The 284,975-nt window shown below is 46.9% G+C and overlaps 7 protein-coding genes and 2 long non-coding RNA genes across 41 annotated transcripts; 4 read left to right on the top strand and 5 right to left on the bottom strand.

Annotated features, from left to right (window-relative positions):
* Positions 1-1,845: 1,845 nt before the first annotated feature.
* LOC137485223 (ankyrin repeat domain-containing protein 40-like) lies at positions 1,846-8,711 on the top strand. Of its 2 annotated transcripts, none has more exons than XM_068209614.1 (5): positions 1,846-2,102; positions 2,643-2,791; positions 4,271-4,753; positions 5,245-5,420; positions 6,138-8,711. In XM_068209614.1, the coding sequence occupies exons 1-5, from the start codon at positions 1,969-1,971 to the stop codon at positions 6,279-6,281; spliced, it is 1,086 nt and encodes a 361-aa protein (XP_068065715.1). In that variant the 5' UTR covers positions 1,846-1,968; the 3' UTR covers positions 6,282-8,711. The 2 variants fall into 2 exon arrangements, with proteins under 2 accessions (XP_068065715.1, XP_068065714.1); XM_068209613.1 differs by having other exon boundaries at positions 2,643-2,796; positions 4,273-4,753.
* A 1,796-nt stretch (positions 8,712-10,507) lies between these two features.
* Positions 10,508-30,182, bottom strand: LUC7L3 (LUC7 like 3 pre-mRNA splicing factor). 6 transcript variants are annotated; one of them, XM_068209610.1, is made up of 13 exons: positions 29,992-30,182; positions 23,265-23,331; positions 22,199-22,238; positions 21,791-21,935; positions 20,737-20,811; positions 20,543-20,647; positions 18,519-18,680; positions 17,818-18,101; positions 17,127-17,287; positions 12,167-12,307; positions 11,956-12,061; positions 11,474-11,539; positions 10,508-10,634 (listed from the first exon to the last, which is right to left on the bottom strand). In XM_068209610.1, the coding sequence occupies exons 1-12, from the start codon at positions 30,088-30,090 to the stop codon at positions 11,515-11,517; spliced, it is 1,410 nt and encodes a 469-aa protein (XP_068065711.1). In that variant the 5' UTR covers positions 30,091-30,182; the 3' UTR covers positions 10,508-10,634; positions 11,474-11,514. The 6 variants fall into 6 exon arrangements, 5 of the variants coding, with proteins under 5 accessions (XP_068065711.1, XP_068065710.1, XP_068065712.1 ...); XM_068209609.1 differs by having other exon boundaries at positions 10,508-11,539; XM_068209611.1 differs by lacking the exon at positions 11,474-11,539.
* A 3,469-nt stretch (positions 30,183-33,651) lies between these two features.
* On the top strand, positions 33,652-41,704 carry ANKRD40 (ankyrin repeat domain 40). Its single transcript, XM_068209606.1, has 5 exons — positions 33,652-33,814; positions 36,761-36,909; positions 37,867-38,343; positions 39,165-39,346; positions 40,548-41,704. The coding sequence occupies exons 1-5, from the start codon at positions 33,663-33,665 to the stop codon at positions 40,686-40,688; spliced, it is 1,101 nt and encodes a 366-aa protein (XP_068065707.1). The 5' UTR covers positions 33,652-33,662; the 3' UTR covers positions 40,689-41,704.
* A 2,032-nt stretch (positions 41,705-43,736) lies between these two features.
* On the bottom strand, positions 43,737-90,817 carry ABCC3 (ATP binding cassette subfamily C member 3). Of its 3 annotated transcripts, XM_068209603.1 has the most exons (31): positions 90,684-90,817; positions 77,940-78,116; positions 76,952-77,077; positions 75,936-76,073; positions 74,150-74,275; positions 73,269-73,330; positions 71,958-72,089; positions 67,668-67,886; positions 65,183-65,360; positions 64,261-64,422; positions 63,124-63,216; positions 61,596-61,799; positions 60,229-60,375; positions 59,744-59,831; positions 58,880-58,946; positions 57,619-57,745; positions 57,126-57,302; positions 56,117-56,284; positions 55,216-55,399; positions 54,205-54,310; positions 53,388-53,541; positions 51,768-51,975; positions 50,674-50,984; positions 49,732-49,931; positions 49,507-49,633; positions 48,443-48,544; positions 47,340-47,486; positions 46,252-46,410; positions 45,718-45,884; positions 44,558-44,752; positions 43,737-43,930 (listed from the first exon to the last, which is right to left on the bottom strand). In XM_068209603.1, exons 1-31 carry the CDS (start codon positions 90,711-90,713, stop codon positions 43,822-43,824), a joined length of 4,590 nt encoding a protein of 1,529 aa, XP_068065704.1. In that variant the 5' UTR covers positions 90,714-90,817; the 3' UTR covers positions 43,737-43,821. The 3 variants fall into 3 exon arrangements, with proteins under 3 accessions (XP_068065704.1, XP_068065705.1, XP_068065706.1); XM_068209604.1 differs by lacking the exons at positions 76,952-77,077; positions 77,940-78,116; positions 90,684-90,817 and adding an exon at positions 75,377-75,548 and having other exon boundaries at positions 75,936-76,069; XM_068209605.1 differs by lacking the exons at positions 73,269-73,330; positions 76,952-77,077; positions 77,940-78,116; positions 90,684-90,817 and adding an exon at positions 75,377-75,548 and having other exon boundaries at positions 75,936-76,069.
* Positions 50,871-56,749, top strand: LOC137485220 (uncharacterized). Its single transcript, XR_011005221.1, has 3 exons — positions 50,871-50,991; positions 54,171-54,254; positions 55,027-56,749. It is a non-coding gene; the product is annotated as an uncharacterized lncRNA (long non-coding RNA).
* LOC137485221 (uncharacterized) lies at positions 57,252-60,491 on the top strand. Its single transcript, XR_011005222.1, has 3 exons — positions 57,252-57,359; positions 58,446-58,670; positions 60,201-60,491. It is a non-coding gene; the product is annotated as an uncharacterized lncRNA (long non-coding RNA).
* Positions 90,818-102,566: 11,749 nt separating the features above from the next.
* Positions 102,567-246,228, bottom strand: CACNA1G (calcium voltage-gated channel subunit alpha1 G). 21 transcript variants are annotated; one of them, XM_068209590.1, is made up of 41 exons: positions 245,489-246,228; positions 200,946-201,057; positions 200,316-200,449; positions 190,617-190,714; positions 188,476-188,635; positions 186,395-186,686; positions 185,819-185,911; positions 183,406-184,216; positions 183,274-183,318; positions 181,551-181,915; positions 166,370-166,521; positions 165,652-165,837; positions 164,428-164,542; positions 163,585-163,740; positions 159,301-159,369; positions 158,401-158,427; positions 156,459-156,552; positions 155,693-155,880; positions 155,117-155,563; positions 149,506-149,606; positions 148,251-148,374; positions 145,341-145,409; positions 144,277-144,461; positions 137,841-137,967; positions 135,031-135,156; positions 134,348-134,437; positions 133,567-133,780; positions 131,092-131,142; positions 125,173-125,324; positions 122,698-122,807; positions 121,515-121,648; positions 120,274-120,344; positions 119,916-119,994; positions 119,717-119,838; positions 119,121-119,465; positions 116,709-116,849; positions 113,452-113,586; positions 110,190-110,379; positions 107,555-107,724; positions 103,620-103,670; positions 102,567-103,466 (listed from the first exon to the last, which is right to left on the bottom strand). In XM_068209590.1, exons 1-41 carry the CDS (start codon positions 245,728-245,730, stop codon positions 102,816-102,818), a joined length of 7,224 nt encoding a protein of 2,407 aa, XP_068065691.1. In that variant the 5' UTR covers positions 245,731-246,228; the 3' UTR covers positions 102,567-102,815. The 21 variants fall into 21 exon arrangements, with proteins under 21 accessions (XP_068065691.1, XP_068065692.1, XP_068065674.1 ...); XM_068209591.1 differs by having other exon boundaries at positions 102,567-103,463; XM_068209573.1 differs by having other exon boundaries at positions 102,567-103,670.
* A 14,040-nt stretch (positions 246,229-260,268) lies between these two features.
* Positions 260,269-271,952, bottom strand: SPATA20 (spermatogenesis associated 20). 4 transcript variants are annotated; one of them, XM_068209599.1, is made up of 16 exons: positions 271,812-271,952; positions 270,702-270,839; positions 270,548-270,612; positions 270,029-270,183; positions 269,656-269,799; positions 269,208-269,409; positions 268,979-269,109; positions 268,794-268,898; positions 268,217-268,291; positions 267,793-268,005; positions 267,444-267,636; positions 266,543-266,711; positions 265,915-266,123; positions 265,605-265,804; positions 265,404-265,484; positions 260,269-261,720 (listed from the first exon to the last, which is right to left on the bottom strand). In XM_068209599.1, the coding sequence occupies exons 1-16, from the start codon at positions 271,841-271,843 to the stop codon at positions 261,550-261,552; spliced, it is 2,283 nt and encodes a 760-aa protein (XP_068065700.1). In that variant the 5' UTR covers positions 271,844-271,952; the 3' UTR covers positions 260,269-261,549. The 4 variants fall into 4 exon arrangements, with proteins under 4 accessions (XP_068065700.1, XP_068065701.1, XP_068065698.1 ...); XM_068209600.1 differs by having other exon boundaries at positions 270,702-270,894; positions 271,812-271,873; XM_068209597.1 differs by lacking the exon at positions 271,812-271,952 and adding an exon at positions 271,081-271,253.
* A 255-nt stretch (positions 271,953-272,207) lies between these two features.
* On the bottom strand, positions 272,208-281,677 carry EPN3 (epsin 3). 2 transcript variants are annotated; one of them, XM_068209601.1, is made up of 10 exons: positions 281,389-281,677; positions 278,150-278,805; positions 277,675-277,793; positions 275,986-276,069; positions 275,599-275,706; positions 275,422-275,506; positions 274,869-275,180; positions 273,901-274,002; positions 273,297-273,518; positions 272,208-273,168 (listed from the first exon to the last, which is right to left on the bottom strand). In XM_068209601.1, exons 2-10 carry the CDS (start codon positions 278,718-278,720, stop codon positions 272,849-272,851), a joined length of 1,923 nt encoding a protein of 640 aa, XP_068065702.1. In that variant the 5' UTR covers positions 278,721-278,805; positions 281,389-281,677; the 3' UTR covers positions 272,208-272,848. The 2 variants fall into 2 exon arrangements, with proteins under 2 accessions (XP_068065702.1, XP_068065703.1); XM_068209602.1 differs by lacking the exon at positions 275,986-276,069 and having other exon boundaries at positions 281,389-281,674.
* Between the last annotated feature and the right edge of the window lie 3,298 nt (positions 281,678-284,975).

The following is a 284,975-nucleotide window of genomic DNA, read 5'->3' as shown; positions in this document are numbered from 1 at the left end:
TGCAAAGAAAAAAAAATGTCAGTGAAAATTGCTCCTTGGTGGCAGACACTGATGCCAAAAAGCCTGGAGTTCAATGAGCTCCCCAACACATGCCACAGTGATTTAATTAAGAATGTGAGCGACACACTGGAGAGGGAATGGCTGGGAACTGGGGGTGCCAGGGCTGGAAGTGTGTGGGGAAAGCCATGGATTTGAACTCAGCCTTGTGGTCCTTTCCCAGCCCATGGCAGCCTCACAGCTCGAAGGCAGGAGCCAGGCTGCTGGTTAAAAAAACACCCCAAAAAGGGCAAGGCCACTGTGATAGATGATAGGTTGGACTCAAAAACCATCGAGGTCTGTCCAACCTAAATAATGCTATAAAGTGCTTTTGCCAGCAGGCAGTTTTTTACCTGCAGCTTTTTCCCCTCTTCCCAGGAGCTCTCTCCCCTCAAGCCCCCACACAGGGCTCAGGATGTCAGGTGAAGGTAGGATGAACTCATCAGAGGAAACACTCCAGTCTTGGATTTTCACCCTGTCCAGGCCCCTATCTCAGTGTCTGAGGTGGGGGGCTCTCAGAATCACAGAAGCATTGGCGTGAAAAATGCCAATCACTTGGTTTTTAAATTTTTAGAAGTTTAATAATAATAAAATGGTTATAAAAATAGTAATACAATTAGAGTAATGAAAATTTAGAGTTAGGACAATTACAAGACAATAAAAAGCAAAGAATTACGGACGTCCGGATGCTCTCGGGCACTTAAGCCCGATAAGCATGCCTTGTGAACAAAGGAATAACCTTTAAAAGCAATAGCCTGTTGCATATTCATACATCTCATACATGATGCATAAATTCCTTGCAAATTAAGAACTTTTCTGGTTTTGGTCAACTTTTTCCCCTTAATCCTGGTGGTTCCATAAAGACGGAGAGAAGGTGGAAGAATGTTTGTCTTTTCCGATAAGGAGGCAGTAATTCTTTATGGGCCCCCATCACTGCCATCTCTGTGCGAAGAGTTTCTTGATTATCTCATCTTTCGCTTGAGCTAGTAAAAAAAAACCCACATACATAGGTTCTATTTTAACTACAAAACTACATTTACCATACTATTAAAATGTTAATACAGCAATTCTAATCAATATTTTTTGATTAGCTCAATTGCTTGAGCTAGTAAAAAAAAACCCACATACATAGGTTCTATTTTAACTACAAAACTACATTTACCATACTATTAAAATGTTAATACAGCAATTCTAATCAATATAACATAATACATATAGTATTCAATTTAATATTTGCGAAAAGCCAATCAAAAAATATGCATTTTTCACAGCTGGCGTTGGAAAGGACCTCTGGAGATCATCCACTCCAACCCCCTGCTATGGCAGGTCCATCTGGAGGAGGTGACACAGGGATGTGTCCAGGTGGGTTTGGAATTTCTCCAGGAGACTACACATCCTTCCTGGGCAGCTGTTCCAGAGCTCTATCACCCTTAATACACCCTGATGTTCTTCCTAGTGTTGAGGTGGAACATTTTGTGTTTTAGTTTATGGTCATTGCCCCTCGTCCTGTCGCTGGACACCAATGAAAAGCGTCTGACAGCATCCTCTGACCCCCTGGATATACTTAAATGCACTGATGGGATCCCCTCTGTCTCCTCCAGACCAAACAGGCCCAGCTCCCACCATGTCTGTGCATCAGAGAGATGCTCCAGACCCCTCATCATCTTTGCGGCCTTCGCTGGACCCTCTCCAGCAGCTCCCTGTTTTTCCTGTGCTCAGGAGCCAAGGACCGCACACACAACTCCAGACCAAGGCCGCTCCTGCCCGAGGCAGCGCCAGCGCTCGCCGCCCGGCCGCCCTCAAATGGCGGCGGCCGTGAGGGCCGGAGCGCAGCCCCGGCGCGGGCAGGGCCCCGCTCCGCCGCGCTGAGGCCGCCCGGCCCCTCCCGACGGGCTCCAGAGAGGCGGGGAGGGGCCGCAGCCGCACCCGGCCATGAGCGGAGCAGCGGAGGCGCGGGAGCTGGAAGAGCGGCTACGAGAGGCGGCGGCCCTGGGGGACGTGGCGGAGGTGCGGCGGCTGCTGGGCGCGGGGGCGGACATCGACTCCCGCAACGAGATCGATGGCTGGTGAGGGGCGGCGGCGTACGCGCGGGGTCCCGGCGCTGCGGGACGAGGGGCGGGCCTGCGTCGCCGCAGGGCCCGGCTCTTCCCCCGCCGCCCTTCTCAGTGGCGGTGTTGGGGGTTCTCGGGCTCGGGGCTACCCCCAGCTCATCATCAGGCGCGGAGTGAGTGGGCTGCTCTGGGAACGCAACTCTTGTGTTTCTTACTTTTCCCATTTGCAAATGCAGAAAAGCTAATCTCGGGAGGATCGGAGATTTACTGCCAAAGAGGATTACGATAAAAGCAGGTCGCCCTCCTTTCACCTGTAACTGCGTGTTTGCTCAAGGTCCCCATCCAGCCGCCTGTGTGGGACAGTAGTAGGAGTCACTCTGCAAGGGAAAGGAGGGCCCTGCCCTGCATAACTTAGAGATTCAGAACTTTAGAAAGTGCTGCAATGAAGGAAACTTTATTCCCAGTTATCACTTTATGCATAACTCGGAGGAGGTAGGACGAGGTTGCTGAGGAAGAGCCGGGCCGATGAATCCCAACCCTTCTTCCTTCCTGCAGGACCTGCCTGCACTGGGCCTGTAAGCGGAACCATGCCCAAGTGGTGTCCTGCCTGCTGGAGGCTGGCACGGACAAGCAGATCCTCACTGCTAAGGGAGAGCTGGCAGCACAGCTAACGTCGAAAGCAGACATCCGCAAGATTTTGGGAGGTACCGTTCCCATTTTAAAAGTAGTCTAAAATTCTTGGTCTAAACGCTAAAACATTTTTAGTGCTTTTATCTGAAGCAGTAATTGGCAAAACCTTGGCTAGGACCATTGTATCTCATTAGATAGCTCTGATTTATAACTGGAATTCATATTTGGCCAAATGGATGTGGGGATTTCAGGTAGGAAGGCCTTGTGTTCTGAGCTGTGTCGCCAAGAAGTAGAAGAGCTACATGCTTTGGGAAGTGTGCTGCTGCACTCCTGTTTGCTATTGTTAATAGCTGGCATACAAGCTGCAAATGGGGGCTTTCACAATTGTACAATTTGCTGTGGTCTGGCCATGATCAATACTACAAATCCCCTCAAAAGTTTTATCACTCAGGAAGTTCTGCCTTCTGAGCACCTTGTTATAGTGTGACTTGCTGGTATGGTTAATTTTTGCCCTGTAATTCTGCCATCTTACACTTTTCATATGCCCAGCAAACCCAGTTAGATGTGTGTGACACTCCTGAACAGCATCTGGGTACTGTGCTCCAGATTAAAATTGTAAGGTGCTTTACCTTTGGAATTGTGCTGTCTTCTGCATTGCACTTAAATTGCTCTCTACATTGATCTGCTCTTGCATCAACAGGGCAGGGTTATCCTTCACAAGGTTGCAGCTAAATCATGACTCAGGTTCCAACAGTTAAGCCTGAGGGAATGGCATGTTCTTACACGATGCTTTTGGTTTCTTTTGGGTGAGGTGTGGGCTTAGTTTGTAGCAAACGACTCATCTGTTTTTAACATCTAAACTGTCAAGCACATGTAGATGAACTCTGTTCACAGTCATCTTATTTTTCTGTTAAGCTTTCATGTGTTTCCTGGGGAAACATATCACTTACCTTCTCTCCTGGTTTTTATTCTGGGAGTGTGGTATCATTGAGCAGATCTTTCTGAACTGCTTTGACATCACTATTTATATTCTGTAATCCTTAGGCAGGAATGTCACTTACTGCAGTGCTTTTATGCAGGAGTTGAGTTTGTTTGGTTATTACAGAAAGTAGTCACTTCCTTGAAGAAATACTGGGTTAAATTTGCTGACCTAGGTCACAATAAACTATTTACAACAGTGCTATTAAGAGCATTTTAAAATTAGATTCAGTAAAGGACTACTGGTCATCCAATTCATTTGAAAGCCCTGGAAACAACACTGCTAGAAATGATGTGTCTTTCAAAGGTAATTTTTGCCCCTCACTTTATTTTTAAAAAACAGAATATACTGAAGATATTTATAGGTTTTTCTTTCACTTTACAGCTACTGGCTTCCAAGCGTTACATGCTTCTGGAACATTAGTGTCATTCTTTGATGATCTTGGAATGTGATGTAGTTTCAAGACACAATAGGAAAACTAACTTTATGCAAAATTAGAAAGATCTATCCAGTAACATGATGGATTTTTTTCTCTCTCCATCCCCTACCCCTCATTTTTGAACTTCATCAATAGAGGAACAAACTGAATGTCAAGGAGTGAAGGATTTAAATTTATCCATTGTTGCAAACTACTTGGCCAACCCATTCCCTAACATTTACAAGGAAGAAAGCATTCCAGGCAGCTTGGCAGAATCCCAGAATGAAAGTGCTCCCATCTCTTCTGCTTCCCAGAGTGAAACTAGCCCTTGTCCATCAGCAACTCAGGCTGAAAGCATCTGCATACCCATGTCATGCAGCAGTGGCGAGACTCTCCCAGCACTGGATGGAGCAGCCAGGCCACCCCCAACGCCCACCGCCGCTGCAGCCTCAGCGTGTGCCAGCCCAGGGGTGCCCTACGGCCCCGGCTGCCCCCTGGCCACGCCGAGCAGCCTGGGGCTCTGCTCCCCAGGAGTGTCCAGCCAGGCCTTGCCTCTGCAGCCTGACACCTCCCCCAGCAGCCCTGCACCTGCCTTCCAGCCCTTCTTCTTCACTGGAACATTCCCGTATAACATGCAAGGTAAAGAGGTGCCGTGTCTTGTAGTTCTGTTACAATTACTGGGTGAACAATGAAGTTAAGTAATCATTTCACTTCGGACTCTAGTAGAATGAGATGTTGAATTCTGTGGCCAAAAGTGAACTTTCTTCTGCTCAGTTACATAAATGTCTGTTATACTGTATTTTAACCATGGTAATACTTTGCAAAACAATGGAAAGATTAGTCCATGTAACATGAACATTTAAATTTTGCACTACATTTGCATCAAATGCAGCTCCGGTAGTTTGGTAACAACTCAACTTTGTGACTGGATGGATCAGTTTCAACAGCATTAACACAGTTCTCCTGTGTGTTTTGTTTTTTTGCTGGAAGCTTCTGTTAACTGCACAGGATTTCTCAGATCATGGGGATTGTATTAAAAAACCTGAATTCAGAAGATAATGGTAAATACTGTAAATGTTAGGTTTGACTTTGTTGTCTTTTCTATTGTTAACCTTTTGTTTCTCTGTCAGAACTTGTACTCAAGGTCAGAGTCCAGAACCTGAGAGACAATGACTTCATTGAGATTGAACTGGACAGACAAGAATTGACCTATCAAGATCTGCTCAGAGTGAGCTGCTGTGAACTGGGTGTTAATCCAGAGCAAGTAGAGAAGATCAGAAAACTACCCAACACACTTCTAAGAAAGGTAAGAACAGAAACGAGAGATTAACTTGATTTTTCACTTTGCAGACATCAGAGAAGGTACTTTTGTAAAGATTGGCAAAATGTCACCTTTGTTAAATAAAAACTGACTTAAACTGACAGATTCAAAGGGACGCTGGACCTTTCTTAAAATTTCATCGTAACTTGTTTAAAAATAGTCATGTCAAAATAGGCAGAGTATTTTAGCTCCTAAAGCATATGGAACTATTACAGCTTGACTTTTAAAAAATGTATCAGAAACAGTGCATTTAGGGTGCTTTTAACGTAATTGCCAAGTACTACTTCACTCTCTGCTTGCCTAAAAAAAATTAACAGTAAGGGGAAAAACCTCCACAAATTGGCATATGAACAACTTAAAGATATGTTGTTAACAAATGAAACGGCACTTCTGTTCCAAAAATGTCTATTTTGGAGGTCTGTAAATGAAAGTGGTCACAATTCTTGGTTAAGTGACAGGCACAGATACAGCCAAATAATAATGAGATTAAAGGAGAAGAAAAAATTTGAGGAGAAAAACCAAATAAGCAAACCTGCTACACTTTTAATGCGTATATGCTGGTGGAATTTTTTTTTCATTCTTTATTGCTATTGGGTATGATGTCCCTGGAATTTTGGTTTTTACTTCCTGTAATTATTTTTAAAATAATATCAGTCAGCTATGCTTAGGAGTAATAATGTTGTTCTGTCTGTTCCTTACAAGGACAAGGATGTTGCCAGACTCCAGGACTTCCAAGAGCTGGAGTTGGTCCTTCTGAGAAGTGACAGCTCTCCCTTCTGGAACACTGCGGCTGCGCTGATGGAGCAGCCATGCTACAACAGCAGAGCATCCAAGCTGACCTACTGACCCTGGGAGCTGCACCTGCAATGTGAACACCTGACAGTGACACGTGCTGCCCTTTGGAAGGCAGCGAGTTAAGTCTGTGTAAAACCTTAAGTTATTTTTAGGGTTATTTTAACTAATATTTTATATTTAATATCCTGTTTGCTTTTATTTTTTTTTACTTGATACTGTATTCAGGCAAGGGATACCTCATTTGTCCAGTAAAATCACATGTTTCCAGTGTATTTCAAGGAAGTTTATTGGTTGTATCTGGCAGGAGGGGATGAAAGGTGCAGTTATTGATATGAAAATTTTGCTAAGTATACCCACTCTGACCAAGTAAGACTCATGGAAAGATTCAGGAAATTGTGTGTCTCTGTGTGTACTTCCTCATTAAATTAAATGAAAGAGACACACAATGGATAGCTGCTCTCTAAAAATGTGAATGTGCAAGTCCTTAATCGCTTGCCCCTCACAAACACTCACCAAGATGGGTTGTCTAGAGACACTTACTGCTCAGAAGTGGCAGGAGAAACCCTTTTACTGGGCTGAAAATAACTGGAATAAGCATGTCAGTATTTAAATGTTTATTTCCCCTGTGAGAATATTGTACCTCCACCAAAAAATACAAAAGCCTCTCGTAAATGTTCCTATTGAGTTGAAGTGCCCTTTCAAGAGAAGCCCTTGTTTCGGATGGGGAAGGACCCTCAATCTGTGTCCATGGTTTTATTTACTTTCTGACCGATGTGAGCCTGTGCATTACTCACACCAGATGTCAGCACTGTCAAGACAGGAAAGCTCTCTGTGGCACTCACACATACACCAGTTCCAAGGGGGATGGTTGTTTCTGCTGTGTGAGAAGCACAGCAGTGTCCTCATGAGAGATCACAGCTGGAAGGAACACAGAATGCTTTTATGAGCCACTAGATGGGAAAAACACCACGACCAAGTAACTAATTTGTAACTTTACATCCTGCACAGTCTACTGTCACTGTTACATAGCCTTGTAACAGCTAGGTGAGTACTGAAAGGGCTGAATGCCTCCAGGTGCTTTCAGCCTTTTTTTTTTTTTCCTCTTCTTCGTGGGGAGTGAAAAAAAAACAACTCTGGTTAAGCTACAGACTGTTTAACTTGCATTTAAGCAAGTCAGTAATGAAAAAATTCACCTGTGAATTAAAATACTTAAGTCACAGCATTGCTGGAGTATAAACAGCCTGAAGCTTTTCCTGATTAACATGGCAGCATGGAAAGCTACACTTTTGGAGGCCGTTTTCTTTTTTACCAAAAAATACAGTGCTGACCTTTGCACCAAAACCCTTAAATGGGTCGTGAGGTGGGGGATTTGCTTTTTCTCCCCTCTGTTCCCCACTCCTCCCCCCACCCCTAACTATTGATTTTCCTTCCATCTCTGCTTTATGAAGCTGCACTAGGCAGAGTTTCTGCACAGCTGACGGACACTGTGTTTGTTGTTGATCTGGACTGTAATGTTGATGGTCAAACTATAAATAGTACAGCACCATGTTCTGGTAGAAGCAGCATGGCTGCCACCCTCCCTGTGTCCTGCTTTACCCTGGAAGACTCCCTCAAGCTGCTGCACACCAAGAAAAGACAGAAACCCCTTTTGTCAGCAGAGGAGATACTCGACTCTGGGCTCAGGATTTCACCAAGTTACTTAGACTTAAAATTCTTCCTTACTTCAGTCAAAATAATTATCATCCTTTCCTCCATGTTCCCCACCCATCACCTCAACCCTGCTAACTTCCCATTCTCAATCCTGGTTTTTCTCCAGCCAGGAGCTGAGCTACTTTACTGCCAGATTCAACTCCTGGGAAGCTCAAGACTGTGACACAGTATGAAGTAAAACTTCTTAACTAAGGTTCCTGCTTTGTTTTTCTTGTAAGACAGGAAAGAAAGTTCTACTTTAACAATTGTGTTATTTATCTCTGCAGCATAACTTGGAGGCTAGCTCAGATTATGTGCAATAACTGTCTGAAAAACAGTAGTGGTTAAATGGTTCAAAATTAGTAAGAGTATATAATTTGTTTCCAGTTCCTTTATTTAGGAAGTCAGTGTAAGGAAGTCTCCACTAATTGCTGAGCATTCTACTAGAGGGCAGCTGGTTTAAAAAGCTTTATTGCTCTAGTTTCCACCAAGAATAACAGTTAATGTGTTAAGACAAACTCTATTCATAATCTGACTGCAATAACAGTATATCTGTGCATTCAAAGAAGTATTTTTGTATGTTTTATGCAGTTTGATAAACTCTAAGGCACACTAGTTATGTTAGCTGGTTTTTGTTGGCCTTTTTCTTTGAATAATGAACTGTTGGAATGACAACTAAGATTAATTTTACAAAACTTACTGGTCTTCCAAGGATGCCTTTTGTTTGCACTACAAACGTGTACTGAACTGACATTGCTACTCTTCACTTATAATAAAGGATCAGTCATTTCACATACTTTGATCTGTTCCTTTTTCAGGATAGGGGGTAGAAGGATGTGAAGAGGATCACTCTAGAGTGGACAGGACACTTAAAATTTTAATGCAACTTTGAAAAATCATAGGCCAGTACATTTTTAACACCTACTAAAGACTGTCAGGCTGTCAAAACCAGTATGGAGAAAGCATGGTTCTTGCTGAAATCAGCTACTTGCCTTCTGCCTAGCATTCCTAGAAAATCTGGGATGGTATTTATCCCTGGCTTAAGCTCTGAAGATACTTCTCACAAAGATCTCTGTGGAGATGTTTGTACAGTCAGATCTGAAGGCAAGAAAGGCACTGTGTTTCCTATGCTCTGCAAAAAAAGAATTTTCCTTCATCTTCAAACCATTAAAGATTCCACTATGAGACATGAGAATCTGAATCCCAGACTAATCTACAGGGTTCCTCATTTTATCATTTTTACTTTTGCAAAGTAAGGGGAAATGCAAATCCTGTAACAAGTAAGTGCAGTGGAAGGTACAAGACAAACATTTTCACTGCTGAAAGAAGTAACACATCCTGGAAGAGGCTGAGTCCTGTCTCAAGTTTCAAAAGGAGGAGGTTGCTCATCTAATGTCTCCAATTAGAATTTAGTTAAAATGTCACTAGCTCCCACTTTATTTTTTCCCAAAACCACCACCACACCCAGTCTCCATCCCCTGTGCCCCTGTGTCTGGTTTAGAACAATAGAAGTCAAAAAAGGAACATGGCTGTCTGCATGTGGTATCAAAACCTAGCACTACTGACCAGAGGGACCAAGATGCAGATTGCTCCCAAGTGCACCTCCACACACAGGCCAAATAAATCAGCACAAGTTACAATGGTGTTCTGTCCATGTCTGACTTTGGTTACATATACAGTCAAGGCCTGAATACTAATGGGAAAGATAATGCTCCTTTTAAAGAACGTAAATTCATTGCCTTACAGCCACAGCACTGACTAGTACACACAGCAGTTCTTTTCCAACAAGAACCACTCCCGCTTGCACTACAGCTTCACAGGGAAGCATGAGGCACATCTCCCTGCCTGTCTGTTCTGACCAAGTGCACAACATTGTTAATCAGTACCCCAAACCAATACTGCAATGCAAATATGAAGCAGTCTGAACACCAGCCTCAGCACTGACGTCTCTCTAAAAATGCTGTGGAAGTTGAACTGTTTATAAAGAGTTAATACTGCCATTTTTATTACAAGATTTCTGTAATTTCTTAACCAAATGCAGCAAAAGGCGCTTTTTGGGGACATGCTGAACACAACAGCGTCTAACTGCTGCAAAAGTAAACCTGAAATTAAATCCTGATGGCACCAAAAAACCCAAACCCACAAACAGCACAGAATAACTAAGCATCCAAATTAATGAACTAAGCTTGAAGACATGAGAAATTTATTAGGAAAGAAGCTTATTTAATATTAAATGTTCAATGACAGAGACAATCAAATTTGTAACAGAAATTCAAAGATACTTTATTTCCATTTCTCGTATATCAAGAAGCTAGGAATTGCTTAGTTGTAAAAATGGGATTCATTTTAGTTCAATTCACACAAATACTAAACATTTATTCTTGTGTTTTAAAGTCCAAGAATGAAAACTTGCAATTAAACACTGAGCAAGCCATGTGTTCAGGTTATGTTGGTTTCTTATCTTAAAAAGTCTTAAAGAAAAAAAAAGGATACAGGACTTATATTCTCAGTAGCATATGTGCTATTATCAACACATCTTTCTGAACTCTGGGAGGAAACACCAGTCCTGAATTAAATTTTATAAAAAAAAAAAAAAAAATCTAACTCAACTTTATATTTTTCTATGCCACTACAGCTTTCTTTCACCTCATTTAAAAGCAGATCTTCAGTTTAAGCTGTCTTCCGCTGTCTTTGCAGACTCTTCACATAGTAGTCCTATAATGCAAAATTTTGGGAGAACAGACGATTAGACAGCATTAGGAGCATTTTGTTTACCATTCCTCTACACTCGCCCAGTTGTTAGCTGTCATCTTAACTCTACAAAAACATTACCATTGAACATGACTGGCATTAGAAGCAATGATGTAGCATTAATGGTTTAATATCAACATTAAATATTTAAGAGTTCCTAGCATACATAATGCAACTACGGTAACAAAGTATATTGCAAGAAGCTCATTTATCAGCTGTCACCTCCACTGTTAGTGCCTTATTTCAGGAATACAACTAAAGACCTTCTGTAAGAAAGCTATGTCAAGAGTGGGGAAAAAACTTCAAGTTATCCTTTCAATACATAATTGCCTATTGCTTAGCTGCTTCATTTCCCACAGTTTCCAGCATACATTCCTGCCATCGACACTGCCATCATTTGGTGGCACCTGTCTCTGCATTTACATCTGCCTTACAAGCCTGTTACCAGCCATTCCACTCTTCTGTGCTATGGGTGACTGCAAAGTCTCCTACACAGTAGGAAATATTAAGCACATACCTCTTAAAGACTTGAATTGCATTGAAAGTAACAAGGCGAATATTATGTAGTGTTTATTGCATTTTAAACTCTTTAAAGATATCTAATTCTGGGCAGCACTGCATCCCTACACACAGTTGAAAGAAAATTCCATTCTGTTAACATCAGATTTACAGTATTCACACAATACACAAAAAGTCCTTTTCACTAGCTTCAAAATCAAAAACACAACAGTAAGCTTAAAGATTACAGGCAACAGCATTCAAACATGGATGTGGGTAGAGAAAGGAGTACCTGGCATGAGTACCTGCTTAGTTTGACTGAATCCTTGATTTTTAATTTGGCTTTTCATGGGCCGCTCACAACACCAACGCTGTGTGAGGTATGGTAGTCAGCTGCAATAATTCATAAACCCTACACTTCCATCAATCCAATGCTACTGGCTCTCGAGTTACAGAACAAACTGCATTAGAATGCAAGGCAATAAAGCAAAAAAACTAGAAACATCCTTGACAAAGAAATACTAGCAGTTTATATGAAAACAAAGTAGTCCAACATGTGCCTCAAATATTAAGTATTTAAGCAAAAGTTTCTGCTGATGTACCAACACAATATGGACTTAAATACAAAACCAGTTCAACTTTTTTTAAAAAAAACGATAACAAAATCCCTAAAAATAAAAAAGGATAATTAATTTTTCTATGGTGACTATATTACAAATATGTCCCAAAGAGGCACACTAATGGGGGCATGAGTCTGCTACAAAATAGCTGAGACAAAACAATGTACCTCAAAACGTTTTGCAGGACTACACTGTCATTTCCTTCAGAAGGTGCTTTAGTTTGTCTTCTCACTTGACTTAGTTCCATCTTCATCTGTGCATACTTACGCTGCACTGTTAAACAGTAACAAAAAGCCCTAATCAAAGTTTGAAATAATGCACTTACCTCTGTCTGATCTGAGGTCATATCAGATCAGTTTTAATTGGACTGAGTGTCACCTTCAGATTTATTGTCTTCATTGGTCCCATTGACCTCATTCTTAGTCTCACTCTCCTTCGAGTCTGTATTTGTGTCTTCACTCTGTTTTTCTCGACTACTGGACTTCATACTACTTTTTTTATCATCAGATCCCCTCTTTTCTGCCATGAAAGAAGACATTGACCATGGATTTCAAAGTAAAAACAAACATTGCACATGTGAGATATATACTGCATACAACATGGGACAATTACTTTCTATAGCAATAACAGTAATACTTAAAAAATTACAGAAATAGGCTTCAGACTACCATGCTGGAATGGAGAGGGGACAAAATAAAGGTAGAAGGAGACAGTACAGGGTGGGAGAACAGGAGAAAGGTCAGACCTCCTAACAGAGGCAGCTACTCAGCTCTCTGTCAAAGTGAACAAACTGGGGGTAAAGAGGTTAGGCAGATGTGTAATTATGGTGCATGGCTTCCTTACTTATTATGGGACTCTTCTGGTCCCCACATTTTGATTTCTGATAGTGTATGGTTTGTTTTGGTTTATAATTCTCGTTAATTATGGCTCTTGAAAGAGAATCAGAAAAGAGTGGTGGGAAAATGCTTGACTGCATAATCAAAGAAATTGATACGTCCCAATTAAAAACTAGCAATCTCAAACTATCAAATACTTTGGGAAACAATATTAAGCACTGACAGCTTTGAAGGTGGAGATCAGCGGCAACCAAAATTAAATTTGAAGCTGCAGATTTGTCAGCAGTGCTAATTCTCAATTTTATAAAAACAGCAGTCATTTATAAATAACTAATTAAAAGGGCTTGGGGAGACAGCTTGGAAGATATATAAAAAGCAAGTTTTTTTTCAAAGGCAAAGAAACAGCAAGATGCGGGGGAAGGAGCCCCTCAAGTTGATCGTGAATTGGGAAGCTCACTGAAGCATTTGCTACACTAAAAACTCAATCTTCAAAAAAGGAAGGAAGCCAGAAGTAAAAATATTTCCATGGGAAGAAAAACATTCAGTATTAGAGCTGCGTGCCTCATCTGTAAATTCAGTATTTGCAAATTTAATAAAAATACCAATTCCTGCTGTATTATTTCACACCGTAATATTCAACTCTTGCTCAGTAAAGATACTCTGGAGAGAAAAAAAAAATCCAAAAAACCAACCTCTCAGATGTCATCATACAGAAAAACATTCATGCTCTTTTTTCTGATTATTTCCTGCTATCTGAGCAATCAAAATAATTAATAGATAGATATATCCCTGACACAGGAGCACACAGATCGAACACTCTGAAAAAGCTACTTTAAATAACATTATGACCTGACTGGCGTAACACACTTTTATATTCCAGGATACAAAGCAAGAAATAAGGCTTTAAAAGAGCAGCAACATCCCAACTTGTTTTATAGCAAACTACCAAAGGACAGGGTAAAGCCCTCACAGAGAAATGAGGGCAACTGCCTAATAACCACCAGTAGTGAGGATTCACCTGCAGCAGCACATCCAGTGCAGGGTGCTTGGAGGAAGCACACGGCAACATCACCCAGCTCACTGAAGGACTAAGTCACTTTGGGTCTGTCTGCCCTCAATTTGGCAACTCCGCAGGTAGATTGCACTCTAACTAACCTTGTTAAAAAGTCTTCTTTTTGTGTCTTAAAGGTATCTCCGGTGCACACGTGGATCCACTGAGGAATAGTAGTCTTGTTTCCCCGCAGAGGACTAGTAGTCAGTCCAATAATCTTATCTTCTGTCCTATGTAGATATGGTAGATCTTAATAGCCCTATGGATGTGCAGTGTGCAGGGTTTTGTTCTGTCTTGTTTGTGTCTTGAATGTGGTCAGGAAGGATAATTTTGTTTAAGGTTAAAAAAAAACTAATGAACTGTGGTATGAAAGATCAAACTCTTCTAAAAATTTTAGTATTAAAACAGATATACCATACCAAACCTCCAGTTTGCCAAGCAGAAATGAAAAAGTGTATTCAACAAATAGCCCAATAACTTTTCAACCCCTAGAGTATCTCCAAGAAGTTAAGTTCCTCCAGTGTATTTTTAATCAGTAAGAGAGAAAGCACATAAAATTAGTTTTCTGTTGGAACTGGGTGTATTATTTCAGGTGTGATCTATTAGGTATAATCACATAATATTGACTTTGCTTCCTCATTAAACACATGCACATTCTTCTGATTGAGTTTTGTGGGCAACTGAGATGTGTTTTGTGAGAATTCTTATCATGACAAAGTGAATTGCTTTACTGTTCAGAAAATCAAACATAATATCCAGTATTACTGAGGTGTTCTGGCAGTATTTGCTGAGATTTAATTGCTAACATTAAAACATGATAATAATTATTTTTATATAAGTATCAGAATCCAGATTAGGGAAGATAGAAAGCCAAGCCAAAGTGGTCTAGAGGCCCATTCCAGTATTAACCCTTCATAAAATGAAGGTACTTGGAAAGTAATTTTTGTTTTATTAAAACCCCCTATTTATTCCATCTGCTCTGAAGTTTGTTAACTCGAACAGTAGGTGCATTCTACTGGTTTATATTAAGCTAATGCTCAGCTGGTGTTTGTGGCTGGTGGCTCCTTTCTTTAGCAAAGGTACCTCTGACCCTGAAATCTGTGTCACAAAGCAGTGCCCTCATTCTTACACATACATTTTTCTTATAACCTTGGTTGCTGTCTTCTACAGTATCCTAGTGAACAAGAAACCAGGACTTCTGAATTTTCAAAGTGTGGGATTAATTTAATGTGCAATTGTACACAAGTCTTGGTAAACTGTTCCTTGGGGTTTTTCGATGTTAATATTCATGTTTGGAAAGCAGTCTGAGATTTCCAGATGAAAGGCACTACCATGAGTAGTGACAGCCTTTGCTGCTTACTTTTACAACTGCAGATCAGTGGTGGCTATAAAGACAAGTAGATTCTGAAGACAAGATTCCCAATGTACTAAGTTAAGATTTAACTTTGAAGTTACTGTTGTGCAAAAGCCACACACTTCAAATATATGAATCTAAAAGCTTTATTTTTAACTACCTATCTACAGTGCCACATTGCAAATATGATGATGCAATGGTGCTTACAGCTTCAGTACAGAAATTCAGTGTTGCCTTAGTAACTACTACTGGGTTTGGTTTTTTCCTTCCTTCCCTCCTCTTTTATATTTTCTGTTAAAAGATTTTCCTAACAAAGGGGAAAAAACCACAAACTTCTTCAGCATTACAGTCCTGCTCTAATGCTTATTTGTGCTTTTAAAAATGTTAGGATGGTACAGTCAAAAAAAGTAATTGATTTTCCCAGGTGGGATTTTCATCACAGCTCATAGCATCACCTCACTGTTCTCATTTCTGGTGGAAGAAAGTAGCAAGCAGCAAATAAAACAGCCAGCAAGGAAATCAGTCAAGTTAAAACTAAAAATACTTGAGACGTTGAAGAGAGTTCACTAGCTCCTCTATTTATGGGAAGATTAAGGCAAGAACTGAAAAGCTCAAAACCAGACCAAATTTGAATAAATAAGAAAAGTTATTTATATGCATAGATAACACACATTCAGGAGAACAGGACATTCTTCACCAAGTACCAGAAATCTGTTCATAAAGCAGGCAAAAAATCAGGTAGGAATTTTAGCAAATGGACAAATATAGGCTACAACACTGAACCTGAGTTTAAAGCCCGCACATCATTTCCACTGCCAATGAGCAAGCAACAAACCCACTCTCTTACACGGCAAAGGAAAATGAGAGAAGAATCAATACTAAAGGTGCCCCACAGTATAAACCAGAATAATTGAAACAGTCCAAGGAAGTCAGGGAAGAGAAATACATAAAGCATTACCAACATTTTGGCAACCAATCCACTGGATAAATACAGAGAAGGGTCAAGCAGACAGGCCTATGCAACCCAGACACATGCACAGAGCACCTTTCATTCCAGAGAACCTCCAAAGTACCTTAGAAACACAATTGTTTCATCCATTACTGATGATCAGCCCATGAAGTGGGGTGGCTGTTTCGGACTGGCCATTAGTCAGCTCCCCACCAGAGCCAGAAGTATTACGTTCCTATAGAAGTTCCAAAAGACTTTTAAAGGGGGAAATTTAGCAATAACAGTGAATTAGTATCTTCTCACGAAATGTGAATCTACAGTGTTCTCACTGTAGCTCTTTGTAATCTTAGTTAAAGTTTCTGAGCTTCAGCCTCTGGTGAAACAGTGAGTCACCGTGAATACTGTGGTACACGGCACGTACAGCTACAAAACCATTCCAAAAACTAACACAGCTTTCTGTTGAGACTCATCTGAATACTGACAAAGCAAAACTCACTTTCTTTAAACAACAAACAAATAAACAAAAAAAAAATTAAAAAAAAGGAGAAAGGTGGGGGGATAAGAGCAGGAGACTGGGCAGAAGGCATAAATTGTCATTTAGAGCATCACAGAGATTCTGCAGTATTTACCTTGGACTGCATTTATAGATTGGGAAAAAAACTTAAAAGCACTGTTAAAAGGATAATAAAGGAAACATGACAGTGTTGAGAAGTAATAGGTGGTACAGGTGAGAAGCAAGGCACCAACCTCCCATAAAACATGTACCTGCAAAGGTTAATTGCAAATATCCACTAAGAGTAGGACGATAAGACACTCACTCTTAGAAAATGATGATTACAGGATTATATTTTTCTAAAGGTAAACAGGTCTTAAAATATGTAAAAATCCTTGCACACTTCATCTGCAGACAAAGTGCAACAGGTAAGAGAAGGACACTGGGGTGTAGGTATGCACACACGTGTAGTGACGGTAACTGGAAAGAACAAAATGTTTCAAGTTGCTTACAGCAACACACACACCTTACAGAATGAGGTCTGATTTGGTACTAAGCACTTGCAGGCATTCATTGAAAAGTTAACAGCTTTTGAGACTCTAAGAAAAGATTAGTTTCAGAACTTGCTAAGAGCTCAGTCTTTATACAAACATACCTTTTTCTTTTGACTTCCTGTCTTGTTCTCGCTCTCTGCTTTTGCTTCTGTGCTTGTAGGATTTTCGGTCCCGGCTTTTTGACCGTCTCCTGTCCCTACTACGAGACCTGTGTTTCCTTTCTGATCTATCATGGCTTCTGCTTCTCCTCCGGTCACGACTCCTTAACATTCAGAGAGAATTTCAAAAACGTAAATCTCAGCTGCTGTTTTCGAACTCAGAATATGAAACAGTAAAACAGCAGCACTTTTAAATACAGTGATTACCTGCAGAAACCACATCTTAACATATTGTATAGAAATATTTCCCAGTACATAAGAAATATGCCCCCTTCATTTACTGAAACACTTAACAACATAGTTTAAAAGTATCTACCACCATGAAATAAAGACCAGCTGAAGGAAAAATCAAGAAACTGTATTTTTTGGGAGGATTCTTTGTTTGCTGAAAGCTTCCTCATAAAGCCACTTCCACCACTCTGGTTTCATCTTCCAAAAATGGAGAGAAGATAGTGACACTCAGCAAAAACTTGCTTATCCTTAGAACCAGTAAGGTGTGCCTTCACTTAAGAAGAAATACCTAAGTGAAGCTAACAAATCAGTGATGTGACTCAGACTGACAGGTAAGTCCCCACAAAATTTTTACCTTTTGGAAATTCACCTGAAAATACTTAAGAGACACACACAGAGGTACCTGCTTCGCCTTCTTTCTCTGCTTCTTGACCTTTTGTGGTCTCGTGAGCGGCTGCACCTCCTGTCAGATGTCCTGCTTGAATGCCTGCTCCGTGAGCGGCTCCTTTTACGTCTCTCTCTGTCACGAGCCCTCTCTTTTTCCTTTTCTTCCTCTTCACGTCGTCTCTTCCTTTCCCGCTCTTCTCTTTCCCGCTCCCTCTCTTTTTCCCTCTCTTCCCGTTCTAGCTTCTCTTTCTTCAACCTTTCATCACGGTCAGGCTCTTCCGTTCTTTTTCGTAACTTTTCCTTAAAAAACAAGTATACAGGAAGAAATGAAGATTACTCAAGACACTTAAGCTTACAGATTCTGAGGATGTAAAAGCCTAAACTTTTAAAATACTTTTATCTTCCAAACAAAGGATAGTGCTTCCTAAAATCCCTGAAATGAAAATCCTTTGTCTTGCAGAACCTTTTTCTGCTTGTCACTCTCACAAGAACAGAGGCCACACTACATTTCCTTAAAAAGGCCACAAAATTTCCCACCTGAATCAACATCTTTGCTTGTATCTAATGTCACAACAAATTACATAAGCAAAAGCACGGTGCAGGATTCCATTTCTTGGGAGTGTTTCACCCTCTTGAGAAAATCCACTGGACAGCCTTTTATGTATGTTGGAAAACCTCCAAGCATTTTTCATTTCAGTAACTGGAGGAAATACTTACTTTTAAATCTTCTACAGTAGCTTTTATTTTGGCATAACCCATGTGCTGCTTTCCCATCAAGTGGTCATCTACCCTGGACTGTGCATCTCCTACAATTAAAAAGGCTCCACAAACTTCACAAACTTCCATTTGTTTTTCCTGGGCTGCAAAGCTCTCAATGGTCTGAAAAAGAAGAATATTTGATATGGCAAAAGAGAAGTTTTAGTCAGTGAAGAGGTTTATAACTCTATGTTATTGTTGTCAAATCCCAGGCTCTACTGAAAGCTGAAATCACATCTACATGCTTTATCTTTGGTGCACTGCACTCCATCACAGAAAACAGGGAGAGAAGAGGCCACACTATGCCCATTCCCACATGGAAGGAGCCCATGAAAAACCACAGAACCATTACTCACTGCATTAACATGTACACACTCATACCTGCAGCCTCCTTGCAATATCAGAAAAAAATAAAGTTTTAAGTTTTTCTTTTAAAGCTTTCTTTTTCAGTTTTAAGATTTCTTTGACATCAACTGAAACGTCAAGAGCTGCAGAACTACCATGGAATATACTTCAAGGAATCAAAAGGCTAGAATACTCCATGAAGAAAACCAAAAAGAAATACTGGCTTCTATTCTGAAGTATAGTGATCAAATTAAACCACTGTTTCAACTGACATATGAGAAGTACACTGGAATTTCAACATAAACCTGGGCTCAAGAATCATACAGTATGGACATAAACCTGCTGTGTGCAACATTTAAGAGCTCTTAAAAAAACAAGTAATCATGCCTATCAACATTTTTTACAAGCTTTTACTTCATTAAGTATACCCCATAAAGTAAAAACTAACAATAGTCCCACATATATATCTCAAAAATTAACCGCATTTAAAAAAAATTAAAGTATTTGTAACATCTTTAACATTCCTCATTCTCCCACAAATCAAACAATTGTTAAGAGAACACATCAAACATTAAAACACATTTTTAACCAACAAAAGAAAATAATAAAAATCACACCACAAAGAAAGTTAAACAAAGCTTTGTATGTTTTTAATTTCTTAAACAACTGTTACAAAACCCAATCCACCAATTTTTAAGCATGTTTCAAATAACACAAGCAAAATGAAAAGAAAATCCCATTTTAATTAAAAACCCTAAAACAAATTAAAAGTCATTTCCAATTAATCACTTAAAGCAAAAAGTATGCCTCTATCTCTGCAAGTACAAAAATTGAGTCCCAAAGAAAAGTATCAAACCACATCACATCCAAGAATGTGTTAACAAAACAAAGTTCAAATTTATCTCCTCAAAACTAATACATCTTTTAAATAATTTTTGCTATGAAAGCATTTCTACTAGAATTATTAGTTTTTTTAACAAAAACAAGATCTCTCAATTATAAACAAAACCAACAATAAAATTTTCAAACTTACAATTTATTGAAACAACAGCTGGAAGGATTGAAACGAAGAGCTCTTAAATGTTGCACACAGCAGCAAGGGCTCTTAAAATATGGTACAGACATAATTGAATTTAAGATTTCAAACCGAATTCTTAACACAAGAATCTCAATTTGAGCATTTCATTAAACACCAAAATAAAATCTTTAAACTTAAGCTCCTTTTTATTAACAGGAACTTGATACTTAATGCATTCCCTCTGGCTTCTGTAGCTGTCAGACAGACAGATGTCTGTCACAGCCCTGACTCAAGGGCTTTCTCTAACAGTTATACTGGTAGTTCAGTAGAATTATATTGCAGAGGTCACAGGGCAAAGTTTAGCTGAGACCTCAACTAGAGGAAAGTGCAAGATCTCCTCCAGGACTGCTGGGTGAGTAATTTCATAATTTGCGTGCACCAAATCCACTCCCAAGGTAGAATGCCCAATCAATACACTGGATTAACACAGCCAGATGTCCTGTTACTATGTAATGAATTCTGCACAGACCTTGAATGCCTTCAGTGGAAGGACATGGTTATTTAGAATGCACTGGCCACCAAATTTTGATATGTCTCACAGAACTATGAACACATTACTCACTGAAGTCGTAGACCTCAGCAGTTCTCTCTCTTCCTTTAACTGTTCAACGAGTTTCATCATTCCTTGTGCTTCTTCCACCTTTCCTTCTGAACCTAGTTCTTCAATCTAAAAGGCAATAAAAAGATTAGAAGCTTATTTTTTGATCAAGTAACAAAAGTAAGAGTTCTCTCTCATGGCGGTTAAAAACCCCTCACCTGTTGAAGCAGTACATCAATTTTGTCAGTTAACACCTGAATCTTCTCCTCATTTTTACCGGTAGGTCCTGCTCCCTGTAAAAAGCACAAGAGTGAGTTGGGGCTTTTTTTGGTCGTTTTTTTATTCTTCTTTTATTAAAACAACTTAAACACACAAATGTATGTCTTCTCATATTTCAGAGACACTTGGGGAATAACCTCCCCCTGGCCTCTTCTCCCACAAGAAGCTACTAATGATAGTCTAGTCTAATATAAAATACTCCTCAACACAATTTACTCCACCCTTGTTAAGTCTAGTCACACTAATTCCTCCCAAATCAACAGAAATGGCCCAAGATCCTGGCCCATAAAAGGTAAGAAAACTGTATTCAAAGTCCTAACTTTAAACACTGACACTCCCATGCAGCTATTACATATCTTTGCACATTCAAGTATGACTTAGAGGTTCTGTAGGCTTTAAATTTCAGTCTCTGAGTGTAAAATGCAAAAAGAATCTGACTTCAAAGATGTATTTGTTAGCAGTGTCCTCTCTGCAGGCTGCCAAAATAGACTAATTGCCACCCTCCCACCTCTGCTCCACAAGTGGTATCTCAACTTGATACTGTCCACAGCTCCTTCTGAAGCAACTGGACTTTGTACAGAACAGTGAGGTGGGGCAGCAGAAAGAGCAAGGCTGTCCTGGCAGTCACAAAACTCAGAGAGCACAGGCCACAGACCCTGCTCCAAATCCATCAGGGAAAAAGATACAGCTTGCTAGTGCAGGGAGGGAGGAATGTGCACCTAGTGGAGAGAAGGTAAACTGAGGTTGTCAGGGTAAAGACAACACCTGATAGGTAGAGGATAGATGCTTATTCTGAGGAAACAAGAGATGGCTCTTGGTGGCTCTGGAGTCACTTGGCTCATCCATTAATGCCAGATGCAATCTGCTGGCTAACAGATGAAAAATCTTATTCATCAGGAATCTTCTGGATAATAATGAGTTTCACATGAATAGATAAGATCCTGAGGATGCTATCTACAGGAAAAGCTGCCTCAATGACTCCTGCAGACTCACCCCAGAAGACTGTTGGTTCTGTGACAGAGCCAAACGAGCATGGCCCCTCCGGATCCTGCGCTCCACCTCTGCAAGCAAGCTCTGCAAATAGCGCAGGAAGTCTCTCTCATAGCCCACCTTCATAAACCGAGAGCTTTTCTCATACCTGAGAAAAGATTTTAAACATGAGAGTTCACATCACTCTGTAATAGATGAAAACTAAGTAACAAGACACACAGTATTATAAATTCTTGCTCATGGTAAGAAAATATTACATATTTAAATAAGTAATTTTTATTTAAATAAAAATTTAAATAAACTTTTGCAAATAAAAAGAGCAAGTAATTAGTAATGGTTGGGGCTGTTATTAACAAATTGCAAAGATACCACAAACTCTATTTACCTTAAAGTATCAAACAACAAACTTACTGTTTGCGTAGATTTTCATCATGAATTTTTTCACAAGGACCTAAGGCGACAACACAAAAAGCTTAAGTTTGCATTCCTAAATGTTGTATTCATATTCCACCAACATTTGTTTGTGCATCATGACAGAACAGAGCTATAAACATTTCACAAAAGCTTTTATGCTTCTGCCTGTCTGCTTCCTTTGCTTGGATCTTGAAAAACACACTGAAGAAAAAGAATGCCAACGTTGTTAGGTAATTATAAAAAAAAGAGACTACATATGAAGTGGTGATAAAAAATCTCCAGATCAAGTTTTACATCAGTAAATTACAAACTATGTATATACAAATATACAAACTATGTAACACCCCTAAACACCTGGGGCTAAAAAAAAAAAAAAAAAAGAAAAAATTACATACGAAGGGAAATTTCATCAGGCACTTTCTAATTTCCAGGGTTCTCTGCAACATACTGGCTACTTAAAACAGATCTTCAGAGTAAATTAGGAGGTATGTGCACTGACTTCATGAATGTGACTGTGTTAAAATTCCTCACCTTCCTCAGACTCTCAAACTCTTCAACAGACTTAAAAACTACCACTAAGGCAAAAAGTCTGGTTTTGCTAAGTTAACATCTCCAAACTACATGCTACATGCAGCCATCAACTACCAGTAATTTAGAGCTGATCTTCAGAAATAACTATTACAGTAAGTGAATCTTTTACTCTAGGTAAAGCAGCTCAATCATATATAGTCACACAAAAACAGGTTAAAACCCTGCCCAGGCAGAGGAACCCAAACTACAAACTGCCACTTGAGCAGGAGAAAAGCACCCCACACCCAGTAACTTAGCTTATACAGTAAGAAAAAAATTTTAAGAAGCATTTTCATTTAGACAAAGTAGGATCTGGAATAAATATTACTTTTAGCATACTGTATCACTGGCAACCCTTGAAATGAAAAAAAAAAAAAATCAGAGTGTTTTGACAGAGCAATTAACAATAAAAACATAGTTTGCAAACAAAAGCTCAACTGCTCAACTGTAATTACTTTTCTGTAAATAAAAATGTCATGACTTATAAACTTACCTAAATCAGAACGGGTATTTGTAAATAATTCAGCTGGGCAAAAGCCACAAAGGTAGTATTTGCAAACCTGACAGAGAAGAAAGAAACGGGCATCATTTTTTGCCTCTTGAATTGAAATTTGTATGTAATTGCTTTTTTTACTAAAACACAAAGTTTAGTGTCAAAGTTTCCTTTGAACATAGTAACATTTCTAAAAATTTTACACCCCCTTTATATTTCTTGGCAGCAGTAAGTGGTACAAGATTCATTTTGATGACAAAACACCAAAAATCTTACTTTTCTTTGCAATAGTAATAGTTCTTAATTCTACCACTAAATATTTAAGATTAGAGGAAAGCGTCATCAATTTATAAACATAAATATTTACTGTTTCCAAAGGAAAGGCATGAGATCAGACTGAACTATTTAGTGAGTTTCAGTGAAATTCTTAACTGTGAAATGCCACAAGAGATGAGAACAATTGCCATGGAAGCATGGAACACGCATCCTCGGCTTGCCTGGGACAACTCTGTGTTCAGCCTTCACTCCCCCAGAGCTACTGGCCTGGAGAACCGGAGCCACCTGTACCCAAACATTAGGTACTGTCCCAAGGACTTTGACGGCAATTAAAAGTCAGAATTATCCAGAAGCTTTCCCACTCCAATGCTTTTACAATTCCCTGCTTTAAGAATGACAGTCAACAAGACACTATATAGCTCTTCAGGCAGAAAAGGCATTCGTTTTAATCTTGTTTCCTGCCAACTAGAAAGGGTTTGGTTTGTTTCTGCACAGTCTGGTTTTACATTATTGAGTCAGGTTCCTTTTCTGATAACAAAAACGACCATCAGAAAGTTCAAAAACCCATAAACCTGTTAATCTAAGTCAATAAACACTTAACGTATGATGGATAAAACCAGCTTTTGTTAAAAAGATTATTCACCCTCATCCATGAGCATGAGCTTAGCTAGTCAAGTTGGTCAGTTCCTGAAGTTTATGAGACAGAAATATCTCCTTTCTATCCACTGGAACAGCCATAAGGGTAGAATGAGAAATACCTTCATCCCTAACTTCATAAATAATCTTAAATAATTAACTTTTCATTAGACCCTCCTCACAAACGTGACTGCCATTAATTAAGGTGTAAATCCAAAACTAGCCTGGACATTCTTCCAGCACCTCCTTTATGTTACACCAGTTCCTAATAGTTGGGAATCTAATAACTGTGAATGCATTACAGCCTAGTTCTAATCCTCCCACGTATCCTCTGGACAAAGACTTGCAGTATCTTATCTCCCAAGATAGAGACTGAAATATTTGAAGAAACGGGAGTAAGGACAGAGGACCCAAATACCAAGACCTCACAAAAAACCCTGTGATACCCGTTGATCAAATTAGATCAGCCTGATTTATTTTTCCAAGCTAACTGCCAGACTGCAAATCAGCCTACGGAAGTTAAAACTCTACTAACTGCTTTACAGATTATTCAGAAAAACAATCAGGCTTTCTATTAACAAACCACGGAAAAGAAACACAAACAAATCTCTTATTATGCAATTTGGATACTCCCGTGATCCAGGTTTGGACACTGGTACCGATCTGAAGCAATTAAACAAGAATAGTTAAGAAAACATGTGAAATGACCTTTTTTTTTTTTTTCTTCTCAGAAGGAAGGAGAAAGTTACTGGACAATATCAGATTTCAGAATCTGCTCTTCTCTGAAAGCTGCAATATCCATTGTTTTACTACAGTCACTTCAAAGGAACAGTTTCTGGGATGGATTTCTGTATTAGAACACAGAAATGTAATTTCTGTATACATTCTCTTCTTCCATTTTCTCATACTCATATCCAAGTATAAGGATCAGCAGAAAGACACTTCCCAAAAAATTTCAGAGAAGGATTCAACAATTTCCTAAGACAGAGAGCACAGTAATGGCAGTCTGACCACACGATATTGTTAAAAGTGTTGCAGATTATCTTCTATCAACAAAAAGACCTAGGCAAATTGGCCTGTAACAGTTTAGAAACTAGTAGTAGCAAAAGAAGCAAAGGAAAAGTCATTAAAAGTATGATGAACAAAACAAAAAACCCATCTTCAATAAAACCAGAAAGAATTACTATTATTATGAAACAGCATTACTCGGAAAATCCTCTTTTTATTAACTGATGGTTACAGCTAAAAGTTGCAGTAACCAATACTAAAATATGAGGTTTAAACATGCCATACACTGTATTAATTATTTATATATTAAAACCCCAAACCAAACATGAGCCATATCAAACAAACAAAAAAACTCAAACCCAAAATAATGACAAAACACACACACACAGAGCAAAAAGCTGCCATAATTTTCTTCTTCCAGCTCTAGATGCTGCCACTCTAGCACCAGGATGGCACTCAGTGAATTACTTGACATGTTCTCCTAGGAAGCAGCCTACAGAGAAATACTCACTTCAGAGTGGTTCAGACCACCGTGGCTGAAGCGATTTTCTTCCCCTCTCATACCTATTTCACTATGCTCTTCAACTGAGTTTGCTTCAACAGGAAAATACAACTTGCTGGAATCCTGCAGAATCTTGCAGGTTATCATTCCAGCTCAGCTTCACTGAGTGTAACATCTACCATTCCCAGGCTGGTCTTCAACTGCACTTTCAATCAATCCTAAGTAATCAATAGTGAGTGGGAACAGTAAGGGAAAAGGAATGGTTTAAGCATCAGGGAACCATTAGAGGACTGAAACAGAGATGACTGATAAGCTTCAACTGGCATCACGCATCCATGGTTTATCAGGCCACTGTACTCATCACAAGGAATATGAAAACACATTCTGTATCTGGAAGTTTGGTAGGCATAACTTCCAATGCAGGTAACCAGCATTTACTCCTTTTTGCAGAGTTATTCTGCCAACTCCGCCAGCGAGAAGGTGCAACAGACAAGAGTCAGTGTCAAACTGCCGGTGCAGGATAAGCCACAGCTTGGGTCTCAAAGCCCCTGGGTGCTCACATTTTGATAAGACACTATGACACTACAACAAACAGGGATGCTTGGAACTTTCCACTTCTTCATCACAAATTCACTAACCCCTGAAATCTCTTGGAGGTGGGAAAGTAGTATCCTTTACATTCAAGTCCACTAAGTTAACAGCAAAAATTGCAAGCTCAATTGGAGTTTGGGAAGCAGTTCAAAGCTCTCCCATATAAAGAAGCTACTGACAGCTCTATATTGTTAATGCTTCTACATTAACATGTTTCTCTTCTGCAAGAAATCTATTTACTGATGGAGAAGTATCTAACAGTAACAATTACAAAAGCAAATTCATTTAGAGAGACAATTCCTAGTAAAAAGGCTGAGAATAAAATCCCGCAGACTGTGGCTTACACATCAAAAACTAGTAAATTCCTTCTCATAGTTGAGTTCTTTGAATCCATTAAAGCTCACATGCAGCAGACATTTTAAGAGCAATGCCTACCCACCCAAACAAACATCAGCCCTTCTCCCGAACCCACTCTTAAAGATAAATGTTATTTATTGTAGGAAGAGTATTAGTAATGAAAAGTTAAGTCTTCTCCCTCCGTCCCCTGGAGGATTAAGTCCTTAAATTCTACCTAGATACAAAGCAATTTAGGTCGCTGCCATTATAAAAGTAAAAGCAGAATACATCATAAATCCATCCCATCATACCCTGAATACAAACCAACACTTTGAGAAACTGCATTATCAGAGCTGATTGCTCACAGTCATTTGTCTCTAACAGCTCTTCCTCCCTCTCCAGTTTCTGAAAACCCCGAGTTTGCCTTGAAGAAGTATCAAAATTTCAAACCTTACAGGTGAATGGGCAGCCCATGCTGTGCTGTCTTGTACTACAGAATAACCTCAGAATTCTTATGCAATTGCTATTTCTGTAAGAACTTGCTTTGTGCAGGTGGCATATTAAAGCAGGAAGGTGTGAATCAATAAAGAAATATACTTTGTCTAGAGATACAATAGTAAGCAGAAAGACTAAAATACATGATACTAATAATTTCTTCCTGCACACAAAACAAAGCCTTTTTGCCAAAACCAGGATTGATCACCTAAGGGCATGCCATCATCCTGAAATATACCACAAATGGAATTCCAATTTTTAAAGATTAAAGGCTTTAATCATGTCAAAGTTTTATAGTAAGAACTTAAGCTCTACAAAAGCTTTTAGAATATATGATCTACATGTTTCATTGGCACTGCAAATAAATCACACACTGAGCTATCACACCCTCTGCTTCCACACTTTCCACTTCCATCTTGTATTTCACTGCACCTTCCAGTTTCTGATAGCCACATGGATGCAATCTCCAAAGAATAAGCAAAATACAAATGAGCTTCTTGTGATAATCTTCCACGTTCAAAAGTGATTAAATGGGACACAAAATCCTACACTTTGGGATCAATACAACATGCTGGCATTGGGCAGGTTGCATGGTGATCAATGGCTAATCTCAAAAGAAATTACATTAGCAGATGTATTTCAACTGAAAAGCAGGACAGCAAGCAGAGGAATTAATGTTACCATTTGAACCTTATCTGTATTTCCTGTCTTTTAAAACATGTCAGCATTGCAATTTTAATCTTTAGGTGACAAAGGAAGTCAAACTGTTTAACAGCAGTAATTGTTGGGGTTTATGAACTCATCAGTTGACTACAGGAATCTAGGAAAACATTCCTTGCAGAAAGTTTGTATTTAATCATAAATAAAAGCAGAAGCAGAGCAAACAGCAGCAGATCCTGCAGGACTGAAGGCTCAACCCTAAGCCTGTAACTTTCCCACTGCTCTCAGACACAGGACAGCTCTCACTTTCTGAACTGTCAGAGGACTGGGAAGGAGAGACAAGGCCCTGTTTCTAAAACAGCAAAACAGAACAGCTTAGAGACCGAGTCCTTTGGTTATAGTCAAACTCTTCAGCCTAAAGCTCTAAGTGAAAAGAAGAATTTAAAATACTCAGTAATTTGTTCATTTCAAGATGAAGAAAGTAATCTGAACTTACTAAAAGTGAATGATGGGGAAAACAAAAACCAACCAAGAAAAGAAGTCTTTCTCACCTTAATGAATAAACCAAACCAATCCCCTTACCTGTTCTACCTGGGCCAACGTGGCTCAAGCCATTCACCTTGTATTCCATGTATTTCATCTAAGTCCTCCTTATTTTAAATTCACAATCAAAGGAAAATATCTAACCAGACACCCAGCTGAATTATTTTCTTAATAAACTAAGTCTAGAAACACATAAACAAGGTCATGAAAACTTCCTGAATTCACAATTTCTTCCTGATGTGCACTGCTTACCTACACAGAAGCATTTTTCAAGGAAAGTGTGGTTCCTCACACTTGAAAAATCTAAGGTAAGATAGCTATTGGTCCTTACATCATGCAAATTTAACCACTCCAAACAAATTCATACAAGTATTATCCTCCTTTATAATGATCTAAATCCCACAGAAAAACATGAAATCTTGTCTTTGATTAAGATACAATTTAGAACAGCTAAACCCAAGTATTTCTCCCTCCACCCAAATAAACAACATCCCAAGCAAATGCTAAAGGGAGAGCAGCTAAATGTGCAGCTTAAACCACAGAAATTCCTATAACTTAAGTGATACATATTTGTAACTGCGACACTTTCTTTTAACATACACCATATCGAATAAAAGGCATCATGAACGGGAGAAAATAAAATTTAAAAAATCATCAGTGTTCATCTCTCCCAAAGCAGCAGCAGCAGCTATAGAAACTTTGTAGGTACCACTGCATTTTCCTGAAATAACTTACAATTCAACTATGATAGCCAAAACTAACTCATCATTCATTAAAGCTCAACCAACTGGAGAAACCTCAATTAATAACAACAACAACAACAAGAACGTTGTCTTGTTTGGGCCACTTACTGCAGAAAACCAATGAACACCATATTAACAATAGTAGGTAAGTACTCCTAAACAACAGTCTTGTTTAGGATAGTGTCCGTCCTCCCCTCCCAGGGAGATTTCTCTGAGTGAGGAAATATGGAAAGAATAAAGCCTTTCTTAACCAAATCCTCACTTTCTAAAGTCTTATGGTCTTTTTGTGGTACAAGCTCCAGACATTAACGTCGGTACGCGGGTGCCCTTCTTTTTCCTCCCCCAACACCATCCTCAGGAAGATATCCAGATCCATTTATCTCCCAAACCAGAACACCTGTCTCATCCCCCTTCGTGCAAGTCAGCAGCTTCCACTCAGAAGTGCTGAATTCCTTTAACCGCCCCGCCGCCTTATTTTTGTGTTTCCCTACGGGAGACCTCCGCCACCAGCAGCTCTCTGCAAACCCCCGTTCCCGTTAACGGCGGCGCCGGCGGGCAGAGCCTTCCTCCGCAGACACTCAAACACCGGGCCTGTCTGTCCGGTAGCCCAACAACAGCCCGGCTGTGTCAGGCTCTTCCTCCTCCTCCTCCTCCTCCTCCTCCTCCCCGGTGAGACTCGGCGCTGTTCCCGCGCACGGCCAGGCCCGGCCCGCCCCAGGCCGCCATCCAGGCCCAGCACGGAGGGCCCAACCCGCACCCCGACAACCCACGCGGAACCCCCGCTCTGGCCGGCACCTCACCCCTTCCCTCTTCCCCCCTTCCCGCAGTTGCCCCCGGCCAAGAGAAGCCGCCCATGTCGCTCCGACAAACTCCCGGCTCCGCGCAGTGTGCGAGAGCAGCGAAGGAGGGAGGAGAGAGGCGGCCCCGCTGCACTCACGCTCTCGTGGTCCCACCGCACGTTGCTGCGCTTTTCATCCGGGGCCAGGTTCCTGTCCCGGCCCATGAGCTCGTCGAGGAGCTGGGCGGCCGATATCATCGTGAGCTGCGGGCCGAATCCCCCTCGCCAGACACCAGCTCGGCCGCCTCGCCCCGACAGCCCGCGCCGCGCCTGACGGACACAAAATGGCGGCGGTGGCTGGCCCTGCCCACAATGCACAGCGCGGGCCGAGCCCGCCGCGCTCCTCGCCCTCACGGCGCTCCCGTGCTGCCCGGGCCGAGCTGCCGTGGGGCACGCAGGCAAGAACGGGGAGTCGGGACAAATCCCGGAGCGCGGAACCACCACAGTCGCGTGTGGATCCGCGTGAGGGACGGAGGGTGCAACGCAGAGGGTGTCCTGCCCAGTGAGGCGGCATGACAGCTAATGTCCAGCTCCCTGTGGTGTTGCCAGAAATAGGTTAGAAACTGTTGTAAAAGAGTTGATAATTGTTAAGCATGTACTGTTAGCTTGGTTATTGTATTGCAAAAGGCGTTAAAAGGGTAGTTAGAAGAAATACGGTACGTTGAGTACACCTGAAGTGTACCACGCCCCCAGGCGAAGCGAACCGGCCCGGACAGAACTGTAATGGGCCAACCAAGGGCCTGAAACCTTCATGCAAATTCAGGATCCCAACAGAAACCAATCCAAAGGAACAAAAACCAGCATAAAAAGGGGGCACCCGACCCAGTGAATCCGTGCCGCTCCGCCTGGAACATCGGGGCTGTCGGTTCTCAGGAAAGGAAGAAGACCTAGCACTGGCGCTGCAGCATCCTCGACGGGAACGCTCCTCCTTGACCCGCGGGCCCCCGTGCTTTAAGCCTTATTATAATAAATGCTGAAATCACTTTTAGTACCGGCAGCGTGTTCCCGTTTTTAACAGTATCACTGCTGATGGTAACCTGTTGTGAAAAATGCATATTTTATGATTGGCTTTTCGCAAATATTAAATTGAATACTATATGTATTTTGTTATATTGATTAGAATTGCTGTATTAACATTTTAATAGTATGGTAAATGTAGTTTTGTAGTTAAAATAGAACCTGTGTATGTGGTTTTTTTTTTTTACTAGCTCAAGCAAGAGATGAGATAATGAAGAAACTCTTCACACAGAGATGACAATGATGGGGGCCCATAAAGAATTACTGCCTCCTTATCAGAAAAGACAAACATTCTTCCACCTTCTCTCCGTCTTTATGGAACCACCAGGATTAAGGGGAAGAAGTTGACAAAAACCAGAAAAGTTCTTAATTTGCAAGGAATTTATGCATCATGTATGAGATATATGAATATGCAACAGGCTACTGCTTTTAAAGATTATTCCTTTGTTCACAAGGCATGCTTATCGGGCTTAAGTGCCCGAGAGCATCCGGACGTCCGTAATTCTTTGCTTTTTATTGTCTTGTAATTGTCCTAACTCTAAATTTTCATTACTCTAATTGTATTACTATTTTTATAACTATTTTATTATTATTAAACATTTAAAATTTTAAAAACCAAGTGACTGACATTTATAACACTGTCACGACAGACAGTGTCCAGCCCAGTGCGGTGTCAGAACACAGGGACACAGCACAGAGACACAATGCTGTGGCCTTGCCGGTCGTGGCTGCAGGCTAAGGACACGGGCCTGGACACAGCTGAAGCAGTGCCATAGTTCCCTCTCCATCCTGGCAGGAGAAAGTCACCCAAACCGCTCCTGATGCGCTGCTTCTGAGTCCCAGCCCTGAGTGCCTCCAGCTGTGCATGTTCCCATAGGAATTCAGGGAATTGTAGGATCACTGTGGTTGGAAAAGGCCTCTAAGATCAGTCCAACCATCACCACAGTCACCAATAAACCATGTCTTCATGTACCATATCCACATGTTTTTCGAACACTTTGAGGGATGATGACCAGCGCTTCTCTGGAAAGCCTGTCCCATGCTTGACCAGTTGAGGGAGAATAGAAGTCCTGCATATGTAAGAAAAATCTTAGTCTTTAACCTTGGAACCAGCCCATTTTGTTTTCTGCTCTAGATGTGACTTTGTACTCGATATATACTGAATTTCACATAGCAGTTGTCAACTATTTCTCAATTACTCAACATCGTTTTGAAAGTCCTAAGTACAAACAATTAATTAAAATTTTAATTGTATCATATTTTTTGAAAAGCTTGAAACCAATGTTTATGCTGATCCTGTAAAACACGCTTACACTGACAGCAACCTTGTTTTGCATCACTTAGGGCTTCACGCAAGCACCAGTTGTTACCTGAGGAGTTTCCTTTTGGAAATGTCTCCCTAATGCAGCACTGTGAGGCACCACAAACTTCTTTCAAACTTTGCAATTTTGTAATGATTTAAGAACCCAAAGGAACAGCTGAAACAGTGTGATTGAAATCAACGTAGCACAAGGTATGGTTTGAATTTTCAGTCAATATCCTGCATTGGGGTTTGGGGATGGGAGGGAAGGCAGGGTGCTGGTGCTGGGAACTGGGGCAGAACTGGGCTGTTTCAGTTGCTTTGTAACGCTCTGATTGCATCGATGAAGCAAACAGGTACACTGGAGTCCAACTACTGCAAAATTCCTTGGCATGCTGCCATGGCTGCACAGAGCAACCTGGAATACAAAAGTCTGAGTGAAGTTTGAAATTATTATTTTGACTTTTTATAGTGGTAAAGTTTTTACTGACTGCTCTGTAACTTGGTTTAGGACAAATCCACAACGACAAAAAACAGCTTTTCAAACCGAACCATGCAAATGGCAGGAATTACCTATAATCTTTCCAGTTGCTTTGCAGACAAATATTGATCTTTATTTTACTTATGTTTTTTAGAGATTCTTTGACTCTGTTGAGAATGCACAAAGATGGTAAGAGTTTCCTATGCAGGATAAAAGGATACCCCATCTCTGGAAGTGTTCAAGGCCAGGCTGGATGGGGCTTGGAGCAACGTGGTCCAGTGGTTGGAACGGGATGAGTGCTATGTTCCTTCCCAACCCAAATCATCTTAATCTTAAAAATCTCTTCAGTACCTCCTCGTGCAGCTACCAGGCAAACCCAGTTTTTCTGAATCCCTCTATTTAGCCTCTTTAGCAGAAAGTTTTTGCACAACAGCGGTTATCATAAAGCTCTTCCTTCCTTGAGTAAAACCACTGGATAAAATTAATCTTAATTAAATTACCACAGACACTCAGTGAACTGGAAATATGGCCCAGCCCTGGAAGTGTCCAATACCAGGCTGGATGGGGCCTCTACATAAACTGGTGTAGTGAAAACTGTCCCTGCCCATGGCAGGGGGGGGGGTGGACCGAAATTACCTTGATAAGGTCCCTCCCAACACTTAACCCTCGATGATTCCGTGATTCACCCTATGCTGAATCGGGGGCCCGCAAAAACAATCAGCAGCGCAGGAGACAGCAGGTACGCTGTACCTGCGTGCAAATTAAACAGCATTTACCCGGGCCTGCCCCGTCTGGCCCGTCCCCGGGCAGGGCCGCGCCCCGGAACCGGCTGTCGGCGCCGGGTTGTCACCGGCAATAGTGTCCCCCACGCCGGAGCGCGGCCGCGGGGGTGCGGAGGCAGCGGCGGCGGCCGCGGGGGTGCGGAGGCGGCGGCGGCCCCGGGGGTGCGGAGGCCGCGGGGGTGCGGAGGCGATGCGGGACGCGGGCGGCGCCTGCGGGGAGATGGCGGAGCGGGAGCGGCAGGAGCGGCTGCGGGAGGCGGCGGCGCTCGGCGACGCGGAGGAGGTGCGGCGGCTCGTGGAGCTGGGGGTCGGCCTCAACTCCCAGAATGAAGTCAACGGATGGTAAGGGCGCCCCCCGAACCCAGTCTCTCGGGGAGCTCGGCCCGGGCGGTCCCGTGCGGAGGCTGCTGCCGGTGCGCTCCGCGCGTGAAAGGCGAGGCGGGGTGAATTGAGGAGGAAAGAAAAGGTCGATCCGCCTCCGAATACTCTGCTATGGAGCTGTCCCTATTCCAGAGAGGATAACCAGGGTCACAAACACGCATCCCCGCTCCACCTCCTGCCCCGTTTGCCCCTTCTCCAGGTCGCTGTGGACTTACTTTGTTGTGTTGGTTTTGATTTTTTTCCCCAGCCTGAGACGGCGTGGTCTGTCCGAACACAAACCTCGGCTTTACATGCTCTTGCCTAAGCAGAAATATTTATTATTAAGTCAAGTTTGAAAATTACTTTCAAGCAGGGAACTTGTTCCAGCGATGTGTACAAACACTTGGGATTTGGCATCTCGTTTAGATCCACCTGAGGACGTTAAAGGGAAGGCTGTTCTGTAACAGACACTTGTGCAAGTAACACTAGACATAAACACACACATAATTTTATTTGAAGGAAGATTTTAGAGGGAATGCTCAGGCATTTTTGGAGACTGTTTTCTGCAGGTTCAATTCAGCCTGTATTTACTGTGCTGTTTCGTGCTTGAAATAATAAAAAAAACAGGGGAACAACTTTTTACATGGATAGATAGTTATAAGACAAGAGGCAGCAGTCTTAAATTAAAAGAGGAGAGACTTACATTAGATGTAAGGAAAAAATTCTCCCCTGTGAGGGTGGGGAGGCCCTGGCACAGGTTGCCCAGAGAAACTGTGGCTGCTCCTGTCCTGGAAATGTTCAAGGCTGGGTTGGACAGGGCTTGGAGCAACCTGGGTTAGTGGAAAGTGTCCCTGCCCCTAGCAGGGAGAATGAGATGAACTTTAAGGTCCCTTACAACTCAAACCATTCTAGGATTCTTTGACATTATATTTATAAGTAGGAAAAATAAAATGAGAAAAAGGAGCAAGACTTTTAAAGATGAAAGTTCAATCAGCAGTTTTGAGAAGCACGGAACACTTAATAACTTGAGCTTTAAATTGTGATTAAAATTAAAGCTTGTAAAAAATTAAAGCAACAGATTCAAAGGATGCTGAATTATCTTAGTGAGTGAGATAAAAAAACAGCCTGTCATCAGAATAAGTTTGTGACTAAAACTGGAATTGATGAAATAAGTCTGTAGTAGTACATTTTTCTCTTTTTTATGATTTTTTATAGCGGTGTACAGAGAGAAAGAAAGAGAAAACAATTTTTATTTCTGCTCTTTGTTTTTCTCATATAGAATGTACTTGGAAAATTATTTACTTAAGAGTGATTACTTAATTAAATTCTAGTGAAGATTGTTTGGGCCTAATGGTTAATCTTGTGTTTAAACTCTTGAGAACAAGGTCACAAGTTGTTAGTAGTTAGATATGATAATTAAAGAAAGTAAGTATGTAGTTTGAGTATCTTCTTTTATATAGTATATTAATGTATTATAACATAGTTATAATAAAGAAATCATTTAACCTTCTGAACTGATGTTAAACATCATCATTTCTTCCCATTAAGTTCACCTACATTTTACAATATAAGTCTTGTAATAAAATTAATTATTTTTAAAAATAATGATCTGGTAGTTTTTAACCATGGTTATAAATGGATCTTCATTGTTGTTTAACTTTGTACAATTAAAATTTTTGCAGTGAGCTTCTTAGTATGTGTGATTCTTAGAGGTGCTGAGTACTTAGATTTTGGTGTGTATCAGGTCCATGGGTGGATGGTTCCTCTCTGCACAGGCCATGTGGAATGGCCAGGATGAATCCCAAAATGAGGCTGTGCTGTTGAGCTTTACGTATCTTCTCTAAAAACTAAACCAGCAAATTTTGTTCTCAATGCAAATACCACCCTGTCTGTCTGACTTTGCAGTCTTTCTGTAAAAAAACCCCACCAAACCAAACCAAACCAAACCAAACCACCCGAAGTGGAAAAAGCTTTTTGAAGCTGGACTTTCAACTGAAAGTTTTTTGCCTTCTAAGTTTGTTTATCTCTGCTTTATTTTATATAATTCTTAACAGATAAATAAATAAACTTGGAGAAGGGTTGAGCATGTTAATTTTCCTGAAGAATTTTTCTTCAGCTGGAGCTAGAGAATTAAAATAAAATATAAAAGCTAGAGAAGGGTCAATTATCACTAGAACATGGGGTAGGAAAGAATGGTACAACTCTATAGCAATTTAATGTGTGAGTCTGTAAGTACTTAATAAACACACTAAGTAAGATCTGAGCACTAAGCAGCTTTTATGTTTCCTTAATATGTTTCTGTAGTCAGAAACTGCAAATAATAATTTGAAAACACAGAAAAGGGATTAGTTCTGTGCATCACTTACAGATTGCCGAAAATTAGTTGTCTGCAGATCTAAGCTGAGTAGTTACTGATGCAGCAAATGGCAACTGGGCAAAGAACTGTTCTTAGAAATGATACTTACAACATTTTAAACATAAATTATTTGCCAGAAAGTGCAAGTACTTGTGCTGGCAGCATTAATTAGAGTACATATCTTAGGGAGATACCAGTAATAGATCACATATACACAAACACAAGTTTTCTAAGTACAGACGATTCTTTCAAAGATTAAAATATCATACACAAACCTTACTTTCATACTTATTTTTCCAGTAGCCTAAAGAGTGTAGCCTAAGAAATAATAAATTGAAAAGATCCCGAACTTTAAAAATACTACTGCAGTAAAGAGCATTGGAGCAAAGAGAAAATGACATCAGCAGGTGCCACTGCAGACTCCCAGTCCAGGGCAAATTTCCAATGAAGTTTGCAACTCAAGCTTATTTTACATGTACACAGAGTGTTCTTCTCATAGGCAGCAAGAATGAATAGAAACAAATCTGCCATAACTCAGGATTTGACACAGCATTCATGTTTTCCATGTGCAGGACCTGCTTGCACTGGGCCTGCAAGCGGAACCATGTGGCGGTTGTGGCTTATCTGCTGCATGCTGGGGCTGACAAGGACATCCTGACAAAGAAAGGGGAGAGGCCAGCCCAGTTAACATCCAAGAGAGAGATCAGGAAGATGTTGGGAGGTAACCTATAGTGACTGTGCCATATGATCATCAAAGATTGGTAAAAGGGTGTTCAAAGCATGTGCGCTTCAATCTTTGTTTTGCATGTGAAGATACTGTGTTTGGATTTTAGTATTAGAACTTGCTTTCTAGAGTGTTTACGTGGTAAGAAAACAAAGTTTTAAGTAAAGGGGATTACCAATACCCAGCTAGCCAAACTTTTTTCAAAACACTGGAAATTTAAGAAAACTATTTTGAGGAATGCTGTGTGCCAGGTAGATGCAGTTTCCAGTTTTCAGAAGGACAGCAGGAGAAAAATCTCTCGAATTTGTAGGAAGCTGTTCTATGAGCAACACCTGATTGTCCTCATGTTCTGGGTTGGATACATCAAAAATTACCAGCCCAGATAAATGGCTCATTAAAGGACATTGGTAGAGCCTCTCTATAATGTTTTGCAACTGCTGGAACAGAGCAGGTTTTGCTGCTAGAGGTGATAAGTAATTTGAAATGTGGCTGATTAGCGACCTCTTGTCTCCCCAGTGTCTGGTTTTGTTTTCATTGTTGTCTCTCCCAGCTGTTGAATGGGTAATGCTGCAGCTCTCCCAGTACTGCATGTTCCCTTCCCTTTATCCTCTACCTAAATATCCAACAACATACGACCCTTTGTTTTTTGTTGCCTGCTACATTTTGAAGATGACAGCATTATTCCACCAGAGACCATGTTACAATATTCTGCTACAGATTAAAACAAGCCAAAACAGAAGTACTGCAGTGTTTAGAAGAAATTAGCACCCCCAGAATGATTAGAATCATACTCAGCTTTTATGATTGTATGGCAACACCTGAGCATTCTGTTTATTGTAGGAAAAAAACACATGGTGCTTCCTGATGCATCTTTTAACCCGTGATGCTTTTAACACTGCATTCTCCAAGGAAAAAAAAACAGTCTTGGAGAATGTTGTTTGGTTTGTTTTACAGTGGAAGATGAACTCCCAGACTTAAAGCAAGATTCAGATCTGCCAATCATCCCCAATTACCTGGCTAACCCACCTTTCCCATATGTTTACAACACCTTGAGTACCAGCATTCCAGATCCTACCCTGAATGGGAATCTCTCACACCTGGAACCACAAGACACCAACTTTCCATCTGTACCTGACTTGGACACCTGCGGACAAGCACGAGCTCCGTTACAGCCTGGGAACGCTGCTCCTGAGGCGCCTCCCAACAGGGACATCCCACCCCTGTCTCGAGGGTCTGCTGGGCCATCACACCCAAATCCTGTCCTCCAGAGAGCTCCTGTTTACCAGGGGTCGGTGTCTTGGGGCAGAAGTCCCTCTTCACCTGCAGGATCCAACCAGTCCCTACCCCAGCAAGGGAACAGCTCCTGCATGGGACCTGTGCCGGCCTTTCAGCCCGTTTTCTTCACAGGAGCTTTTCCACTCAACATGCAAGGTAGCACCAAAAATCTCTTCTGTCTTTGTGTTGCTCTTCTGACACCTTATGCAGTGCAGACTAATCATGTGTTTCCAGAGACTTTCAGACTGCCATGCTTAGGCATTCAGGAAACATTTCAAGGGAATGAAGGAGGCAGATACCCTGTTTCTGCTAGAACTGTTATTAAAATATTGATGTAAACATTTGCTGTCTCAATTGCTATAAAAGCATACAGACACCAGGGTAATCCGATTCTCTAAATAGCATAGTCCAAGCTGCAAATACAGATCACGAGCAAGAAGCCAGTGAGCTCAAGAGAACCTCACATGGCTCAGTCTGCACTGAGCTGTTCGAGGATCTGCCTGTTCTGCAGGGAAATTTTGCCTGCCCAGAGAGGGAAACCTGGAATTCCAGTTACCATTAAGAATGTTGTTCTTCAAGTAAAAGGCATTCCGTTACCATGGGGTAGCAATGAGAAGTGAACTGAAAACAAGAAATACCAATAAAAGCAATCTTGGATTGCTGAGGAAATTGATAACCAGTATAAGCTGCTGTTAAATCAGCTTAAATCAATTAGAGTATTCAATGCAATGGTTCAGACATGCACACATATATTGCATTAGATTTGCTATGATTTTTTCATATAGTTTGATGAAAATCAATCTAATTAAAACCGTGGTCGTACAGTTCCAGATTTTGCTTTCTGAGGATTCGTGTATTCTTACCAGTGACACAAATGACATTAATAGAACATAGACACACCTGGAAGTTTTTATAGAGATATTGTTTCCAATTCCTTTATACCTCTGCCTATTAATGTGACTTTTTATTTCTAATAGAACTGGTGCTTAAAGTGAGAATACAAACCCCTCATCTTAGAGAAAATGACTTCATTGAAATTGAACTGGACAGGCAAGAACTGACCTACAAGGAGCTGCTCCGAGTGAGTTGCCATGAGCTGGGTGTGAACCCTGAGCATGTCCAGAAGATCAGAAAATTACCAAATACAGTGTTAAGAAAGGTAAGAGCTCTGCCTTTTGAAGTGTAGAAACTTATAAAAGAGATTTTTAGGTTATTGTTATAAAGGAATAATTTGTTGGTCACCTGCATAGGCCCATATTGAAAAAAATCAAACCAAAAATGAAAAATCTCTGCTCAACTTGCAACATTCAGCACTTGTTAGGGATTTCTTACGTAAAAAGGTTCTCAAATTTCTCGATCACCTCCTTTCCTAACCATTTGGTGCTGAACCCAGTTAATACCTGATTTCATGCCTCCATTGTAAAATTCAGTGCATCACAACACCACCGTGAGCTACCAACAGCATTTAAAAGGCGTGCAGAGCTCAACCAAGCTCTGTGAGTTCAGCAAGGCCTGGCTGCAGTCCTTTGCACAGAGGTGTTTTTCAGGGTTACTCTGTACATAACTGCCCTTCCTTCAGTGACATTTACCCTGTAGCCAACAGAGAAGGGAACTGCTGACCTGTTTTACCAACTCACTATGGACTTTAATTTCACTCTGAAATCCTTACAGAGTATTGTTGGCATCACTTGTGGGGCAAATCTCATTAGTCTGCTGCATCTTCACTGACTATAGGATGTCTTACTTTGTGTTAGTCAAGAAGTGGAGGAAAAAAAAAAGACATAAGCAATTCTGTCACTTTCCAACTTCAGTTATTGTTGAAGGAACTTTTTATTTTCATCTCTAATCGCTTCAGGCTCTCTGGTAGGACTTCAGGAGCCCTACTGTTTCTGCAGTGACACAAACCTGACTCGGTGTACTGTTGTTAGCAGCAGAGCACTGCTGCAGGGGCTCAGAGCTGGCCTTGCTGGGTAGTTCTGAAGGAAGCCATGCAGGTCCACATGCAGGACCTCCTTGGGTAGATGCAAGCATCAATTCATCAGCTTCTAAGAATTAGCAAGGGAAAAAAAAAAGAGGGTTTGGGTGCCCTGCAGTAGATCTTGATAAGTGTAATCCCACTCTCACTTGCACTCACTTTCAGTGTTGCATTCCTCCTAAAAATAGACTTAAGGGAATAGCTGAATAAGACCCCAGAGTAAATACAAGATGCAACAGGATTACTTCCTTTCCAGTTCACTGTAAAGAACTGTCATAGTTACAAATAAATACATACCTTGTCTTAGTATGAGCTTATTATTTTAACTTACCTCTGCAAAATTAACAGACACCATCACCTAACTCCTTATTGTATTTGTTTAAAGGACAAGGATGTTGCAAGGCTACAGGATTTCCAAGAACTGGAGCTTGTTCTAACAGTAAGCGACAAAAACTTACTTTTCAGAGTCCCAACACTTTCTGAACAGAGTGGGTATAACAAGAAGGCATCAGAACTTACATACTAATTAAGGAATAAACCAAAATACATTTATCTTTCATTTTACAATTATGTTTGAAAAACAGTACCTATAAGGGCTAATGAGGTGAAAAAATCTATTTTGTTAACTGTGAAATAAACTGAAGTGGTTAAGCACATTTAAAGCTTCTAGTTAATCTAAGAACAGTGAGTCTGGTATAGAAGTAGCTCAATGCACAGGAAGTATTGGTAGAATTATCTGTTAATGCAACACTTCCTTATAAAAAGTTAATTAAATACTGCAGAGTTAGCAGCGCTCAGGGAAAGGCTTACCTTAAGCTGTTTTAATAATTTGTTTGCTATAAAATAGCAGAGGTACTCAAGCTAAAGAACCTGCCATGAAGCCGATTTAATATTTCTACTGAGTCCATTACCATCAATATTCTCTTTTTAGATAATGTTTATTAAGTTCTATCTTACTTAGAGGGAGAAAAACCATAAGGATTTACATCTGTGGAAGCACAAAACTATGTCAAGTTTAAATTCTATCAAGTGACTTATAGTGATTCCTTAATCCCTGTTTACACTTTTCCCTATTTCTCAGGTTGAAAATAAAAGTGACAGTAATTATCCAAATAATAAATATGCTCTAACCAAAATCCCTTTTAGTGTTGTCTGTTAATATATACATGAGCAATTGACATGTAATTACATGTGCAATTTAATATACTATTTTTGTTACTGTGTTGACATTTCTTCAGTGTTGCTATAATTTCCCCTTTTAAAAGCACATAAAATGTAATTTTATTTTCCTTTGATCTCTACATTCCTGAGAAAAAATGCATCTTGAACCTATAAAGGTACCTGTGTAAAAAGAAACTAGTGAAGTACCCAGAGTTTTCTGGGCAAATAGCCAAGCTTGATGTTCCTATGCAATGTATTTTCTTTTTTTCACTGTGACTTGTGTTTACCCATGCAGTTTACTGAAAAGAAAATCACAGTTACTTAAAATTCATAATTTGACTACTTTGCTGTGAAATTCTCAAATAAAGAAATTGAAAAGTATTTAAGAGCTGAATTTTATCTGATTTTTTTTAGGATTTTAGTATTTAGTCACTTGAATTTGAGGAAGAGTTCTACTCTGCTAGGCCACATGAAAAGCAGGTACTGTGGATTAGATGAATAAACAAAATATGAGATGTAACAGGCAAACAGAATGTACCAAACTGATCTGAGTTTTCCTGTTTCTTCACATTCCCCCCAATTTCTTTGGAAACTGCAGCTGCCAAAGGAATTTATCTTTTGTCTTGTCTCAGAGTTCAGCGCCTGAGCAGCGTCCATGCGGCTGCTGGGGCAGTCCTGGGCTGAGTCCCTGTGCCTGGAGCTGGGGACCAAGCACAGCCTCCACCCGTCCTGGGGGCTGCGGCAGGTAAGGGACACCGGCTGCCCGTGTCACTGCCAATCCAGTGGGAACTGTCCCCCGAAGGCTCGCTGCTCTCAGCTCCTGGAAGCGCCTGGAGCGCAGGGACTGAGCACACCAGAGGGAGCTCCCAACCTGCACCAGCTGCGGGCTCAGCTGCCAACACAGATCCCTGCTAACACCTGAATTCTCTTTGTGCCCAGGCACCACACCGAAGCTCAGTCTCCCCAGGTGAATACACAAGGTTTTGTCACACTGAAAAAGCCTCTTCTGCAAAGTGCCAGAGGTCAAACATAGTCCCAGTCGTTGACAGTATCTGTTTTTATACCAGATTGCTGGTGGAATATTAAGTTCTCTGTAATGGAATAATAAAATTGTCATTCCTCACGTCACACTGGCTGCTGCCTTCTCCCCAGCACAGGATGGTTCAGGCATTGGCTGAATCCAGGAGGACTCAGGGATAACCAGTAGGACCCCCCAAAGAACAGCTCAGGTGTTGGGGCAGCAACCTTGCACAGGTGCTGATCCCTATCGATGCATTCCCAGGAATACTTTTATACCTTGTGCAGTTTATACCAGGAAGATACTATTAACTCCCCAATTCCATCAGTGTATAACCATTACATTCTGTGTGTGATAAATAATTCATTACTTTGTGCTCTGCTACATGAAATGCTAATGTCTAATAACCTGAATCTGCAGCCAAGCATTTTCTATTTAAGAAGTATTAATTTGTAAGAATTAACAAATTATTATTTTTGTCTTCTCAAAATTTTTCTGTGCGTTCCTTCTCATAAAACATAGGAACTTTTTCTTGCTGGATGGTTTTCTGGAGTGTTTAGTGTAAGACAAACAACTAAAGCAAAAGAAGTCCTAGCAGATTCTAGCAGCAAATGCTGTTTGAACACAGGCCTCCTTTTATCTGAGGAGGCCTGGTTATCAATAATAAAATAGGTAATTATTTCTGCAAAACAAATTGCCCATTATTTCAGATGATTGAGAGTTGAACAAGATAAACTAAATACACACCTGTCTCAGCATGCATGTTCAGCTTAAGTGAAGACTTACTCTTAGTGACTTCCTACCCAAAGACATACAGCAAACTTCTGATACCTCTGGTCCAGTCGTGTCCCTGTGAGCTTGGGTGGGGTCTACTGAATTGGAAAAAATCTGTGTAGTTAATGTTTTATATGAAGCCATTTGTAGGTTTAACTATAAATACATGTTGCTCCTTAGGCTGAAGAGGAATTTTATAATGCTGAAGTTGCCCTGGACAGGGTCCTAAAGGTCCCACAACTCCCTTGTCCTGGGAGAAACACTGAAAGGAACAGGTTGGAACCACTCAGAGATTACACAGTTACTTAGCTGAGTCAGCTTAACTGGGTCTGTCTTTTCACTTCAAATCCTATCAATCCTTATGCAGAAAACACACAACTCAGGTGTATTTGGTACCATTAATATAATTTACTAATTACAAACCTGAATGCAGTACGTAATTGTGCTGTGTACGTTTTCTTGGCAGAATATTTGTCATTCTTTGGGAAAAAAACATGTAATAAAATACTTTATGTATACAGAAAATATTTTAAAATGTAAAATTCACTTCTTGGTCCTTATAATTGTAAAATACTTTGTTCACATATCACAAGTTGAGTCTACTACAAAAACTGTTTTGTAAATTACAGTACATTCACAAGTCACTTTTGTGGCAAGTCAGGAATATTAAAAAAAACACCAAACCAAAACCCACGGGATCTTTTCTTCATGCCAGTCCAGCATCTTTGGCCATACTGTAGAAAATACCTTTGGCTGCTATGAGGTTTGCAGGTTTGTCAAATTCAGCTATGGTCCCATTGTCTAGAACAAGAACCCTGTACAAAACAAAAGATGGTGTGGGGGGAAAGATGTGTCAGAAAATTCCTCACAAGGAATGTGGTACCTGTTTGTGTCACAAAGCAAACTTCTCTAATCTTTGCCTTGCTTTTGTTTTCCTCAATTATTTTCACATGTTAAAACACAACAGATAATAAACATTCTCCTTGAGCTGCTGCTTGACTAATAACATTAAAGGACAGTCACTGTCTGCCAGGGGCAAGACGAGGGGAAAAAAGCATCTGGAACTGAAACTATAGATCCAGAAAGCAAGGAGATAAAAGCTCATGAAGAATACTAATATATTTTCAAGTAATCAAAATAGCATCCTGATAGTGAAGAAGTTACAGCAGCTGCTGGTTTAACAAGGCTCCATCAGCTTCCAGACAGTGCCAGGAGTGTCCCTGGGCAGTGTCCCCTGCACAGAGCTGGTTTTTGAATATAGAACCCGTTTCCTATGCCCACAGAGGCGAAATCGGGGCTGGAAATTCTGGGATAATATAGCACATCATTGCCTACACACTGCCCGACAAGAGAACCAGTGTTCATGTCTAGAGAAAACCAGTGCTGCTGCTTCACATCCCCAGCAAATCCACGAGCTGCCACGCACTACTCAGAGATTTTACCTGGTGTAATCCATGATTGTGTTCAGCCTGTGTGCAATGGTCAGCACCGTGCAGTCCACAAACTGTGTCCGAATGGTCATCTGGATGAGGTCGTCTGTCTCCAGGTCGATGGCGGCTGTGGCTTCATCCAGGATCAGGATCCTGGTTTTGCGCAGGAGAGCTCTGGCCAGGCACACGAGCTGCCTCTGGCCAACACTGCAAGCACAGACAGCCTTTCACTGTCCCCAGCTCCCCCACTGCTCACAGCCACTTGTGTTCAGCAGGTCGCTCATCGTGTTACCCAAAAAACCCTGAAATATTTTGCAAGCTGTCTGTTCTGTCAGCCCCATAGCTCACCCATGCAGGCTGCAGCCTGCCTACACTAACAATGATAGGATCACTTACTGCTTGGCCCTGTGCTGGCAGAGCCACCAAATGTGCCTTTTATCACAGTGACAAAAGCCAGGGCAGCTAATGACAACATTTCTGCCCAAGCTTTCAGAAATACACACAGTTCTGATAACACTGAGCATATGCAAACTTGAGAAAAATAAAAAATGAAAAGAAAATGTTATGAGGCTGCAAGTCCTTTCTACCATAAAAAATAAAACATATACATATATCTGAGCAACCCAGACTTCCTCCCCTGCCACAAACATAGCCCAGACTCAGTCTCTGAGTGTCTGCAGCATGAGGAAGGAGCTGAACATTCATCACATGCAATCTGGTGACACCAGAGCTTTCAGAAGCCAAAGAAGCATATCAGAACATGGCATTTTATCATCCCCAGTCATGTCTTCATGGGCCTTTCAAATAGTAATGGAAAATAAACATTGCTAAAGTGTCAGGCAGAGAACTCTTCCTCAGCACAGCAGTAATGTTATCATGGCATTTCCCTTCCTACCAAAATGTGCTTAAGGGGCTGCCTGTCCCTAATATCCTGTCATCCTAAAACTTCTTTCTGACAAGATAGGATTTGGGTTTGGGAGAAGAAATCAGATCATGTGTGGCAGAGGCAGAAGAGGAGGGAAATCTTTGAACATTGGTGGCTTTCTTGGAACAGAAACAGGTGGCTGAATCATTTCAGATATGACAGACCAGTGTCAGCCTGTGCTCAGGTGTCACCCATGATCACAGCTGAATGGCAGCTCAGTGTCTGTTCTAGTCAAAGCATTCCTTACCTAAGATTCTCTCCTCCCTCTGAGCACTCATAGTCCAGCATGGATGGCTGACTGCTGACAAACCTCTTCAAATGAGACAGTTCAAGTGCTTTCCATATTTCTTCATCTGAATACTTATTAAATGGATCCAGGTTCATCCTCAGTGTTCCAGAAAAGAGAACAGGATCCTGGATATAAAACCAATTTTCATTAGACAAGTGCTTTAGCGGCTTCAAGTACAGGTACTGTGGGCTGCTGCTTCGAGGTGCCCATTGCATTGCAGGTAGGCTACCTCCCAATCCCATCCTCTCTGAAAATACATTACATTATACAGTTCAAACTCAACTTTCAGCTCCAAAGATGGTTTATCCTAAATCCTTTTTTATCACTCAGTTTATAAGGTGGCAGGATGAGACCAGTAAAGTATAAATAGTTTGTTTTTCTGAAACAATTTTCTGAGTGTAACAAAACACTTTCCTCTTTGGATAAACCATTATTTATGGTTTGTTAAGCTGCTAGAAAACAGTCCTTCATTGTGACACACAGAAACAGTACCTGAGGAATAATTGTTAGCCTCGATCGAAGGTCATGGAGACCAATTTCTGAAATTTTCACGCCATCAATTTTAATTTCCCCTTTTACAGCTTCCAGGATCCTAAAGAGGCAGAGGGTCATGGAGGACTTCCCTGCGCCAGTTCTGCCAACAATTCCAATCTACAACAAATTGCAGGTTTAACAACAAAGCACATAGTTAAGAAGAAAACAATACCCAATAAAAAACTCCCAAACAACCTTCCAAGATTCTTCTAAGAGGTTTCACTGAAGATATGAATCTAAGAAAGAATGTCCCATCCTTCCCTACAAACCCTGGGTACACTGTAATGTACTTATTGGCATTCATGTAATTGGAATGACATTCCATATAAATATCACATGTCATGAATATAATGAATAACACAGGCCTAGAGCCATCCTACATAACTTTGGGTGATTTGGGACACCCATGGTAGATCCAGTCACTCAAGGACAAAAAATAAAGGCTCTCTAGGGGCAATTCTTACTTCATGGTAAGCACGTGTATTTCCATGCCAGAACGATGCTGTCATCCTGTCTGCTTAGAATAAGGGCAACTCTATTTTTTAGCAACAGCCTGTTCAGGAAAGGACTTTCCCCTGCTAATTATTCTGTCTTCATCAGGCAAACCTCAGAACTTTCCATCAAAGCATGAAGAAATGAATCTCCCAGAATAAAGACAATTTCCTGATTAAGGAAGCAAAGAATGTCATTTGCTTCCATGCCAAAAATTTCACAGGGGAAGTCAAAGAACAGAAAAAAATGGAATTCCTTCTCCCATCTGCACTGCTTCAGAAAAGCATTCTTGTCACTGAGTTTTTGTCACTTGCATTGGTGCCTCCCACGTGGTGTATGGCAGCCTGTTGCCAAATGAACTGGGAAGTCTGGAAAGTCCCATGCAATTCACTCTACTGCTTTCCAGCCAGGAGGATGCTGGCACATGGACAGCACAGGTGTCACTGCTGGCTCCTGCCCTGGCACTGGTGTTCCTCTAGACCCTCTCCTCTACTCCACAGTTGTCACTGGAGACCCAGAGCAAAGTTCTAGCAGACATTCAGCTGGTAACTCACCTTCTCCCCACCGTGCACTTGGAGGTTTAGATCCTTCAGCACCAGATCTAGGCCCTTCCTGTACCTCACTGAATAATTCACAAACTCCAGGTCTCCCTTGGATGGCCAGTTTTCTGGGGGACTCTTGCCCTCAATGATCCAGGGAGCCTGAGGAAAACAGAAGTCAGAAATGCCTCACATAAGTTTGAGAAAAAATAATTTAAGCTCAGATAAAAGGATTTCATCTAATAAATCAGATCTCCATGACCAAATAAATTTATAACGGGGAAAAAACATTGGGTCCTAAGTATCCACCCATTTATCTTTGTTGTGAAGTTAACAGGAAAAAACTCTGAGCACAGAGGGATGAATCCTCAATGGATATGAATATTTTCCCATCAACTTTAACAGAACACTGCCAGTTTTCTGCCAGCTCAAGCTCTGGTTTATAACACATATCACACATCTTGTCTAGCTACCTTTTTTTGTTCCAGATTAAATATTTGATCTCCAGAACCGTTTACTGCAGCTCTCCTCCATTTCTTAATTCTTAGTATGCACATAGGACTAACAAAGCAGTGTGTCCAGAAAAGCTTTCCTGGCACAGCTCCACCTGCCAGCTTCAGAAGTCTTTGGCAACAAAGGTAGGCGACTGGATGATTTCCTGGATAAGCAGTACAGTGTTCCTAGAGATGTTTTCTCATGGGAGGTGAGGACTGATTAAGTTGATTAAATAGAAGTACTACTGAAAACATGTGTAAGGCCTGATGATTGTACTGCAGCTCTGCTCATGAGCAGGACCATGGCACCAGCAGCGCAGGTGAGACTGTGCATCAAACACTTCAAACACAAAGGGACCAATATTCTGATGTGAAACTCATCTCCTGTGCTATAGCCACTCACAGCAGCAGAAAATGAGATGTTAAGCACAGGCTGCATGACAGCAATAATAATTTGGAGCTGTGATAGAAAAAAACTACAGTTCAGAGCATGACATTTGTTCAAGTTAAATGATAACTCTCAGAGCAGGAACCATCTCTCAAGAGCCTCAAGAAAGAACATGTAAATGTGTGCATTAAAATTTTCATCTTGCTGCTGAGCATGCTGGACTTGTGGTAGCTGACCTCTGTTTCAGTTTCTGAATACTCTTTTATTCTTTCCACAGCCACAATATTGGTTTCAAGTTCAGAAGTCATTCGGACCATCCAATTCAGTGACAAGGTCACCTTGGGGAAGACAAGGAACAAAATATTACCCACAGAGGATCAATACATACAATAAAAAACCACATAACCAAAACAAACAAAACAAAATAAAACCTCAAAACAAACACCCCCCCCCACAAAACCAAAACACACCCCCCAAAAACAACAACTCCCCTCAAAACAAAAAAAAAAAAAAACCCAGCATGAACAAAACACTAAAACCCCTCCCAAAAAAGCCACAGAAAAAGCTAACCCCAAAAACCTCCAACGTCAGCAGACACTGCTATTAAGACATAGATTCACATTAATGCTACAAATGAGATAATTACCTTTGCATTAATACAGTTACTGGGACAAGAAATATACAGATTATCAAGTGCTTTCATGAAGAAGATTATGATGATGCTTCTTGCTGATTTAACACTTGGCCCTCTCAAAAAAAGTTGGAAGGAAGTCATTCCCCAAATCATGTGTTTCACTGGAAAACTACTAACAGCAACTTTGCACACTCAGGGTATCTAAAATGCTTCTGGCAAGAGTGAGGCCATTAAATCTGCTACATTCTCCACAGCCTGGGTCACTAGAGTTTGCCTTGTCTAATTATAAATCCTACCGGTCTGCCTGTAATTACCTGGACACACCAATGTGCTGCACAGCAGGATTGATGCACAACACATTAAGCCACGCTGCTCAAACGCTCTGTTCTTGATGTTCTGGCACTTCCTGGGTCTCCCATGTGCCACCCCTGAGGGTACTGAGGTGCAGCACAGCCTTGATGCTCCCAAAGTGCCCTGAGATCCTTCTTCAGGTGAGCTTGCTGATGATTTCAGCACCCAGTGTGAATCTCTGTTTTCCAAACATCCCACTACTCATTTTAATTATTTCCTTACTAACTCCAGCTTTAGCAAGCACTTAGATTATTGCTAATATATCCACATCATCTACAAAAATGTAAACCCCTCCAATAAAGCTGTAACATGTACCTGTAACGCGTAGGACACTGACAGTCCCACCAGGCCAGCATTCAGGCTGTTCCTACCAATCACAGCAAAAAGGGCAGCAAAAAGGACAATGCAGTTCCCCACAAACTCAACTCGGATGCCCAGCCACCTGGGAAGAATGCAGGGGTAAGCAGTGTATGAAAAGGTTGCCTGGGACCAATTTTGCAAACAGGGTTATCTAAGTGGAAACAAGAAATTATGTTTTACCTGTTGGACACTATGCCAGGATAATAACTCTTCTGATTTTCATCTACCTTTGAATCACTGATGTCCACGAAGGCCTTCACTCTCCTGTAGGCTCTGATGACACTGGCCCCTGACACAGTCTCTGAGAAGTGGGAGTAGATAGGGGATCTGCTCACAGACTCCAGGCGCTTCAGCTGGCGGGAGGTTGCGACATAGAATCGCTGCCATTTGTCACAGGAAATTGAAAGGTTCATTAAATACTTTCACTTTTTTAATTAACAGTGAAGAATTTCTTAGGTATAGGATTTAAAGGAGATTGCTACTAATGGACTTCAACCCTCTAAAATATTGTCTAAAATTAACAAGAATATCAAGAAAGTTACCTTTTTATCATTCCACAAAAGAGTATTAGGTAACTGCAATTTCTGTAGACTGAAAGTTGAATTTATTTATGTCCCTTTAAATTTAGTTAATATAATCTAGCAGAATGAATCCATTTGTAGGAGCCTCATTTTCCAAGAAAACAAATTGTGCATTTGCACCTCCATTATCGAGTCTCTATTTACAGTCTGTAAAATAAGCTTGCTTATTCCTCAGAAATCAATAAAATTGATGCTTTCTATTTTCAAGATTTTAATTCCTCACTACCTTGAAAACTTATCAGTATGTCAAATACATCCACACTTTAAAATATTGACATGCATTGCAGTGTTGGCTCTAGCAGTAAGCTTACTTTTTATTACTTAAAAGCTAAAAAAGTTTATGTCTATCTATTTCATGGCCACATCTTGCAGGACATTTCTTTTCCTGAGAAAAATAAATAATGTTTTGTTTATATAAACACATAGCTATTTCAGGTATTTCCATTTTCCCCCCAAATCAATGTTTCCCTAAAAAAAAAAAAAAAAAAAAAAAAAAAGGAATGGAATAATTGGAACAGTTGTCACACATTTTTCCAGTTACCTGAACAAAGAAATAGAGAATTGCCAGTGGGACTATAACCACGGCGAAGAGCGGAGTGCTCGCTATGATAACGATCATGGTGGACAAGGAGGTAAAGAATGTCCCCAGGAACATGAGGATGGTGGGCGGGATGACCTCATCGATGACATAGATGTCCTTGGAGAAACGGTTGATGATGCGCCCAGTCGGGGTGGTGTCATAGAAGGACTGTGGCGTGTGGAATTTGTTCTCCAGCAGTGCAGCATGGAGGGTCCGGGCAGCGTTGATGCCCCCCATGGCCAGGGTGAAGGAGCAGATCAGCACTATGAGCCCTGGCAGGTGAGGAGCAGATGTGTTATCCCATGATGTCCACGATTCACAGCTCCCTGACCCTTGGCAGTTCCTGTTGTGCTCCAAGCTTGTTTTGCTTCACTTTATTCCCTGCCCACCCTCTCTTCCTGTGCACATCAGCACTGCATCCACTGCTGCCTAAGGCACAGGAACATCCACAGGATTCACCATCCTCTCTATGGAAAACAGACACACAACCATCTTCCTGCTGTTTTCCACAATCCTCCATGATGTCCTAATGCGACAACTTCATTCCAACCCTTCATCCCCTTCTGCACTGAAGTTTTCATGTTTTCTTTCCAACTTGCCTCTCAAGCTTCCACATCCCCTGTTCAACCCCCCCTCAAGGGCTTCACAACAAAACTGAAAGCGTTGAGCTGAGCTCAGACTGTGTAGCTCCAGGTTACATGACATCCCTTGCTTAGCATAGGAGCTGGGAGGGCAATTTTCATAGAATCACAGAACCACAGAATGGTTTGGGTTGGAAGGGGCCTTTAAGATCACCCAGTTCCAACCCTACCACCACTATCCCAGACTGCTCAGAGCTCCATCCAACCTGGCCTTGGATACTTCCAGGATGGGGCAATCACAGCTTCTCTGGGCACTCTGTGCCAGGGCCTCACCTCCAGTGCAGTAAATAATTTCTTCCTAATAGATAATCTTAACCTACCATCCTTTTGGACCACTAGCAACTGGTGCCATGGCTTTCTGACCTAAAACCTCATTCCAAAACATTGGGGCACGATGATTTTACCTGCCCTCACCTTGCAAGAGGCCCAGGGCAGCGTAGACCCCAATTCTCATGGATGTGTTGTGCTGAGTCCCATTTACTACCGGCTCGTTGGTCCAGTCACTGAGCCACACGTTGGCCCCGATGGCAGCAGCATTTTGACAGCAATACAGGAAACAGATCACCAAAGAAATGACAGGGCTGACAGCCTTCATGTACTGCCAGAACACTGTTAGCTTTACCTGCAAAATCACACACTAAAGCTGGTTTGCACAACCCACACAAGAAGGAGTTTAGAGAGAATTATGAGATAGAAAAATTCTTTGTGAGAGGAACTGCTGACAAAACTTTAACACACTCTGACACCAGCCTAACTCAAAACTGCCTGAACTCCTAAACACTACAGAGAAAGGTTCATCTGCCTAGGCTCCCTGTCAGGATGATGGCTTTCAAAAAAAGTCAGAAATATCTCTGAAATACTCTTCTCCTCCATGTTGAGGATCGGTATTTCATTATTTTTGTGGGGTTTTAGTTTTTAAGACTATGCCAGAGGGCTGAGAAAAAAAAAAGGAAAGAAAGAAGCTAGATCAAATAGCAGCAAAAGACAGGTAATAAGAATAGGAGCCAAGATTTTCAGGAAGTAGAAGCAACTTGGCAGGAGTATCATACTCAAGACAACTTTAAATGGCCTATTTAAGGAAGAGTGTTGAACATGCCTCCACTCTGTGTCTTCACAACAACTTAAATGAGGTACCAAATGCTAATGCACTCCACCAAGAACATAAACAGATGATGTTTATGGCAATAAGTAAAGATGCTGTCTCTAAGGTAGTGCAAAAAGGCAGAGAAGCAAAAAGAGATAGAGACTCAGGACAAAACTCAGTCCTTACAAAAAAGTGTAAGGAGGAATAATTAAAAGAACAAGTGTCGTTGATTAGTGACTTTGAAGGCTAAAATAACCCACAGAAAAAGCAGGTCTGTGCCATGGACCATGTACATCAGACTAAACAGGACACACTGAGCCTTCTAAAGTGGAGGGAAGGGGCTTTTTCTGAATCAAACCTCCCTGCTCCTCTTCCATCTGCTGCTCCTTTCTGTTCCTTTCTTTTACCTTTGTGTTCCCATCTTCTCTTTTTTCCTGTTCCCATTTCTCTCCCTGGCCCTACTCAGGAGGAATACAGCCCCTTTGTACCTACAAGCACAAAGTGCTCTGTACTTGGGTTGGCAGGTATTTAGGCAGAACAGCCTCACTGGCACCCAGAGGCAGCTGGTTTGTGTAACCTAGTGCTGCAGCTGGACTCAGCAGCAGCCAAACAGTTTAAAAACCAACAGTGCTGAAAGCTCTGTGAGGCAAAGGCAGGGCTGATGGAATGCAGGGCTCTGCAGTATTGGGTGACTGTGGAGGGAACTGGAAGGGATTTTTTTTTCCCTTTTTTTTTTGTTCTCCTAAGTATATAGGGCTAGTTAGGTGCCAAAAATCTCTGCCAAAATCCCTAATCTGAAGGATCACTGGCCATCAGATTAATGCCTAAGGTCTGCAGTTGTGATTTATACACATATTTAACAGAACTGGATCTCATGTTAAAATAAAGGGGATTTCTTTTTCAAACAGAAAAAAAAAGGTAGAAAAGGGGAGGGGGGAATCAAAACATACCGTGCCTGTTTCAGTGGTTTCAGCCTGAATAAGTTTCTCATTAGCACTTTTTCTTGGAAGAGGAGGCTCTGCTGGCTTCTTCTCACAGACTCTTCGTTTCGTTGACATTTTGTTGGGACATTCTCCTCCCTCAGAAGACACTACACTAAGTTGCCTAGTTAAAACAGAAGAGTCATTAGGAGAAGAAGGGCATATTGCAGCAGTGCTAAGGCAAGGCTGGGATGTAGTGAATTTGATTTATTCCCAGCTCTTCCACTAAGTTCCCATGCCAGCTGTGGGTGCTTCTACCACCTCTCTGTATGTTCAGGGCTGCCAGAAATACAGGATCTAAGAAAGGCTTGTGGCAGAACCTGAGCTCTTTAGGAAAGGCCTTTAGAGGCTTCATGGCAAGGCAGACATTTCAAACTAAACCCTGAGCTTCTCTGTTTTCATATCAGCAGTAGCTGGACAGCACCTATGGGTATGATTATAACAACCTTCAGAGATTTCCAAGGCTCCCAATGAAATGGTGCAATGCAAGGAATTTATTTTTCACACGTCTGGCAGCAGTTCACCATTGTGTGGGTAAATACACACGGTGTTACCTGAGAACCAGAGAGCTGCTTTTAGAAATGAGTTCAGTCCAGACTGAAGACTGAAGAAATAGATGTTTGATCTTGTGTGTTCACATTTGTTTCTAAAAGGATACTAAACAAATTTATTTATGAGAGGAAATTGAGGAAACTGAAGCCCAGATGAAGAAGCAGAATGCGACTGACATCTGAAAGATGTTTTTTACCCCAGACCCAGACTAGAAAAGCAAGGACCTCGTGTTTACCTAAGAAACTGTTTGCGGACCTCGTTTGTCACGGGCTCGTTATCGGCCAGGTCTGTGTGGATGCTCAGGGTGTCCTCAGCCAGCAGCACTTCTTCCTCCTCCAGCACTGCAAGACAAGATCACACCTCAATTTTCTGCCACAGAAAAGCACAGAGAAAGGTGGCTATACAAAGTAAGAGCCATGAAAAGAAAACCCCTGCAGGAAAATCATAGTGCATAAGCTCCCCTCTAGCTTGGTGTGTATCCCTTCTGTGCATCACTTCTAACAAAATTGCAAAGATCTTGTGAGGCAGGTCGGCTGCCAAATGCATTTGTATCACATCTCTTTAACCCATCAGAATGCCAGGCTATTGCCTGTGTTAAGAGATGGTTCTAGCTAAATTCACTTATTGGGCACATTCAAGGCATAATCCTGGGCTGGGGGAGTCACTTCAGGAGTCCTGCAAGCCTCTGCTGTGGCTGGAAGGTGCTATGCATGCCCCTCTGCCAGGCTGGAGAGCAGCAGTGCTGCATTAATAGAGCGTGGGAACACTATCACACAGGGGAAACATCCACATGAATGCTTTTATCTTGCAGCATTTTGTCAGAATCAAATGAAGCTGAAAAGCAACCCAAGATTAAAAAGTCACTTGGACTTTGCTACATGAAAAATACCCCAACCACATATAAAGAGAAAACACACCAGACTCTGGGTAGCCCCTTTGATAGCAAGCCCTGTTTATTCTTGGCTACTGTGTCTTCTTGCTGAGCTTGACCTTTCTAATCCTAAAATAAATTCCCAAGTTTAAAATAATTTCTAAGACAAGAATTGTTTTTTTCTAGGACAATCCACATGGAATTTTGAAAGAAATTTGTGAAAAGATTTCTCAGTAATACAGACCAGCCACAGACAGTAATTTCCATGGTAGTACAGAAAGGAAAATGCCATGAAGGACCAGGGGACACTTTACAGAGAAAATCTCTGTAATCTTGTTGACAGAAGACATATTTTAAGAAAAAATAATACTGTACTTGTTGGTTCATCCTCTTCAATGTCTTCATCCAGTGCATAATTCCGGAGGAATTCTGCAAAGGCCTTGTTTTGTTTCAGAAGCTCTTGGTAAGATCCCATTTCAGAGATTTTGCCATCTACCAGGACAATTATATGGTCTACCTGAGGTAGGAAGCTAATGCCGTGGGTTACCAGGATTCGGGTCTGGATAGGGAAAAGGAAAAAAAACACATATCCCTCATTTGCTGACTGACAGTACTCAGCAAGCCAAATACATTTTTGGGACAGGGAATGAATTATTGTGTCAAGGTGAAATGCCCAGTGAAATAACACTGTCCACATTAGGCAAATCAGCTTGGCATGATGTACATAAACTCGCTTTGCTCCTACTGCTGACAAAAACAGAGAGGAAAGTAAACACACTGAATTATCATTCCCTCCTTCCCTTATGATGATTTTCTTTGCAGCCCTTCCCTTTTGAGCTTCAAGATGATCTGAGAAGATGGCAGCAGGAGTGGAAGGTGCAGCAAAGCCACTGCAGTTTGGGTTGCTGTTGCCAAAGTCCTCTGTAACATCCGTATTTGGTGCAGCTTCCCGCCTGTGCTGCCTCCGAGAAACAACAATTAACACCACCAACCTGTGCATGTTCCAGCACATGCCTTGTTTTTTGGAGATCTCATAGAGGAGGGATTTTAAAAGACAGGGCAGGTTTCTGCCTCTACACGTTCTGACCAGACCACAGCGTTCCTGGGCATGTGTGAGCAGTGTTTCACCACAGCCTGGGCTGTGAGGAAAGGTACCCATGTTGCCAGCTACACACAGAAATTCAGGAATGAGCTGTCACTCAGGTCTGGGGGGTGAAACAGCTTCTGTGTTCCTGAGTTTGTGTGCATTTTTAAGAGGATCTAAACCCCGGCTCACTTTTCCTTTCAGGACCCCATCCGGGCCAATGACTTTGTCAAAGATGTGCTTGGCCACATGTGAGTCCACGGCGGACAGGGGATCGTCCAGCAGGAAAATATCCGAGCTGCTGTACACAGCACGGGCCAGGCTCACACGCTGCCGCTGTCCTCCCGACAGGTTGATGCCCTGGAGGGAGACAGGAGAGAACAAAACATGTCACACAAAAGCTCTGACTTCTCATGGTTCTCACCCAGCCCAGCACTCGGGTGCTAAACTGAAACATGAGACACTGAAGAGAATAACCCACCCAGAGACAGGCACAGAATGCCTCTAGACCTGCCTGTTCACTGCCAAACTTTCCACTCACCCAGCAAACTGGAGATGCAGTAAGTCTTTTTTTAATAAGCTCCTAAAGGGAGCTGTTAAAACACAAAACTATAAAAAGCAAAACTGTCAACCAGGATGTAAAATGCAAATTTCAAAGCAGGGCTGTGACACCTGGAACATCTTCCACATATTTCCTTTTACACACAAATCCCCATTTCCACACCATTTCATGAAATCTACCTCAAACTTAGTGGCCTATGAGAAAAGAATATCTTTGTTGGTAAACACAGATGTAAATGTTTCTCATTAAAATGTGTTAAGGGATGATAATTTTTTTTTTCACTTGAAGCACAACCATGTGTTCCCTCCCTTTTTATCCCTACAGGAAAAGGAAGGCCTTCAGTGATTCTGGACAGATGCACCTTTACAATTCATGACAAATAGAGGGCACTCTGATCTTCCAGGGCTGGATGTGTAATTTTGCACCACAATACCCACACAAGCCTGAAGTTAAGAAAACATTCAAATAAAGTGCTTTCTGGACAACTACCCTGCCTGTTTTGGTGCTGATTGTAGCAGGGTGCCATTGTGAAGATCAAATCAAATGAAGTGCTGACTTTACAGTACTCTCTCCTTAGCAAGAGCAGGAATCACCAGGCAGGTCTGACTTGGAAAAAGAAAATCTGCCTAAAAAAATTACCTTCTCTCCTATCTCAGTTTGATCTCCTCCTGGCAGCACTTCCAGATCAGTTTTTAAAGCACAGGACTCCAGGACATCTTCGTATTTTTCCTCATTAGGAGCTTGGCCAAACAAAATGTTATCTTTCAGCGTGGCATTCTGGATCCAGGCTTGTTGAGGCACATAAGCAACAGAACCCTAGAGAAAGGAGAGAGAAAATCTCTGACTCATAACAAGCAGGAATTCATGCTCTGAGTAAGACCTTCAGCACGTATATAGCTCCTGGTTCCTATACATTCACATTATATGTGTATGTGTGCTAACTGCTCATGTATCGTTGATCAAACCAGGAAAGGAACTTCATACAAAAGTGAGCAAAACTCAAACATGCAGACAAGCTGTCAGAGGAGCAACTAGAATTCCCTCTGGAGCCTGAGGTGCATTCTAAGCAAGGGCAGGCATAAGCAGCACATTTCCCTACCATCATTAAATGGTTTCATAAAAAAACACCAACCTTCACAGCCACTTCTCCTTCCAGCTTTTCCATCTCACCCAGGAGGGCAGACACCAGAGAAGACTTCCCACAGCCAACGTGGCCAACAATGGCAACCAAAGAACCACTGGGGATCAACATATTTATACTGTGGAGGAAATAGGCTGGAAATTAATTGAACATTAGTTTACTAAAGACATTAGGGGTCTTTAAACCAGGGCTGAAATACACAGACACAGCCTGACTGGATATAATAAGCAAAGCTTGGTCACTGGTTTTCTCCTCCCTTTCTTGTATACAATCAACTGTAACCAGAACTTGAGGAGCAAATGAAAACCCAGCATAATTTATCTTGCTCGTCTCTAAAGCAGTAGGATTGTTAACAAGCCTTCTAAGACTCTTTGCTGTGTTGTATCAATCCATCAGCAAGTCAAATTGAATTAATAAGCATTTTGAAAACAGACACTCTTCCAGAAGTATTTTGGGGTTTGATTTTAAAACCAAAAGCAAATGTACGAAAGTAGTGAGTGAATACGTCCCATCTAAAAATGTTCAAACCACTTCAGAACTGTATTTCCTGTACTGGTAAATAGGATTCACAATGACACAAGAAAAACAGGACTTCCCCAATTAAAATCCTTTACTGTTTTACCTACTGTGTTCTTAAATGTACTGCTTTAGGCCCTGAAGGTGAACTGATATAAAAACGACTGATGGACACAGTCTCTTTGCTGTCAAAGTGCTTTTCACTAGTGAAATCAAGCCAAACTTCTATTTACATAGATCCTGATGCATAACAGAAGGTATATATGCTTCCAGGTAAATTTTGTTTCTGTTAATTCAAATAGGCAAATGTGCAAAACATTCACCCCCACAGTCTGAAGATGGCCTTTCCACTGCCACAGAGATGAATCTGCCACAAGCCTCTTCAAGGAACAGACCACTGCTGGCACACCTAGGTCCAAACACAGACATCTCAACTGTCCTCAGAATCCATCAGATCAATTTGATTTATACAATGCTTCAGTTAAAAATGCCTATTAAAGGAATTTATGGAGCCTGTCTTTCAATACGTAACTATTTTGTGCTGGTTGCTGGGGAGTTAAAGCCTTACAGCCCTGCTCTATAAAGCTTAAGGCCATGAGGCACAAGCTCCATGTTTTAAAGTTGGAAGAGATGCTGACATGTGATGCATGGTTTTTACCAGACACCTTTCAAACAGGCCTCCCAAGAGCCAGAGACCAGGTAGATATTGTATTGCAGCTGCACAAAGAAATCTTACTCTTTCAGCGTTGGCTTAAGCTCCTTTCCCCAGCTGAACGTTGCATTTCTTACACTGATGGCATTGCCTGTGTAGCAAAAACACAACAACAGAGGGTCAGGAAATGTGTTACTCACAACAGCACAACTGAGAAAAGGCTGACAGAGGGATCTTTATTTACACACACTGCACTTCCCTTTTCTGCTGGCATGGGAAGCACAGGCTTATGCCTGTGGGTCACATGAGAGGCTTCTTCACAGTGACAGTAACTGACTGTCACTTCAGCTATAGACTGTGACTTGACAGATCTAGGGAGCTGAAAAGATGCCCTGCTTCACCCTGCCCTGGTGGGGCTGCTCTCAACATGTGCTGTTCAGCATCACCACAACTTTACTTCAAAAACTCTTTTCAAATCAGTAGGAGATCACTACATGCTGTTTACTTTGATTTATCAGATTAACTTTGACACTCTGCAGCTTTTTGCTTGCCACACCTGGCTTGCTCAACTGTTTGGGGCTACTTCTGTTTTGAACAGAAGTAATCAAAATTGTTCACAAAGTTCCTGAGCATTTGTGCAGTGTGAAAGGTTTGAACAAGTCTTGCTGTCCACAGTCAGCAGATGCACTCCATATTCAGTGCTGTTAGCATCTGGTACATTGCAGATGCAAACTCAGGCCCAACCAGCTCAGAAATATGGCCAGAAACTCTTCTGATTTCCACAAAGCCTGAACACCAAACACTTTTCAGAGCAGCAGCTTCTTCCCTTTTTTTTTAACCCAAGATTACCACTGTTAATTTCTTTTTGGCTTTTTTCATAGCTCAACCAGTCCAAGAGAGATATGTCTTCTGCATTTGCATAGTTTAGAAAAATATCAACATCTTTACCTGGTGCAATCACTTTTGTTTCCACACAATTTGGATTAAGTTCATCATGATTCAGGAACTGTTGAATTCTCTTCAGGGAAACGCTTGTCTAAGAAAAGAATGTGACATTATTTCATCATTCTTTTAATGAGGACTTAACGCTCTTACTACTGAAAAAGAAAGTATGCACAATGCCTTGAGCTTTCCCCCATGGGCTTCCTGAACAGTGAGTCATTCTTCCCCTGCAATGAGTCTTATGCTGAGATTCAAGCTTTTTAACTGTGAAATTTATCACACCAAGCTGAGTTCATCTGAGCAAAGCAAAATTCACACAGGCTCATTCAGAAGATAACAGGTTTTCCAATGTAGGACATGAGGAAAGAAAGGATATTAAAAGGAAAACCAGCTAACAGGCAGATGCTAGAGGTCTCTGCATTCCAGAAATCAAGGATATGATCTTTCAGTTCAAGTTCTTCAGAACAACCTGTGCTCCAGGCCCTCCTTACCTGTGCAATGTTGCTAATGACTTGTGGAAGCATATTGAGGGGAAACTTCAAGATATTGAACAAGGACAGGGAGACAAAAGCCTTTTCTGCATCCAGGATATTCTTCTCATCCACAGAGACATACACAGCAAATGTTGTCAGTGCTACCTGAAAGCCAGAAAGGGAGTTTACTGCAAGATGTCTGGTATATTCTGACATTTTAAAAGCACTCAGTCCTGATAGGCATCTTGGAAATAAAAGTACCAACCACAAAACAGGGAGAATTCCTTGTTTTTGACCTTTTCAACATGCTTTAAAAATGTCAAGTCCTATGGACAAGCAGGTACAGAAAAAGGGCACACAGAATTGACGACCTGGCAGGTTTCTAGTGGCTACATTTGGTTGAACTAAGTTTCAAGAGGTGAACTACAGGACTTGGGTAAATAAAAAGGAAAAGCTGTTATCGGATTGTGGTTTCTTCCAGCTCCACCCAAGCAAATTTTCCCATTGTAAACTGCAGGCTAAGCAAACAAGATTCACTAATCAATAGAGAAGGAAGTGAAATCCAAGTTATTTGCTGGCTTGCAGTACGACAGGGGCCATCCACCATGGAAGGATCATCCTGTGCAGCAAACTCACAATGAGCAGGAAGAGGAGTGTGCACTGGAGGAAGTGCAGTGACTTTAAGGAACTATGAAAGGGGCAGAACCTCCAGGCTGTTCAGATAATTCCTGCAGGGCTGGGTCTCAAATCTCAAGAAAAGTTGGCTGGGAATAGTTTTGACCACTGACTTATCTAAATGGTTTTATTCACCAAAACCCTTTCTGCAAAAGGGATCACAGTCCAGTGAAGTAGAAAATAGAGGAAAAGATAAAATTGAGAAAAATGCATATCAGAGTTGGTAACATTATGATTTAGGCTTCAGTTTTCACATTAAATCAATCTCTTTTTTGAGTTGTAGAATAATTTAACAACTCCCTCTCTCACTAAAACAAGCAGAGCACTGCAACATGAAGGTAGAAATGAGAGCTAAAGACAGACGTTGCCCTGACTGACTCAATTAAAGTTTCTTTTGCTATTTTGCTATTCACAGATCTCTGAGGTTTCAAATTCTAGTTTTAATTTGTTATGGGAAGTACTTTGAAGTGGTTGGAAATTCTTCTGTGACAGCTATTCCCAGCTTTCACTGGCAGGTTTTATCACAAAATACTTTAATACTGATTAACAAAAGGGCTCTTGAGAACAGGGAACTCTGTATCAAAGCATGTGAATAATTTCTTCAAAAACTTTACATTTTTTTTCTATGTACATTAGCAAGCAGAAAGCCTCAGGCTTATCCTTCAAGGGTGCACTTGTACAGCTTAGAGAGCCATGCAAATTTAATTTACCAGGAAGGGTGCACTGATCCAGGCAAAGGTGGACAAAGAGTTGAGATAGGCAGATTTTTTCAAAACTCTCAGCTCATTCTTCCGTATCTCCAGGACCTTTTCTGAAAAGGATGGTTCCCAAGCATAGAGCTTCAGCACCTTGATGCCACCCAGGATCTCGTTCATTAATTTAATGCGGGAGTCTTTGTACCGCATTTGTTCCACCTGGGTTATTGGTAAACACAGAGACAGAGTCACAGCCAGGACTACAGGAGAGTGTTCAACATACGTCTCACAGCTGTGGTGGCCCTCAGGCTATTTCAAAAGAGGATGCAAAAGGTAATTACAGAAAACCAGACTGTTATCAGCTTATTGTGCAAGCTGAAGTCTACCTCCAAAGACAAGAGAAATCAAAGAAAATGCCTGGAAAGCAGAGTACAAAAGCTTTCCACTCATTTTAACTCTTAAGAGCTACATTTTTAACCCATCTTAAAGAAAGATTCAGCTACTTCACAGAAATACTACCCTACCATTTCCCTTTGATTTCTTCAGATATTTTTCTTCCTTGTTTGCACATTTTATTTCTTATCCCTAGAAATTTGTGGCTACCTCTAGGGTTTTTTTTTTCCTATGTATTAAAATACAGTGTTTCATTCAGTTATTAAAATAAAAACATCCCTGCTCAAATTTATAGACAAAATTCACACACATATGCACAGCAAGTTATGCAGCTCGAAGCATCTCATAATGGGCAAGGGAGGAAAGGAATGTTACTACTAACATGTCAGCATCCAAGAGATTTAAAAAGCCTTCTCTTTAAGGCATATAATAATACCACTCTGTTACTAAGGCTGTGCTTGAAAGTCCTAATTTATATCCAACTCTTACCTTTTTTTACACCAAGAGATTGGCTTTTCATTTATTTTTTAGTCTTCCAAACAGTCTGATAGGCTGCATAGCACAAGCCAATTAATAGATTTTTTTTTCTAGCACAAAGCCAGAGGGCACTGTTATATTGGTATTTTTTCAGCTTTCCCTGACTAGAGAGAACTAAGACTACAAAGAAAGGAATAAAGGATCATTTTCCCTTATGATAATAAATGAAATATGGCCCAGCTAAGTAGCAGTGAACATCAACACTGGCTTTTAGCATAAAATTCAAACTGTCAGGTTTTAGCTGCCACCTCCGAAAACATTCATTTGCAGCTTAAAGAATGGCATTTATTTGCCTTTCTCTAGATATTCCTAGAGGAAGACACCAGGTGAAGGGATATGGAGACAAAGAAATCTCTTGCTAATCCCAAAAGCCGCTCGCTCCAGAGGTATGAGGAAGCCACTGGCACAATGACAGAAGGTTTTTTCCCTTAAATTGCATTCAATTCACTATGGAAAAAGTATCTAAGATGATACAGTTATTAAATATATCAGTACATTCTTACTCATAAGTAAATTGTTGCAAATGGCTTCTTATTAACAACGCCAGATGTCTTCATTTCTCATAGCACAGCTGCCAGTTCATGTAACATTACCTTCTCTGCTGCTACCTTACCTGGAATGCTCTGGTTTTTATTGCTATTGCTGAGTTAAATGGGATAAGTAAGACCATCACAGCAACTCCAGCCAGCACAGAAGCCCCTAAAGTCTTGATTTAAAAAGAAAGAGTAAGTTGTTGTACCCGAGTGTACCCTACAGTCAGTATTAAAACAACAGTAAGTGATAGAAACAGAAATCAATGTTGACAAGTTGAACTTATCCCAGTGAAGTGTTGTGCTCCACAGAGCAACTGTGAAGAGGAGACAGAAAAATAGGACAGGAACCACTTTGAATAATAATGATGATGATAATAGTAATAATAATAACTATTGTTGTTGTTGTTGTTGTTGTATTGGTGATAGGAATTTTTGACTTTTCTCTCACCAAGGGAACTGAATTTAGGGAATTAATCCAGTACCTCAGTGTGAGTACAAGTATACAAACTGCTGGCTACCAGAGCTTAGCTTCCAGCACAGCAGCAACTCAGAGCTGCTGCAGTTTAATGGCTTTTGAGTTGAAATCAATATGGTTAAGTTGGTGCTACTGTTTTATGCAGTAAAAGACATTAATTGTGCAGAAACAAGTCTGAAAGCCAGTGCTCAAACTGAACCTGGAATAAACCTGAAACAATGTCACAATGCAGCAAATGAAAAATTATGGTTATTCCAGGTGAGATTTGTCTCCCACTGACTTGCACAAAACTTCTTTATGTAGCAGGATATAATCTTTACACATGACATTTCCTACATCCAGGTTTTTGATTGGTTTGGTCTCTAAACCACTTCCTTCAAGCTCTCATTTGTATCAAATACTGGGAACAAGAGTCCAAGACTGAGCCTATCAAAGTGGGGTAAGAACAGTGAAAAGACAAAGGAAATGTTCTGTTTCAAACGCCCATCTAGCTTATCAGCTGAACAAAAAAATTAACTTAATTTAATTAAATTTAAAAAATTAACTTAATTAAATTAAAAAAACTATGTGAGGGTGTACAGCAGTAAAAGCTATTTTACTACAGGACAGAACACTTAGAGCTGGTAAAAAACGCAGTGAAGGGTCAAAGTGACAAAAAAAAAAAAAAAAATGGAAATGGAAAAAGAAAAAGCCTGCACATCATTGAGATGATTTGTGAATAAAATTGTGGCAATGTCTGTACCTGCCAGAGGAAATACAAAGCTAGAAATATCTGGAGTGGCGCAGACCACAACATGTTCAGAAAAGTCATCAGGTCCATGAAACGCTGGGCATCCACTGACATCAGGTTGACAATTTCTCCAACGGTAGATGAGCGCTTTGCTGAGTTTGTGATCGCTAAGGACTGACAAGGGAGAGAGCTTCAATGCCTCCACCATCTTGATACACACGGAGAACAAATCCTCAATAATTAGCAAAATGACACTGTCCAAGAATGTGCTTCTTCCAAAAACAATAAAAAACTTCACCTACATCCATTCCTGATCTCCAAGGAACAAGAGCTCATGAAATGGTTTTGCTTATGAACATCTGCAGCTCAAGCAGTGTGTAGCAATCTGAAGAAAACCTCGTTGGATCTGATCCACTCATAGCATAAATATGCTCTTCTCCTAGATCCCTCTTCCAAATCACGGAATGGTTTGGGTGGAAAGGGAATTTGAAGTTCCACCCCCTCTGCAATGGGCAGGAACAACTTCCACTATTCCAGGTTGCTCCAAGCCCCATCCAACCTGGCCTTAGACACTTCAAGGAGTGGGGCAGCCATAGCTCCTCTGGGCTACAGCTATCCTGTGCCAGGGCCTCCCCACCCTCATATGGAAGAATTTCTTCCTTACATCTAATCTAAGACTCTCCTCTTCCTGCATTTAAAGTGAACCAGTATTGGTATGTCTAGCAACCTACCAGAACACCCATATTACAGTACGGCTCACTGGAAAATTCTGTAAAGTATGAAAGAGGTACTCCTAAAAACTCACCAAACCTCCAAGCTTTTAATATTCCAAGAAGCTACTCCTCTCCAACATGCCTAACCTTCCCTAAATATGTGAGAACTGAGCACACTTGCCTGGCTGGTGTTCCAGCCCACAAAATGCTTCCAGCCTTACCTTTCGGTATATCACCCCAGTGATCCCAGTCCTTAGCCTCATCCCAGTAACAAAGCAGTACTGGAAGTGCTGGTGAAGGATGAGTGTCTGCAGCACAGCACAGATAAACATCAGAGCTGCAATCAAAAATCCCCACCAGGCTGGGGCATCTTTGTTCTTAATGAAGCCGATTAATACACTGTTTGTCAGCAGAGTAGGGAAGGAAAAGGAAAAAGAAACAAAAATTTAAAAGCCATGCATCAAATTTAATGGGACATAACACAGCTTCTCCCAACTACAGCATCCTGCCACATCCTCTCCCTAACCACAAAAAACAAACACCTCTCCAGGACATAGGCTGAGTTATGATTTCAGTTGAACAACATTGCAAAGATCCAACAGCAAAACCTGCAGCTCTGCCAGTGACAAAGTCCATTTGTAAATGAGCCTGAAAATGAAATATGAAGAGAAACTCTTGGTTTCCCCTGAGATTCAGGTTTAAAGACACAGTGCACTGTCTGAGCTCTGTTAGGCAGGCCCTCAAGGCAAGAGGTGAATGATAGGACAGAGTAAGGCAGTGCAGCAGGGCAGGCAAAACCAGCTTGTTACCCAAATCCTCTTCAAGCAGCCTGAGTGCTTCTGCCTGGGGTGTTTTCCCACAAAAAAAAAAAGCTAAATTAAAAGACATCCTCCTGGATGGATGCATAAAGAGTCCTTCACTCCTACTTTTTTACTTTTTTCTTTTTTTTTTTTTTTTTTTTTGTAAAATGGTACCATTAAGCTGTCTATAGCATCTTTTATTGATAAGTCCTTTTTCACTCCTCCCAGCTGCTCTCATTGCCAAAGCTGCACCTTGACACACAGCAAACAAGCAGAGTGACACATGGCAATGTCCAGTGCTCTCAAAAATCACATTTGTGATTTCAGCCTACTGACCAGAATACTGAACTGCCAAAATATAGGAGAGAAAGAGATTTGGCTCCATGGTTCAAACAATCAGCAGGAGAAAAATGGACCCGGAAACTACAAATCAAGCAACCAAAGCTTTGTAGTAGAAGCATGAAGTTGCTACATATTTCTTCTTCCAGTCCAGAGACATCTTATTTCTGCACTGCTCCATTCATTCATGCTGCAAAAGGGAACAGCTTCAGGAAAACCTCTTCTGGGTATTCCCAGGGATTCACCAATCTTGTTAGAAACACAAAACTATCTTACTTGCAGTCTGCCAGACAGCCAAGGCTTTTTCATCTTCTCTTACCATCAGATGGGCATTTTCCCAGACTGCAGGAATTTAGACTTGAGAAGAAATTCACCATAATATGCCTTGAGATATCACTGAAACATATTCAGGAATTCATGCAAATTTGAGAAATTCCCAGAATAGGTTACACTTAATGCGTTCTCAGGAGGCAGCCTGCAGCCTCCTCTTCAGCAGGGGCTCTGGGAGAACAGAGACTGTCATCTATTAAATGCCACCATACTTGGTCAGACCCTCTTTTTAGCAAATTTCTGGGTATATCACAAACCACCCACAGAACATCATGATCTCAGAACATGGGTTATTTTTAAGAGATACTCAAATAGGAGAAGAGCCTTCTCTTCTCCCTTTCCCTACATCCACCTGTGACCTCCACCCAAGCTCCATCCCTCTCTCATGCATTAATAGGACTATGGGCTTTTCCATTAATAATTGTTAGGTAGAAATTCTGGTAATTCCACTATTGCTTTCTTCCTAGCTAATGATTATCTGGCAAATTCCTCAGTTTAAGAAAAATACTAATAAAGAAAAAAATGTGAGGATTGTGCAAATTCCTTTATGTAAAAGGCTGAGCAACTGGCCCCCCTGGAGATGGGAGGTAAAGGTGTTTCTCATACAAAGAGAATTTGAGGACAGACCACTTCTCTCATGATCTCTTTCTCTGTTTTTTTTTTTTTTTTTTTTTTTTTTTTTTTGTTTTGTTTTTTTTTTGTTTTTAATAGAACCGTAATTTTCTTTCACATGGAAATTCACTGCAACTGTGAATTTCCACAACTAAGAGCACATGAACTCATCTAAAACGGCCCAAAACCTTTCCCAGATGACAGCAGCATGGCCAGAGCACCATACACTGGAGCATCAAGTCACACCACAGCTGCAACCACCATCCACACATGAGGATATCAGATGTCCAGAGACCACTGGATCCAGCCAGCAGTGCTTCACTTTGATTTCACAGCTAATCCTTTAGAAATGGGGAGAAATTGCTTTGGACTGAATCACAGAGTAACAGGTAATTTGTAGTCAAAGCTGCCCATGGGAGATTTATAAATGGAGCATTTCACTGAAGCTTGTCCAATTTAGAGCTGAGTCCACAACAAAGAACTCAGGGCGTTGCAGGGGGAAGGTGAGGGAGCTATGAGGTCACTATGAGGGAAATTAACTCTTCATTTCAAAAACAAATGCCCTGTGCCAAAGCCAAGTGTCCATAGGGATTGCACATAGAAACTACTCACAGAGTAAACTGACCTTAATAGCTGAGGGTTGACAAAAGAGAGTAGGTCTTGTATCAACTTGAAGAAGGAACCAATTAAGAAGTATGGCCCGAAGGTCCTCAACAAAGCCTTGAGAAAGGAAGGCTTCCTATTGTGCTTTTTGTCTCTGACCAGGACTTCTGCTTCCTCTGGGCTGCCACCAACATGATTCTGCACATGGTTTGATTTCTTCATGTATGACACATCCTCTTTCCTAGGGAAACAAAACAAGTGACAGGAGACAGCTGACAGTGAGAATGGCACTGTCCTGTGTGAACAGCACTGTGGGAACATTCCAAAGTCTGTACCCTTCTCTGCTCTGCTACTAACCCACAGTGAGACTTCCAACACCATCAAGGTGTGCTCGGGATCAGCCACTCTTGTGCAATTGAGTCTTGTTTTCTTTTCTTTTTTTCTGCAGTACTTATGGGGTGCAATCCACAGGCCAGAAAATCAATCACCACGAGATGAGAATGTGGCCCAAAGGAGGAGGAGAGAAAGGCTGGACCTCCTTAGAGGACAGACTTGACTTTGGATCTCCAATTTCTTCTATAGGAATCCTCAAAGAAGTGTTACGAATATCCCACACAAGGCACCCTCACCTGCTCCTTCTGAGCCTGTGTTTGTTGTTCAATCAGTAGCTGTGCTAAACCTGTACCCTTATCGATCACACAGCTGCTTCCAGAGAAGCAGAATGAATCCCCCTGGGGAGACAGGCATTGCAGCAGGCACAGCACTCTCAAAATACCAAATTTTGCATTTCTGGAAACTTGAAATTGAGTAGAAACCACAGCACCTTCAAAGCTGGGCCATCCCCAAGATGTGGACCACAGCTGTTCAGATTCTTCCAGGAGAGAAACCTTTGGGTTTAGGTAACTAAATTTAGTCAGTTGACAATTAAGGCATTTAAACCCTATTTATCTGCAACCATTTTGTTAAACATTGGACTCAATAATCGTAGGGGGTTTTCCAACCTTAATGATTCCAGGATTCTAGGATTCCTTTTGTACTTTTTGTCTCTCTCCCTCTGCCAAATAAGCTAACAAAAGTGACTCTTCCACGTACTCTTTTAGAGTGACAGATGAAGAATGGGCCCAACATGCCCAAACTGCTCTCCAGGGCTCCAGGCAGGTTTTGTAGAAGCTCCTTTGGGGTTTAGGTGCCTGGCTTCTGTTGCCCATCAACAAAGGGTATGCTCTGGGAAATTATTTCCTCCAAGACTGCTCTCAAACATCAGCCTGGCAACTCTTCTACCAGAAAATATCAAATTGCTGTTCTTTCCTGGGGGCTATGGGACTAGACAAAAATTTCCTGAATGTCAGACAGGAAAGTTAAGTCCAGGTGGAAGAGGGAGAAGGAGATTAATCTGGGGCACATAAGCTTTACAAAAAAAAAAAAAGAAAAGATGGAAAAGACACCCTAGAAACAGTGAATATTTACCAGATGGCATTTGAAAAACAACTTGTTAAGTACTACCAAGTGAGGTTGAATTTATGATTTTTCATAAAGACTGTGCAGATTTTTAGGAGCTGGCTAGCTGCTGAGTCCAATAATTCCAACAGCCTGTGAGCATTCACTGTGATCTCTGATGCTAACAGTCCACACGTATAAACTTGTCCACATCCTTTCAGAAAAAGCCATTTGGAAATCCCAACGTCTTTGCAATAAAGCTAGAGGGCAGGGGGAGAACCTAAACCAGTCAATTTATTTTTTCCCCTCAGACAAGAACAAACAGTGTTGTCTTTGTCTTCCAGATGAAACCTGGAGAGTTTATGAGAAAAGCCTTGTTTTTCTGGCAACCAGACTGTTAAACTCATTGAAGGATTTGAAGAAACAAGACTACTTGCCCCGGACTTTGTGCTATTAAAAATGTTTATTATATTGAGCTAACAGCAAAGCAATGGTTCTCTTGCAACTAAGAGTCCCAAAGGGATAAAATGCACTTTTAGTGTTTACTACCTGTAGTTAGGTGAGGTCAGGTTTTCAGCAGTGTGTGGCACTGCTCACACCCAGCTTTTTATCAAAGCAAAGAGCATGTGTCTGGTTGCCATTATTTGTAGCAGGGCAGATAATAGGTACTGATTTATCTCATGGGAAAACACATAGTTTCTTACTGGTGCTGATAAGGCCCGGCATCTTCAATCTGTCTTCATAAGGACAGTCTCTAAAATCAGAAGCTAACTAAAAATGAGGGAAAATGCATTCCAGCTCTCTCTCCTCCATCCAGCATAGCTCTAACCTTTTCAGAAGAAACTGCACTTATCAGTAAAGTGAGTGAGTAGAAACTTCAGCCATATGAGCAAAGAGAGCAAAAGAAAGGAAAAATGCTCTTTGTATGCTTTATTATCTATAGTAACATTTTAAATCCATGCTGGTCTCTCCTGTAACTCACAAGAAACAAACAAATTTTTAGCAATTATTTAACAGTAACTCACAAGATAGCAGTGAAGCAAAAAAGGTTTGGGAACAACAGAAATGTGATAATCATTACCACAAAACAAGTTTAAAGCTTTAGCTAAGATAGAGCTGCAACTAAGTAAGTTTTTAAAAATAAATTACTACTTTGTACACTACAAATACTTTTCATCAAACTTTCAGTGTGTGTACAAATTGACACAGCATTTTTAATGTCATAAAAGCTTGCTCAGAGCAGATTTAATGAGAGTTAAAAAGAAAAAAAAAAGTATTTACAATGTCTCTCAAGCAACCACCACTAATGTTATTTGACAGGAAGTAATAGAGAATATCTACTTATAACTGAAGAATAAGAAGAGCTTTTAGAGTTCCATGAAACCCAGAAATTTGGAGTACAGTGATTTGCTTTGTTTTTGCTCTTTTCCCCATCTTAGAATCATTAATGGAGTTGCCACAAAATTTTACCTGAGCTAAATACGACTCATAATTTATGGCTAAATTCACTGCCAGCTGGCCTCAGTTTATATGAATAGTTTCCAAAATGCAATGAATCCCCCGACAAAACTCCAGGCACGGTTTCTGGTTTCCTAGTAAAAGTTTTCCAGGACCCCTGCACTCCCGCACAATGGCTGTGCTCTTAGGGTAAAATAGCCTGAGGGAGTAAGATTTATGTCTGTGCAAAAAGACCAGAACCCAGACTATGCACATTATTCGACACCATAAAAATAGAGACATTAAGACAATGAAAAAACCCCCTGAAAATAAACCTTGAAGTAGAACTGTAACACATCCACTCAGAGCATTAGTGGACAGCTGCTGATGTAGTGCTGGAAATATTTCAAATTTTAGCTGCAAAGTGGAACTCTCCACATCATATTGAGCCTTGCCAACAAAATTAAAATTCTCTCCTAATATTATCAAATAATAGAGTCTTTACAATTTGGCAAGGATATGCAAAAAAGAGAACAGAGGAAAGTCTCCACATGGAGAAGAAATCTCCACAATGAAAGGAAATGTAAGCACAGGCTCCCTCCTTATTGACATTTTTCATTTGAAACGCACTATTATCACATCATCTATTTGCTTGGAAACATTTTGGACACCAAACAGTGGGAGAAGGAAATAGAGTTGCACAATAGATAATTTTTTAAGATTAGATTAGGACAGAACATGCAATAAGAAGGAAATCCTCTCAAGCAGGGATATAACTGTATGCAAGTTCTGACCCTGATGCTATTTCCATCAGAGACCAGGACAATTTTGCTGCTAGTTTTCCAGGCAACAGCAGTTGAGTCTCAGCAATAAAGTGGAATGTCTCTTCCCCTCCTGCCTTTCACGTTTTGAGTTTCTTGTCTTTAATACTGAGAAGTGAAGACTTGCTGACTGCTAAGAGCCTTAAGGCTAAAAATACTGCCAGGCCAAAAAAATCATGATGGACATAATGAGAAATTCTTTTTGGTTTTTGTGCCCAGAGGCTGTGCTCCAACACACCTGGGAGGGATGCAATTATGCAGTTAGACAACTACCAGCTCAATGGTGAAAAGTTGTTCCTTTTCTACAATCCAACCAACTCAACAGCTTCTCCTCACACATCTTCAGCCCTTCTTCACATGGGAAGTGGCAGCATCTGCCCATGGAGATTTTAAGCACCTAGAAAGTGTGTTGGTGGCACACAAGCCCCACAGGGCTCCTGTTTGCCTCTGCTTAGACATATTAAGAAAAGAAAGTTTGAGTATTAATAAGTGAAGAAGAGAAAGACTGAAGTGGCGGGTGCATTTTTAGTTGGCTCATTTTCATGGATGAGCAATTTATGAGTGTTGAAAGGACTCAGATCAATCTCTCAACTTTGCAGACTTGTTCATTTACTTACTGCTTGCACTCTACTTTTTCTCTGTCCCACTCTTTACTCAGTTGTTGCACGATAGTTTTTGAAGTGTCATCTTCGTTCAGCGACCACAAATCTTTGTCTTCCAGAGGCCTTTTGTACCCGTGAATTGCCATGCTGCACATATGGAGAAAAACAGTCCAATTCAGTTTGGAAAACTGAATTTTCGGTTTTAAAGCATTGCCAGTAATTCTAGGACTATTAACATAACAAAAGCAAGAAGATACCCCACAGAAAGGGGGATTGGAGAATAATTATCACCCTTTGTTTCTTTTATTGATGTTTGCAATTAAGGAAAGGACATGATGTATTTCTAATTACATGTATTTTATTGAAAACACTACTTCAGAAAAAAGAAGGACAATAAAAAACAACTAACAGAAGCAATTGGATGAAACTGTGCTGTTAAATGGAAACGGTGAAGCTTTAGAAGTGAAAATGATAAAGCTGATCTGGAAAAACTGTCAGAGGTGAACAAAATGCAAAAGTGGAGCTCACTGGAGTAAAAGGAAAATCAGATTTTCCTGAAAATTGCAGTTCCTCAACTGTAAAGGGAATTTTGTCACGGGATACAAACATCCTAGTTGCCAAGAATCTCACTGGGGAAGCTGAACATTGTGGAAGTTTAGAAAGTTCTCATCCTCTCACTAAAAAATCTTTACAGGGCTGTTACCAGGACAATAAAGTTACATGAGTGGAAGAATGAAGATCTCAACCACTGTGGAAAAACTGGGTCTTAACATGACCTTTGACAGCTGTTCCACTTCTTTATCATGGAGTAGCAGGCCCAATCTCAAATTTGCATCTTTGATACACATTTCTTTTGTCTGCGACCTCAGGTGGCGGCAATAATCGATATACATAACCCAGTTTACCTTTCCTTTTGCACAGAAAATGTCCTTATAAAAAAGCATTCACCCATGAACCTCAACAGGAAAAAAAATGCACCCTCAGCTGGGTGAAAGGCTGCCACAATTTATCTTGTGGAGTACAGAGCTACATCTTGGTTTAGGTTATATTCCTGCATGTGTGGAGCACAGCCAGGCTGTACGTCCTGTTTGTCATGATGCTGCTGCTGCCATACTTTGCAGGGAAAAAGTTTGGGCTCTGTGTTTCTAAAAAGGCAAATGCTCAAAGTGCTGACACTATAGTGGATGAAAGAGCATCCAACTGCTCACAGAAGGAAAATCTCTGTACTGCTCACTCTGTGCAACACAGATCACAAGCACGTTTTGGGTTTGTCAGCTGTCCAACAAGAACAAGAGTTTTTTGAAGTTTTTTGAAGAAAAAACTCACCTGGTAAACCACCAAAATGTCAATCTTGACAGGAAGCCTGAATTTAACTCTGGACATGGATTCTACAATGAATTTATGGGGGAGGGGGGGAAATGAAAATAAATAAAGCAAGACATTTACTATTACTTTAACATGACAACAGTCTATTTTGATAATTTTTGGCATATTATATGGTATATTACATGTACATACCTATGTTCTAATGAGACATAAAATTCATTTCTTTCATTTCCCATTTCCCACACTGAACTCCTTTTATACCTAAAAATTGCTTCATATAGTACCTTTAAATCACACCTATAAAATGAAATGCCATTCTACAGTTTCTGAGATGTTCATTTTAGGACATGAGCTCAACTTCTCTCTCATCTTGGTTCAAACATAAATCCAATTATAGGGACTATTTTTGAATTGGAGAAGAAATTTAACCTGTGACACTACTGATATCTTCTGTCATTAATGTTCTCCCACATCTGTTCTCAACACATATAGAACTCATTTATTAAGACAAACCTCATAGACTTTCGCAAACTCGAGATGAATGTTAAGCAAGTAGAGCATCATATCCTCAAAAACCCCTCTTGAAATAATTACTGTTGCACTTCAGTGCTCATAAATACAATTTACACTGCTGTGAAGCAGCAAGCAGGACAGCTGCTTTCACTACACAGCTTCAAGTCATTTCTGATGACACAGATAATGGAAAAAGACTCCAAACCCCAATACTACTCTCCATACCCAGTGTTTTGTAAGAGGGTCACTAAGTACTGCCGTCTCTATTACAATCCAAAGCTGCTTTCAATGACAAGTACTCTCAGTGGAACTCTCAAAACACCATATAGTCTGTAAAATCCAAATAAAGCAAAGTGAAAAATACTTACAGCATCCATATTAACAGGGGAAAAAAATGGAGGCTTCTCTTTAAAACATGAAAGTATGAACTCAATGATTATCAAAGCAAAGTAGATGTAAAACGTGGTAAACCTGAACCTTTCATTTACATGGCCCTAGGAAAAAGAAACACTGTAAATGATTATTTTATTGTACTTCCAAGTTCCCCACACTCTCTCTCTCTCCTTTCTCACTGCTTCTTTTGGCAATTCCTTTCTTCCTTTACAGTTGAATACTGCAAAGCAGTTCCTAGCAGGAATTATCTCACAAAAGTATGCTCGTACTCTGACAAGTGCCTAAGAACATGCTTATCTCCAAGCTTTTCATTAAATCATGTCAAATTCAAAACGCATCTTCACTGCATGCTGACACCCTATGGAATCAGGTCTACATAATATCCTTTTAAATTACCTCTGGGGGTTCTTGCATGATCATGTCTTAAGCATAGGAATTGTCAACCCAGATCAGAGAACATCCTTTTACTTTAATATCTTGTCACTGACAAGCAGTGAGTGCTAAATTCTTTCAGAAGAAGCTGAAGAAAAGCCACTGCCTTGCATAATAAGAGTTCCATCTGCTCTAGAGACATTTCCTTTCCTAATCATGAGTTTGCAGTTTACCTAAAATTCTTGCTGTGAGGGTATATCCTTTATACAGCTCTTTCATGCCTTAATGCCGGTTCTGAACATTCTCATTGTTCACTTGAAATGTTTAAACCTTAAGTGCAAGAGAAGGAATATTTGGTTCTGGGTAGTCAGAGGAGGAGAAATGTAACCCAGACTTGTTCTAAGGCTCTGCATCCACAGTTTCAAGATGATTACGGATTCAACATTGATAGTCCAATATTTTCACTTATTAAAGCTGTCTCTAAGTGGTGTTTGAAATGGTCTCACCAGACTGCAGCTATTACCTGACAAAGTTCTACCCAGGCTCTCAGTTAAGGTTTAATTCAATCTCTGCTGGAATATTTACAACAGCCTGCTACAGGAAAATCCTTGCTAAAAGGATAATGCTGCTAATATTACAAAGAAGCAAGAATAAAAACAAGAAATTGCCAAACAGAATTAACACTGATTTCACTGAGGAGAAGCTATCATCTGAATGTTTTCCAAGCACTCTTTTTCTCTCCCAGGCTTTGATGATCCAATCACTGGAGCAATCTGCCTTGCCCTACTTAGTGAAATTTGTTTCTGTGAAAAACTCAGCAAGTTTCTTACTTTGGGAGAACCTGCTATGTTTTCAAACAGGAATCTTAACAGCCCAGATTTCTTTCCTCTCCCTCCAACTTTCTCTCTTGTTTCCAGCCCCAGTGGAGACAAAATGCTGTCCCCAGCACATCAGGCACTGACACAAGGAAGCCCAAGGAGCTGTCTAATGTGGCCAAGCTGCCTAAATAAAAAAGGAACTTAACATATTAAAATGTGCCCTCTCTGATTACTACCCATCCCCATTTAAGCAAAAGGCTGCAAAAGGGAAAGAAACAAAAAAAAACAGGAGTCTGTTCACATATACACAGTGTTGGTACTGCTCTCTTATGTCTATCAGGTTACCAGCATAGCCCTGGGCTAAGCAAAATCTGCTTTTTGACATTGCCTGAGACATCCAGCTCCCTTCTAGTTACACAAGCCTGAGTCAAAACCACAGAATCAAACTCCTCTCTCTCTCTTTGGCAAAACCTGGGCTCAGATCTGACTCCAAACGCGGATTCATTCTTTTTACATAGATGTGGATGCTACATTTCCTATTCTCCAAGTGCTAACAAGGATAGCTTGTTACCTGTGCTGCTGTAGTCATGATCTTTGACCGGAAGGGCCCCATGGCACAAAGCACAGACAGAAACCAGAAGATAATGAGCACTCCAGAGGACTGAATTCCTCTCAGTCTTTCATACTGGATAAGCAGTGTGGCTAGGAGCTGTAAAAGTAAATACAGGAACACATGAACACAACCCCATCCCAGTGCTCCCCTTCTTTGCACTCTCAGTTGGCAGTTCTTAGAGCCAACTTCATTGACTGGAAGGACAGCAGAGCAGCATGACCTCTCTGAAATGAGCCCCATCACGACTTCACGGAATTCAATGGCAAAATCTCCATCATCTAAAGAGAGGAGCAAATAAACAGTGGAATAATTTGTTTTGGTGTTTTCAGAGCCTCAGCTTCAGAATTCAATTTTTAAACCTTTGCACATAGGGCTGGGAAAAATTAAATATCAGCTACAAACATTTTAAACAAATGTAGGAGCTGCTATTTCTCCAATCCAGACAGACCATCATGACTTGTCTAGAAAATGATAATTTAAAAAAAAATTAACCAAGAGAATTAAAAAAACTTAATAGGCAAATTTTACTGTTTTATTTTTCATACAACAGTCACAAGCCTGCCTGTCATCCTAGCCAAAGCCAACTTGTTTTGCTTAATGGAGGAACAACCACCAGACAACAGACACAGCTTTACAAAGTCCAATACTATACTAAACAATGCACAAACCATGCTCTATTGTATCTCTCTATTTAGGCAAAGTCCTACCCAAATTCTCTCCAGACCTGGATCACAAGATAAATGGGTGAAAACAGGCTTGAAGGCAGAACAATCTCTCCATTACAAATATTCGAATTTACAAAGCTGAATCTACTTGAGAGAGAGAGAGAGAGATTTGTGACTCCAGCCTTTTCGGTAGCAAGATTCGCTTCAGTGATACAAATACTAATAATGCAGTTAAAAGAGGTCCAGATAAGGCAACGAAGAAGAAAAAGTTATTCATACTGGTCATTGTGAACAGAAACAGCTACGAACCACAGTGATGCCAACGACTAGTGGAGTTACAAAATAGACTGGTGGAGGCGTTCTGTTTTGCAGGAGCTCGTGGAAGGAGTAGAAGAGATCTGCCCAGCTCACACACCACAGCAGGACACCAAACAGCTGAGAGAAGGCAAACAGAAACGACATTTTGTAAACTCCTCTCCAGAGGTGGCCAGAGAGCTAAAAAACCCCATTCTGATTCACAGATTCCCAGCAAAACAAACCTACGTAAACACAATGGTATCACTGATCAGCTGCAGCGTGATGAACTGTCCCACTGCACTCAATCCTAGGATCTCATCTCAACTGTTTTCTGAGGGATTTCCAATCACAACCAGTAGAAAGATTATTGTATTTACCTGGATTTCTCCCCCTATTTAATTTTGGCTGGAAACACAGGCAGGATCCAGAGTAAAGGCAGACATGCCCTGAAGCAGAAGCCTGTTTTTTTCTCCAGAAATAACCCAAGTTATTTAATGGCCTACGGAAAGTGACTTTCTTGCTTTTCTTAGACCCAACCACTCACAAACCTGAGGGGCTGCTGACACCAGAAAACTTTTAAGCACAAGGTGCAGATGAAATCATGTTGCTATTTCGTGGGGAGAGGGGCTTGAAAAAACCCTTCTCACACTTACTTTCACAAAGAGATACAATTCCCACTAGACCTACCTTAACATCTTTGCTTTGCAGCTTTCAGTGGTTTAAACATTACTTAAGGATGAAGCAGCACAGTTTTGGCTCACAAAAGGGGACTGCTCAAGGTAGAGCAATCAGTTCTTCCCTCTACCCAGAAAGGTGGACTCCTAGGATGGATTTCCTTCCTCAGAGATCTGTATGCAAACTGTTTGTTCCTACGAGCAAGCTCTTCAATATGATCAATCAGAGGGAAATTAGTTTAAACCCTACTGCAGCACTTCCTTAGATGCTGAACTAATAAAAATGAAGTTTACGTGGCATGTGGGGCACTGCAAGGAGCTCTCACCGTCTTGAACCTGCTCAGCACGGACAGCACGATGTACCCTCGTTTGTTGCGCTTCAGGTAGAGAAGGTAAAAAGGTAAAGCACTCCACAGGTAAATGCCGGGGATCCAAGCCAGGATGGTGTTTTGGAAACATGGTGTTAAGTCTGGGTTATCCGTGTGTATTGTAAGGTTGGAATCCTGGAAGAAGGACAAGACACATCTCTTAACAGAGAGGCAGAAGTGCTGCTAATTGGAATATCCACTTGAATGAAGTTGTATTCAGATCCTGAATGGCCTGAGTAAGAGCTTTCCCAAAATACTTACCTCAAGCACTTTTGGTTAATCTGCTCTAGTGAAAGGACTAAGTATTTACAGCTATAAATAGGCCAAAACCTAAAAGAGAAAGATTTCTGTCCTACTGTATTTCAGAGCTGGACATACATTTTGCAGCAGACAATCCCCTTTTGCTTCTGTCTTTGCCAAGGCTTAATTACAGGTGCTGATAACACCATGCTCCTCAGGCATTCCCAGCCTGGAGTGCCTCTGCTAAATAAAGCTCTTGAGGAAAAATCCTCCATCTGAGAACTCACCCAGCAAGAATGTCCAGGACTGGACAAAATGGTAAGATTTAGACCAATCTTATGCTGACCTGGGAAAATCCCCTCCATTTATGACTAACACTTTGTCCTTCTTACTCATATGCTTCCAACTTTAATTACTTCCCTATTCTAAACAAAGGCAAAAGGAATGTACTGAACATGCAGGTAGGAATCAGGTTTTCTTGGAAACTTTTCAAGTAATGCTTTGCAGCTGTGATCCTGGACACCACAAGCCACATATGCACTCGTACCTAAAGATTTGAATGCACTGCATGCAAACAAGTTACACAAGTTCAGACTAAAATAGAACTTTCAGTATGGTGAAGGGGAACTTGGTTTTAATCAAACCTCCTGGAAATTCACAACTTGGATTTTGACACCTGATGTGACATCTTACATGTGGTAGATAAATACCTACTTGCAGGGAATGTAAAATGACTTTGTTGTACTGTCATTAACAAGATGATGATAAAACTAAGATATCCTTGGTTCAAATATACCTTATCTCTGCACTACAACAATTTACTTAATTATTTTTGGGTGTGAGGTCTCTGCAGAAGTGTTTCAGTTACACGAAGCCACTTCTCATCCCTTGTGACAGACTGCTCTGAGAATCAATTTCTCAAAGTATTTCCCGTCCTACTTTTGTTTACCAACATGAAAGAGACTGAATGCTGAAAGCAGTGGTTGATTTTAGGAGAACTGAAGAGCTACAATCTGCAGAGAATCCGTTTCATTGATGATCTGTCAGAAGGCATGTGCATCTTTGAACCTGTCCACAAAACGAGCTTGTTAAGAGTAATGAGACTACAAAGCCTTGGCTGGGTGCAGGACAGTTTGGCTGAACTGTGACACATTTGTCATTCAGTGCTTCAGCTTTGGCAGTGTGAAGGTTGGCATAAATCCACCAGCTCCACATTTGAACTGCGCCCTTTGCGCAGCTGGTGCCTCTCCAGCCAAGAAATGACTTTTTTTGGAGACACTCAGACATCCATCATGGGTCAGCAGAATAAAAACAGCCCCAATTTCCTCAACAGGTTTGTCCAGACCTCAGGCAACCTTCAGCCACAAACCAACAACACACGGGCAATTACACAGCAATTTAAACACAAGATCAAAACAAAACAAAACTCCAGCCCCACATTCAAACTATTTTTGTGTTTACCTCCAGCAAGCAGGTCTCTGGCACCAGAATGGATGATAACATTTAAAGAGCACCCATTTTTTTGGCTCATCATCAAAACATTTCAGCATCCCTAACATAATAAGCTCCTCTAGCAGCTACCCTGCCTGGGGCAGGAGATGCCCTGTAGAAGCTTGGAGCTCTTTAGTACCCAAGTAAGATCTTACCTACTCTCATTTACTCAACAAAATACTAATTTCCTCTTTACATTACATGTGGTTTAGCAATGTTTTGAGCATATTTGCAATTGTGTTCCTTTTGCTTATTGGAAAAAGTCCTAGAAAAGGAAAGCAGACAAAGAATAGCAATAACTGAAGCTCAGAATAAAACAAAGACACAGTTTAAGGGAGAAGATATTGAGAGGACCCTCCCCCCACTTTTTAATTTAAACCTTTCCTATAAGACCAAAATGTGCATGAACAGCTTTCTGTCTGACAGCAAGGCAGAAACTGCCCCAGATGTCCATTAACTTCTGAACTGAACACAAGCTGCCTATTGTATCCAAGACAGACTGCAGGGCTGCCAAGCCATTGGAAGGTTTTCATTTACTCTTATTTAAACAAAGCAAAGGGTTTGCACTTCTGAATGTAAAAATACGGCTGGCCAGAAAACAAAAATCCTGTCCTCAAAAAAAAAGATTTTGAGATTTGGTAGAATTATCCCTGAGAATAAAAGTGGAACCTTTCCAAAATTATGTGAAACTACAGGAAGCAGTATCTACATGATGGCCAACAAGAACCTTCTACTTCACAGCACATGGGAACAGGGATGTGGGCTGAAGGAGAGACCTATGGCCAAGACAACAGGACTGACTACTGGCTTCTCAGTGAGGTTTTTCCAGGTCCAATTCCATCCTGAATCAGAAAAATAAGATTTCCTGGAAAAGATCTGTTTCTGTAAGGATCTGCTTCTGCTCTGAGAACAGATTCCTCCCATCCTGAATAGGAGAGGGGTCCCTATTATAAGACATAGTGCCTAAAGCACTTAAGTAATTGCATTATATACAAGTAACTTGCTCTCCCTGAGACCAGAATGCAGTGGACTAATGTTGCTATGTGTCCTGGGATAGAGTTCTTAAGTATTTAGTTTTTTAAATATACTTTTATTTATTTTCTCCCTGGTAGCAGATACATTGCTCTGTTTCTCTCTTTTTTGGTTGTCTCTCTTTGCATCACAATTATGTTGTTATTATATTTTATTTCAATTATTAAACTGTTCTTTTGTCAACCCCTGGGATTTACTTTTTTCCCAAGTCTTCTCCCATCCCAGCAGGGAAGTGGAAGGGATTAGTTAGCAGCTGCTGGCTGGGGTTAAACCACGTATGATGATATGTTTAATGTAACAAGGACTCTACAGTGAATTATTATTACTACTTTTAAATCAGGGAGTCTTCAAGTTGTGTTTTTCATCAGGCAGGATCTGTCTTCACGGAGCTGGAAGTTCCACTTAATGGCTTTATAAATCACCACACTGACAGTGTGTATTGCAACACCCACTCCAATCCTAAACAACTCATTTTGAGTAAGAATATGACACAAAGACTCAGTACAATCTCTCCTGAGCAAGCCAACTTTGTTACATATTCAATACAGCAGTAAAGTTACTGAACTCCACCCTGGAGAACAAACACAAGAAGCAAGGGCTGAAGGGAGACACCAGCTCTTGGCCTCCTGTCCTCAAGGCTCCTGCTTTTTTCTGCCTTTGTCTTTCTGAACTCTGTCCAGGGAAACAGAACAAGTTGCAATGTTTCTTATGCCCTGTTCTAGTTAAGGGTGAAAATTCCCACCTTGGACTGTTCTTTGGATTTGCTGCTGAAAGAGGTCTAACACACTGATATTGGGGAGCACCCCTGTTCCTTGGCTTGTGGCTCTGTGCTCTCCTGAGAGCTGCTCACCTTTCCCTGGACATCACAGTTCAGCCCACTGACAAGACCCTGCAGGCAGCTCTGTGAACCAGGGTAGTGATGACCTAGCAACAGGCACTTCCCTCTCACAAGGGGAAGTACTCAGCAGCAAATGTCACAAAACTCATTCCAGGGAAACCACAAGAGCCAGCATATCCATCCCAGTCAGCACTGCCGTTATCCCACTTACCCACAAGAGAGTGTTGAGGATAACAACCTCTGACCTATTACTAATCCAGACTCACCGTGTTCTGTGGCTTCTCCTGGCTGCCAAATGCAGCAGCATTCCCTTGGATGCAGGATGCTTGGATGCTGGAGGCTCTGCTGCTGAGATATAGCACTGCAGAAATCACCAGACCACTATACTGAACTCCCTGGGCACACAATTTACTTAATCCTCTAGTACTAAAATACAATGGGAACACCTATGGGAAAAGATTAGAGATGCTTGTTACAGCTTCACAGCAGAAAAGGGGTCTCTTGGAGTTTAAAACTTACAAATTAGTGGGACTTTCTCCTGATCAGTTAAGGATATCATTGACAGGGGCCCTTGCCACAGCTTTCACTCACACCCTTCACTCCTGTCTGTGTTTAGATAAACACAATTGTTTTATTAAGGGCAATCTGGGCAGTAGGACTTGCATTTAAATGACTAGTTCTAAATACATGATCTTTAATTACAGGAAGGTATTCAAAAGGGAAGGCTCTGAGCAGCATTAAATTTGCTCTAATACTTCGTACTTTCTATTACGTTCTCCCTTCTGGAAAAGAACATTACTATTGAAAAAGCCATCCTTGAAACTGATAATGCCTTTAAAAGAAATAAAAGTTCAGTGCCATGTATCTTGGGCTTCCTGCACATCATCCATTACAGCATTTAAAGAACACACAGAAAGCCCAGAACTCAGCTGCAAAACAGAGACAGGGAAATTCCTGTCTGTTCCTTTCCCAAAATCCCCAGATGATGTTAAAGAAGCCTGCTGAAAAAGACCAGCTGGAGTTTTGGTCTTGAGTTTAAGTCTAAATCAACTCCTATTCCATTACAGAAGCTTAAAACAAAGCTGCCTCACACTGGCTTTAACCAGCAGTAAAAATAATTGTTGATGATGTCATGGAGTGGCTACCTAGAACAACAGAGGCTAGACAGAGTTCAGAGAATAACACAGGTATTTGTTAAAGGTCTTCAACAGGTACATCTTGGCAGTGCAGGAGCCTCGCAGAGGCCACACCCAAGATGGACGAGGATTTCGAGTTCCTCAGACAGCAATATGTTTGGTCTATCTGCATATCAGGGGTTAATCCTCCAATTACAGCTTCAGGTAACGAAGACGTAGTCCTCCAGTTTGCTCTGCCCCCAGCCCTGCGCCACCGCTCTTTCCCCCCCACCATTCACATTTGTTTATACTTTTCCAGGGCTGAGGCAGAGGGTGGCCTTGGATCTCAGGCCTGGAAGGATTGTTTTGTCTGACCAAACTGTGAAGAGAGCTTCTTCACATGCTATATGGAGTTCAGAGTTACATACTAATGCAGTACAGGATATGAAAAATATAAAAGCTAAAATCTTGGGGAATCGCTGATGCTGCAGTAAGGGAAGACTTACAGCATCTCTGAAGTGTCAAGCAGTTCTCTCCTTTAAATGGATACATTAATACGTGCTTCTCTCTAAATTTCTACAGCTCCAAAAGAATGGTGAAAAGCACAGGAAACACAAACCCAACGTTTATCTGCTGGAACGTGAAGGCCATTGGGCTGAAGTCATTCACCCCTTACGCAATGTTAACACAAACCATATCAGTGATTCCTTGTCAGTCATCACTAGTTCGCATGTCATGGAAGATTAACAATCAAACTGGAAAGCTGGCCAGGAATGTACACATCCAGTGTGGAAGATAGGGAAGTGAATAACTGAAAGTAACAATGCTTCCCTGTGGTACATTAACACGGGAATGGTTTCTAATGCGGAACAAATCGTTAGTGGGAATTAAAATGCAAAGCAGACTCTTCCTGCCCTTCTTTTGCCCTTAGGTCTGGTCAATACCCTGCCATGGACTTTCACTTGCATAGCCTGGGCAAAAAAAAATAAAAGGGAAAAAATCAAAAGGAAAGGAAATAAATAAAAAGGATGTTTTTCTCTCTTTCTCTTGGCTCTACCACATTGCCTCCTCCCAGGAATGAGAGTGGATCTGAACTGCAACACTGAGAACTACCAGGGCTCAGTCTTAGCTACAGTAAAAGCTTCGTCTCAGCCTCTCCATGTCTCATCTCCCATTTCTACCTGTTGTCCATCTCCTCTGCTACGTCCTTCTTAATAAACTCTTTGGGACCAACTCTAATAGTCATTTTAGAGCATAAATGCCAGCAAGTACAGCTCCAGACCTCCAGAAGAGTGCCGGTTTCAAATGGGCTTTTCAGAGCACCATCAACCATTTACATTTCCAAAGGAACAGCTCACCCTTCCGTAAGGAGTTGGATGCTTCATTAATCCCAAGTGGCTGCTGCACAACGCAATTCTTTCTCATGATTACAGAACAACCTTTCCCCCACCTGGTAAGAGGTAACAACATTCTTCACTGCAGCAACACTGCTCAGAAAGAACACGGGGCTGAGGGACATAAGCTCTTACAGTTCCGCATGAATCACACAGTTAATAACCAGAAATAGTATCCTGTTTTACAAAGCACACTGCACCAGACCTCTGCATAAGTGAAGGACACTGGGCAAGAAGCTGAACTTTATTTTCTAGCCATAAAAGGATCTTTAGCGGCTTATTTTAAGGGATCAAATAGGCCTGGCACACAGCCAGAGCCTATAGGCGTTAGATTACAATTGCGGAGTAACTTGTCACAGGTTTTGCTCAAGCTGAAGTTTTATGATACAAATGCTACTAACCACGCCATGTACTTGAGGACTAGACAGCAGTACTAGACAGTAATTTCCTTTTTTATTCTCTTTTCAGTTTTTGAGTTTTAGGATTAGAAGTTCAGAGCTTCTTTGCTGTCAGGTACAAAAATAAGACAGGATGAAAAAAGGCAGGTTCATATTGCCCACAGCTACGGGAGCCCAGGTAATGGGCTTTTTTTTCAGAAAAGCACCTGTAGCCTCAGGGAGATAGTGAAGGAGACCACACAATATATATGGATCTAAGACAACATACACCTAAAGTAAAAGCAAAATCCACCTATTTCAGCTGTTTCAGTAACACTCAGTCCTCTTGCCTGGACAGAGGGACATTTGTTACTTGTGGAGGGGAGGGCACAGTGCAATCATACAGGCAAAAATGTTCTAGAATCAAAAGCAGGATTGAGAAGAAAATGAAAAGGGATTGCTCCTACACAAGGAAGTTTCCAACTGTCTTTTTAAATTGACCACAGCTACATACTGTTGGAGAGAAAACTTCCTGTTACCGGCATCATTGATGGCTTTTCCTATAGCCTTGTGCAAGCACCAATAAAGGAGTTGGGGTGCCCTGTTGCAGACCAGGGTAGGGGGGAATAGCCTTGATTTAAGCCATCCCATCTCCTTTCAAATAAAGGAATTCAGTTAATTTAAGGATCATCATAAATGTAGCTCAATTGAAGAGACAGGAAAAGCACAAACAGCTGTGAATGACACAGTTCCACTGCAATGCCATTTTAAGCTAGCCCATTCAGTTGGGCTGATGCATACTACTAATAAAAAGGATTGTCACAGAAAAATTGCCGTAAGTGCTGCTCTGAGAGTTGGAAGATATTCTAGAATAAAAATCATTTAACTGGGGGGAAAAGGAGAGAATTTTTCTTTTAATTGAACAAATGTGAAATGCATTCTCAGTTTCAGAGAGAAAAAATAAATTATTATTTCTGAAACTGACTTTTGAGTTTTGAAACAACTCCTATAAAACAGTTTCTCTTCTCCATCTCCTTCATTCTGTTCTAATTCAGGGCTTTATGACACTGGCATGTGACATTACTGTAAATTATCTAAATTTTATTGCACTGACTTCAACTCTCATGCTACGAGATTGGCACAGGGACAAAATGCCAGCTCACATAGGCCCAGCATGGGATCAGGGCTGTTGGCTGTTCAAAAGCTTGGGCATACTCCCAGGAAGATCTCTGTCTTATGGCTACTCTGCTCTCCACAAGCTCAGCCAAAGAATTTGCAAGTGGATAATGGCCCATCACAATCAACGAGGTTTCAGGAGACAAATCAAGCATGAGCTTACTGGGAAAAATCAAAGACATCATTTAATATGTTTTTCAAAAGAATTTTCTTAAAATTAAAAAAAAAAAATTAAACACTAATAGTCTCCTTATTTTAATACATTACAAATTTGCACACTTTGAAAGGAAATTATTATCTCTCCCATGACACAGCAATTTGCCTACCAGGTAGGTGAGGCACATCTCAAAATGCTTTATATTCCTAAGTACAGTGATTACATTTTAGCTACATTTTAAGGGGGTCCTCATGCGACTCGGATTTAGTTCCAGTATAATTTCTTTTCAGGAGGCAAACTTTATAGTATTCCAAAGTCCCAGACATCACAGCTACCAGACATGTCACATAAGCTAAAATGGCCCAGGGAGGAACAGCTGTGTTGAAAGCTGATGAGTTTCATTAATTGACAATGTCACCAAAGGATTCACTTGATACTGGCAGCTTTCAGTGGTATCAAGTTTTGCTCACAGCTCTCAGATCCATAATTTGTCTTTCCCAAAGAGTGTCAAATCCAGGCTATTTGACTATACAGTCTTGCCATTTACACACAGATGAATGGTATCAGGTCCTGGTTAATACTCCAAATCCAATGCTAAATATTTATATTTCTCCTGCTCCTGACATTGAGATTCTCTGACCCCAGCCAATTAGCAGCAGCTTCCATTCAACTCATATCAAAAATCTGAAAGTCTTGGAGAATTGGAGCTTGAGTACTTAATTGATTTTAAGTTCAAGATGTTGCCAACCTAGCTACCCTTTTGAGAGAGCATAACTTCACAGATTTGATGTCTGAAGGGTCTATTAAAGTCACCTAGTTTGATCTCCCACCTAACTTGAGAAAGAACACAGGTACCTCATGCAGTTATTTGTGAAGAGATTTATAGGAGTGGGATTCAGCTGAAGTTGGACACAGTGAAGATTATATAGAGATCTATATCATGTTTAAATATCTATAAACAAGGAACATTCAGTGTTTAGCACAGGGTGGCAGAATGAGAAGCTAAAATACAAACAATAGCCAATCTGGATCATACCACCCAACTGCAGGATCGTTCCTTGGCAGTGATCTCCTATCACCTTCTGCTTCACTCATGTGTTGGAATTGATTTAGCTGAAAATATAATAGAATTGTTAAAATTAAATGTTTTATGATTAATTTAAGGCCAAACCACATAAGTTGTGTGTGGGGGTTTAAATAGACTTGTACACATGCTACAAATATACAATATTTGTCATATTCCTTGAAAGAAATATTTCTGCCTTACTACAGCTATCCCGAGTCATCTTCAACTACAAATAAATTAAACATGATGCAGCAAAAGAGGAAGTTATGCAGAAGGGAAACTTGTGGCACGTTGGAAATGCATTTTCCTGCTCTACTGGTCCAGAGAGCAGCATGACTTCTAGCCCAAGTCTACCAAAATTTGACAGAATGACTCAAGGTGAAGGAATACCCACAAACCTAAAGGTTAAAGGGGTGCTTTGTACAAGACTATCACAAAGCCAAGACTGAGGTATTGTTTACTCTTGAGAGTTGCTGCAATTTCCTGCTGGATTACTCAAGAGCCACTGGATGAAGAAGGAGCCAGCACTCCACATGGGCTGGGGAAAAACAAGACATCTGTCAGGACACCAAGACACAGGGAGAACAAGGAAACTGAGCTGTCAGCTGAGCAGTATCAAAAGGAACTGAGAAATTGTGGTCTCCCCTTTGAAATGTTCTATCACTTGTTCCCTCGTTTCCCATTTATGCTGTTAAAAAGAACACACCACCCAAAATACAAGCTGCTGGTTAAAGCCCAGGCACTTTGTCTGTCTGCAGACCAAGGTGTTTATTTGCCCCTCATCCCAACATTACTCAACATCAGTGCTGAGCTCCCAATATTTTAATCTCATAGCAGCCACTGTGCCATTTTGCACTCAAGAGAGGCTGAGCTGCAGAAAGACAAAATTTCTCTCCACTAGAACAGAATTTGTTTTTTTCCAAGTTTGTGCTCTGTAATCACTAGGCCGAAACACTTGTGTAGCAAACACTCCCCAGGAGATCACTTTGCTCTCTACTCAAAGAATCCACTCACCTTTTACTACAGTGGAGGACACAAGCAACAAAAAAGCGGTAATTCATCAGTATCTGCTTCTCAAAAGGGAGATTGTGGGTCACGTTAATTTGCACACCTATTTAGCACTCTTACTATCACACAGCAAATATGTGACACAATAAATAGGAGGCAATTATGGTCACTGGTGAAGAACACACCTAAGGCCTGCCTTGTGTGGGTATGTGCTATCACATTCATCTCCTCCCCAAAGGCATTTAGCATGGCAACACTCCTAGCAGAGAGTAACAGCTGAAGTAGACAGTATGATTCCAAGTGTTCAGACGAAGGGATTGTTCATAAAGCATTATGAAAACATAATATTCCAGTTGTTCCTCTTTTACAGATAAATAACCTACATTTGTATTAGCAATTTGCTGATTCCATGTTCAACAGGTAAAGCAGTAGCTGGAAGCCAAAGAGCTTTTATATATTTCTAATGTGATCTACAGCATTCCCTTTCATTTCTTATTTCTGAAATAGGTTGAACAGGAAATTAATTTGCTTCTGCAAAAAAACCCGCAAAAAAACCCACAAAAAATGCAATCAGCAAAATTTCCAGCAAAATTCCCCACCCTGAATCAGGGCTCAGCCTGGAGAAAAGGAGGCTCAGGAGGAACATTTTCCCTCTCTACAACTCCCTGACAGGAGGGTGCAGCCAGGTGGGGGTCAGTCCCTTCTCCTGGTAACAAGCAAAAGAAAAAGAACGAGAGAAAATGGCCTCAACTTGTTGAAACCTTAAAACTTCCAACAAGCCAAAAAAATCCAACATAAATCAATAATCTGTTTAAGTTGATATATTTCAAGATAAACATTTTCATGAGCTAATATTGCACTATTTTGGTTTTATTCTCATGCCCTTTTAACAGAAAAGTATTGTAGTTGATTTAAACTCCAAAACAAATAACTGCTTCAACTGGAACAGCACGTTTCCTTTCACTCTAAACAGTTTTAAAACTGACACCAATACGACATTCAGCTTCCAAAAATGTCTAGATTTTCTTTGACAAAAAATGGAGAGTCTAAGTTCATCAGCTAATGAAAAAGTGAACATTAATACTGGTTCACATTTGATCAAGTTATTGTTTCGAACTGCAAAGCTGGACACCATTCATTAGTTTGGTGCACAGAAACACCAACTTTTGTGGGCAGATTTCAGATAGAAGCCCCTACAACACATTTGCACAACAAATAATTTCAAGGTTACTGTCATCTACCTGGTCATCACTTCAAATATCCTACAAAATCAGTGCACTGTGTACACTCCTGCTAACAGAAAATACAGCCAAAAATAGGGTAACCACTGAGTTCAACTGCTGGTCATGGAGTCACAGTGTTAAATTTCTCAGAGTTGTTGAGTTCCACTTTTTAAATCAATTAAACAGATGGAAATTTGTTCTGACCCCAAGCACCTGTGGAAGAAAAAAGAAAACAGGTCCACAGAGAGCACAGACCCCAGAGAGCAGCAGAGAGGGCACCATGCTGGTGCTGGAGTGTGTAAAGTACAGAATGAGACGCCTACTTCATACTTCAAACCAGGAAATCTGTCTGGCTATTTACAGTAACATATCAACAAACTGCTACAAGAGCTGTTCTCTACCAGCCTTCCTTGAGAAGCCAAGACCTGCTTCTGGAGGCAGCCAATAGATCACGGAGCAGGGTCAATCTGTTTGTGCTTGTTCCTGTTCTAGAAGTGTTGATGGTAGAAATAATACACGAAAATACTTGTTTGAGCAAGCTTATCTGCCAGCTGTTGTGGCAGAGAGAGTGCAGAGCACTTGGAAATGAAATACAAACAAAGAAATGTAACCACGGGGTTTAGGAGCCAAACTCCTCTTTTAAATAATAATATTAGGACAGATATTGAAAGGTAATTAGTTATCTGAGGATAGAACTCAGCATAAAGTGCTCAGAGACAACTGCTTGTATTGTCCTGTAGCAGCTTTCCAGCAGTGATGCAACTTCAGACATTCCTTTTCATTCCCGATCCTCATTAGAAAAAAAATCTCCCTTGAGCTAAAGTGGTGTAAGAAAAAGGGACACACACACAAAAACTGATTCACTGGGGGGCAGTTCTAGATTCAGCATACGTGCTAAAACCCCCATGGCTTCTCGTGGTCTGAGTGTCTGCCTACACAGGAGAGAGGCAAACACCACGCTGTACCTCCCGGAAACCCAGGAACACTCTCACCATCAGAGCAGACCATGGCAGCAATTTCCAAACTTTTGTGCTTACAAACCCAGTGCCCGCTGCAGTCAGCCTTTCCAAAGGGCTGAGGGCTCCAAGCACTGACAGAAGTCACCACAATCCTCCGGGGCGAGTGACCACCGCCGGCTGCTAGGAACCCATCCCTCTTCTAGCACTAACAAAGCACTGGACGGGGAGCACTTTGCCAGCCATGGAAGTGACTCTGAAGAGCAGAATACGCGCTAAAACAGAAAGGAAGAGCCCTGGGTTAATCAGTGTGAGGTCCAGAGGCGGACTGTGCTGGGAAAGCTGCATCCCCCGTGGGCTGCTTTGAGACGGGGTCTTGACTGTGGTGTGGAGATGCTGAAGGACGAACAGAACGGAGCGGCCCTTCGGCTGCTCCTGCCCGAGCGGAGGCACGGCACTGCCGGCTCTAGGACGGCCCCACGACCGCGGGACGGTGCCGCCCAGCCCCTCGGCAGCCGCAGGACCGGACCGCCCGAGCCCGCTCCGGGACACACGGGAATGCCCGGGAGGAGCGGGCGCGGCGCTGTCCCGGCCCCTCCGCGAGGCGGGGAGGGGAGGCAGAAGCTTACCCAGAAGAGGGACCCGCAGAAAGCCTCCATGGCCGCAGCAGGGGCGCAGGGATGCTGGCGGCGCACGCCAGGCAGCGGGCGGAGGTAGGAGCCGGTTCCTTCCCTGCTGGGCGGGCCGGGGGCGGGGGCGGCGGGGCCGGCGCGCCCCGTCCCACCCTCCCCGCAGGCGGCGGGAGGAGCCCGGCAGACGGGCCAAGGTCTGCTCTGGGCGGTGGCTGGGCTGGGGATGGATCCGGTGGGTGCCTGCCGTTCCTCTGCTCCTGAGCCCGGGCACCTCACGCCGTGGGTGCCGTCCCAGCGCCCCCATCTCCGTGCGACCTACTGGGACAGCCGTATCCCTGATGGTGGAGGGGGGCTTTGGTGGGACCCACGTGTCAAGAAGAAGCTGTGGAAGCTCCTGTGCTTGGAAGTGTTCAAGGCCAGGTTGGACGGGGCCCTGAGCAACGTGGCATCTCTGCTCATGGCAGAGGGTTGGAACGGTGTGATTTTAAGGTCCTTTCCAACCCACATCATTCTATGATTCAAGTGAAGTATGTGCTGAGGACTGCGCAAAGCTGGGCCCCTTGCTGGCTTTGGGCTGACTATGTCCATCCATCCAGACCACTCAGGCTAATGTTAACATCATGTAGAGGCTTCTTGTCTACCCTTCAGAGTGCTGTGGAGTGTGATTTCCCCAGCAGGACTTAAGTGAGCGTCACATCACTTCTCCATCCATCTACAGCCTCTTTCTTGATGCTGATTGCTTCTGCTGTGGACACGTGATTAAACCTGTGGCATGGATCCATGTTCAAAAGCCTTCAGTCAATATATTTTCATGATTATATGTAACTAATAGGTTTTGTAGTGTAGCACCTTGGACACAATCTGGATTTCACTTCCCTGTGATGCAGAAGCACTGTTTGCTTTCCTCTTTATTAGGAGGAAAGTATTATTTACCTTCCAACACTTGCTTTTTGTTTACCCACTTGCTGCAGCATCTGGTTCAATTAACATCAACTCCCACAAAGTAACCCTGCTGCCACAAATCTACCTCAATATTTTAAGAGTCTGAGTTTCTTTCCTTTCTGTAACATGCGGAATTCTCAGGTAGAAAGATGTGGTCAAAAATGTTCACCAGAACAAAAAGGAGTAGAATAGAATCATAAATCAGAGACTCATGAATCAGAGAATCACAGAATGGTTTGAGTTGGAAGGGAGTTTAAAGCTCATATAGTTCCAAAGTCCTGCCATGGGCAGGGGTACCACACACTTGATCAGGCTGCTCAGGGCCCCTGGTCTAGAACACTTCCAGGGATGGGGCATCCATCTTCTGCTTCTCTGGGCAACCTGTTCCAGTACCTCAGAGAAGGGCAGTGCTGCTGTGTCCCGAAAATATGTCATCCCTAAAGAAAAAATATTCTGCTAATCTTTTGTGGAGATACTGGGATTGTTTCCCACCCAAAGTACTATCAGAGAAAGCCATGAGCACTGCTAAGAATTTGCTTTAGACATTTACTATAACCTGGCTAAAGGTGTGCTATTCTCATTAGTGTGGGAAGATAAGCTCTTGCCCAAGATAAGGTTCTCAGGTGATTGCCTACAAGATCTGAAATGTCAGACTGAGCCAGGCTAATCAACACAGTCACATTGCAACCCTCTGGAGGAAACACTAGAGAAGCCCTCGCCAGCTGGGTGAATGAGATCTGAGGACACGGTGGGTTGGCCTTGCAAGTCTTACTGCAAAACTTTTGTTCAGTGGAATTGCACTGCAATAAAGTTGTAAGAAAACTCAGAAATAGCTGGGAGTTACTCCTTTATGGCTCTTTAAATCTCCTCTCCTGCAACAATCTCTGAGAGAAGCTGCTCTGAGAGAAGTGCTGAGAATTTCATGTCTCCTGACACATGGACATGCTCCACTGGGTTTCTTGCACTAAGGAGCAGGATTGGGTGCAGTTTGAGAATGTGCTCAAAATTAAGACCATCTCTGATATTATGAGATGTCACAGGTACAGAGGCACCTCACAAACAGCTGCTGTAGGCTGTGTGTACAGGAAGGGAGAGGTTTACTCTATCAGTGAGCTGCACAATCCAATTGACATGTGAATTAATAACTGATTAAATTATTGACTTTGGTGGTCCTGTTGAACCTCGTATTTTTTCTACTGTATCCATAGAGGAGGGTCCTGAATTAGGATATTTCCCTTTGTCTCAGAAGACTCTAAATAAGGAACCCTAAATAATTCTGCCACTTTTTTCATGTTCCTAATTAATGGTGGGCAGCTTCTGCTGTCAGTAGCAGTTAATGCCATTAAAGAGGGATGAAAATGGGTGGGTTCCAGCTGGCGTGCCACTCCCCCAGCATCCCTCCTGAGCTTGAGGGGAGCCACTGGGCAGCCTGGACCTCACAGTAGACACTGTGACTTGCACTGGCTTTGCACTGACTTCCATGTGCTGTCTGGCAAGGCAGACAAGCAGAGAGGGAAAGTCAAAAGCAAGAATTAAGGAAGTATTAACTTCTCAGACAGACAAGATGGAGGGGGAAGCTTAAAAGCTCCTGGGAAGGGCCATGGTAAAGGATTCTGCTGACACGGGTGCAAAGCAGAGCCTGAAGCACTATCATGGGCAGTTCACTTTGGTCCTGCTTCCTTTTAATGGAGGGGAATGGAGATGGAGGTACCTAGAACATGTCATTACTCCTGTGATGGTCCCTCAAATGCAGGCTGGCTCCGCAGGAAAATGAAATGGCACCTTTGGAGCAAATGTCAGGGTGTCACAAACTGACCTCCTCTCACGGGATATTTATTCTCTATTCCAGGGAGTGGCAAGATCTGATCTGGATCCATTCAGTAATAATGCATTCGGATCTTCTTTTTCATGCCAGCTGCACAGTAAGGGACTTTTCACCTGCTAACACCTTGAGCGGGTCAAGCCAGAGCAATCAGGAAGTGCCTCTAGGCACACCCAGGCCAATGCAGGAGTGCCTAGATATCAACTGGAGTGATTGACTGGGGCAGGACAGGAGGTAACGTGAGGGAGAAGCTGTTTGTGTAAGCACAGTGCCAGGTATGAGGCAGTGAGGCAGGCTGCTTTCCAGGTCACACCTCATGCCAATTCTCAAAGCATTAACAGCATTAACAGGATGAAGTGTGGTCAACTCCTGAAGAGATCTGTATAAAGAAGTACATTCAGAGCTGAGGGCTGGGGATGTCTTGAGCATGTGCAGCTCTGAAAATCACAATTTTAGGGTTTGTTGACTATAAATATCACCTTCTTTCTCTGCTTGGAACAGCAAAGGTTCAGCTTCCTTTTCAAGACCCACAGAGGTGTCACATTTTACATCTGGTAAGAAAAAAACGCCTGCCAAAGAGGGTGCATTTACAGCAAGGCCCTATACATTTAATTCATAAAAAGGGGGACACACCTTGTTTTAACACACGTAAGATGGGAACTTGTAACAAACTCTGCTTAAAGTTAACATTGAATGAGTAGCAGCAGATTTGGGCTTTCTTCTTCTCAATGCTGTTGCAAATGTGTGCATCTCCCTTCTTGCATGAAATGATTTAATTTCCTCATTTCTGGAACATGCAATGAACAGTTTAGAAGTCCTATGATAAAACAGATTGGGGAGTGGGCTGGGAATTTGCAGCCCCAGTTTTTACTCACTCCACTGCTTTTGGGCACTTATCAGCTACATGGCTTTGTAGGAGTGGAAGGCAAGATTCCCTGACTGGAAGTACAGAGGTGGCAGTTCCCTGGGAAGCCAGCACAGGGAACTTGGTTCCACACTCCATTTGGCCTGTAGCTGCACTGTAAGGCCATTCATACTGCTGAGTGGGGTGGGGGTCCACATAATTCATCAAGTCTTTGTGAAAGGAGAAAATGGTGTTTGTATGACTCCTCCAGGACACGGTGTGTAATACCAACCTGCCCCATTCCATGAGTGCTCCTGCACTTCATACTGAGAGCAATGAGCAGGAGAAGAATTTAGACATGCTGAGTACTGCTGAGATCACCCCAAAGTGATCCTGGAGCTGCTCCAGCTGTGAGTAGCTGAACTCTAAATGCACCGGGCATCTCTCTCACCTACTAAATAATCCCACAGACATGCTTTTAGGTGCCTACAGAGGTTGGCAGAAGCCATGGCAGGTGTAAAACACCCTGGCTTGTGAGTGGCTTGGCTGCAGGTGGAGCTCAGAGTGGTGGACAAACAGCCACAGACAAACAGCACATGGCACTTGGGCCTTCTGGAGCTAAGGCCCAAACTATCCTACTTTAGCCCTTGACAAAATTGTCACAGCTTATCCTTTCCCCTGCCAACTTGGCCACCCCCCAAACTCCTCCTACTTTTAATGGGCTGAAGCGGTTCAGGATTTCACCAAAAAAATGGGCACACAGTGGTTGCATAAATACAGTCACCTGGTCCTGCTTTGTTTGAACAAACATGGGGTTGTCATCAGCCGTTAGCCACACTGAGCTGGTGGCATGTGGCAGTGCAGTTCTGTGCTGCCTTTGCAGGTGCCAGCATGGCACATGCTGTCCACTTCAGTGTATATTCTCTGTAGAATGACTCCTATGCTCTCTTCTTCCTGGCTTTCCCCAAAACAGCTGTATTCTGCTTTCTGTTTCCACAAAATAATTGTTTGCACAGTAAGCAATTAAGTGTTTTAACCATCCTTTCCAGTTCCCAGCTGGAGCTGCTGGGGTCTCTGGCTGCATTATTTAAAGTATTTAATAGATATGGAAAGATAATCTATTAATGACCTCTGAAAACTTGCCAATTATGGCATCCAGGGACTCAAGCAGCAATGGAAAACGCCAGAGGATGCTGCAGGATTAGAATGGTGTGTTTTAAATGTAAGTAAAGCATTGAATAAAACATGTCAAAACCAACTTAAATTCCAATCACTCTCGGTTGTGAAAATGCCAGCGAGGCTTTCGCTGATGACCACACCAAAGCAAACAGGAACAGCAGGTTTCGGGGACCTCGTGCAGCCTGAGCTCTGGCTCACAAATCTGCCGGCGGGGCTTCCCACTCCGTGGCATTGCCATCTAGTGACAGGCACTCAGCCTGAGCCCGGCCAAACCCCAAACCCTGGGCAATGGCACAGGGCTAGATTGATCCTCCTCCTCCTCCTCCTCCCACATTGGGCCGAGCAGAGGTTGAACGGCTCTCTAGAGCTCCCAGGCTGTGGATGGATCGGAGCTGCTGTGAGCGCACAGCCCTGCATGGGACCCTGCACTGTGTTGTACACGTGTTTAAAAGGATGCGAAGGGACAAGCACACCTCTCAGGTGCTGCCACAGCCTCTGAGGTGCCAGAGAGCCCCAGGATGGGTTGTTGTCTCCCTGGGTTTTGCACAAGCAGCCAGGGAGCAGCAGTGCTGGTGGATGTGAGGGGCATGGTGGCTTTGAGCAGCTTGCACAGTGCCAAGCACACAGGGCTCTGCCACAGTGAGAGAAATTCTTCCTCTCCTCCTCCCATAAGTGGGATTTTTATAAATTCAGTGACTGAAAATCTCCTCAAAATTAGAAATTACTTGGCCAAGAAGGTCAAATCTGAGCCTATCTATTGTGTGAGCAATAGAGTGGCCAGCAGAATCACGGCAGAAACCATACCCTATACTGAGTGCTGGTGAGGCCACACCTCAAATTCGGGGGTCAGTTTTGGGCCTCTCTCTACATGAAAGGCATTTTGGGGCTGGAGGGTGTCCAGAGAAGGGAACAGAGCTGAGGAAGTCCAAGTCAGATGAGCAGCTAAGAGAGCTGGGGGGGCTCAGCCTGGAGAAAAGGAGGTTCAGGAGGAACATTTTCACTCTCTACAACTCCCTGACAGGAGGGTGCAGCCAGGTGGGGGTCAGTCCCTTCTCCTGGTAACAAGCAAAAGAAGGAGAGAAAATGGCCTCGACTTTGTGCCAGGGAGGTTTAGATTAGATCTTAGGTAAGATATCGTCACTGAAAGGGTGCTAAGGCACAGAAGTGGTGGAGTCACCATCCCTGGAGGCATCTGAAAGACAAGCAGATGTGGCACCTGGGCACATGGTTTGGTGGTGCCACTGACAGTGTCGGGTTAAGTCAGTGATGTTAGAGGGCTTCTCCAACCTGAACGGCTCTGTGATGCCAAACGCTGACATACCGATCCTGCGCTGTTTCTGCAGCATCGAGCCGGGAACACAGCACCTGACGGGAGGCAGAAGGTCCTGCGGAGCCTTCTCCCCGCTAACAGGCGGTCCTAGACCCCGGTAAGGGGGGCAGCTCGCCCGACCCCTCGCCCGACGCCCACTAGGTGGGAGCAAAACGCCGCACTTGGAGCTGCCGCCGTGCCTGTGGCACATCGCTGGCATCGGACGCTCGCCCACCTCCGAGCAGTGGGGCTTGGTCCCCCCAAAACTTCCCTGGCATTAACCCTTTGATCTGCAGGATCCTCACTTCTGTCAGCTGGTCACAGCGGGTCCCTTACACGGTGCTGGTGGTGATAAAGGGAGCCATTTCTTTAAATTGTTTTTTCCATCTTTATCTTGGGTGGATTGTAGTGCAGGTCCCATTTTAGACATGTTTCTGTGTCTCAGTTTGTATCTCTGGAACACCTGAAATACAGAAGGTACAAACAAGCCTTTCCTATTTCTCATCTTGAAGGGCTTAGCAGAGCTCTGGCTGAGGGATGTGGTGTGCACACAGTGGGATGCTGCTCTGCTGAAGCAGGACATGGTCACCTGTCTGAACCAAGAAATAAATTAGGTTCAAAGTGCTGCTTCCCTAGGCATGGTTACCATTACATAGAAAGCAACCTGGTTCCATGTGGCATCCCAATTACTCAAGAAATGGAATAAAAAGTGCCATGCCCAAGCTCAGGAAATTGAGAGCACACCCATAAGCAGCCAGCCTGGAATGGAGCCTTTGAAAAACCACAGCAAAACTCAGCAGAAGAGCTTCATAGCAGAACACTCACAAAACAGAGAAGAGAAACAAGCCCTCTCACAAGCTCCTCTGAACCCTGATGTTGGAAAGGGAGGGATTTGTTGTTGCCCATAAGGAACTGAATTCACCTGAGTGCAGAGAGGTGTGAAGTGCTTGAGCCTGTAAGAGGCTCTGCTTCCTTGGCTCAGCCTAGTTTACCTTAATGCCCTGTGGATCCTCCAGGATCAGAGGGCTGGGAGGGCATTTCAGTGGTTCCAGCCTGGTGAGGTTGGCCCCGCAGCCTGGACAACACAGACATATCACAGAAGAGCTCACCTGGAGTGGATTTGCACGTGATTTTGAACAGATCCACATTTTCCCTCTGTTTAACGACTAGTATCCTTCCTGCTGTTTTCTACTGAGAGATTACTTTATCAAAACATCTTCTAGACAGCAAAACTGGTCTGGATGTCAGTTTAGGGTCTGTCCTGCTGCAGAGCAATCAGATCATTCCAGGCAGTGAGGAGTAGGTCTCCAGAGTGCCCAGTGTCTGGTTCCTCCCTCCAGCGGCTGCTCCCCAGGGGAGAGGAGATCTCATGTTAGGAGCTACACCTGTCATTCACTAAAAACCCCTGAAGAGCCTTTTAGCAAGGTCCTGTAATGACAGAACAAAAGGGGGAATGGCTTCAAACAGAAGGAAGGCAGGTTTAGGTTAGACAGCAGGGAAAAATTCTTCCCTGTGAGGGTGGGGAGGCCCTGGCAAAGGTTGCCCAAAGAAGCTGAGGCTGCCCCATCCCTGGAAGTGTCCAAGGCCAGGTTGGACAGGGCTTGGAGCAGCCCAGGATAGTGGAAGGTGTCATTGCCCATGGCAGGGGATGGGTCTGGATGAGCTTTAAGGTCCCTCCCAACTCAAACCATTCCATGAAATGTTTCTGGTGGTACCTAAGCAGTACCTGAGCTCTGAGCCCCTGTTGCCCTTCAGCCCCCAGGCAGTGCCATGCCCACCAACTCCTGCTTTGCAAGGAGTTAAATGACAGCAGGACATGCTGCTGGATTTTAGGCTGGAAATCCCAAAGATGTGAATGAGTGAAAAAGTCCAGCATCTTCCTCTTCACAGACAAATCAGATCTGTCCCTTCTCCTCGGTCCTTTCTCCCCACTGACTGCAGCTCTCTCCGCTGCAGTCCTGACATCCTCAAGCCTTGCACAGAGCTGTTCCTACTAGGGCAGAGGGATCCATAAGGGCACAGCTGATCATCGTGCTGGTCACTCTGCACACCCTGGGCAGTGTCCAGGGCCAGATTTGCTTGCAGTCACATTAAACTGCTCCACAAAGGGCCATCATTTCCCAATCTTCCTTCCAGCCTCCTGGCTGCTGCTGCTATCTGATACATTCTCCAACTGTTCACAATTAAAACATGACCAAAGACTTGACTGCCTGGAGTGATACAGATTATCATCAGTAACAACAGAAAAAAGGGAAATGCACCGTTGTTTTTCTTTTCAAAAGCTTTTAATAGGACACATTTATTTTTGTCAGTTGTAAAGATTTACACTTTTTTTTTTTTTTTTTTTGTTTAAAAAAAAAAAGGATCCAATCCTTTTGCCAATTTTCAAATCCAATTTTCCCCATGAGTACCACCTTTTGTTGCCCCGACTAAAAGACCTCGTTTTGGCCTATATACCTGATACAGTATAACAATATATTAACTATTAAATACAAAGTTCTGTCATATATACTAGGTTGTTATGGACATTGCTATCGTACTGCGCCTACTCTACTCACCTTGCATAATAGTGTACATGGGTTATTATAGCCAAAGGGGCAGAAAAGGGGAGACTGGGGCACAGCCTAATTTACAGTGGTAATGCTTTTTTTTTTTATTTTCTCCTTGAACACACCTAGTTCTGAGTGCAAACCACAGAAGTCAAAAACAGTGTTCTTTGCCCTCTTCCAAAATATCTACAGTACAAACCTCTAACCAAGTTTTGAAAAAATCACTTCTATGTGTGAGGGGCTGCAAGAACGGAATTTACATTTTCCAGACACGTCTGCAATCTCTTTTCCCCCATTGTGTCAGACTGGCAATAACAAAATATCCTCCTCCCATCTGCATACAGTAAATCCACAGTAGTAAAGTGCTGGTGTGCTTGAATGAGCTGGAGAGCCATGCAACTACTTCACCATGGACAGGGGCTGAGCTTTGGGGGGAGGGGGGTGTTTTATATGGGTACAGTTCTTGGATAGTAATAGCACTGCAATATGATGGAACTTCAGCTTAGCTGCTGACTCCCAAACCTGACCTGGATGCAGGCTATGAAACTACGCTCTACGTGTTGTAACAGAGCAGGCCTGGCTCCAGGTTTATGAAAAGAAACTCGAAGATAAGAGCTGCTTCTGTTGCCAAAATGCTGCGCAGACTTTTAACAATTTCTCTATAGATTTCTACAAAAATATAAAAAATTCTATCAACATAACCATTCTACAGAATTCCTGTGGATTTTGTACATTTTGTTTAAAAAAGTCAAATTCTATAAAACCCCCCCAAAGGTATTTTAAAATTATTTGAGTATTATTGCATGCGCTGCAGTACATTTGTATTTGTCTTTCAAAAGGGCATCTAGAAAAAAAACTTATCTGGTTTAGAAAAGAATCTATTTTACATGTATTTCTTTTCCTGAAAGCATCACCATAGTTTCTTTTATTGGCTAGTCTTTACTGAATATTCATGTATGATGTAAACTTTTTGGTTACTTCCACAAACCTTGTCAGTAGGCAAAACCCCAAGCATTAAAATAGAAGACCGTCAGGCTTTCTGTTACATTTGGAGCTGAACATTTGGATTAACGTCGTATCACTGTATTGTGCCATGATTTCAAGCTAAAACATTCAGTGTTTTTTTTCTAAGGAAGGATCTGAAGAGTAGTATCATTCCAGCTATGTGAACACTATCCTAATCATTGAGGAACCAGGGATGGCAATTTTAGTGGCCTAGCTAGTTTCCCAAACTATTTAGCACTTGTAAAAGGAAAAGCTAAGGCTTGTTATGGGTGTAAAACCAAAAAGGGATTAAGAATATTTCTCAGGCTTAATGCACTGTAATTTTATTATTTCCTTAAATATGATCTGAGAGAAAAACTGATGAAAGGTTTGTTTGAAATCATTGCTTTAGACAGGCTTATCTCTGGATTTGGACTGGCATATCAAAGACAGCAGGCTCTACATGGGCCTGTGGTGAAGAGGAGAAAAATGTCCCAGCCAATAATTAATCTAACTGCAGTAAATAGTACAGAATGTTAATCCTCCTACTTCAAATACACTGATTGCCTGACTTCCTGCTGAAAGCCCTTACATTTCTTCTGGACATGTGAATCAGTAGGGATTGTTTATGGAGTAAACATCCTCAAGTGAAAATAAAGGGTCTTAGGACCTCACATAGGCTGTGGGGCACAAACAGTATCTTCTCCTTGTGTGTACACTCCAAGCTAATGCAGATACACGTGGTGGAAACAGCCTAATTTCTGAATGGATAAAAAGCTGAACGTCAGCATGTTGTAGTGATTTGCAAAGATTGGTAGTTCTCAAAAAGTTACAAACTCCCGACTGACAGAATTAGCACAAATCCTCCTCCTGCCTATGCTGGCACGATCTGTGGACTTGGTTTCAAGCCTGTGACTACTGGCACACTTCAAAGCATGCCTGCAGTCCAATTTAGCTTACATCTTAATGTGATTTCATGGAAGTGGAGAGGAGTTAATGTCTGGCTTCCATCAGTCATGTGAGGAGGGGGAGGTGTCGAATGGGGCCAACCTCGCGTGGTTTTCAGGCTGTGCCGTCCAGTTTTACAGATTGCTTTTGGCAGAGGATGTTAGCACACAAGTAAACAGGTAATTTTTGAGATGAATGATGTTATAAAGGACGGACATGAATTCTGGGTATATTCACTTTGTATCATCATGTTGCTGCTTAAGGCTATTGATAGATTGGAAATAAAATTTGCAGTCGGGGTCATGTAAATTAATTCTAGCAGTGATAGCAAAATACCTGGCTATTTTACTGAAATTCAGCAGTCATTTCATTACCTGCAGACTTTCTTCCATGTAATCTGTAAAATAACTTGTAGTAGTGCCTTGATTCAGTAGAACATGAGCATATGATTTTAATTTTCAAGAGTTACTTTAATATGATCAACCTCCAGGCATTCTAGGCAAGAGCTTAACTTTAGGCATGTGCTTAAGCCCATTGTTGTGCCATGTCTGCCCTGATTTCACTCACTGCAAGTCTTAGACTTGATCTCACTCTCCTTTCCACAGAGTGCAGAGAGGAGGAGCTCCACTGAAAACAGAGGGATGAGGGAGGTGTAAAACTCAGCAAAATAAAAAGTCCATCCTGGAGACACTGCGAAAACATCTCGGAAGTGACCACAGGCCTTTGTTGTCTGTTTCCTAGTAATGTATGAAAATTAACCATTGACATGATTTTGTGAGTTGCCAGTGGATGATCTATAACATCCACTATGATTTTTTTCATAATTCAATATTTTGTACTGTTAAATGGCTCTGCCTTCACCATCTTCAGGCATCAGCATGTTGGACCTTCCTGGGTCTGAGCACTTGCTTTCATACTCTGAATGTCAATTTTATGCAAGATTGGAATATTTTCTTAAAAAATTGTGATTGCGTTTCTGTACTACGCAAACAATTGTTTTCCCAGAATATCACTGAAGTTCAAGGGGAAAAATAAATTACATTAAATAATCCTTATTTACTGCTGACTGTGGGATATATTTCCTCTGTAATGCACTAATTGGCTACATTTTGTGCTTTGCAAAACAAAATGAAACCCGAACAAAAAAACAAAATAAAACAAAAAAAAGGAGAAGGGATCAAATATATACTTTTTAGGTTAAAATATTCATAAAAACAAACTTTATCTCAGAAATATTCCGAGATACATAAAATAGAAGAAAATTAAATGAGTCTTTAGTCACAAAATGTACTACATCCCGCGATACTAGATTCAATTAATTTAATAAAATATAATATACATATAGATTCTGCACATTGTATTGCTTTTACCTAAGCAGAACATATGCTTAAGTAAGCGTGATATAGGTTAACCACTCTTTTAACCAGCTGGTTCTTTAATCTTTCTTTGGAAATTTTTTACCCAGTGCCATTTTGGAGTACAGAGTTTTTAAATTTTTTTTTTTTCTATTACATGAAAGGAAGAAGACATTTGGCACCAACAGAAAAGTAACTCAGGGGTCCATTTCAGTCTGATCAAAGGAAAAGCTAGGAAGTGTCAACAAGTCTTTCTTTGGGGTAGGAGATGTTGACATACTGTCTGGAAGCAGCGAATCCCCTATATCCATTGAATCCTTGGACTCACAGGATGGAGCACGCCTCCTCAAGCAAACGTCTCCACTGGCAGGTGAGATGCTGTGGGGTGCTCTAGGTACCAAACTCTGCCTGTCAGGTGGATCTATAGATATACAGGGAGGGCTCAGTTTCTTCTTTTGTCGTGTACCTTGCAAGCATTCCATTTCACTGACCACCTGACTTATAAAGCCAGAGGAGCTGGATGTGGAATGGTGCTGAGGGCTGTTTTCTATGGAACAAATCTCTATTGAATGTCTCCTTTGATCATCTAACCAAGAGGGCGGTTTTTTTAGCAGACCCTGGGTGTCTACACTGTGGTATTTCTTCAGGTCCTTCAGTATCACGTTGCCGGTATTGCCCACGTTCCTCTTAGGTGTGAGAGGCTGACCCTCCGAACAGGCACTCGAGGCTGTGCAAGTTTCTGAAGTGAAAGGCTCTGAGGAGCTGTTGATTTCAGATACTTCTTGGTCCACTGAATCTTCAGGGGTCTCCTGATACGAGTCTGCACAAGCACAGGATGCTGGTGCCTGCTTTGAAATATTATACTGATTGTGGGAATGCTGCTGCGTATGGACGCTTGCCCGACTCCAGGCAGCCAACTCATTCACTTCTGAGGGTATCAGAGCCACTGGTGACTCCTCCTTGGGCACAGTGGGAACATTTGGGTCAGAGAGTTCACTCACCTCGGTGTGGAGATTCTCCTTGCTATCCAGAGAGTCGTTCCTTATAGCCATCTGTATCAGAGCGCAGAGGGATTGGGGAGGAGAGGAGTTGCCAGGTGAGAGAGACAGACCAAACAAAGGTTAGTACAGGCAAGGCACAGCATTTACAGGGCACTCAGCTCTGCTGAGATCCCTCAGCACAGACCCATTGACCCATCAGCACAGACCCACAGACCCAACACAACAACTTGTGTTCTGGGTTCTACCAATTCCCATTGTCAGGGATCTGTGGGTTTGTCCCTGTGCGACAGCCCTTCACTCTTCCTAAATGGTTGACCTTTGGCTTTCCCCTCTAAGGATGGAGGGCTGCAAAACCAGAATGCCCCCACCCAAACTTACTCATGTTCTTGTTATGCAAAGAATGAAGGTTTACAGCAAAGCCCTCGATAATTTCAGCAGCCCAGGTGTGAGCAGGAGAGAAAGATGTGCAAGTGAGCCTGTGTATTCCCTTCTCTAGCTCAGGTGATGCTGAGGACCTGGAATAGGATCCCCAGAGCCAGTAACACCAGAGCAACCCCACTGTGGGCCAGCATCAAGGCAACAGCCTGTCCCTGGCTTTGGTCCCTAGCCTGGAGCCACGACTCTGCATCATCTTATGGCAGGAGCTGGAAACACGGGAGTCCAAAGCTGGACTAATAATAATCCGTAATTATTTCAATTCATTCTGATGCTTAAGTTCAGGCTTCCTAAGGCACATTTTGCCTTGGCTGACTGGAATCTTACGCAGCATCAGTGCCCTCTGGCAGAGGGAACCTTGGGCATGTTTTCAAGGGTTTGCCTTTTCATTTGTCAAAAGGCCTTGTCAAAAGGCTTTATAAATCAGCCACATTAACTGGCTCTTAAAGGCAGAGTATCCGCTTGAGAACACTTCTAATTGATCTTAACAAAAATATTCACAGGAAAATTGGGAAGAAACTAGTACACCTGATCCCAATCCTTTAGAAAACTGCAAGGAGACAAAATGATTCAATTCCTCATGCTAAGGAATATTTTTGTGACAAATCACCCCAAAATGATCATACGCTTTTTATAAATATTGTCCCACAAGGATCATTTGAGCCAAATGATCTCTATCCAGCAAAGCTCTCATCAGCTGCAGTGTGTCCATGTGTGCACAGAAACACCATAGTCTATTGTAGCATCTGCACATTGCACTCCCTTTGTCAATGGGGACAGCTCAGAGAATGTTTAATATGGCAAACAATCTCATCCGGTGCTGATGAACCCTTTCTAGTTAAAATTTCACATCATAATGCTGGCAACTAATCAGTCAGGAGTGAGGTTATTCTGGTCTCCTCAGCACCAGTAGTTTTAATGAGTATTTGGGAGAAGAAGTCATGTTCATATCCTGAAAAGAGACACAGACCACACAGAAGTCGAATACAGAAGCAAAAAGTAATTGTTGTCATTACTTTTGCTTGCACACCAACCTGTGTTGCACACCACGACAGTATTAGTCACCACCAGCTCTTTCTTTCTCTATGATACAGGCATCTGTGGTTGTTGTTAGTAGTAATAGTACAAATGTTTTACTGGTTTTAATGGTTTGTTTGAAAAATAAAAGGACCCTCTGCCATCTCAGAGGGGTGTACACCTGTAGCAGCCACAGCTTGGTGTGGGCTACACCTTTGATACACAGTCCTGGAACTACAAAATCAATATAGGTTTAATTTCAGGTAGAATTCCTCTGGAGAAAAGCCTTTGTGCCATGCACTGCCAAGGAGTGCAATCCTCAGCAGGAATGTTCTCCCAAAGCATCCGATCCACTCATCTTCCTCTGCAAGTGCATCGCTAATTGTCAAACATTCCGGAGTCTAAACTGGACGTTACTGTGGGGGCTGTGCTTGCTCTCCAGCACTCTGGAGGGAAAGGGAGGTTAAACACACAGGTTTTAATGCTCAGGGAAAGTGCAAGGACCAGGTATGTGATGGACAAGGTTTATCTATTTTGGATTCAGGAGAGGAGATGGCATGAGGGGAAGGGAAGGGAAGGGAAGGGAAGGGAAGGGAAGGGAAAGGGAAAGAGAAAGGGAAAGGAGAAGGAGAAGGAGAAGGAGAAGGAAAAGGAAGAGGAAGAGGAAGAGGAAGAGGAAGAGGAAGAGGAAGAGGAAGAGGAAGAGGAAGAGGAAGAGGAAGATGAAGAGGAAGAGGAAGAGGAAGAGGAAGAGGAAGAGGAAAAAAAAAAAGCCAAATCAGAATTGCATGCAGTATATGTAAAGATAAGGATAAATGGGTACTGAAAACCAAACTGCTTTGCCAGTTTAGGCTGTTCGATGTGCTAGTGAGACACTAGTGGTAGCAATAAAAAGGAGTCAAGTAGAGAGCACTTGAGCAAACAGAAGTGCTGGGGCTGTAAAGGGAATTTTGCCTCTTAAAGGACCAAGTTTCCCAGTGTCTGGCCATCTAGATTGCAATTAACAATAACAGCAATATCACCAGAACAACTTCACTGCTCCCGTTAGCCAGACTGGGAGCTCCTTGCTGCTCAGGAGCCTGCCCAAGGCAACCCCTCATGGGTTTGCCCACGGACTAGATCTGCTCACTGCCACAAAACTCTTTGCTCTTTGATCTGTCACTCCAAGAGCATGTTCATGTCACTGCATGAGCAGGGACAAGGAGGAAAGGAGGGCAATAAATTGACTTAAACATATGAAAGAGTCTACAAAAAGAAGCCGTCAAAGATGTGAACAAAATTAGACTGGAGAAGATGGCTAACATGGTAACTTATTCCGGCTAGATTGCTTCAAAAGGATGGGTCTGTTATTCATTAGAAAGCAAGAGAGAGTGGTTATGAACTGGAATCATGACATCAATTAGTTTCCCCATTAGTGGTGATTGGGATAGCTGGCCAACCCCATGCAAATGAATACATGTAAGGAATTTCTTATGTCAATTTAGTATTACAGACTAATGTAATTGTTAACCTTGGTACTTCACATCCATTTTTAGAGCTTAATGAATCAACTGTCTAATTTGTCAATGTTGATTAAAATATTAAAGAAATGAGACTATTTTTATATGGGAAATAAATTGCTTTTGAAAAATAGAACTGATCACCTTTGTGTATGTAAAATCAGGCATGGAAATACTGAATAAAGCAGAAGTTTTGAATCAGATGTGCTTCTGGTCCCGGTTCAGCTGCACAATCATTGAAATGTCCTTAAAAATGTGAGTGAAGCACAAGTTTAAGTATTTTACTAAAAAAAGATAAGTCTAAACTTATGCTTCCAATCAACCAGACTGGAATCTTTGATTAGATCCCTTAGATCTTTGATTGAATCAGGATTTAAATCAATGCCAGGCAAAAAACAGAGATAAAACTGGCTGGAAAATAGAACATGTTCTGCTGTGCATAAAGTCAAACTTTTTAAAAGCTCACAGTTGATGGAAAAATATTTTAATTTTCTATTCTCACTGTAAAACCAGTATACTTCTCATGATGGTTTTGCATATGAGATAACCAATTTCCATGAAACACTTCTCCTCTTTTGGAAAACCAGAGGATTCAGAGGAGGGGTGGCCCGGGATGGAGCCTGCAGTTCTTGTGTCCTTTCAAGCACCAAAAAAATCACAGCAGTTAAGAATGAGTTCCTCAACCCCAACGAGCCCCTGGGGAGCATTTGGCTGCATTTATGAAGAGGATTAAAAAAAAAAATAAGGTGCTAACAAGATGGAGAACTTCTAGGCATGTTGCCAAAGGACATGATACTCATCATGCATGTTCTTAGGAGACTCCTGGATGGCTTTCAGATCAAAAACCACCAACCATTTTGTTATTTCTGTAGGAGAGTTCTCTGGAGATTTCTCAGTGAATCCCTCCTTGAATTTAAAGCATGGTTAACCAGGAAATGCATCAATATAAAAGCCCAGCAGGTTTATGATCATAACTCTGCTTACCTGTCTGCGGAGCAGCCTTTCAGCAGAAGGGGAGTGTACCTGCTGGGAGATCCGGGGCTTGCTCTCCCCCACCAAATGGTTGTGAGCTCTTGCATGGTGGAAATGGTCCTTTGGGATTTGCAGGAGGGAGCTGGTGTCTGCTGGCTGCGACTGCACCGATGCCTTTGAACCTTGCAAGGGGGAGAGGAGGCAGAAATGGGACATGTTCATCCAAGGGTTGTGTCCCAACCTCAGTGACCTCCCAGGGGAAACTGCTCTGCTGCATCTTGGATCAGATAGGCACAGCAAAACCACTGAATTCAGCAACTGGCTTTCCAGAACTGGGAAAAAAACTCCCATCTACTAATAAATTACTCCAGCATTGTCTATTATTTCATTTTTCTTGGCATTTTCCCCTGATACAACTGGGACTAGCTCCTGTTGAGAACAGAAGACAAGGAACTACAAGTTCATCTGACCTGGCAATTCCTGCATCCTTGCTTTTGGGCCAATAACTATGCAGGCAGCCTCACTTCTGAGCACTGCAAACATCTGACTTTAAAAGGCTCTAGAAGGTGTCTCCATGCCTGAGCCTGCTTGGAGACCAGCTGCTGGGATTTCCAAACCAGCATGCATACACTGGAAATGAAGTGAAAGGGAAGAGCACCTGGCAGCTCTCAAGGCTGGTTTTACAAAGCCTCCCAGAAGAAGGAAACATACTCTCCAGCCTCTTTGTGACCCTTCGTGGTTGCTGGCCACAGCTTCTAAGAGGTTTGAAACTCTGTGTGCTCCCCTCACACACAGGCTCAATGTTTTTCAAAACAATTCATTTAATCTGGACCGCATCCCAGAGAATCTCATTTGTCCTGGAATCTTTCCCAGAGCAACAGCCCCATTACCAAGGAGTATTCAAACAAATGCCTCCTGCAAGTGCCAGTGTTTCTGACAACAAAACCTTCTCAGCTTGAAATATTATGGTTTGGTTGTGGTGATTTATTAGAGGCGCCTGGCACCCCTTGCTGTCTTCACTGCACTCTAAATTATTACAAACTGTAATATGGTGGCAGTGACTCCCCCACCCTGAAAAGCAGTGACATTGTAGGTGCAAGAGGACAGTGATACATCAGAATCTGGGGACCTTACACACCTCCCAGCACTGTGGCCTGCTTAAGATGATTGGAATTTCACCAGCAGGGGAAAAACAGAAAAGGTTTAATTGCTTAATGTGGTTATAAGACATCAGCTTTACCTCTCCAAAGTATTTCTGCTACATCTCAGTGGAACAGTTGTTCCTGTGGATGTACAAGGGTGCAATGCCTGTACCCAGAAAGCCGGGGCTGTCAGATAGGGCTATTCATGTTCTCCAAACTGAAGCTGGGAAGTGAAATTTTGAAAAAGAAGGGAATCATAAATTACCTAGTCCCTTACTGATGTAGTTTTTGTTCAAGACAGTGCAAATACATCCCAATTAAGGGTCAACAATGAAGCACTGGAAATTCCCTCTGCAGCAAACATGATTCTTCCATGTGGTCAGGAATTTCATGACTGTTACAGAGACCCATAAATTCTAGCTCAACTGAAGGTAATGGGAGATTTGCTATTGCTTTCAATGGGATTTTAGCTGCACCATTAGCATTATGTGCAAACAGTTTCTTCAAAACACCACTCTTGACCTTGAAGATTGTGTATTGTGGCAGAGATTTCTCACAACACCAGATTCATTTTCCTTCCTTGTGCCCACTTTTTTTTTGCTTCTGTTCAACAGTTGCTATTCATCCAAATTCTTATTACTATGCAAATTTCAACATCTTATTTCTAATCTGTTCAAATCTCCTACCATTCTGAACACTGCTGAAATTATGTTTTGCTTAGAGGCTTTCAAATGGCAATGCTTGTAAAAACTTCCCTGTCTTACTGGTGACAAATTTCTAAAATGATGGCATGTACAGACAAATTAAAGGTGGCTCCATTCACTTCCCAGCCCCAGGTAACCCCTGGCAGGCAGAAGAACTGGGGCCACAGGGACAAGCCCTGGGAGGCAGCTGCAAGCACAGGGACAGAGGTGCAGGCAGGGAGAGCCCTCCCTGTACCTAAGAATATCTCTGAATTTAGCTCCAAGATGTATATCCCAACCATGCACACTGGGAAGAACAATTCCACACTCTCTCATTTTCCCATTCATCTCACACCAACATGTCTCTCAATTCATATTTATGTTCATTTTACAGGCATTTAGAGACACCTTCTTCCCATCTTTCATAGATGTTCCCAGACAGAGCTTCCAAACAGGTACTGCTGTAAAATACAGACAGGAGGAAATATTTCTCTACTGGGATTTCTCCTCTGGGGCCCGGTGGGACAGATGGAGACCAGGCTGTAGGGACTGTAACCTTAGGGAACCAGGCAGGAGACAATCAGTGTTGAGCCAGGCCACTGTCACATTGCCAAAAAATTCTGAAGAAAGGAGTTATCTTAAACAGGGCTTTGTAAATTGTGGAGGGTCTTTACAAAAAAACTGTGGAGTCTTTTCACAGCTGTTCCACGGGTCTAGACACATGACTGGAAACTCGTGGCAATTTTCCCCTTGCTGCTGAAGAGCTTGGGAAACCACAACTCTTGGAATACCCTACTCTTGTCCCAGCTGAGAGACGTGTACCTGACTGGGACTTGTGATGTGCCGGTTTCCTGTCGCCCAGGGAGGCAGGGCTGGGGCTGGAGTAGGGTGGCTGGAACATGTAGCTGTCATTTGGCAAGGAGTGGGTGCGTCCCACCGAGGGCTTCCTCACGCTCAGCAGGTCCTTGCTGGGAGACAGGGTCAGCGTGTCGTCCTTGGAGCGGAGATCAGCCTGAGGGGAAGAAAAATGTGAGGAAGGCAGGTGTGGGAGGGTGGGAAAGAGGAGAAGTGCCCAGAAACACGCGCGACAGCCATTGCAACCAGGATGGCATGATGGGCATGCACAGGGTGCACGAATGGATCTATCAGGGAGCCATCCCCCTTCGTTGGGGTTGTCAATAAACTCTCACACAATGGATCACAGAAACAGGAAGCCACAACGTAGGAATAAACCATGACTATTTCAGAGATATGCAAAGAAGGCATCATGCCTCAAGGCCAGCAAAGGTCACATGCTTAGCAGAACTTTGACTCTCCCTAGGTGCCCTCATCAGCAAGGCAGGCTTTTGCAAAGGTGAGTAGTTTCCTCTTCTGATAATAAAAGAAAGAAAAACAAACAAAAGAACCCCAACTCAAATGCAAAAACTAGTTTATAAAAAATAATATTTTCTGTTCTGGCTCACAGCAGAATTTTATTGGATTTTCTTCTCACATAATGAATAACTAAACCTATTTTATTGAAAAGGATATCTAAACCTACTGCTTCAGGGTGAAAGCCATTCTCTAATTAGAAGGGATCTAATGCAAGCAAGGGTTACTGTGTATATGTTGACTGTGGAATTTTTACAGCCAAAGAGACTCTTGGAATGGGCAGCCCCAAAGGCAATATTGAATGGATTCAGATCTGATTTCATAAGAAAATATCTCCATCCCAGAAATGTTCTTGGGTGTTATTATCTTGGAGAGTATTAGCAAAAACTGAAGAAAAGTCATCTTCACAGTGTATTTCTAATGAAACAATTATTTAATTGTTAAAATGTCTCAAGTGGAAAACACAGGAGTATGTTTGTGCCACTGTAGACTAGTACAGTATTTGGCTGATCATTTTGGGAAAACTTTAGGTCTTATTTTCAGAAAATTTTTCCCTTCATTCAGTGCATTACAGGTTTTCTGGAATCAACACAGATTTTTTTGATCTCAATTTTATCCTCCAGTCATAAAAATAAAATTTCACTATGGCATTTATTTGCACAAGAAACAGGATGAGATTAAAAGGAATTTGCAAAAAGGAAAAAAAAAGAGGAAAAAAAGAAGAAAAGACGGGGAAGAGAAAAAAGAAAAGGAGATCACCATTGCAAATTTAATGAACAAAACAGGTCTGCATTGCCACACAGCATTTGTTTCAGTCCTTGGGAAACTGCTGATTTGGAGCCTGGACACAGACTAGATAAGGGAGACTGCAATCTCCTGATACAGCTCGGGGAAGGAGAGCAAGACCTGTGCTAGTAAAGCTGGGAGTTTGGATTTGGGAACCTCTCTGTCCCTCCCTGCCTTCCCCTTCTACCCACTTCATGCTGCTTTGCTGTCATACTACTGAGCTTAAAGCAGAAAAGGTAGCCTGAAACCGGAGATCTCAAACTCAGACCCATGGGAATCTGAACATGAGAACTTGGATTTGAGACCCCATCCAAATCCAACCTTCAGTGAACTTTTAGGTTTGTTGACCGGATCCAATATGGGCTATTTCCACTTTTGGATCATCTTGGGAGAAATCTCATGAGTGAAATTCATGAAAACCATTGAAAATGGCTGTAAAATGATCTTCCCAGGTCAGGCTACAGAGCAGTGGGAGCACATGACTTTTTGGTTCAGTGGTACTTTTGAAAAACACGTTGTTTTGGCTTGACTGAAAATCAAATCCAAGTTATCCTTGAACAAAAAAAAAAAAAAAAAAAAATCAAAAAAACAAACCAAAAAAACAAAACCAAAACCAATACAAAACCAAAAACCAAATCAAACCAACAAAAAAATCCCCAATCCAGATATTTTTCAATTAAAGCCACATCTAAATGAAGTGTAAAAATATTGCATTTAGAAGAGATTTCAATGAAAGCTTGCAGTCCTTCAGGGGTTTGGGCAACTGTTGCCACCAAACACTTTTTTGGTATTGACAAAAATTCACAAAACCCTTTGTTCAATACAGTTTTGCTTTTTTTTTGGAGAGGGGAGAAAAAACATCTTTCCTGGCTGTACCTTTGAGACTTTGCAGTGCTGTCAAACAAAGCTGTCTAATCTGATTGAAAACTAGGAGGGTTTCTCCTCTGTCCAACTCTCCATACTAATTGTGAAACAAAAAGCCTCGTACAAAAAGTAAAACAGAGTTTACAAAATCTTTTGTACAGGATGCCATGAAGCATGATGGGAAATATTGTCACGGTTTAAGAGATTTTTCTCAAATAAGTGCTAATTAAGATGACAGTCAACTAATATGGCAGAAAATTTATGAACAACACAAACATTCAAAGGTAGGTACATGAACAACAACAAAGAAAACAAGAATGATTTAAAAAATTGGGAAAGGAGTTATGTCTGTTTTACAGCAGAAAAAAAGCACTTGACTGCTACACAGCTAAAAATGTCTAATGTTTCAAAGAGGAGATGGTGAAGGCAGGGTTCAAAATACTGGTTATGTCAGTCAAAAAAACATGGAATAGTATTTTTTTTTTTTTCCAGCATAGTGACTGCTAGAAAGAATTTGCAAAACAAGTATCATGTTGGAGAGATCCCCATTTGATATTTGTACAAGAAACAGTCTGGCATCAATCATGCAAAAAGCCTTGTGTTGCCTGTGTTCACAATGACAAAAATCCACTCCAAACCGAAGTGTTGGGGCTGGGCTGACCCTTCAGCAGAGGACATGGGTCATTAGCTCATGGGTGTCTCTTCACACGGTATCACTGATTTGTTTCAGATGAGGAGGAAATTTCAACCTTGATGCTTTCCAAAGCCTTTTTTTTTTTTTTTTTACTACTAATTTTACTTGTAGAAAACACACTGTTTATACATAAGACACCAAAAGAAAAATTGAAATAACCACTCATTCCTTGCAAGGAGCCAAGATTGTGGACAAGAGTGACAAAACCCAGGACCTAATAGCATTAAGGACAGCATCCTGTTCAGGGAAGAGGTTGGTGCTATTTGAGAAGGGGCTGGAACTGGAAATGCCAATAGGCAGGTGCAGAGAGATGGGAGCAGTATTTCGAACCCTGTAAACATCAGACTACACAGCGACCAGTGTATGTACATTGCTTTCCAGAGCATTAAGTAAGTGTGTGTTAATGTCATCAGGAAAAGAGTCATCCGTCAGAGCTAAGGACCAGGACTTTTCAGAGAGAATATCTGACGTCAGAGATAGAGCCTCCATCTCAGCTAGAGGGATCTAAAGGGAGAAATGATTAAACATAAGAAACCAGGACACAAATCTTTTGGAAAAGAAAATTAAAAAAAGAAAAAAAAAGTATCATAATCTAAATACTTCTAGACACTAAAGCAATATCCCTGCAGTGGGAGAAGCTACATCATGCACATTGTTACCAGGGACAGAACATTAAAGAAATTAAATATAATGAAGAAATTAAAAAAGGAGTGGGACATTCATACTTCAGTGCTTACCAAGGATCTGGGAGGGGGTTTAAAACCATACACTAATGTTAGCCTTGTATTTTGCTATTGTTCTGTCTATATGATAAAGCAAAAGTAACACTGCTGTCATAATAGAGAGATTCATCCTTTTGGCTGTGATCAAATACAAGTGGTTTCAAAATCTGATTTCTCTGAAGTTGTTCCCCCCCAATAACCATCCTGGTTTCTAAGATAAACGTATTTAATCTCCAAAGATTCCCCAACAACTAAACCATCTTTTCAGGTGGGGTATGGAGTGTGCCTTTCCCTGTGCCACAGGAAGGCTGCAGGGACCACCCCCCCACCCCCAAAAGGCAGGTGGGACCATAATTCATTTTCTCACAGATAAAAGGGCATTAGGAGAAACTTAAAACTTAATTGTGGTCAGCAAACACCTTCCTGGTGGTTTCAACTCTTTTTGGCTGGCTATAGAGCCTCCAGTGACACCAATAACTGACCTACTACAACAGCCAACTGCATCTTTCAGCCACCAGATGCCCCTCAGGCCTGGCCCCAGCTGTCTCCTCTGGCACTGAGAAATCCTGACTCGGGAATTGGCTCTACACAGCCTCACTCCTGTTTTCATGCATCTTGTATGAATGGATCCCCACTGAAGACATTCAAACAATCTATAAATGCCCTTATCAAGTCATTGATGAAGCTCTCTCCCTAGACACAGAGGTCATTTTATAAGAAATGTGAAAATGTCGCTTCAGATTTCAGAGGAAAAAGAGGGGGGAAAGGGGACAGCAGCATCTCCCCCAGAGCAGCAGCTCTGCTGCCAGGCACTGTAGGAGGGGGTGTCTGCCCTGCAGCAGGCTCAGTTCTCCAGATCCCCTCCCTGGATACAGTGCTCGTGATACCAGGAATGGCATTTCATCAGGTAACGTCCAAACCCAGCTCATGCTCACAGGGGCTGCCTGCTCTGGGCTAGTCCCAAGTGTTTCCTTTTCAGTTCTCACTGTGCATTTTTTTGCCATCCTCTTTGCTTGAAAAGTCTTTCAGCAGCAATAAATCTTCCAAGAGAAAACAGAGAGGCCCAGATCTCTTGCATTGAAGTTGTCAAAGGACTCGGTTTTCTCACTCTTAGAAATGGCAGCCACAGGATGGAACAAACCCAGCGATGAGTGAGCCTGGAGAGGCTCAAAATTCAGCTGAGATAAGTAAGAGGGTTGGACTCCTCTCATCTAACCTCGGCTTTGATATCTCTTCTAGCACACTTATCTGCTGGCAATGGATGAGAGAGATGATTTGGAGCCCCTGATTTAATATGAGGCTCCCCTAAAAGGCATCACTGTGAAGGCTGCCAGCCTAAGGACAGGAATCCCTAAGAGGGACCCACCAACCAGAGCCAGGAAAAAGCTGTGCAGGAGCGTGGTGGGCTCCAGCAGCTCCTGCCTGCTGAAGCTGCCTTGCTGGGAGTTGCTATTAATCAGATTGCTTTCAGCAAGTCTCAGCACTGCTCTAAATTCCTGAATTGCCTGAGAACATGACAAATGGTGTGAACAGAAAAGCCAAAATGTAAACAAAACATCACCCCACTTCAGCCTTCCCAAACCCAAAATTGAGTTTGAAGCTGTCAAAACATTTTGTTGGAAACATCCAACTGATTTAGACCAGTTTTAATTATAGATGGGGGGGGGTGGGAGTGGGGGGGAAGCTTAAATTTTTAAAGAAAAAGCCATTGCAAACTGGAATGCTATATTTTTTCATTACAGTAATGTCAAAACAAACCCATTTTTTTTTTGCTGCAGCAGCACTTTCTGGTGAAAAATGTTGTGACAAAAAATTTTCAACCAGCTCTCACTGAGTTTCCTACTGACCCTCTGCCTTCCCTGCCAAAGCTACTGTCTCTATTCCTCTGGCAATTATTAGAGACAACCACTTCCTATATCTTAATAGACTCTAGGATGCAATATGGAGTAATCAGAGGGAGACATGTAATCCTGCTATATAAAGATCTGCAGTAGGATTTCATTTTACCTAAGCTTGTTCCTTTCCTCTAATGAACCATCAAAAGTTGGGTAATTTAGAGTGTCAGTGAGCTCATAAACAAGCACACTGATTTAACGAGAAGACTTCTGCTATTTTTAGCTGGGGTGGGGGGAAATAGATCAAGAAATATGGAATTTGCTCAACTCCAACTGCAGCAAAAAATAGGTGTGCTTGAATTATTATTATGGTCACTGCTGTGTTTTAGGGAAAATATTTGCTCTAAAGAATAGCTCACTTTAAAAAGTAGGTATTTTATTCTAGGAAGTAAATGGACTAATTTTAAACAAGCACTGTCTGCTTGAGAAAGCACTGGAGCACACAGTTACTTCTGTGCATCATTAAGGGCGGCCTCCCCTCCTAAATTCACTAGATCAGAGATGAGGATCTAGTTTACAGTGACCCATTTGCAAGAAGCCTCTTTAGGAAAACCCTTCAAAACTGGATTTTCATGCAGTACAAGTAGGCACAGAACACAGAGATCATTTGATGAACCCCAGCATCTCAGGCTCTGCTCTGAGAAAACCTCACACTGCAGGCTCTGCAGACATGCCCTGACATTGCTGTGGGGCCCTGCTTAGGAGCAGGAAGCCAAATATAAGGACCTCACTGAAGGATGGAGATGGAATTTTGTGCATTTCCCCTCTAACACCTATGAACTGTAAATCCCAATGAAAAACTTCTCACTGGGTTGACAAGGGAAAGTCCGAGCATGTTCTCTTTCTCTTCCATTGATATACAACATCATCTACTCCCACAGAAAAAGCCAAAGTGACTTATGCTTCCAAATTCCTGTGACTGCATTACATAAAGAACTTTAACTTGCTATTAAAGGTCTCAGTCAAATTGAGTTTGGATGGAGACTTTGCAGGAAATTAGGATATTAACCTGGTTCTCAGAGTTGTAATATTCGGGAGCTGGGAGGGCATAATGATGGCACACAGAGCCTGACAGGTTGTCCATCAGCTTCAGCTCTCCTTCCAGAGATTCCTGGATCAGCAGTGATATGGTATCAAACAAGTGTCTTTCCTAGGAAGGGTGGTGTATAGCATGCAGAGAGAGAGGAGAGCAAGCCAAAAGGAGAGGAGGAAAAAGGCGAGGGACAGAGACAGAGAGAAAATAAGGACAGCATATCAAACCCAATGAACAAAATGAGAGAAAAAAGTAGAAGGGGAAAAAAGAAGGTGGAAACGTTCAAGGAGAACAGCAGCAACAGGAACAATGGGATAGGAGAAAAGGAGAGAGAACAGTGCAGTAATATCACAGTGAGCAGAGACAGCTTTCCCAGACATTACAAGAGATGGAGCGATGGCAGCTGCCCCGAGACCATGGCTGCTCCCACCCGGGGCCCTCCTTGGGGACAATCTCCCTCTCAGCAAACATGGCCAGTCATTTCTGGGGGCTGAGCAGAATTTTTCCATTGGTGCTGTCAACTTCAACAGGGCACTTCTTGCTGCAAGGCTTCTACACACACGGTCCACACTTTTGAGCTGCAGGACCTAATACCTGACACCTAAATCCATATCCAGATGGCACAGAAATTAAAATAACATGACTGAAGAGAAGCTGAGTGTCCTGTCCATGGAAGCTGCAGCTGAGCGGGGATGGACACGTGTCAGGTCACTAATTCATTTGCCAGACATGGGCTGCGGTGCCCCCGGTGTTCTGGCCAATGATGTCAAACCAGCTGGCCACAGCACTGGGGTTGTACAGAGCAGGGTTTGGCTTTTGCAGGCAGCAGGGGATTGATTTCAGGGTGCACCTTCCATGTAGGGAATGCCCAATGCATACAATGAGATGAGGACCAGCACTACAGTCAACAGCACACAGTGCAAAAATCCCAGGAAAGAGGCAAGCAAAAGAGCATGCTGTCCTTGCAGGGCTGTGTCCTGGGAATTGTATTCCTCTGCTATCAAGCTCAAGCATCAGATTTGTCCTGAAGATTTTGGTTGGGAAAATAAATAGTCAGAATAAGATCTCCTGGAGGTTTTTGAGGCTTCTGTCTGAGGGAAAGAGCAAGAAACACACTCTGAAGGTTATGACTGGAATAAACCCTTTCCCAGGCCGCCTTTAGAGAGGGTGGGTTTAACAGACTGCAGAGTGAGGGTATCATTCTGACTGATTTGTCTCACAGTTTTGCAATTTCTCTTTTTTGCCAGTTTCAGTCCTGGTGCAGGACAACACAGCTGAGGACATGCTAGTAGTCTGCTCAACACATACAGCACCAGTTGGGATGTATTGTTTCTTCCTAGAGGACGTAGTAAATCTGGATTTCCCCACAGGGCCCTGAACTCCTTTTTCCTGAGCCAAAGAGCAGCTTTGGATTCCATCTCAGACATCAGAGATTCTAATGGCACCACAAATTTCCAGTAGCTTAGGAACTGAAACAAAGATTAAGCGGGGATTTACTCTCTTTCACCCTTGGACTAAAAATCATAAATGAGTTTTTCATGCATTAGAATATGCATTAGTCCACCCCAGGCTGTGGCCAAGACATGATGTTGTGAAATCATGATGTAATCAAAGTTAATGAGGTCTGCATAGAGTTTAACCCAATTTGCAATCAGCTAAGACTAAAAAAAGGCTGGACTGTATTTCCTGAGTAATTTCAGCTCAGTGACCTCCCAAATAACTTGTCTGTGGCTTGATCTCACCTCTTATTCCTCAAACTGAGTCTTCATCCAAAAACTGTGCTTTAGGGAGACATGGTGCAGCTTGTAGCAGCTCCCACATTACAGCCATTCTTCTGCTAGTGGGAGTTCTGCCACCAGCTCTGGTGAGCTCAGGTTTGAGTCTCCTCTGGATTATTCTATTGTTAAAAGAATCTTTTCTTTCAAGCCTGACTGTGGGGATGGTTTTTAAATTGAGGTTACATAAAACAAATTTAATACTGAAGCAAAGATTAGCCTAGTTTCATTCCTCTTTTATGTTGTGGTTCATGGTCTGTATTAGAAAAGCAAACAAATTACGCTCATGATTTTGCTATCACAAAGGACCAGTCAAAACTCTGAATTAGAGTAAATTTGGAGCTAGCTCTGAACTCTGTGGCTTGAGCTGAACTCCAGAGTAAATTGCAAAACTCTCTCCCTCCAAACAGATGCATCAAGGTGGGCTGGAGACCTGCCTGGGGTCTCTTCCCTGCAACATTGGCTCCCAAACCACACAAGAGTCAGCAGCAGAAAGCAGGGAATACAAGCTCAGAACATCTGGTACACGCCTCTTTCACTACCAACTCGTGCAAGTCTTCCCCCAACAAAAATGCAGGTCAAGCCCTCCTCATCCTCCAACAGAGATTCTCACCATATGATAAGCTAGTGAGAGCTGAGAATCCACCTTGATTTGCATGGGATTGGTAAATCCACGGGGGCTCTCGGGTCTCTCTCCACTGGTGGTGCCTGTCCACGCAAAGATGTCCGAGGGGCTGTGCTGGCCAGGGCTGATGGTCTTCATCTCCATCTCCAGTTCTGCTTCAAGCTCTGCCTCCTCCTTTGCCTCCTTGTTGCTCTCCTCCAAGTGCTTCATGAGCACTGCGATCACCACATTCACCAGCACAAACTGGGCTGTCAGCACAAAGGAGACGAAGTAGATGGGGGAAATGACGGTGTTGTAACAGGTGGACTCCTGGTCACAGTCACGCAGTGTGTCCTAAAACAGCGGGGGAATGATCACAGAATCAACCAGGCTGGAAAAGACCTTGGAGATCGTCAAGTCCAACCTATCACCTAACGCCAGCTTATCAACTAAACCATGACACTAAGAGATGGAGGGATGTGAAGAGATTGCAGCATGAACCACAGTCTGCAATGGGTTGTCCTTTCATGAAGGAAACTGAGAAGATTTGGCAAAATTCACGTTTAGAACAGCAATACCCTTGCTGACAAAACCTTAACACTTACCTTCATTATCCCATTCCAGTTGTCTCCTGTGGATACTCGGAAGAGGGTCAGGAAGGCCATCCCAAAGTTCCTGAATGTGGCATGCCGTCCCAGCCCCTCGCAAGGGTGTGTGTCATCACACTCTGTGAGACCAAGCACAGCTGTGAGACCCTCACTCCAATACCATTCCCACCCCTTCCACTGGCACGGGAAGACTCACCGAGGTCTCCAAACAGCTCCACTCCAAGAGCTGCAAATATGAAAAACAACAACATGAAGAGAAGGCCCAGATTCCCCACCTGAAAAGAGAAAAAGAAATGGGGGGAAAAAACAGAAAAAAAAAAAAAGAACATTCATTGATTTTTTTTGTTCCAGACCTGTTTCTTGCTGTATTCTTTAATCCAAAACTTAAATTGCTTCAGGGCAAAAATGACCTCAATATGAGGACTGTATCTCAGTGCTTCGGGAGGAAAATCTGATTCTCTAATGACAGCAAAGATAAAATTATTAGCATTCCTCTGCAATAGGAAATGAGCTGTGGGCCAGAGGAGCTCTGGTTTGATATGGCAGTGGGTTACCTGCGGTAGCGCTTGCATCACGGTGTCCAGGAGGGCCCTCATCCCCACTGCCATCTTCAGCAACTTCAGCACTGTGGAAAACACATTTGCAGTCTGGTAACGGCAGCATTGGCAGAGAGGCACAAACTCAGTCCCTCTCCCAGGAGCCCAGGAAGAAAAATGTGAAATCTTGTCAAGTGTTCACCATTAGCTGCTACAGTCCTTGGCCTTTTTACATCACTCTTTGTTGCCTGGATACTATCAAAATCCCATGAATAGCAGCATCACCTACTCTGAGACTTGGAGAAAGCGTTATCACTCTGCCTGGCTCTTCCTTCCCCATTTTATCTGTATTGGACTCATCTCCTTCCTCCAGTAATCATGAGCAGTTCCTTTCCCAGCCCTGGGGCTACTTTCCCACTTCCATAGGCTACCCACTTTCATACATGATTCACTGAGGAATGATTTACACATCTCTTCCAGAAGGTTGCATTTCCAGTTGGAAGCTGCATGTATTTTTAATTCTGAAAGAGATCCAATGCACAGAAAACCCACTTTTCCCCCCTCTTGAGACACAGCAGCATTTAATTTCTCCTCCAGCTCCTTCTCTGCTTAGATGAGGGCTGTAATCAAAACAATTCTTCCTCAGAGCACAATACCCTTCAGGAGGGCCTGGAAGTACTTCATTAAGGGCCTGAGCACTCATATTTTACATCTTCATTATTTGGCCCTGACACCTCCCTGTTTTGAAAAATCAACTTCAATCCCTGAAGAAGTTGGCTCCCTGACTTGGGAACGTGTCTGAGGGGACAGATGGATACAGTGTGACAAGGCATGCTTTGTCACCAAGTGGTGTGATGTAAAGCCTCATGGGATTTTAAATTTATTAGATGCTCATCTTTTAAAGCTGATGTACTCAAGCTTGTGTTCTCTAATCCCTGTTAGAGATGACTTTGATTTGACTGGAGCAATTTTCCCAGGTACATCTCTGGGAGTTACTGCCACAGCTACTTCTCCTTAATTTCTAAGCTCTCAGCCTTCAAGATCTCTTAAGGCAGAAACACATGGTCAGTTGGCTCAGCTTTTTGGCTCCTTGCAAGTATTTTCCCCCATTGTTCTTTCATTTGTTTACAGCCCGTTGATGCCAGAACTATGCACATTATGATGAGGATGTGCCCCAGGACTGTTTCTCAGTGCTTAACTCTCTCCTGATGCCAACCATGTACCTCAAACACAAGTCAATTCTGCTTTATCCCTCTCACCTCGGGCGATCCTGAGAACCCTCATGATCCGGATAATTGTGGGATTAATTGGTAGTGAAGCATTCACCTCGATCTCTTCCAAAGTGATACCCATGATAGACAGCAGCACAATTGCCAGATCTAATTGGTTCCATCTGGAGACAACACAAAGTGAAGTTTAACATCTACTAAGAAGCTGGCAAAGGGAGGCAGCTTGTTTCACACGAATTCCAGTCATTTCAATGGTTTGAGAACTCAAATGAATCTGCAGTATTTTTCTGAGGGTATTATACAAAAGCAGTGATGTTATGAAATCATTGTAACTAATGCATCTCATTAGAAAACCAGCCAATTCCAAAGATATCCTTCACTGAGGGAAAAGAGGAACAAAAGCTGGGAAGTTTTCTACCCAGAGACTCCAAACCTCAGGAGAGACACTGTTGTCTGTCTAGCCACTTCTAGACATGACACTTGTGGACCTCAATGTGAGATCTGCCCCAGAAAGAACAGGACCCCATGTACAGTCCTCAGAAAAAAATTGTGTTGGTGAAATAAAGGTCCCAAGGATTTGTGCCAGGCTGGAGAGAGTGGTAATTCCAGCACAGACACACAAAATGTGGGGACAGGGATGGAACCATGCAGTGGATGCTGAAGGGCTCATGTGAAGGCCTGCTTAGTGCCCTGGTTTTGGTATTAACATTGAAGAAGGCAAAAATGGGAGAAAGACCCACCAAGGACATAAAATTTGTGTTTGTGAGCTAAGAGAGTTAAAATCTAGATAAAGACACAATGTCATCCATTGCTTCTCATCTGCATTAAACAGAGGTCCTTTCTTTCTTTCATGTTCACTCAGGGATAGATTCTTTCTCTTGACATAAATTTTGTCACTTCAACAGGTTCACTTGATTATATGGACATGCAACTGGCATGAGAAGAGAACTGGCTACTTGGTGGAGATCTGTCCCTGCTTCATCTGCTCCCAGGGGCCAAAATGGTGCAATCTCACTCCTTGGCCGGCACAATCCATCCTCCAGCTTACGTCCCATGTCTCCACCTACCCAGCCTTCAACCAGTCACTCCAAAAAGCCTTCATACATATCAGACTCACAGTATGGGCCAGAGCATGGGATTCAGGACATGGAATGTGGGCAGTTCTCCACAGAGCCTGCTGCTGACCTTGTGATCACAATGGATCTTTTGTTACCTGTCTTGGAAGAAGCGGCGAAACCCAAAGGCAATAAGCTTGAAAACCGATTCCATTACAAAGATAACGGTGAAGATGTAATTGCAAATCTTCAGGGCTTCGTCAAGAACCTGGGATGTGGACACAGGACTGGGGTTAGATGTTAGTTCTGCAAAGGTGCTTTGCTGCCTCCAAACCTGACTCTTGTGTCATCACTTACCCATTACAGTTAAAAGTCTTCAAACACGGGCTCTCTCTGATGAAAAATGTCCCAGGGAAAAGTGTCCCAGGGATTCACGGAGTGCACTTGCTGCCTGGTGATAAAATCTCAGGAGGGGCTGACACAGGCCCAGGGCACAGCTCACCCCCCTAGCAGCAGCACAGCCCCAGCTGGGATCGCTGGAGTGGGCAGAAAGAGATGCTGCATTTGCTGGTCTCAGCAGCACAAGACCTCTTGTGCTTTTGTCAGAGAGCTGAATTTCATCCCACTTTGTTCATTTGTGCAAGTGCTGGCCAAATGGCTCCTTGGTGACAGCCTGCCATTACTCCTCACCTTGAGCTTTTGGCAAGGAGCGCAACAGAGGGATGACATGCCAAGGGAAGTAAGTGCCTTGCATTTTCCTCTGCCCCCCTTCCCTCTGCAGAAGTCAGTCTGGTCTTTAATCCAAGTGCATCCTGGCTGGGACAACTCTTGCACAGTCAGGCATTAAGCTACATCAGAAGTGATTTCATCCCCAAAAGCCTCACTCATGATGGAACACTGTGGTAGCAGCATCCTTCCCGGCCTCTTAAGTAATGTGCATTGGATTTCTCCCTGCTGGCAAACAGGATGGTAATAACAATGTCCAGGGCAGTGTTAGGGAACAGAGGAGATGTGCCCACAGACCAACATTTACTGATTCCCTGAGTAGGAGAAATCATAGCAGAAGGAGTTTAAGTCATGTACTCTGCCTTTGTGCTACAGTTTAGCTTCAATCATCCACGGACAAAAATCACCTCATCCAACCAAGAAGCACAAACCCAGCTGCCGAAGGAAGCTGTGCCTCTGAGCAAGCCTCCCTGCCATTCTGCAGGGCACTTGGGCTCTGCAGCAAATGAGCACATTTAGCTGGCAGAAGCAGATTTTGCTCAGCAGCACTTTACTCAAACCACCTCTCTGCACACTGCAGCATTCCCTCCTCTCCAGGAGCTGCAGCATCTCCATCTGGGGTCTCATCCCCAGAGCATCCTGCTATATCCGAAAACCAACTCCTTTCAGCACCAAGACATCACCAGTTTGGATATAAATCTCTTTGGTACATTTAGCCTTCAAATATCTTCAGGATCCCAGCCATCCATCACCCAGATCAGAGGCATTTCCATGCCCCAGTTCAGCAGGACTCAAGCATGTGTATGACTCTGACCATGCTGTCATCCCAGAATAACCCAAGCTTGGAGTTACTAGCCAGATGTTGCATGCCAGAGGCTTAGAGACAAAATGTTACTTTTTTAAAGAAAAAGAAAAACAAAAGCCTGCCCAACATTTCTATAATACAAGAGAAATTGTAGCTGCAAAGTGACTGTGGTAAGACACGTGCTCTAGAATGACTCCAGCACAGGCTCCTTTGCCAACAACATTTTTTCATCATCTAATGACTGAACCATGCAATGAGCCTTCCAGAGTATTTAAAGGTGACCTGGACAGAAAAAATAAATTGGGCTTGCTCCCTTTCACTTTTGGCTTATGATAGACTGGAGTATATATTCCCCTGCCCCTGTTTTTTGCATGTTTTAGTTGCTTGGGGTTTTTTTAATATTAAGTATTCACATCCTGTCTAATTTTAAAGAATATTTCCTCCTATTGTGTGTTATATTTATTCATTCGGAAAGTCGCTAATAAAAGTAAGTACAAGTGGCAAAGGCAGCTATTTCCATTTCATTCTTATGCACAAAAGACTTGACATCTCAGGACAGGCTGTTTTTATTTTTATTTTCACAGTATGACAAAGACCCAGGAATTAAGCACACTAACATATTGAAATGCATTTTAAAGACCAGCATGGAATCTCCTGTGAAAACTAGGTCCTATGGGACACGGGATTTAGAAGAAATTTTGCAAAAAAACCCCATTTCCCAAATTCTTCTATTCTTTTTCTTTTTTCTCTTTTTCTTTTCTTTTTTTTGTGTTTTGGGGGCTGGGGGGTGCGGGGAGAGGGTGGGTGTGAAACCTAAGTAAAATGGAAGATATCAGTGATGATGAAATCTAGCAAAGCAAGTAAACCCACTCCCAATCTCGTTTTCAAAGCAGTCAGCTTGCACTTAACTAGAAGGGAGAGGTGCAAAGGGATCCTTGTACCGAAAGCCCTGGATTGAGCTGGGAGCCAGTTGTAGGATGGCTGCTCTCCACTCGCAAAGGTGGACATCTGACAGAAAGCCCAGCCTTTACCGTGCCCAACAGCACATCCCAGCACAGCTCTGCATGTCCCCCCTGCCCGTCCCTCCCAGCTGTCCCAGTACCTTTGGCTGCTGGTAGTGCTCCATGGCCATGGTGATGACATTGAGGCCGATGACGCCGGTGATGAACAGATCCAAGTAGTGGCTGGTGCACATCTGGTGAATCAGGAGGCGGAAACGGGAGTAATCCGAGTAGTAGGGCTTACACTGAGCTTCTGCAGCGGGGAGGAGAGTGAGAGGCAAATCAAGGAATTTCTCTGCATCTTTCTCAAGTCAACGCACCCTCACTCTCCAACTCCAGAGATGATAAATTCTAGACCAATCACAGCAGCATACTGTCTTTTTTATTTCCTTTTTTCCTTGCTGGCATTGTTACCATTTTTAATACACAGCAGGGCTCCTGTCATCTTATATCCATTAAATATTTTCAGTGATACATGCTCTATACTCAGCCTTGTGACATCAGGGATGAGGTGAGCTGGGACTAGTGTGCTGCTAAAAATAATTTTTTTTCTGTAGGGAAATTTAAGTTTAATCTAAATTAAAATAACAATTTTTGTTTCTGTTGATCCTAAAAGTCCCCAGAGCATCAGAAAACCCAATTAACGGTCAGATGCTGGGGACAGATTTTACTAACAATTGCCTAAAAACACAGGCCATTGAGTTTGTGGTGGTCTTTGAAAGAGAAGGAGTGCAAACATTTTATGTTCTTTGCAATAAACTGTAGAGACAACAGAATTCCACACCTTGGCAGAAAAATGGTCCATAAAAATACCAAGGAAAACTGATCAATGAGCCTTAGTGATCAGAAAATAACAATCCTCCATTTAGACAAGATTATCAAAACACAGATTTTACTGTCCAACTGTGTCCCATGTTTGGCTGCCTCGGGGATGACACATGGACTTTAGACCCCAAATGTTCCTAGAGATAAACTCATTTACTCACCTAATGTCTAATGAGGAAATGCCAAGGCTGAGTATATAATTCAGTACAATTTTCAAGGAGGCATTATAATGCAGATTGATGTGAAAAGGGCTGTCTTGAAAATGTCAGAGTATAATATTACCCTCATAATTAGATGATCAACGGGTTATGAAAATTATTGAGCTGTAAGAATTGAACAGTTGATATTTAGTGCTCCAGAGCAAATGTACAGTGCTCCAGAGCAAATGTACAGTTTGGTAGTCCAAGAAAAAAAGTTGGGCAAGAATGATGCCAGGAAGCATAGAAGATTGTATTTTGCCTGGAAATAGAATTCACTTTGTCAATAGCCAATGACATTGCAATCAAATCCATAGATTTAATGGTTTCATGTGCTCCCTGCTTCATAGCAGGATCCTGAAAAATCAGTTTTGTTTTTTTCTGTAGAGACAGACCTTTCCCTACCAGCCCAGGGACCAAAGGGAAAAAACACTCAATAGTTTTATTCTGTAGGGGTTTGGAAGGCCCAAATTCTGTTTCAGTGTCATCAAATGAAAGGCAGTATTAATATTCACTTTCTGATCTGCAGTGGGGTTTAGGTGATCTGCACCTGAGTGCTAAAGCACAGTATTGATGAAAAGGTGTATGAAATTAATTTTCATGCTGAATCTATTGAGTGCTTATGAAAAAAAGCAGACTAGTAGCTGCTGACTCACTCATAAGACTTTGTCAGATATCTCAGAATCTGCATAAATCTCCATAAAGTCAAGATATCTCGATCACATTATGCTAAATTATGAGTAGCAAATTAACTAAAATGTTTGAATACAATTAGGTTAGGAATAGGACCTATTTTTATGAACCAACTTATCATCTTGGAAAGAAACACCATCGTAATTGGATCACTTACTTCTTCTACATTTATGCATAATTCAAAAAGAAAAATGTCAACATTTTTTACCTTTTCCTGCAATGGATTTACTTATGAATAATGACACTGAAATTAATTTTTTTTTCCTCAGCTTTGACTGACAGGTAATTCCAAATCCTACAGAATAGCACCAATGCTGTTAGAACAGAGAGAGGATTTAGAGAGAGCTTGTAAGTGTTCCCTGTGCAGGGCTCCTGCACCTGGATTAGCCAGTGCATGACCTTATAAGCAGGGTTGCTAATTGTTCAGATATCTGCAAAGGCTTTTCCCCTTTGCACCCCTTCTCCCAGATCTCCTGTTCTGCTTTCCCAGCACCCAGGTCTCCACAGCCAACCCTCTCTGGATGCTGGTCTCACAGATGCCCTTGCAGCCTTCGAAAATTCCCAGTGCTAAATGTTCCATCCTTCCCCATTAACTTTGTTAAGAGGGGATTTGGCAACCCATGCTTACAAATCATGTCACCTCTCACTGCCCCAGTGTCCCCATGCCAGCCATGCATCTTGGTGCCATACGGATGCTCCCACACACAGGCTAACGTGCTGTCTGAGGGCTAGGGATAAATCCCCACTGTGTCTAGGTGGGCAGGGAACTTTCTGAACAGATAAACCAGTTTTTACCATTGTGAAAACACCATTTCTTTAACTTGACCCTGTAGAATTCTGCAGAGAATTTGGGGATAGATCTGGTATCATTCTCCCTGTGCAAAGCCCATGCCTCCTATGACACAGTGCCTTTTGTTATTATTGCAATAAAGAGCTTAACAATACCAACATCTTGGGAAATACAGACATCTGTTAAACTCCGGGTGGTGAACTTCACAACTAACACAACACCACATTACTGTACCGTTACAATACACTGTGTCAAGAACAACAAGAGCTCTGGGTTAGTCTTGGTTATTACTGGAAAGGTTAATGTGGCTTCCAGGCACATATGGTGTTAAAGAAAGGCAGAGAGCAAACCAACAAAGAGGAATTGGCAGAATGAGAGAAGATGAGGAAATACAGCAAAAGCCCACTATGAGACATCACGCTGGTAAACAAGGTGTAAATCAAGCTGCTTCACCAGGGCTGGGGGCCAAGACAGAGGGAGAAGTGGGTCAAATCTGGAGATCATTACACAGGATAAACTTGGCTTAGGCAGTGGATCCTGAGAGATCTCCTCCTAACCCAGGCAGAAGGGGTGTTGCAGCCAGCTGGGAGGTGGCCTGAGCAAGTCCCACCTGCCCCTTCATCCTGGGGGTGATGGTGGCCCAAGGGCTGTGCTGGCAAGGGAAGCAGTGCCTGGACCGGGGTGCACTTGGCTTTAGCTCATCATTTCTATGGGCTCTCAACTCAGGTTGCATCCCAAGCTTCAGTACTCAACTCTTGGCATCAAGCTGTAGAATTATAATTGATCCCCTTGACAAGGTCTGGGAACTCACCACCATTCTCTCCTGTTTGGGTGGAAAGGAAATGACCATTGCTGTTGCAGGATAAACATTTCCCATTCCTAATCCCTGTCTAACTTTTCCCAGGCCAGGTGCCCTTGGGGTTCAGCGATCCCAGACTGGGCTGGGGGCACTAAATCCTGTGCTGCATTTGTCTGACGGCGGTGGGATGTCACCTGTGAAACACCACCAGTGCCCAGCAGAGCAGCACTGGGGCACCCCTGTTTTTGCTGGGCAGTGCCCCTCCCAGAACCTCCCAGGGCTCGGCTGGTCTCTGCCAGCACAGCAGGGAGTGGGACTGGGGCCACTTTCTTCCCATTAACTGCATTTTTTGGGGGGGAAATCAAGCTGAGCATGCAGCTCCAAAATATCTCCGAGGAGCATTTGCCTCCTAATATAGCCCTGTCAAGAGAGAAATTGCCACTTTCCCCAAGGTGACTTCAAGCTGGAGGTGCGTGGGCACGGGAAATTGGAATTCACAAGAGTTGGACAATTCCATTGCTGTCTCCTTCAGCTTCTTCCTTCTCCTATAATAAGGGAATTAACTCCTTTGCAGGTTTGAGTATCTGGAGGACAGTGGCAACCAGTGAACAATTGAGCCCATGATGCAGCTGGATTTACAAAATGTATCAAGAATATTATTAGGTTAAAAAGTAGTTTGCACTGAAGGAACTTATTTAAACATAGAGTTTTACTTGGCTTTTATTGTACTGAATGGATTTATTAAAAAAAAAAAGTGAAATGGAAAATGATAAATTATTTCCACTGTGAAGATTTCAGTTGTGATAGAATTTAGACGTGGAGAAAAAATAAAGGAAAAAAATTATAAAATATTTCACTCAGCACCAGGCAGCAGCACACACATACACACGCACACACACAATATCATCTTGTCTTCACAGGAAGAGAGAATACGCCCTCTGAAAGTGCCGAGATGTGGGCAAGAAGCTTTGGGTCACAAGTCCAGATTCCTCACTGAACCACAGGAAGTTCATCTACTGCACCCAGGCACTGATTCCTTAAATTCCCAACAGCCGGGTTCAGAAATAAAACCCTTCTATTTCCTCATGTTGGTGCCTGCAGAGCAGCATGGCACATTCACTAGCACTGGATCCAAAGAAAAGACAGCAAAAGGAAACACACAACACAGACCTGACAATTGTACACATCTTAAGGGCAAATGCTAAGAGACTTTCTGAGCCTGCAAGGGATAATGGAGGGGTTTGGAATGAGTTCAGTGCCTTAAAAATAACATAAAATACGACAGCCTTGATGCAACTCTGTAGGACCAGGAGAGGAGTCACAATCAAGCAAAAAGAAGAAAAAATAACCAGATCATGAAACCCAGTGAGAGCCCCTCCCTCATGCTGCCCCCATTTCACAGGACAGGCCAAGAGGCCCAGCAAGAGCAGCAAGAAAGACAGCAAAGAAATATAAATATCAGGAGTGGCAATGGGAAGGAGATTCAGGATTTATTAAAGCATGTTGAGATAACTTCCAACAAGGCCTTAGAAATGCAAGGTAGAACCTCTGTCTCCTTGAGTTATCTCTGCAGTGAAAACCAATTTTTATTTAATCAAAGCTCCCTGCAATCTAAGAGAGATGGATGGAGCCCTGCACCCATCTCAAGCAGTGGCAGCCTGTACTCAGGTGAGAGTTTTAATGGCACAATTTTTGTAGTGTATTATTTTTTGTTGAAAATTGCAGCTATATTTGTTTCTATGTTGGTGCCGCTTTAAATATTCAGGCTAATATTCTTAAGTAATGAATTAAACAAAATGCTTTTCAGATCAAAGCTTCTCCTAAAAATAAAAAGTGCAAGGGATGTATTTGCAGCCCTGAGCATCATTCTGAGAAGGGGGCTGGGAAAGGGAAGTGTGAGTGAGCTGTGGGTCAAAAGGGACAGCTCAGGCCCTATTAGTGTTGAGTCCAGCTGGTCCATCTCCATCAACACCTGGAAAGGCTTTGAGGTGGTATCTTTATTTCTTTTAATTTACAAGATGCTTCATGGATTGGGCAACTCTTAATCAATGCACAGAATTTACACACTGGGCAGCACAATGACTAAATCCTGTGTCCACAGTGGGGGTTGGTGAGAGCTTGAGTTCCCAGCTGAAGTACTGAGGCTCTGCCATAGACTGAATTTTACCCCGCTGAAAATAACTACTCCCTGGATTACAGTGTTCGTGGAGCAATAAGCAAGGGCTAAAGAAATAATGAAATGTCCTCCCTAAGCTTTCCAAAGACTCACACCTGCAAAATTTTCAGATTCCCATGCTGGTGGTTGGAAAGCTAAAGTCAACAGTAGAGGACCCATTTTCACAGTCCAGTCATTATTCTCTCCAGAAAAGAAAAAAAGCTAAAAGAACAAAAAAAGAAAAAAAAAAAGAAAAAAAAAAAGAAAAAAAAAAGAAAAAAAAAGCCATGAAAAGTCTGACAGTGTCTTAATGAAAACCAGAGGGAAAAAAATATACTGAATAACGTAAGATGATCAAGGAGTAAATTAAGGGTTTGCAAGTGTCAGTGCTGAGGCAGGTCTGCAGACCTGCAGCTCAGGATGAGATGCGTGTGCCATGAAGGAAGCAAATGAGCTTTGCACCACACACATGGTTTAGTGGGATGCCTCAGCCGCGGTGGCCAACCGTTAGTGACACAGCACTGCCATTCAGAGGGACGAGACGTGCCAGCTTCTCAGTACCTTGCACTGCACTGGCTGAGCTCTCCATTAATACATCATCCAGCATTAGATCTAAAAGAATGAAATGGCATTAATCACCCAGCAGGACACACAGCAAGACTCCCCAGCCCCTGTGGAGGTTCCTATGGCTCTCCGTTGCCTCTACCAGGAGTGTTTCCTTGTGGGATCCTTGTGCCTCGTGGAGGGTGGGCTCAGGTATACATGAAAAAGGAAGAGCTCTTGTGCTTCTCCCTCTTGTGGAAGCCCAAGATACCTCCAAGAACCCCCTCAGTCGATGGTGAAGACTCTGCTGAAGGACGATCCGGGACACTTCCTGCTGGGACAGCAATACCTCACAATGACCACTCCTGCACCTGCCCACACCTCAGGTGTCACACGCTTCCCCAGTTTTCAGACACCTGATTGGATAAATGCATTGGAAGAGTCTACAACCAAAAATTACCGTGCCACCAGTCAGATGCCAATGTCTGTCTGTATCTGACATCGCTAGGCTGGTTTGGGCATCTGGGGTCACTTAGGAAGCCCAGCTGAAAGGAACCCCCATGCAGTTGCTGGCACAATTCCAGCCCTAGTCTTGGTTTCCTCTGCAAGTTCCCACTGTGCAGAACAAAGTTAAGCAATGACATCTGTTGCCTCTGAGGGCAAAGCTGGACACAGTCAATTAAAACCAATGTTTCACTGAGCATGGATTGGGAAAACTGTTCTGAAGCGATTTGGAGGACTTCATACTTTACTCTTGAAAGCTTTTTATGACAATTGAATACTCAGCAATATTTGATCCTCAGTAAAGTAACTGTTTATTGCCTCTTTAATTAGGTATTTCATAGCACTGAATGAATAACTGTATCTCCAAAGATGGTTTGTGACTCCTTCCCTCTGGGAAATTGCCCAGACTTACATATTTTCTTCATCTAGTTCCTCTAGCATTATAAATAAAGTAATTAATAATACCTAAACATCTATTTTTCTTCTACAGAAATGTCGGCATTCCAAAACTTCAACTTTAAATAGCAATCATTCTATCCAACCTTTAAAATCCTTTTCTAACTCATCAGCCTGAAACTGTGCTTGGGAACTTGAGCTAAGCAAAAGAGCTTTCTAGGCAAAAAAACCTGCAACAAAAAAACCTCTTTCCATCTGTATCCCACTTAACTGAGAACAGTCCAATGTGTCCTCCAGTGCTTTTGAGGGAAGCCTCCTACTTTACACTGGCCAGTGAGGGAAGCAGACTCTTGGCATAAACCTAAGTTTGATGGCCAGGGGCTGGTGTGAAATATCCTGTTGGTTACAAAATGTGTGAAGCTCATGGGACTAGAAGATGTGGCCAAAGGAAATGGTTGGGGGAAATGCTGAACTGAGAGAGGCTGAGGCAGCATCGTGGTAACATGGTTCCGTGATTAAGCCTGCAACTATTAAACACCTCTTAGGCTATTAAAAAAAAAAAAACAACAAACCAAACAGACAATCTCACCAGCTTTGGGAACAAGCACCTAATCAGATAGCCTCTTAAACAGTCCTGAAGTCTGTCAGAGATAGAGAAGTGAAAGGGAGAGGGAGAGAGAAGGAGGCAGACTGACCAGGGAGAGAAAGTGCAAGGCCATGGACAGGAAGGGCAATGGAGCAAGTTCGGTCAGAAGAGAGAGCATGCAAGAAGAAGAGCACCTCCAACCTGTGGCCTCTGGCTAACTTATTTCTGAATTATTCAACTACATTAAAATGAAAAGAGACTAAGAGAAAAATGTCAGTTTGGAGACTTTTGGCAGAGTGGGGTCTTTCCTCATTTCACCTGTAGAGCCTCCTCTAGGCAGGGCTGCACGCTTGCACATCTAGTTGGGAGCTGGGTTCAATTTGCACCAGCACTATTTTGTGTACTTAGTGACTCTCCTTGTCTGGTTGGTTTTTTTTCCTTCTAATCTGTATTTCTCAAGCAAATGCATTGATATGTTTCTCTATGGAGTTTTAAAGCATTGCTAGAATGAGATGGCTCTATTATTTTATCACATTCTTGAATAGCAGTGGTGCTACTGTGCCAAAAAATAAACCCGCTTGATAAATGGGACAGGTAACATCACTGTGGCATTACAAGAGTGTAATAAACCAAATAGTGAATCCAGTTATCAGCAGCAGTGCTCATGACTGAGATTTATGATGCCATCCAGCACTACTGATCTTTGCAGTTGTCACTATTTGTGTAACACTGAGCTCTGCTATCCAAGAAGCTCGAGGGCTAATTATTATTATTTTTTAATTTAAATAACCCCCAATGGAAAGGTCATTGCAAATCATGCAGCCATTAAAAAGCTTCCTTGGCTCCTTGTTCAGCCTAAAATGACACTATTTCCTTCATGCAAATTTTATAGCTGGACATGCTTTTGGGAGAAGAATTATCACCAGACGCGAGGCAGGGAGGGGAGGGAGGAGGGGATTATGTGGAAGGTCAAGCAGGACTCAGAAAGATGTGGAAAGACTACCGACCAGCCATCTGTTTCTCCTTACTCCTTCTCTTTTTCTCCAGCCGGCGGAGCCTTTTTTCCTCCCGCCTCTTGGCTTCTTCCTCCTCCTGGTGCTGCCGACACTTGTGGAAATTCTCCACCACCACCCCCACAAACATGTTGAGGACGAAGAAGGCCACAATCAGCAAGAAGGAAATGAAGTAGAGGAGCATCCATGGATTGTAGTTCATGACTGGCTGCAAAGTGGAGGAAGGCAAATTTCAACTGAATCTCAAAAAGAAGAAAGGAAACAAATTGATACAGCTGTGCCATCCACAGAACTCACAGCCCTTTCAGGCAGGCTGCTCTGCTCTTCCTGAAAATTAGAGCTCGCTGAGACATTTTAAATGAATGCCCCTAAAATGAGTGTTGAGGACAGAAGCACCACCTCTCTTCTGCAAAAAGGACAGCAGTATCCTTTGCAGCTACTGTAAGTCCCTCACTGCAAACCTCTACCTACACAAAGCACTTATTTTCTCCTGAAATGACCAAACATCTTAAAAAGTCAAACCATCCTTTCATAGGCACACTTTTCCTAACACAAGTTACACCAGTCATGATGCAAAATCTGTAGGGAAAGTGTTGAGTACAAATCCAGACTTTTTACTGAACTCATCACATCTCACAACTTGGATTAAATGCCACCCTGGATCCTAATCCCATAACCCCATTTGACTGTGGAAGCCCACGGAACCATGCAAAACAAGAGCTAAAATATGTGACCTTTGACAAGTCATTTGTTACAGCTCTGCTGCAGCCTGTACCTGCTGGTCGACTCCCACAGCATCCAAGCCATCATACATGATATCCACCCACCCGTCCTTGGAGGCCAGGACAAAAAGAGACATCAGGGCCTAGAAATGCATGGAAAAAAAGTTAGGCACAGTTGCACTAAACCTCTTTTACTTGTAATATCTTAATCTTCCTTGCCATTTCCTGCCTGATAATGGGACACTTTGATGACCAAGATTTCTCTTGGCAGCAAAACCTATCAATGCCAATGCCTGGTTCAGCAATGAACAGTAATTCGGAAACCACAGTCCTGAAGACAAAAAAAGCAGCTTCATTTCCACCCTCTGGGTCTCTACTGCTCCCAACTAATTAGTTCTTACCACACTGCTAAAAAAAGGCTGCGTTGCAGAGATGGCTGAAAATGTCCAGCTCTATTAGACAAGCCCTTCTGCAAGATATATTTGGTTTGTTATGTAGCAGTGAAGCAATTAAGTGCTTTATGAAGCCACATGTGCTTGTTCTGTTCTGAAAAGAAGTGTATGCCTGCTTGGAAATACTGCCTTTGGGATTTACAGAGACAGAATGCTGTGTATGTGAACTGAATATTTACTGTGGCTGGCAGTGTCCTGTAAGAAAATCCCATGGGATAATAAACCACAGGTTTTAAGTCAAGGAGGTAAAGGAGCAAACAAGCAGATTACCGTTCTATTAATACCTGGCCGAGATTATCAAAATTATACTTGTGCCGGACCCATTTGTAGCTTGCTTCTGTACAATCCGATTTATTTGTGATGTTTCTGGTGTCCTCCCCCTGGCACACAAAAAACTTGCCTTTGAAAAGCTGCAAAACACGCAAAGAAGAGAGGAAGTGTCAGGGTTCAGTCCACAGGATTTCTGTGCAGGTGATGGGCATTTCTCCAGGGTTCTCTGCGCAGCCCACGCCAACCAGAGCTGTTGAGGGAACTGACCTCGTTCATACCGGTTATTAAGAGTGAGCAGCCTGTATAATACACACCTAATGAGCAAATGCAAGATTTCACATAGTTTAGGACACCCACCTCCTGCTTTAAACTGTCTGGTTCAGTGATCTGAGACTCGCTTAAAGGCCTTTGCTCCTACACTTGTTAGCTCAAGTGTAGCCCCAGCCAATAGCCCAGACCAGCTAATGGCTTCTTATCACATGTGGAACAACTCTGGTGACTCTCAGCCCAGTTAACAGCAAACGAAGTCTAACGGGGCCCTCTGTCAGCAGAGAAAAGGTGGCAGCAAAGAGGCCCAGTGATGGACTAATCTCTGCTCATAGAGGTCACAAGGGGACACTTCTGAGTGGACACGAGCCCCTGGGGGTGACGTTCATGTTGAATCAAGACTGCTGTCAGTCCTGCTCTGCTCTCTGATTCTGGGTGCTGTGCCCCAGCTGTCATAAAGCAGTCTGCAGGGTCACTGAAATTATTCCCAGAGCACAGCTTAGGGACCTAAGCCCAGCCAGTGCTGGGTACCTGATCCTGAGCTTATTTTGTTTGGTTTAAGCCTGGGGGGATGCAATTCCTGGAGAGTCAGCTCCTGATTTATACCTGCAGGAGGAACAGGAGCCTCCATGTGCTTAATTCTAGACCTGGTGCTTCCCACGCATGGAACAGAAAGTGGCAGGGGTTGATTACTGCTTCAGACAGGGTGATTGATGCTAGCAGGATGGATGGTATCAAATCCCAGGAGACAACCAACAAATCTACTTTTATTTGCTGACAGAAGCTATTGACATTACTGGTGGGAAGAGAGGGAAGTGGCAACCTGCTCTCCAGGCTCCTTAAAACACCACCTGGCTATACAGAGAAGAGACACTGATGGGGTTTGATCCGTTGTTCTAGACAAATAACAGTAGAAATAATAGTGAACAAGATAAATCCACACACTACTCCATGGGTTTCCTTCAGAAATCAACAGCAGGAAGATGGTCTCTAGGCATGCAAAATTAATCATTGCTCAATGCAATCATAGGATTTTTGGATGTCAGAAGTATTCCCTGATCTTTCCATAGAGAAACACTATCAGTGGTAAGGCAGACTGGGGAAATATAGTCCTCACAGAGAAAAATTTTAATTAAGCAGGAAGGTAAATAACTGGTTTTAGTATATTGTCTGTAAATATAACTTCTCCAGGAGCTGGACTGTAATGCCAGTCAGGTGGGAGCAGTACCAGTGCTCCTGACAGGGTTTGGAAATACAAAGTCCAATTTGTAAAAATGAACTGTACTTCACAGTTAGGCACTTCTGAAATGAAAAGACCCAGTGTTTCTTACTGGACTTGCTTTATACACCTATTTCTTCTATCTTATTAATGACTATTCACACATGGGCAGCTCTACAACCAAAACAGTTTTGCTAAGAGGACACACTGTTAGAAACTTTGATGTCTGGATTTTAATAGATTAAAAACCTCTAGTTTGATCCCCAACTTATATTTAAATGGTAAAACTAACTGTAAGTTTGAGAGATCATATGTTTATAGAAAACAGCTCTGGCCTCATCTTACACCTAATTAGACATAAATATTAACTGAGAATTTTGCATCCTGAATACAGGATCAGTCTTGCTTGTATCTACCACTGAATCACATCAATAGTCATGACAATTTAACATGAAGCTGCAAGTCACCAGGGAAAGCATCACAATTAGCAGGTATGAAATTCAAAGAGCATACTGTAAGTTTTATCCTCTGGCATAAATTTTCTCATGAGTATTAGATTGTTTTATGGGATATGCTTAGTTTTATGAATCTGTTTAATATAATGGATGGATGCTGTTATGCTGTAATGCTAAACCGATCTAGCTGCTGAAGTGGTTATGGATGGCATGATTTTCTTCCCTGTTTATTTTCAATGTTGTATTTATTATTTAACAGTATGTAAGTGTAAAATATTATATAAGATACCTTTCCAAAACAAAGCCAAATAGAGTTGCTTTCCAAAAGACAACTGTGACAGATCAGATAAACTTCAGAAAGAAGTAAGTGTTATGTCAGAATATTTATATGAAGCAATCTCTTCTTCCCAGATAATGAGAAACCAATCGTATTGGAAACTTCCACTTTCCCCCTGGGTTCCTGCATTCCTAGGACTGAGAATATTGCCAGCAGAGATGGCAGGAAACAGACTCAGAAATCTTTGTTTCTGCAAGCTTTCAGTTACACAAACTGTCAGAATCTGAATGAATCTCCAGTTCAAGGTCTCTCTGGGGTTTACAAGCCAATGATTTCAGCTTTGAGTTTCTATTTCCCTATCAGCTTGTAACTAGAAAAAAAAGGTGGAGGAGAGATCATAGACTCATGGAATGGGTTGGATTGAAAGGGACCTTTACAGGTTACCTTGTCCAACTCCCTGCAGAGAGCACGGACATCCTGTCCATCCTGACATCAGTTCGAGTTCAGAAATCCTTACACTGTGCCATGTGTACATATAGCCTGACTTGGGGCATTTGGGGCTTGTTACACCTTCAGGTTAAGTGTGGAGGCTTACAGAAGACTCACCTGAACTCCCAAGATCCCGAAGATTATGAAAAAGGCACAGCAGATGACCACAATGTTCCCTATGGGTTTCAAGGATGACATGAGAGTCTCCACCACCAGCTTCAGTCCTTGGGCTCGACTAATGACTCTGTAGGGGCAAGTAATTACAAAAGCTGTTAGTCCTGTTCCTGCCCAGTTTTGCCGCCTATCAAGATAGAAGATATGAAGAACATAGCATTAGAAAAATTTTTAGAATGACAAGTTACTCAAAAATCATGATGGAAAAAGCACTTCTGGAAGATTGACTTGTAAAGTTATGGAGGTCTTGGAGGGAAGGGTCAACTTTGCATAAAGAGGAGGAGGAAAAAACATATGAGGAGCCTGGCCAGAAAATTCAGCTGTTTTGCTTGGGCCATCCACAGACACAGACTTTCATGCCTGTAGCCTGTCTAGAACTACAAAGAGAGGGCCTTCCACTGTCCCTTCCTATACAGATTTAGGCAAGACACCTGATTTCCCTCTCTCAGTCCATGAAATGGAGCTGCCACTCTTACACATCTGCCTGCACATCTGTAGCAATTCTGTAATGTAGCAATTACAGAATCACAGAATAGTTTGGATTGGAAGGGACCTTTAAAGGTCATCTAATCCAACCCTCTGCAATGAGCAGAGACACCTCCTTCTAGATCAGGTTGCTCAGAGCCCCTGATATTTCCAGGGATGGAGCATCTATCACCTCTCTGGGCACCCTGTGCCAGTGTTTTCAGCACTCTCATCTTAAAAAATATTCTGTTGTGTTCTTATAGTGCTGCTGTGTACAGAGACCTGAGCTACCTCTAAGACCGTCACATTTTCTGCTTTATACCCACTGTACAGCCTCAGCTCTAAAACAGTGCTTTCCTCCAGGTGAAACTTCACTGGCAGGACCGGAAGCATCTAACCTAATTTCTGTCTCTCCTCTCTGTCTGGTATCACACAGAATTTCATAACAGAAGGTTAGATCATATCAGAAAGTTGAATAATGTGGACTTCATGACTGAAGAAAAAAACTAAAAAAAAAGTAGAAACTCTACTATACTCTCAAGGTTAATGTTGCAAAGAAATGACAAGTCTTGTGTGATTTAGAGAAGCCATCTCAGTATGCTGGGAACGATGAAGAAGAAATTCAGCCTCACAGACCTGAAGGTGGGGACCAAGAAAGGCATTTAAAGAGGTTACACGCCTTCCCTCCTCCTGATGCCAACTGGAATTAAGCATTTCACTAGCTCTGTAAATCAGTTTGTACTGATGCCATGGAAACTGCTTTCATGACTCAGAAGCAGTTAAATCCTGTGAAAGTCAGAGGAAAGAAGTGACTGTGTGTTTCTGGGTGCTGCTGGTGACTCCTTTGAACACTTGGCTCTTAAATGTGTCCCAAACTTCCCCAAGTTCTAGTTTCTGCCTGGGTCTCTCTTTTGCCATGGGAGTCCTCTCACCACCTCTCCCATTTCTCCCCAAATCTGGTTTCACCACCTGAAGCACTGTTGGAGTTTTGCTGCCTGGACAGGGTCCAAGTTCTCCTCCACGCCCTCTCCCAGGCATGGTGCTCACAGCAGAGATCCCCATGGACACATTCACACTGATCATGTGTGGCCTCATCTGGGACCACAGCCAACCTGCACCATCCCTTTCCTGCCCTGGGGCTGCAAGTTGAGTGACCTGCAGTGCACAGCCACCAGCTCTTACCAAAACTGTTGGGTTTAAACCATATCCTGAAAAGCTAAAGATTATTTCCTTTTTTTTTTTTCCTAGTTAAATATTTACTCAAAATGTCAAGGGTAACTCATCAGTTATCACTTTCAAAAGGAAGCAGATGGTGGTATTTTTATCTGCTCTCTTACCAGTGAAACACAAAGAGCAGATGCTGCTATTCCTCACACTGAGCATCTCTGCCAGGTGGGTGCTGTGGCTCCCTATTTTGATGCCTCAGCTTTCCTGACACTCAGATCTGGGTATTTTAGGGAAGGAGCTGGAGGGTGAGATGGCTGAAGGAGCAGAAGGCTGCACACCCCATGAGCAGTGTGGGGATGGGTCAATGTGGGCTGCCAAAGCTGCCCACAGGGATTAGCCCAGCCTGGAGACCTTGCTGTTGCTGCCATGGGGCTGAGAGCTGAGCCAGCCCAGCAAACAGAGGCTGAAGAGCAGCTCAGTGTGCTCAATTCAATGAGCTAGGCAATGCAGCCTAACAGGCCATGTCTGAGTGCACAAAGCAAGCCTTGGGCTGGACAGGCTGAGGCTGAACATCTCTTCCAGCTCCTCAGATGGACTAAAGACCTTCATACCCCTCACATTCCTTGCACAGTTCTGGCTGAAACACAACGCCTGCCAAACTACAGGTGGGAGACTGAGGCACAGGAGGAGGGAAGCCACATTCTCAGAGGTAGGAAGGCAACTCAATTCCAATTGTTTCAGTGTAAATTAGGTCCTTTGGTGCCTTTAGGGACCCTGACTTTAGGGATCATGGACTTCTGTCCACTGTCATGCAGGAGGGAACCAAAGTCAAGTCTTCTAAACTGAAGGTTTATGGTCTGAACTACTGGAGCATCCTTAAATTTTGGGGAACAAGGAAGGAATTTAGTCTCCAGAGTTTAAAGCTGATAATTTTCTCCAACAGTTATTAAGAAATGCTGTTCTAGAAATAATAGTGATTCCCCCTGTGCGGTACTATTTCATACCCAGCTGAGAGGGAAAATAGGAGGTTACTTGTCTGAATTTGCAAAGTCATGTGCATGTTGAGGAAAAAAGGGCTGAAAACCAGCAGCATTTGGCTGCTTTAAGTGTTTTGATCAACCAGGGAATTCCTCAAATTAGAATGCATTAGGGTAAAAGCTGCCACCAGTTTAGCTCCATGCCAGTGCTGTTTTCAGCACTACAGGGAGAAAAGACTTTGAAAAGATTTTGAAAAATAGTAGTTCTTGCTAATGCAAACCTTCAGACCTTGGAGCTGCCTCAGACTATGGGCCTGATCCAACACTGAGGCAAGTCTGTACGAAGATTCCTAATATTCTCCTAGGAGTCTGACAATTCTCTAAGGGGTGTCAATAAAATTCTTAGCTTTTCCAGATTATTAGTACCACCTCCAATATGTCAACATATGGCATCACCACACCTCATCAGTATTGCCAAGGTCCTGCTGCTATTAGGCTTGTAAAATCTTATTATCTGACGCACACCCCTGCAATTTATGGCTGAAGAATGCAGCTGATTTGGAGCCCTGCAGTTGTGCAAGAAAAGGACACCTGACAAGGTTCCATTCAGCACAATTCCAGCCTGCATTAGGCATATGACAAACAGGGAAACTGAAATGAGACATTCTTTCTTCTTTATTTTGGTGCAAAGAAATGTTAATCCCTCTAATTCCCCCTGGTTCTTCTGGTCTGAGGATTCCCAACGCTGTTGAACCCCTGGTGTGAGATGCTCCAAACCCATTGCCAGCCTCATCCCAGTTGGATCCATTAGCAACATTAAACCTTCCTGATGAGAACTCTCAGAAGAAGTAGCAGCACTTAGATGAGGCAACAGATCAACATTAATAAAGATTTGCTCCACAGATTAAAAGAAAATTAGCAAAGGTAATAATATGATAGATAGAAGAGAGTTATGAAATTACTATTAGACCATGATAGTATAAAAGTGAATAATTTATCTCTGTGCTTTAAAAGTTAAAGCCTGGGCTCTGTAGAGAGTAAAACAGCCCTAAAGTCCACCCACATTAAATCCGAATACATTTTCAATTTTGATTTCTCTCGTATCTTAAGCTATAACACTTGATCCCAACAATAGCAGATTGAACGCATTAGGAAGGAATGTTACTGTATAAGCAATCCCTTTACTGGCTGAAACATTAGAGGGTCATGGAAACATCTTTAAATGTCATTCCTCTGTGAATTTATTTTTGGAATTCTAGTCATAAAGCTGGGCTTGAATCTTCATGGATTCAATTTGGAGGCTGATAATCAATCATGCAATCAAAGCCCTGCGATTGGCATACAGTTTTTTCAATGTCTGGGCAGAGGGCAGAAGCTTGTGGGGTTTTGTGTGCTGCATAAATCAATGAGGTGGTTTCCACAGGAGAAAATAAGAGACAGATTGAGGGAGATCTTTTGCAAGAATCCCCCTTCCAGGCCATCCAGTGGGAAAGCCAACACAGAGCACGAGGGTTGTCTCTGCCCTCGAGCTGAGTGTGACACACACAGCTGTGGCTTGGCTTCTCTTTGAGGGTGTCCTCCTGCAGTCCTGTCCTGGAGTGTCCCCAGAAAGGGAGGACAGAAGGGGTCATGTTTGGTCCTCTGTCGTGTGAGTGGAGCATTTGCTTTGGTCTCTGCCTTATGCCTTCCTGAAAAAAACTGGCTCAGCCTCCAGGAGACACTTCACCCAGACGTGGTAACTGACGCCACAGTGTGCATAGACCTCAGGTCACCTCAGGTCCAGCTGTCACCCCGCGTTGATGCAGCTACACATCCCAGGCTGTGCAGTGAGGACGTGATCCCTGAGCCATAGGCTGAGCCTGTGGCAAAGGCAGCGTGGGCAGCTGTGAGCAGAGGCTGCTCAGGGCAGCCCAGATGTGTGGCACGGAGGCAGATGGGCTTCCACAGGCAGAGATTTATGATTTAATGAAAAGACCCTGGTTTGATGGCTGCTTTTTCTTTTTCTACAAATCTAATAATGGGAGAACAGAAGTAATTCTGAACATATTTAGGGAATGGGCTTGTTGCTGTCTTTTTTTATGTTTCCTTTGTAGTAGAAAGCAACATATTGGCTGAAAACATGCACTTAACTCTCTTGAGAAAACAAATCAAATACCAATAGGAATGCAGTAGCAATGGAAGAGCCTAATCCCACCCATGCTTCAGATGGCAGGTCTTCCTTCAGCCTGCAGTTACTGAGTGGATTATTCCCCATAACTCCAGATTATTCACCCACATAGGTGACTACAGAGGAAGGCTCCAGTGAAAAAAGACCCAAGTCCTGGCCAGACAGTGCTACAGATCTATAAAGAAGAATACAGGGCTTTGACCAGGTCAGACAGGTGACTCCAGCAGAGATCAGCACAACCCATATGTCTCTCTTTAAATCTGATTTAACTATCAGAAGAGAAACTTGCATTCCATAGTTCAGAGAAGAGAAATCAATCCTTCTTTTACCCTGAGCCATCTAGATTATTTTATAGATTTTCTTAACATGGGTCAAAAATCAGCAGAAACAGAGGAGCAGAGCAAATCTACCCAACCAACAACTGGGCAGAAACTACCCCAGAAACTGCAGCTGACATGAGCTATCAGGGGACACACAAAGAGAGAAGAGCCTGAATTGCAGTCACATAGGAATACAGTCTACTTACATAGTGAAGGAGCTGAACTACCTCAATGGTGCCAGTTGACCAGATAAAAATGATTAAAAGCAGCTCACATCCTAAAACTCACATGCTGTATATGTACAACACACATTTACAGACCAATTGAACAGAAGGTCCTTTATAGCTGTTGAGAATATTTGAAAGATATGTAAAGGCATGGCCATTGTTATTTAGACTTATTATTCACACAGGGGTAGTAAAACAACATCTTCTATCAGAAGCAGGGTCCTATTTTTCTGTTCTGAAAGAGAAAAATCCTGATTCAAAGCGAACCTTTTTATGGAGGAAGCAGCAGTAAGATATGACAGGCACACAAAGATGCTTTGAGCAGGAAGGTTTATTAGCTGCTGCATAACCAGAGCAGCAACAATGGTATTAAAGAGGAACTGCATTTAGCATGAAGAGAAACCTTCGTGCCTTGGGGTACAGGTCACAAACAGATGCCTGTTTATAAGAGGTTGGTCCTTGAGCAGGTTCTTATCGGAGTGGAGCCTGTCCCTGGAGCATGGGATACTGCCTGCTGGCAGAGTTGGGGGGGGCAAGTTAGTAGAACAATTGTTTTCATCTTGTCTGGGTCATTTTCAAAGTAAATGTCTCTCTAAAATTAATGGAGAGCTGGGGAAAAAGCTTCTTTGCATTCTAGGTTAAGCAACAGTTGAGTCTCTGCTTCCTTAAAAATGATCTACCACCTGCTACTAATTTCCTTCTTTGTTACGAAAGTCATTGACTGCCTGAAGGAAAGGGGGAGAAGAAGCTGTTAAGCTGCACTTTACACAGAGCAAATGAGAACACAAATAGCAGGGGATGTGTGTTTTAATGAGCAAAAGAGGCATTGATCAGTTTCCTATTGCATTTGGGGCTGGTCCCAAAACACAGCAAGGGCCCAGAGCTCTTGCAGTTCAGCGGGACCTGTGGACTGCCATTGTCTGCAGAGCTGCAGGAGGCTGGGATGACACTGGTTACAGACGCTGTGCGCTTTTCTCATCTGCCCCTTCCCTTGCATGAACGCTCAGCCCTACCTTTGGCACACACATCCTTAGATCTTCCCCTGCCTCTACTTACCTCAAGGGCCGCAGTGTCCTCAGTAGCCTCAGAACCCGCAGCATTCCCAGGATTTTCGTGCCGCTGTCTGACACCATCGAGACTAGGATGTCAATGACGGAGATGAGCACCAGCACCCCATCCAGCACATTCCAGCTGCTCTTCAAGTAGGCTTTCTCCCCAAAACACAAGCCTAGTGCCACCACCTGCCCAGACACCAAGTTGCAACAAATTATGACTGTAGCATCCAACATGTTTGTTGCAGTTAGCAGCCTGCTGAGAATGCATTATTTACAGACACCAGTCTGTGAGTCTATTTGCCTCCCAGTACAGAAACCTAATTAGACAAACCAGCAAAGTGTTCTATTGAAAGAATTATGAAAATACTGCTGCAGAAACACCCCAGGTTGTCCCTTACAGCTGATGTACTTTCAATGCAGATAAACCTACCTGCACAAAACTGTTCCTAACGTTTGTAGTTCTGGCATTAAAAAAAAAATTTGATCGTATTTTATTCCTATAGACTGCAGGAGAGAAGGTGCAGAGTGGCTGATCCAAGCAATCATACAAGTTTTGCAAATAAAGAAACTAGAAAAACTTTCCAAAGAAAGAGCAATTTTTCAGTGAGATGATTATGAATTACTCAAGAGAGATTTACAGCCATGAGTTTCTGAGCCTTCTGCCTCAAATTCAGCAAAGTGTTTCAACGTGCTTAAGTCTCTCCGTCCTCAGGAAAACACTCAGCAGCTTAGGCTGTTGAGGACAACTGGTTGTTGAAGACAATGGGACTTACATGCATGGTTGAAGTTAAGCATGTACTCAAGAGCTTTGCTGAATAGGACAGGATTGCTGAATTGAAGGATCCCATTGCTCCTATAATGGTGTAAATCAAGAGCAACTTCAGTGAAATTGTTCTGATGCAAAACGTGCTTGGAATAAGGCATATGGTGGGCATTCTGAGAATGATTCAGAAGAGGAAAATATACACCTCACTTGCAGCTGGTGGACCTAAGGGTTTTGTGAGTCCACCATAATCAAAAACAACTAATATAATACAGGCACACTTATCCTCCATCTGCATTTACCTTAACTGTCATCTCAGTCAGGAAGATGACTGTAAAGATGTAGTTGGAGAGTGTTAGGAAAATCCGTTCCTATGAAAAAGAAAATGAGAGACAATGTTTTATAGCCTGCTCTCTGCAGCTGTGCATCCCCCCGTGCATATTTGGGTGGTTGAAAACTGTTCTTCCAATTCTGTGCTGAAACAAGCCTTGGACTGTTTGCTCGCAAAGAGGAGAAAATCCAAATATTTAGACAGTAACACTGCATGGTTCAGCCCTGCCAGTACCCGGCTCTGTGTCAGCACCATGGACAGGAACAATGGCCAGCACCTCCCCCCCAAACCTTCCCATTTGCCTCCAAATCCTCCCTAATTTCCCTCAAATCGTCCTCCCCTTCATAGAGGAAATAGGGAGATGTTTCCTCCTTGAAAAATGCTTGGCAAATCTCTGTCTACCTCTCACCTGCAGAAATCACTGGATTGTGTAAATATCACTGAGCTCCCAGTTCTCCTAGAAATTAAGTCAATATTAGTGACAGAGATGTGAGGCAGCAGGACTTGTGGGATGCTGAAGCGCAGCTGGCATGAGTTATCACAGCTCCAGCAAAGCCAGCAAAGCTCTGGGGCTTTATGCCAGCTGAGACCTGCCCCCAAAAGGTCGATTCTGTTGCCCAAAGCCATGGTCTAGACCTGGCATGAAGCCCAACAGCCTCATTTCCCAGTCCCCTGCACTATCCACTAGACCATGCCCTCCTCAGCACCACCACTCAGCAAGAACAGCTAGTGATTACAGATGAGCCCATGGACTGGTTCCCTATCCACAGTTAGCAGAAACCTTTCTTTTAAATGATGATTATTAAATAAATTACGCTTTACCCTAATCCCTAGACAGCTTGATTCCCTGCACTGAGAAATGGACAGCAGAAGGCAGATGATGGAGGAATGACAATGCGTGTACACATATGTATGAGCACATACAAATGGCCCCAGTCCTGCTTTTAACAGTTTTGGATTTATTTCTGCCTCTCCCTACAGAGCAGTCCCATAAGAGATGCAGATCTCTCACTCAAAATGAGATGAAATTTAAACAAGAAAAAACACCTTGGCAACTCTCTCTCTTGCCAGATCACGATTTACTGGAAGTGACTCAGGAACCACAGAGTAGCTTGTTTCCATACATGGTCCATAATTAATTAGGTCCTACACTTGTACTGTGATTGCATGAGCTGTGATATGAAACATCTCCGTTGCTAGCTGACTGCCACACAAAAGGCTGCTGTAAGGGGCAAGCACTGGGCAGGAGGGAGAGGATAGGGACCTGCTTGTGCAGCTGGAGATAAAACAGCAATATCATGGAGGTGAGACTGAGGATATTGCATTCCTGCCTGGCAAGCATGTGGCTATTTTGAAGGATAATCTCCCCGGTCCAAGTCATGCTCTCTGCAGTGGGGACTGCATGCTGGCTTGCAACAACAGCCCCTGTTCTGATAAGCCAGCTGAAACTGGGACAGGGACAGAGAACTCCACAGCTCAGGAAAGCAAAGAACAATTATTTTAAACAATTCAACCTAAACTAGCTCTCTCGGTTTCCAGATGGGAGCTCCATCTGCACAGGCAGGGCCCATGCACTCCTCCTGGATCCCCTGCCCCACTGCTCAGCACTCCCCTTCTCCTCTGCGGCTCCCAGGCCATAGGCCAGCTCCCTTGTTATAATCTAATGGTGATGAACCTCACACCAGCTCCTTTCCTCTTAGCCCTCTCCCAGTGCCAGGGGACACCACAGCTCCTCCTCTCCTATATGAAATCTTGGATTTGTGTGCTACAGCTCTTTGCCGTGGACTCCTCCAACTCACACATGTCACCCCATTTCCCTCCTCTGTGTACCTGCAGCTCCTTTCGGAGCCAGTCTTGGGGAGTGGTAACTCTCAGAGGAATAGCAAGGGGCTCAAAGGAAGCAATTAGGATTTTAAGGGAGGTTCTCAGGGTGCCCCATTTGGGGATAAGCAAGATGATCTCCTCCTGCTACATCAGCTGGTAGGGAGCCCTGCTCTCTTCTTGCAGCTGCGAGTTGGTGCACGACTGCAAGGGAACTGAAAAAAAATGGATTTAGGGAAAGGACTGCTGGGCAAACTCTTACAGTAAGAAGGACTACTAGGGAATGCTTAAAATAGGCAGAGAGCAGCCTAGACTCCAGTTTTAAGGTCTTACATTGAAAATCCACAAAAATGAACAGCCTGACACGCCTACATAAACAAAACAGGAATCTATACGATTGTGATATGAGCAGTCTTGAGTGATAAATCAGCAAGAGCCCAGCGCATCTCAGCCCCAATCTATGGTAAATTAAAAGAGCAATAGGATGATTCTGCCCCTCTGATTGCTGGATGCTGGTGCTGTGAGGGCCTAGTTTGAGGAATCCTTATATAGCGTATTAGAACAAAGAGGTTCCAAGAACTGGCATTGCAGTGCCTGCATTAATTCAGTTTTTCTAGTGTCACAACAAAGCTGATACACAAAGGGGAAAGAAGAGTATGAAATGAACAGTTTCCCCCATTCCATTTGCACCACACATACGTGCCTGTGGGGAACAGATGGAAGAAGTGAACATTGTGTCGAGAGAGGAAAAGTGTTTGAAGGTTTCTCAGGGAAGGAAACTGAGACAGATGTCATGTTATGTCATGTGTTAAAACCTTGATTGTGCTTCCAGAAATGAGATATTGGATATATTGCAGGCCACGATCTGTGCACTTGTGCTTTAAAAGGAGACTGGATAGGGGCCAGGAGAGTTGCTGCACCTAATTCAAAGGAATGTCAGGGGGTGTTGGCACCTTCCCATTTTAAAAAGAGAAAGAAAAAAAGACCGAGTGCACAGCAGTGGGGTCCAAGCTACACATGCTTGCTCCATGAGGAGCACAGGAAAACCTCAGAAACTCACAGCGCTGTGAGGCTCAATTTTGGGTCGTTCCATAGCAATGGTAATGCAGTTCAGGAAAATGATCACCAAGACGACGTGATCGAACATCTTGTGAGTGATGATTTTATTGCACATCAGACGGAATCTGTTGAGAGGAAAAAAAAAAGAGTAGACACAGACTAGCTATTAATGCTCAACTGAGGAGACACACAGCAGCTCAACGCATAGCAGGGGAATTGAGCACTCTGCTTGCAAAGCAGATGAGCCCCAATCTCCCAATCCCCTCCCTGGCAGAGCCACACACTGAGGGCAGATTGGGTTATGAACAGAAAGGGATCTGATCTACGGAACTGAGCCACAAATTTCAAGCCCTGGGAATGTTCACAGGGGGCTTTGATCACTTGGAACGGGGCAGCTGCTTCCATGACTCCGACACACAGCCAGTTTTGGATCTGCCCCTCTACCTGGTTCCTGGTGCTCGGGTTTAGCTTAAATAAAGGAAGAAATACTCACAGTGAGCCCATGAGGGTTGAGCACACACGAAACCAAGGGACAGAAGCTATTTATTGTGACAGATGGCTGTACACTGACCCAGGATTTATAATACCGTATTACATTTCCCAAAGTCTGTTTCTGAAAATCTCTCTAATCTTTGTATGAATGAGCCTGAACGCTGTCCAGGGCCCTCAGCTCCAACACGGAAAGCCCTCGGGTGTGTGGATGCATGTCTAGAGGAACGCGTTGAACAGCACAGAGCTCAGCTGGCTCCCCATGGCCAGGCTTTGGGAAGGGCAGAGCTGGGGGCCTTCCAGCAAAGAGAGGGTGTTCTCTGAGAGAAAGGGAAGGGGGAGGAAAAGAAGTTCAGTTGAGAAGATCAGAGAGTCTTTTGCTGTGCTGTAAGTGTGCGGTGGGGCAAATTCAGATTTTTCTGCTTGATGCTGCACCTCTCCCCCTTGCTCCAAGCTCATCACACTCCACCAAGTAAAAAACTTGTAGAGCACTGGCATCACTGCCAAAGGAAATGAGGAACCTGATGAAGCTGCAGCTGTGCCCTGGGCCATGGGTCTTGACTGGACACTCTTGTGCCCTCTGCAGCCACCAACTGTTTGCTATTCAACCTTGATGTCATGCTGGGGCAGAGGAAGGGCTGGGAGTTTTGTCAGCTGACATACAGAGAACCATCTGGGATAAGCAGGCAGTTGAGCCACTGTAATGAGGGCATGCATTGTTACCATCCATGCTACCACACCAGCACTACCCGAGTGCCCTGCCTTACCTGGAGTGAGGGGCAAAGATGTAGATGGACCAGGAGTCCCTCTCTTTGCAGCAGGTGGGGAGCCGTGCCCGTACCCAGGCCTTCATGCGGTCCCTTTTGCTCTGGAGGGAAAACGTACAGAGAGGGAGGAAAATACAGAACTGTTAAAACAACAACCCCCCAAAACTTCCACGTGAAGGACTTGGGGCAGCTTTTCACTAAAAACTTATCTTCAAGTGCTCAGTAAAGCTGAAATAAAATAATGTCCCCAGAGAAGACCCTGCTGGGCAGGGGAAAGAGCTCTGGCACCCAAATGAGGGTTGTGCCAGCCCTGGGAGCTCACAGTGCTCGGTCTTGCTTCTTTCTCTGCACGGTAACTGCATCTGACACACAGTTATCCAAGAGGACAAACATGATAAATAAAACCCTTGCCCTAAGGAATGATAACCCACTCAGTGCCTCCAAGTACTCATCAGGTGCTTGCCTGAATCTTCTAAGGTATTTTGGGGAATTTTTGTGGGATATTTTTGTTTGTTTTTTTTTTTAAATAATATAGAATGCTTATGTCAGAAGTTATAAAGGGAGCAGAGGGAGGAATTCCTGCTGCTTGCTGGGCCAAGCCCTGTTCATGCACCACTGTAAACCTGAATAAATAATTTGAGGCTCAAGTTTTGGCCCAGGAAAACAACTGTGATCATCTGCCTCTCATTCAGCATGAACAGATTAGATGGGAGATTATAAAGCCAGAAGGGAACACCATGGTCAGCCTGACCTGCATGAACATGGGCCATCCAATTCATGCAAATTAATTCCTACTTGAAACCACAGCACATCCTCAGCCATGCATCCTTATGTTATAGGCTCTCTGCAAGGTCATTTCAGGTCAGGAGGGCAGACTGCAAAAGCCTGAGTCAACAAGTCAACCAAAGACACCAAAAATTGGATGCCAAGGGGAAGCCTCATCCTGGCTGCAAAAACTTCTGATTTAAGTTTATCACCTTCTCATCCACAGACCTCCAAAGGAAAATCAAGATCTTTAATCCCACTGGCAAAGCAGTGTTAGCACCCAGTGCGTGGACAACCATTAAAAGCCAGGCCAACATCTTGCCCACCACACCAGGCCTTCCCCAGCCCTTCCACATCAAGGCATCAGAAGATAAATGCACAGACCAGTGTGCGCACTGTCACCAGAGTGCTTTGCAGATAAATAAAATGCAATTCTTGCTCTTTCATAAGCCTTATTTTTTTGCTACTACATGGGCTTCGATGGGCAGACCTGGAAATATGACTGCATGAGCTCTTTGAAGCTTCTTCCAGAGATTTCAGGGCCGTGAGGCCACAGAGGGGTGTGAAGGACAGCGCAGGAATCACTCTCACCCCAGGAGTACCCACACTCCAGGACTAAGGCACTTTTATTTATTTCAACTAGGAAACAGGGAGGGAGGATTCATTTTGAGGCAAACTGTTGGCACTTGAAGTACTCTGGACTGTAAAAATGGGATTTGTTAGAGTAATTGAGTGGAGTGGAGGAAGCGCTTTTTCTTCCTACAGACACCCAGACTGGGGGCTCATTAGTGATAGGGAATAATTGGTATAGTGCCTGTTTTAATGAAAGCCCTTGGTGACAACCTGAACCCTTCAGAAAGTGAAAACCACCTTGGCAACTAAGAAGAAAAGTTTGAATAACAAAAAGAAAAGTTAGAGCTTTCTATCCTGCTCCTTCAGCCATCCATCCTTCCCTCAACTTCTACACACACAGACCATGCACCGCACACCAGTGGGGTTTTGGTTGTCTTGAATGTTCTCACATCCCTTTTCCAGCTTCAGGCAAAGAGCCAGAACTTTTCCCTTCTCTCTAAACCGTATTTAATAGAGCATGCATCCTTGGGGTTGTGTTATCCCTTCAAGCAGCCTGGTTAGTCTAATTATCCATAGATTTAACAAAGGTAAATAAATGGATAAAAATCAGGTGTCTGCTCAAAGCTGTGGTGAGAGCAGCGATTGCTACCCTAGCCTCTGGACATGGAGTAATAGCTACGACTCAGTCCAGTTCATTTTGTGAGTTGGAAGGTTTCCAGAAGTATCTATTATTCAAAGCAGTTCTGGTATTTATCAAGGGGATTTGTAGTGAATGGTAATGCGTCAGCAGCACAGAATGATTCTTTATATTCCTTTTGTCCAATTTTAATGCCGAAGATATTTTGGGGTTTGGCTAATTGTTGCAGCTTGCAGTTCATGGGCTAAATCAGATAACAAAGACAAAAAGTGATCTCCCATCGTGTCTCTCTATTTAGTGGGTTACAGTAAGGGTGAACACCAGGACTCAACTGAGGCTGCAGCCCAGCTGCTCTAAGCAGGCAAAGTACATCCCCAGAAACCTAAACTCAGAGGAATTACTGCATATTTCCACCAGTGGAACAGCATAGTTCAGTTAACTTGAGCCAAAAGTAAGGTATTTGTGAAATAAGCCCTGAGTGTTTCCAGCCTCAGCCCCGTCCAAGGCTTTCCCAGTGAGGTCGAGGCAGGCTCCAAGTGCTGATTGCTCTTCAAGCCTGCATTATGTTCAAAGTAAGATATCAATTATGTGGCTTAAATCACATCTATTTGTTCAAAAACCACACCTGGACAGGATGAACAAAGATGTGGGGGGAGAAGAAAAGTAGTCTTTTTAATTCAGTTGCCAGTGACTTGGACAAAATCTCCGTGGGTAAGCCCACCCAAATCCCTCACCAGGGGCAGCAGGAGCCAGGATGTGGGAAGATGCTGGGTGCTAACAGGCAGCAGTGGGAATGAAGCCCCTCAATCCCACAGCAATGAGAGCTGATGATAAATCGCTCCTTTAAAATTATTATTATTATTTTTAGGAATTTCAGATATTAATGCACTTCTGAGGGTAGGATGAAGGCAGCTGGCAATAAAAGATGACTGATGCACTTCTCAGAGTAAGGGAGAGGCTTAGATTTATAAAAGATTTATTATAAGGACAGGGGAACTGCTGAAAAATGCTCTGTGAGAGGCAGAGGACCTCCAGGCAAGCTGGAAACTGCACAGAGATGCTTGAGACCTGATTATTTAATTTTAATATGCAACAGGGACAGGCTGAGAGGGTTTGGGAGTGACTGGACCATACGCCACAGAGAAAAAGTGGAACAGGCAAAGGAAAAGGAGCTGCAATAGTAAAATGCAGTGAGGTTTTGGGGAGGAGGGGACACATTGGTTGCATATTCAATATTTTCCTTACTTTCTGCTGTGAGCACTGAGGAATTTGGGAAGAAAGCACCCAAAACCATCTAAAATCCAGCAGTTGGAAACAACAAAGACCTGGCAGCAGATCCCTGATCCTGGTCGCAGCCACGTGAACTCAAGAAAGTTGTGGATCACTCTCTCTGTGAGAGACTTCTTGTCTGCAGTGATGCAATAAAGAACAGATTTCAGCCCCCTGGTTTCCTAGCTCTGGGGAGAAGCTGTCAGGGGCCTGATTCTGGTCCTTAAGAGGGATGGAAATTCAGAATAAAGAAAATCACTGAAGAAATAAAGAAATTCATCGAAGGCAGCACAGCTGCACTAATATAAGGGTAATCCAAATGAAGCCTTTGCTCTTCCTTTGATTTCTGCACAGAGACAATCAAATTCAGGCAGCAAGGAGGGATGCAAAGCTTTGATGCAGAAGAGCATATTTAGGATTACTTTGATCTGAGTAATAGTCAGGTTCTTATCTTCTTTTGTTGATGGGTAGTTTTGTATTTCATTTTTTCAATTTAAAATGCAATTCCCCACCCCCCACCCCTCTAACTTTGTCAAGGCTAATTTAGGAGCAGAGTTTCCCCCCAAATGTCAGGAGGGAAGCCCTGCAACCTGGGGGCTCATTTTTCTAATGTAAGCTATATCTTCTTACGCATCTGGTTTAGTGATTTGCAGGGAAGACATATTTCAGAGCATGGGGAAAGGCACCAGCTAGCTGCAGGTATCCCAGTTGTGGCTATCCTATGGGCTAGGACACAATTTATTTCCCCTATTCTGTCAATTCTTCCCCTTGGCATTTGCTTCTGACCATTACATGGGAGGGTATTAAGGTTATTACACCCTTCATGGCCAGACCTCAGTACACAGAGGATGATGTTTGGTTTATGCTAAAAGTAGACAATAAAAATTAAAAATCTTATCCAACAGTTCATGGAGGGACACATCTCATCACACCATACCCAGCACAAGGGGGACTGCTGGCTTTTGATCCTGGGGGGCAAAAAGGAAAGGACTGGTGGGATGATTGGACCAGGTGAGCTGGAAAAGTAGCAGATGTTGGATCATGAGGAAAAAAAAATCCCTAGCCAGCAATAAAGAGCATGGTCCCTTCAACACTTCTAATAGTGGGGATTTTTTCCAAAAATAATTACTGCTCCTTTTCTTAAAAATTCAATTTATTTTATGGAAGTTAAAAAGCAGGTTAAGACAATGAGTAAAAATCCCAGGCTGAGGATTCACGCTGGAGATGTAATGGGATAATGGCTTTTTGCAAAGGCGGTTCACGGCTGAGTGACTCCATTCTGCCAGCACTAACTCTCCTCCTCCTGTAAGGAACAGAGCACTCCGGAGTTAATGCCACCTTTCACATCCCTTCACATGATCCCAATTCTATTTTCATTCAATAAAGTCAGTGAAAAAAGAGTAAAATCATGTCCACAATCTGCAGCTTTCCTGTTCTCAGAACAGCCCCTGCTACCATCACACGTCTCTACCCAAACCCCATATACTGCCCCAAGAGAAACAGTCACCCCTGGGGATGACACATCAGACCATCACACTTTTAAATCTGGGAACAAGGTGTAATCAAACAAAGAGATAACCTGGGACAAGCAGGAAACACTCCAAAACTGACCTCAATGCACACGTGATAGCCAGAACTGTGACACCCTTGTGCCCAACTCAAGCTCCACTCTACCAGCCATGCAAACAACTTTGGAAAAGCAGTCAGAGTCCCCCTTTTTCCATTTAAGATACAAACATCCATCTGAAAAAAGGACCAGGAACCCTGATCCCTTCCCTGCACTTGCAGTCTTTTCAGCTTATATTTCCTAAATGACACTTTTCAGGCCTGTGAAAGAGACACTTGTCAGAGAAATGCCTCTTCAGATGGAAATTAATGCAGAGACTCTGAAATTACCACTATCTCCATGGGACTAATGCTGCCATGAGAATGGGGGACCAAGCCATGCTCTTTCTTTGCCTATAGAAGTTTTCTGCTGCTGGTGTGGGGGCAGAAAACTGAATAATAGTTAGAAAACAGGGAGACTTACCTGTTTTGCTTTAAAAAAAAAACAAAAAAGAAAACCAAAAATGAACCCATAAAAGTATATATTTCCAATAGCCTTCACTCTGCATGATTTAGTGGAATCTGGGCAGTTTTGCCCTGATGTCTCCATCATGAGCCATCTGATACTGCATGTAATAGTTACTTGGATACCAATCCCATTTCTGAGAGCATCCACTGCCTAGAGACCTTCTGGGTCACTCTGGTCTGGTCGCGATGGTGAGATCTAATCCCTTTTGCACCCTCTTGTGCACTCCTGAGACAGTGACAAGCTTTGTTTTGGCAAGTCATAAAGCCCAAAATGAGCACGTGGCACTTCCTTACCATGCTACCTTCATCATCGCCGTCATCACCATCCTGGTGGGGCTCATCCAGGTGGAGCTGGTGCAGCAGCAGGCCCGGAGAGGTCCTCCCATTGCAGTCCTGGTGCTCGGAGACAGACGTTCTGGTGCTGTGCATACTGCTGGTCCGATACAGGGAAGGCACCTGCAGAGTATCTTGGAGGTCAAAGGACCCTTTTGTTTCCAGCGACTCCATGCGGTGAGGCAATGAGCCATTGAAGCTGCCGGCCCGGCTGGAGTGCTCCTCATCCGAGCTGTCCCCTTCCTCCGAGCTCTCCTTCCCCTCCCCGGACAGCAGGGACCTGCGCTCGCCGCTCTGCCCCCGGCGCTTGAGGCTGGGGGCCCGGCCGATGCTGTTCCAGCTGGAGCGGCGGCTGTTCCAGGAGCTGCTGGCACGCCAGGGACTGTGCGGGGAGCTGCGGGTGCTGGGCTGTGGGAAGATCAGCGACAGGGAGCGCATCAGATCTGTGCCACCCGCCCCAGGCCGGCGGGGGCGGCTGGATGGACGCACAGCCCCACGGACGCACTGAACATCCGTAGAGGGAGGTGATGCGAGTACCGGGGACTTGAGCTCGTAGGTGGCCACGGGGTCCGTGGAGACGCCGCTGGCCCGGCGGGACTCGTAACCCTGCGTCGTGTCCCCAAACACGGCACTCTTGGGCATGGGCATGGGCGTGGCGGCCGTATGGATGATAAGCGGCGGGGTCAGGCTCTTCTTCAGCTCCGGGTGGTCGCTCAGGGCCATCACTGGAAGACACAAGCGGGTTTTTAGGCGTCACACCTCAAGGGAGAACACCTACAGACTGCTCGTGGGCAGGCAAAGCTGCTGCGCAGGGAAGGCTCTGCTCTGAGCATCAGGGGGATGTGGGCCAAAAAGCCCTTCTGGAGAATTGGGTCGTTCAGCCCAGCAGGGAGATGTCAAACAGGAATGGGATCAGGTGTCAATGGGATCAGGTATCAATGGTAGAGGACAGCACACCCAAAATGTCACCTGCTGCCCCCTCAACCTCCAATTAACACCCACCAGCTCCAGCCCTGGGAACTTCCTGCCCGCTCCCTCTATCCTCTTTCTCCAAACTCCTCCAGCAGAGACACCCCACAAGCCCAGACCTCCGACTTGATGGGGAAATTAACAGTTCAAATGCAATCATGTCTCTCCCTGCCTGCATCCCACAATCCCAACCCAAGCCTGCTGCAAAGTCAAGCATGACACAACTGGGACTACAGCATTCCCTCTAGGAGGGGTTTTTCCTTTTGGACACACTCTTTTCACAGCAAAGCAAGGTTTCTGTGGAATGGCCTGTCCTCCCAGGGTTATTACTCACAGGCTGGATTTGACAAGTTTTTCTTAAGTTCTCCCTCCTCTTCCAGGCTGTGGGGGAAGAGATCCCCCTCGGAATCAGACTTGGAAGCATCACCCTGGAGCAAAACAGAAGGCTTCAGCAAGGAGGCTGAGGGGCCACAGTGCACGGACAGCCCTCTGCAAATATGGATTCCCGTGTCCAACACCACACCTTACAGATCCACTGAACTTGGTACCACGATGCAACATCACCTTCCACAAAATGATGCATGCACAGGTTTATACCACAGACTAATTAACCTCCGATCAGGAAGATTGATTGCCTCTGGCTCCGAACACAGTCCCAGAAAGGGATCAGGAGAAAAACCAAACTATTGCTTAATTTTTGCTGCTGGAATTGCATATGTGGCAGATGTTAGGGAAGGACCAATACTGATGAGCAATTTGAGGACAAAAGATGATCCTACTAATCTCTCTGAATTTATACACCTAAAACTCTCTGGGTGTGGCTCTTTCTAGTGATGCTTTGGTGGAGCAATCCAGGGTTCAGAAAGGGCACAACAGTCCCTGAATTTCCAACAAGAAAAATGTTACGTGTCCATGGATGCCCCATCAGCACAGAGAGGATGCAGGTGGCAGAATCCAACATCGACTGCTGTGAGGGACCCTTTCCCTCCCAGCTGCCACACACAAGAGGAGCAGGAGTTTTGGGGATTTATGCTGGATCATTTGGGAGGTTTAAATTCTGCTGTATCATTTCGAATGTTGGTGGTTGAGCGAGGCCTGTCTCCTCTGACAGGTACCCATCCTCAGGTAGAGGAAGATGATGTTGATCATTGTTCTCTGCATGGTGCCTGGGTTCTTGCTCCGTCTTGTGGCACAGACCCTGATTCTGTCCATTGGCACTGCAGAAAGGCACTTAGGGTGTGGTATACTTAGGATACACCTAAGAGGGGCAGAGGTGCTCGCCAGAATGATAGATACCCATCCAAAAAGAGGAGGATTCAGGGCTGAAACCACTGCTCTGGCAAAGGGCACCAAGCCCTGACACAATGGAGAAGAGGTGGGAAGGTGGGGGAAGATGCTGGTATGGGGGAAGCCAAGCAGATCCTCACTTCAGCAGTGAGAGCCCAGGAGCCCCAGAAAAACCCACCAAGGCTAAGCTGCATCCACAGGAGCCCTGGCCAGTACTGCTGAGGTTTGGTGCTAGGGTACCCATTGATTGTAAAATCTAAGAAGGACCCCAGCCTGGGACAGAAGGAAGAGATGAATCCAACACAGGTCAGTGCCCCACACATTATTAAGCAAAACCCCAGAGGGAAGAGCTGCAATACTCCCTCCCTATTTAGTGTGGGGTCACTAAACTATTAAAGATATTTTTTCCAGGCAGGCTGGACACTCAGAGGTATTTTTAAGGCAAAAGAGAGTGTGATATGAAGTGTTGGCTCAAAAGTCCCCTGAGGATCCAGGACTTCTATGCTTTTCAGGGAAGCTCCTCCTGCAGGACGCAGTCTGAGAAGGTCAGGAATGCACCTTGCACGAGGGAGCAGTAAAGTCAGGCTGGCCTGAGCTTTGCTGGAATCAGATATAGTCTCTGTGTGAGCAGGGGCTCCAGCTGGCTCCAGGTATGCTCCCCACAGAGGCTCCCAGCTCAGCCTGTCAGCAGGCCTGCCAGGAATTACTCATTCTCCCTAATGGATTATTAAAAAGAAATAAATACTGTGAAGAATTTTACATTATTTGTATTCCTGGAGTGCTCTTAAACAGCCCTAAGGAAAGTTTTAAGGGGGCACGATGAGATGTGTGCCGAGAGGGAAAAGCAGAGCTATGTGGGGACCTCCCACCCCCTTCCCCAGCACCAAACCCCATGTCTGGAGGGCAGTGAGCATCCCCTCCCAAACACCACGTGCCAGACTCAGGACGGTGCAGGCAAACATCTCGCAGCTGGTGCTGCTGCCCGTTACCTGTTCTTGCACTCCCAGTTTGCCTTTCTGGATAGAAAAGGGGTTACGAGAGAACAGGGAGTTAAAATCCTTTTGGGAAATGAGGGTTTCTCAAGCTGGACCAGGCAGTACAACAACTAAACCAGCCTGTACCAAAAGGGACCAAGGGATACAAGGGAAAAGGGCTTTTGGGCTGAGGAAAAAGCCAGGCTTCTTGGAAAAGACAGAAAGGGGAGTGAGTGGTAAAGAGAGAGATGAGTTTGGCAGAAGGATGAGGTTTGTGGTGTGCTGTGCTTCGGAGATCCACAGCTTCCTCGGACCTGAACGGGACCATTTCACATCCTGTAATGTGGCATTGTGCTGGCAATCTCAGCATTCCCACAGTGCAACTGCTGCTGTCTTACCCGGTCCTGCAGAGCACAGGACTCCCACACACACATCAACACACACACCCCTATCAAAACAGGTTTGATTCCAGGTCCCTTCACTCCTAGGCATCCTCCCCCGCCTGCGTGAGGGAGCCTCGGCACGTGTGCCCTGCAATCAGCATCACCATCCACATCCCCAGGGAGGTCCCTGGGATGTGATTGTGCCATGGAGAGGCTGTGACAGCCTCTAGGGGAGCCTTCCCCAGGGCAGGCATCCAGAAAGGGGTCAGCGAGAGCTGTCGTCTGGAGCCACATCAGCCACTTCGAAGCACCCACCTTAATTTACCTGGGTCCCTCAGAGAAGGAAGGGACTTAAAATCAGGACTGACTCAACAATGAGGGTGACAAAAAGGAAAGAAAAACCAAAAAACACTTCCAAAACACTCAAATAGACCCCAAAAGAATGACAGCTACTACGATGAGAACAGCACCACAGTGTGTGACCAGGCACGAGAGAGACAAGCATGGTGGCAGCGGGATGTGCTGTACGTACCCCCGACGAGTCGACAGGCAGCTGAATACAGCTTAACTGCCCACTCGCTTCTTCTCGCTTGGAGATCTCCTGAAGGAGAAATGGGGGGAGGGAAAAGGGAGGAAGGGGAAGGTGGGGTTCAATTTTCAGTTTCAACAGCAGGACTGAGTGGGGAATCAGAAAACACAGGAGAAGAGGCAGGGAAGCAGAGGGGAAGGGGGAGGAGGGCAGTGTGTGGCCACAATGGACAGCCAGGCACTGGATCCATTCCACTCAGCACAGGGAGAGAGTAGGAGATCTCAGGTAGAAAGAAGCCCTTTGAAGGGACCAGCCTTACACCCTTTAAATTAAGTGTTTCGAACAGAGCTTGCTTCAGCTCCTAAGTGATAATTGTGCTAATGAAACACCAGCTAATTATTGAAAACATGATTTTTTTTTGCAGCTGTATAATAGCATCTTTATTTATTACGCTTTCATTAAGCAGCAATGGAGGCTTTTAATGAATGTTTGATTAACATAATATCAGTGCTCTTGCAGGTGAAATACCTAATTTAAGGAGAGACGCAGTCTTCTGTGACTTCAGATCCCTGCTTAGCCCTGTTACTGGAAACACCCATTTGAATCAGCAGTTTAAATCAGGGGTCTGCAGCCAGCGGGGCACAGCCCCATCATGGGAAATTTTGCCACATCCATAACCCCAGCATTTCACAGCACCAGAAGCCAGCCTTTCCCTACCCATTTGGAAAACAGACATCATTTTTCACCTTGTTTTGTTTCCCCTTGCTCGGGGGTGGCTCTCCCAGTATTCCTCACCATTTTTCAGCAGTGTGGCAGTGCCTGGTCCTGTCCCATGGAGCAGCAAGAGGTTCCATGCTGAAGCAGTAGGGCACAGATTATCCCACCAGCTGAATTTCTTGCCCACAGGGCAATGGATCTTTCCTCAGGTTGTTAAATGGTTACAAAACTCATCCCAGCCTAGGCTGGGATGAAGAGTTTAAGGACTTGCCTGCAATGTGATGGGCACTTAAAGTCTTTGCTTGTAACAGAGAGAGACATGGAAAAGCCATCGAAAGGGAAAGATGGAAATTTTCCTTTCACAAGGAAAATCCCATTGAAGCCGACAGGAATGCAATAGGCAAGGGGTGCAAGAAAAAGGCCATCTAAAATCTCCCCTGCAGGAGAAGGGACTGTTGCCTTTGGTGAAAGCCCAGAAGAAGTTAAACATCTATATTTCCCCAAGGATGCTACCCCTAGAGAGCAAGTAGCGTCCTGCAGAGAAAAGGATGGAGAGGCTGGAGGACCTGGGGTGCCAGGGAGAGAGTGGGGCACAAAGGACAGAAAGGATCAAACCCATGGGTGCTGTCCATGGGGACAACAGGACACAAACTGGGAGGATTACCAATGGAAGAATACACCTTGGAGATAACACTACTAGGAATTCCCTCGGGAGAGGAGCTTTATGCCTGACTAAGAGGAGTCATTCCTTGCTTCAGAGAGAAGTCTCCAAGGCAGGCACTGGAGTGGTCGTGCAGCAATTTCCAGTTAGCAGTTCAACCAAACAGAGTCCCCTGCTCACCTTCCCTGTACCAACACCAGAGTCCCATTCAGTCAGGGAATGTGCAGTCAAAAATAACCACATGGCAAAAAAGCCTGTGCCTTTTGCCTGAGAGATGCTGGTTAAAGGAAATATTCCAAATTAAAGGAATTAATTCCAAATTAAAGAAAAAAAATGGGGAAAAAACCCCTCCACCTCAATCCTACAAAATATATTGCTCTGTATTTAAAGTTTGGAGGAGGCCCTTTTAGTTTTTCAGCTGCTTATAGTCATCTGCTGCCTGGCAACTGGGGCTGCAAAGCCATGCACTAAAATTAATGACGTGCTTGTGGATTGAGGAAAGGCACTCAAGAACCAGGGAGATAAAGGCAGCAGCCCCAGGATTGTGTTTCGCCAGAAATCTGAAGGAGAATAGAAAATAAACCCCAACAAACTCAACTCAGAAGAGTCAAGTGCAGACACGGGCAGTAGACGCTGGGGTTTGTTTACAGCGAGAGATGATCTCTCTATCAATTCTGCTTAGGAGAGGATCCTCTGTGCTGGCTTGCAAAAACCAGAATGTGATCCGTTAGCAGAGCTACACACCAGCAAAGCTGAATAAACATAAACCAGCAAGGCGAGACCTGGGGCCTGACCTCCACAGACATTTGCTCCCAGTCTGCTGCAGGAAACCTGGGTCGAGCCAAGGGCTCTCTTGATGCCACTGCACCTTACTGGACAAATGTAGAGAACTCAGAATAACGAGGATGTGGAAGGAAGATTATTATGAAAAAGCTATCATCAAAGCCTGAGATATAAAACAGCAGTTTAATCAGAGTCACAAATTATAGAAATATGGTGTGAGTTTGTTAAAATTGTCACGGCTGTGCAGGACTGACAACCCGGGTTTAGTCTTTGGGGGCTGCACTGGTTCCTGGTCCCTGTGCTCGCCTCAATACTGGCATGAACATCACTGGCTTCAGGCTGTCCCGGTGCTGTCCCAAATCCGAGTTTTCTCCCTGATTTACACAGCACTTAAAGCACATTTCAGCTTACACAGATATCCTGGAGCTGGCTTGGACTAGCCTAGCGCTGCCCTGGCAGAGGAGATGTGGGGGCAGTTAATGGGGCAGCCCTGCTGCAAAAAACAGCCAAGAGCAAATTTGAGGAGTGCTGCAGGCACTTCCCTGACTCCAGGGGAGCCATACCCTCTAGGACATTATTACTGGAATAAAACCACAACCCATTAAGCCAGGACATGACTTTACAGGGAATTGCACCATGGCACAGCCGGCCACAAGGCAAGGGATAATTTGCTGCCCAGGAAGAAGCATGCTGCAGTGGTGGAGCAGGAGTGTGCTCCAGCACGGTAAACCAGGCTAAGCCAAGGAGCAGAGGAGTCAGCCTCCCTTAAGGGCCAGGGACTGGCAAATGGGCTGCTGCATTTAAAGGCTGTATCCTTTTCTCTGCATAGTGGGTGCAGAGATCCAGGTGATCTCCTGTGCTGATGACCTTCAAAGATCAATTTGCTAGATTGAACAAAGGTTGGGTTTCGGAGCTGTCACCAGGAACAGACAAGGAGCTTTGTACCTCTTCTCACTTGAGCAAGGGAACATTTTTGCTATTTGAGAGAACTGGGACAAGGAACATTTTGCTCTTCAAGAGAACCCAGCAGTGATTGTCCCTTTGGCTGAATGGTGGGGGACATTTACAGACAGAAACAGCTACAACAATAACAATTAAAAATTAAAAGCATCAACATGGAGAGAGAGAGAGATGATACAAAAAAAAAATTCTTCTTGCTATGTCCTGGTATGACTCCATTAATTTAACTCCGAACTTCAAAAACAGTAATGATAATAAAAACTGCTCTGTTTGTAGGGTTGCAGTATATTATAATACACATGTAATAAACTTCAAATAGTATTTATTCACCCCAGAATGCTTTAAAAAATCAGAGATAGTGTGTAGAAGCACAGCCCATACAAGCAGACCCTAGTGAGGAGTTTTAGGTTGTATTTACCCCTCCAACCAAAGCCCCGAGCAGGATATAAGGGTCCCCTCCCCTTATGGGCGTTCTTGAACAGTTGGAAAACTTCTGAAAGGAGCAGGTGAGCCTTACAGGTCCCCCACTCTGAGGGGTACTAGGTGACATGCACACCCACTTCGAGCTGGACAGCTGGATTGACAGTAGGATGGAAAAAAAGGTTGAGCTCAAGCCCACATGCCCCCTCCAGCAATGCAGGATGTCTCATGGAAGCTCCCACTGCGACGAAGCAGACAGCAGAGACCAGAAATTATGTACTTCAAAATACGCAGAGCATTGCAGGGCTGGAAACTGGAAGAGCTCCATGAATGCATACCATGAAAAAAGATAATCGTGTCACTAATCTCTTACCAGCCTGTGTAAGTTTTCAGGAGGGGTCTTTAATCTGGATGACAAACACGATGAAAACTGTTTCAAAGAGACTGTCATAGCAGTGATCCCATCCGCAGTGCCTGACTCACACCTCAATTCTCACTCCTGCATTAATGCTAACAATGCTTTTCATTTAAGCCCCTCATTTAGAGGGTTTGCTGTATTAAATTACACTGTGGCTAAGGAAACAAAAAAAGTAAAAAAAAAGAAAAAAAAGAGCTAATATTTTACCCTACTTTTTTCCCATACCACTTCTGTCAAGGTATTGCTGTCCACCTCAGAAATCAGATTCCGGGATCTGGAGGTCCTAAAACTTGAGAAGAAAGCAAAGGCACAAGCATGAGGACATTACCTCTGTCTGGAAACCCTCTACCAGGATGGCCACCAGCAGATTAAAGAGAACATAATTCCCAAATGTCATGAGAGCGATGAAGTAGAGAGCAGCCCAGGATGAGGTGGAGGCCATGCCGTTGTAAAGGACCTTGTTCCAGTCTTCCTGGGTCAAAATCTGCAGAGGAAGGGTATCAGGACTATGGAGATACTGGAGGATAGCATGCTGGGTATCCATGCTCTGGATAGGCCAGACAAGCATCCTGCTTTTAGGGTTTCCACTGTAGCTGTAACCACAGAGGATAAATCCCTTCTGAGCCAGAGAAGAGAGAGAACCAGAGAGGCTGTGATTCCCAACCACCAGCAAGGACCTTGTGCAAATTGCCCTGTCCCCATGTCCAGGGACAGCAATAAGGGAGGGTAATATCACACTGGTCAGACCTTTCCTTTGGTCAGCCAGAATGACTTAAAGTCCTTGACAGATCCCAGGCTTAAAGGGCCCAGAGGTGCTAGAACAAAAAACTGGATGTATCGGCTTTAAACAAGATTCCATTATTTGTCAAAATACCACTGCAAATGGTCCTGATCTCCTCCTTTCCATCCCTTCCCTCTACATTTACTTTCACCCACCCAGTCCATGCCCTGAAAACACAAGAGCCTCCTGACTTGGCAGCCCCTCCTCACCAGGGTTCTGATTTAGTCTGGAAAACAGTCTGAAAGCCCCCATAAACCTGCACTTGTGGCTTTGGGTCATCTTCTTTCCTTGGCATGGAGCTCCACTAAGCTCTCTTGGATGCGTTGGAAAACAACCCCAGTCTTGGCAGTCTCAAAACACCCATCAGTTGTGGCATTTTCCATTTTGTACCTGGAAAACAGTGACGATGGCCCAAAGCAAGGAGTCAAAGTTCTTCCTGTCGGGCAGAGTGTCACCATCCCGCTCTGAAGCGAACTTACAGCCAAAGAGGTGCATGCCCAGGATGCTGCAAATGACAGGAAGCAGGGGCTCAACCATAGGACCACCACACAAATCAGTAATCATACAGCAGGGTGACTCTGTCCTGATTTCACCTGAGCAATTCCTTTTTATGTTTTTTTAAAAAAGATGGATCTTTTGTTCGCTGAAAAACACGCCTTGAGATCACGCAAATCAGTTGTGAATTTAGGTCAAATCTGTCAAGGAGTTTCAACCAAAAAGTATGTCTGCTCCTTATTTTTCTTCTGCTTCATTTTTTGTAAGTCAAAACATTGTCTTTCAACATTTTCTAAACAAAGTGTTTTGACTTTCTGTTTTGCAATGACACATTTTCAGCAAAATATGCTTCAACTGAATTAGGAAGACAAAAAGGGTTTCTGTGAAATGCCTGGATAAGACATATCAGGGGACTCAGAACAGCTTTTTCTATTTTGACAGAAGAACAGAATACCTTTCGTTATGGATAGATACTAAAAGAATAATCTGCTTTTCCCTGCTCTCTGCTAGTAACCTGAATAATCAAATTATTTACAGCTCTACTGAGCACCACACCTGCAAATGGCAGTTTTGGAGTCTCACGGGAAGACGGGACATTGTGCCCTGGAAGAGACTGTCTCTCTTCAGCCTTCCCAGTGCCTGCATTGCTCAAACGCCGCAGTTGGCAGTGGAAAGAGAAAGGCTCTTCTCAAAATCCAGACCAAAATCTAAAGATACAAGGCTACGCCAACCGTGTTTCTAACATTTCTACTTGTCTGAAGATGAGGATATGCAAAGGCACAAGCACCACCATGTCTGACATTCCTTTAGGAACATCATCCTCTTGGCAATATTTTTATCACCAAGCTTTCTGATAGTTGGTAAGTAATGGGATTGCTGTCTTGGGGTGATGTCAAGGAATCATCCAGCCTGAAAGATTTTCTTTGTAAACCATTTCGCAAAGAAATCTCATTTGGCTAAAAGAAAATTTAGGGCAGCAAACCACAGCCAGCAATGCTGGTCCTGGGACCGTTCAGCTCAGCCATGTTGTGGTATGGACTCTGTCACCTCCTCATCCCACCACAGGATCCCATCTGAAAACCCAGAGCAAGCTCAGGACAGGGAATTGAAAACACTCACCTGAAGATGAAGATGAACAGCATCAGCAACATGCAGAAAGTGGCCACGTTGTCCATGGTCTTCATAAGGACAACGAGCTGGCGTTGCAGGGCCGGCATGAAGCGGACCAGCTTCAACACCCGCATGAGACGAAAGGTGCGCAGGACCGAGAGCCCCCCGCCCTGTTGGCCCACGATCTCCCACACACTGAGGAGGACAAAAAATGTCAATGCAAGATGACAGACAAAGCCTAATTGCAAAGGCTGAGAGGAGTGGCAGTGAAGGGAAGGTGAAATTCAGAGAGAAGAGAGATGGAAAGTGGGCAGAGATGTGCTGCCAGTGCCTGCGGTGATCTGGACTCTGTCCAGGCTTGCAAAGAGCAGAGTCCTACTTGAGTGTCAAAAATATGCCTGGAAATCAGTGACTGCAGCTGCAGGGGCAATTATAGCCTTTGCATGTGCCAAAAAAACAGAGATATTTAATTGGGCACCGGTTGTGCCATTTGGATCCCAGACTGTCCCAGGACATCGGGACTGATAGCTTTCTGCTTGGGCCTCTCTCTAAAATGACCGTAAAATAATCCCAAGATACGTATTAGCAATCATGCCTAAGTGCATTAATTACAGAGAGAAGTGTAAAGTGTCACAGGAAGGTATTTATGCCAACTCTCCATTACTTTCTGTTTAATTAAACACCCAAATGAGGAGAAGCACACATAAAGAAAGCTCAAGGTTTGTACCTAATCACCACAATGATCCCATCAAAGATGTTGTATGGATTCTTAATGTAGCCAAAAGGACCATAAACAAGGACTTTCAACAGCATCTCCAGGGCAAAGAGGCTTGTGAAGACAATGTTGCTGATCTCCAGGGCATTGGTAAGTTCCTCTGGCTGGGGAAAGAAGAGGAGGGAAATGAGAAAACAAACAGCCAGCTCCGTATCCAAAAATCACACATGGAAACACAACAAGCCCCAATACTGCAAGTGTAAGAATACTGATGCTAATGATGTGGTGAGAAAATGGCAATAGCTTACTCAAAGCCCAGGAGATGAAAGGAAAATACTTTCAGAGTGTTTAAGCTTTAGAAGTCTATTGTAAAATCAGCTGGTAAATCTGGACATGGACTTCACGTTAATCAGAGCTTTAGGACCACCTCAGGAGGTTTAGGCAGAAGTGGCATGTACTGAGGCTTAATGCTTTGACATCTCCCACACTGATTCTCCTTATGCAGAAGGGAAAGTCAGGCCATTTTTGCATATAAATATCCCTTTAGGGCCTGTCTTTTTATTGAGTAGCTCATCAAAAGATTTGAGCTAATATTTTTCAAAAGCAGAGATCTGAGGTGATATAACCAGAATGGCTCAAAAAAAAAAAAAAAAAAAAAAAAAAAAAAAAAACTCATTCTCAAAAGAAATCTTATTATCAGGCAGCCCCAAATCTGCAAGTGAGGAAGGGCCTGATGCTGGCATTCCAGACAGGCAATCTGACTATAGAAGTAAGAAAAAACCACAAAAACGTAACTAACAGATTCCTGGTAGTCTTAGACCTAAAGTAATACCTTTTATGTTTTTTAGCTTGTTTCACAGAGTGTTCCCAACAATGCCTGCAGATGCCCAGTGCTTCACTTTCCCCGACAGGTGGGCAGGCATTACTGGAAAACATATGGCAAGAAGACAAAACCCGGTGGTGTAGTCTGTGTGGGATCAGTCGGTGGCAAAGAGAGAATCCACATACCAGATCACTTCTCCCCATTTAACCCCAAGACACAGTTGCAGCTGCTTGTTTCTTCTGAAAGGCTTCATTAAAATGAGGAGCTGACATCCTGCTGGCAGATGCTGGTGGGGTCACATCGGCAGCGCTGAGGTGGCGCGCGGCAGTGGGCTGGCACAGCTCACCAAACACCTCGCACACAGTGGCTGCTAGGCTCCTCTGGGGTAGTTTGGCACTGGCTGGTCTAACTTGTAGCCACTCATGTGGCTTTAGATGCCTGGGCCATCAACTTAGATGCCTGGGTTATGGCCAGATGTGCACGCTTACAGCAGCCACACTACAAGCAGAAGTCAATGTGCAACATATGCAGTTGACTGCACCTTCCACTTACATGAAACACATTCGTGACTGGCCAAAAACTTCCTGTGACAGACCAGGAGCTGCCACACCACCAGCACAGGCTGTAGACTTTGACTTGAGGTGACCCAACCCCGATATGATGGCAACCACAAGAGTAGAGATCTCAGGGGGAGGGTCGACACTTGGTCCACCGTGCTTCAGAACCTCAAAAAACTACAGTGACCAAGGGGTTCATAGATACATGCTGGCAAAAAACCACAGATAAATCCATGTAGGCATTCAAATATTTGTTTCCAAGGGTTAAACTACCCAGGCCTAGCCTTTGCAGCTCAAGTTCCTCCAACCCAGCTTGAGGGTAGATGGGGACCCAAATTGGTGTGATGTTATCTCAACATGGTAGTGAATCCCTGAGGACTTGCACCGATAATATCCCTGCACAGATATTGGCAGGAACTTGTGATGACACAGGATAGCAAAGGAGGAAAAAGCAGCATTTAAAAGAAAATTTAATAAAAAAGTAAAAAAAAGAGGGTGTTGAACACAACTTATACCTCAAACATCCTTGCTGAAGAACAGATCCCTTGGCTAGAGCTTGCCAAACACACCACGCACACAGCCCAAATCACCTGCCACTGATCTACAGCTAAAATACAAATGCTGCAGCTCCCAATATTAAATTCAGCCATGGTTTAATGCTGTAATACCTATGGGAACACTCAGACACAGGGTAATAAATAGGCCAAGAACTTATATGTCAAGCTGCACCTCAGGACAATTTGAAATAGCTACAATTCTACATTACTCACAAAAAATGCCAACTCATTCATGAGCGCCTCAGTGCTGAGGGAGGCTGTGCTGTTATTAGTACTGCAGTGATACAGCTGGAAAGGAGATGTGTTCCTGGAAGATTTCCTTCTCATCCATCAGCACCACTAACCTGGATCCTGAAGGCTGATTTCCACCCTCTATTCCCCCTCTGCAGGGGTACAGTGAAATTCACTGGTGCCACAGGCACAACCCTGTTAAATCCCTTGCCCAACATCTCCTGGAGTCACAACATCCCTTCCTCGTGGGGGCTGACATGGAAAATCCAACAGCCCTGGAAGGGATGACATGTCAATAGCATGGATTAATGAAACTTTGGACTTCATGGGCACTTTCTGGTCAGAGATGTTGGAATGTGCAAATCCAGATGGGAGGTGCTGGCAGGGCATAGCTGGGTGATGTGGGGAGGCAGAGGGGGAGCAGCACTTACATTGCAGCTCTCTCAGGATCTTCAGCACACACTGGAGGGGCTGTGACCCCTCTGGCCCATGAAATTTCCCTCCCAGACCATCCGACTCAGGAGATATCCAACACCCAAATAGCCCTGGCACTGGCTTGTGAGGGCTATGGGTCAGCCTGTGCTGACACAGCAGCAAAAAATCTACCTGCCTCCCGTTACTTCACCCCAAGAAAGCTGCCTGCCCTCCCACTCCTCCTCCACACACTCTTTTCCACTTCTCTTGCAGGAAACAGTTTTCAATATCTGAGGCACTGGGCAGACATAAGAAAAATGAAGAGTGGGAACTCCTGAACCAGAGGTGAAAATTAATATCCAAAAATCTAATTGGTCAAACTGGATTGAAAGAGAAAGGGAAAACTTCCATGTCATCCATCCAGGAAAAGAGAAGATCCAGAGCAGCCTGGAGCTCTGCTGGGGTGGGTAAGCTGAGCATCTCCTGGAAGCACACTCCACTCTGACCTGGCTGAAATCAGCTGAGTTATTTTGCTTTAGGAAACTACATATCCCTAAACAGTTGAGATGGGGCGATGCAAATTACTTGGGGGATTTCACAGCCATCTGTGAAGCAGGGCATCCCCTCAAGACCCTCAGTCCCACTCAGGGGTCCCCAGGGCAGCTCATGAGTCCCCTGAAGCAGCTCATCATCGCTTTCAAGGGACACAGAGCTGCAGCTGGTCCATGGGGCACCCCTGCCATGACACCACTGGGATTTATTTGTACCAAGAGAGGGGGGCTGTGATCATCATCCTGCCCCGGGGAATCTCAGCCAGGCAGTGGGGATTCAGACCCTTCTAAGAATGCCAGCTATGGGATTTTCATTCAGCCACAGATGTATAAGATAATAAGATTTTTTATAAGATGCTCCTACTCTAGAGAAATCACAAATATGTCTGAGATCTCTTTCCTGAGACATCATTATAGTACAGCAGGAACATGATTTTCTCTCCCATGGGAATTGAAATTATCATCCCATCCCAAACAAGAATTCAAAATTTCAGATTTGGGAAATAAAGACATAATGCACAAAACCTTGGAGGTTCTTCCCTCTATTTCGGTCCCCATTCCTTTATCCCTTTGTTCTGTACTGTAAATCAACTAAAATTAAAAAACATAAATAAAAGTCAGCTTGAAGAAGAACACTGAACTTTTTGTTCCCCAACTGTCATTGGGGAGCCAATGGGAACCATTAGGGAACTAACCCCCCAGCTGGACATTTCAAACACCTCAGACAACATATTCCAATAAAGTTGGGGTTTTTTTGAGGCCAGTCCACTGAAACTGCTCCTCTCCCACAAACAACTTCAAATATGATAAACTGCCATTTTCTGACCATAACTGTCTAATCAAAACACTATTGACCAGCTCTAGACATGATGTACCTGAGAGGGTCACTGACTCCTGGCACACAACCAGCTCCATGGATCCTCACTGGGCTGGGAGGAAAACAGCTGGCAAAATCACTCAGATTTTCTCTCTGAGGGTCACAACACAGCAGCTGGGGGAAGTAATATCCTTCCTTTGACTAAATGATAGATGGCGGGGGGAAAAAAAAAACCTTCCAGGACCACCCTAAAAAAGACATTTTTCAGGAAGCAGAAACTGAGGTGCAGAGCCTGGGGTTTCTATGCAGCACAAAGCCTCTGCCCACCACCCCCATTACAGCACAGCTGCCACAGCCTCAGCTTCTCCATTAAAAGAAGAGTCTGCTAATTCTCTCATCAGTAGCAGCAGTGCCTAATTAAAAGGAAAGCATCCTATGATTAAACGAGCAACACCCAGAAAAAGCGAGATCCAAGTGTAATTCAACTGTGCTACAAAACACCAGCTCTGCCGATGAGCCCTCAGTAAATGCTGAATTTTGTTTACAGGACATCTTGCCTTGCTAGACACACAGATATGTTGTCCTGGATAAATCATTCCCTGTTAGCCTTCTGTTTGTGTAGTGTCGATTTGTTGATGTACCAAACAGCACATTGACAAGTTGTGGCAGCACATGAAATCAGAGCAGACAGGGCAGCGCTGCTCAGAAAACACGGAGCATCACTGGGGCAGCAGGAGGATGTGAGCCCCGGGCACCCACCCAGACCTGACCGTGCCTGGCAGGGAGCAAGTGTGACAGCCAGGAGGGCATGCTCTCTGCACCCTGTCTGGAGGATTCAGGCAAGGCTATCTGGCACCAAGCAGGGCACTGCCAGGGGGGATGGCAGGAAGCAAGGGAAGATGTCCCCAGAGTGGCTCAGGAGGTGTCTCAAAGCTGGACCAGCACCTTGCCCTTTTTTGGCAATCAGAAATAGGCTGTAATGCATTTATTTCTTTCCCCCCCCCTATTTTTAAAGTTGAGTAGATGTTCATGAATGAGATTTCCAATGGCAGAAGGGACATACTCCATTTCTATGTGGGCACATGCCTCTGCTCCCTGCACACAAGGCTCCAAGGTGTCCCCTGAGCAAGCGAGGCTGTGGGCACTAAGTAGGGAAGAAAGTGAGGACAGGAGCTGGGGCCATGCAAGCCCCAGGGCCTGTGTCCCCCAATTTCTGAAAAACAAACCCTGCTGCTATATGAAGTGCAACCAAGTGCCCCAGCAGACAGTGCCCAGAGCTTACAAGGCTTCCAACTCCTGCCTTCCTCCAGCTGTGACCCATTTAGGGCACAGGGTCTTCATCATCATCATCATCAGACCTGCACCCAGTGCTGTGGGTATGGCTGGCACAGATCCATCCATCCCACACTCCCCTCGTCCAGACAACGAGTTCCAGGCTGCAGGCAAGCCTGGTCTTGTCCAGCCCGTGCTCCTGGGATGCCAACACAAAAGAACAGAAGCATCCCAGGGTCTTTCCTCTCTATCTTGCTAGCAATAAAACAGAAAAACTCACTCTGTTTCACCACAGCGCAGAGCAAGGGATGAGACAACCAGCCAGGAGGCAGATCCCTCCTGATCCCAAGGGATATCTTTGAGATATCACTCTGCTTCTATGAGTGTATCCAGAAGACGATGAAAACTTCTAACCCATTCAAACTGCTGCAAGAATAAGACCTTTCTGAAATCATTACCATGGCAACTAGGAAAAATAACACTGAAAGAAACTACCGACCTCAGCTATTTCACAGGAAACACCAACAACATTTTACTGACTCATCACTTGCAGATTTCTAATATATATACATAAGAAAGAAAATCAAATGGGTCACACAAAGATAGGATTTTCAACTTGACACTGCTCTGTTAAGATCCTCTCCACCCTCCATGTGGGTGCAGACACATAAGAGGTCCACCCCGGAACAGAAGCCAGACCACAAGTCCTGGGGCAAAATGCAAGAAATTCTCATGAACAGAAGCAGCTCTTAATTAACAAAATGAGGTGCCCTTTCTTTGCCCTCTCCCACGCTCAGTTCCCCATGACTGATAGCTCATGGCAGTGTCCTCACTCAATCCACAAGCCTTCTCCTTGCATTGCCCCTATAACATCCACATTATTCCCCCTGTATCAATGCACCCACTGAACCACGACCATCCAAAATACCACTTCAGTTCCCTTCAGTAAATACAGCTCCTGTTGGCTCCAGAGCTGCTTGCGACTTTATAAATAGAAACTCAATCCACACATATTTTCAGAAGTGACATTCATTGTTTTTGGGGGTCCTTAAAAGGTATCAGGCTTTAACTACTGTCCTGTGCCCAGCAGAGCAAACCTGAGCCATGCTTAATCGGGGTATGATAGGTTTTCCTCTACTTGTCCTTTGCCAACTTGGTTAAAGAAAACAATTTGAAAAGTGGCAGGATTGCAGCAGGTTTTGCTCTGCTCCTCCTGGGGCTGGAGATATGGAAAAGGGTAGCATGCTTACTGCTCAGTGGGCTGGAGAAGCACTGCTGGGATGTTCAGGATTTATAGGCATTTATAATAAGGAAATAACTTCAGACAAGTTAACAAGTCCAGTTACATCCCTTCACTGCCTGGGAAAGAAGGATTTTCTTATGGGCTGAATGGAGGCTGAATATTTCATGCCACAGCAAGTAATGCTGTAAGAAAGGGAGGAAAGCAGCTTTCATTTCAGAGAAATCAGAGCTGTCTGCACAGAAGGGATTCCCCTTCCATCCCTTCTGCTAATCTCCTTGTCTTCCACCCAGCCTTCCCCATTCCAATCAACATGCGTCCCTTCCCAGCCCACATCTGCAGAGAGAAGGAGCTGAGTCCTGTGGACATGGAACCTCCTGGTGCAAGACCTTCCTCTCCAATACATCTCTGATGAGGAACCATGGCAATAAACTGAATTCCCTGGCCCCAACTGCCCATACGTGGCTGAGTTCCCAGCCCCTGCCTGTCTACCTTGAGAGTGGGTGCAAATTAGGGAAGGAGCCCCAAATTTGATGGAGAATTTCATCGACCCACCCCTGAAGGGACCTTCCATGAACCATGGCTGCCCAGACCCATAAACAGGGCCTGCAGACCACACCCTCCTCCACCAAGTCCTGCAGCTGGGTTCTCTTTATCACTCTCAGGAGGCACAGCAGATATTCTTGCCTGCAGTCCTTATCTCTCTCTGCTTGAGATTTCTGGATGAATATTATCCCAGCAAATGCAAGAAAAACATGAACCAGCTCATCCCTTTGCTCAGGTTTCGCAGGAGCTTAAGCTGAACAAAAGCTGCATTTCTATTTGGTCACACCTTGTAAGTACTTAAGATTTAAAGCCCTCTATTTCTGGTTAATCTAAACCAAGTTTGAAACTTATCTCCCCATTAGTACTTGAGGAGGGACCAGGGGGAGGAAGGAAATAAAAAGAGGGAAAGAAAAATGCTGTCACTGTAGAGCTCCTGCACAGTTCTGCTGAACCTGGGTTTCTGATGCTGGTAACACTATCTCTAATGCTGACAGACATCCATGGGGGAAAAGCTGCTCGTTTCCTAACATCAGCAAAAAACCAATTATAACAAAGAGCTGAAATCAAGCAGAGATGAGGGAAAAAGCACTCGGCTCCTGCCCCCATTCCTGCTGGGGGCTGAGCAGGGTGGGAATGGGCTCTGTGAGGACATTGGTGGCAGCAGGGCAGAATCATGGGTGCCAACAGCATTGGGACAAAATTCTACCAGGAGAACTGTGGAAAAATATGGACTGATCCCTGGGAAAACACCAATAACCAGAAGTGCTTACAGATGAAAGTGTTTGTGGTGCAAGCTGAGGGTGCTCCAGATGCTCTAGCTCAATTTCCTGGATCCCAAACAAGGGGAACAACCACAATAATCAAAGGAACAGAAAGAAACGCCTGGCTATCTGCATAGAGCAGCGATTTTTCATCCATACAGGGATGAAGCAAGTCTTGAAAGTGCACATCATTTTTCGATTTCACCTTGCTGGAGTCTCTTCTCATAGCTGCCTGAGCAGAGATAACATGAGGGTATGGATGGCAGCTGAAACAACAGCTGTAATGATAGGATCTAAGGCAGCCCAAGTATTTCCAGCCTCTGAACTAAATTAACAGGAAAGGACTGACACTTATGGTTTCCCAACCAGGGAGCTGAAGAAAACTCTAGCAGGTGTCAAGGAATCTATACACACTCATTTCTAAAGCATGCAGAGAACTGATTTATCTGATAAAAAAAGAACCTTTCCAGTTACATGAAATCTCATTTAATTTTGAAATAATTCAGTCTCCAGAACCAGGATAAAGTCTGCTTTGTAGGCACAGCCCATTTTTTAATGACTAAGAGGACCATGGCATTTTTTATCCCTGGAAGACCTTCACAAGTGGGTCAATTAAAACATGCGAGTTTCTACAAGACCTCATAAACCCTTCCAATCCCTGAGAAGCAGAAGAACCCCAAGGTCCATAAAAACAATTACCCCCACTAACAAACAGAGAACTGGTTTTGAAGCTGGTAATCCTAGCGATTAACAGCTCTGATGACTTCCATTAGCATTGACTCCTCCAACAAGAAGCCATAAATAAGAGTAATTTCTGCGTAAGCAGGAGCTAACTGAATACAGCACGTGCAAACCCATAGGGCACCTCACTTGCCTGCTGTGGGAGTGCCCCTTGCAGCTGGAGTGTCGAGGAATTAAGTTGATGGTAGCTCCAAGCTCTACATAGGGCAAAGCCAGCAGGCGCTGAGGGAGGGAAGATCCTCGCTGAGCTGCCAAGGCTTTGATTGCTTGGCTAAGAGCAGCTGGCACAGGGCTGGAGATGTGTAATGAGTTAAATAGAGATGTGGGATGTGCACCTGAGTGGAAGTGGAGATACCGCTATAGGAAGATAAGGCAGTGCATGAACGGGAGACCTTGTGAGCTCCTGGGAAGAGCCTTGGGCAGATGGAGGTTTTCCAAGGAAAGGCTGTTTCATTGATTCAGGGATGCATGCACCTGTGTAAGTGCCCTTCTAAAACAAAGCCTAATGACTCAGACTCATATGGGGAAGTATCAAATGAGAAATTTCACCACAAAGCTGGTCTGTACCATTCAGTTGGAGTGAGACAGCCAGGGTATAGGGTTAAGGAGTACAGCACCAGTTTACATCAGTGTGTGATGCAGAGAGCCCCTGGTGCAGCACCAGCTGGGACATGGACATGGGACAGGTCTTTGAGTCCTTGCACTCACAGGAAACAACTCAGAAGAGATGCAAGAGATACCAGAAATATTTTACAGAACAAAAGGATTCCCTTCCTTCCTGACCTGGGCACCTGGCAGAAATCCATGTGCATCAAAGAAGCCAAAATATGTGTGTCCTGGATTGACCTGGCATGGAGCCACAGAGGCTGGAAGGGACATGGTGCTGTCCACAGCTGCCCTATGCAGCCAGACAATGGTGAGCTGCAACCAGTCCCCAGATCTCCCACAGCCTTCTCAGGAGGTGAACGAGCACTGGGCAATATCACATTTTAGGACATAGGGATGGTCAAAGGAGCAACCTCCACACACCTGACAAATCTGCAGCTGGCATCCACCAGCAGCAAAATGTTCAACTGGGCTTCAGACTGGTGGGGATTGGGATGCTCTTGATCACCAAGTCCTGGGAGCAAAGTACTTCTCAACCCAAAGATGCCCTTATCTTTTGAGGCAGTGCTCATACAGGGATCCAGACCTGCTACCCTCCAGTCTGCCCAGAACTTTGGACACACAAGCACTCTGAGACCTGGGGCACCAACCTGTCACACCCCCACTGCCCAGTTCCCTGACACCATTTCTCCATGGCACAATCCAATTTTCCTCCCACATGGAGAAATCAATCAGTGGGTGTTATGACAGCTAATAATTTCCAGTTACCTTCTTCCTTGCACATTGAATTCAGGCAGAAGCAGAAGTACATAAATACCATTTGGGTAACTATTATTAATACTCGAACCTGCAGCCTAATGGTTGCTCCATGCTGGCAGGTTTTCTAACTGTTCACCTCCCCTCTCCATCATACTGGATACCTTAAAATTTAATGTTCTGTGATGCTGATTAAGACAACCCTCTTGTTCTCGAGCCTTGCCTGTTTACATAAATAGACACTTTAATGCATTTTGCCAGCAAGGTTTCCTTTGACTCCTTGGCACAGATGGTTGATATTTCCATGCTGCAGCAGCTATTAGATTGTAATGTTACCAATGACAACTTTACTTCATCTGTACGCTGCTCTCTCCCCTGCAGCAGGACGTAAGAGGAATTCGGCTTGAGATACTGCCATAGGCTTAGGCTGCTCCTGTCTCCTACAGAAGGCGCTTGCCCACCTTGGCTCTGGGCACTGGCTTTGTGGATCCCTACAACACGCTGCTGTAGCTGGGGGTCCTCCAATGGCTGCACTCATGCTGGGGACATATCAGGCATCGCCTTATCCCACTTCCTCGAATAACTGCCTCCCATGGATAATGAGCTTTTCTCCTTGGGTGCTGTCCCAAAGAGTCATTCACCCTTGTCACTTCTCCAATTTGCTCTTAAAAATCAACAAAAGGCTCCCCACAGGTCTGAACCAATTCTTTCTTCTTTCTTTCAGAGACACCAGGGGTTTGGATCCATTTAGATCCAAGTCCACACAAGACCCATGCAGGGAATTGAACCCATTGCAGCTTTGGGGAGGCCAGTGAAGGACTCTCCAGTCTCTTTCTTGTTATGTTAACAATGGCAAAACACCGCAGAGACGGCGGCTGAAATTCAAGTGCTATTTAAACAAATGAATATGTAGGGTATAGTTCATACAATGTGAGTTCAGACAAGGAAACTCAGAACAGCCAGGAAGCTCAATGTGAACCAGATTTTAAAAACAAAAACAAAACCTCCAAAGCCCTTCCTCAAGGAAGCCCTTGCCGAATTCTTTCCCCTAATGAGAAGTCCAACATCATGCCTCATACTAAAGCCTTTGCTTTTCACTCCAAGAAAGGACTTGGAGGAAAAAAAGGAAAATAAAAGCAGCACATTATGGAACAGAGCCTGGCTTACAGCCAGGGCTGGGGGGAAAGCAGCATAGAAAACCTCTAGTTTAGCAGCATATTTTACTCCTGTTCTATGGCAGAACAATCTTTTGCAAAGCCGCAGCTGTTTGAACCCACAGTGCTGCAGAGGCTCAGCTTCCCTAAGGTGAATCAGTCAATTGGTTCAACAGTGTATTTAAAATCCCCCTGAGTCTACCTTTAAAACACATTTATATTCCTCTACCCAAATCTAATAGTTTCTACCTGCATTTTGCTTCATCTCTGTAGAAAAACAAGCTATTTAGCAGCCACATTAATAATCTGTGGCAATCTGGTTGTCATTTCCCTAATGGAAAATTTCACACTGCTGCCCAACAGCCACAACGTGGCGAGTGCTGCGAGCACCTCACACTGCACTGCCTCCCTCCCACTGCACCTAGAGTCAGAAGAACAGCAGGAGTTGGTTTCGGGTGGGTGGGGTGGGGAGGAAATACAGAATTACAACCAGTCAGGTGAACCTACAGCTCAGGCATGTCCAGGAACCATGCAGAAACAACCTGGTGTTGACTGAGAAAGTCAGTCAGCTCATGTCAGAAGGAGTCTAGAGGAAACCCAGCTCTTGACGCCCCAGCCATGTGATGGTAAAATGTGTGTTGACAATTTACTGTGGAAGGTGGCCTATGGAAAAGAGCTTTGGGTGGAAGAGGAGGTTCATCCAGCAGCCCTGGCCATGGGTGCTCAGTCTGGCCAGGTTGACTGATGGGTGAATACAAATAAACAGCAAGAGGTGGGGGCCAGTGTTTTCAACACACTCCCAATTGCCACTCATTTGTATGTGCCTTCAGAGAACCACTGTCATCTTAAATATCCAGGCCTACTCTGGTTGCTGTGTCTGTTAAACAAGGGACTAAAATATTTTTTCAGGTCCCTCCAGGCTGCCTGTCCCAAGGTGAGATGTCAAACCTCCAGAGGAGCAAACTTTTCTCCCTGGCTGTTACGAGGAGCTCAGCTCACCAGCGCCTGTCTTGAAGTCCAGGATGGTCTGGTGGTCCCAGAGCTGCTGATTCCCACCAAGCATTTCTGGGGGGCAGATGGGTGGGTGAAGCCTCTTCCTTCTTGAGTAACCTCCAGCCTGTCCTTCCTCTCAGAGAGGAGCAGCCCCTCTGCCAAGGGGCCACTAAACAACACAAGGTTTTGACATGACACCTTAAAATAGACCCTTAAAATATTTACCCTAATATAGCCCACTGTGCCCAGGGCAGCATGTGGAAAGCCCAAGAGGTAAATACTGTCTAAATAAGCAGAGAGCTTAATATAGAAGGTCATGGAGTCAAGTACTCTTCAAGCACCCTCACATCTTTGCAAACATCAGTCAGTAAAGATAAATCTGACATGGTTGATCACTCACACTTTTAGGAAAGGCTCTTCTAAAAGAAAAAAAATCATGTTTCAGCATTTATAATCTCTGCAGGAAGGCCTGGTCCAGCATTTTGCCCCTCTAATTCCTGATCTCATAACTGTCAGTTTATGAAATTGCCAACTGTAAGCCTTACGAGGTTACAAAGAAACACCTCTCTGTTCTCTGCCACCACTTCAAGAAGATGAACTAATAAAAACAAGCTCTGCTATTCCCTCCAAATGCCTGGGAGAAAGGAATCTGGAACAGTAGTAGCTTCAAAATACCATTAAAGAAAGCAACCACCCACAGTGTCTGGAGTCCCCCCACGCTAATCAGCTCCCTTCACCCTTGTTACCCGAAAACCACACAAAAATCTGCCTCTTGTCATCCAGATGTTTGCTGGGACTCACCACTGGCCAGGGCAGAAACCAGAAACCTCCTGCCCCACTTTTCCCAAGGCAAAGAATTAAGGAGTTGTGTTGCACTTAGGGTGTTTGATGATGGGAACTTGCTCAGCCACCCATCCCCAGTGGGGTGGTCCCCCCAGGTGGGAGCCCACACCAGCATCTCCCAAAAATGCTCCTGGTAAAGGGCATCAAGCTTTGACAATCCGCCCCTTGGGCAGTCACGGCAAAGACACCGTGGATCTGCTTTCACCCTTCAGCCAAAGGAGGAATAAAAGTGTTTATTGGTTTCTGTGAACCACCTCCTCCCAGTTTCTTTGGAGATAATCTTCGCAAGATTATTAAATAAAGGTAGAATCACTCAAGCTTCCCTGCAGAGCTCCCACCAAGGGCAATAAATGGAGGTGAAACGAGCCGGACTTTGGAGTGAGCCACTGTTTAATGTGTACTGAAAACAACACCGAGCCAGCTAGACTGCATCAGGGCATCAGGGAGAAGGTGCTGGCTGGAAGGGACACATTGAGCACAGCCACGTCTCCCTGGCACTTGGTCACTGAGGCATTAATGCCACAGGATGACAGGGGAACTGGGAGTTGATCCACAGCCACCACGGCTTCCACTGGGACCTGGGGGAGAAACACCGCTGTGTGCAATTGTGAGCAACTCAGCAAACATGAAACGGGTCAAGAAGGGAGAAAAGTGAAGTCACAACTTGAGATGCAACAGGCTTCTCAGCCAAGACTGGTGCTAGCACAGGGGTGGCTGTGTCTTTCTGGGAGCACAGAGCTTTGACATCCTGGGAGAAACAACATGCTGGGAGCCCTCAAGAACAGGAGGGGTTTATAATAAAGTTTTGCAGCATCCCTGCATCCCCACTAATAAACTCTTCACCCCAAAGGAAGCATGCACCTGCAGCCCCAAGACACGTGCTTGAGGCAGGATCAAGGATCATACCAGGCAGGCCCCAGCAGCAGCCAAAAAACTCATGTGAGGCCACAGCATGCAAAGCCTCTGAAAGCAGAGTTCTTGTCATGGAACATCATGGAGATGTTTCAAGAGGAACGTGGCAACTCCTCTTCTTAATGACTGTATATAGGGAAAGCTCTGCCAGGTGACAAGCGGTGAGAGACTGGAGCACAAGCACTCTCTTGCCTTCAAGGACTCAGATAATTGAGTGAAGGAATAGCCAGTGATGAGTCTATTTTGGACTCATCATGCTGCTGCTGGAGCGTTCACCGAGGAGGCAAAGCCATTTTTTACCTCCCCTCCAAGGAGTGCAAATTCAGTAGAGTTCCCTGCCTGCAGCTGCACTGACCCCAGAGCCCACAGAGCCCACAGCTGCTGGCAGGACCTCAAGCACTGCCAGGCTCACAGTGACCTGGTGGCAAAGGGCTGCTTCATCTCCTTGGTCCCTGTAGAAACCCAAGGCAATGGGGATATCCCCCTGTCTGCCCTGGGGTGCTCTGACTCCCAGGAAAACACTGACTTTGACCCTCATTCATGGAGAAGGCCTCCTAAGCCTCAAAGTAAACCAGAGACCACAAAAGTGTGAAATAGATTGTAGAGATTGTAGAGAGTAGTTTAGTATGTCACACGGGTGAGAAATTTAGATTTTAGGATTTTTAGCATATTGTAGATAGATGGAATATGGAGGATGCAGGGTGTTGTCTCAAGTTCCTTTCTTTTTTCTTCTTCTTCCTTCTTCTTCTTGGGTTTGGGTGGTATCCTGTAATTGGGCAGAAAAATCTGCATTGCGGACCTTTAGGGGTCAGTTATTGGGTTAGGAAGGGAAAATAATCTAGGTGACACTCCTTAATTGGGTAGTTTAGTTTTAGATTAGACTTAAAAACACCTTGCAACACGAGTTTGTTAGCCATTTTGTGCTGTTTTCATGCATGTAAGGTCTGAGTGCAGACAGTGTGCTGAAGTCATGATAAGATAACAATAAAACAAGAACCGGAAGACCGAAAAAGTCCTGTGTGTCTGCTTTTCCTAACAAAGAACTGCTTCAAGAGGGTTTCCCCCTGCCAGGGGAGCCCTCAGGGAGTTGCCCAACGTGGGGCCCACAAACTCACAGGTCCCCTCACCATGGAGCCCAGCACCACCTGATGCTGCCCAGGGGCCAGTGGTCTCAGCATGGTGCTGACCATCCCTGGTAGGGCTAGGATGCAGGAGCTCACATAACCAGTTACCAGTCAAGGTGATTGCTGCAACCTGGAAGCAGGCTCAGAGGAAAAAGCCTGCCTTAATCCATTTTGGGACTCTTCCCAGAGCATTCTAATGCCTCTCAACCCAAACTGTCCCACCAGCAGCTGGATTCACACTCATAACCCCCACCTACAACTCCTCTGCAGCAGGAGCTGCCAGGACAGCACTCACCTGCTCGTGGTACTCGATCCCCATGCTGAGTGTGTTAATTAGAATGGCCACCATGATCCCACGACCAAAATATTTGCTGTCCACGATCTTCTGGAAAGTCTCACACACCACATGCCAGAAGGCCAGCACCAGGTGGGCTCTCCTGGCCCGGGCTCTGCCCCTTTGTGGGTCCCGCTGGTCACTGTAGTGGGCATCCTGTGTGAACTCATAGACCCCCTCACTGTCTGAGTCGGCCGTCTCATTGTCCGACAGCTCGGCCTCGCCCGCCAGCGCCGTGAGGCAGTAAGGGCAGCTCTCAGAGGTGCAGGAGCCACCATCCAGCTTGGTGCAGGGGCTGGAGATCTTGCAAGAGCTTTGGCAGGCACCTGAAATGTCAGCAGAGCAGGGAAAGGGCAGCTCGTCAGCTGGGACTGGGGGATGCAGGAAGCAACCCCCACTCCCTGTTAGCACCAAGCCTTTGCCTCTGACATGACAGGCATTTCCTAATGGGAAAAGGGCTTCTGCTGGGTTAAAATCTTGGCTCTCCAAGTGCTTTCTCTCTGTTTATGAAGCTCTCTTTGTTGCCCCCAGAAAGATACCACCCCAGCCGTGGACCCTGAGCACACCTCATTACATCTCTAGCCATTACAGGAAGGAGGAAGCAATCGGTTCCCCCGGTCCTGGCAGGCTCCCAGCTGTAATTATTGGGAGGACTGTTAGCAGCCTTCTTTCATTTTCCCTCTGCTGATGCTCCAAAACCACTAGCTTCCCTCTCCACACGTTGGCCTCAGTGGCAGCTGCAAGATGTATCCTGGGTGAAATACCAGCAGGATATTCCCCAAAATTCCCACCAGCTGGCTGAGAGGAGAAAGGCAATGCATGCACCTGACTCCTGCATGGCAGCACCCAGCAGTGAGAGTGCAAACCCTGTGCTAAACCAACTCAGAGCCCAGTTCTGTGTGGTCAGTCTCTGGGCAACGCTGGGCTGGGGACAGGATTTGGTCTCTTCCCTGCACAGCTCCTGGTTGGAAAGGTCAGTGCCATTGCAGTGGGGTGAAAAAAACACTGACTGCCTGGGAAAGCTTGGCCAGAAACACTTCTTGGAGGCTGGGAGTGTTTCGACTAGACTGGCCTGAAGTCCCAAACTTCAGGATGTGGAGGGGAAAAGAGCATCTTGAAATGAAGATATGAAATCCCTGATCCAAGAAAGATGCATTCAGTGTCTGACTCTTACAGACTTCCTGAGCAAGTCACAGATTTATAATACTCAGCATCTGTGATTGCCCTCGAGCACTCACACAAAGCAGACACTCAGTCTCCCTGAGCCTTGTGTCCCACGGGAGCAGAGCTACACAGTACTCAGGTGTGATAGGACCCAGATCTGGAAGGTGTCCATCTGCAAGCTCTAGCTGATTTTGGGAGTACAGGATTTGGAAAGAGCTCCCTGTAAATGGTTTAGGAGTGGAGGGAAATAATGGAATTTTGTTCTAACATTTAATCTAAACCCACCCTCTGCAAAGTTTAAAGCCATTCCCTCCTTCCTGTCACTACATGTCCTTGTCAAAGTCCCTCTCCAGCTCTCTTGTACCCGTCTAATCTACAAGATTGCAAAGAAAATGGATTCACTGAAAACCCTCATATTCCTTGGATTGTTGTAGATATGAAGTCTGGGAAGTTGAAACCTCCCTCCTAAATTTGGCTATAAGAGGTATTAGGTAGGATGTAAAATTCCTATTCAACTCACCTGGAAAGCCATCGCCTTTCTCTGTGACATGGACTGAGAAGAACCCTGCAAAAATTCAGGGAGAGAAAAAAATTAGGACAAAAATTGTATTTCTGTGAAGCTGCCCCAGATGCAGATCCAACCCCAGCTCACCTGTGCTCTGTGTCTCCAGCAGCTTGTGCATGGTGCTGTACGGACCGGGCGGGATGTTGAGGCTCGTCAAGGTGCTGCTCCCAGCACCCACCGCCGCCTCCCCAACGTTCTTCTCTTTCAACATCTCATGGGAGGTGCTGGAGTGCACTGTGGGGTACACCTTGCTGCCCACTATGTTCTTGGGGATGCCTTCCGGGCTTGGCAAGCCGAGGCTTGGCTGTGTCAGGGATGACCGGCAGCGCACCGGCTCAAAGTGACAGTCGGCGTGGTAGATGCTGTGCACGGACTCAGTGTTGCTGGGAGAGGCACTGGGGGCCCCCAGGGAATTGGGCGCTGAGGGAGGGAGCATCAGCCGGTTGGTCCCATTGTGGAGTGAGCTGGTCTCTACATCGCTGATCTCTGGGCTGGCACGAGGCGCTCGCAGGTTCCCGTTGCCTAGGTGGTAGTGGTGGTGGTGATGATGGTGGTGGTGGATGAGGTGGTGCACGGAGGATCTCTTCCTACTCTGGCGCTTCCTGGCGTGACGCTCGGCCCTCGCCTTGCTCGTGGGGCTGCTGAGGAAGCCGATCCTCACGCCTGCTGCCCTGTAGGCCTTCACTAGCTGCTTGCTGCCTTTCCGGGCAATGTAAACCAGGTACTTGAGGAGCTCATCGTAGCAGCTTCCTGGCTCTGAGAAACTGGCAAGGGTGCTGGCGTTGGACAGGTACCGCACACGCTGCTCCTTCATCAGCTGGCTCTCGCGCTGCTTCGTCTCAGAGAACTGCGTTGCTATCACCACCAGGCACAGATTGATCATGAAGAAGGAGCCCACCTAAGGGGACAGGGGACATCAGCCACCTCAGTGTAGCCGTGGCACCCTACAGATCTGCCAGGGACAAAGAGTGGCAAACCCCAGCCAGCCCCACCCCCTGTGTCACCCAGCAGGGACCACTGGCTGGGCTGACTCACCCCCCAAGCTCCTGCCCCAGGGACCCCCACACCAGTCCTCCATGGAGGACGTCAGAGATCAAAGATGAGGGAAGATTATTTTGACAAAAATCTCTTGCTCTTTTAAGATCGTGTTTTTCTCTCTCCACAGACAGCAGTTGTAATTATCACAATTAGTGACATTACGATGAATGCACTGTGCCTTCCTGATAGGAGTGTTTTTCTGCCAGTGTGTGGGCAGCTTGCAAGCAGATCCCTTTCCCCTGCTAATGGGATTTGCGGGTGACTGTTATGCAAGGGCATCAGCAGCCTGTACCCACAGCTTGGAGATTTTCTTTCCAGCCAGGGTTTCATGAGGTTCTGCCTTCTGCAGAGCCCAGTCTGGGTCACAGGGAATTACTGACATGCTAATGGGCTATCACACACTGCTAATGTGACTCGCACAGCATCTGGAAAAGTAATGCTTGCTCTTCCTCTTCGTCATCTTGGGGAGGCTGAGAGCAAGGGGTTGTTTCTCTCTTGGGGAAGCTAACAGAAAAAAACAGCATCATGGACTAAACAACTGTCTACTTTCTCGTCAGGGTTTGAGTCCTGGTTTGATGAGAGCAGAAATCCCCACAATGACCTAACTGACAACGTGCAGCTATTTTTCTGGACTTAGACCAATTGTGTAGCAAGAAAAGGACTCATCTCACTTAGCTACATCTGAGTGAGACACCTAATGATCCTTTAGAGTCAAGAGAGAAATAGGCGCATCAAGTCTGCAATGCATCTAATTTATTTTGGATGTCTACCTTCAGAGGAGATGAATCACCCCCTTAAAGCACCTATTTTTCCCACTTGATGATAAAGGGAGTCTAGACAACGAGCTCAGCCAGTCACTGTAGACAATTCTGCTTGCATAGATGAAGCCCATCATGGAGCCCACCCCACAGAAACTCTTTGTTGGCTCCTTTGTGGGTGGTCTCAGATGATGCTGTGAAATGTGGGTGGGCTGTGGGCAGTAATCTCTTCCCTCCTTTCTCAACGTGCTCTCTGAAGTTTGGGACTGTTTTCCCATAACATCCCCACGGCACCAAGGACCCAGCCAGATGGGTTCTTCAATGTGGGGGAATTTTTGGGCAGCCTCTTCCCTTTCTGGCACTCAAAAAGTGATCATGTGAAATTTGCCTACTTTAAAAATTAAATTCAAGGTGGCAAGCAAGAGAGAGAAGCTTGGAGCACAAAGAGAGAAGTAGTAGAAACAGCAGCAACAACGGAAGTGTATCTACCACCACTTGAGCACATCTCTTTCCTTCCTCATGTTTGTAGCTAAGTGCAGCTGCAGCACAATTCCACAGAGAAGCTGCATTTCTCCCAGCAGGAGAGAAGCTGCTGCTTCAGCTTTTATATTCACTATATCCTCTGCCCTGTTCCTCTGGGTGACTCCACTCTGCTCTCTCCAAATGCCAGGAGAAATCCCCCCTGCTCCCCTAAGGCCACTCACAATGATCAGGAGGATGAAGTAGATGAAGTTGTAGAAGGAGTGTGCATCCATGACAAAGTACATGATGTCCACCCAGCCTTCCAGCGTGATGACCTGATGGAGACAGGAAGGGAAAACAAACTCCTGAAGGCTCAGTTACAACAAAGTGCACAGGCAATGTTTCTTCTGGCTGGGTCATGTCTGACACCCCATAGTAGGTCTTGGTGCAGTACAAGATGCTGAGGAACCAACTCCTGCTCCTCCCAATGCCAACAGCCATGTTATCAGCTGCCCAGGCTGAATCTAGCCCCTTTCCAGCTGGACTTAAGGACCACTAGTGCATTTTGCAGAAAGAAGAGCAGTCTCTAGGTTGTGGCCCACACCAACATTGTCAGACTGCACACCCACAGGGTTTTGTCCATTCTCAAAACAAGCATCATATTGTATCCCTAACACTTTGAGCATCTGTGCACTACTATGTAGGTGCTCACTAGTGCGAAACAGCCCCCAGGAGTGCAATTACACAGCCCCTGGGAACATTTTGGGGGCAGGACCTGCTGTTTGCCCACCTCGTGACGATTGGCAGACAGGGCTCACCTGAAATATCGCAATCCAGGCATAGCCAATGTTATCAAAGTTGATGGCTCCCTTGAAGGGGTTGTGCTCCCCAGCAGAGCAGTTGGTGTAGTACTGGTTCCAGTTCACACAAGACGTGTTGGTGGTGTCATTGTAGGAATAATAATCCAGAGTGCACTCCAGACCCTCCTCCCTCCGTGTTGGGATACTCCGACAGAAGCGCATCCCATTCTCCCGGGGCTGGGAGCAGATGAAGGGATTTTCATCTTCGTTCTCTGTCTGGTAGTACCGCTCCAAATCCACCGTGTAGGGGCTGAAAGAGTCCAGCAAGGCTGGGGTTTGCACACGGATTGCAAGCAATCTGACAAAGAGACAGCTGTAACAGCATAGAAGTCTGACATCTGCTTTTCTGGATCTTAAAGCTATTTTTTACAGAAGGAATCCCCTTGGACTTACTGCAGCCCCACAGGGTGAGCTGATGTCCTTAACTGGGTTTTGAGAAACTGAGGCAGTGCACTCAGCCCCTTGGCAATCCCTTTGATGGCATTATTAAAAGTTACTCCCTCTGGAAGCACTCTGGCTTTGACTTTAGGAGACTAAGAGAAGGATTCAGAGTGACAGGGCTTCTCTGAAATGTCTTTGCTGCAGTAAGATGGAAATCAGTCAGTTTAAGCTCCTGTATGTCCTGTCCTTCTGGAGATGCTGAGAATCATTTAGGGAGACTCTATGTACAAGGACCTCCCAAGATTCCTTGGGAATATCAGAGACAGGGACTTCATCTGCATTTCACCATGTCAGTTCAGCCCACAGGTAAACTCTACATTCCCTCTGAGGGTGGCCTTACCACAGCAAACCAGGCAAAAATACTCTTCAGGGAGATGAAACAACCCATGGCCAGTCAGAAACTGGCTCCTTGCTCTGCACACACTATCTCCTTAATGCTGCCAGGACTCCCACTAAAGCTTGCAAAGATATTTTTAAGCCTAGTTCAGCCTGGTTAATTCCTGCAGAATTTCCTGTATTACCCTTCAAAGCCTATCTAAACCACTGGAATTCTGGCTCAATTAAACAGCACCCAAACCTGTGGCTCTATTGGATTTACTTGGTGGTGAGGCTGTCCCCCTGCTCTGCTGACATTTACTTAACAGGGACATGACACTTCCAGCCACCCTTCGAGGGCATGACCTGCAAGAGGGGTGGGAGTTGATTAGGAGGTGGGTGGGAGAGGTTGGAAGATGCCTCATGCCAGCCTGTCCACAGCAGCAGCAGCAGCAGCAACATGGTCCTACTGTGTACAGAAAAGAGGCTTTGGGCTCCTAGGATTCCTCCTCCAGGTGTGAATCCAGCCAGATCCACCCTGGGAGTCAGCAATCCACTGAAAGGTAACCAGCGTGGCAGAACTTGGCAGAGCCATCAAGGGTTTGCAGTCATCTGCCTTTCTCCAAGCATTTGATGGGATGGAGGTGGTGGAAAAAAAACAGGTAGGTAGAACAGGCATGGAAACCTTGAAAGAGGCTGTCGGATACTAGGTATTTCAACCACTGTCCAAAGAGTGCTACATCAGGCCAGAAAACTGATAACAACCATTCTTTTGGCCTTAAAATTCAGGGATCTGTAAAAATTAACATTGGGAGAGGGACTGTCTCTTGCTCTGAGGCTGAAAATTATCTAGCATCAAAAATGCACAGTAGTTCCATTAGCTTTTCCTGAGGTTTAGGTGGGACTACAAAAGTTGTGGGAATAAACACCACCAGCCGCTGGAGGGGATTCAGACCTGGGCGTCTCCACACAGAAGAGATCACACATTAATGATATGCTGAATTTAGAAAGCCTGAACTCCCAATCTCAAAGGTTTTTTTGGAGGCTTTTAGCAATCAGAGAAGTTCCCAAGTGCCAGCTGAGATTTAAGGACAGCCTGCAAATGCAAATGGCAAATTGTCACAGCTCGCTCTGTACCCGCTGTGTGTGCCCAAGCAGGAGTGATGGTGGCATTTAGGAGCAGGGAGCATTTACAGAAGAGAAGGGCTTTTTTACAGAGGAGATCCTGGAGGGACAGCCTCCCTCAAGCTGGGGAGACACTGGTGCTGCCCACACAGACTCACATGCTGAAGTTCTCAGGGAGGAAGCAGCGGTTCCTGAGCAAACCTGCCCACAGCTGGACTCCCACAATGCCGAAGATGAAGAAGACAAAGAAGCAGAGGAGGAGGACGTTCCCCAGCATGGGCAGCGTGTCCAAAAGCAGTGTCACCAGGATGCGCATACCTGAGGCAAAGGGGAAAAAGTTTATGTTGAATTTTCTTGCTCCAGCTATGTCCTCCTGACCTTTTTCTTTCCATTGATACTTTTACACCTATATTTCCTTCTATTCTTTTCCTCCTATTCTCATCACCCACATGTGGTTTGTGAACAGTCACAGCTTCCCATCCCCTTTAGCTTCCCCCCAAAGCCCCTGGAACAGCCCCTTTCATTCATGCCTTGCTCCTGGACACCAGACCTATCTTCCCTGCTCCTCAAGTCCTCTTCTCCAAAGTTTTCTAACAAATATGTTTCCTTTCTTCCCTCAGATTCAATTCTGATGTTCTCCATTCCTCAGTTGTATTTCTTTCTCCAATCAGAATATTTCAAAATTCCCTTCCCTCCCTATTTCCTCTCATTTACCCTAAATGCTGTCTCTTCCTTAAAATACAGGACTCTCTCTGGCAGTTAATTCTCACAAGTTCAGGAACAGCCAGTTCTGTAACAAGGACAAATTGATGGTGACTTCAACTTGACATTTACACACAAAAAATTTATTTCATCTGACATCTGTGTAATATTCCGCTCATCTCTCACTCTCTTTCTTTCCCCATGTTCTGCACTCTCTCACTTGCTTATATTGACTTTTATCTAAAGAAAGCTTTACTGTTGCACCCTTTACTTTGATGCTACAGGAAGACTTTTTTCTCTTATCCTGATGCTGTCACCTCCTCTCTCAGGGTTTTTCTTCTACACCTTTACTGGGAACAACCACCTTGCATCAACTCCTAATTATCTACTTTCTGTGGTTATTGCATTGATCATCAAACAAAGCTCATTTTTTATTTTTCCTACCTTGCATTTCTAGCCCATTGTAACTACATTGCAGACAAGACAAGATAAATTACCCAGGATTTCAAAACACATTAAGTGAATTACATCCCCAGTTAGACAGCGGTGGATAAATTCAGCTGTCCACCAGTTCAGCAGTGGGGATAAAAAAAAAAAAAAACAAAAAACAACAAAACACTGCAAACAGGATTCTGAAGCTTCTATAATGATTGAAACATCAGCAGCACAGCCAGATTAAGTTCAAGAGTCAGGAGCAGGAAAATTAATAGATCCCAGGCACTTCCAGCATCAGCATAGAGAACTGAAGCTGATTAGTTCTCATCAATGCATTGGGCCAGTTCTGACAGGGGAGTGCAGACTTGGATTTAATTTGGCTAAAACAGTACTGGACTTGATGACCAGGAATGTTGGACCAGGAAACGGATCCTTCTAGTGCAGTTGTACTTATACTTAACATACCTGATCCATACAGCATCTAAGAGGGACCGTGCTCAGTGGAGCACTGGGATTTGCCCAGCATGGGGCAGTGGGAGGGTTTGTGACGGCCAGTGCCATGTGGGGCTGGGCTGCCATGCAGCAGCAGGCAATGCCACCCACTGCTGCTTAAAGCAGGGCTGAGACCCTTGTCCATGACCTGATATGCCGGACTGAAGAGCCACTGCCCATCCCACCCAGGTCTGCTTTGGAGATGCTGGGGGTTTGGGCTGTAAGGACCAGCTCTGGGGTCTTCAGCACCTCCCAGGGGGCTATCTTCAGGCACAACAAGACTTCCTCACTGCAATTTCTCCAGGGAAGGACAGAGTATTCCAGGGAGGGTGGGAGCAGCATAGCTCAGACCCCACTGCCTGTACTGCCTGGCAAAAGCTGTTGGCTCACTCAATCCCTATCACCTGCAGCCCTTTAGCAGCCTCCTCAGACCCTCTCCAGATGAGAAAGGCAGGTGTCTGAAGACAGTCCTGGATAACTTATTGACTCATCTCTGATGCTACAGGTGTCAAAAGGAACCCAGACAGTGGTGGTAGGACTCAGCACTGCCCGGCTTGGGCAAACGTTTGAGCTGTGATGTAAGATGAAAGCATCTGGGTTTGCCCTCTCATCTTTGGGGCGTGGATCCAGACAGCTGGCCCCACCAGTGAGGAATAAAAATCTGACTTACTGGGGACCCTGTTAATGGCCCTGAGTGGCCGCAGGACTCGAACAGTGCGGACGGCTGAGAAGCTGACATTCTGCAGGTCCAGGGAATACTCCAGCATCCTGAGAAAGACACAAAACCAAGGAGGAGTGTCATGGATCCAGTGGAGAAATGTTAGATTATCAAACATTATAAAGCAAACATTAAATGCCAACCACTCACAGAGGGACTTGTTACTGCATCTCTCCCATCAGGAAAGTTTGCCAGAGGAATTAATTAAGGCTTGTTTGCATGTCAGGATAAAGTCAATGAGGGGGAATGTGATACACCAGCTCACACAGCCACAGATCTCTCTCTCTCTCTCTTCTGGTTTGGTTTTTGCACAGGGCCAGGCAGAAGCTTCTGAAAGTCCCTGCACACTTCAGAGAGGAAATTTCCAGGCATGGCCCTGCTTTTATCAATTTTACAGGTACTGTAATCTGTAAAATCTATCAATTTTACAGGTACTGTAATCTGAATCTGAGTTTGTTGTGCTGAGCACCACCACAGTCCTGAAAGGAAGAACATCTCCTGGTGCAGACCCCTCTGTGGGCCACAGGAGATGATCAGCACAGGGCACTGACCTCTGCTGTCTCTGCTCAGCGGACACCCTTGGGCAGGTGGGACCAAAACTGGTGACACTTGCAGATAAAAAATGGGGCCAAGATGGACCTAGGAACCTCCCAGTGCTCCCACTGTCTGTCAGGGTTATTCCCCAGCTCAGGACATAGAGGAGCAACCTTCACAGGACTTAGTCTAAGGATGCACCTGGATGGCTGCAAGTCCCTAGGGTGCCCCAGCACCTCACATTCTCACCTTTGCTCAAGCCCAACAGAGTCATCAGTCACAACACCTCCAGGACTTTGCTGTGGGAAGATCCAAGAGCTCTGCCCAGAATATTCTTGAAGAGGCAGAGCCAAGCAAAGGTAAGAAAGACAACCTTGAGGCTCCCCGGACAGTCGGGCTCCCACTACCACAGGCAACCACAGCATATTAATCTCTTCCAAAAATTCCATCTCCAAACAAGCTGGGTGGTTCCCTCCCTCCAACTCTAATGGCTAGAAGCCTAACTCCCAGCCTGAATTTATTCAGGACAAGCTCATATCCATTTGTTCTTATGGCAGCACTGTCTTTAAAGTAGGTTCTCTAGCTGTTATTTGTCCCTGATGTTTACTCACCCATGTATTTACAGGAGGACAAAGCACATCTCCTGTCAGCCTTGATTTTGAAAAGTCAAACAAATCAAGTTCTTCCAGTCCCATCTCACAGACAGGCTCTCTGCTTCTCAGTCACAACCTTTCTCCATGCTTGCCCTGGTCTGAATTAATCTCACCTGATTAGGCGTCAAGTTTCTGGAGGAGGTTTTGGTCGCTCCTTGCACCAAGGCATCAGTGCTGTCCCTTTCCTCCCTGCTGGAAATCCCGCAGGATCTATCCATGCTGTGTTACGTTTGCCGTGGCTGCAGCACACTGGAGGCTTCTGTTCTTGCTGTGATCAGCCAAACCCACTCTCCTCCCTTCTGGCCCCCACCAGGAGAGGGGTGCCCCAGAGTTGAGAAGGCTCCCCTTCCAACCCCCACATAAACAACTCCATGTTCAATGCAGTGAGGCTTTACCTGATATGCTCTAATGAGAATGATGATGATCAAACCATATCTAAGTTTAAAATAACCTCAACATATTCCTCTCTGCTTAGCTGACCCCCACAGCAATGGGACAGTCCCAGGAGATGGAGGTTGGACATGCATATATGGATGCTATGAATTTGTTCTCAGCCCCCTGAGCAGAAAGGAATGCAGCATATTCACAAAATCCCACCTGACCTCGGAGTAGAAAACCAATCCCTTCCTCAGTGCACAGGACTCCCTGCATTGGGCAAGCTTTGGCTCAGGTGAGGAGAGGGGCAGTGGCTTCCCTGGCTTTCATTGCTGTCAAGTTTCACTCACTGTTCGAAAAGATTTCTGTACAGTTGGCAATATTCAGGTAAAAAGCCCATATAAAACATACAGCTTTTCTTTCATCCATTATTAAAACAGAGGCTGCAAGCAAAATTCAGAGCAGCACGTGCTTAAATGCACCAAGACAAATCATTTTCTGATTAATGACAGCTCCAGACGCACTTCCAGAGATGTGAGTGCTTGTAAGCTGCAAAGGATGTGCTGTAAAATGCATTTTGATTTAACATATTAAAGAACAATTATAATGCAAAATTTAAAGGAACAAGCCGAACAACAACCCAGAGGCTTAAGCAAACACTTGAACACCAAGACCAAGAGCAAGAAGGTGGTCTCCTGCCTATGCTGCTGGGCACTGCTACCAGACCTGGTCTTACCAGCACTGCCAAGTTCAGCCCCAGACACAGACTATGGGGTACACACCTTGGTGGTAACCAACAGCTCAAGTGCCTTGAAAGAACTCAGAGAAAAGAATGTCAGCAAAGCTCAGTCACTAAAGAGCAAGTCCAGTGAGAACACCACCAGTCCTCAGCTCTAAGGTCACTTCCCAAGGCAAGGGGAAGCATGGGAAGAATCAATCCACATCCCTGGCAAGGGAAGATACTCAGGGAGAGCAAATGTCAGGATGTCACCAGCTGGTGAGGTGACAGGTACATTTACCAGCATATATAGCATTTATGCATTGGAAATCTGCAGTGTAAAAGGCTCCTGATGAAGCTTCAATTCAAATGTCATCTCTGCTCAGAGGGGAAGGCACGGCGCCTGTCAGCACCGCTGCCACCAACCTGGTGCCCAGCCAAGTTAAAGGCTCAGAGAGAAACTCAGCATTAAATAGGATGGATTCACAGCTCGTCAGGGTGATTAGCAACCCCCGATCACTGGAGTTATTCAGAAGGAAAGAGGAAATATTTAGGACTTTCTAAGAATAAAAGTGGAGCATCTGCAAAGCCAGACATACAACGGGCTGCTAGTGGGAGGCAGAGAGGGAGCTGATGCAAACCTTTGGCAAATGCTTCTCCAAGCAGGAAAACTCCCAGAGCTCAGCTGACAGGCAACAAGGATGGTTCAAGATGGACCAGGCAGGAGAAATTCATTCCTATTCCACCTGGAAACAGTGAGTTGGAGCATGCTTCTCTCCTGTAAAACCCAATGCACTGGGAAGGATTGCCTGAATGCAATGCTAGGCAGCAACCCTGAGGCAAAGGGCTTTCAAAAGTGAGGCTCAGAGCATCACAGGAAGGGTTCAAGGGGCTCTGCTTATCCAGAGAGTCCCTAACAGAGCACAGAAATTCCAGCAAAGTCCTTCCCACACCTAGCCAGCACTGCATCTCTGAAGCACCCTGCTCTCAGCTCTGACTCTGGTCCCATCACCAGGATCACTCCCGCTCAGGAAGTAGATGTGAAAACCCAGCAGAGTCACACAGAGAGTTTCTGCTGAGAGCACTTTCCAAGGAAAGCTTGAACTCTCCCTTTTCACAGCTGGGTGCTGACGGTGCTGCACAACCAGGGGATGTGACCAAGGTCACACAAGGAACCGGTGGCAAAGCAGCAGTGGCTGCAGGCAGGGCCACCCCCAAGAGCTGCCCACCCCCTACACACTCAGAGCCCTGCACTGCTGAGGAGAGATAGGCTGAGATTTATTTAATAGCGTTAAAAAGCTTCCAAAAGTGGGCATATAGACACCCTTTATCTACAAAGCACAGCCATCAGTGGGTGATATTAAGCCATCGGTGCTGGAAAAGACAAGGGGAAATTATTTATGTGGTGTATCTTCAGAAAGCTGGAACGAAATTTCCCCCGGCTCTCGCCAGCTTGGCTGTGCTCTGCTTTCATTCAGCGGCTGCGTTCGGAGCCTTGCGAGTCTCACCGCATTCGTGGGTGTTGCTTAATTTTAAAAATACTCATTTCAATCAAGCTGAACAGAAGAAAAAAAATAGCACACAGAGAGCATGAACCCTGCAGCCTGCTGGATCTGGCTGCGCCATGTGTCCCAGCCAGGACACTTGACTAATGAGGCTTTTGAAGCAGCAGCAAGTTCAGCTGAAGAACTGAACGAAACAAAAGAATTACCTTTTTAAAAGTCCTAAAACTGAAAAAAACTTCCAGACTTTTCACAGGTGGATTTGAGTCAGCTCAGCTGCGAGGGAGAATGCTGAGGGCTTTCTTTTACCCAGCAGGTTTCTGTGAGTCAGGGATGCAGCTTGTTCAGGATGCTTTGCTCCAAAGGCTGTGGGAAGGCAGCACGGAGCATCCACAGCCATGGGTTTCACCTGTGCCCAGGCCTTGGCTATCCTTTATCCACCCAAAAGTAACTTAAAACATTAAATTGCACAGCTCAGCCCCAGATATCGAAGTCCTGGAGGTTCATGATGACGAGTATTGGCTTGATGTTCTGGCATTTCTGCTCAGAGCACAAAATACCTCATTTGGCATTAGTCAGGACACTGTGAGGCTGTGGAGGAGGCTCCCAATTTCCAGGACACTCATATCCATCCTGGAAAGCCCAGGAGAAGGCCAGGCTCCTGGGAGAAGGTTTGGTGCAGCTTTCCCTGTGGCCCAGAGGGGCTGTGGCAGTGGCTGCACATTGGGTAATTGTGTGTGCAAATCAGCCTCTTACATGGGCAATTACACCCCGGTGCTCGCTCAGGGTGCCCAGGCAGCACAGAGGCTACTGCTGCCACGTCCTCATGTGCTGCTCCGCAGGTCAGACGGCTCAAAAGAGGCAGAGGGAATGAAAAAGAAACATTTTTCCTGCCTCCCTGTTAGTTTTGGTTTTAAGGGATGAAGAGACTAATGTACGGGGGAAAATCAGCCTTTGCAGTGGGAGGCTGCAGCAGGAGCTCCCGTAGGCACTCCCCCACCTGCTCTTTCTTTCCCATGTCTGAGCCAGGAAGCTGAAATAACCCCTTGATCAGCCTTGTACAGCTAAAATGCCCTTCAGAGGAGCCCTGCCTGCCTTTGGAGCGATCTGGCGCTGTGGGATGAAGGCAACATGCTGGAAGATTCACCAAGAGCACCCAGCAGGAATCTTGCTCTGGCTGCTGCAGCCATGGGATCACAGCTCCCTGCAGAGACCCGTCTGGCACCATAGCCCTCCTTCCAATTTCTGAGCTAAAGAGCTTTTCAGACCCCATCCAGATTTAGATGGAGCAGGGATGGAGTGGGGGCTGTGTCATCCCTTTCTCTCCTATGAACACAACAGGGCTTCCTGCAGCCTATTTCATCCCTGAAATTCAATGCTCAAAGCCAGGAAGGAGAAAGACATCCTTAAGGTTGTTTATGAAGGCTTCAGTGGAGCTCACTGTTTAACTCACAGCCTTCCACAGAGAGAGAAAAAATATCATAACAAACATTAGAAATGTTCAGGAAACAAAGAGAGAAAGAAGTGGTGTCTGTTCCTGAATTAAGCAGCCTGCCAACCACCACCAGCCCCAGCTCCTCTTCAGTCGTAAGCAAAATATTCCAGAAGTGTTTAACTTTCCTACAAAGTCTTTGAAGAAGCTTGTTACTATTACAATGAGCAAAGCACAAACAGGGCTCTTCTGTCTTGGCCAAACAACTGACTGAGCCTGGAGTAACCACAGACCCACACAGCTCAAACACGGGATGATGCACAGCCCTGCTCGGTGGGGAGCAGAATGTGGGCACAGGAAGGCAGAGAAGAATCCTATGAGCTCTGACAGCTCCAAATTATCCCCTGGTGTAAAGCTCTCTCACAGGAAAACAATAAACCATTAGGGATTTTTGTTGTTTTGGGGTTAGAATTACAGAATAGAACCACAAAATCTCCTGAGCTGAAAGGGAACCACAAAGATCAAAGCCTAGCTGCTGGCCCTGCACAGGATAACTCCAAAATCACACCATGGGGTTTTTTGATGAGGATGGCTTAAAGCCCATTTCAATCTACACAGATGCAGAGGTCATGGAAGTCCTTATCTGAACAAAGCCAGACCAAGCTGTGTTCCTGCAAGTTGCTGGGACTGCAGCAAAGTGTGGGGCTAGGGCTGGCTCCAGCTGAGCAGAAGGGAGACCTCAGTCTGTGGCTATCCTCTTCCCACAGACTGAGCAGAGAAGGTGCTCCTGTGCCCTGCTGGGAAGATAGTGGATGCTGGGTCCTACAGTGGCCAGGGAGACACCAAGTGAGGGCCCATCTCCATCCCACAGCTGTGGCTTACCAGCCCAAGCCCCAGTCAGCATTAAACCGAAACCACTTCTGCATATTTTGGGATGCAACCAGCATCCATCCTCAGTACATCTGTGTCTTATGCTGGGAGAGGTCAGAATGGTATCGAATCATCTTTAGAGGGCAAGAGCTGCTTGCAATGCCTGTTAACCTTCAAAGTGTTCTCTCACAAGCAAACTCCCCAAATGCCCTCCTCTAAAAATAATGCAACATAATTATGCCATTCATCACTTTTTTTCCCTCCCTTTTTCCCCATGCAGCTCTGTAACCTACAGCCAAAGCCGTGTTTCCCTAAGCAGAGTTTTGATAATACAGCACTATTCTCATCTCCGGCAAGTTTTACTGTAATTACAGAGATGTGTTGCAGACATTACACACTCTATAATTAGCACTAATTGCATTACATTGTCACAAAGAAGTCATTTACACTCCATGAGTTCAAGAGATTGGTCTGGACAGTTTAACAGAGATGAGAAGCACTCAATGGCATCCCACAGAAGTGGCCAGCAGGAGCAAGGACAGCATCCAAGAGGCTCTCCCAGAACTCCAAGAGGGAAGGAGATTTACAGCACAAATGCACGAAAAGGCTTCTCCACAATGAGAACCACTGTCAGATCTAGAAAGTTCTCAGAGAGTGGGGAAGATGAAATGCTATAAGTTGGGACTTTTTTGGGAGGGGGGGAGGGGCGGTGGGGGAGGGCAGTGTGGGCTGAAGCCTGTTCTAAACTAGTGGTGGCTGGGAAGGATTTCTGTGGATGCTGTGCCCGTGGGAGTGTACAGCCCCAGTATGACATGCTTTCCCCACCTGATGCCCCACAGATATAGTTTGCTGCTTCTCTTCTCCCCTGACATCACTTTCTGCAGCCCATGAGAAAGGAAGTGGCAAGGAAAGCTGGAGAGCCGGAGCTCGGGGTCCTGCTGGGTGCTGGGGAGCTCACACTGTGCTGCTGCTTCCCTCCTCCCATGTCTTGCACATAAAGGGCAGAGAAAAAATGTGAAGGCAGAAAGAGAATGGCTTCATTGTGGTCAACGGGACCACAGGAAAACCTCAGTCTCCTCCCCTGGCATTTCACTGGGGAACCTGTGAGACCCTTCTGTGAGACCTCCATAAAAACATGACTCACTTTATCTGGTATCTAAGCAAACCCAGCTGGGTTTTGAGGATTGCCCTGGCACACACTTTCCAGGGCCCCAGTTTGGCTCTGGCCTCTTTCCTGACACCTGCTCAGATGCAGGATTCCTCCGTGCAGAGCTCGGCTCACCCCTTGCTCCTGTGCTCTGCTGTGAGCACCATGGGCTGGGTGCTCACTGGGATAGTTTGACCCATCTGGGAACCAAAGAGCTGCACTAAGGGCTATCTGAGGAGTTTCCCTCTGTCTGGTTGGGATTTGACCCTGCAGCACTTACAGTGTTTTTTACCTATATCTTAGGTCTACTAAGGGCTTGAGTCCTTTATTTTTTTCTCTGCTACAGCAGTGTCCAATTCCTGCAGCCCCTTTGGCTTTCCCTGGCACTCAGAAGGCTCTCCAGGATTGCAGCAATGCTCTAAGTAGGATGCAGCACTCCAGGATGGATGTGCTAGGATTGGAGGAGAGCAAAAGGGCACAAAAGGGAGCAGAGAGAGCCCGTGCTGGAGGAGGAGAGGCTCTGCTTTGTATTTAAATCCAGTTAGATCCTTTGCCAGCTGAATTGGTTTTGACGGGGCACAGATGGGAACAGTTCATGCACATGGAGGAAAGAGCCGTCACTTAGTGAGAGGCAAAGCCGACCTGGCAGAAGGCACGAGAGGGTCAGGCTACCATGCTGCATAAAACCTCTGCAGCAAAAAAATGTCTCTGCCTGATGGGGATGGGGGAGCAGCTGCTGCAGAGGGGGATCTGTGCCATGATGCAGCTCTGCCCAGGAAGGAGATAACTCTCACATACCCAAACACCTGGCCAGGTGCAGCAGGTATGCAGAGATTTCTTTGCTTAAGCAAAGAGAAGTATGATATTTTGGCATAGGAATAAGGATGGTCCTGGCTGGTGTCCCTCTAGAGTGGAGGTCCCATCATGGTGGGTCCCCACAGAATGACATCAGGGATAAGTCTGGCTCCAAAGGTTTTTCAAGGTCAACAGGCAAAGGCAGGACCAAGCTGGGAGGGCAAGGTGGCAGTACTCCAGCACAGTGGAGTTGGGAACAGCCCAGTGTCTGTGACCATGCTTCCCCAGATAGGATGTCAGGCCTTGCTTGGGTTGGGCTCTTCATCATAATTAATTCCAGTACAAGACATAATCAACAAGAAGAAATAAAGGTGGCTTAGCAAGCTCCAGCCCTCGGATGTGCTGCTGGTGTCTACAACCCCACCAGACCTGATTGGACCTGTGGTTCCCTCTTGTCCAGCATCCCATCACTGTTGTCCCTAATATTGCTTAGACATTTCAGGAGGAAACCCTGAGCCTTCTCCTAAACTGAGGAGCCAGAGGCTGGTGGGGCTGGAAAGTAGAAGGTTGTGGCTTCCTGCAGAAGACAGGTTTATGGGGACAAATACAGCTCTTGGCTCTGAAGCTCACTGAACCTTTTCACCTCTGCAACTATGAATTTTTCAAGCCAAGGATGCACTGAGAGACTTGGCACCTCCGTTTTACTTCTCCCAGCTGACTAGCAGAGGCATGGGCCATGTCCCTGTGAGGTCAGCACTAGACCATAAGCAAAACTCATTAAGGTGCTGTCCCCTCTTGAACCATACAAGGGGCTGTTGCCCCTTCTTTGGGACACCAAACCCATGCCAGGCAAACAAGCTGGGAGAAGCCTCTGCTTCTTTCCAAGAAAATCTAGTAAATTTGATCCCTAGCTCTATCAAAAGAGGCAAAACCCAGCTGTTCTCCCAAAAGTCTTGGGGGTCTTGGGGCAGGGACGGGAGGTGAGAGTCAGCAAGAAATTTGTGTATCAAAGAAACTCAGCTCAGTGGCCAGTGGCCAAGGACTTTTCATGTGTATTTCCAGCCTCCGCCAGGAGATTCTCAGATGCTGGAAGAGCTTTTAATTCAAACCAGGTGCCTCTGAAATGAAAACACTCAGAAAGGAGAACTTGATCACTTTCCCTCAAGAAAAAAAAAAAAAAAGGTATAATAATGAGGGCAATTGTGCATGTTTCAGTGAACAATCCTTCCTGGCACAACCCTCCATGCTCCCAACTGCCCATTCCAACCATGGAAACTGAAACATTTGGTGGGCTGGAGGGAAGAGAGCCAAGCACAGTACCCAGAAAAGGAGCCCCAGGCTGGTCAAAATCCACCACAAACAACTTTTGTTACCCTGCCCTGCTCTGCCCGTGAACTGAGCATCAGCTCTCCCTCAAGCTACTGAGAGCACCAGAGGGGCAGCTGCAGCTCAGGAGTGATCCCTGCTGGGAAGCTGGGATGGACAACACCAACATCAACACCTGCCAGCCCCCAGCCTTCACTGCTGCAAACCAGCTGCTCCCCCAGATCCAGTGCTTGCTGAGCAGAGCCATAAATAATAACAGAGAGACTCAGGAAGAAGGGGACCTGCCTCCCCAGACCTACCCTGCAATGACGATGAAGAAGTCCAGGCGGTTCCATGTGTCCCCCAGGTAGCATTTCTTCCCAAAAATCCCCAATGCAATCATTTTGACGATCATTTCCACAGCAAAGAAGGCAAAGATGAAGTCATCAAAGCTCTGCAAAAGAAAGGAAGGGAGGAGGGATGCTCCTGCACACTTGCACCAAGGGAGGGAATTAGAAACCTGAGTCCAGCAAGGTCTCCTCTTGCATCTCTAAAAGCTAAATCCCTGGGAAGAAGCTGTGCTGAGAGCAGCCCTGTGTCTTCCCCAGCCCAGATGGTCCAACAGCACCCATAGTGCCAGGATAATGGGACAAGTATATTTTGGGCTCTGTTTTCACTGACATCTAGATGGTTGGCCTTCCCCAAGCACTCCCAGAAAGGTTTAGCTAGTCTGGGGCTGGCACAGCCTGGCAGGGGCTTTGTCTGACAGCACTGCATGTTCTCATCCGAGCATTAAAACCAGGATTTTTCAAGTGCTCACAGGACAGACAGTGCAGGCAGGACCTGACATCCTGGGACACCACGCCACCATGGCTGGAGCCAGCTCAGTCCTTCCCTCTCCACATCAACCTGAGGCTGCTGTTGAGCTTCCAGCAGCGCCGGGGCTGTACCTGGAGGATCCTGCAGCGTGGCGAGTCGCAGGCGATATCTTCGCAGGGGTGGAACATGCCCAGCGTCACACAGTTGAGCAGAATCACCAGCATGCTGACCCTCTCAAACCATCTGCACACGCCCATCAAGGAGGCAACAGACCCAGAGGTGCATCCAGGAGAAGCAATATCTGAACTGGAAAGCTTTTCCTGGTCTTTAAGGCCAGGAGCAGACCAACTTCCCTACGTTAGGCGTTCTCTGGGGTTACATGTTGAGCTACCTGCATGTGTTCTCCCCATGCTGCCATCAGTGGCTACAGCTGATGTGAAAACCACTCTAAAATGGAAGTTGCATGGCAAGAGTGCTGAGTGCTGATGTGATGGATTAAAACATTTAATTAAGTGAGCAATATCAACTTTTAGCAAAAAAACTAAACAACCCCACACCATTAATTTCCTCTCCTAGCATTTTACAGAAAAGCACTTTAACATTACGATTTCTATTAACCATGTCCCAGCTTATCCCAGGGGTGTTTCCCCGAAGCCACTGCTTAAACTTTCATTCCCAATCCAAATCAAGATTGCCAAACCCATTAATGAACAGCCTAAAAGCCTTTAAGTGAGGGCCAGCAGAGCCCATTCTGTACTCTGCCTCCCTGCCTCTCGGAGCAATTTTGAAAGAGCTGAACTGCTGGAACAGATGTTGGATGCACTTTTGGGGCAGAATAATGTGCTGCTGCAGCACATCCCCTTAGGGATGGTTCAAACCAGGTACCCACTTCCTGCATCCTTCTGGGACCATTTCCAGGAGCACAGAGATGGGAAATCCAGGCACTGGTTCAGTGTGGTGCTGGGGTTATCTTCCAGCCTAGTATGAAAAACACCCTCTCGACTGCCAGAACCCACAGACAGTAGGGCCATGCTCCTGCCTGAGTGCCAGCAGCAGCTTCTGTGCTCCAGGAAAATAAGCATGGCCCTTGTCAGACGAGAGTTTTCACTGCAACACAGCAGCGGGTGGTGTTGAGGAGCCCGTGCTGTAGCGTTATCTGCCTGGGGAAGTGGAAGGTGAGGATGAATCAGCGGGTGCCTCCCCACCGGGCACACAGGCCTGGGGCTGGCAGCTCCCGCCACCCATCCTGGGCGAATTCCTGGAAAATCACATGGGGCTGAGTCACGGTTTGGTTGTCAACAATCTGGATCTTAATTGGGAGAAATGTTTACAGGATATTGGGATAGACATTCCAACTGTCAGGGTGGGGGGCTATGGGCTGGGATATTTAGCCTAACTATAGTCCTGTAGGGGCAGGCATGGAGGGCAGCCAGAAGAAGGGGCAGCTACTGAAGGGAATCCCCATCCTGGGGGGCTGGGAAGATCCCCCAGCAGAACCAGCCATGTCCAGGGCTCTGCCAGCAAGGATCTGCAAAGCCCTTGGGAACATAAAGAATTAAAAGAAACCCTGTATGATCCCAAAGGGGTGACAGAAGGAATGTCACCGTCGTGGGCTGTGCAAGATATGCGGCAGGGAAGTGAGGATGTCCCAGGACAGCTGGGCTGGTCGGGTCAGAACCTGGGAAGACAGACAGACAAGTCCCCAGACAGTCAAAGATCCATTCAAATTCTTCCGTGGCAGTGGACAGGAGCCTTCACTGGATGTGGATCTCCTCCATACACTCCATCCCAGCTGGGGGTGCTTTTGCCCCAGTAGGCAGCTGCTGATGCTGGCTGGGGACTGCAAATTCCTGGGCAAGCAGAGACGGGCACACAACCATGGTGGGCATCAGCTTGGAGCCACTCTGATCTCACCTCCTCCCTGTCCAAGACCCAGCACAGCCCTAATGCTCAGCCAGGGCAGCTGAGCAGAGCCGAGCCCACCACAGCCCCATGTCTGGCACAGAGGGATGACAACAGGCTGAAATGGAAGAGCAGAGGATGGCACCAAAGACACCCTCCCTGTCCTTCCCTGGCATGCCACAGTCTGTATCATGCCTCAGATGCCCCTCAATACTCATTAGAGTGTACCAGTGACTGATTGCAAGTGGAGGGAAGCCAGGAGAGTGCAGCCCCCCAAGATGCCACAACCTGCCCCACATAGGGCACCAGCTGTGGCCAGCAGGGAGATCTGGGGGCCAAAACCACATCTGTACCTCCAAGAGGGTCCCCATGGTACAGCCAGCAGCCCCTACCTGCCCAAAGACATGGTGCCCCGGGCCAGAACCTCCCATCTTGGCACAGCCATGGCCTCCCCCATGCTGCTCACCATGGCTATGGTGAAGGTCCCCCCATCCTATCCTGTCCCCCCTTCTCAGGGTTGCCCTCCCCACATCCCAACTTGTCTTGCAGGAACAAACATCTGCAGGCAGGAAAACAGCCTGGAGAGCGGGGAGGACCGAGGGAGCAGGAGGGGTGTTTATTTGCTGAGGGCAGAGGTTTTTTTATCCCAAATTTAACTGCAGACCACTTATCAGCATATTTCTCCCTGGAGCACATACATTTCAGTCCAATATAACACTTCACCCTGATTAAATATTCCTGGGACAGGCACCCCAGCAGTGCCAAGGGCAGTATGTTAATGTTCAGCTGATAGATCAGAAGGCTGGGGGGGAGTGTTATTTTTTCCCCCCTCTTTTTTTTCCAGCTGAATGAAGATTCAAGCTCTTTCTTCTGCTAATGGGATTTTCAGAGGCACACAAAGTGCTGCTGGCTATGGCTTTGTACCGACCCTCCTTTGAGCCGAGAGGCTGACAAAGGGAAACTCGTCAATTAGCAAAAGCAGAAGGTGCTTTTTTGAATGCCTCTCACTGCTGCAGGGAAGGGGCAAATCAGCTCTGGGGAAGCATCAGAGATAGTGTTGGTCCCTGGCCAGCAGTTCAGGTGAGGAGGAGAATACTTGAAAGGAGGGCCACCACCCAGTGTCGAGCTGAGCCCACAGCCCTCAGTGCGTGAGATAAATATTTGCAGGGAACAGAGCTGGCCTTCAGGGTCCTGCCCCCTCCTCACACCAAGCAGGGCTGATATTTAAAAGAAAAAGGATTAATAATGGGGTTCATGACTACACAGCAGGTGATCACCCCATCCACCCCACGGGTGTCAGAAAGTCACCGCTTTTAAGGGTCACCTGCTCATCCCAGCATATTCTTGAAAATCCACATTTTTACAATCAACGCGCTCAAGGCAGGCAGCCAAAATCCTCACAGATTCTTTTCAACTAAAAAAAAAAATCTGTTTCTGCCACACAGAAATTCGCAGTAACACTTCTGTTGTAATCTGACTCTTAAAATTCATAAGATAGAGAGAACAAAAGAAAAAAAGAAGGAAAATGTCCAGAAGTCACTCACTTGTTACCAAAGGAGCCCTTTCATAGAGCAGGAGCCCTCAGCCCCTTCCCACCACCAGTGCTCCCAGTGGCCACGTGCCCACGATTCACAGCACCTGACCTTTCGTAATTAAGAGGCAAGAATCCCAGATTGAATTAGCCAGCACTACACAGCCTAATATAATTAAAAGAGAAAGATATTGCATTATGCTTGCTATGATTTGGTTGCAGAAGTTTGGATCAAATTCACCAGTGAGTGAATTAAATCGGGATCTGTTGCCCAAGGGCAGCAGTAACCAGGTAAGATGTTCAGTCCAGCTGCATCCCGGACTCTTTCCATGGAGCTGGAGCACTTGCACTGGTCCTGGAGGGCTCTTTGGCTTGGGGGTGAGAAGAGCAGGCACCTCTGTGCCCCAGAGATGGGGGTCCCTTTCCTTGGGGAAGTGCCACTGACTGAGCCAAGTACGGAGGGGAGCATTTGGTGATGCTCTACAGGGACACACACTCTTCTATGGGATTAATACTTATTTCTTCCCTTGATGCTTTGCTATTCCCAGGTAGCTCCCACCATTCCCCCTCTCCTCCTTCCCTGCATCCCTCTCTCTCCCTTCCTGACCCCCCCCTCCCACTCTCCAGCGAAGAAGCAGCTCCAAGGACAGCTGCTACTTCTCCAAGGACAGCAGCTGCCATTGCTGGGAGGTGGGGTGGGACAGCCCTCCACACCCCTCCTCAAGCACAAGCACTGCGATGGGAGCAGGGCTCCGTGGGCAAGGGGAGGCAGCCCTGCAGCACCAGGGGCTGCAGGTTTGTACCATGCAATGAAACTCAACCACAGCAATGCATAAAACCCCCTGGATCCAGACAGGTGACACTGGGCACTCTTTGCTGCCTGTTTTTTAGAGCAAGGAGTCGTTTTTTTCGACCCAGAGATCACATCCAGGACCAAGTGCCCCATCAGCACCCACAGCCATTGCTTCTGTGCCAGGAGAAGCCCTCACTCACTGGGACAGCAGCTGGGATTTGACAAATGTGTGGAAAGTGCTGGCAAGGCCTGGAAATTTTTGTGCAAATGTGATATGAAAATTGGGTTGAAATGACAGCCTTCCCCTGCAGTGTCACCAAGTCCCACCAGCTTAGGAGTGACACCGGGATAAGCTGCAGACGTTAATGAGAGTGGAGTTTTAGGCTTCATTCATATCATCAATTCCAGAAATAACCCCTTTGACAGAAGCATAATGGCACTTCCAGGGCCTGGCCTTTTTGGGGGGGAGGGGGCGGTGGGAGAAGACAGGGACTAAAATCCTAAAACATTAATTTAGGCCGTTTGCAAGGGAAGTTAAAAGTCCTCAGAATTAATCTGCCTTCACAGATGGAAATAATAACCCCTTCCCAGCTTTGCCTCTGACTGCACCAAGGCAATGGGAAAAGGCTCATCATGTCATGCCCAGTTAAAGGTTATAGGATTCCCATCACAGTCCTGGACATTTAATTAGATTTAATTTTTTTTTTCCTACCACATTCCTTTCAAAGCAAGACTGGCCTCTGTATTTTGCTTTTAGCATTTGCAGGAAGCATTTCCACCTCTGTGGATGCAACAACGCCAGAGGTGCTCTCAAATTAATTATCTCTATCCAGTGAATCCACTTCCCTGACCTGCAGCCAGGCACTGGCAGGGATCTGCCCCCAGTGTCATTGTAATGTGGTCTCTACCCTACAGCTTTGCCCTCCCAGATGCTTTTCCAGGCCTGCTCCCACCTGTCCCTCTGAGGGACACAAGCTCAGGCTGAAGCAGGGAAGATGCTGCAGGATTTACAGCCCTTCCTGCAGCATCACAGCACCACAGCAGCGGTAGACCTGCTTTTCCCTGGCAGGATGGAAAAGCCACTGCAGGCACGGCAGCCCTGGCATGCTCATGGCACACGTGTGATGGAGCACTTGCCTTCTGCCCTGTGGTCTGCAGGGATTTGTGCCAGGCAAGTCCCATCGCCAGGGCATTCCTGGAAAGCAAAGCTCAGAGGCTCCTCCAGTGAGGTTGCACAAAAGGGTTTAAAAATTCAAGCACTGCTCAGAGAGAGTTTCCATTTCCACCGTGTGGCAGTCTGCCCCATCCCAGGTCACTGCAGCTGGCAGGCTGAGGACACACTGCCAGGAGCTGGCATGACCCCACTGAACCTGGCATATCCCCATCCACTGGCTCTGAGCTGGGAAAAAGCCAGGCAGGAGCATCCCTGCCTCATCAGTGCTCTGCAGCTCTTCAAAACCATTTCCCTCCCAGTGCAGACAGATGCAAGAGGTTCTTTTAATTCATGCAGCTTCACAATTAAACCTGGGAAACCAAAACAGGGCGATTATTCATGGCAGTGTTTTTGGAAATGTCATCTCTAATTCATTTTGGCTTGCAGATGTTCAAAGGGATGCACTGCTGGCTGCTTCCCTCTGCCATGAAAGGCAGCACTCTGCTCCCATCCTGGCGAAACTACGGAGTCCCCAGTGGCCCTGTAACACATAAAAGGGACTGTAAAGCCCAAAAGTGGAGGAAAAGGGGGATTTCAGGGAGCAATCGTCTTATCATTCTTCTCCCAAGGACTTAGAATCAGCACTGTCAGCTGCAGGCAGAGATGCTCTCCTCTGCCTGTGAGATGCAGCCACCTCTGAAGGGAGAGGTAGGATTTGCTCAGCAGTGTGGAGGAGCCCTGTTCATCCACCCAAGTGATGAGGCAAAGAATGATGCCGTATTTAGAGGGGATGGGGAGTGACAAAAAAGGTTGTTTGGTTAAAAAAAAAAAAAATTTTGAAACCCTGATGAGGTTCTTATTTGTCTTACAGTTTCAGTATTGTTTCCTGGTAACCTTTTAGATTTCTACTTTAAGAGCTTTTTTCCAGCAACCAAAAGGGTTTAAAATCTTATTGCTTAAAGAGAGAAAAAAAAAAATGAAGATAAAAAAAAAATCCTGCAAGCTGAGTGACTTGCATAATCTCCAAACTTCAGGAGCTGGAGCTTTTAAGAAAAGCCCTACATACTGCTTGCAATTAACTCCTGAGCTGGGAGGGCTCAGCTGCTGGCAGCATGGCTCTGGGACCAGCATCTGCAAGGATAGGTGCTTTAATAAAATAAATAAAATATCGTATAATATAATGTAATAAAATGTCAAGCAGGAGCACTTTAGGCTAAATTTAATTTGGCTTCTCATCCCAGTCCTTCCCTCCTCCTCACGCCTATCTCAGCACCAAGAGCAGTGACCAAAACAGCCCAAAATGAACTGGTGCACAGGGTCAGTGCATGGCCCCAGCCCTGGTCCAGCAGGATGGGTCAGGTGGGAGCCCCGTGGAGTTCACCAGCTCTTTCACCAGCCGAAGCCATGTGCTGAGACCCCAACTCCCACTGCTCTGCATCTCCTGGAGAGAAGGGCAGAAGAGAAGAAGGTGAAGCCTCGCTTGCCCAAACCAACCTCCACAGAAGCTTCAACTTCCCCCCAAACTCCTTCTCCCAACAGTTTGGCACCTTCAGCTAACATTTGGGTGGCTCAGGGACAGGCACTCCTCCCATTCATCCCACCAGAATGGGGCTGCAGAGGTGGGAACACGTTCCCATCCTCTACCCAGACCTGTCCCTCCCAGCTCCCAGCTCATCCTCTGCACCAGCCATCACCTCCTGTGACAGAGACAGGGGATGGGCTCCCTCCCAGCAGCTCACACATGGCATTAACAGAGATGTTGTCATGAACAGTAAAATCCTTCCTAATGGCCAGGTCTTCCACAGGGAGACTGTGGCTACCAGTTAAAACACTCTCAATCTGCCAAAGCCATTGCTGAGGCTCAATAACTTATTTAAGACCCTTTCCTCCACCACGCCTTATAAAGTGCACATTGGATGGACACTAAACCCCCAGATATATATATTTAAATTCACTCACTGTAAATGTCCCTTAACAGCACCTGCCCCTAAAGCTCAGCCGGTGCCAGTTGCTCTCCAGGACACATCCACAACACCCAGCAGTGCCACCTCCTCCCGATGCACAGATCCAGCCACACTGCAGGACGGAGGAAAACCCATGGAAACCCAGGGAAATGCTGCAGCACGTGCAGATGCATCTTCCCCTGCTGCTTACACAGAGCAGCACCTCATGCAGAGCTGCCAGAGGCATCTCTTCCTCACTGAAGGACCCTGGATATTTGGGATACTATTAAGTTTCTGCCATCCATGATTCTGCTTGCTGCTACACTCAAGACAAAAACCATTATGCAAGGCTGCCTAAACAAGTTGCAGTGAAATCTTTGTAACATCCTACACCAACACATAGTTGGGATATGTCACATATTTGTCTTATTTTGCTCCTTCTTTGTCCTTTTTTAGTCTCCTTCTACTTTTTCCCCCTTGGAAGTACGCTGGTTCCCATGGAAACAGTGATGTTATGGATATGGACAGAGCTCCAGTGACGTCCACAAGTTCAGTATAAAAGCAGATTTATGTAACAGTTGGTGAAATGAAGGAATTGAAGGGATGGCTCTGCATGGCCACACATGTGGCATCAGGGCTGCCGTGCCAAGGAGGTTGTGCTGCTCAGACAAGTTCACACTAGAGGGGGAAAGAATGACAGGACAGGGAAGAGGAGTTCCCAGACTCATGGAAAGATGGATGGGGATAAAACTAGTCCTAAGCATATATATATGATTTTTAATCTATGTTTATTATTTATATTTTAATATTGATGTATTTCCTTCAAGACCATCTCTCACTCTCTGCTGCTGGCGCAGAAGGGTAGATGAGATCCAGGGTACCGACCCTGGGAACAGAAACTCTCCTGCCTGCACTCACTGGGAGCTGCAGGAGCACAGCCTGATCCTTGCTGCTGCCCCAGCCCCACGATGGAGGCCCTAGCTGACAGTGCCTGGCTCCATGGCCAGGGAAGGAGATCCCCTCTGAGACAGACCTGCCTGAAGCCAGAAGGGGATCATTGTCAGCAGGCTCCTGCAGGCTTCAAAGACTGAGCAAATCAGGCACATTTCCTCTTTTTTGCAAACCTGTGATTTAAATCCCTTCCTAGGGCAGCGCACAGATGGAGGGAATGTCTCTCCTCCTCCTCCTCCTCCTCCTCCTCCTCCTCTGCCATCAGTCCCCAAGGAAGAAGCCTGAACAGCTTCCAAAATGAGGCATTGCCATGCCCAGAGACATGCCACCTTGAACCCCCACTTCCCACAGAGGCTTGGCTGGCAGGCACCACGCTGCACAGAGCCAAGACCTCCAAATATCAATGTATTAATAAAGCCAGGGAAGCGACAGGCTGATTACATCCCAGGGACGTGCTGGGGAGAACAAGCCAGTGCTAATTGTCCTGGCAGCTCCTCTGCTTCCCTTACCATCCCTGACAAGCTCACTCTCTGCTCCCACCAACACTGGGTTAACCCTCTTTGGCCAGGAAACCTCTGTGCCCACACCTGCAGAGCCAAAATATTCCTTGTGAAGCCAAAGTATTCCCTGTGAAGATTAGCACCCTGCCTGTCACAGGTGAAACAGGCTCTCTGCCTCCCTCCACAAACCTCTCCCCTGGGGACCACTCCTCCTCCCCCACCCACATCCCACTGGAGGATGCAGCCCTCTGAGCCCCCAAACTCCCACATGAGCTGAAACCAAATCCCAGCCTATTAAATATACACAAAGTTCATGAAAGATGCATCCAGGGAGGAGAATGTCATTGGGGCAGTGCAGGAGATGGGACAGGTCTGCAGGATCACCACCACCTCTGCTGATTAATCCAGCACATCCCTAATCACCCAGACAAGTGGATGGCAGGATGGCACCAAGTGAGGACCACAAAACCTGGTGAACATGGGGAGAGATAGCAATTACAGCTGGTCTGCATGTTCCCTGCAGCAATCCCAGCTGGATCTTGGGCAGAGGGAAAGGGAATTCCCTCTGCTGACTGAGGGCCAGGGGAAACCTCAGAGGAAGAGCTCTTGGTGAGCAAGCTAAACAAACAACCCCATCTCCATCCCAGACACATGACCTGTTTCTACCCTGCCCCAGCCTTCCACTCAGCCCATTCCCATTCATCCAGAGTCACTGGGCAAGGGATGCTCATGTGCAGACTGCGACAGACAGGGAAATGATGGCACAAGGCAGGATCCTGGGAGAGAACCCTCCTAGAGAGGCAGAGAATCTGAAGAACAGCACAGCCCTCACCAGCAAACCTCACACTGCCAGACCCACAGAGTCATCACCAAGAAGTCCTAAAAGGCAAATAGGAATGAGGACATTCCACAGCACCTTCCACCCACCCTCTTTCACCAAGCAGGGAGCCATGCTTGGTGAGTGCCTCATGTCCACTGCACTGAGGCAAACACCTTCCAAGACACCTAGAGAAGCTCGGGCTTTGGGGTTTGTCCATTTGTACTCCCCAAATGGGCAGTGTGGGGCTTGGGGGAGGAAAAAGGGAGACAGGAGGAGAAGCAGAGTGCTGGCTGCAGTGGCTCCAAGAGGAGCCAAAAGCATCCAGCTCTTGGCCACATCTGCTGCAGCTGTGCCCTTCATGTCCCCAGCACAGTATTTTGATTGCAGAAGGGTACAAGCTCAAAGTCCCTAAGGAAACCTGGCCAAACCTTACAAAAAGTTCAAAGGACAAATCCAAGGACAAACCCAGAATCATTTTAAGCCTATGGAACAAGCCATGGCAGAAGGGCTGGAAGGGTCCAAACGGCTTAAAGCAGAGCTGGGGGACACAGACCCCATGTCCCCACGCCTTCTCCTTTCCCCTTCACTGCTGCCCTGTCCGGGGGACACTGGCCAGGGGGGTCCCCAGGAGTTTCTGAGGGCATGGTCTGACTTGCTGTGATTGGAAGGGTAGCTGAGGGAGAGCCTCCTTTGAGGAAACCCTGCTCTGGGAGCTGTGCATGACCCAGGGAGAACCAAGCCCTTCCTGCTTACTGGTTGGCATTAGCCAATGCCAGGTACAACTTTCCATTCAGAGTGTTGCTGGAGAAATACAGCTTTGGGGCGACTCAAACCACCCACCGATTTTTGTGTATGTCTTCTTACCCGGCTGCAAGCTGCAGGAAAAAGAATATTAAAGAAATTATGTTTACAAAGTCTGAACATGGTGATGATTTTCCAAATGGCCTGCTAAAGTGTTTCATTTAGAAACTGAGCCAATGTTTCCTTTCTAAAAAAAAAAAAATCAATGTAAAATACAATATTTTGTTGCAGGTTAAGTACTAATTAGACTAGAACCATCTTACACACTTTGGGTTTTGAAGTCTATGATCAATAAAAATAACAAAAATAGCTGTTTTCAGTGAAAGCAACACAGATGAGTAGCAAGGAGGGAATTCTGCAGGTGGGGAAGTGGAGGTCAAGGTTACTCCAGCCCACAATCCCTGCTTTTTTCCCTGCATGGAAGAGCCTACAGCCTATCTGTGACTTCACTGGGAGATGCTGGTGCACCTGACTCAGTTTTTGAGGTGTGTACAAGGAACACTCGTCTGCAGGAACAGAAAAATCCTGACAGCACATCAAAATCCCACAGTGACTAAAATCCACCCCAGGCTTATGTGGAACAACCGGGAGCAGGAAGCTGCTCTCCGTGGGCAGCAGGAGCTGGAGCAGGGGCTCAGCAGAGTTGGGTGTTTGGTCTAACTGAACCCTGCAGGCAAATCCATGGCAGAAACTCATGGGTTAGCATCTTGCTTGCAGAGAAGGAGTGAGGTGGTAGAGGAAGGAAGAAGCAGGAGGAGATGGTTGGGATGGTGCTCAGTACAGGAGCCACGCTTTGCTGTGGCACTTGTGTGGACACAGGCGATGCCACCCCAAAACACCTCCCAGTCTCACACAGCCACACAGCTGCAGCCAGGGCAAACAGGGCAAGGCCAGGTTAAAAGCAGGATTCACCCCGCATGCTCCAGCCCAAACCTTGGCCTGCACTCTGATGTGATGCCCTATACATGCCATACCCCACTGCCCAAAACCAAAGGCGGATGTGGAGGGAAGGTGTACGAGAAGCAGCAGAGGCTCCACTGCAGGGTTTGCATGATGGATGTTAGATGAAATATCTGAAGTCTTAGAAAAGATGACAAAAGGAGCTATTCTGTAAAAATTAAGGTACATCCTATGGAATCTGCTTGCAGGGATGGCACTGCCCCTGGTTTCCTCTGCCCAGGCAAGGACAGCTGCAAGAGAGGGGCACAGAGTCAACCATGTCCTCTACTCCTGCAATTCCCTCCCAGCAACCTGCTTGCTGCTAGTGGTAGTCCAAGTGTGATTCCGGTATTCTCAGGGGAAACAGACCAGTCTGGCCTCCCCTCCAAGCAAGGAAAACCAAGGAGAAGGATGAAGCCTGGCTGGCAGCAGGGGCAGCTTCCCACCTTCCCAGCAGTCAAGACGCAGGCAGTGCTCCAGAGCTTCCCGGGGGTTTGGGGCATCGCAGCAGTTTGATGCTTTCAGCTTCATGACAGCGCGTTGGAGTCTCCTTGCAAAGATGGGAAGTGGGAACAAACAGGCTGAGCACAGGGCTGGCTGCCTGGGATGGCAGGAAAGGGGACACGATGGGACACGGCACCAGGGATGCTCATCCTGCTCCCAGCATTTGAAGATCCCTCTGCGTATCCCAAGGTGCTGCTACCACAGGGAGGGGGCTTTTTTTCCCAAGGATCAGGTAGATAAGCTTGCCAGGGTGCAGGGATATGCAACCCTGTGAGGTAGCACCCACAGGGCTGAGGGGTGCAGGAGACTCTAAGGGAGAACCATTCCAGTGCTGCCACCCTGCAGTGGCACTGGCAGGTATCTGGCCAGTGCCCTCCTGCTGGCAAGTAGGAATTTATTAAACACAAAATACCCTATTTAATTAGCGTCAGGCTTCAACAGCAGCTAACAATAGCCAGGAAGCTCAGCGAGAGGATGGCACACCATCTGTAATGCCTTGAAAGGGCTCTGGCAGCAGCCAGGGACGAGCTCTGACCCCAGTGGCTCCTCCTGTGCTGGCAGCCCTGACAGTGTGGTGTGACAGAGTCAAAACTCTACAAAGGGAGAGCAGGGACTGAGCCACTGCCACCTCCTAAAGCCTGTCACCTGTGTCAAAACCTGGCATTTAAAATGGATTTATTCCATTCATTCATTCCTGCAGAATAAATCCTGGTGCCTGCTGGGTGCCCACTGCCCTAGGAGCTTCTTGGTGTTGGAAAGAAATCAGGCAGAGAGATCCCGGCAGCTGCAAAGGCTCCATTTCCACATCTCTTCCGCAGCTCATCTTCACTGAGATAACTGGGAACAAGGTTGGTTTGAGCACATTTGGGTGGAAATTGTCACTTTGGGGGTCTTTCTCCTGCCAAGGGGGACTGTGCACCTTTGGTGCAGATGTCCTGACCCTCACCATCAGCAACTGCTGGGCTGGGACAGAGGTGAGAAACATTCTTGGCACTCAGCCCCCAAGAAGTAAGAAGCAATTCATCCTTTCCTTTCCAAAACCTTTACTAGACCCTACTTCTGTAGCTTCTGGCCCTGCACACTGCTGTGTCCTGGAACAGCCCCAGGCTGCTCTGGATAAGCCTCACTCAAGGCATTTGGTCACTTCAGGAACCTTAAACCAAATGATTTCTAATGCTTTTGATCTCCCAAAAAGCTTCATGAAAAATGTACACAACTCCCCAGGTTCCCAATCTTCTGCACATCATCTGAGCCTCTCTCACTTTGGCTTAGGAAAAGCAACAAGGACAACCTATGGTATTCCAAAATATCCTTGGAGCTGTTCAGTCCCAGCCCATTCAATTGTCTTCTCACTGGGAGCCCAAGGCCAGCACCATTTGCTTTGGAGCTCAGTGAGGACCAACCCATAACCAGCTAAAAGCCACCAAGAGTCCTGATATTCAGGCACTCACAGCCCAGCATATAATCATGGGATCAAGGTGAAAAATTCTTTTCCAACCACCCACAAGGATTAGCAGGCAGGGGAGAGGACACAGGGACACAGTACAAAGTGTACAGGGACACAGTACAAAACCTTTGGTTTGGCACACCAGAAACGCAATGGCCATTCCTAAGTCCAGGTCTGGACTCAAACCTCAGATTTCTTTTCCTTTTTCTTTTTATATTGCCCCCCTCTCTGCATGTGACTCATCCTTAGGCTGCATCTCCAGCCAGCACACAGCTCCTGATGAGCTGCTATTGATTTACTCCATGTGCGGACAAGCTTATTGGGGAATAAGGGTTCCTTGTTCCCGTTCCAGAATCCTCATGTCCCTGCACATGGAGTTAATTAAAAAGAGCTCTGGGTGTAGGCAAGCCCTTCTCAAGCCCTTGCACCCACTAAGGGCATGCAGCCCACCACAGCCCACCCCTGGCACTTTCCACACCCCCACCCCAGACTCTGGGTGATGCTCAGCAGGTGTGACAGGAGGGTTGGGTTTGGGGTAACAGCCCCAGGGAAGGACCCTGCACCCCTGCCCTGCTCCCTCAGCCTGGACACAAACATGGGCTCTCCCAAAACCTTTCAAAGGGCAGCTCCTCCCTGCCAGCAGCACGCTCTGGCAGGACACTGTAATGAAGCAAAGTGCTTTAAAATTTAATGTGGAACAAAAGAATTTCCACAAAATAAAATTGCAGTTTCTCTTCCATTAATAAGATATTACAAGCCTCGATAAAGGGGCTGCAGTTTCCAGCTCCTGCCCTTTGCTGTCCTGTCTCTCTTTTCATCACAGACTCATTGTCTGCTCCTGCTCCCTGTGCACTTCTAACTCCTGCTCCGTGTGGTGAAAACTCTCTGAAATGGCCAAGAAAGCTCAAACTTCCTCATGTTAGCCCATCGCTGGTACCTCTCTCTGATCCCATGTGATTTCATCATCTGCTGCCTAATGCAAAATGGATGTTCTAACCAATAAAGTGAAAAGCAACAAAAAAGCTGAAAATGAAGCCATCAAGCACGCGACCAATGTATGTTTGTCTCCTTTCTAATCCCATTATTGCTTTGAAATGAGCTCTAGATATTACTGCTCCCTCATTAACAGCTGCTCCGGTTTCCCTCTGAACCCTGGAGACTGGACCCTGATGAATTTTGCAGCCAGAAAAAGTGGTTTTTAACCACAACAACAGCAACACAGACAGAAACTCAGATCAGAGCATCTCAAAGTGCTAATATTTATCTTTCCTCTGAGCCTGCAAGGAGACAAGATATTTTGGCTGAGGAGAGGAGGTGTAGAATGAGTATGGGCATGATTGGAGCTTGAGCGGGACATGGATGCTTTCAGGCACAATACATTTACACCTCATAAAGTTCTCATTGTTTTTGCCCGTAACAAGTGCAGCGACTGCGCCAGGCCATACTAAAAATGCTGGACTATTTCGCAGCGGGCGCTGCAATGCCGCTGTCCCAGCACAGCTCAGGTCCGGAGATGCTCAGAAGAGAAGCACGTGCTTGCAGCCTGGGGTATCAAATGCCTCATTTTACAGCGTAGGAGATTTTTGGGGGAGATTTTGATCTCCTCTGCAACACTGCAAAGTGCAACCAAATCGATTCCCTCAGGACTCTGTCCTTTATCGTGTCCCAGTACAGGGCAGCACTCTCAGATGTCTCTACTCATCTTACTGAGTCCTGAGCTTGAGAGAAGCAGCCCTGAGGCTTCTCAGGGAGTATTTTCAAGCAGTATGGCCTGGGAGAACTGCCCCAGTGCCCAGTCCCTTCCCTCAGCAGAAACAAATACCCTGTTGGTGCTGACCCCCCAGTCAGGGGCTGCAAGTTTTCCCTGCTGCATCTCCATCTCTGCCAGCTGAGGAGGGGACACAGAAGGGCTCAGCACTTCATTTCCCCACAGGCATCCCCTACTGAGGGGCTAAGGGCTCCAATCAACTCCCAGCCATTCCCAGTCCTGTGCCTGCTCCGACACTTCTGTTTTGGCTGTGAACAGTTGTTCTGACCGAGCTCAAAATGCTCCGGGGACAGCGAGCGCTGCCAGCAAATACATTAGTGAGAGCAAAGCAGCTGGGGGAAGGAGATCAGCTCTGTGTATCTTGCCAGGCTGCTTTTCTCCTGCCTTCCCTCTCGGCAACTGTAAATAAGGAGAACTGAGCCGGATTAGAACTGTCCCGATCAAGGGGACTTCTGTGTGTCCTAATTCATTTTCCCCTGATCTGGTCTTTCCCATCTCATCTGTGTCACAGCCACAGTTCCTCCTGCCCTCAGTGCCAGCAGGCCAGGAGGTGCAATTCAGGCACTCTGAGCAGGAGATATCTCTAAATTATGAGAAAGCAAAGGTAGATGGGTTTCCCACAAGAGTAGCCACCTGCAAGAGGAGTTGCTTCCCACTGAGCACCAAGAGAGCCAGGCAGCCCTGCTGGCAATGCCCACGGTCCTGCAGCACACAGGATCATGTCCAGACTGAAAATGGGGAGGGAGCAAAAAATCAGGCATGGAACCATCAGACAGCAGGTAGAAAGCAAAATGCCAAAGCCTGGGTGCCTTTCCCCTGCCAGTGCTGCTGGGTGCCCAACGCCTTGCTCCTGCTGAGGAAAAATATTCCTGCTGAGGAAAAATATTCCTGCATCGTGAGTCCCCAGGGCTCTGGCAGGGGCAATCAGGCAGGAATCTGCCAGCACCAGCAGCGACCAGAGGAGCCAGATTCATGCTTAAGCCCTGCCTGTCACACTGTGCGCTCCATCCTGAGGCAATGCAGATTTGGGATGGAGGAGCTTCAGGGGCACCTGACAAATCTGGACATGACCAGCCCAGCTATCCCTCTTCAGAGGGAGGTGATTTTGCAGGAGGACAGAAGGAAAATAAAGCAAGCTGTGGAATGCAGAGGAGAAGATGCAGGTGCTGGGGCTGGGACCAGCCCTTGGTCACAGGAAATATTTATTACAATTCTCACTCATCAGACAGACATTGATCACAAAGAAGGAGTTGGTGTTGTACACTCATAATTAAATTATAATTTGGTCTTGTACACAGAGAGGTGCACAAGTGAGCTCAGGGCTGTCCAAGGATGCAAAATACAAAGACAGGTATTTTGCCCTCTTCTCACATCACCACCCCGCCAGCATCTCTCCAAGGGTCTCCACTGCCCTTGCAGGACAACCTGTGGGAAGCATCTTCCCAGCTTGGACAGGCATTTTGGGAACAGATCGCACTTGCCAGCTCAAGTCACCAGCCCCCATTTGTCCTCAGGTTCAACTTGCTCAGATTTAGGATCCCAGCTAAGCCCACCTAATTCAAAGCTCCACTTCTGCAAGCATTTTGCTGCTCATTCCTGGTGAGATTGACCCTGGGAACCCAGCAGACTGCTCAGCTGGGAAGGAGAGATCACATTTTCCTTTCAAGGGATTTTGGGCTATATTTGGGCAGCAGGAGCAGGATTGGAGCTGAGACCAGCAGTCTCGGCCCCACCACCACTGCAGAGGTGGGAAATGGTCCATGCATTGCATCTCTATGCAATTCCCCACACCAGGAGCAGTTCAGCTGCTCAGGATAGTGCAGGTCCTTCACTCTTTTCCTTCTTTTACTTCACTATCTGCACTATTTATTACAAAATAAATTTCAGAGATTGGGGTGTGATAACAGGGCTGAAAAGTCTGGGTTGCTTTTGTTTCCCAGACCCAGAGGGATCCAGCCCCTGTCCCCAAGAGCCACCAAGGGATTTGAACTCACATGTCTACAACAAGGCTGCTCCAAACAGAAATTCTCTATTTTTCTCTTAAGTTCAAAGAAATTCAGATAGATTCCTTCTCATTAGTTTCATCTTACCCTAAATCTGAGCAAGGTTTGTGGTGATGGTGCTAAATTAAGGGAAGGAGGCTTCCTTTCCAGACCCAGGCCCCCTTTGCAGACCTACGGAGCCTGACTTGTTCACCCTGGAGACTTGACCAGCTGTCTGTTAAAATCAGGTCATTTATTTAGGTACTTAGATCTGGACTTCAAATAGCTAAAATTAGTCAGGAAAGTTGCACTTTTCAGGCTTTCTCATCCCATGCCTCAGTTTCTAAAACCAGGGAAGTGAAGAACAATTATTTCTCTCCAATCCTTTCGAAAGCACTTGGAGATCTTCAGATGACAGCGCGATTTGGTGCAGACGTATTCATTATTCTTCCCCTCCATGGAGCACTGTTAAATCTTTCTCCATATAAAGTCATTTTCTAAATTAGGTAAAGACGGTGAGTTTTGCGCTGAGCACATGTGGATATTTTTATAAAATGTTTAAAACTTCTTGTCTGACTTTTCCTTCCCTTGAAGGACAACGTACCGAATTAAACCCTTCTGTGACCCCGTTTCATTTCACCCTCGAGGAGTTCTCAGCAAGACTTTGCCAAAAAGTAACATTAGCGAGTTCTCTTCCTCACAAATCACAAATGGCAAAGTTTGGCCTCATGTGCTGTTTAGACTTAGTGGGAAGAAAGGGGCTGGTGATGCTCTGGGACAGCCCCCACAGGGTTTAACACATTGCTTTTGCTATCCAGAACCAGACAGGCGAGTCCACATGAATCCCACAGGAACTGCTGTCACAAATGGAGCCTCCAGCTCATCTCCAGTTTCCATCCCTGCCTTGTTCTGCTCAGCTGGAAATGCTGCCAAAGCGGCTGTGTGGCAACTGGCTCCATTTCCCAAAACGTTCACCCTGATGGAATAACTGTGGCGTGTCCCAGGCCAGAGAGAGGAAACTCTCCTCACTCAGGTGGGCAGGACTGGGTGTACCCACATACCCTGGGTCCAGGGTTAGAGACAGGCATGCTCCTGCAGAGGATGTGATCCTGGGATTAACCTTCAAAGTTCCCTCCTGAAGAGGGGATCTTTTTTCCCTGCTAATAGAGGGTTGCGATGCGGGTAGTGATGCAGAGATGGGACAGATCAGCCCTTTACATCTAGTCCTTCACTGGGAAATTCACCTCCTATAGGGAGCCTGGGTGAGGACAGCCTCCCTGGCTCTGAGGCACAGGTGGAGGGGGAGCCTGGCTCCCCACATGGCTCTGCACCAGGAAAACAAGACACAGCTGGGTCCAAGGAGATAGGCCCAAAGCCAGGAGGACAGACATGAAAAGGGGAAGTGGCACTGCACTCCTGCTGGGTGCTCCCCATCACCCACTGGCTGCACTGGGGCTGCAGAGCATAGATGGATCCTAAGCCCAGACAGCAAACACGGGAAAGGTCACCCTTGCTCAGCCCAGCAAGCTGGAGCAAAACTGGCACTGTGTCAACAGGGGAAAGGTTTGAGCTGAAGCAAAATAAAACATCAATGCCAAGAAACGTGCCTGCACAGGGGTTTGGGAAGATTTGGTGTCTCGGGCGGCAGTGGGCTGGAAGGGGGGTCACGGGGGACACTGTGTCACCAACCAGCTTCAGGCTTTAGGTGGCAAAACCCTTTGGCTCTCCCTGTGCAAGGATGCCAGGAACATGAAGGGGAGTATCTGACTCCCAGCCTGCATCCCACCCATGACTGGCAGTGAGAGGAGCTGGGGATGTCAGAGAAGACCCCCAGGAAGGCTTTGAAAGGACTCCAACTGCCAGGAATGGGGCAGTCAGTGGCTCAAGATGAGCCTGGCTGGCAGTGGAGAGGTTGGGAGCAGGGGGTGGGAGCCCCTCTGACCCCAGGGGAACAAACAGCTGTAGTGACAATAACCATGACCAGGGGGCATGTACAGGAGCTGTGACCACACACTGTCCCCTCCCCACAGCCACCAGGACCCCTGAGCAGAACACCCCAGTTGCTCACTCCTGCACCACCACTTGGCACAGCACAGTTTGGGGGCTTCCCTCAGTGCCCCCACTTCCTTTGGGAATAGAGATGATTCCTGTGGACACAAAACAGGACCCAACGCATTGGGAGGAAGGAAGGAAGGGACTGCAGACCCCCAAGGGACACAGCATGGGGACATCAGGGACAGAGGATGGCCAGCACTAGACCTGGCATCTGAATACCAAAGTAAAAGCTTCTTATCCTCCAAAACAACTTCCTGAGCTCAAATTTCTGTTATTTTTAACCTCACTGCTGCATTATAAATAACCACCGGGTCCAGTGCTCGCCTCCCAAGCCAGCCGCTGCGGGTTCCTATTCCAGCTGGGGCAAACTTTATGGCTTTAGTTTTCCAAGAGCTGATCCAAAGACTTGGAGGAGAGCCAGAGAAAGGCCTGACCTGCAGGGAGAGGCCAAGGGAACCAGAGCTGCCCCATGGAGCTGCAGGGTCAGGAGGAGCCGAGACCATCCCTAGCAGGAGGGGAAGGGGTCACTGGGAATTATCTGTGGTTGGGTGGGACAGTGGGTCCAGTGAGGGGATGTTTCCCAGGAAAGTCAGGCTTCTCCCACGGAGAGCATCCCAAAAACCTCTCGATGCACAACTTGGTTTTTCTCCCCCAAATTTACCACCTTTTCAGGTCCAGCACCCAGTCAGCCACCCAGCTCCCTGGGGATGGGGCTGATATGGAACAGTTTGGGTGCAGTTAAGCCCACGAGATTCACGGGTCTCCATGTCACTGTCACAGCCCTGACCAGAGCTCCTCAGGGTCAGTGTGACCCAGGGGCTGGGCACCAGACCAGTGAGAAGGGAGGATGGGGGGAGCGTGAGAGATGCTCACCCTTGGGGACAGCCCCACCCACTCCAGGGGACACGCTTAGGGGACAGCATCTTTCCCAGACCCTGCCAGCATGCAGAGAGAGATAGGCAAGGGCTGCTCATCTCTTTGCCAGAGCCTCTTTCCCCTCCAGCACCTGCAGCTGGGGGTGAGCAGAGCTCCCCAGGGCAGGGCAGGCCACGGAGGCTGCAATGGGGGGGGCTGGTTCCCACTGCCATCTTTCCTATTTGTGCAGCAAAGGTCACTCCAGCATCCTGGCAATTGTTCTCACAGTCTGCAAGAAGGAGATTAAAACCTCCCTGTTTGGCAGACACGAGCAGCAAAGGAATAATAAAAGAGGAAAAAAAAATGCACCAAAACAACAACAACAACAACAAAAATCCAACAACAAGAAGAAAATATTCAAGCTGCTCCAAGGCATAAAGTCAGTCCAGCTCTCAGCACAGTCCCCATGGCACTGTGGCTGCATCCCTCCCAGTCCAGGGGGTCCTCACACAGGCAGGCTGGAGGAGAGGCAGACCTTTTGTTAGCAGCTCAGAAACTTTTCCTAGTGGAAGGTTCCCCAAAGCACTGGGAAATTCGGCCCCGAGCTGTTTACTTTCTGTATTTTTGCAGATTTCACTTGTGGTTCAGAGGAATTCAGGCACAATTAGAGCCATTGCCATTCACTTGCCAAAGCCCAGCACAGCCACACCAGGAACTTCTGCCCAGGAATACCTGCCCTAAAACCCCACAAGGACAAATGGTGCTGCCCTGCACCTCCTCTTTGCACCAGGGTGATGGCTAATGCTAGGAGCTTCCAGGGAAATGCTTGTGGAGGACAGAGTCCCACTGCCAATCCCAGATGCATATCCCAGAGCCATCCTGGCAGGGGGAACAACCTTCCATTCTTTCCAGATGCTTTTCTTGCACTGGGAAGATGAGGGTCAGATGAGGTGCTGCTGGATAACAGCTCCCTCAGTGATCCCATCCTCTTCCAGCCCTTCCTCCCCTGCTGCAAGGTGATTGCCCCACGCCAGGGCTCGGGAAGCAGCTTGGCTGCTTCACTCCCAGCTTCATGGGGGTTTTCCCTGCCTCTGGCACCTTTTCCTTCCACACACTGTTCCCAGGGATGCCTTTGGAGGTGTCAGGACAGCTTGCGCTTCCAACGGGGTGGAAGAGGCTGCTCCTCTCTACAGACACCTGTGCTCTCAGCAGGGATTTTAAAGATGGCTTCAAACCTGAGGGCTGGGATGCAGCATCCTCCTGGTTTATTGCTTCTGCTGGACCCCCTGCTCAGCCTGCAGCCCCTGCTTTGCACACCAGACTTGCATCAGGGACTCTGTCCTGCAATGCAGCCCAAAATAACTCAGAGGACAGATCCAGAACCTGTGCACTTCCCAGGTACTGTACCCAAGTGGGGCAAAGCAGAACAGGATCCCAGCTGGCCTTGGTCTTTCTCTGGGAAGTCACTAGAGCAAATCCCATAGGCACTGGAGGGGATGGACCTGAACTCAAGTCCTGGAAAAGGAATCAACAATGGGGTGTCTGGGGTGGTTTGCACCCCAGCACGGCCCAGTTGGACCAAGAAGGTGGTTTGTAGAGCACTCAGTCTGGAAAAGCTCCAGCACTGCCTGCCCCATCCCACAGCACTGAGAACAGGAGAGAAGCAACCACTACCAAAACTCGGCAGGGAGAGCCAGACAGAAGCTTGCACTCCATTCTTCCCTTCTTCTTCCACTTCTGCCTGCTCTTCCCTTGCTTCCCACGGGATCCTCCCATCTGCGGGAGCAGCAGCAGTGAGAAAAATCAGGGATTGGCTGCAGAAAACAAATGATGAATTAAAAAAGACTGCAGCTGCTCGTGGCAAAGCCCTGGTTCTCAGAGCAGCATCCCACCCTGCCGGGGGTCAGCCATCCCCGGAGCGAGCTACGTGCCCAAATCAAAGGCAGGCGCAATCAGAGGGATCCAAGTAACACACGCAAATGGGAGATTTGCAAATAAACAGAGCGAGCCAGCGGAAACGGCAGGGGAAGGAATGCTCTCCGCTTTCAGAAGGTTGGGATGTGCTGGTGGGCAGCCCAGGGAAGGAATGCAGTGACGTCTGTCCAGCTAATAAATTAGCGAGCTGAATAATTCAGGGTGAATTATTCGCCTGGTTTTCCTTCCCCTGAGGAGGTGCTGAGCTTGCAGCAGGGACCGGGCAAGAGCCAGGGACCCCAGCGGGAGACAGGGACCTAGGTGAGGCATTTGCTGCTAAATGCTTCCAGGCAGGGCCCGTATTTGGGCAGTTTTCACCCTGGTGATGGAGCGAGTGGGGAACAACAGAGGCTGAGATGTCATGCCAGGAGATGTGGCAAGTGCTGGGGACCACACACGTTCTCATGATGGGTGACAGCTAAGGGCATAGCTAGTTTGGATCACTGGCAGTGTAATGGCAGTGAAGGGATGGCCAGGGTGGGCAGAGCACTCTGCCTCTGCACTCAGCCCCCGGGGCCATACCTGCTGTGCCACTGCCTGCCTCTGCTCCCCCAAAAGTGGGGTCATGCCCACTGGTGACACCCAGAATCAGCTTTACTGCATACCCTCCAAGAAACCCTGCAGACCTGAACCCCCAGCTTTGCACGTTCATGGGGAGTAACTGGAATCTGGGTCTCACATCCCCCATCACCCCACAGTATGTCTTCTCCTGGATCAGCCCATCACTCCACAGCTCATCACTTTTCTGGGTCCCTCAAACCAGAACCACCCCACGTGCAAGTGAACAATGCGACCGTGACTGCCCAAGACTCTGCGGGTACAGAGCAGGATCGCTGTCCCCCATGGCAATGAAATCCCCCCAAAACACCGTGGTCCCACACCTGAACTGGGGAGAAACGTTGAGCATGTGTTGAGAGCAGTGGGGAGCTTGCAGGAAGCACATCCACCACCAGCCTTCCCGCGCCCCAACTCCCAGCCCCACACAAACCCAGCCCGCTTGGGTTTCTTTCCCTCTTTAACAAGCTGCTGCTCCCAGGGAGTGGTTTCCTGAGCAGCGACGTGACCTTGCTCCCCTGAGAGACAGGGACGGCGCTGGGATTCATTCTCAGGGTTACAAAACCCCACAGCCACCCCCAGGCTAGGTTTTCCCTCTGTGGGGCCATGATGGGAATCCAGCAGCAGAGAGCAAAGGGCAGGAGCTTCCCCATCAGGGCCCAGCATCCCCACAAGCCTTTCACTCCAGCAGTGATGAAGAGGAAGAGGAGGAAGATTATGATGTTCTGTGCCTCCACCACAGCAGCAAAGGGACACGTGGCCATGGCAGAGGCTGCCCCAGCTCCATGGGTGCTGGCAGGAGGATGAGGGTCCCAAAGCCACTGCAAAAGGCAGAGTTTGGATGGTGTGGGGACAAACTACAAAGCCCCTGTGAGGGGCCATGCAACGCCTTTGCCCCACCATTACTGAAACCCAGAGTGGTGCCCTTGGTCAGTCAAAGGACAGACCAGGAGTCCACCCAGGTTATTTTTATTAGAAACCAGCAAGTCATTAAAATCTAAACCCAAAGCAGCAGCTCCATTCTCAGGGACACACTGGGGTAAACTCAAGAAGGGGATGCTCCAGGACTGAGCCAGGACCAGCCCTACCCTGCATCTTCAAACAACCAAACTGCCACAAAGAGCCCCCAGAAAACTCCAAGCAGGGGAAGGTGACCCCTGAGGAGCCCATCCCTCCGTAGCAGGGTCCAGCCAGGGAGATGCTCAGAGGAGGAGAGCAGAGCAGCAGCGAGAATGCTGCCGCGCGGTGCCATAAACAACTGCCAGGTTTACAAGGCCCCAGGGACCAGGGAGGCTGTACCATTACCAAATCCCCATTTTCCCGGGGAAATAGCAGGTGCTGAGGAACAGCAGCTGCCAAGATACAGTATTTATATACATGTATATGTATTTTAAGAAGTAAAATACAAAAATTGTCTGTGTGAGCAAGAGAAAGGTTGTGAGTGGTGGGAGAAAAGCCAGAGAGCTGCCAGTTCCCAAACACTCATTCCACTTCACTGGTTTGGAATGACACTCTCCCTGCAATTCCCACATTGCTGATGGGGATAGGACAGATTTCAGGACTTCCTGAGCCCCCTGTAATCCCAAGTCCCCAGGATCTGCCAGTGCAGAGCTGGATCCCATGAAACCCCAACCCCTTGTGCTGCTTGCATGCAGAGAGGCATTCCAGCAGGACTGCAACAGAGGGACAAGCCAGCACAGCCAGCCACCCACTGCAGGGCTGCTTTCATGGGCCCCCCCCAGCTGAGCAGCAGGGACCTTTGGGGGGGCCATGACAGCAGGATGGGGGACACAGAGCCACCCCACAGGAGCGGGATCACAGGGCTGGCTCAATCCCAAAAGGACCACCCCAGGGATGTCCCCCTCTCCCCACTACCACCTCCAGGCAGGAGCAAGCACTCCATAGGGCTCAGCACTGTCTCTCTGTAACCCCCAGGAGGCAAAGCAGGAACATCAGCCTCCTTGTCAGGAGTTTCCACCACGCATCTTCCCCTCCCTGGGTGGCAAAGGGACTCATGAGACACGTCCTCCCTGGAACCATCATCCAGGAGGAGCTTCCAGCACCAGCTGCTCCCCAAGGGAGGAAGGGGAGAGCTAGGGCTAGGAAAGAAGAAGGCCATGCACAGAGGGAACAGCATGAGAAAACCAACCCACTGTCAATTGTGCCAAGTTGTGCAACACTTGAAATGTCATTGCGGGTTCCTCCTTTGTTCCCTCAGCCCCAAGCAGGAAAGCCAGATTCCCCCCGCCAACGGGGCCCCCTGCCCTCTCCTCATTTCATTTCCAGCAAAGCCAAAGCCTCTCGGGTTTCCCTGCAGCATAACCAGTTCAGGCGGCTGCTGCCAATGGTGTGTGTCAGCAAGAGCGAGCTCGAGCCAACAGGACCGTGCCCGGCCCTGGGGGTCACGGCAGGGAGAAGCCATCCCCTCCGACTGCTGCCGGCAGTCTGTGCCTCCTTGCCCTCCCGTCCTGGTTCCCTCCTCTCTCCAAGAAAAATATTTCAGCTTTTTCCTCCTTCCAGGCAGAAGAGCCTCTGCGTATATTCAGTGGGTGAGCAGCAGCTCAGGCCGGCAGTGCTGGAGCAGCAGCCGCCTCATCCCGCACCCAGGGCAGCAGTGATGCTCGTGATGCCTCGGGCGCATTCTCAGGTGTCCCTGTCCCCAGCTCCACCACTGACCCAGCGTTAAAAAACCACTCAAAACCGGGGCAGGCCATACGGTGACCAGCAGCCCCAGCCCCGTTATCCACTCGGCAGCCCTCCTTGGAAAGCAAACCCAGCGGGAATTGCGTGCCAGCTTAATAAAGAGGGGAGAGAGGCAAGTGGCTGCAAAGCGGAGAGGAGGCTCGTTAGAGGTTACGCAACAATTTCTTATTCAATGAAGCTGCTCCACAGAGTGCGTCTGGCGAAGCCGCTCGGGTTTGGCCGGCGCCTGCTCTTGGCCACGGTCGCCCGGACTCAGGTTGCCGGCAGGGTGGGTGCAAGGCAGCATCGGCAGCGCCTGTGTGGCAGCGAGCAGGGACATAATGCAAAATGACAGTATTTACTCTCCACTCTCCAAAAACATGCGTGCGGGGGGTCTCCACAGCACACCCAGCACCAGCTGCCCCAACCCAACGCTGCCACCCCTCTGTCCATGGGAGATGCTTTGCCATCCGCCTCTCCAGCAGCGAGGAGCTGCTGAGGAAATGGGGCACACAGCACCCTGCGAGCAGCTTCCCCAGCAGGGATCCTGCCTCAGTAATTTTAGATCATGCCAGTTTGCTAAAGCACTCTCCACACCTCCAGCAGCAGCCTGCAAGCTCCGCGTTCTCCCCAGCTTTTATTTGGGCAGGCGTGGGCCAGCCACGAGAAGTGAGGAGTGCCCAGCGATGCCAGCTCGCCCAGCCAGCTGCTTCCCCGGCTGTCCCGGCAGCTGGAGTCGTGGGAACACACCAGAAATCACTAGAAAAGCATGAAAACAAATCACACTTCTCATCTGCAGCTCAGGATGTGGCTGAAGGCAAAAAAAAAAAAAAAAAAAAAAGTGCTGGTTGTGCCCATTCTAAACTCCTTGTGTTGGTGCTGGTTTCACTGACTCCCTACCAGCACGAAGGGGAAGAACAGCCAGACAGGGGCTGAAGCACAGAGACCAGGGACACTTCCAGGAGCTCTGTTTGACTCCCAGGGACACAGCTGGAGCACAGTTACACCAGCACCACAGCCTGCCCGTGCTGCTGCACCCGGAGTGGTACAGGGGATGCATCCTGCACCCGCCCTGGTATCCGATGGCCTCGCAACCTGCAGCATCCTCAGCCTCGTGCTGGTCACAGGGCACTGCAGGCCGCGAGATTGAAGGAGGGAGAGGGGGAGGAAGCTCCCGCTGACACGCTCGGCCAGCAGACAGGTGGTTTTTCTACCTTTTCATACACACAGTAAACCCCACCTATTTAAAGGTGATGAGGTATTTCAAGCCACGCTCGTTGGCACCTGCTGCGAGCGCCCTCGAAGGCGCTGCTCATTCATCCCGTCTGCTCACGCGTCCTCCGCGGCGACAGCGGGAGGGGCTGGGGGGTCCCCAGGATCTGTGTCACCTTGCAGGGAGCTGGCACGGGGACATTGACACCAGCCTCTTGTCCCTTGTGCTCCTCTAGCCAGGCCAGGTGAGATCCGCTGTTTAAGCACCCTGCAGAGACCTGACGTTCTCATCTCCCCTACTGCCTAAGCAGGGCAGGATCAAACCCCGTGGGGGCTGCCAAAGGCATTTTCCCCTTCCCCCTCCTCCAGCCCAGCTGCAGCGAGGGGCCGTGGGAGGTGGGAACGAGGCAGCAAAAAGCATCGAACGTGGCACCAAACCCGGCCATAAATAATCTCCTGAGCACAGCCAGGTTTTACAGCCTTTCCCTCACCTTCCTCCGGCAAACCTGAGAGCGTCCTGAATTCCTAACCTGGAAATGGAGTGAGATGGTGGAAATAGCAGCGACTTTTTCCCTTCCTCTGAAAGGACGGGGGAAGAAAGCAGCACTGTTAGGGCGAGCTGCAGCCTCACCAAGCTTTGTGGTACAGGGACAGTGTGACCCCAAGAGGACCGAAACCACAACTCCTCCACCGCCTTCCCATCCCAGAAGATTTCATCTCGCGTTTAAGGCACAGGATTGCCAAAAAGATCCTGCCTCACGTCGCTTTTCCTGTGTGCCTGGAGGCAAATCATCTCATCTGCCATATACATCAGTTCAGTGTATAAAATTCGTGGAATAATAACAACAAGGATTTTTTTCCTCCTTGCTGTGCTCTGCTGCCTGCTGGGGGTGCAGACTCCCCGGGAAGGCACTGGCTGCCTCCACACTGTGTTGCCCAGCACGGCTGCACCCATGGGTGCCACATTCCACAAGCACGTGCTGCTGCTCAGCCCGGCTGTCCTTGGGAGATAGACTAGGAAAAACAACCTGCTTTTCCCACCTTCCCCCAGGGTATTTAACGCTAACGTGATAATCTCCTCTTCCCCACCAACCCCCGACGTGGGTTTTCTTGGAAGAGCAATAAAGGAGAATAAAAATGTGAGTCTGGGAATGCTGGACATTTGCTAAGCCACCAACCTGGGAAGGCTCAGCTGGCCAAAAAGTGAGGGGAGGGATGTCCACAGTTCTCATCCATCCTGATGGGGACCTAGGGGGGAAGCGCTGCTTAGCCCCTTGACTGCACCTCACCTTTCCTGGCTGGGAATCTTCCCCACCCCTTCAGTTAATCTACTCTAGCCTGAAGAATTGGTTATGGAAGTGTAGTGGGTAAGGGGCCATGGCTTGGGGGTATAAGTAGATTTTCATAGGTTCCTGCAAGTCTGAAGGCAGAGGAAGCTGCCCACCAGTGCCTTTGACAGCCAACCACCAGCTTCAGCATCCTTCAGGGCTGCCAACAACAACAACTCTGCCAACACCAAAACTTCTGTCAATAGTGAAGTCTCTGCCAACCCTGAAACCTCCACCACAGCAGAAGCTCATTCCAGGCCAGCTCTCAGCCTATACCAGCCTTTGGTGGGGATGTGTTATTTCAGTCACCCAGACTTATTGATTCAGGAGAATTAATTGATCTTCGCTGTTCAAATACTGACCTCAATTAGAGCTACTTTTCCTTTTTTACTCTTTTTTCCCCTTTGCTGTCTCCTTCCCCTTGGCTCTGCTAGTTTAAATATCAGAATATCTACACTGGCCTTGGGGACATGTGGTGTTAAGTGTACATTTGTATCTCATTTATAGCCAGGCTCTTCACAGCCTTAATAAGCAGGTCCCCAAAAAAATGGGGGGGAAAGGCATGCACTGCAGGGGATGTTTGCTGCCAGCACAGAGCTGCCCAGTCATTTAGGGGGTTTTGGAGATGGCACTGCCCACTCTGAGCTCTGGGTTTGAATAAATTCCTGATTTGGACAGCACTCAGCTGGAGTGGTAGCTCAGTCTTTCCTGGGAGTGATCCCATCCATGCCATGCATGTCCCAGAGGAGCACCCCAGCTCAGTCTCTCCGCAGCCCACCTAGCCTCCAGCCCCCCACTCGCCGGGAGTGCAACAGCCCTTGAAGTTGCTCTAATTATCTTTATTTCCTTTCACTGATTCCCTACCCGTGGCATCCCAAGCCAAAGCCCAGGAGAAAACAGCCGGGATTTCAGATTTAATTAAACCTTGCTGAGCAGGCTGCAACCATCCTCTGAGGCTGGCGCTGATGCCATTGTCACTGAGCCTCGTGCACGCAGCAGGATGAGCACCAGGGAGCCAGAGGGGGCAACTCTCTTGCCCAGTGCTGGCATGGGGGTACCTGCTGAACCCAGGGGTAACTCCCATCCCAGAAGCAAATACTTGTTGGGGTAAGAAGCCCAATAGTTGGAAATTTTATCGCAATTCCCTATTTATTTGTTTATTTAACCAGCTTTCTGCTGCTTGAGTGGAGGCCTGAGATCATCAATCAGGGCACAGCACAACTGCAGAGGTGTCTCTTTGCTGCCAGCCCCAACAGCCAGAAGAGCTTCGGCACAGATTTTCCAGTTTTAATGTTCATCCATCATGGCATCAGTTTCATGTCTGACTAGAATGGACCCACAACCCCAGACTTTCCCACAGAAAACTCCTCCCCCACAGCACCTGCTCTTGACTCACGTTTATCTTCCCATAACACACAAACCACAGGGTAAATTCCAAAAGTTTCCAAGTTCCTCAGTCCCACTCAAAAAAGCACTTGAGCAAAGTTAGAGCTCCCACTCCCCAAAACAACAGTGGGATTTGAACACTGCTGAAGGTGTTACTTAAAGGTGTCTCCCAGCCCCCCACAGACCAAACAAAAGCTGTGAGAAATAAAATAAGTAAGAGGCAATAGGAAGGTCTGAAAGTTCACAAAAAAAAAAAAAAAATCAACCAGTTCAGTTCACAGCCTTTAAAATACCAAACCTGTAAACCTTCCCAAACCCATCACATTTATTCACCAGAATGTTTACAGAAACTAGGGATACTCCTAAGTGTCCATGCAGGCTTCCCATTAAAAACACATTGCAACAATGGGGGAAGAAATGTATTTGCAAGAAATGCTCCAACAGCTCCAAATAAATGAATTCCTAAAATTTTCAGCCTCTTAGTGGATAAATTTGGGGAAGGCTGCATTTGCTACAGTGGTTCAGAGCAATTGCTGCACCCAGCATGTGTAGGCAACTTGACATTCACAGTGTTTTGCATGAACCTTAGCATGGTGTGACCTCAGCAAACCCTTCACACTCACCAGCTACAAATCCTAATTAACCTGTAACGGCTCAGGCTGGTTAATGAGATGCTGAGCAAGAAATGGCAGAGGCTGCATGTAGAGACAGTGTGTGTCCTGCTGCCTCCCCCTTGCCCACAGAGGAGGGGCACTCCCAGCCTCTACACCTCATTTTGGTGGCTTGGAAAACCCCAGCTTGAGGATGAGGTGACTCCAGGAATCACAAAGAAAACCCAGCTGTGAGTATCCTACTGTGACACCATTCTGCCTGTGGTGAGGTGGTTTCCAGCTCTCCAGCCCTGAGCATCTCTTATATTTCTTCTCCTTCAGTAACCCAAAGCCCATCAGATTCAAATTATTTTGCACACCCCCCTCCCCCCAAGTCCTACTACTGTCATGTGGAAGATAAAAACTGGATAGCAAGCACCTTCCAAATCTTCATCAGCCTGGGAACACCCTACTGAACCACCTGAGGGGCACCTTACATGCCTGATTGCCATAAAGCCCCTGGTTTCCTGCAGCCCTTGGGACGCTCCTCCCCAGGGTCACCCCAGTGCCACCTCCCTGCAGCAGTGGGTTCACCTCGGGATAAACCCCACCACCACCTCTCAGAGCAGAGATCTAACAGAGGATGCTAAAAAGCTTCTGGGCCGTTTCTATGGGTACATGAGGCACATGTTGCTATGTGATACTCGGTCTGTTTCCATGGAGACAACAGGGCTGTCACCACACAGGGCTTATTAGTTGCCATGGCTATTAAAAGGCACTTGTTCTCTGGGGAGCTGGAAGGACCAAGGCTACCACCTTTCCCTTCTCTCTCTCTCGGGGATGGCACTAGCTCCCTAGGATCCTGGTGGGGACCTGGCCATGCAGGTCTCTGACACTACAGGGATGGGCAGCGCCAAGCCAAGCTGAAGAGGGAGCCCAGTCCTGCGCTTTTCCATGGAGAACCACAGCTCATGGGGTTTCTTCTCCATGACTGAGCAGAGCATCCCAGCCACGGCCTTTTACTGGTGTGGTTACAGCTGACAAAGACCCCACAGAGCAGGGTGAGCACTCAGAAGGGCCCAGTTGCCATCTGCCCACTGAACCCTGTCACACCTGCCCACCAGCACAGCACAGAGAATCTTTGCCCCACTTTGTATGGTGGATTTGGTATGGCCAAATCCGTGTGTCACCAGGCAAAACCACCGCAGAACTCAGCCCTTACAGACAAGGCAGTGCTGCAAAATGCAGACAAAAGCATCGTCCGCCCCGCTGTGGACCACCCTCCTGCCTCGCTCAGCCTACTGTAAACAGCCACGCAGGGTGACACAGCCCCTGCATGCTACTTCCAAAGCCCCATTTTTCCAACCCTGGAGAGCTCCTTGCTCCTTTCTCCAGCCCCTGGCACAAGATCCAGCACCCAGTCTCACCCTGCTCCAGCAGTTCATGCCACAGCCCTGCACCTACCACTCCATCATCTCTCTAACTGTATCCTAGGAGTGGAAATAGAGATGCAAGAAAGTCCTGGGTTTTATTTGTTTTTAATTTTTCCCCCTTTAGACTGTCCCAGGCCCCATTTCAGAGCCCCCACACTGCTTGGCCAGGACAGCATCTGAACACATCTCCATCCTATCTCAAATCACCTCCCCAGCAGGCCCTAAATGGGTTTTTATGCAGCTATATAAACCCTTATGGAAAATACTCACATGCTGTATTAAATAAATTAAGGGTATTATTTTCTCATCATTCTGTTTGATTCTTCTAGGAAGGATGTAATTTTTTCATTTAACTCCAGTGGACCAAAATAAAAAAACACAGCCAAAAACCTATAGAAAGGTATATTACCCTGTAGCGGAAAATTAGATTCCTCCCACACTATACTATAGGATGATTTAAATATAACATATAGGAATATAACATGTTATTAAATTTTATAGTATCTTTCTAGAAAGACCTACAGTATAGGATTCTAAAAATTACTCACGAAACCTATTATGCTTCAATCTAGCCCAGCTGGTTTCCTTTCTATTACATGCTGCAACTTTTCCTAAAAGGCTCAGGTTTTAATAGTGTCTTGAAATGTTGCTGCAATCACACTCCAAGAATGGCTCTAAACTCCTCCAGAAATGACAGACCCAAGTGTGAAGCCCCTGGCCTTGGGGTGGGATGGAGGTGGGGGTGGATGGGACTCTGCACTCTCCACAGTCAAAAACCACTATAATTAGCAGAGGGGTGAGGGCTCCAGGGAGGGCCCAGGTGCTTGGCTTCATGGGGCATGAGGCAATTTTGCATTTCAGTTCCATTGCTCTCCCAGCACTCATCACCCCAAATATTTGGGGTATTCAAGTAGCTATTGGTGCTTCAGCACCAGACACTCATCCTCTTCCCCCGTCTTCCAAAAAAACCCAAAAAGGGATACAGAAAAAAGTTGCCTGTAGCAGTTGCCATAGAGACTCTCCAGCTTGGCACAGAAACCCAAAATCTTGTAAAAAATGGAAGAATTTAAGATTTTAATCAGTGAAAACACACGGGAGGCCAAGAGCATCAACGCACATCCTTGCCTTCACAGCAAGATGTGTTCACCCCTCGTTTAACAGCATCCTAAGAGCCAGCTGAGCACAGGGACAGAAAGGGAGAGGAATGAAAACAATGAAAACCCTGTCCGCTTTCGAGTATTTTCTGTCCCCAGCAAAGCAGCCTCTTGCTGCCCAGGCTGATTCTGGACCAATACCCCACCGGCCAAGCTGTTTGTGTTCCCGTTTCCTTCATCTGCTGCCAGAAAAAGAAATATTCAACAATACAAGCGAGGCAAAATATTTCCCAGAACCATGCTATTTCTCCCATAAACTTCACCTCACCGCCAGCACGGCCAGCAGCGGGGGAGGAAAAACAAAGGAGAAAATCCCAACTTTTAGCAGCATGAAATGTTTTTGCGACAGTCTTGAAATTGCTCTTTTCTGCTGCATTCTCCACTGTCACTCCTGACCCGGCTTCCACCGTGACCACAAATCAAACAACGTGGGATAAACTCACTGCTCTGGCATTTTCACTGCTTGGCAGAGCCCTGGTTCCAGCTGTGGCCACTGGCTAAGACAAACATGGCCCCAAGCACGCTCCAGTGGCTGCCTTTCCACTGGCGGCATGCTGCGGCACGCCAAGGTGGCCAAAGGATCCTATTTTACCACCTTTTAAGCCTTGTGATGAGTTAGGGAGGTGATGGCATCCAGCAGCAGCTCAGGGATGGGGCAGTGGTTTCACCTGGCAGCAGGATGCGGGGGATAACCAAAGCCACAGCACTGGGGAAAGCCTCCAGCGCCAAGGGGTGTTGTATTTCATGCACAACAGAGGAAACAGCGCTTGAGGAACACCAAAACAAGGAACTTCAAAAAGGAGCGGTGTTGGCCCAGAGAATATTGTTGTATGAGCTCAGCCGCTTCAGAGCAATGGAAAAAATCACGCACTGACCCAAAGGGGTGATGGAAGGACTCGGTGTGTGGGGGCTGAGCTTGAGACTTGCCACCAGCATCCACCCAAGGGGCCCGAGGGGAAGCTGGGTGGGAGTGCAGGTACCTGTGGCAACACCCCAGCGCCCCAAGCTGCTCCAAAGCTCTGAAGTCAGGGGAGGACCCAGACTTGGGGGCTCAGGTAACTGCCCCCACATTGCTCTGGCACGCTGACGTAGCAGCAAGGTTACTGTCAGCTCCCAGCTTAGACAGACTGAGGTGTCTCTCCAAAACCTTCTACCAACACCAAGTCCCCTTCTGTTCAGCTCCTCACTTTTACCCTCTGCTGCACATTTAGATGCCTATCAGGATGAAGGTTCATTTGCTTTCCATTAACCCCATCCCTAACAGCACTGGGAGATGCAGGATGCATCTCTCACCAGCTCCTCCAGAACCCAAGAGCTGGAGTCAGGACTCGGCTGGCAAGGAAGGCCCTGGAGGGAGACAGTGTGGATGGGGTGTTACAGACTAAAGGAAACACTCCAGCACTGGCTCATCTTCAGAAACAAGACCATTTTTGCTTGAAGGCCATTAGGAAAGGAGTTTTGTGACTCCTTTCTGTGCCTTTGCTCTTCTTCCATTGTAAAAGCAGGTCTCAGAACAGTGTAGCCATGTCCTGAGCTCTGCTCAGCCATGGTGGAGACGTGTATGTACACACACACACACTGTGGGCAATTCTAAAACTGCACTGGAGTCCCCTCAGATGCTCTTAAGGCACTGCCAGGCTCGGGGCAAGGGCTATGCTCAGGGACCTTTGCTCCTCTCAGCCCCTCTTTGCTCTGGACTAAAGCAGCCAGACACTCAGAGGGCCACCAAGCATCTGCATGGCCTTGAGATACAGGGCACAGGCATTTCCTGCCCTCAGATAAAGGCTATGGACCATTCCCAGTCAGATTTGCCAAGGCTCCCAGTGCCCATGCCATGGCCCCCAGCCCTGCCCATGCTGCCCCATCCCCCTTGAGCAGCTCCCTCCCTCCCCTGCACTCTCCTCTCTTGCTGTGCCTGTGTGTGGGTGTATTTGGAAATGAGATCTTTCCAGCTGAACTGCAAAATGAAATGCAGAGATCACAACTCCTTGAATAGATTTAGTGCACACCCCCCTCCGAACCTCCAGCCTGCCCCCTATGCAAAATCCAGGCAATAGGAAAAAAAACCCCAAACCAGAGGTGAAAAAATTCAAGGTGTTCAGCAGATGAAAGGGGGAGACTGGGGGAGGAGGGGGGAGGCACTGCAAAGCACTTCCCTTTCGCCCCCCGTTCACCACAAGATCTGCAGCTTGACTCCCACTTGCTCAACCCTCTGAGCTCCCAGAGCTGAGACAGCCCAGCTTCACAGGGCTACAAGACAAGAGAAAACAAAGCCCAGCACAAAGCCAAGCCCAGAACCCAGCTGAGATGTGAACATCCACTGCTGGAGGAGCCAGAGCCCATTTACTGAGATGAAGGCAGAAGTGTCTCCACCCTCACTGCAGATACCCCGTGCCGGCCTTGGGCTCCTCTGCTCTTCTTTTCCTGAAAAAGACAGGATTCCCCTGTACTGCTGCCATGAGCAGGTTCTGAAGAAGGGGCTGTGATTTGCCCACAGCAGGGGAAATTGCTCCCATAGGAACAGCGTGTTGGTGTATGGAGGGGGTGCTGTGGGGCAGGATGTGCACCATCCTAAGAGACAGGATGGAAGGAAAAAACAGAAGCATCCTGAAAAATACCCTCACCGCAGCATTGCCCCATCCAGGCAGCAGGGCCCGAGGCAATGGGTGAGAAGAGGAGATTTGGGGGCTCAGAGCACCATTCACAGCCTGGAGACTCCTGCAATAATACTGGCTGTGACAGAGAATGGGGTGAACACACACGGCTGAAAGAGGAGTCTCACAGGCAGCAAGTTATCCCCTACACAAAACAGAGCCCAAGAGGTGGAAACACCCACCTCAGCTAGAGGAAGGACATCCTGCCACAGCTCAGCCACATAGGGATGCTCCAGCTCATCTTCACAAGGGGAACATGACAGGTCAGCTTGACCCTTGCTGCCACCGTCAGTCTGTTTCCCAAGCTGCTGACCCAGTGTGCACCACATGTGTGGGTACAAAGCCCCAGGACACTGAGCACACTGAGCTGTGAAATGCCCTGCGCCACCCCCATGGCCAGCATGGTTTGGGGTGCCTGGGATCAGCTCACATCCACTGGGTCATCAAAAGAAATACCCACGCAGCGTCAAGGGCTGAAAGGAAAGAGTTCACCCCTCTCCCCAGGCTCATGGATACCCAAAGCCCTGGGCCAGGGCTACTGAGGGGCAGGCTGAGAGGCCCATCTGATCTCCCCAAGCCATCCTTAACCCCCAAACAACTGCCTAAGGGGCACAAAATCCCAGTGACAGGGGGAAAGGCAGTGGATAAGAGTATGAGACTCCAGCTGTGATCCATCCCAATTCCAGAACCAAGAAGCTTCACCTGCACCTCTCCTCTGAGTTGAATCAGGCTCCACACCCTCCAACACTGAGCCAGCCATGGATCACAAACAATAAAGCAATTTATACAAGGCAGAAACCTTCAAGAATTATGCTGTATGCTTGCCATATAATGCAAACACATTCCCCTCCACATGTGGCTAGGTCCTTTGTCAGAGGAATTTGGATTTTTGACCCTAGAAGTCAGGATGAATCTCTGAAGGAACATCAGAGACAGACCTGCACGGTGATCCTGAGCAGATTATAGTCTCAGGGGTATATCCTGAGACATATTTATGGCCCTCCAAAGCAAGATAAGTCAATAATCACATACAGTAGCAGTTACAAGTCCGATATTAATTTAATTCCTTTCCTCCCTATCTGCCCAGATAAACATTAATTCAATGGAGCATCAGAAGGCTCCTTTATTTATCATTCTTACTGGAGTTTGTTTTTTCCCATTAAGGTAGAATTGCTACAACCAGGCTATCTAGATGTGATGGTTCCCAAATTAAAGACATCTTGCATCCAACACAGGCACAGGGACCACCAGCCCAGACCTGGGATTCATGCTATTAGCAGCTAGGACCAATGCAGAGGAGGCTGGTCAAAGAGCAGCCCATCAAACGCACTTAGAAGCCTCGTTCACCCACAGCAGAAGGACCATTTTATTCCTACAGACCCTGGAGCCAAGAAAGAGCAGAGACACTTGTTCCCTTCCACAGAATCCATACAACCTGGTCCTGGGAGCTGCACATCCACCCACAGCAGAGCTCCCACCACCTTCTCCCCTTCCCAGAGTAGGGCTCTTCCCAAGACTAGTCTCAACCCAGAGTTAAAAATGAACCTTACTCATGATTAACATCTTTACTTGCATAGCGCGGCTGGCAGCTTAACACCAAATAAATGTTTTGGCAGCAGGAGTCCCAGGCATGGGGGTGAGCCCTGCCCTCCAGAAGGCAGCTTCAGCCTTGCCATGGGTTAACAAGCACTTTCAAATTGAATTAACAAAACATTAACAAGCCCTCTTCACCATCTGGGCAGGGGAGGGCTCTGCCTCGGGCTGCTCTGGCCACCAGCATCTCGGGAGGGAGCACAGAGGCCATCAATAATGCAGGAGGAGGGACTTCGAAACCTGACCTGATTAAGGTATGAATCACAGGAAATCCTGGAGGCATAAAACCCCCGGGGGGTGGTTGGGCAGCCAAGGTGGGTGAATCCCTGTGGGTCCCCTTGCCCAGCTCCACTGCTGCTGGCTGTGGGTTTGCCTTCAGCCCCCAGGGTTTGGGAGCATCTTGAAGCTGGTTCAGTGGATGTACTGGGAGAAGCCTCTTGGAAGAGAGCCAAATTAGAGATAAATGTGAGGATGCTTTGCACCAGAAACCTAGTAAGTGTGGGGCTAGCACCTGGATTACAGTAAATAAGGAACATTTTCCTTATAAGCTAGTCTGTGCCAAGCTCCCAGCTCTCAGTCATCACCTGTTTAGCATTTTGTTCCCATTTTCAGTCCTCTTCTGCTCTTGCCCTTGGATTTTGCATCCCAGCAGAGAGAGAGAGAGAAAACTGGGATGACACAGGTGACAAGAAAACCCCAACACCAAACAGCCGCCAGTCCCTTGCGCCTAGGAAATGTGCTAAAAATCCCAACCAAAACAACATTTCAGGCACGGAAGCCAAACCAATGGACAATTTCCATCCACTTGTGACTAAACCAATGAACTTCTGAGGGCTGTGTCACGGGCACATCCCAGTCCGTGAGCATGGCTGCAGCTCCCACCAGGACCTGTCCGGCCGTGCAGCACCTCAGGCACGGGATGCTGTTCCTGGCACACCAACAGCCTCTTTCCCGTAAGGCACTAACCAGCACCGCCGCAGCCAGCACACAGAGCAAGCCTCAAAGCTTCTCTCAGCAAATATTCAGGCTGAAAAATGTGTTTTTTCCATCTGTTCGGAGCTTCTTTGCTGGGGCTTTGCTAGGAAGCAGATGTGAGAGCATCCCAAAGCACGACCAGTCGTTACTCACTCTGTTATATAAAACCATGAATTTCCTCCTTTTTTTTGTGTGTGTGTGTTGTTTTGGGTTTTTTGGTTGGTTGGTTTTTTTGGGGACTTTTTTGTTGTTGCTTTGTTTTGTTGCTTGTTTTATTTCTTAGCACCAGGACAGATTCCTGGGTGAGAGGCCAAGGCTGAAGAAAGCCAAAGCCAAATGAACCCAGGTTGGGGGAAACCTCTGCATGCATCACCATCCAAAAGGAACATTTCACATCTAGGTTGCTCAGCAGAGAGCCAAGGCACAGAGGAAGGGAAAGCCACGATCTGGCCTCGTAACAAACCCAGAAACACTTAGGCCTCCTAGTTAACCAGGAAATTCAACCCTCTCCAAACCACAGTGAAGCTTCAAAGCCCTCCCAACCTGACTCTGGATGCTCCTTCCACAGTTCCCCAAGGATGGCCTCGTTCCCTCAGACTCCACTCCCAGCCAGCAAAGCTGCCAGGGGCAAAGGCTCCCCATGGGTCCTCTGCCAAGGGAAAATGATTTCATGGCCCAAGTGAAAAAGCCATCAGGGAGGTTCATTTTGGCCTAAGGTTTTCCTCCCTTCCAGCAAAACAGTAGAAAAAAAAATGGAGAGTTGAGTAAAACCTGGGCAGGGAACTTGGGGTAATCCAAAACTTGGTCTTTTCAGAATGGGGGAAAAAAATGAAAGAGAGTTTAAAATAAAAAATGAGAAAGCAGCATTTTTCAGCACGATGCCAAAGCTTCTGCAGGGGGTGCAGGGGGAGAAGAAAGCAGAAAATTTTCTGTGCATCGTAAAATCCTGGGCATTTCCAGACTGACTCCAACAGCCCACATTACTGAACAGGGCAGAGAACACAAAAGCTGTTCAAACTGAGAGCAGGGAGTCTGATGGGAGACACGTCAGCCCCAAGGATGAGTGGCAGCTGGGGTGGTCCAACCCCAAGTCTGCCCCTCCTGTCCTCGGCATGGGGGGCTGGTGGAGAGCTGGGATCTCCTCCCAGCCACCCCGTCCCGGCTCCTGGCCCCAGAGGAATGGCCATACGGGCCATCCACTGAAGAGCTGGACACGATGATCCCTGTGTGTCCCTTCCAGCTCAGAATATTCTGTGAACTGATACCGAGCAAGTCTCCAGAGACGTTCCCCCACCCCACATGGGAGCAAGCGTTCCGGATTTCCTACAAGGAGCCGAAGCAGAGCTGTCCCCGAGCAGCGCGGGGTCCCCAGGCAGGACGGGGCCAACCCTCCCGGCCGGGATGACATAACCATGAACTGCATGAGGCCGAGCCGTTTGTCTGTGAGCCGGGAGGGAAGGGAGAAAGAAAGAAAGGCAAGAAAAGAAAAGAAAAAAAATTTAAAAAAAAAAAAAGAAAGAAAAGAAAGGAAAATAAAACTTCTGGAAGTCATTACGATTCCTCTGCTCCAGTCTCCTTTTTGGCAGACAACTTCCCTCTCCCCTTCCCTCCCCCCCCACCCCACCCCAGCTTGCTTCAAAATGCCAGCCTATGATTTTTAAATGAGAAAAAGCTGCGCTGTACTCCAGCACTTGGATAAACTCCTACACAAACTTCCAGATGTGACACAACAGCCTGGAAGGGGGAATTCACAGAAGAATCTCCTTAAAAAACATACACGCACGCAGGGAGCAAAGGAAGCGCCTGGCTGCCGGCATAGCTGGGTGATGGACGGGTCCAGAGATCGCTGGTGAGATGAGGTGTCACCTAGATTAGGATGAAACTGCTCCTGGCTCTTCCAGGGAGGCAGGGATTAGAGGAACGCTGGCCACTGCATCCAGCTCTTGGAAGTGAACACTGCCTGCTGCTCCCACTGAGCTCCCAAGAGGTTTGTGAACAGCAGGGAAGAGGATTTGCAGTTATTTGTCTCCCGGGAAGGAGGGAAATAACCACAGCACCTTTGTGCTGCCCTTGCTAAAAGGTGATGGGTTGAGATCGTCACGCAGGAGCTGGAGTGAGCCCAGGGAGGCACCAGCACCTGCCCTGGTAGCAGCAGGATGCTCCATCCCAGCCAGGAGGGCCAAGGGGCTGTGGAAGACCCCTAGGTCGGGCATCAGCCAGACAAGGCAGGTTCCTCTTCTCCCCAGGAGCCAAGAAAGAGGCACAGAGACAGTGGAGGCTCGGCCACAGTGGGAGAAATTCCATCCGTCTAGGGAAGGTCGGAGGCATCAGCCAGTGAACTGGGTCAGGCGAGAGAAACAAGCTCGGGTGCCCTGGGATGGATCAGACACAGGTGAAGCAAATGGATTCTGGTTCCTTTGTGGGGTTTTTAAATGAAAACGAGATCCATTTCAGGTCTGACCTGTCAAATCAAAGCGTTTTGCTTTGTTAAACTCAGAAGTGAGGCTGGAACAAATGTATAGAAGTGTAAGGACACCACGTGCACTTGCCCCAAAAACACACCCTTTTGATAGCCAAAAAAAAAAAAAAAATTAGCCCTGCATTACACAGAACTCTTCAAAGAGCAGCATAAGCAGTGTCTGGCTCTCCCCGTGAGCTGACATGGCTGAGGAGGGGGTGAGGACACCTCAGTCTCCCACATGGTAACAGGGGTTCCACTTGCCCACTGCCCTCACCACAGCAATTCCCACGAGAAGGGGCACTGGGGGGCACTGCTGGGGCTGGAGACCCCAAACCACAACACAGCTGCGCAGCCTCAGGTTCCACCCCCACCAGGCAGGAGCGTCCTGGCTCTGGTGCAGTCGGACACACAGGCATGTCCCTCCCTGAAGAGCTGGATCCAGCCAGACCAGCACAGAGTGGTTCCAACACAGACCAGGGCACAGGGTGAGCTCAGCAGGGGCTGACTGTGCTCTCAATGGCGCCAGCACTGCCTTCCATGAAGAACCAAGCTCTAGCACAGCAGCTCCAGCCATCCTGTGAGCCAGCCTGGTGCAGATCTCAGCTACACCTTGGCATGAAGCCATGGGGATTCCAGACCCATCCCTGGAGGTGTCTGGGCATCTGCAACTTCCAACAGGAACTGGGGGCAATCAGTCCTCCCCAGGACCCAGCTTTGGTCGCCCGCCTCTCCCTTACTGGGGAGTGAGCAGAGCCATGTGAGGCAGCTGCTGGAAGAGTCCTCTCTGTTTTATTGCAGACAGAAGGCAGGGCTGGTTTCTGTGACCAGATCAAGACATGTTTCTTTGCCAAAGCCATTCTCAAACCCCAAATCCCAGGGACTGTGCCACAGAGCAGCTAGGTAGGATGGGAGCACTCCTGCTGCCATCCAAACCTCCCCTTCCCAGAGAGGGAATTTGCAGAGCTGCCCTTCACCCTCCAAACCAGGAGGAAAAAACCAGGATTTCAGCCAATGTGGCTATGTCTCCCCCGGAGTGGCACCTTCCAGCAGGTTTTTATAGCGCCCCATTGCCGCATGCTGCTTTCCAGGCAGCAGCGCTCTGCAGGCAGCCAAGCGTGGGGGATGAGGCAGTTTTCAGTGCTACAATAGATATCACAGGCCCTTTCAGTTACACTGTTATTTCTCTATTCAGAGCTCTTAATGCCAAGTGGTAGCATCCTCCCCACTTTCTCCATCCCCGCTCTTCAATCACTCCACAACTCTCAAGAAATAGCCTCGTTTCTTGTCTCTGATCAGAGGAGCAGCCTGGCACAGACCCTGATACAGCCTTTCATCTTCCCATCATTCATGGTGCTTTCATTTTACAAGTGAAAGTCAAGTAACCAGCTTGCCTCCTCTTTTCCCCCCCTCAGAGACTCCTGCTTCTCCTCTCACAGCCTTGCAGCACACACACCAGGACATGTGCCACAGCCCTTCCTATCTCTGAGCCTGTGGGTCCAGCACGGTGACCACGGAACTTGTCCCTGCTCCTTCTTCCCTCTTAACCCAGGCAGTTCTCACCCAGGGAAGAACCTTCCACCCCAGAGCCACCAGGAATATGCAGGCTGTCATCTAGGCTTGTCCCCTCAAGTCCTCATGGCTCCCAGAGAGGTTTTCACTCAAAGACCACAATGGAGTGGAGGGAGAAGACAAGTTGGCCATCTGGTACATGTTTAGAGTTAAAAACCCCAAGGTTTCAGGCTCTGGAAAATTTCTGGATCAGGACAGATTTCATGACCTCTTTCTAGCCCTAAGGGAGAGGAGGAGCAGGAGAGCAACACAGTACCCCACATCTCTGCTCCAGACAGCAAGAGAAAAAGATTCCTGGTCCAGGCAGAGAATGTTCTAGACAGAAACATGGCAGAAAACCCCCAAAAACCACATCAACAGGACTTTGCATCCCTGCTGGATACTCAGCACCTCAACCATCACCCTCCCCTAACCCGGCCTCAGGTACCACAGTCACACTACCTGCCTGGACAGGGATATAGAGCAGAATCCCAGGAGTTCCAGCTGCACTTCAGGGGTACAAACTGTCCTTCCTGGGCAAAAGTGGGTCCTGCACCTCCTCCTGATGCCCCATCAACAGTAAATTTTATCAGTCAGATTAGAGCACCACAAATCTGCCTGGAAAAGCCCCAAGCTCTGCATCTCCACAGGCACAGCTCAAACCAGAGTCCTCCCATCCAGTTTCTGCAGGAGCCAATGCAGAAAGGTAAAGTCCACCTGAGAGACTGGCAGAAGGCAGGGAAAGCTCTAAACTCCCCAGAGCTGGGGCAGGATTCACCACCCACACAGCCAAAGCACTGTCACTCCTCTGCAGGGCAGCTGGTGGCAACAAAGACTTTCCAGCAACATGATTACATGGTTTTAACACTGAGACTTGATTCCTAGAAGGTTACAGCCTGAGAAGGGCCACCACACTACAGAGAAAAAAAAAAAAAGTAATAAATATAAATAAGAGCAGGCTCAGCTCCAGCACTGGAGTGGCAGAAAGGCAAAGGGATGAGCACAACAATGCTCTGCTGAACAGCCCAGCAAATGACAGGACACAGTGCAGGTACCAAAGTAGCTACCGTGTCCCTCTGAAGGAACTGCTTTTTTCTTTTGTATGTTGTTTTCAATGAAACCCCCCAATTCTGGGTCAGTGACCCTGAAAACAAACAGCTGCATGCAGCCACATGACTCAAAGATCCACAGCATCACCCTTGTGGCCCCAGGACTCCTAGCAAGATCCTTTCTCTGTCAGTAACAAGTGAAAAATTGGCGACAAAAATCCCAGCTAGTGGGACTACACTTAATGCTCATCCCGGACTCACAGTGGTGTTTGCAGGTGCCCACAATACCACTAATTTTCCAATGACAAAAGTTAATCAGCTTGTTTTTGCAGCCACAGAGGAGAAAACACATTTCAAGCCACTACTGGGGTGAGGGATTTTACTGAAAACACTAAAACATGCAGGTGTTAACATCAGACCCAAAACATCATTTCAAAGATTAAAAATTTTAAAAAAAAATTTAAAACCCCATAAATACTTGGAAGCATATTTAAACCAGCAATCATAAATATTGTTAGTCATAGTAGGCAACAAGAACACACTGACTTGCAGCCTGTCGTTAATATTTCTTTCCAAAACAGAAGGCTTCACAAAGTTGTGAAATTTCCTAAGATGTTTAAATAAAGGCAGTTTGAACTGCTTTGATAGTCTGAAAGAGATCTAGGGAGAAGCTGCTGAGTGTATTCATGACTGGGAAGAGAAATCTTTGATTTTCCCTTCCTGGGGGACATTTTAGGAGAGAAGGCAGCCTGTTTATCAGAGAAATCTTTGCTGAAGCTCAAGTAAAACAATATTCATAACTCCAGCAGACCCTCGCCAAGCACACCAACCTCAGCTGAGATGTAATCCCTAACAGATCCTGCATACCAGGAGTGGAGAAGGACTAGCACAGGGTATGCTGGTCCTCTGTACCATGTAACATGTCCTCCGTGCTGCTGCACAGCCTCTCCCCCTCCAGATGTGGGGCTGCTGCCCAGACTACTCGCCTGCCTCTTGCGCCGGCAGCACAGCACGGACGCGGGAACTTCCCGGGAAGAGGTTGCCTCTCCTGCACCAGCCCCTGCTGGAAGCCACATCGCTTCACTTTATTTCATTTTGGGGTTTTGTTTCTACAAATAATAAATAAAATTGGAATTTGGGGATGGTAAAATAGTCGTAATGCTAGAAGCCATGCGGAAGCCATGTGCTGGTTGCAACTCGGCTCCAAAGGGAAGCTTTAAAGACACCAAGACTGTGGAAAGAAGAAATTTTTCTATTGTCTCCTCTATTTCTTCCCCCCCCCCCCCTCCTTTTGAAAGCTTAAACTTGACTAAAGCGGCTCGGCCTGTGCCAGAGCAGACAGGGAGCTTGGAAGGAGATCAGAAGCCTTTGGGGGGGTCGTGGCTCAACCTAGGATCTGACAAACAGCCGCCCTTGGCCAATGCACGCCCGGGACCATGACCCCCACCCTGCCCCGACCCGTCCAAGCAGGGAGCATCCCCCGGGGGACTGCCGAGAATGGGCCCTTCGACGGGCCTCAAGCACCCTGAATTATTTAGGGACCCTGAAGCTGGGCAGCAAACCAACCCCCCAAAACCTCCACCTCCGTCCAGACTGCACCCATCTCTCAAACCCTCATGGAAGGGACCAGGGAGCCTAAAATGGGCAAGAAACGGGGTCAGGAAGGAAAAACCGATCCACAAGGCAAGAGACCGGGGTTAGGGTCCCTCAGTGTGTCAGGGCAGCAGGACCAGAGACGGTCGATCCCCGGGAGAGATGGTCCCCAGCAGCTTCCACTCCGAGTCCCTGTGGAACGGAGCGCTGAAGCCCGCGGGAGCCGCGGCGTCGCGGCGGGGCGGCCGCGGGAGGGGAGCCCCACAGGAGGGGAGCCCTACGCCACGACATGGACCGCCGAGCCCCTGCAACAGCCCGGAAAACTTCCCGGGCCAACAACGGCGGGGGGCGGGGGGGGAGCTTCGCTGGGTGCCGCCCGCTACCCCGGGGCCGGCGGGTGACGGGTCCTCCCAAACCCCGGCTCCTTCCTCATCCATCACCCGGCGGGCTCCAGACGGGAGGTGTTCCCCGCCCTGCCGGCCGCTCCGGGAGCGTGGGGGCCCCGTGGGGCTTACCTCGCCGCCGAACACCTGCAAAGGATACGGGTTACAGACCAACCGGAGGCACCAGCTCCGCGGCCGGCTCTCCTGGCTCAGGTAGAAAAAGACGACAGGGGCCAGCGCCGGGTAGGGCAGCGCCTCCGCCTCCGAGTCGCCGCTGCCCGCCTCCCTGTCCCCCGGCCCCGGGTGGCCCCCGGCCCCGGACAGGTCATTAAGGCGGATGAAAGTCTTGGCTCTGCCCGGCTCCGGATCCTCCTCGGCCGCTCGCGGTCCATCTTCGTCCATCCTCCGGCCGGCGGCCCCGGGCGAGCCGGGGCGACGCGGGGCGAGCCGGTGGGACGCCTAGAGTGGCGCGGCCATGGCGGGGTAGGGGGGCTCGGGGATGCGGCGGGGCGGCTTCAGCGTCGGGGTGGCATGGCCGGGCGAGCCACTGCCTCTCCCCCCGCCGGGCCCGGGCCGCCCCCCTCGTCCTGCCCTGCTGTCTGCGGGCTCCGTAGCTCCTCCTCGCCGTGCCTTCGGGGGCCCGAACCGGCCGAGCCGCGGGCAGGGAGGGCGGCGGGGCGGCCCCACTGCCGGTGCTGGCCCCCACCCGCGGGGCGGGCCACCCTTAGCGGCTCTGCCTGTCCCCTCTGCTCCCCAACATCTGCCCGGGGCGATGGGATGCTGCCCGGCGCCCCGGGGACGGGCGGCGGCGGAGGATGCTCCCGCGGCGGCCGCGCCGAGCCGAGCGCTCCGCACAGCTGGATCCCTCACTCCAACTTCAAGTCCCGGCTCCTCCTCCCCCCGGCGCCAATAGGGGCTCGCCCGCGGCCTCCCAGCGCCTCCCCATTGGCTGCCCAGCGTGTCCGTCCGGGGGCACAGCTGGACGGGCAGCGCGGTCCCCGGCGGGGCTGGACGGGGCGCACCCGCCCGGGCACCGGAGCCGGGCACCACCTGACCTGCGGGGGTCCGGGGGGACAACGGGGGGACGAAGCGCCGAGCGCTAGGGGCAGGGAAGAGCGAGAAAGCCGCACATCGCGTTAGGCGGAGGCAACCCCCAGTGGGACACTGCAGCATCGGGAGAGGGGGAGACGGGGGAGGCAAGAGGGAGAGATGCGGCGGGAATAGACCGCCCCTCCCGGTCCCTCCTGCGGGACAGAAGAGCGCCAGCAGAGCAAGGCCAGCAGGGCCAAAGTGCCGAGAGGACTGCGGGAGCCGATATGGAGCCCTCCCGAGTGCTGCCCGAGCCTTGCACGAGATCCTCGCCCTGCTGCGGGTCCCCAGGGGTTGCCTCCTGCCCCCTCCCCGCCGCCTAAGAGCGGAGACCGTGCTACTGGGCTCGGTGCATGTGGGTCACGGCCCGGTCTTCCCCCCTTTCCAGTCTCCGGCTGCTCGAGAGTGGTCACCCCGTCCTGAGCCGGTCGCCCCCGGGCTGACTGGGTACACGAGCCCGGCCAGCAGCTCGCAGAGGGGCTCGGCCCCGAGCAGGGGAAGGGGAGCCGTCACCTCCCAACCACGGGAGCAGCCGGTCCCCCGGGTCCCCCCTGCTCGGAGGACGCGGCCGGAGCTCCCTCTGCCGGTGCGAGTCCCGGCCGCGGCGGGAGCCGACCCAACGACCGGGGACCGCGCCGCCAGCGCCCCGGGGGAGGCACGGCCCCGAACGAGGGGTACGGCCCGCTGGGCACTCCCAGCCACTGCCGAGTCAGACCTTCCTCCAGCGGGACCCGAGTAAAGGATTTTCTGCCAGCATCCGGCATTTTGACATCCCCAGGCTGAGCCAGGACCCTGCTTCTAAATGCCTAGAAATTTTTTCCACTTTAGAAACAGCTTTCTCACTCTTCCCCAGTAGCCACTTCTTCATTTTTTTAGAAATATGAGCATGTCCTTCCCAAGAGCTCCAGCTAGTCCAAAAACACCTGCAAGAACAACAGGCAGATGCTCCTGTCTGACCCAAAATGCCTTCTCTTGGCCAAATCCTGCTGGCCTGGGAGCGCACTTGGTCTTGGATTCACAGCCTGTGCTGTCCAACCCGAGACAAATCACATTTCTATTGGCAAAACTTCAAGGCCAGCCAGGCTCTGCTGCAGAGCTGTGAGCGACGGTGTCCAGGTAGAGGAGATTCAGATCCCACAGCCCTCTGTGCAGGGCCAGGAGACCTCCTGCAAGCCCAGAGGGACACTGCTGTGACAGCACATGGCATGTGTGACACCGGGCGAGTGGAGAGCCCGTGACACGGGTGCTAAGGACAGGGACTCCCATTTTTTCCCAGGTTTCTGAGCAATTCCCCCCCACACTGGATGCAGTGTGTGCACGGAAGGAGCTTGGCTGTCTTTGGCTTCTCCCTGCCACAGCCAAAGCACATGAGCACGCCAAGAGCTCCCTGAGCCCCTAGCCAACCCTCCCACAGTGGGGCATGCACCAGCCCTTGCTCCCTGGCAGAGCACAGCCCAACAGCCTAGCTGTGGTACAAATGCAATTCCCGGGCAGGTCCACAAACACATTTGCATGTACAAGGTGCAGTCTCAGATCAAGCAATTTCCTCGCTACATATGTACAGCCTGGTCACAGCTGCTTTTGATCCGATTCTCTTTGTATCCCTGTAATGTACAGAGAGCCTTTGTGCGTTGGTCTGTTTATTTAAATGGATTTGGAGCAAACATTTTTTTAAAGGCTGAAGCTTTGAGCCTCTAAGTGGGTTACCACATTATATGCTGTCTTTATTTTAATTACATTTGGCTCGTTTTGTTTATTGCATACATTTTCAAGAATTATGCTTACCATGAGAATTGAAAGCATTTTGCTTTAGAAGATACCTGCCCTATAAAGGGATCCAACATCACACAGGAGAGACGATGCAAACCTTCCCATCTCCAATAGCATTCTCCCTTCAACTAGGACAGGAAAAAAGGAAGAGAATACATGGTCTGTCAAGCCTGTATTTAAAGTGAAGCACCCAAGGAGGATCAAGCCTGCCCCACCAGCCTAACAGGAGTTTGGCACGAGCTAATACTAAACCAAAAAGATGTTCTTGCTAGGGGAAGAGTGATCTTGGTTGTGGATCTCAGAGGGACGAGGACCCAGAGCCTGGCACAGCCCAGCCAGGACGTTCATTTGCCCACCCCTGTCTCAGGGTGGGAGTCCTTCCCAGCACTGCCCCAGCCCACGGCATCTCCCCAGGGAGCCCTCCCCTTGTGCCCAGGCTAGACCAGGAACTTGTCTTCCTCAAACAACAGGGTTTGTTTGAGGGGGGCTCAGCTTCCAGACAGAAGTGGAGTGATCTGTCAAGGACAGGGAACAGAGCTCCAGCCCAGAGCCTTGATGAGGATGGAAAGCAGCAAGAAGTGACCCCGGAGACCAGAGCTGCACATTTAGGGATTTGGGATGCAAATGAGTAGAAATTTCAATACAGTATAAGGAACTAACGAGGTCACAATCACCTCACATGCACAGTCCTGGCCTTCTAATTAGACCAAAGATAGCATAGGAGAGAAGGGATGAGGGTGAGCTAGGGACAGCTTAAATAGTGGCAGGAATTTTAGGGCTGTGGTGGTTTTGGAGGGGCAAGAGGAAGGGGACTCACATACTGCAACATCAGTTATGCACTCAGCAGTTGTGATGAGCCCCAAATTACTCAGCAGACTCCTGACAGGGACACCTGAGGAGGAGGAGGAAGAGGAAGCAGCCCCGCTTTCATTCCAGCACAGCCCTCTTGCTCTGCTCTTCCACACAGTTTAGGTTTTTGGGGAGAGCACAGCCCTGCACTCTCTTCCTTAGCAGTCTTTCTAGGAAAAGCATTGTGAGCAACATTTCACATCAAGGGGGAGATTTAGCCAAACTGATGCTCACCAAAAACAGCTCTGGCTCCAGCATGGTAATGGGATTTGGAATTAGCCATACAGGAGCTGCTCTGAGCTGCAATAGGGAAAGCCTACATCTGTAACCACTTTGGCAGGAGGAGGATTGAAGACAGCCTCAGCGGAGAGGCTCCAACCCAATGGGAACCAGTCACTATTTGTTTTGCTGTTGACATACAGCTGCAGTAGCTGTGGGTGATTTTAATAAGACAGGACAATATTTCTATCAGTTCTGGGAGCTATAGATGGAACCCAGACAGTATCCAGCTCAGGGCTGAGTGATTAATCACAACAAGGTCCAAAGCTCTTCTCATGCCTTGGAACCGGAGGGAAAACACACATTTTGTTTCAGATGTCACAGTCTGGGGGCAGAGCAGGCCTCCCACAGCTGATTCACAGACTCAAGTGCTGTGGAAGAGCACTTTGAGAGCAGCAAATCTGCTCTGTCCCTGCTCCCCCACCCCACCAGTGAGAACCAGTTATGTGGGATCAGAGTCCTTGCTATGCAGAGGGGCTGCTGGCTGCCCTGTCAGTGAATTGACTCCCTGAGAAACATCATTCACAGTATTTGAGCTGACACAGTTACCGCAGAGACACCCACCAAACCCAGCCTCATACACACCCCGCTTCCCTGCCCTCCCCGTTCCAGTGACCTGGCTGCTCCTCCCAGCCCCAGTGCTGACACAGCCCTGCTGAGATGCTCCTATCCCCAGTACCTAGAGCTCAAAGAATACTTTTCCCCCCTAGGGACAGCAGTGGAGGATCTGGGAGGAGCAACAGACCAGCCCAACATTCCACACAGCACAAACTAGCACCTTAACTCCTCCTAATCCCATCCAAACATCTGCTTTCCCCCAAGAGAATTTTCCTAATTCCCTCTGTCATCATCCAGACACTTTCTTGCTCTTCCCAGTTATCTCATCAATGCCATGGCCTTCCTAGTCTGGTGGTGCATCCCCAAACCCCAGGGGCTGGGGAATGGCACCAGGAACCACCATGCAGGGTTTGGGAGAAACTTAATGAAACCAACTGCTAGAGGCCATAAGCAGGGCTTCATCTTTCATTTCTTTCCTCTTTAATGAATGTGCTTATTGTCTCTCTCAATCTTTATTAAGTGAAGAGCCAGACAAGTAGTTGGAGGGAATATATACTACGGCATAAAGCACAACCACTGTGAAAGGGGACGTCCGCAACCAGTGCAATCCACTTGGCGTGCATGAAGGAATTAATAATTTAGGCTGAGGAATGCTTATTGTTGGCGGACGACCAGCACTTTCCCACATGATCAATGTTTGCACCTTGACTTTTTAGTACACAATCAATCCATGCCTGAGCACGGCCTGAGTTTTGGGAACTGCTTCATATGCGAGGGCTGAGCCGTTTGAAGCTGTAGCACCGATATGGCTCATTCTCCTGAGAGAGCAAGGAGCTGACCCGAGCCCATGTTTCAGCTCTGTGTCCCAGAACATAATTTATAATAAAAATCTCTCTGCCCCCGCCATCTTTAAAAAATTTACATTTCCCTTCACAACCTCTATTACCTCCAGAAAACACGAAGAGGAGAGGGAAGTACCCTTTCAAGGCTATTCTGTCTGGGCAGATTGGGTGTTTTAGTGGCTACATCCTGGCTCTGACCATCATAGGGCACAAAAACAGACCCCCTCAGACAGCACACAAGGACCCAGCACTACACTGGATATTGTCCCCGTTAAATATCCTCTCACATTTACCATGGCTTCCTCCCTCCAGAGGGAAAATAAACTCTGCTGAATCCAGCAAAGATCAAGGCAGGTCCCTGTCTGATGTCCTAGAGAGGCTCTGCCTTGCTCTTCTTCTGGACATGGAGCCTCAACCCAGCTCCTAGCTTGCTCTCACTGCTGCTCTGGACACCCAGCTCCGAGGGATGAGGTTTTGGGGGAGCAAGCCCTGCCCTGACACCCCCGCTCACCCCACTGAGCACATGCTGTGAACCAGGTCTTCCCCATCCCAGGCTGGTGCTGCATCAGGTCCCTCTTCCGAGTGGGCACCATTATGCAGTGCCAGGGGGCAGAGCATACCCCCAAGCCTCCAACCATAGAGTTATAGAATGTTTTAGACTGGAAAAGCCCTCTAGGATCAGCAAGTCCAATCATTAATTCAGCATGGCCAAGCCCACCATGAAACATCTGTAAGTGCCACATGCACACACCTTTTCAATCCCTCCAGGGATGATGATTCCACCAGTTTCCTGGGCAGCCTGTTCCAACGCCTGACCACCCTTTCTTTCAGTTAAGAGATTTTTTCCTAATATCAAATCTAAACCTCCCTTGCCACAGCTTGTGGCCATTGCCTCTTATCTTCTTGCTGTTACCCAGGAGAAGTGACCAACCCACACCTGGCTACGACCTCCTTCCAGTTGTAGAGAGTGATAAGGTCCTGCTTGAGCCTCCTTTTCTCCAGCATAAATACCCCCAGCTCCCTCAGCTGCTCCTCATAAGATTTGTGCTCTAAACCATCCCTCAACCTCCTCAAATCTGGGAAGGCTGGGATGGCAGGTCTTTCCTCCATGGAGGGGGCTCTGTACACATAAATGATCTTGGCTCTGAACTGGAGGTACCCCGAGTGCCACTGGCCCTTACACATCCCAAACTTTGCTCCTTCACTGCTTAACCCCTGTGAATTTTATACATATTCCACTTCACCTGTAAGAACTCTTGATGTGAAAAGCAGGGTTGTTTTTACTCTTTTCCTTCTGATTTTTTTTTAATATAAGGCCTCTGCCAGGAAATCTTTGTAATTAATAGCCCTTTAAAATAAAATATAATGAAAAATAATGGGTGAATGCCACAAGGACTGGCTCAATTAAATCTAATGTTGGTGAGGAGATCTTCCTCCTCCTTCCAGCAGAGAGCAGATGCTCTCACTTCACATTGGCAAGGCATCTCTAAATCACTTCCCCAGCAGCGATGTATATGGTGATGTCATTGTTTATAAGTTATTAGTTACTATTTCATAGGCAAACCTGAGTTTTTTTCCCTTTTAAAGATACATTGAGATGGAGTCCGGGCTTCTGCCACCGAAAATATCCTGTTGGTCCCATTATTAGCCTCCTTTCAAGATCAAGGCTGCTTTCCTCATAGCACATAATTAAAAGAGCACTTCGAATTTTCTGCAGCTCACATCATCTTCAGGATGCACAGGTGCCCAGGCAACAGAGGCAATGCCCCAAAGCCACGCCAGGCCTGGGGACATGCAAGAAGCGAGGGATGTGGTGTGAGAGGTGGCACAGCAGCAGGGTGACCCCAGCAAGCCCCGGCAGTGAGCCAGTGCCTGCAGCTCCGTGTGCTCTCTCCTCTGTGCCCGCTCCTCGCCGTGCCGGTGGGGAGGTGCTGGTGGCACCCGGGTGCTTTTAGCCAGTTCCACACGTTTTAGCTGGATCACACCGCCTGTGTGCGGCCTCTCCCTGGCATGAATCACCACTGATTGAGCGAATCCACGGGCAGCACAGCAGCTGTGCCGCTGGGGTTAACCCTGTGAGGGGGAGCGCTTGGTTTGGGGCTGCCCAGCCCTTCATGAGCGCACAGGGACAGAGCCAACACGGACAAAATGAGATTCTCAGGTGCAGGAGGTGTGCGGCCCCGTGGGTCAGGGCTGCCAGCGTGGGAGAAGGGCAGAGCTGGTGGGGATCCAGCTGCTCTGTGGGGTGCAGGGAACACAAGGGAATGTGGTGCTGAGAAGCTCCACACCACCAGGACAGTCCAGCGCCAGCCCCATGCTGCTTCTCGTGCTCTGCACGCTGGTACCAGACCAGTATGTCCCCAGATCCTCCCTTTTCTTGGGGTAATTTATGGGTTTGGAGATTCCTAGGCATCATAGCCCCAGCCATTCCACGAGAGCTCTCCAAGAAACAGCCCAAGTCTTCAGACCACCCAGGGATGGGGCAAAGGACCAGCAGGTGCCCCACACTAACCTCCCAGCAGCCCCACAGCAAAGCACAGGACATCAACAGGATCAAAGCCTTTCTCTGCCCCCTGAGAGTTGTTGCAGTGGAAAGCCTGGACACTGTCCCAGGTTGCTTCATCTCCACCAGCACAGCCCTGGGCAAGCCCCCACACACCAGACCTGGCTACAGCACTCAGTGACCCTCAGCAAGTCCCAAGACCTTCCCCAAGATCTATCTTCCCACAGTACCCAGGTCCTCTTTGCTTAGGACAGACACAGCTCACCCTCATGGGAACCAGCTACCACCCAAAAATCACCCGGGGCTTCCCCCCACCATGGGCCTAACCCATTTCACCACCTGAGTGCCCAGCTGTGACAGCCCTGACCCAGCCCCAGCACAGACCAGTGATGCTTTAGTCCACATCCCCACTCAAGCAGCAGCACAGTGAAGACATGATCCTGGCTTTATTTCAGCCCAACTGGGTCCTGGCCCTCCAGGACCAGATCTCTCCCAGCCCTGGAGCTGGCCCTGCCCTTCTCCTGCCCCAGCTCCTGCCCATAATAGTGTGTGCAGACACAGAGCACTTGCATGCACAGAGGAGCCAGCAATGAAAGGGAACATATTAATGCTCCCCTAACCGACAGAGGGGAGTTAATGACATCAAACTGGTTTGTTGTTGTTGGTTTTGATTATAATTATTTAAAGGTCTGGCTTCTATCTGTCATTATTGTTATATTGCATAACCAGGGAGAAATCTGAATGAAGTTAATACCTGTGGAGTGCAGTGCAGATTATTCATGTACTGTGAACCAGAATGAGGCAAATGTGAATCTTTATTACCAGTGGAGGTTGTTAAATATTTTATTTTCTGTTTGAGACATGCTGTGACACATGAAACACAATTAGAATATAACTAAATCCCACTCTAAATTATAGATAAATGACAACAAATGAAGGGGAACAGCCTGAGCTCCCCAGTGCACAGTCTGGGGGAACAAGGGGGACAACTTTCAGAGGAGGACAGCCCCCTCAAGACACCTCCATCCCAGCCAGCAAGTAACAACATCGCAATGTGTTTCCTCCGCAGGGCTGATTTTTGCTCTAAGACATCCTGAGGGAGACCCTCAGGGAAGCAGGATGGATCCCATTTCTCTGCTAACCAGCTCATGCATTCACCTGAAAACAGCCCCAGACTTCCCCCTCCCAATGCACCACAAGAACTCCTGAGCTCCCCCATGCCTTGGCTATGTTTCCTTAAATCTGACCATGTCTGGAAATAAAAACCACAGTAAAAAGGAAAGACATGTTACAGAAGAATATCTATCAAGGGCCAAAGGCTGCCCTGATGCCGTGTTATGGAAATGCTGGGATTTTCTATCCCTTGGCTCATCAAAGCCAAGCTAAGGACGTGGTCAGGGATGGAAAATTAGGGGCTGAAAAGCCTGTGGGGTTAATTCAGTGATTGCTTGTTCCGGGAGATGCTCATCATCACTGGAGAGGTTGCACGGACTGAGTTTTAAGTGGCTGCTGCTGGAATCAAGCAGAGCCTCTGAGCCATATCCACAGCGATATTGCTGTGAGTGGACAGAACACACAGGCAGACAGGCATGCTCTTAACCCAGACAGGCATCTTCTCCCTGACCCTGCCAAAGTTCCCAGGCTGCTGGGATTCCCCGTTGGTGGCCTTGTAAGAGTATCCAGCAGAAGCATCCCACCGTGTTGCCATGGAGAAAGGGTTCAGGAGGAGCCTGGGTGCTACATTCCTCTGGGGCGGTGGCAGGACCCCCACTGCACTGCAACCCTTCCCCTTGGCTATCCTGGGAGTGAGAAGGGATTTAGGAACTTCATTAGTGTCACAAGGATCTCATCCAGAAACACGGGAAGGATCTGTGGTGGTGATCAAAGCCAAGGTACTTAATTAGTGGCAGTATCCAGGACCTTCATTAGCATGTGGTGGGGGAGCCCAGAGCAGCATGGCAGACAGGAGGATCAGGAGGTGGGGTGGAGAGAGAACAGCACCTTCCTCGAGGGTTTTTTTTGCCTGTGAATCTCAGATCTGCAAGCCTCAAAGGACACCATGCCCTTGCTGTCCCCTCCATCCCACTCCCCTCTGGGGGCTCTGCCAAAACACTGCAGTCACAGAGATGGTGACACTGAACCTCTGCCCTGCACTGACCTGGGTTAACTCAGTCATGCTTAGTGCTTTCCCTCCCCGGGATGTGTTTCCAGCCTGATTGTCTCCTAATTTTGCCTCTTGTCTCCTTTTGCTCTGCCTCACTGCCTCTGCCTGCTTGCTCCCAGCACAGGGTTCTCCTCCTCCTCATCCCACCTCCCAGCCTGGGCCCTCCCTGAGCTCCTCACCAGCACTGGCCACAGAAAGCAAAGCAACAACCCTTCTCCTGCCAGAGTTTAGCCCCTGGCCAAGCCTGCCCATGGGCTGAAGGGTTTCCAAACACTATGGGGGCACCTACTCTTGCCAGGGCACATTCCATCTCCACGGGTTTGCTCCATTGATACTCAGGCTGCAGCTTCACAATACAGCTGGACCCCTCCAGCACTTCTGTCTTTGCAGACTCCTTCTAAATTAGATTCTTCTCTTTATTATCCCTGCCAACCCCTTAGGAGATGGGAAATAACTTCATCTTTTCCCCTTTTAATTTCTATTTGTTCACCAAAACATGGATTTCCTTTCTTTTCTGGCAGATAAACACACCTGTTCTGGCTGCATCCCAGAGGCAGCACATCCCCAGCACGCGGTGGGGGTAGCAGCTCCCACAGCCCTCAGCAGCTGATGGAGACATCATTCACAGCCACTAAAACATGAGTTTTAAAGCACAAGATGGTAAGGAAGAAGAGCCAAGAGGGGTAGAAATCTGGATGATGTTGGCACCCTGAGCAGGCTCCCAGGAGGGACGAGAGGCTTGCACGAGAGAGCAGGGTCCAAAGGCAAGACCTGAGAGCTGCTCATGCAGCCCCAGAGGGACGGGAATCTCTTGCTCCATCCCATCCCTGTTGAGAGGCCCTGCCACTGTCATCTCACCACAGAGTCGGGGTGACATCAGTGCCACTGCACCCAGCACTCTGCCTCTATCCAAGGCCCCGTTACTAATTTGGGATGCAGTGGCCATTTTTAATAGGCTGATATAAATATTCATGGACTGTCAGCTATGAAAAAGGACCCTGCCTCGTGCCCTGCTGCCAGGCCAGGAGGCAACACAAGGGAGACAGACCAAGCCCTCACTGGTGGCCACGGGAGCACAGAAACGCCAGAGGTCACTGGGACATCCCCAGTTTCCATCCCGCTGTGAGGATGCCTGGTTGGTGCACACCTTGCAGGTGGCCCAAGCCAGCTCCTATGCAAACAGTGAACATCAAACCAGTTTCCTGGCGGCCGTGACGTCCCCAGGACAGTGGGGGCGAGCGCACCGGCACCGGCCCCGGTGTCACACCCGTGCCTCGGATCCCGCAGAGCCGCAGCTCGCGCCCGTCACGGCGGCCTTCGGTCTGCTGAGCTGCACAAACCCCATGGAAGCCTTGTGCTGAGTCGCAGTTCTGCCCTGCATCGCCCCGGGGAGCGCCTGCCATCCGTTCCCATGTCCCCACCGCTCCCTCCCAGCCCCACATCACTCAGGCAGCACCGCTGCTCCAGCCCCGAAAGCATCATCCCACAGGGATGTGCAGCCCGATTTCTGCATACCTATTGATTCCTCCTTTGTACTCTTCACCCCGTATCGATCCAGTTTAGCTTCTGCGACTCAAACTAAATTAGCTGCCGTTAATCCATGGATAATTGCAGCAAGCCCAGCTCTGCCTGTCCCAGATTCATGGGTGTCAGGGACGGGGAGGAGAGTGCTGGGTCACACAGAGACATTCAGGTTTCTCCTCTGTGGGTAAAAACCCCAAACAAGCCAGCAGATGTGGCCCAGAGGCACCAGGGAAGTTGTCTCAGGATATCCATGCTGCAGCCAGTAACTATGGCTGGGAGCTGCTATTCTAGCAGGAGATTTGGCCCCAAAACCCAGGCCCCTTTCAGTCTCAGGTGATACCATGAAATATTGCTACTGCTCCTGCCAGGCTGCAGCACACAAGGAGTTAACTCCAAATTCCACCCAGCCATGGGGAGAGGAGCAGCCTCAGCCCTCCTGGAGGCTTGGATAAAACCCCAGATGGAAAGCAGAGCTTGTTCCCCTTTGATTAGCAGCCCAGGCTCCCTGGGAGCCCTCAGCATCTCCAGCCTCTAATTTAGCAGCTCACAAAGCACCGAAGGCAGTGGAGATGCCACTGTCACCTCACCTGGACTGACAGCCTGGCACAGCACTTGGGGATAGCCCCATGCTGATGGCAAGGCCATCTCTCCACTGCAGTTCTGATTCCTTTGTACACGCCCAAAACCCCCCTCCCACCCAGGCACCCACAAACCTACACCTTCCACCCTGGACATCCTCCTCTGGCCTTCTGTAAAGTTCCAAAATAAACATTTAATTTTGATTTAATGCAACAGTTACCACAGTCAGTAAATACCAAAACTATAAAAAAGGAGGATTAATGGACACGTGCACCCCTGCCCTGGCCTGCAATGGCCAAGTGTCCATTTCATAACCCTTAATTGGCGCTGATGGCCTCCTGCTGCGCCACAGGGCCTTCAGCCATCCCCCCCAACCCCTCCCTGCCTTCCCAGCTGTGGCCAAGGTTGGCAGTCCCTTGAGAAATGAGTGGGAGTGCTGCAGCTGCCAGGCAGGAATTGGAGATTTCCAAGTGGTAAACTGGTTCTAAGCATTGGCCTGTGGGTGCAGAGCCTGTTCAGACCAGCTGAGCATTACATGAGGATGATAGTCCCCAAAATACCTTGGCCAGTGCACCCGCAAAGGCAGCCAGCCTGGGGAGAGCTGCAAGTTCCTCTGCACAGCTCTGGAGCACACAGGGACTCTGGGAGTGACCAGGCAGGGCACATGCTCCAGGGCCATGCAGAGGTGGTGTATGGTTTGGAGAGAAATGGCCAGGACACACTTTTGTGGGAAGGGAAACAAAAGCAGCAGCTGAGCCACAGGGCACATCCCCACAGCACAGCCTGGCTGTGTCCCCTTGGTCTCTGGCATCAATCTGCACAGAAGGTCAGTTTAAAAAGAAAGAAGCACGTTTTGAGCAAGTGTCAGCCAGCCTCAGCTGCAAATTCACTTGTCAGGAATACTGGAATTACTTGGAGGTAGATGGTGTGAACATCTGTGCAAGGCAAATGCTGAGGCAGGGAAGGGTAGTAGGAGCTGCTGAGCCCCCCAGCCCCCTCCACTGCCTGCAGATGCTCCATGGGATGCCAGAGGAGGGTTGGTGCAACCCAACATGTATCTCCACCCACATCCCACAGCAAGGAGACCCCAGCAAGCACCCCAAGTTACCCAGGAGAGGAGGCTGGAACTCAGGGGATTCACCATGGCAGCTTGCTGGCTGCAAATTCTCTCTGGGTGAGTACCGGAGTAACTGGGCTCAGCTGTAGAGGATTGGCTTTGGAGACACTCCTCATACCAGCCCCACATCCCCTGCCTGTCATAGGTTCCTCTAATATTTTGGGGCATTATGAAGCCTTTCAATGACTTCCAGAGCAACCACTGAGCAGCACTTCCAAACCTCCTCCTGCAGCAGCCCCCAGCTACCAAAACCTGCCTCTCCATGCCCAAAATAACCCTCAGGCAGGAGCTAATCGTCCACTCAGGCATAAGCACATCAGAGCTCAGGTGCTGACTATTTGGCTACCCAGGTGTGGGGCAATGGGGTGCTCAGCTGTGGCAGACGTGGGTGCTCATGTATGAATTAACCGTGTGCTCAGCTTAAGAAACCTCATTATTTTGCCCAATGTACCTTCTCAAAGGCATGCCCAAACTGCACCCCCACATATGTTTTGGATGGAGGTATTGACACTGGAGCAGGATCCAGGCTTAGGACACCTTTCTCCACTCCCTCTCTCCCACAGATGTAACAACCCCCACAACAAACAGCTTTCAAAGCCCATCTCCCACTGATGTCACTTCAATGCCACAGCAGATAAAAGCTGAGAGATCCAGAACCAGCACTGGGTTTTCCAGGGAATATTAATTAGAGGGAAAGCCTCATTAGCACTGCAAGTGTGGCTGCTATGCTGCCTCCCCCTCACTCCACGTGTCCCGGAACCCCAAAGGGGCATTGTGGGTTTCAGGCCTCCCACCTGCCTTGGTGGTCTGAGCAATGGAGTGCCCTGCACATCCCCCAGTGTAAGCTTTAAATGTTAAAGCAGGTGTTTATATAAAAAAGATGCCAAGGGAAAACCTGTTTCCCATCCATAGCTGCTGGGGCTCCCACGTGAGCCCAGAGCCCTGAGCTAGAGGAAGCCCCCCTGTGCCATCTACAGCAGCTTGATGGCAAACCCAAGTGTTTGTGGGGAAAAAAACAGCACATCAGTTATCTGATAAGTTTTTGGAGAGCTTTTTTTGACAGCTTTGCAGCTGGAGAGGAGCAGGGGTGCGCAGGATGCTGCCTCCAGCCACCCTGAGCCTCTGCACTGGTGGAGAAAGCCTCCGTATCTGCCACCAAAGGGAATGTGGGAAGGGATCAGGAAAATAGACACTGGGAAGTGGCACAGGACCCCTGAGCCCAGAGATCCCACTCCATCATCCTCCTGAGGGCCTGGGTAGGCTGGGCAGCACCCACCAGCCCTATCTCCTGCTAACTGCCCCAGAAAACAATCCTTGCAGCAAAACAGCATTTACCATGAAATCGGAAGGCTGGTGACAGAAAAGGGATGACAGGAAAGCACAGGAAGCATCTCTGGGAGGGTTTAACCACTGTAGCCAGGAGCAGCACCCCTGGATGCCCCAGCACCGAGCCTGGCCAAGGGGTACCAAGGGGTCCAGAAGGGGAGCTGCAGTAGAACTCAAGCAAAGCCACCCCTTGCTAAGGCCATAAAGCCTAGGGGTGGCTCCAGGGATAGGCAGAGTGTGAGAAGCACAGGACATGGCCACCAGCACCCAGGGACAGCAGCAAGGCAAAGGCACTGGGAGGACAGAGGTGTCACAACAACAGTTAGTCATCACAAAGAACTTCTCTTTCTTTTTTGTTTTGTTTTACTGAGAAGTGAAGCCAATTCATCCTGACAGAGGTTCACAGCACAGCTCTGCCTGGGGGCTGCTCACAGAGACACCAACAAGCAACACAGTATGGGAGGAAAGCACCCTGTGTCTGTGCCACAAGGGGCTGGTGGGCACCAAAATGTCACCCTAGTCCTGTGCCACCTCGGGGACAGCTGCCATTGTGGCATCTATGTGGGCTTCCCCACAGGCACTCAGCACCAGCCCTGTTCTCCGAGGATGCTCTCCCGGCAGACACAAACCAACTCTGAGCACTTCTGAGGACGGGTGTCAAATCAATCCCCACAGCAGAGATCCCAAGTTAAAAAAAAAGATGGCAAAAAAAGAAGAAAGTAGGCAGACATCTGCCAAACCAGCAATTTTCAGCTGGATTTCCAGAAACACTTCAGGCTTTTAAAACCAAGAGAGGAGAGAAAACAAAACCCCTCCACTCAGATGAAGTGCAAAATTCCGATTTGACTTCAAAGGCATTTCTCCTGGCTAGTTACTCCCAAATCCTGGCACAACCCACTAGAAAGCCAGTGGGCAGTGCCATTTTGCTGCCAGATGACAGCACCCGGCCAGCTGGGGTGTGAAGGTACCATGCTGGGGGAGCCCAGGGTGTCAGAGGGATGCTGAAAACCTGGTACTCACCCATTTGGAAGCAGGGAGGATAAGGAGGGAAGGAGGGGAGGAAAGAGAGAATAAACTTTACATCAGTTGTAACCAGCAGGTTTTTTCCATTCACTATATATTAAGTTAATGTATGTTACAATCTCCTGTAATGGAAAAATACCACAGCTGATGTAGCCAGTAACACTTTTAAGAGCGCTTGACTCCCAAGTCATCCAGGTGCTTATGACAGTGTTACCCTGGTTGCCATAGGAACCCTAACAGTTTTCCCATCTGACTTCTCCATTAACACTGGGATTTATATTTAAATCGGTTTCCTTTTCCTTAGCAAGAAGAGATGAGAAGCAAGCATGTATACAGGGGCAGGAGATGCTCCTCCATGGGTGTCTCCTGGTCATACCAAAAACAGCACCCAGGACCACAGTCAGTTGTGCTGAGACACTGCTGGAGCAATAGTGCAAGCAGACCCCAACCTGCTGCAGATGGGGAAGGGCACAGCCCCACTGCACTGCTAGGAACCATCTGGGATGGTCCTCAGGTTGCCTCTATTATGGGGTTCTCCCATGTGCCCATGCCAGCCTGTCCCACTCTTGCCTTCCCACAGGCAGCAGGACTGAGGGGCTCACAGGCTGAGCATCCCACGCAGCTCCTGGACAGAGGTGACCGGCAGGGAGCAGGTGAAGTTGCTGCAGATATAAGCAGTGGCTTTCCCATCCTTCCTCTCCAGGGATGCAAGGAAAGGCAGCTGGCGGTAGAGGAACCCAGTGTTGTCTCCATCTGCGACCATCAGCACCTGTCCAGAGAAGGAGCTGTGAGAGCCAGAGAGCGCAGCCAGCTGGTCCTTCCTGCCCCACTGCCATGCTGAGGGCTGGCAGTGTCCCTCCCAACACTCTTCCAAAATGGGGAGGGGATGGGGAGCTGAAGGGATCCACTCCAGCCCTCTGCCAGGGTCGCACAGTGGTCACATCCCTATAATGCCAGTGCAGGAAGAAGCATGATGGAGATGTGGCAGCTTTGCCTCCCTTAACCACACCGGACACTTGGCAGCCAGGATGAAGCACAGGGATTGAAACATCCTAGCCTAGCCAGCTCCTTGGGGACACCTACCCAGCCAAAGAACAGCCCCAGAAACAGCTGCAGCATTACCCCATCCAACCTGCAGCCCAGTTCCTCCTGCTCTCCCCATGCTTCCCAGAAAAACTCAGGCAGCAATGAGCAGTGGGTCAGGGGCTCTCCCAGCTGACCCAGCAGCATCAGCCAGAGGTGATGACTGGGCTGCCAGGATAATTAGCTTTTCTGAAAGAGAAAATGTTTGTTAAAGCCTCAGGGCTTACAGGCTAATCAGCAGAAAGGCCAGGAGCTGGCAGTGAGCCTCATGCCGATGCAGATGCAAAGGGTGAGCAGAAGGCTGTCCCTTCCCAAGGCACAGAGGAAACATGCTCCTGCTGGAGTATACAGCTCTCCCTTGCCCCTCCCCAATCCCAGTCCTGCATGTGTCTGCTGAGCATGGACACACTTACAACATGTCCCTACTACTCACACAAATGCCATCAAGGGATGCTGACACCAAATGCTGCCTCTCACAGCACACACATCTCCCATCATGGCACTGCTCACCTGGCACGCAGCATCCTCTACAGCAGGGCCAGCAGAAGACCCAGCACTGACATCCAGAGACACTCACACAGCCTCACTCATGCCTGGCAGGGGCTGCCTACACCCTTGTGTCCCCAGGGGGGCACCAAATCCCCAAGCCCCTGCCCTGGGTAGTGGCTGCTGCTGTCCTGTCCTATCCCACATCACCCCACATCTGCTTGACCCAGCTCTGGCTCAGCCTGTCTCCCTGCCTGCCTCCTGCTCCCCTCAATCTCCTCCCCCTTTGCCTTTGTCTGGAATTAATTCCAGGAGTGATTAATTACCAATTCATGTCCAATCTGAAATTCATTATTCATTTTTCTCACAAGCTCCCCAAGGTCCTCTCGCAGGGCCAGGATGAAGGTGAGTGGCAGGCGAATGCTCTGCAGCCAAGGAGATAATGGGATCCTTCATAATTACCCTAAAGACCATTAACAGGGCAGGGATCTATACCAGCAGCTGGGATCCAGCCCCAGAGCAGGGATCCAACTTTCTCTGCTCCCAGCACCAGGACACCCACAGGAACAGCTATCAGCATCACCCCTCCTTGCATCCCCAAAGAGCTGCCTGCAGCAAAGGGCTAATCCAGACCCAGGGTCCATTTAAAATCACAACCTCAATGCAATTTTATCATCAGCATCTTGTTAAAGCAAGGATTTCAGGGCGAGGTTTGTAAGGAATTAATTACTGGAACAACCTAATTAATTGTGTTCCTGCACGCAAGCCTGGCCCCAGGCACCCTGCTGGCACAAAGGGAGTGGGGGCGCAGGGGACACAGGGATGTTCCCCCAACTCCTTGGCAAAGGCAATTCCCAAATCAGCCATGTCCCTGGAGCAGGTGACCCAGGACTGCTCTGCTTAGGGCAGCTTCCCGAGGCAGGGAAGGAGATCTGAGGAGCAGCTGGAGGGGGATGGAGGCAGGTGGGAACAGGAGCACGCTCATGTTTGTGTGATGCAGCATGGAAAGAGGGACGGCTGTTGGGAGGCAGTGGGCTGCTCCCAAAGATAGTGCAACTCTCTGAGAAATGGGATTCTCCCCCCTTCCTCCCATCACCTCTGCAAGGGGAGGAACCATTGCTACTGCCCGAGATCATGCTCCTACCACTCCTGCACACTCATGCTTGGGGAAGGGGAGATATGTGTCCACAGGGCTAAGCTCCTCTGGGGGAGAGCTTTTCCCTCCTGCCACAATTCTTCTTCCAGGAAACAAACCCTAGCTGGAACAGCTTTGGCTTCATCCCATCATCACAATATGAGGAACACACAAGGGGCAAACAGAGCTAGACTCCCACCATCCTGCCTGCTGCCAGCTTCCAGCTGCAGCCTCTCACATGCCCCTCAAAGCATAGGTCCCCTGCAAGCAGCCCTGGCAAGCATGATCATGGCTTCATTCCCCCATGGAAATATCCATCCAGAATACCAAGCCCTCATCTTCTCCCTTCCCCAAGGAATGCAAAAGCTTGGAGGAAAAAGATCCTCCCCTGGGGAAGGAGCATCCCCACCAGACAGGCTTGTTACCAGGTTTGCAAAAGGGACCCAGACTGCAGGGAAGAAGAGGACATGGCTGTGCTATTTGTTCTGCTCAAGACCCCAGAACTGCTGGTGTGGGCTCAGGAGACCAAGGGCTGAACAGCTGTGGGCAGAGGGTTATTAAAAGTGGTGCTGGGCTCCTGTTCCTGCAAACTGGGTCACCCAGTGTAATCCTTCAAAGGGACAGAGGACAAGTGTGAGAATAGAGGCCTCGCACACAAAACAGGGACCTACATGGAACAAGAGTGCTGCTGGATGGGTGATGGCAGAGGAAGGACAGAGAGCTGTGTGCCCCACTCGTGCTCCTGGAATGTGTCCCTCCTCCTCCAATGCTGACATTCAACATCGCTGGGGACACAGGCAGAGGGTCAGGGTGACACCCCTGTGGGCTGAGCTAACAAGAGTACAGAGCAGAGGATTCTGTGCTGATGGCTCAGCCCTCCCAAGTTCATCCTAGCTGGGGTTACAGAGGCAAAGTGGTGCTTTGGCCTTAGCTCTCCAGATGCTGATATTGAACACACCAGTCCCTGGCACCAGGACCCAATGGCCAGGGATGAATCCAATCCAAATACTGAGCCCCCTCACTTGCAGCCAGTTCTATTTCCCTCAGCTCCACAGCTTTGCTGAGGTCAAAGCTATCATCCCCCAAGGCAGGGACACTGCCCACCAAAGCTGATGGGCACCAGCTGCTGTGCTGCCCTTCCCTGCCAGCTCCAGATGCAGCCAACAACTCCAGCCCCTCTGTGGGATTCACTGATACATCTCAAAGCAGGGATGAGGACAAGCAGAGCCAGGCAGGAACCCCAATACACAGCAACAGCTGCTGAATGGGAGAAGAGCTTTGGGGAAAGCCAGCCTCTACCAGCTGGTGGTACCCAGAATTGGAGTGAGGCACTGCCTCATCCCTTCCAAGGATGCGAGGGTGTCTCCAGGCAGCAGGCGACCCAGATACTAACTGGGTCTGCACAGGATATGACACATCCACCTAGGCATGACCCATTCACATAGGAATGAAAGGTTCCCCCTTGGGAAAGCACTGGGCTCAGGCTGAGAGCAGTGTAAACAGCCAGCAGCAATAACCACTGCTGCAGCTACTTCTGGGCTAGGCTGCCCGTGCTCTGTACAGGGAGAGGGGTGCAGGGCTCAGCCATGGCCCTGTGGCTGTGCAAAGATATGAAAAGGACAGGATGCTTCCCAGAACAGAGGCAGAACAGAGGAGGATGGGTGCACAAGTTGCACTGAAAGGATGAAGCACCAGCAGTGCAGGCAGCAGAGACCAGGGAAGGGCTGGCAGGCAGGGAGCACTTCTACCTTGTTTGGGCTGAAGACAGAGTGGACACAATGCAGCATCTCTTTGGTGTCTTCTCCTTGGGGGTCCCCACAGATGATGACCTGTCCAGGGGGAGGGTGGGTGGCAGGAGGAAGAAAACAGAGCTGTTACCACACCCATGCCATTGCCAGCCCCACTTCCTACAGCAGGTCCTGCAGGGGATACTGAGCCCCAGCCCATACCTGTTTGAGGGTGTGATGGAAGACAGCGGTGGCCCGGACCATCTCTGGGAGGGTTATTGGGATCTTCTGCAACCTCTCTGAGAAGGCAGCCAAGATCTTGCCGGCTTTTTCCACCCAGTCCATATGACCAGAGTAACAAGCTGCTCGGAGCAGGTTTGTGACAGCAATAGAGTTAGGTGTGGGCTCTGCTCCATCTTGGTCTGCAAAGGACAACATCTGCCATCAGCCCAGTGCCTCACCATCATCTGCAATCAGCCCTGTCCTCCCACACCCCAATCCATGGAACACATTGCCAGGTCCCTGAGCTCACCATCCTTGAGACGCAGGAGCAGGGAGGGATCGCTGGCCTCAGTGGAGAAATAAGCAAAGCCTTTAGGGTCCCAGAAGAGCTTGTCTTGCATGTGCTGGAGATGAAGGGCCCACTCCAGCCAGCCCTGCTCCAGCGAGGCTTCATACAGGTCAAAGAGTGCCTGGATGACAAAGACATAGTCCTCCAGGAAGCCCTGAATGGGCACAGCACTGCAATGGCAGACAGGGAAGGAAAATCAGAATCTCTAAACTGAGCAGGTTAGAAATGTTCTCCAACCCAGCAAAGCCCTGCTTACTGGTCTCTGATAACCAAGGAGATGCCACCAAGCAAAGCAATCACTGTGGCCATCACACAACTCAGCCCCAGGGTTCTGCACAGGAGCAGAAGGTAGGGGAAGACACTTGCCAGCATGAAAGATAAGGAATAGGAAAAGTTTTGACTTCAATTCCTCCTCATTGGCTGGGGTTCACTAATCCTTCCTAAACTGCACCGGAGCTCTATACAAAACAAACAGCCTTCCTCCCTCCCTCTCAGCTCAGTCCTGCCTGGAAGAGAAGACAGGGACTGCTGGGGGTCTGGGCAGCACCTGCAGGTGGCCAGTCAAGTCTGTGGAGTCTCTAATACTCACCTCTGCTCCACTGAGTTGTGCTTGCCCTGATAGCAGCTCCGCAGCAGCCTCCCACTGTCTGGGTCGAAAAGGTGTGTCCTCAGGAAAGCAGCTGCCTGTGCAGCCCTGCTCACATATCCCTGCTCGGCTAGGGCAGCCCCAGCCTGGGCAAAGCCTGAGATCATCAGCCCTGAAGAGGCAGAGACAGCAGGACAGGTCAGGGGGGCACATGGAACCGATGAGAGGGTTACTGTCAGTCCTCTGAAGGAGGCTCAATGTGAAGCTCATCCTCCCTGATGCCAGCAGGTCAGGTCTTAGCTCTTCTGCTCAGTTCCAATCACTAATGAAGTCACTCACTGTCACCAAAGAGACGGGCAGAGTACTGTAAGGCCAGCAAGAGCTGAACCCTCACTTGTGGGCAGATACAGGGCTCAAGACTATTCCAGTTTGCAGGATAACTCCAGCCCATGCCAACTCCAGACCGAAACACTCAGGACTTTACTGCTGGGAACAGAGCTGGGGGTCCTGCAGCAGGACCCTGAGGCAGGACCCCCAGACAGACATAGTGCTGTGATCCCTCAGCCATGCAGCAGTAGGGATGGGCTCTGTGCCCACCAGAGTCTTAGGTCCCCAACTCAGACCCCTTCCGCACAGCCCAGCCAGAAGAGCTGGACTGAGGCAGGGGGAGTTTTGCTGCTCTCTGCTGGCAGCTGGGGAGGGAAATAAAGCCAGAGGAGTATCCCGATGCTCCCAAGGCTTGCAGCTGTGGGGCTGTTTCCACACAGCCCCTGATCACAGGCCCTGATCACAGCCAACCCAGTGCCTCTGTGGGAGCTCCTCAGTCCCAGCAGGACCTGTCGCTTCCGTGCCCTGGCCGGGGTCCAGCCAAGGCACATGTCCCCAGAGCAGAGTTGCCTCTCACCATTCCATGCTGCCAGCATCTTGGTGTCCAGGTGTGGCCGTGGCCGCTGTGCCCGGGCTGAGGACAGTCTCTGTTGGCATTCCTGCAGCAGGGCACTCAGCCGGCCTGGCTCCAGCCCGAATTGGGCTGCCGTCAGCTCCGGGGGGCAGCGGACAATGAGGACGTTCTTTCCCTTCAGCTCCTGATGGGGGTCCTGAAGGGAGAGGGAGACACGCTCTAGGAATGCCATCGGGCTCGGGAGGTGTTGGACTCTGAGTGTTTTGGGGTTGCTCTGCCATCCCTCCATGCCTATGGATGCAGATCCCTCATCAGTGCTCCTGACACCGGGCAAGTCTTTGCTCTCCCTCACCTTCATGGGGTCTACATTGCCAGCCTCTTCCACTCCATAGTGGTGCATGAAGACATCTCCCAAGGTTGTCCCCTCTGTGGCCCCCTCAACAGGGTCAGGGAGGAGAGCCCGGAGCTCCTTGGCTGCCCACACACAGAAAGCTCCTTCTTGCTTCTCTCTGGATGTGGTGGTTGGGTAGGAGTCTGCATCTTCTGCACTATAGAAACCTCCTGCCTGGGAAAAGCACAACAGAGAGTCCCTCCAGCTCCAGGACAGCACTTTCAGCCAGCTCCCCATCACTGAAGGGCTGGCAGTCTGGCTATTGAGCCTCAGTAGTGCTCCAGACTGAGCTCAGCTGGGACAGAAGGGAGGGAAAAACATCCCCGAGCCACATCCCAGGGCAGGCTAAGTGCCTCCCTTTGGCTCAGCTCAGGGAAGAGCCTACCTGGTCACTCAGGTCACGTGAGACGTAGAGTAGAATGTCTCGGACAACATCAGCAAAGAATTTATCCCCAGAGATCTATGGGAGACACGGGGTGGACATCAGTGTTACATGGGTGGGAGGGGGCAAGAGACACAACAAGATATGGTGAGAGATTTCAGTTTGAAGAATTGGCAAAGGAGCATTTGAAAGTCCAAGGATTTTAAATGAGGGATGGATTCAGAGTAAAACTTTCAACAGAAATCTACTATCAGTGAATACTGCATATCTACAAAGGGCAGTGGAGAGTAATGCTGGAGTTACACCGAGGTCAGAGGCAGCAGCATTGTCTGCTGACTTGCAAAGACCAGCCCGAAGGCTGTTTCCTCCCCCATTACGCTCAAAGCCCTGGGGCTACACTGTCGGGGTTTGTGCAGCACTTCTGGATAAACAACAGGAAATTAAGGGGAGCATTGGATTGCTCCATGTCCATGGGATAGGGAGTATCTTGGGAAACAGGCTTTGAAGCTGCTCCCCAAACCAGGCCAGTCTTTGCAGCCTGCAGGAGTGGGAGCCACACAGAGGGATGCCAAAGTTGTACCTGGAAGGCTCTGCTGTACATGGCTGCCAGCTGTCCCTGGTCATAGAGCATCTTCTCAAAGTGAGGGACATGCCAGTGCTGGTCGGTGGAGTAGCGGTGAAACCCCTGCAGAGACCATGTGAAGATGTCTCTACCCCACATCTCCTGGCCATGACAGGGGCTTACCCTCAAAGATTTACTCCTACCTGACCAATGTGGTCATGGATGCCCCCATGGGCCATCATCTTGAGGGTGTGCAGAGCCATCTGCAGTGCCCGGGCACCTTCTGGAGTTGTTTGGTGCAGGGCCCAGTATGTGAACAGGAAATTCAAGTTCACTGAAACACAGGAAGATAACAGGAGGCTGTGGGGTAGGCTCTGCCCCCATGGTGCTGTCTGCCCCACAGCAGGTCTCAGCAGCAGACACCAGACTGACCTGGGGTGGGGAACTTGGGGGATTTGGAAAAGCCACCATAGTCCTCATCATAGGATCTGGAGAGCTGCTGGAAACAGGTGTCCATCACCTCTTTGGCTGGTGGGGGTAACTCCTGGCCCTGCACACGGATCTCTGATGTGTGTCGCAATGCTTCCAGAATCCTCTGGCTGCTCTCCAACAGGGCATCTTTGTTCTCCTTCCACTAAGATGCAAGGGAAAAAGATAGTTCTTCTTGCCTTGCACCAGTCCAAACCACACTTCCAGCTCCCAATCACCCTCCCCAAATCAGCTCAAACCCACTTCTAACCAAGCCAAAGCTCTGGCTGGTTCTCTGGGCTACTCTTCCTCACAACTGAATCTCCCAACTCAGTTATCCTTCAAGCCCAGACCAATTTCCTTGTGCTCCCTTTGGTTCAGCCCTGTCTGCTACACCATTCCTGCCCCACACCTGCTCTGCGATCCGGAGCAGCACAGTCCGAAAACCAACACGATGAACTCCATCCTCAGGAGGGAAATACGTCCCCCCAGCAAAGGGCTTGAGGTCTGGGGTCAGCCAGACACTCATGGGCCAACCTCCTCCACCACTGGTGGCCTGAAAGACAAAACACATGTGCACCCAGGTCACGCAAGAGGCACCTGCTCTGTGCCCGTCCAGCACATCCAAGAGCCTCACTCAAAGAGAGACGTGTGCTTCTGTCCACCCTTGAGACCCATCCAGACCACCCCGTACACTGGTTCTGCTTGCCTGAGGAACATGACAAAGAACAACACCCTGAGGGAGCCAGTCAAAGCCTCCTGGGCCCTGCCCGTGCCTCCCTCACCTGCACGAAGGTCATGTACACTTTGTCCACATCTGGCCGCTCCTCACGATCCACTTTGATGCATACAAAGTGCTCATTCATGATCTCCCCAATCTCCTTGCTCTTGAAGGACTCCTCCTCCATGACATGGCACCAGTGGCAGGTAGAGTAGCCAACTGCAAACAAGTTCAGGTGGGTGAGGAATGGTCCTTTGCAGGGAGCAGGAAACACATGATGGGGAGAACACTCAGAGATGGGGACCCTTGCTATGGGCAACAGCTGCTGCCTCCCTGGACAAAAGGTGGAGGAGAAAAGTCTCCTGAACTTTCCATCTCTTGATCCTAAAAGCAGGCCAAGGACTCTGGTCCTGCATTGCAGCCCATTTTCATAGAGAGTTACTCCAGCACATGGTCCTCTCTTGCTTGGTGGTCATCCATACCTACATGGCTACTCACACACCAGCTCAGGATGCAGCTCAGCTTATCTGATCATCTACGGACCAACATGTGGGGATGTGAAATATGCCTTGTTTCTGGTTACCTGACAGGAATATCAGCTTGTTTTCTGTCTTTGCTTTATCAAAGGCTTCCTGACCCCAAGGGTACCTGTGGGGGGAAGACAAGAGTCCCTAAGCCCCATGGGCACAAGGAGTGAAGGAGGAGGAGGGAGGGGAAAAGCTCCCCATTGCTCTTACCAATCCACAGGGTTGTGGGCATGCTGCAGGAGGTACGGGGACTTTTCGTTAATCAGGCGGTTGGTGTGACGAGGGACGCTGGGGGGGCCGGGTGTCCCCACCGTGGCCATGGCTGCGATCCCCGTTAGAAACGTGCACCTGTGACACCAAACAGGCTCCGGGGTTCCCTGCTTACCACAACAAAGCTCAGCCTCTGGACAGAGCCATGACAGACCAGAGCATGAGCACCACCACGCCAGGTCCTGCTGTGCTCCAGGACAGGGTGCTGCTCCCCATGCCGAGGGAAACAGTCTCAGCCCCACACAGCTCTGCTGGGGCTCAGTCCACCCCAATCCCCCCCAGGACATTCTTCCCACTCACAAGAGTCCTTCCCACTCACTGGAGGCTCAGAGGAGGTTGTTCTCCAGTTTGGTACACCCCACCCATGGTGGGGTGAAGGCCATTCCCAGAGTTGCCCCCCACCAGCACACTTTGGGGGCACACTCAACAGCTGTAAATGCAGGAGCAGCATCTGCAGGACTTGACCTGTGTGTCCCCACGGAGAACAACCCCTCAGACAGGAAAAGCCCCTCACGTGCAGTGGATGTGAGCAGGAGGGGGGACAGGGGGCCCTCTTTATGGTGAGGGGAGTGAGGGGCAGGAGAGGACCAGGGAGACTCCTCTGCTGCTGGGCAGATGCGGGGTTTGGATATGGGGATGCAGGAGGGATACAGGGCTGGGATGCAGGAGGTGGGAAAGGGGTGCAGAACGGGGGTGTGCGAAGTCGTGCAGGGGCTGCGGTAGCGCGAGGAGGATTTAGGGAGGATACAGGGGGATGAAGAGGGATATGGGGAGGATGTCGGGGAAGGCAGGAGAAGGGTACGGGTGCGAAAAGGCTATATGAGGGACTCAGGAAAGTGCAGGGAGAATCTAGAGGAGATGCAGAAGGGGTACAGGGCGTTGCAGGAGAATTCAGGGGACGTGGGCGCTGCAGCGAGGACGCAGGGGGCAGAGGAGAGGTGCGGGGAGGATTCTCGGAGTGGCGGGGACGCGGTGATGGCGCAGCGGCGCTGGCGGGGCGCGCAGCCACCGCACCCAGGGCCGGCCCCGGCCCCCCGGCCCCTCCAGTACCTGCGGCCGCAGCGCAGCGACGCCGCCAACATGGCGGCGGCTCCCCGGGCCCCGCCCGTAACCGGCCTGGCAGCGGCCCCGGTGCCACCGCCCTCCTTCGTCACCGCCCCGGCCCCGCCCGTAACCGGCCTGGCCGCGGCCCCGGTGCCACCGCCCTCCTTCGTCACCGACCCGGCCCCGCCGCGGCCCCGGTGTCACCGCCCGACACCGGCCCGGCCCCGCCCCTGAGGCGCAGCCTCGCCCCCACTGGGAGCCCGCCCCTCCTGGTCCCGGTCCCGCCCCGTTACCGGCCCACACCCGTTACCGGCCCACACCCGTTACCGCCCCGCGCCGCACACCCCGGTCGCTCCGCGCAGTTTATTGTCGCACGGGGCACTCGCAGGCCTACACTGGGTTGCTCAGCGCAGTTTATTGTCGCACGGGCTCCCGCAGCCGCCGCCGCCGCCATCGCAGCGCCCAAGCACCGCTGCCCCCGCCCCTGGAGCGGCGCCCAGCAGCGGGCGGGGGGCGGTGGCGGCGGGACGGGGGTGAGGGGAAGCAGCCAAGGGAGGGCGAGCCCCGCGGGCTGGGAGGACCCGCGGCTTCCACCCCCGGCCCTGCGCTGCCCCAGATCCCCGTAGCTCTGGGGCAAAGCCCCACCACGCCAGGGGTCCATCCAGCAGTCGGACCCCGTGCACCTGCCCGGCCCACGGAGCGGAGCCCCCGCACCACAGCCCCTTCGTAAGGCCTCCGCCATGGCCCCTCACAGGGGAAGGGGGTTCCCTCCTGCCCGTCAAGCACCGGAGCTCATGCTGGCTGCCCCCCAAACCAGCCCCACCGTAGCCCCCCACACCGGCCCTCGCAAGGGAAGGGGTCCCCTGTTGCCCGTCAAGCACGGGGGCTCATGCTGGCTGCCCCCCATAGTGGGCATGGGGAGGGGGCTGCGTGGGGGCACTCTCCCGTGCAGCTTAGCAAACCCCCAAGTCTTGGTGGAAGGAAAGATCGGAGGGATTGTAACAGCTGGGGAGGGGGTCCACATGTCCAGATGTCCAGAGGGTTCAGAGGAAGGGGTTGAGCCCCCCAGGCGCGGACGGCGGGGCCGGGGGGCCGCTCAGCGGCAGTAAAGGCTGCGGCAAGGTGCTGGGGAGTTCGGGGAAGGTGCCAGCCTGCGGAAAGGCACTGGCGGAGGCAGGGAGGGCAGCGGTGGCAGCGGGGACGCTGCTGAGGGGCAGCGGCAGGGATGCGCTGTAGGTCATGGAGTTGGCGGGGTGGCCGGTGGGCAGGCCAGGCACTGGCGAGCTGGTCCGCATCTGGTTCAGCGTCGGCTTGGGCTGCTCGGAGAGGCTGAAGGGGTTGGTGGGGGACGGCGTGCTCAGACCTGGCAAGAAGATGGGACACGTCAGGACAGCCAGGCCACCACCAGCACTTCTCCTCCTCCTCTTTCTCCCCCACCCACCACCTGCCCAGCGCAGGGAAGCCCCTGGCCAGCAGCCCTGCAGCACCTACCCGAGAGAAAGGGGTTGCGGGTCTTGGAGGCTGGAGTAGGTGCGACCAGGGAGTCCAGGTTGACCAGGGAGGAGGCAGCAGGGCCAAGGAAGGCCTCGGGGGTTTTACAGTCCTTCCGATCCTTGCCGGATTCAGGCAGGGAGTCAGCCAGGTTGGCAAGGTCAAAGCTCTTTGCCCCATCCTGCCTGGTGCTGGGGAACAGGTCGCCAAAGGGGTCAGGCTCTGAGATGGAGGGAGGGGAGATGAGACACATGAGCCAGCTGAGACACCAAGGGTGACAGCATTCTCCCTTGTCACTGCACAAGGTGGCTGACAACACATCTCACCCCAGGTCACAGCATGAGACAGTGGGGCTGAGCCTGCAGCATGGCCTGCCCAAGTATTCCCCAAGCCACCATGGGAGACAGCAGAGTTAGGGACATGGGTACAAGCAGAGACTTGGGCTGCTCCTTCAGCTATGGGGCAGACTGAAGCCACAGCACGTGCCCGTGGAAACAAGATTTGGCCACACCAGCAAGCAACTACACACAACTTGGCCAGCCCTAGAACTGCCTTCCTGCCACAGGCAGGCACAGGTCACCACCTGCCCACTCCCGGCTCTTACCCACAGGGCTGCTGGACTTGGCCGAGGAGGGCGGCTGCGAGGGCTCCTGCTCCGGCGGCTCGGGCGGCTTTGCAAACGGGTCAAAAGCGTTCCCCCCTGGAGCTGGGGGGAAGAGGGGACACTCAAGGAGGGGAGCAAGCAGGGAGGTGGGAGGCAGGAGATGGAAGGGCAGGAGAGAGGCAGGGGTGGCTGCCTGCAAGGAGACAGAGAAGAAGGGATGCAGTGCAGGGCAGAGGGTTGGGAGTCAGGAATGTGAACTGGGGAAGGCTTAGATGAGCTAGATCATTGGATCATTGCAGACCAAGACACCCCTGCTGCTCACAGCCATTACCCCGTAACAATCAGGTCCCTTTCCCAGCCCCAGCAGGGACAGGTGGAGGGGACAGGTCTACAGGTACAAGTACTGGCCCCCAGACCAGGTTCTGCAACCCTCACCAGGGACCAAAACTGGGGGCAACACATGCAGGACCTGCACAGGGCTAGAGGAAACACCCAGGAGGAACTGAGAGTGACACTGAGCTTTGAAACACAGGCTGCTCCTACAACTGTTTCCCCATCTGCAACATGGCACCTGTGACCAGCAAGGGTCCTGTCTAGTCCTGGCAGAGTGTACAGGGGTCATTTGGGTTGAGCAAGTAGGTATCACTAATGGGACACAGCATCACCCTGCTGCTGGAGGGGTGTGGGGCTCCCATCTGCTCCCATGGGATGGCTCTATTAACTGCCATGTTAATTAAAGCAGCCTCTTCTGTACAAAGATAAAGCCTAAAAGTTCATTGAATTCTTCAGGATGCTGAGGGGTGAGCAGAGGTCCTGCTGAGGGTCAGGAGGGTAGGGAAGAGGTGCTTGGGGAGCTGGTTGAAGGAGGAAGGGAGGAGAACCCAGAGATGCCCACTTGCAGGAGGGTAGTGATGGTCAAGGCTGTCCTCAATCCTCAGCAAAGCCAAAAGGTCCACTGAGCCTCTTACCAGGGGTTGGAGGCTGCTCAGGCACAGCAGCCCAAGGGTCAGGAGCTGGTGTAGAACTGGAGCCCTGGGGGGCTGGGGGGGATGCTGTTCCCCAGGGGTCTGCAGGAGGGAAGCCAGAAGACATCGGTGCCTTCCCCCAGGGGTCAGAGGCTGCAGTGGTGCTGGGGGGAAAGTCCCAGGGCCCAGCAGAGGTTTGCTGGGATGAGACGCTCGCCTGGGAGAGGGGCTCCCCACCGGGGTCTGGGACTGGCACCCAGGGATCCGCTGCACTGGTCCAGGCAGAGGCCACTGGCTCCGCTTTGGGTTTCATATCTGGAAAAAAAGGGAAACTCTGGGAGAAGGGAACAATGCAGAGCACAGAGGAATGCTGAGTGGTGGTTATGTGGCCAGGAGACCATGGCTTCCAGCAGTACCACCTAGGAGTGTAATGGAGTAGGCACCAGAGGGAGAAGAAGGCAGAGGTCCTCATTTTTGAGCTCCTGGGGAGGAACAGAGGCAAGGGACAACTTTCTGCCACTGTCCCAAATTTTGGCAGCCTGCAAGTTGTCCTCACCTGGCATATCCCATGGGTCAGCAGATGTGTGGCTGGAGGGGGCTGGCGCCGGCCCGAATATATCTGCCAGCTCCAGAATAGAGGACTGCAGACAGGAAGGGAATAAAGAGGTGAGAGGAGCCTGGGGCAGACCTGCAGGATCACCCCTGTGTGGCCACCCAGCCTGCAGTGCTGTACCTGGCTTTTCTTCATCTTATCTTCTTCTTGCTCTTCGCCCCTGCCTGGGGCAGTCTCCTCCACAGGTCTCTGCTGCAGGGAGTTCTCCCCTTGCCAGGTCCTCACTTCCTGTGGGGACAAGGGATGGGGCCCATGAGCTCAGCAACCCTGCAGACAGCACCTTCTCCAGGAGACACACCCAGCACAGGAGCTGCCACCCAAAAAGTCCCAGCATCTGAGCAGACAGCTCCTCCAGGGCCGAGCCGCCCAGGAGAGCACTCAGCAGACAGCCCGGAGCAGCGAAAGCAAAGCGGGCACCAGAGCGAGGTGATGTTTTGGGCTCTGGTGCCACAGAGAGAAGACCAAGTGCAAGGAGAGCGGAGCGCCAGGACTGCAGGACACAGGTACCTTCTCGTGCTCCTCTTTGCTCAGCGCGAGCGCGAGCTGCAATTGCCTTTCTTCGTCTGTACTGGAAAGTGGAGGAAGTGGCTTCTGGCAACAGAGGAAATTGGGTGACATTTCAGCTTGCCCTCAGCTCGCAAGCCTGCTTGGAGGTTGTCCCTCTCCTTGCCACCGCCATTCCAGTGGCCCCTTGCCTGACTGCATAGCATCTGTGCCCATCCAGCTGGCCTTGCCTGCAGACCCCCAGCCCAGCATCCCTGTGCTCTCTAACCAGCTCCTGCTCAGGTTCCCTGCAGTCCCTGCCCAGCTCCTTCCCCGATCCCATCACCTGCCACTGTATTAAGGCTGGGACGACCCTAAATTAGGCAGTCAGCATCTCTCCTAGGAGGTTTTTGGGGACCCTGATGCAGTCAGTGAAGGAGAGGAGATGAGTAAGGCATCCTCTTGCCCTGGCAGCCTGCTGGGGAAGATGGTTTGTGACACTGACCGGCCTCAGTTTGGGATTCCTGCCAGCCCCACACCTAGACCTGAGAGTCTAGGTCTCTCTGGGGAGAGGCTGTCCCTGTTCCACCATGGTGACCCTGATCACTGCCCCATGACACTTTTCCAGCAGTGTGGGGACTCATGGGGGCTGGGAATGGGTACCCTGGTGTGGGTGTGCATGTGTCAACACCCATAAATGTGTGCACATGACTGTGCAGCCCAGATGGACTCTAACAAAAAGGCAACACTTTCCAGAGAGTGTTTCTACAGTGCTCATTGGAGGAGTGTGAGTAGGCTATAAATACTCAAATTCCAGGACAAAAATTGGGATATACACTCGGCTCTGCCTCCAAAAGAGCCTCCATTGGGCAGGAAAGACTGACAGCAACAAGCACCATCTCCAGAGCACATCCCCTGCCCTGGCAGTACTGAGTTTGTGGTGCTGGGTGCCAGCTCCAGGGGATGCCCACTGGTCCAGCCATGCAGCTCCTTGGTCCCCATGTCCCTCTGACTTTGTGTACTGGCTGTACCCACAGGCTCATGTACGCCGTGCTAGGTGGTTGCTGGTGAGCAAATAATCCATTCTTGGTGGAAAAGAGGCCAGAAGACAGGAGAAGGGACAGCCTGAGGTGGCTTCACTGGGCACAACATCTCACTTGCTTGATTCCTCTTGGACCTGTTTCCCAGTGCTCCTTCTAGACCAGTTTGAAAGAATCAGACAGTGGGAGGGAGCACCTGTGTGCAGTGAGCCCCCAGCCCTGGGGATGCTGCTGGCTCTGCACCCACACAAACTGCTGGGCAAGGCTTTACCTCCTAAAACCTCTGTGGGTAGGCAAGAGGAATGGGGGAGCTTAGACCAAAAGTCCTCGGCAGAGGAGGGCAGCCAGGTTGGGGGGGATGGGCTTTGGGTTAAGTGCAGAAGACCCCCCAAGTTCACCCTGGTGGTCTGGGAGGCTGGACAGATCCCAGCCTGGTGCTGTCCTCTCTAATATGAGAACAGGGTGCAGGGGCAGCCCATGCCTCCCTCTGCCCACTGGTGATTTTGGATGTCAAACACAATGTGAGCAGCCTGGTACAGTTGCAGGTACATGCACCAGCCTCAGACAGCCCCCAAAATCCTGCCTCTTCCCAGGGAACTGGCCCACTGTGTTCACAGATAAGGCAAGGTACAGGGAGATGCCTCATGCCCCAGGACAGGCAGGGCCACTCTACCTTCTCTGCCTCTTCCCGACTCATGGCCAGTGCCAGCTGCAGCTGCAGCTCCTCCTCTCCTGTCGTCTGGGGCCGCGCTTGCTCCAGGTCAGAGGCAAACCGTGGGGATGAGGATGATGCTGGGAGATAAAAGAGGAAAAGGGGAAGGAGTGGCATCAGGACTGAGTATTTTGGGAAGCACATCAGCAGTTTCCAGGCCTCCGTCCCAATGCCCAGGCTCCCCAGGAGATGTAGCCACACATTAGAGCTCCCTTCCTCAAACAAGCCATGAGTTTAGGGCTGGAATTCCCACCAGCTGCCACTGCTGCTGGGGTCCACCACTGGCCCAGCCAAATCTCTGCCCTGTGGTGCAGGATGGGCTTCACCACCACCATCCCAAAAGATGCAGAAGAATGATGGGCACCAAGCAGGTGCAAACCAAATGCAACACCTGCCTCCCCTGAGAGAGCTTGAGTGAGCCGCCAGTAACACTCACAGTTGAATGAGGAGGGTGAGCCCCGTGCCCGGCTGTAATCTTCACCGTAGGGTGATGCCCGGCGGCCGTAGGTGACCTGGTGGCTGCCACTGCCCATGCCCTCCAGGGCCATGCGCTCCTTGGTCTGCAGCGCATGCGCCCGTTCCTGCTTCAGCCGCTCCTCGTCCTTCAGCAGCGCCATCACCTGCTTCACCTTCTCCCGGATGTTGATGCCCTGGTCCTTGCCATCACGGTCCACATACTGGAAGTCCTTCAGCGTCTGGATGGTGTAGAGGTTCTCCCGGCACTGGTGGGTCACCTTCTCAGAGCCAGTTTTGATGAGGTAGTCCAGGAGGGTGAGGGCTTTGTAGACGTGGCGCCAGTTCTTGCCGCTGTCATTCAGCCGCCGCCAGATCATGCCCATGACCTCGGCGAAAGCCACTGTGTTGAAGGTGAGGTCGGCGATCTCTGACATCAGAGAGCTAGGAGGACCCCAGGGATCATTGGAGGTGGCCTCCCGCACCTTGATCTCTGCCTCTGAGTAGTTGTGCACAATGTTCTTCACCTGCCGACGCAGCGCCGAGGTTGTCATGGCTGTGTGGTGCTGGAGACCTGCTGGTGGCAGGCAGCAACAGTGGAGAAGGGATGAGTGAGTACGGCCACAGCCTCACCAGCGCCTGCAGCAGGGAACAGCGACACAGAGATCTCAGCATCAGCCCAACCACCAAGACCCATCCCCAGAGTCCTCAGCTGGCACCAGGGACATTTCTCAAGGTGGATGTGACCATCATAGGGGCATCAGGTGCACCCTGCCAGGCTGCCACGACTCACCAACTCAGACACACAGGATGCTCAAGGGGAAAAGAAATCTCATGGCAAGTGATACCCAGAATTGCCAAGCCACCACAAGTTTTGACTCTGGATTCAGCAACATTTGGAGATTCTACCCTGCGCTTCTGCTTCTAAAAGTAATAATCTGAAAATGGCAGCTCCCTCCTCCAGATCCTGTCTGCCTCAGCTCCACTCTCCTGGCAAAGCTGATTTCAGACCCTCCCAGCCCTTGTGCAGCCAGGAGTTCCCCTGTACACCCAGATGCACTACCTGCAGCTGCACGCAGCCCTGCTTGTCCCAGTTGTCAGCCCAAGGCTCTCAGTGCTGTCAAGGCTGCATCGTGCAAACCCAAAACCTTGTCATGAGTCAGAGCCTATAACTCACTAGTGCTGGCAGCTGCTCAGGCAGGTTTTCCCAGCAAATTCACTAATTTTGTTCCCACGAGAGGCTGGCAAATTCAGGGTGCTAACAGCCAGTGCCAGGTTAGCCAGCAGGATGGATAATGCAATGCCCCTCTCACCAAAACCCCGAGCTGTCTGAGCCTCCTCTGGGCCTAGACGCAGGGGCTGCAGGGGTTGGCATGGCGGGGAGCTGCCCTGGTACCTCCCCACAGGCAATGCCTGTCCTTGGGATGCGCCGCACTGACACAGATGCAGTGACATGGGGCAAGCTGGACCTGTCCTCACATGAGCCCATCACAACCCTGTGCCCTGCTCCTTGCTGGTCCTAAATCCTCACCTTCTCCCTGCATGGTGAGAAGACACTGTTCACCCTCATTTTGTCAGAGGGCCAAGCTGAGGGAGAGGCAGAGGCTGCCGGGTGCTGCCTTGCCCTCAGCAGGGCTGCACCACAGGACTGGGGAGCTGAGCTGCTCCCAGAGCCCTCGCTGCAGCTGTGACAAAACTCACTGGCAGTTTTTCCCCCATCTAAGATAACACATGTGAGCAGAGAAGTATCTCCCACACACAGCAGTCTGCAGACAGCGGTTATCAGTGTCCATTTCATCACCCACCTCGGGTTCCAGTACCTCCCTGGACTGCAGCTGCTGCACCATATCCAGCCCTTTCCCAGCTCAGGATACCACTCCATCCCACTGGAGCTGGGCCAGGGCCATGCTGATGTGCCCACAAGCCATGCACGGCACCCACCACGGTCCCACACAACCCGCGCAACCAGTCCAGCACCTCCTGCTCCTGTGGGCCAGCAGCCAGGCGCCCCACAGCTCTGCCAGCAACATCTCCCATGAGTCAGAGAGGAGCCTGGCACCACCACACTCGCGAGCAGACGAAGTTTCTCTCGAGTCGGATCCCTGCACCGATTCCCTTTTGCAATGCAGCCCATCAGCGCAGCCTTTGGATCCCACCAGGAAAGCCCATGGTGCAGTCGGCCAGGCCACTGCCCACCTGGCATGGAAACGCCTCCAGGACAAGGGCAGCAACACAGCAAAGTCCTCCAGGACTTGGCTCCATGCTCTGCTTTCCACCAACACCCAGGTGGAGATAAAGTCACATTCTCCAAAGGTGCCACCAGCCTGGAAAGCACCAGCAAGCACACTGGCAGTCCGAGGAGGAGGCAGGATGGTTCCTTCTGCCTCCAACAGGTTTCCTAGCTGGACAAACCCCAAGGTCCAGTGACAGGCTCCCGGCATTGCTCATCCTGGCCAGAAACCTGACCCCAGCTGGACTTTGCCCGCCATGAGATGGCCTGGGAAGTCTGAATGGAAAGAGATGGGAAGCATGGGCTGGGATGAGAGGAACGTAATCAGGGCTGGAGCTGCCAGTGGGGTTTAGAGCTGCGGGTTTATCAAACACAATATCATCCCCCCCTCCCCCCCCCCCACATCCCTGGAATATAAAGGGACTGAAACAGAAGCCGTGTGGGAGATAAGGCGGCAGCACCCAGCAGCTCATATGGAATTACTGCAGTGACCTTGACCAAGAGTGGCCAGGTGGGAGAAGGACACGCCTGCGGGGCTAGGTCCCCAACGCCCGCGGGCCGGCACAGGGGGCTGCGGGGGCGACGCGGGAGCGGCGGGGGGCGAGGAGGAACGGCCTGCAGGGGGAGCGGCAGCGATGGGGGGATGCGGGGGGTGCCAAAGGGGCCGGCGAGGGGAGGGGGGCCGGGAGGGGGATTTACAGCTCCATCCTTAATCAGGTGCAGGGCTGAGACGAGCAGCGACCGCCATGGGGGAAGCAGCAGGGAACGGCTCCGCAGCGCCCTCCGCCGCGCCGCCGGCTCCCGCACCCGCCCGGCTCCCGCTCCGCAGCCGCAGCGGGGGCCCGAGCCCGGCCCAGGAGGCGTCCCAGCACCGAGCTGCCCGCCGGGGCCCGGCATCCCCCGCAGCCCGCGATGCTCCAGCGTCCAGAACCTTCCTCCTCCTCCCCCCCGACCACCGCAGCGCGGTGCCAGGAGCGCGCAGCCCCGGTTACCTGCGCGGTGCTGCCGCCGGTGCCGGTGCCGGTGCCGCCGCCGGTGAGCGCGGGCTGGAGGCGGCCGCAGCCGCCCGCTCCTGCTGCGCGCCGCCGAGTTGCCGGGCTGGCTGGGCAGGTCTCGGCGGCAGGTCCCGGCTTAACCCCTTCGGGGCCGCCCGGGCACCGGCAGAGGCGCTCAGGCCCGCCCCCGGTGCGGTGCGGCGCAGCGCGGTGCGGTACCGGCCGCGGGGGATGCGGCGCCGAGCCCCTGCTCCGCCGCATGCGGGAGGCGGGGATGCTGTAAATGCTCAGTCACTGCCCCTTCTCTGGCAGCCAGCCAGGCGCTGCTCGCTGCTGCCTGCACGCCTGTATTCCTTTTTTTTTTTCCCTCCCCCCCCACATTATTTTTAGACAGAAATCCACGTCCCCGGGCGCAGAAGAAGCTCCGAGGGATGCCGACCCTCCCCACCACGCAGCTCCCCCTCTGCTACCCAAGGCCATGCTCGCAGTTTGGGTTCTTTAATTTTTTTTTTTTCGTTTTGCTAGGATCTAAATTTGGAGCGGGTTCTTCCCCTGCTCTGAACAGCTCCCGGATTCTGGCTGGGGGGAGAGAGAGAGGCATCAGATGACATGATAAAATAAGTCATGTCTCTCGATCATTTCAATGCCACCCCCTCTCTCTCGGCCTCTGCCTTCCATTTTAATCACTGACAGCCCTTCAAGTATTATGGATATATATAATCTTTTTAATATAATTGACATTATCCACGATGCTTCGAAGACATCTCAGGGGTGCTGAGACATTCTGGGGTGGGAGGGGGGTTGTGCCTTCCTGCTGCTGCTTTCACCAGCCACACGAAGTGCTGAGCTGAGATCCATCTTGCCCCAGGGCCCTCCTTAGGTCTCGGGGGAGGCCGTGTGCCTCTGGGGGCTTTGCAGATCTCAGCAGCCTGACATTCCCAACGGGCTCTGGCCGTGCAGGCTGAATAAGCGTGTAGTCCCACTCCCAGCTGCAGTGTGGGGAAAGAGCATATCCATCACCCAAACCCTCTGCAGGTCAGCCCAGAGAACATCCCAGCTCAGGAACTGGCAGGCATTCTTCATGGCAGCCCAAGCTCCAAGCTTTCCTCTTCCTTCATTCCCAATGCTCCTGCTTCACTGTGTCAGATGGTAAGGTAGACAGCTTGCCTTTCTTCTGGCAGTGATTTTTTAATGAGCAAAGTGAACCTCTCCATGGGGAAAACACCCCAGGAGGTGTTTTTGGAGCTGTACAAATGTGGAGTTTCTTTGCTGGGGGACTCAAAACCCCACCATGGGTATAGGACCCAGCAAAGCACTGCTTGCCCTCAGCAGAGCCTGGCTGCTCACCCAGACCCCCTCTGCCATTGGAAATGTACTGTCATCTTCTGCTTGCAGCATTTTCCTGCAATTCCCCCTCTTCCCATCCTCTCTGGTGGTGATGGTGTCTTCAGGCCCCACTCACATGATGGGTTTGGAATGTAACTCCCAAGGCCAGGAAGGTTGCTCACCTTGGTTATTTAGCAAACACAACACAAATTATTAACACTAACACAAATAATGCCCATGCTTGGGAGAGGAGAAGGACTAATTTCCTTGCCTGGCTGCACGGACTCAACTTTACAGTATCCTGCAGAGTGCAGGGCTGACAGCCCTGAGGGTCTCCTTACTAGGAGACCCTACTACTCACACTAGGCCTGTAAATAAGAGGTGTATGTTTCTAAAGCTACTCTGTGGAAGCCACCTCTAATTCCACTGCAGTTCCTGTTCTGTTACTTCCACAAATCAATGCAAAAAAAAAAAAAAAAAAAAAAAAAAAAAGGTAGCTGGCTCACAAAAAGCTGTAGCAGCCAGACAGCAGAATACCACAGTTGTTGGCCCAGCACATCCCTTCCTGAATGCTCCTTGTACCTTGTCCCCTGAGGACAGTCTTGTCCAAGGCTGGAAGAGGCAGTGGCAATAATTATGACAAAATATTACAACAAGAAATTAGACTATTCACAGGTTTGTTCTCCTTTGCAGAACTTCTATGCTGCCCACCTGCCCTCTGCTACCAGTCTCCTCCCCTGGAAGGGAAGATGCCAGCACAGACATTCTTCCATTGTACGTGACTGATGTAAAACTTTCATCCACCCGGTGTCGTATTAACAGATTTTCCTGTGGGTAGATGAACACATGGAGCCTGGTTTCAATAGGCTGGACTGAAGATAAGGATCCATGGAGACATGGATGGGATTTGCCATCCTTTAAGGTAAAACTACCAAATGAAAGTATTCCTGCCTCTTCAACAATCGTGTGTCCTCTAGAACATGCAGACTCCCTCTCTCCTAGAAACAGATGGCTTGAGCAGTTTGAGTTGGGCAGATTCACAAAGCTGATAATCATCTCCAGGGAGGCAGGAGCTATTGTCAGAGCCTGTGAGACACACCCCAACTTCAGGCCTCTTCCCCCCTAAATCTCAAAACGCTGCTGAAATTCTCACTCCAGGAATGCTGAGCAGAGACATTCCCTTTATGGGTCTGTGCCCACTAAGCCAGAGGAGGCTCCTGCTGCTACAGAAGCCAAAATGCTTCCCCACACCCCACTAAGAGAAAATACCTCAAAAGATGAGGAACCTCACTTGGCCAGTGAAAAAAACAAGCTGTTCTTTGCCATGGTACTGCTGGGAGCCAAGGGGAGGAATAGATCCTCTCCCCAGGGACAGCACAAGAGTTAAAATGAGAAAGCAGAAGACACCAATTCAGCAGAAGGAGCAGTCATTTCACACTACATGTGCAGCTGCAAGCCATGTGCCAGCCCAGGGACAGGGGCACGTGCCCAAGGGACACACCTGGAGCCACTGAACTCATGGCTGAGCGATGCTGAGCATGGATAGGCATCTGCTGCCTAAGAGCTTCAGTTGGATCACCATCCCCAATTAATGATCTACACTGATGTCATTGCTCTACAGGGCCAAAGCCTTTCTGGGGAATGCTGTCCAGCTACTTTAGCAGGAAGGTGGCACTTACAGACACCAGGCCAAGACAGATCCCACACAGAGCTCACTCTGCCTCGAGAACCTGCTCCAAGTCCAATGTGCCACACTCAGGCCTGGGATGCCTCCACAAAAAGCCCTATTCCAGCAGTGATGCACACAGATGGGAGATGGTGATGAGCCCAGACATACAGGCAAATGGACAGACAGGAGGGGTGGCTCTATCATGAGGAGTTACCATGGCTCACAACTTTTATAGCACAAATTTCACTCATTTAAGAGTGATTAGTCTTGGAAGGAAGCATGCAAAACCTGGGTCAGAATGGGGCATGGGTACCTGGAGCTCAGTGGAAAGAGATGGCAAGATCAGCACAAGAAAGAAATCTGTGAGTGCAAAACGAGGCAGGGTGGCACACCCCTTGGGAGAGTGTTTTTACTGGGATCCAGAATGCCTCAGAGAAGCCTCCTGTCAGCAAGTCCAAAGGGGAGACTGGACAAGCCACCAAAGACAAGATAAAACCCATGAGTACAAGAACACCCAGCTCACTCACCTGCTAGCAAAGTACAGTCAAGACACAAAGAAGATACCTCACGTTAACTGTCACTTTTAAAT

Source organism: Anomalospiza imberbis, chromosome 19, assembly GCF_031753505.1.
Source record: "Anomalospiza imberbis isolate Cuckoo-Finch-1a 21T00152 chromosome 19, ASM3175350v1, whole genome shotgun sequence".
NCBI classification, from domain to species: Eukaryota; Metazoa; Chordata; class Aves; order Passeriformes; family Viduidae; genus Anomalospiza; species Anomalospiza imberbis.
The sequence above is the reverse complement of the archived record's forward strand: the minus strand, read 5'-3'. Positions and strand labels throughout refer to the sequence as shown.

Bases quoted from the DNA above. Each gene is read 5' to 3' on its own strand.
- LOC137485223 (XM_068209613.1), top strand. From the start codon at position 1,969: ATGAGCGGAGCAGCGGAGGCGCGGGAGCTGGAAGAGCGGCTACGAGAG. The intron at 4,754-5,244 runs GTAAAGAGGTGC...TTTCTCTGTCAG, and splicing joins ATTCCCGTATAACATGCAAG to AACTTGTACTCAAGGTCAGA. The intron at 5,421-6,137 runs GTAAGAACAGAA...GTTCCTTACAAG, and splicing joins CCAACACACTTCTAAGAAAG to GACAAGGATGTTGCCAGACT.
- LUC7L3 (XM_068209608.1), bottom strand. From the start codon at position 30,090: ATGATATCGGCCGCCCAGCTCCTCGACGAGCTCATGGGCCGGGACAGG. The intron at 18,681-20,542 runs GTGAGTAATGTG...CTTCTTTTTCAG, and splicing joins TGCTGAGGTCTACGACTTCA to ACCATTGAGAGCTTTGCAGC. The intron at 12,062-12,166 runs GTGACACTCAGT...ACTGTTTAACAG, and splicing joins TGAAGACAATAAATCTGAAG to TGCAGCGTAAGTATGCACAG.
- ANKRD40 (XM_068209606.1), top strand. From the start codon at position 33,663: ATGCGGGACGCGGGCGGCGCCTGCGGGGAGATGGCGGAGCGGGAGCGG. The intron at 38,344-39,164 runs GTAGCACCAAAA...TATTTCTAATAG, and splicing joins TTTTCCACTCAACATGCAAG to AACTGGTGCTTAAAGTGAGA. The intron at 39,347-40,547 runs GTAAGAGCTCTG...ATTTGTTTAAAG, and splicing joins CAAATACAGTGTTAAGAAAG to GACAAGGATGTTGCAAGGCT.
- ABCC3 (XM_068209603.1), bottom strand. From the start codon at position 90,713: ATGGAGGCTTTCTGCGGGTCCCTCTTCTGG. The intron at 61,800-63,123 runs GTAAGGTAGCAG...CCAATAACCCAG, and splicing joins TAAAAACCAGAGCATTCCAG to GTGGAACAAATGCGGTACAA. The intron at 49,932-50,673 runs GTAACTGGAAAA...GACAAATGGCAG, and splicing joins TTCTCTATTTCTTTGTTCAG to CGATTCTATGTCGCAACCTC.
- CACNA1G (XM_068209573.1), bottom strand. From the start codon at position 245,730: ATGGACGAAGATGGACCGCGAGCGGCCGAGGAGGATCCGGAGCCGGGC. The intron at 149,607-155,116 runs GTAAGGAAGTGC...TTTTCCCTCCAG, and splicing joins GCGATGATGAAGGTAGCATG to AGCAAAAGGGACCGCATGAA. The intron at 135,157-137,840 runs GTGAGTCTTCTG...CGTGTTTTGCAG, and splicing joins TCGGGATCTTGGGAGTTCAG to CTTTTCAAAGGCAAGTTTTT.
- SPATA20 (XM_068209597.1), bottom strand. From the start codon at position 271,127: ATGGGTGGGGTGTACCAAACTGGAGAACAACCTCCTCTGAGCCTCCA. The intron at 270,613-270,701 runs GTAAGAGCAATG...TTCCCCCCACAG, and splicing joins GCCCACAACCCTGTGGATTG to GTACCCTTGGGGTCAGGAAG. The intron at 266,124-266,542 runs GTGAGTATTAGA...CTGCCATTGCAG, and splicing joins CACAACTCAGTGGAGCAGAG to TGCTGTGCCCATTCAGGGCT.
- EPN3 (XM_068209601.1), bottom strand. From the start codon at position 278,720: ATGACAACCTCGGCGCTGCGTCGGCAGGTGAAGAACATTGTGCACAAC. The intron at 275,507-275,598 runs GTACAGCACTGC...TCCTGTCTGCAG, and splicing joins ATAAGATGAAGAAAAGCCAG to TCCTCTATTCTGGAGCTGGC. The intron at 275,181-275,421 runs GTGAGGACAACT...CTTTTTTTCCAG, and splicing joins TGACCCATGGGATATGCCAG to ATATGAAACCCAAAGCGGAG.